The 253,272-nt window shown below is 45.2% G+C and overlaps 3 protein-coding genes and 1 long non-coding RNA gene across 6 annotated transcripts; 3 read left to right on the forward strand and 1 right to left on the reverse strand.

Annotated features, from left to right (window-relative positions):
• Nucleotides 1–56,578: 56,578 nt before the first annotated feature.
• Nucleotides 56,579–63,588, reverse strand: LOC104975771 (uncharacterized). Its single transcript, XR_815207.4, has 3 exons — nucleotides 62,618–63,588; nucleotides 59,834–59,985; nucleotides 56,579–57,187 (listed from the first exon to the last, which is right to left on the reverse strand). It is a non-coding gene; the product is annotated as an uncharacterized lncRNA (long non-coding RNA).
• A 20,140-nt stretch (nucleotides 63,589–83,728) lies between these two features.
• On the forward strand, nucleotides 83,729–165,344 carry RAB31 (RAB31, member RAS oncogene family). Its single transcript, NM_001076944.1, has 7 exons — nucleotides 83,729–83,855; nucleotides 113,764–113,843; nucleotides 118,637–118,718; nucleotides 132,675–132,746; nucleotides 133,640–133,746; nucleotides 154,646–154,755; nucleotides 161,795–165,344. The coding sequence occupies exons 1-7, from the start codon at nucleotides 83,817–83,819 to the stop codon at nucleotides 161,890–161,892; spliced, it is 588 nt and encodes a 195-aa protein (NP_001070412.1). The 5' UTR covers nucleotides 83,729–83,816; the 3' UTR covers nucleotides 161,893–165,344.
• A 62-nt stretch (nucleotides 165,345–165,406) lies between these two features.
• TXNDC2 (thioredoxin domain containing 2) lies at nucleotides 165,407–179,463 on the forward strand. Its single transcript, XM_024984562.2, has 2 exons — nucleotides 165,407–168,388; nucleotides 168,683–179,463. Exons 1-2 carry the CDS (start codon nucleotides 168,316–168,318, stop codon nucleotides 170,554–170,556), a joined length of 1,947 nt encoding a protein of 648 aa, XP_024840330.1. The 5' UTR covers nucleotides 165,407–168,315; the 3' UTR covers nucleotides 170,557–179,463.
• A 10,296-nt stretch (nucleotides 179,464–189,759) lies between these two features.
• On the forward strand, nucleotides 189,760–225,768 carry VAPA (VAMP associated protein A). 3 transcript variants are annotated; one of them, XM_005224173.5, is made up of 7 exons: nucleotides 189,760–190,059; nucleotides 208,969–209,121; nucleotides 211,985–212,088; nucleotides 212,504–212,584; nucleotides 219,080–219,214; nucleotides 222,998–223,171; nucleotides 224,991–225,768. In XM_005224173.5, the coding sequence occupies exons 1-7, from the start codon at nucleotides 189,981–189,983 to the stop codon at nucleotides 225,147–225,149; spliced, it is 885 nt and encodes a 294-aa protein (XP_005224230.1). In that variant the 5' UTR covers nucleotides 189,760–189,980; the 3' UTR covers nucleotides 225,150–225,768. The 3 variants fall into 3 exon arrangements, with proteins under 3 accessions (XP_005224230.1, NP_001069201.1, XP_059736795.1); XM_059880812.1 differs by lacking the exon at nucleotides 189,760–190,059 and adding an exon at nucleotides 190,338–190,759; NM_001075733.1 differs by lacking the exon at nucleotides 219,080–219,214 and having other exon boundaries at nucleotides 189,803–190,059.
• The last annotated feature ends 27,504 nt before the right edge of the window (nucleotides 225,769–253,272 follow it).

The raw sequence follows: 253,272 nt of genomic DNA on the forward strand, positions 1-253,272 counted from the left end.
CAAGGCTGCACAGTGAGTTTTATCTCACTCCCCCTGGGAAGGCAGCCAAGGAGGAGGGGCTGTGTAACTGTATCCATATTGTTCAGGAGCTGTGCATTTGATCATCGTCTTACCTGCATCCCACTTTACGGCAGGTCCCTGGAGGCAGCTCAGTGCTTAGACATTTCAGTGAGGTCGTTCTTACTCATGGGTTAGCACAAGCACGTTTTTTACATGTGATTTTTCTCTCACTCTCTAGTCTTGCTCAAAGATACAGTAAATGGTTTTTACACCAGTATTTGTAAAGGGTGCTGTGCTTCCTCCTCATAGTAAATGACATTTAAAGAACAGTCACCGTTGTGCTATGGCCTTACCCAAACTGCACTTACAGGGTAGTCGGTGGAGGCCGAGCTGTGTGCCTGGAGGTCAGAGCACAACCCAGAGTCTGCGTCCTTCACCTGCTCTGCCCCTAAAATCTGCAAAACAGGGGGAATTCACATGTCACTGCTTTCAAAAGTATTATCCAATCATGGCTACTAAGGCCTGGATTTTTCAGAAGAACTCCTCCAAATGATAGTGAAGATGTTATGAGTAGCCAAGGAGCCTTGGAAATTGATAAACTTGGCTCTTGAAACAACTTAATAAGTATGTTTATTATTGCAGACATAAGTATCATGGGAAAATATTGCTAATAAAAAACCTATCTGACATTGCTTGCTATGTCATTTATTAATTTTTGAATTGGTAATTGAACGGTTTACTTTTTCTTCAGGATGGTCCTTCCTAAAATGGAAAGTATGTAAAAGGCAGATCTTTTAGTTATTGTTTTGAATAATAATAAATGAATCAATCAGATAACGGAGACATGCTTTTACAATAAAAATGGTTTTTAAATAAAATTTTTAACCTTTATTTTCATTCATCTCTTTTTTTTTTTTTTTAAGCCAGGTTTATATAATGCTCAAAATTCTCCAAGCCAGGCTTCAGCAATGCGTGAACCGTCAACTTCCTGATGTTCAAGCTGTTTTAGAAAAGGCAGAGGAACCAGAGATCAAATTGCCAACATCCACTGGATCATGGAAAAAGCAAGAGAGTTCCAGAAAAACATCTATTTCTGCTTTATTGACTATGCCAAAGCCTTTGACTGTGTGGATCACAATAAACTGTGGAAAATTCTGAAAGAGATGGGAATACCAGACCACCTGACCTGCCTCTTGAGAAATCTGTATGCAGGTCAGGAAGCAACAGTTAGGACTGGACATGGAACAACAGACTGGTTCCAAATAGGAAAAGGAGTACGTCAAGGCTGTATATTGTCACACTGCTTATTTAACTTCTATGCAGAGTACATCATGAGAAACGCTGGGCTGCAAGAAGCACAAGCTGGAATCAAGATTGCCGGGACAAATATCAATAACCTCAGATATGCAGATGACACCACCCTTATGGCAGAAAGTGAAGAGGAACTCAAAAGCCTCTTGATGAACGTGAAAGTGGAGAGTGAAAAAGTTGGCTTAAAACTCAACATTCAGAAAACGAAGATCATGGCATCCGGTCCCATCACTTCATGGGAAATAGATGGGGAAACAGTGGAAACAGTGTCAGACTTTATTTTTGGGGGCTCCAAAATCACTGCAGATGGTGATTGCAGCCGTGAAATTAAAAGACACTCCTTGGAAGGAAAGTTATGACCAACCTAGATAGCATATTCAAAAGTAGAGACATTACTTTGCCAACAAAGGTCCGTCTAGTCAAGGCTATGGTTCTTCCTGTGGTCATGTATGGATATGAGAGTTGGACTGTGAAGAAGGCTGAGCGCTGAAGAATTGATGCTTTTGAACTGCGGCGTTGGAGAAGACTTTTGAGAGTCTCTTGGACTGCAAGGAGATCCAACCAGTCCATTCTGAAGGAGATCAGCCCTGGGATTTCTTTGGAAGGAATGATGCTAAAGCTGAAACTCCAGTACTTTGGCCACGTCATGCGAAGAGTTGACTCATTGGAAAAGACTCTGATGCTGGGAGGGATTGGGGGCAGGAGGAGAAGGGGACGACAGAGGATGAGATGGCTGGATGGCATCACTGACTCGATGGACATGAGTCTGAGTGAACTCCGGGAGTTGGTGTTGGACAGGGAGTCCTGGCGTGCTGCGATTCATGGGATCGCAAAGAGTCGGACACGACTGAGTGACTGAACTGAACTGAACTGATTCTTCAAAAACTATTTGAAGAACAAATATTTTCCTTTTTTTTTTTTTTGATTAATTTCTAATCTCTTACCCAAAGCCTCCTATACATATTTTGGCAAATTGTATAAAGATAAGTGTTTGTGTGAAGTTTCTGTTATCTTTCTTTTCTATGCTTCTTTTAAGTCCCATTTAAGCTCTGTGTCAAGATGAAATTCAAAATTGTGAGTTCTTAGTTTTTCCTAGAGCTTTCATAGTTTGGTTTTGTTTTTAAAAGACACTGGTCTCTTTTTATTCACATTTTTTCACACCACCTTAGGAAAAGAAAGAATAAAGAAGAGAGGGAGGAAACAGCTACAAAACTGAGCCAGAGTTCTCTCTACTCAGGCTGTCCTTTCTCTGTCTATAGGGGTCCGAGGCTGCCCTGAGATGCACAGAACTTCAGCTCTGTCCACGGTCACCAGGCCGCAGGTTTCCCAGCCTAGGGTTGTTCTGAGCAGAACAGTGCAACCTGGAACCACCACCGTAACCAAGTAGAAAGGAAAGTAAACCCTGTTTCTCATCCACCATGTTAAGAACGCCATTTCTTTCACCACACTCCAGATGAACAAAACCAAAAGGATTCTGCATCAAGGAATTCTGTAGTTATTCCAGTCAAGGAATGGCACCTGTCCAGTTTGTTCCACACGTTAATTCATTAGGAAAGCTAGGATGTGAAATAGCCAACGTTAATGGCAGTATTGGTTTTCTTTATGCCTTTCTCTCAAAATGCGCAAAGCACCAGTGGCAATCAAGCTCAAAGCAACGTGGAAGAGCCTGTCCTTGGTGTCTGGTGGAGTACGTGCTTGAGGAAATGTTTATTATTCTGAATCTGGATGGATGAGTCACGTTGAAGCAGGAAAAAACCATAAGCAAACCACATACTCAAACCCAGATAAGCTCAGTGATTAAACTATGTCTTGATTCTAAAGTCTTTCTCATACTATGGCTGCCCCCTGGTTCTGTGATTCAGAGGAAAGAGTTTCCATTCCAATTTCACTTCTGTGTAACTGTCTGTAACAAAATTCCTCTGTTCCTGGTCACTGGTTCATTTATTTGATTGAAAAATAAAGATATATATATTGGCACCATACACAAGAGAAGACTCTACACATGGACATCACCAGATGGTCGACACTGAAATCAGACTGATCATATTTGCAGCCAATGATGAAGAAGCTCTATATAGTCAGCAAAAACAAGACCGGGAGCTGACTGTGCCTTGGATTATGAACTCCTTATTGCCAAATTCAGACTGAAATTATGAAGAAAGTGGAGAAAACAACTAGACCCCTCAGGTATGACCTAAATCAAATCCCTTATGACTATTCAGTGGAAGTGAGAAATAGATTTAAGGGACTAGATCTGATAGAGTGCCTGATGAACTATGGATAGAGGTACGTGACATTATACAGGAGACAGGGATCAAGACCATCCCCCCCCCCCAAAAAAAAAGACCATCCCCAAGAAAAAGAAATGCAAAAAAGCAAAATGGCTGTCTGAGGAGGCCTTACAAATAGTTGAGAGAAGAAGGGAAGTGAAAAGCAAAGGCAAAAAGGAAAGATACACCCATTTGAATGCAGAGTTCCAAAGAATATCAAGGAGAGATAAGAAAGCCTTCCTCAGCGATCAATGCAAAGATATAGAGGAAAACAACAGAATGGGAAAGACTAGAGATCTCTTCAAGAAAATTAGAGATACCAAAGGAACATTTCATGCAAAGATGGGCTCAGTAAAGGACAGATATGGTAGGGACCTAACAGAAGCAGAAGATATTAAGAAGAGGTGGCAAGAATACACAGAAGAACTGTACAAAAAAGATCTTCATGACCCAGATAATCACGATGGTGTGATCACTGACCTAGAGCCAGACATCCTGGAATGTGCAGTCAAGTGGGCCTTAGGAAGCGTCACTACGAACAAAGCTAGTGGAGGTGATGGAATTCCAGTTGAGCTATTTCAAATCCTGAAAGATGATGCTGTGAAAGGGCTGCATTCAATATGCCAGCAAATTTGGAAAACTCATCTGTGGCCACAGGCCTGGAAAAGGTCAATTTTCATTCCAGTTCCAAAGAAAGGCAATGCCAAAGAATGCTCAAACTATTGCACAATTGCACTCATCTCACACGCTAGTAAAATAATGCTTAAAATTCTCCAAGCCGGGCTTCAGCAACACGCGAATTGTGAAATTCCAGATGTTCAAGCTGGTTTTAGAAAAGGCAGGGGAACCAGAGATCAAATTGCCAACATCTGCTGGATCATCGAAAAAGCAAGAGAGTTCCAGAAAAACATCTATTTCTGCTTTATTGACTATGCCAAAGCCTTTGACTGTGTGGATCACAATAAACTGTGGAAAATTCTGAAAGAGGTGGGAATACCAGACCACCTGATCTGCCTCTTGAGAAATCTGTATGCAGGTCAGGAAGCAACAGTTAGAACTGGACATGGAACAACAGACTGGTTCCAAATAGGAAAAGGAGTACGTCAAGGCTGTATATTTTCACCCTGCTTATTTAACTTATATGCAGAGTACATCATGAGAAACCCTGGGCTGGAGGAAGCACAAGCTGGAATCAAGATTGCCAGGAGAAATATCAATAACCTCAGATATGCAGATGACACCACCCTTATGGCAGAAAGTGAAGAAGAACTAGAGCCTCTTGATGAAAGTGAAAGAGGAGAGTGAAAAAGTTGGCTTACAGCTCAGCATTCAGAAAACGAAGATCATGGCATCCGGTCCCATGCCAGAGGTCATGGCAAAGAGATAGGGAAACAGTGGAAACAGTGGCTGACTTTATTTTTCTGGGCTCCAAGATTGCTGCAGATGGTGATTGCAGCCATGATATTAAAAGACGCTTACTCCTTGGAAGGAAAGTTATGACCAACCTAGACAGCATATTCAAAAGCAGAGACATTACTTTGCCAACAAAGGTCCATCTAGTCAAGGCTATGGTTTTTCCAGTAGTCATGTATGGATGTGAGAGTTGGACTGTGAAGAAAGCTGAGCACCGAAGAATTGATGCTTTTGAACTGCGGTGTTGGAGAAGACTCTTGAGAGTCCCTTGGACTGCAAGGAGATCCAACCAGTCCATCCTAAAGGAGATCAGTCCTGGGTGTTCACTGGAAGGACTGAATTTGAAGCTGAGACTCCAATACTTTGGCCACCTGATGCGAAGAGCTGACTCATTTGAAAAGACCATGATGCTGGGAAAGGTTGAGGGCAGGAGGAGAAGGGGATGACAGAGGATGAGATGGTTGGATGGCATCGCCAACTCGATGGACATGGGTTTGGGTAGACTCCGGGAGTTGGTGATGGACAGGGCGGCCTGGTGTGCTACGGTTCATGGGGTCGCAAAGAGTCAGACACGACTTAGCAACTGAACAGAGAGAGAAGTGAAGTTACTCAGTTGTGTCCAACTCTGCGACCCCATGAATTGTAGCCTGTAAGGTTCCTCTGTCAATGGGATTTACGAGGCACGAATACTGGAGTGAGTTACCATTTCCTTCTCCAGAGGATCTTCCCAACCCAGGGACTGAACCCAGGTCTCCTGCATTGCAGGCAGACTCCTTACTGGCTGAGCCAGGAGGGAAGTCCACTGGCGCCATAACACAATGCAAATCATACAAAAGTTAGCTACTCCACTTTTTAACTTTTTATTTTGAAATAATTACAGATTCATAGGAAGTTGCAAAAAATGTACAGGATGGTCCTGTGTACCCTTTACCCAGCTTCCCCCAATGGTAATAAGTACATCTTAAAACATTCTTGAGATGTATGTACTAGGTATTATGCTAAGTGCTTTTTAGATTTAACCCTCAAAACAACTCTATGACGTAGGTATTGATATTTACCTATTTTACATTTTATTTATTTTTTTTCCTATTTTACATTTTAAAAATCAAAGCTCAAATAGGTTAAAATTTTATGAAAGTCAGATAGAAAATAGCAGAGTTGGAATTCAAATGTTGGAATCTTAATTCTAAATGATGCTAATAGGATCTGTATGTCATCATGTTCATGACTTTTCCATCAAATTTGTCTCTCAGCCAGCTTCTCTGGCCGAGAAAGAGAAGGAAAAGGAAAGCCTCGGGAAAGCCTCTGTCGTTTCACATGTACAGTCTTGGGATCATCTTAACTCCAGTTGGGTCGTCTCTCTGTCCCCTGCGGATTTTGACCACTGAAACATTTTAGGAGTCACTCTTTCCCTTTGTTCTCACCTAACACCCTAACCAAGGGATAAGCTGCTTGAAAACCATACTAGCAACTTCCTAACTAGCCTTTTACGATTTCTTCTGGCCAAGGATGCAAAAAATTATCTTTCTTATGTAATCTTTTGCTTGTATCAGTTCTGTGCCTTAGTAGTGAGCCTCCACCAGATGTCCCATGTTTCATTAGAGGCTGGGCTTCTCTGGTGATTCAGCTGGTAAAGAATCCGCCTGCAATGCAGGAGACCTGGGTTTGATCCCTGGGTTGGGAAGATTGCCTAGAGAAGGGACCAGCTACCCTCTCTAGTATTCTGGCCTGGAGAATTCTGGGTGGCAAGGAGTTGGACACAACTGAACGACTTTCACTCACCATCTTTTCACTTTTTTTTTTGGCCCTGCCCTTCAGCTTGAAGGATCTTAGTTTTCCCACCAGGGATGGAACCTGTGCCCTGTGCAGTGGGTCCATGTGTGTGGATGCCTGATAACAGTGGTGATCTAAGGTAGTAAGAGAAAGACAAAAGCAGAACAGCAGAGCTGGGAGCCGTGTTTCCACGTATTGGTAATATTCCATTTCTTAGACTGCATGGAGGTTGCCTGTGCATGAATGCTTTGTGATCATTTTTCATGCTGTGTCTTATGATTTGGGCCATTTTTTTCTGGATGCATGTTTTACTTTTAAGCTTACTAAGCACACTGAACTCTTCAGAACCGTAAACTTAAAAATGGTTAAGATGGTAAATTTAACGTTATATATCTTCCCCTTACACACAATTTTTTAAAATGTTATTAAAGAATTTGCCTCTTCCTGAGAAATTTGGGTCACAAAATCTAACCCAGCACCTAAGAATTTTAAATATTCTCAGTTTTTCTCTGTATCATCTTTAGGCAGAAATGAAGTAGGGGAGGGGAGGGAGAGAAAGGAAGGAAACGGGGAGGAAGTGGGGAAGAGGCGGGGAGGAGGAGGAAAACTAGGAAGAAGGGGGGCGAGGGCGGGGAAAGTGAAAGAGGAAGCTTTTACCTGATGTAATTTGATTATTCGTGCTACTTTTGATTTTGAAGCCGTGTTTCCCAGGCAGGTGAGAGGCACCGCGTGCGCCCCTAGTTTCTCCCCTCCCCTCCAGACCCTCAGCCGCCCGTTAGGATGCTCAGCCCCCGCCCCCGCCCCCGCTTCCCCGCTCCTCCCCCACAAGCCCTTCGGGTGAGAGTCCGCGAGCCTTGAACTGGAGAGAGAAAGAGGCGCGCGCCTCTACCCTGAGGCCGGGGCTCCGCGTCCTGGGTCGGTGGAGGTGGATCGGTCGCTTCACCCCTTTCCGATGTGGCTCCCAGGTTTGCGAAGTGCAAGTGGTAACCGTGCAAGTGCCTTTCCCGCGGGCTATTGTGAGGGTCTCAGCAGTGAATCCCAGTAAAGCGCGGAGACCTCGTCTACACGTGGTGAGACGCACAGAGAGCCTCCGGGTCCCCGTCGCCGCCGTCGGGGGCACCGAGGGTACCCAGGGGAGCGCCAGGGCTTCCTTTCTGCAGATGTCACTGCGCGTACGCAATCGGAAAGGACGCTTAGCCCCCCAATTTAACGCAGCTCGGGACAGCACAGCTCTCACTTCTATCTTTCTGCCGGTTTAGACATAAATGAAGCGTATCTTGGGGAGGTCATGGCGTCTGACTCCAGCCTTGGTGCTGCTTAACTTAAGCTTGCTTGCAGCGGGGGAGGGGGGGGCGGGGTTGGGGGGGTTGGGGGGGGTTGGGCAACCCTCGCTGCTCCTACGTCATTTCCGGCATCCCCGAGCTGCGCTGCTCAGTGACCACGTGTGCACCTCCAATCGGGTGTGACGTTGTCAATAATGGGAATAACGGTGACCTGGTTTTGTTATTATTATCAGAAGATGCCGTTTCAAATATAATTAAGCAGTCTAAACATGGAGGAAAATCTCCTTATATGCTTCTTCTGTTGAAATTATGTCAAATAGCTCTTAATGCATACGTTTATAACTGCCAGAGTCAGTGCTGCAATGTTAATAAATATTGTGAAAGCTGTTATTTAATAAAGACTGTTTTAGGTAGTTAATTTGAGAAAGAACATCATATATTTTTGAAGCCAACAAATTTTTATAAACATTTGATTACTAATACAGGGTAGTAGTGATGATACAGCGATTCCAAACTTTTCAGAGTTTCGTTGGTGTCCGACTCTTTGCGACCCCATGGACTGCAGGAGGCCAGGCTTCCCTGACCATCACCAACTCCAGAAGCTTGCTCAAACTCATGTCTATGGAGTCAGTGAGGCCATCCAACCATCTTATCCTCTGTCATCCCCTTTTCCTGCCTTCAATCTGCCCCAGCATCAGGTCTTTTCCAATGAGTCAGTTCTTTGCATCAGGTGGCTAGAGTATTGGAGTTTCAGCTTCAGCATCAGTCCTTCCAGTGAATATTCAGGACTGATTTCCTTTAGGATTGGCTGGTTGGATCTCCTTGCAGTCCAAGGGACTCTCAAGAGTCTTCTCCAACACCACAGTTCAAAAGCATCAATTCTTCAGCGCTCAGCTTTCCTTATAGACCAACTCTCACATCCATACATGACTACTGGAAATAGCTTTGATTAGCGGACCTTTGTTGGCAAAGTAATGTCTCTGCTTTTTAATATGCTGTCTAGGTTTGTAATAGCTTTTCTTTCAAGGAGCAAGCGTCTTTTCATTTCATGGCTGCGTGAAATTGTTTCTTCTAATAAACTTAAAAATAGATGCTACAAGACTCTTCCAAGAATTCTTGGAAGTATTCCAACAATTCCTTATAGATTTAAGCCTATAGAAACTACACATTAAAACAAAAAGCCTATCAAAATATTCGCTATGGTGTGCCAGCCATTTTTTTGTAATTGAAAATATAAGGTAGTTTTAAGATTTTCCTAGGTAGTCAATACCTTCAAGCAAATATGTCACTGAAAACCATTTTCCTGAAATAATTCTGTTATGCACAAAGATTGGATTTCCTACGTGGCGCAGTGGTAAAGAATCTGTCTGCCAGTGCAGAAGACGCAGGTTCAGTCCCTGGATCGGAAAGATTCCTTGGAGTGGGAAATGGCAACCCACTCTAGTATTCTTGCCTGGAGAATCCCACGGCTGAGTGACTGAGCACAGGCACGCATGCACAAAGAGTAGTGCTGTCTCATAAATGTGCTGCAGAGTGACTATGAAAGTGACTTTGCAGATGACGACACTGACAAGTTTTGTTTCTACACTGAAATGTCAAACTTTAAAATACAGGTTACTAAAATATTTAAGGATAAAACTATAATCCTAATTAAATTTCTTATAACATGTCATTTATTTTTGTATTTCAGAAACTCAATCTGTGATGGTGATATTCATCTTCTGGCATTAGGGCTTCTCTGTTGGCTCAGACATAAAAGAATCTGCCTGCAATGCAGGAGATCTGGGTTCAGTCCCTGGGTCGGGAAGAGCCTCTGGAGAAGGGAATGGCTACCCACTCCAGTATTATTCTTGCCTGGAGAATTCCATGGACAGAGGAGCCTGGTGGGCTGTAGTCCATGGGATTGCAAGTAGTCGGACATGACTGAACAATTAACATTTGAGTGAAGTTGGAGTTCCCCTACCTTTGGTTAAATGTTGTTTTTAAGATTTGGTCATTAGGTATTTGACCATGATATATATTCAGGAGATTGTTCAAATGTACACACACACACCACGTTTATTCATAATGTACATTTGAACAATCTCCTGAGTATATATCATGGTCAAATACCTATGGGAGCTGATTTAAGGAGAGTGAAATTCACCGAGGGCCTGGTTCTCTGTCTGTTTATAGGTTTGCCTCCAGGGAAAGCTAGTTTGGCAGGATGAAGAGATTCCTTATCAGCATATTTTGGTTAATCTGTGATCACTGACCGAAGTAAAAACCTGTTGTGACAAATGTATTCAAACGACACAGCTGACATTTGTCTGCAGGTCTGGCCACGCAGTAAAAGGGTTCCTGGCTGTGTTTCTGTGTCCTGTCCTCTCATCTGCCAGCCACGCTACTGCATCTGTCTTGAACCAGAGGACCAGCACCAGGAGGTGTGAGCGATTTCTGTATCGTAGTTATTTAAATTGTTTTGTTGACTAAGTTTAGTTCAGTCGCTCAGTCATGTCCAACTCTTTGTGACCCCATGGACTGCAGCAGGCCAGGCTTCCCTGTCCATCACCAATTCCAGAAGCTTGCTCAAACTCATGTGCATGGAGTCAGTGATGCCATCCAACCATCTCATCCTCTGTCATCCCCTTCTCCTGCCTTCAGTCTTTCCCAGCATCAGGGGTCTTTTGCAATGAGTCAGTTCTTTGAATCAGGTGGCCAAAGTATTGGAGGTACAGCTTCAGCATCAGTCCTTCAGCAGCATTTTGTCCCTCTTTGTTGACTAAAGAGATGATTATTTAAGGACATTAGCTATTTTGACAAGTATCATATTGAGTAGAGTACACAACTGACATGTTTGGGTTTACAGGAATTCTCGCTCAGGTTAGGGAGCCCTGCTGCCTGCTGAGTGCCTTTTGTGGTTCTTAAGTCAGTGGCCTTGCCCTGTAACTTCTAAGAATCCCCTGGAGGGCTGGTCAAAGCTCAGAGTACTCTGCTCCACCCCAGAGTTTCTGAGTCAGTAGGTCTGTGGTGGGGCCTGAGGATGTGCATTTCTGACACCTGCCGACACTGCTGGTCTAGAGGCCACACTTAGAGGACCCATGACACACAGAAAGCTTGTGGTGAAAGTGTGGACTCATCTCACAAGTTTGCATTAAAAGCCGTGGCTTCTTTACAGATTTTCAAACTTCCTCTGCTGAGCACATACTACTGTGCAGTGAAAAAGTTTAAACATAGGAGGGGCACCTTGAGATTTTCACAACTTCATGTCATAAGAATGTATGCTTGTTTCCATAGGAGATACCTTTGAGTTCAAGAAAAGGGACCAACAAACCGTAAGGCCCATGAACTGAATCCTTTCAGACCCAGCTCTGCAGCCCTGGGACGAGAAAGGCTGGGAGAGGCTGCAGGTCTAGATCAGAACCAAGGGTCCAAGTCCTTCTTCCCTATCTCACAGCAGGGTTTATACCCTTATGTTAAGAACAGAAAAGTATAAACAACAAGGACCTACTGTATTGCACAGTATGTTGCTATACTCAATGTCCTATGATACACCATAATGGAAAAGAATAGGAAACAGAACACATATATATTTACAACTGAATCACTTTGCTGTACAGTAGAAACTAACACAACATTGTAAGCCAACCATACTTGAATAAAATAAATTTTTTAAAAAAGAATGCAGATGAAAAATACAGCAAATGAAAGATGCATAATTAACCCTTCTCAAAAAGCATCTTTAAAAAATAAAAAGCATCTGTACCTGTGGGGATGCTGAGGTGATATCTAGGATTTGGCCTTTCTCACCTCCCCTGCAAGGCAGGGGAGAAGCAGATAAATCTGCTTTTTCAAATTAAAGAACAATGCTATTGCTCTTTCTGGTAAGATTCATATATGAGACATAGTGTCTGAATCGAATCCATCAATCATGGGACATAATCTCAAGTCAAAGGAGAAGAAAATTCCCTAGAAGATCCCCAATGTTACTGGTCTCACCCTGGATTAAAAGCCTTCCTTTGAGTCCTACATATCAAGGAATGGGGCTGAGCTACTTGCTGTTTAAATACCACAGGCAACCTGCTGTGACCATATATAATCAACACACGAAACTTGGGCTTGAAAGAACAGCGGGGCCCTAACCCTATCTGCCACCTGTCAGCTTTGTTGTTGTTCAGTCGCCCAGTCGTGTCTGACTCTGCGACCCCATGGACTGCAGCATGCCAGGCCTCTCTGTCCCACACCATTTCCCGAAGTTGGCCCAAGTTTATGTCCACTGAATCAGTGATGCCATCCAGCCATCTCATCCTCTGACCCTCTCTTCTCCTTCTGCCATCAATCTTTCCCAGCGTCAGGGACTTGTCAGCTGTGTGACCTTAATTCACCTGTTGGTTAACTGAGAAAACATGTCATTATTAAGGACTTATAATGGCAACCCACTCCAGTACTCTTGCCAGGAAAATCCCATGGACGGAGGGGCCTGGTAGGCTGCAGTCCATGAGGTAACTAAGAGTCGGACACGACTGAGTGACTTCACTTTCACTTTTCACTTTCATGCATTGGAGAAGGAAATGGCAACCCACTCCAGTGTTCTTGCCTGGAGAATCCCAGGGACAGTGGAGCCTGGTGGGCTGCTGTCTATGGGGTCGCACAGAGTTGGACACGACTGAAGCTACTTAGCAGCAGCAGCAGCAGCATTAAGGACTTGTATCTGCCAGGCACATCGTTTACAAAAGGTACTTAACAAGCTTTCTTTGTGAAATAAGGATCATGATGCCCCTGCTGTCCGGGACCAAGTTCTGGAAACCTCCAGGGTCTCTGGATCCATGTGCTCTTCTCCCTATGCCCCCTGATGAAGAGCCACCCCATGACTGTGACCTCCCGCAGCGTGGCCCTCTGCTTTAGGTGTTTGGGGAGCCCAGTGAGATACAAAGCTGTGAAAGCATCTGGGAATGGCTTCCCCGGGTACCAGACATCAGCTCACAAAGCCACTTGAAAGAACTTCCTGCATGAAACACACCCCAGCAGTGTTGGGCAGGGCATCCTGTCCTCCGTGGTTGGCCGCAGGCATGATTACAAAAGGAAGGCCTTCCTGCAGTCCCCACAAAGCCCCTGATGAACTAACTACCTCACACTTTGGGGGCACTCTACTGTTTACTGACTCAAACTCAGCGCCCTCAGATCTAACACTTTCAGGCAGCTATTGTCCAAAGGAATTTGCAACTGTTTTTAAAGAAGGTACATATTAGTTTTCTCTCCTGTGGCCTAGTCTCCCCCAATATTTGAAACAAGCAAAAATGTCTCTTGAGTTAAGCATGGAATGAACATTTTCCATCTCATGCTGACTCAGTCTTTAGAAGTAAAATTACAATTTATTTCCATAGAAAAGAAAATATTGATAGAGGTACAATTAAGGAGGTGCTTCCCAGGTGGTGCTAGTGGTAAAGAACCTGCCTACCAATGCTGGAGACATAAGAGACACAGGTTTGTACCCTGAGTTGGGAAGATCCCCTGGAGGAGGGCATGGCAACCCACTCTAATATTCTTGCCTAGAGAATCCCAGTGACAGAGGAGCCCGGTGGCTACAGTCCTTAGGGTTGCACAGAGTCGGACACAACTGAAGCGACTCAACACACACATACAATTAAGGAGAAAGAGGTGAAAGGTAAAGTCCTTAAACTCCAGAAATCCTATCTTTTTAGTAAATTCTTTTGCAAATAGCGGTCAATTCAGCTGATTGGTCAATTCACCTTATAATAGAGCCAGACCACAAGTATATCCCTACCTGGGGTCTGTGGATTCAAATCTGCAGCCACAAGGGCTCCTTCATCCCAGGCAGCTAGCTGTCTGTCACTGCTTCCTCTGGGAATGTCTGGGAAAAGTCTGGCTGGCAGACTAGTAGCACTTAGTTTGTATTCTCATAAGTGGAGCCTCATTCGTGTATTATACAAAGTGATGAGGATCTGAGTGGTTTTCAGTCAATAGGTGACCTAGCAGAAGGTAGAAACCCTTCTGATGTGAACCTGCATGAGCACTGGACATGCCAGAGTCACCCAACGCCTTCACTAAGAATGTATTTCCTGGTTTCTCCACTTCCCTAAAAGTCACTGACAAAGCTAAATGTCTCATTAGTGTGGGTAACACCTTTCTGTAGAAAAATCAGGGTGACATAATAGAACAAGAAGGTGTTTAACCTAAATATCAAATATTAACATCTAACTTCTAGATTACTGGAAATACAGGGAATGAAGGAGCAGGTTACCCAGCCTCTGGAGAAAGCTGAATTCTAGAAAGCGGAAGATTTAAATGGGGCAGCAGTTCATACCAACGGCTGAATGTCATGGTTAAGAGCAGGGAGATGAATACTGTTCTAGATTAAAGGGAATTTAAAAAAATTTTTTGAGCAACCAAATGTAAGGTTCAGTTAAGTTCAGTTCAGTCGCTCAGTCATGTCCGACTCTTTGCGACCCCATGAATCGCAGCATGCCAGGCCTCCCTGTCCATCACCAATTCCCGGAGTTCACTCAAACTCACATCCATCGAGTCCGTGATGCCATCCAGCCATCTCATCCTCTGTCGTCCCCTTCTCCTCTTGCCCCCAATCCCTCCCAGCATCAGGGTCTTTTCCAATGAGTCAACTCTTCGCATGAGGTGGCCAAAGTACTGGAGTTTCAGCTTTAGCATCATTCCTGCCAAAGAAATCCCAGGGCTGATCTCCTTCAGAATGGACTGGTTGGATCTCCTTGCAGTCCAAGGGACTCTCAAGAGTCTTCTCCAACACCACAGCTCAAAAGCATCAATTCTTCAGCGCTCAGCTTTCTTTATAGTCTCTCACATCCATACATGACCACTGGAAAACACCATAGCCTTGACTAGACGGACCTTTGTTGGCAAAGTAATGTCTCTGCTTTTCAATATGCTATCTAGGTTGGTCATAACTTTCCTTCCTAGGAGTAAGAGTCTTTTAATTTCATGGCTGCAGTCACCATCTGCAGTGTAGGTATGACCTCAGTTGGAGTTTGGTTTGAATAAATCAGCTGTCAAAGACAATTTGGTGCAATTGTAGAAATTTGATTATAGGTTGAGTATTAGTGGGTCAGAGGAGAATTATTGCTAATTAGGTTTGGTGTAAGAATGCTGCTACAGTCAAGTAAGAAAAACTTCTTAAAAAAAAAAATCTTTGGCTGAACTGTGTGGCATATGGGATCTTAGTTCCCCAACCAGGGATTGAACCCATGCCCCCTGCATTGAAAGTATGGAGTCTTAACCACTGGACTGCTGGGAAAGTCCCCAAAAGTCCTTATTTTTCAGAAGTACATTCTAGGTATCTGAAGGTGAAATGACACGTCTATAAAAAAAGAAAACTTTCCTACAAAAAAGAAAAAGATGCAGCAAGCGTATTGAATTGTTTTTAGTCGCCCAGTCGTGTCCGACTCTTTGCGACCCCATGGACTACAGCATGGACCCCATAGACTGGCTTCCCTGTCCCTCACCATCTTCCAAAGTTAGCCCAAGTTCACGTCCATTGCATTGGTGATCCCATCCAGCCATCTCATCCTCTGACACCCTCTTCTCCTTCTGTCCTTAATCTTTCCCAGCGTCAGGGGCTTTTCCAATGAGTCAGCTGTTCACATCAGGTGACCAAAACGTATTGAATATTAATTGTTAAATCTAGGTAATGTGTAGATTGCATTATATTCTTCTCTGCACTTTTCTGATGTTAGAAATTTTCTCAAAAGGTTAAAAACATACTAGATTTCATATTTTGTTTAGTTTCCTAGCTTTCTGATACATTAGCCATATAAGCCTACACAAGTTATTTAAATTCTCTGAGCCTCTGGTCCCTCATTAGAAAATTGGTGATAAAGAGAAATTCAGGCGGGCTTGGGCGTGGGTGGGGCGGGCAGAGGCCCGGGCTGCGCGCGCAGGGGGAGGTCGCCCAAAAAATTTAAAAAAAAAAAAAAAAGAAAGAAATTCAAAGTTGCATGAAGATTTAATTGTACGTATGTAAAAATGCTCCATAAATGGGCAAAGCTCACAAATTTTACTCCTTCTTTTTTATGCTCTTGGCTTTTTAAAGTCTTGAAATAAACTCCGGATTGCAAAGGACTCAGCATCTCTCAAAGTGATGCAGGTGCTTGCATTAACCAGGTTCTCTAGAGAAAGAGAACCAATAGGACCATCCTGAAGGAGATCAGTCCTGGGATTTCTTTGGAAGGAATGATGCTAAAGCTGAAACTCCAGTACTTTGGCCACCTCATGCTAAGAGTTGACTCATTGGAAAAGACTCTGATGCTGAGAGGGATTGGGGGCAGGAGGAGAAGGGGACAACAGAGTATGGGATGGCTGGATGGCATCACTGACTCGATGGACATGAGTCTGAATGAACTCCGGGAGTTGGTGATGGACAGGGAGGACCGGCGTGCTGTGATTCATGGGGTCGCAAAGAGTCGGACACGACTGAGCAACTGATCTGATCTGATCTGATCTGATCATTCGTTGATCGGTCAGTCAATCTACCTGTCTATCTATTTACCCATCCATCCATCCATCTATCTATCTATCCTTCTATCTATCTATGGAGACCAAGAGAAATCAAAAGAAAACAAATAGAGAGACAGAGGAAGAGAGAGATTTTACGGAATTGACTGCTATGGAGCCAGCAAGCCCACATCTGCAGGGCTGGCAGGCTGCACTGCAGTAGGAGATGGTCCTGCAGGTGGAAAGCCATGACTAGCAGGATCCCCTCGTCTCTGCAAGACCTCAGTTTTTGTTCTGAAAAGGCCTTCAACTAGTTGGATGAGCCCCAACCACATTTTGGAGAGTCATTTACTCTACTCCACCTACTGATTTAAACATCAACCTTGCCTAAAAAATACCTCCACAGCAACATCTATAATAATGTTTGACTAAATATCTGGGTACGGGGGCCTAACTAGGTTGACACATAAAATTAACCATTGCCATGTTTCAAAAACAATTGATTAAAGAGATAGCTAGTGTTTTGCTCTGTACAATTCTGTGCAGTTGCCTAAAATTGGCCTACTGTTGTGCCATTCTGAGTCATTCAATGTTGTACCTTTCCAACCTGCAAGAAATATTTAGGGGTTAAAAAAATACACCTAAATTTAATTGTCACCTTTCCTGTAAATTCCCTTGTGGCTCAGCTGGTAAAGAATCTGCCTGCAATGTAGGAGACCTAGGTTCAATCCCTGGGTTGGAAAGATCCCCTAGAGAAGGGAAAGGCCATCCACTCCAGTATTCTGGCCTGGAGAGTTCCATGGACTCTATAGTCCATGGGGTCGCAAAGAGTCGGACACGACTGAGCAACTTTCACTTTCACTTCCTGTAGCTTCTTATCTAAAATTTATCCTTAAACAGAATATAGTAAATTCCTTGTTTTCCAAGATGAGAATGTAAGACCCATGAGAACAAGGGTCCTTCTGTCCCCATACTGTTGTAACCGTGGTAACTGTAGCCTTGGTAACAAGGGCAGTGCCTGACAGAGGAAGTGCTCTCCACAGACTATAATGAAGGAATCCATGATGAGAGGACTAAGCAGGTATCAGAAGAGCAGTTAGTAAAGTGTGATCAGGATATTGCATGGATAGCTTCTAGGATCAAATTTGGCTGCAGTCCACATGCATAAAAGAAATTCCATTTCAGTTTAATCTGAAACATTTTACTGCTTGCCCAGACATTGGAGACCAGGGGTTATTGAGGTAGCAATTGTTAAGTAAAATATGAAGATCCCATTCAAGTATGTTCTGCATGGAATCTTTCACATGGATGGAATGACATGCCAATCATTGATATAATCTAACTGTCTTCAGTGAGAATTCTCAGAGCTAGCCCTTGGACTTTCTAGTGGGCAACTGTAGAGGGTGTGGAGCTGACTTTCCCAAAATAGCTCCCTGTCATCTCAGGGCATAGAATTCCTGAAGGGCCACCATTTGGGGCATATTCCTTAAATCTTGAGAAGGTTTAACTTTCTAGCATGCTCAATCAAGATGCAAATGCTTCACTAGGATAATATGTGAAAACTGTCAAGTTAGTCCTTCAGCAGGGATCCACTCAGTTTATTAATTGACTCAGCAGTTAGTAGATGTCTCACATTTGTTTCCTTAGTGATGACTTTTCTCAGTTTTGGCAATTCAGAAATATCCATAATCAATTCTGCCCTTGTAGCTGTTGAGTTGTGTTGTTCCTCTCTCAGTTGTGTCCGACTCTTTGTGACTCCATGGACTCTAGCCCACCCTCTGTCCATGGGATTTGCCAGGCAAGAATACTGGAATGGGTCGCCATTCCCTTCTCCAGAGGATCTTCCCGAGCCGGGGATCAAACCCATGCCTCCTGCGTCTTCTGTCTTGACAAGTTGATTCCTTACCGTCTGAGCCACCAGGGAAGCCTGTTGTAACTGTAGAGGAATCGAATTCCATGGAAGCCACAGAGTTTGTGTTTAGTGTCTCTCTTTTCCTTTACACAATTGGTTAGATGCACATTAGAAATAGTCTAATTGTTTCCACTTTCATGAAGAGGAAGGGCAGTGTTCCGGGCTCCCGCTCAGGGAGGGTTCTGGCCTGTGGAATGCCGTCGGATGACTCTCCGCTGACGTGTCTGTGGTGGTTGCCAGGGTGTCGCCCATATGTTTAAACACTTATATAAAAATGACCTAAGGGATGAAGAATGAGCAGCAGCACTTCAGCATTTGGAATCATTTCCATAAACCTATTAGATTTCTCTTTCATCAATCCTTCCAAAGTCAAAAACCATACATTGTACAGAAATCTACTTTTTCACTGAGTTACAACATATACTGCTGCTGCTAAGTCATGTCAGTCGTGTCCGACTCTGTGGGACCCCAGAGATGGCAGCCCACCAGGCTCCTCTGTCCCTGGGATTCTCCAGGCAAGAACACTGGAGTGGGTTGCTATTTCCTTCTCCAATGCATGAAAGTGAAAAGTGAAAATGAAGTCGCTCAGTCGTGTCCGATTCTCAGTGACCCCATGGACTGCAGCCTACCAGGCTCCTCGGTCCATGGGATTTTCCAGGCAAGAGTACTGGAGTGGGGTGCCATCGCCTTCTCCGGATATGACACTAGGAAGTATCATTTCAAATATAAGTGTCATTTTAAAAATAAATAAGCCGCAAACCTGTAGGAAAAATTTAATGTTTTCCAATTGGATGTGAAGGTCTATTATGAATGTCTCTGTCTCATAATATCCATCATTTAAGTTACAACCTCAAGCTGACATATAAGTTGCATTTTGACTAGAAAAACTCCTCTTTGGTTCCCTTTCTTGGACAAAATTTTACCATATTACACTACTTTTCAAAATCACTCAAGATATAAATGGTTTACCAGTCATATTCTCTGAGAAGAGAATTTCATGCCCTATTTCTATTTTTTGGTAACAGAGACACTAGGAGTTGATAGAGCACGTTATCTCTGTTGCAACCAGCAGCAGCACAACGTCACGTTTTCTGGGACAGCTCCTGATCGCACAGCTCCTGGAATCATGATGAAAATTAAGTGGAACAAAGTGTCCAAGTTCTCAGCCAAAGGTCTGGCATATTTCACACTCACATCTCTGTTTCTCTTGCTTATCCTAAAGGATCTGAAATTCTTATATGGAAGACCTGAAAATGCTTATATAGACGGGGATCTGTACGAAGCAGGCAAAATTCTGCTATTACAGGTCATGTACTTTTTGTGTGTTTGTATTTTATATTAAATCTATCAAAACATTTTCTATGAAGAGATTGAAATCCTTTCCCTTCTTCTTCTAAGAAGGCCAACCTCTTCCAAGAAAGTATCCATCCAATATTGTCACATTAATGTCACATATGTATGTATTGCTGCCTTTTTGTCAAAGTAAAGAACATATCACATGCTACAAGTTCAAAGGTGCATCTATAAAGCAAATGTGCTTGTAATCGGTATGACAAACATTATTTGTAGGCAGAAACTTGGGGGAAATGATGCCTTTTAGACATCTAATAAATCACTCGCAGAATTATGTATCCGTACGTTGACAGGTCAGCACACTTCTCTTTAAAAATTTAAAACCATCTTCGAGTAGAAGGACAGACTTCCCTGTTACTACTGATACTCACACAAAGCCACACGAATTGAAGGAAAATCTCTCACCTTTTGCAGCCTCCTTCTCACACTTCCTCTTATACTAAAGGTTTGCTGCGGCTCTGTTCTGATGGACATACGTGTGTGCACGCTCAGTCAGTTAGTCGTGTCCAACTCTTTGCGACCCCATGGACTATAGCCCATGAGGCTCCTCTGTCCATGGAATTTTCCAGGCAAGAACACTGGAGCAGGTTGCCATTTCCTACTCCAGGGGGTCTTCCTGACCCAGGGATTGAACTCTAGTCTCTTGCATCTCCTGCATTGGCAGGCAGATTCTTTATCATTGATCCACCTGGGAAACCCATCTGACAGATGTATAATCTCTTAAAAACGTATTCTGTGCTTTTTAACGGTTCATTTCACGGAATAAAGATTTGAAACTTTACTGGATGACATGGTGTTGCCTCTCATTATAAAGATTCTGAGTTATCAGCTCCCTTTCTCCACAAATGACTGTTGTCCCCTACTGACCACCCCTTTACCCCTGCTTCCAAAATTCAGGCCCAACAGTGTCGGAACTAACTTGTTGGTAGTCACCTGGGTAACATCAAAATGTCCATCTTTTAGAATGCCCCCCAAAATGGAAGATCCCAATATGAGATTCCCTTAAATAACAGATTAAAAAAAATTAGGCAAGATACCACCATCTCAATTTCTGTAAAATAAAACCCAGACATTATCAAAGATGATAGACTGGCACCAAAACCAAGTCATTCATGTCAAAAGGAGAGAATACTGACTCTGGCCCCTTTAGAACAGGTGCTGCTATGCGGCATTCGCAGTTGTCTTTCCTGGTTTGTCCTCTGTTATATTTTGCCTTTGACTTTATGCCTCTTGATCTTGTTTAAAACCTGCTTGATAATAGTTCTCTGCACAACTGTATCCGTGTTTGCTGAAGACTTTGCAAAAGTCCACTGGGCATGGGCACCACAGACAAATGAGTTGTTGAGTATCTCATTTATTCCCTCCAGCCAGGAGAACCTAAATGCTTGGTAGGAAGTGTGCTCCAGGGAAGTCCAGGCAGTGCAGAAGGTCATGAGGTGGCCATGTGTAGCTGTCCGGTGAAATCTCAAAGTGTAGGGCAAGTAATAGGGATGAGTGACATAGTTGCTCTCCCGTCTCTCATCAGAAAGTCAAATGTAAATCGACTCAGAATTGGCAGTGAGCAGAAGGTGGGCCAGAGAAGGCACTGGCGACCCACTCCAGTACTCTTGCCTGGAAACTCCCATGGATGGAGGATCCTGGTAGGCTGCAGTCCACGGGGTCACTAAGAGTCAGACACGACTGAGTGACTTCACTTTCACTTTTCACTTTCACGCATTGGAGGAGGAAATGGCAACCCACTCCAGTGTTCTTGCCTGGAGAATCCCAGGGATGGCGGAGCCTGGTGGGCTGCCATCTATGGGGTCACACAGAGTCGGACACGACTGAAGTGACTTAGCAGCAGCAGAAAGTGGGCTGGAGAAGCTGAGGGGGATGCTGGAAATGAGGGGGACATCCCCGCAGCCCCTCAGCCCCCTCATAGCTCCCACAAATGGTGACTTGCATGAATGCAAAGGAAAGAAATATACTTGGGGTTGTCCACCACTTTTTGGTACCCTGGAGCCAGCCAGGATCCTTCCAGGTTACACTCAATAAAGAAATACCCAAGGCTGGGTGTCACAGGATGTGCAATCCCACTGTGGACTGTGGATAAGAACGAGGAGAAAATTATTTGCTGAACATCTTCTGCGACCCAGACCCAGTGCTCAACGCGTGGTGTTCACAATGTGTGGAAATGCCACCTCCAAGGACAGAAAGTTGATGAGAAAGTTGAACCTTAGAGAGAGTAAGTAGCCTGCCCAATTTTGTAGCATTGATAAGAGTCAGCAGGAAGGGTCTCACCGAGATCTGTCTGATTATGAAGTCTTTACCAGCTTTAATCTTGAGGAGCATGGCTGGGGTAACGGAAAAGGCAGAAGACCTCAAATGCACAGAGTCTAGGTGGAGCTCCAGTTCCCTCACCCGTCATTCTCCCTTCTCCCTCTCCAGCAGGTACAGTGTTGAATCAAGACCTCCAGCTGCCCGCCATGTTGCCTGGGCCTGACTCTCCTTCTCTATAAACAGGTGACTGGACAACGGCACTGACCCAGGAGTAGGCCTACCGGGGTGGCGTCCACACCCAGCCCTGCTTTGCTCCTGCGGTGCACTTAGTTCTCTCTGCATATAGACTCAGTGTTTTCTGTCCTGATTTGACTTTACAGAGACCCTCCCGTGGGTCACCAATTGTAGTTCTGGCGATACTGTTCAATACAGTCCGAACTGGGTAGTCGTTTTCCTAGCTGTTGTTCTTAACAAAATATGGAATGTCTCTCTTCTTCAACAAGTGCCATTTCATTTCACACCGCTTTAAAGCGAGCGAATGTGCTGGCAACGGCTTACAGACACAGTGTGCAGACCTGTGATGGGGAGGCCTGTGGGGCTGTATCTCGGCTTTATAACTATTCCTGAACACACCTGTCCTTGTGCAAACTGTACTAGGAGGGGCCTCGGGCCAGAACACCCTGTGATGTCTGCGGTTGTTAACAGGCAGGGAAAGGAAATTACTTCCGCCAACTCCCCACCAGGCCTGTGGGGATAAAAACTCCAGGGATCCACCCCCCTCAAGAAGTACAATTGGTACAAAAGTACTGCTTCCTCATAAGAAAAGTTTCTGACCTAAGTCCAGGACATGCAGCAGCATAAGTGCTCTTTTGCTTTTCAGTTTCCTGACATTTGATTTTATTTAATTTTTTCACTCTTGATTTTGTTTTGAAAGTTAAAGAAGTTACTCTTTGAATACTACTCAGCCATAAAAAAGAACGAAATAATGCCATTTGCAGCAACATGGATGCAATTAGAGATGATCAAACTAAGTGAAGTAAGTTAGAAAGTAAAAGACAAATACCACATGGCATCGCTTATATATGGAATCTAAAATTTGTGTCAACAAATGAACTTATCCATGAAACAGAAAGAGACCCACAGACATAGAGAACAGACTGGTGTGGCCAAGGTGGGAGGGAGGGTGGGGCAGGGATGGATTGGGGATTTGGGATTAGCAGATGCAAACTATTACATACAGGATGGATGAACAACAAGGTCCTCTTGTGCAGCACAGGGAACTGTATTCAATATCTAAGATAAATCATAATGGAAAAAGAATATGAAAAAGAATATATATATGTAAAATTGAATCACTTTGCTATACAGCAGAAATTAAGACAACATTGTAAATCATTTATATTTCAATTTTAAAAAATTTACTAGAACCACACAGAGAAAAAAAGAAAAAAAATTACTTTTTTATTTTCAGCAGTTCAAGGTGCCTCAGGGCAACCTTGCTCCTGATAGTGAAGATGTTTAATAGAATGGGGACACTCTCGGTCCTGCCGGTCAGTCTCAAATCTCTGGCAGCTCATTTTTCCTGCCAGAGATTGGATGACCACTCCATCAAGGCACCTTAGAGTAGGTGCAATTCCACAGACTCTAAGGTACCTCTGCCTGAAGCGTAATCGTTCAGACAACCAATATTCACTCAGCTCTGTACAGGCCCCAGTGCTCAACACTGTGGAGGATGCAAAAAACCAGGGTCGTGATTCCTTCCTAAAGAAGCTTAGGGATTTCCTTGGTTATTAAGTGGCTAAGACTCTGTGCTCCCAATGCAGGGGGCCCATGTTCCATCCCTGGTCAGAGCATTAGATCCCACATGAAGCAACTAAGATGCAGTGTGGCCAAATTAATTAATTAATATTAAAAAAAAAAAAGAAGCTTAACTTCTTTTGGGGAGAGGAAGTAAACAAAACAAAAGCCTTCATAGGGCATGTGTGTGCTTAGCTGCTCAGTCCTGTCCAACTCTTTGCGACCCCCATGAACTCAGCCCACCAGGCTCCTCTGTCCATGGGGATTCTCCATGCAAGAATTCTGGAGTCGGTTGCCATGCCCTCCTCCAGGGGATCTTCCCAACCCAGGGATCGAACCCAGGTCTCCCACATTGCAGGTGGATTCTTTACCAACTGAGCCACCAGGGAAGCCCAAGAATACTGGAGTGGGTATCCTATCTCTTCTCCAGGGGATCTTCCTGACCCAGGAATTGAATTGGGGTGTCCTGCATTGCAAGAGGATTCTTTACCAGCTGAGCCATCAGGGAAGCCCCTTCATAGGACATATATCATATAATTAACTCCTGGAGAGAGATTAGAAATTCAGAAGAGAGATGGACCCCTGACAAATTTCATTCACTAGATCACAAATTCATTCAGTCACTCTGCCAATGAGGATTTATGGACTTGTGTTTAGGCGCTGAGGGAATTTCAAGATGAATAAGAAAAGGCCCTTCCCACTGGACTTGCAGTAAAGTAGACAAGCTGAGTCATGTTCACAAATAACTATAATTCAAATGAGAAGGTATTATAGTAAGTGCCGCAAGAGACGAAGAGATAAACATGTTGGAATTTCAGATCGCAAAGGGACGGGAGCTTGGAGCCAGTCCAGGGAGGCTCACAAAGCAGATACTCAGACTGAGCCCTGCAGCAGGGGAGGGTCTGCACATGTGCAGGGGGCTACAATCACTTCCGGCAGTGGTGCCCAGACAGCATCATCTTACGTTGGCCATTGGTATTTGGAACATATTTTGTATGGGAGCGATATTCTATCTGGTCTTGGTTTCCCCGGCCTGTCCTCAAAGCTCATTTAATTCACAGTGTACGTGAGGAATATTGTCCACATATTCTTTCAACTGCACATAGATACTATGTCAGGATTCCTATGGGAAAATTCCAGCTATGCAAATATCTGCAGCCAGGCACACACTTCCCGCTGCCCCACTGTGGGGTCCCCTTTCAGCATCGCCCCCAGACCCCTCAGGCCTCCAGCCGACAAAGGAGGACCACAAAGATGTCTGGGAACGGGGAGGTTTGCAAGGAAGGTTCCTGGTCATGGAGCCTGGAGCTTACATAACTCCCAAGGGTTCTATTTAGAAAAATGAAAAATAACTTAGAAATCACTGACTTTTACCAATTTTATGAAAACATAAGTCTGTGTAAAGGGCCCCTCCTGGGACCTGGAGAGTCCTGGCAATGAGAGACCATGAATTCGAAGCTTCATTAACTTTCTGGAAAATTGAACCCTGAGATTTGAAAAGCTTAAGGGTGAGGACTCTGTTTACTCTCTATGCATCAACCGAACTGTGGTGAAGTGCTCTGTACTGGGGGGGAAGGGACCAGGGTTCCAGCAGCCGCCCCCCTTGATGGCCGTGAAGTAGAGGGTAAAAGTAGTGAGGGAAGGAAGGTGGGGTAGGGGAGGCCTGGTGCGGTCCATCAGAGAATGGGTGTGGGAGCCAGACCGACCAGGGCTGGTATTCCGGGGTGTTCCAGAGTCGACCCTGGCAAGCGGCTCAACCTCTCCTGAGGTTGCTCATTTGTAAAACGGGGGGGAATCGTCATTGTCTTGTGTAATGGTGCCAACTTCAGAGGAAGGTTTCAACGAAACGTTTAAAGTACCTAGCCCACGTGGTCCAGCAGTTAGGACTCCGTGCTTTCAGAGCTGATAATGAGAGTTCAATCTTTGATCGGGAAACTAAGATACCACAAGCCAAATGGCACAGCCAGAAAAAAAAAGTATTAAAAATAAATAAATAAATAAAATACCTAATCAATGCCTGGTTTTCCACAAGTGTTTAACCACACGGAGAGATGAGTGGTCTGGAAATTATGATGCTATCTATTTCAAATAACTTTGCAAAAACTCACTTTCCTGCCTGTAGCTCGCGTTCACTTGCTTCTACCCTGGAATGAAGAAGGGACTGCAAGAGATGTGGCCAGACCTGGCCGGACTCCAGAACCTCCTGGAGACGAGGGACACACTCACGAGTCCTTTGTGAATGGTAAGACCAGGACGCCTGGCAATCTGTGTTGATCGGAGCCTGGCTGTCAGAGACGCTCCCCTGATGTCCCAGCCGCTGGCCGATTACAGCGCTTCCAAAGCAAAGGAAAGCCAGACAGCTGGGAGGGACCGGAGAAGCAGGCTGGGTGAGGGGGCTGAAACACGGGCACTGGGGTATTTTTATTTAAAACTGGCCAGGTAGAGGCCTCACCTTTTACAGACAACACTGAAACATTTAGAGATGAAGTGATAGGTCCTCGGGGACTTGCTTCCCCCGGGGGGAAATAGTTGAGGGTGCAGATAAAATGGGCATGTCTCTTCTTTTGTATAGGTTTGACATGTGTCATAGTAAAATGATTAGAAATGACCCGATAAATAAAATCACTTATGCTGTAACTGGGCTAACGTCCGCATGCGTCCTGCGCTGTACCCTCACCTCTCCCCCAGCCTGCCAGCGAGGCTCCCCTGATCCTCCCACCTGTCCTGCCCAGCCCGGCCTCTGCGTCCCTGGAATGGGACAGGCTCTTCCCCACGGTGGGGGGTGGGGCGTGGGTGTGTGCAAGAGGCTTTGTGGAGGAGGTGGGTGGTCCCCACTGGGCGCTGCAAGTCTGCGGTCTTCGTGTTCCTCCTCGCCGGGCTCAGCCTCGAGTTCAGGACACCTGTGTGCTCTGCTTCCCGGGCCCAACACCTGCTTGGGCAGCTGCCTCCGTGAGTTCTCCAGGAGCCACACATGTCGACCATCCTGACTTCTCTCTTGTATTTGGAACATGGTGCTCAAGCTCAACCCAGTTTCATTCTTGGGGCTTCTTTCCCCATTTTTCTCTCCGTTTGGGCCCCTGACCCTGTCTCTGTGATCAACTGGTGCTCTCAACTCAGAGTGACAACAAAAGATGGAATAATTGCCTTTATTCAACCCAAGAGAATGTACATTTCATTTCCCAGGATTTTTATTAAGGAATTTTAAATTTAATATTTATGTTGCTTTAAATGGATCAATTTCAGCCACCCTAATGATATCACTATAGCAAACCTCTGAAGCATTAGAATACACACCATCTACTCGTTTCCTACTACTGCTGGTGCAAGTTGCCACATGAATGGCTTCAACAAAATGCATTTCTTCTCTCACAGTTCTGGAGGCCAGAAGCCTGAGGAGGGTCTTTCTGAGTCAGAATTGAGGTGGCAGCAGGGGCGTGCTGGTTCAGAGGCTCTGGGGGAATCTGTTTCCTGACCTGCCCAGCTCTTAGGGCCTCTTGTGCTTGCTGGCTCCTGGCCCCTTCCTCCATGGTCAAAGCTGGCAGGGTAGCACCTTCAAGAATTTCTCTGACTCTGACCCTTCCACCTCCCTCTTCCCCTCCAAACGACTCTGGGCTTATGCTGGGTCCAGCTGCAAAATCCAGAATACCCTCTTTAAGGCCAGCAGATTAGCCACCTTAGTTCCACCTGTAACATTCATCCTCCCCTTGCCTCAAAACGACATAGACACAGCTTCCAAGGCTTACTGTGTAGACATCTTTGGGGGAGGGTGCTTTATTCCGCCCACCACACACCAGTGTTATTTAGTTGCTAAGTTGTGTCCCGACTCTTTGAAATCCCATGGACTATAGCCACCAGGCTTCTCTGTCCGTGGGATTTCCCAGGTAAGAATACTGGAGCGTGTTGCTATTTCCTTCTCCAGGGGATCTTGGTGATCCAGGAATCAAACTCATCTCCTGTGCCGCAGGCTGGAAGCCCAAATGAAAACTGCACAGATGACCAAGGTGCCCTTCAGTTACATTTGTCCAAACAAACCAGTGATTGGACTTTCCTGGTGGTCCAGCGATTAAGAACCTGCCTTCCAATGTAGGGGACATGGGTTCAACCCCTGGTCCAGGAACATCCTAGATACCTCGAGGCAACTAAGCCAGTGCGCCACAACTACTGAGTCCACACGCCCCAGAGCCCCGTGCTCTGCGGTAAGAGGAGCCCCTGCTCACCAGAACTAGAGAAAACTCACATACAGCGACAAAGACCCAAAATAGCCAAAAATAAGTACATAAATATATACTTTATATATATATACATATACAAATGGTGGTTGAACATCTCACGTCCCACACCATCCATCTCCACCTCAGCCTTTCCAGGTTTCCAGAAAGGGTACCCAGTGATTTTGTGTGAACTCCTGATCTTACAAAACGGCCTCCTGGCTGACAGTACCTGACCTACACCCGTCATCTACTGCTGTCTCAGCACCATCCTGCTCTCCTCGCAGCCCCAGGATCCCAGTGAAGCTGCACTAGGGCACAACCTCAGGGTCCCACAGTCCTGTGCTGTGCTGGGAGCGGGAGACCCTCTGGCAGAGAAGAGAATCCTAAAGCTGGAGCGGAACCAGCTTCTATTTTTCCAGCTTGTTTTATAGATGAGGAAAACAAGGCCTCAGGATGTTAGGTGACTTTAGAAAGACGTATAGAAAGTGGTGTTGGGGTTCAGAACCAGAAGTAGATCTTGAGGGGTAAACAGAGCCTACCTCAGCTTCTTCCCAAATCACCACTCGTCACATCTATAATTCTTTTAGAGGAATATTTGCTTTAGATTCACAGACATACAGAACAGATTTGTGGTTGCCAAGGGGCAGGTGGGAGGTGGGGAGGGATGGATTGGGAGGTTGGGATTCGCAGATACAAACTATAATATATAGGATGGATAAACAACAAGGTCCTACTGTGTAGCACAGGGAACTGTATTCAATGTGATAAACCACAGTGGAAAAGAATATTTTTTTAAATGTATATATACATATATATGTATATATATTCATATATACACGTGTAACTGAATCACTGTATATACATATAGGAGAAATTAACACAACACGGCAAATCAACTGTACTTCAATTTAAAAACAGAGAATATTTGTTTTTAACAAGAAGGTCAATGTCACTTACAAGTTATGAGACCAGAGCCCCATGATAGTAGAAGAATGAAAGCCCTTTGTTCCGAAAGAGATAACATGTGGAAACACTGAGGAAAAGTAACAGTGAAGACAACGGTTAAGCCTGAATTCAGAATACGCTCCTTTACACGCCCAGGCCAAGCCTAGGGAGGTGGCACCTCCTCTTAGGAGTTGTCCCAGATGTGACAGTGGGCCCAAAAGGGGTGTAGCCCTCCCCCCCAGGGTGGTGGATGCATGAGGCCGGCTGCACCCAGCCCTGGTAGTCCAGCCTGCTGGCTCAGGGGAGCAGGGACTCACAGGCTGTTCGAGTCCTGCCCACGCCTTTGCTCGTACTGTCTATGCTCCCTGATTCATTCACTCATTCATTGGTTCTCAGTAGGGGTACCTGCTCTGAGAGCCAGTGCAGCAGGGATTGGAGAGAAAGAAAAGGTGAAGAATTTCCCGGAGCCCAGCCTCCAGGTATGTAGTTCACAGAATTAAACTTTCATACCCCCAAGCTCTGCCACACCCCACAGAGGGAACATAGCCTTGGAAATACCGCAGTTGAAGGTGTCTAAGCACTCAGAAGGTCCTCCCATGGGAAAAGTACAGAAACAGGGCAGCGCTTGGCCAGGAGCCCGAGAGAGGCCAGGGGTATAGCCCGGTCAGAGGTAGGCACCGTGGTCAGGTCTTCAGAGCAAAGCGAGCATCTATCATGCTGCTTGGGGCCAGCTCCTTTACCTTAAAAACAATTGTCATTGCTCAATGGACCACGTGCAGTCAGTTCATGTCTGTCTTTCTAGTGAGTATCTCTTACTTCTCAGGTGAGCAATCAGTACATATATATTGATGCCTGGGAGGAATGTGGAGGGTGCGTGTGTGCGCTAAGTTGCTTCCGTTGTGTCTGACTGTGCGACCCTATGGAATGTAGTCCACCAGGTTCCTCTGTCCATGGGATCCTCCAGGCAAGGATACTGGAGTGGGTGGCCTTGCCCTCCCCTAGGGGATCTTCCCAACCCAGGGATTGAACTTATGTCTCTTACATCTCCTGCATTAGCATGCGGATTCTTTACCACTATCACCACCTGGGAAACCCCCAGTGGAGGGTGATTCCTTATTCAACAATTTTATTTGTAAATAAACCCAGATCTTAACAAAAGGGAAACAATGATATGCTTTCTCTGGGTCGCTGTTGAAGGGACAGTTGATATTACAACTCTTCTCTGTACATCGTGTGTTTAACTGTGAGGCATTCTCCTCATCAGGGGGCTGGCAGTTTAATTCAACAGTCTTCTGTTGGTTCCCTGTAATCAGACATCTGAGTAAGTCTGTAAAGAGAAATGTCTCCTACATAGAGGATATTGAGATGATTTCTTTAAGTGTGTAGAAGTGATGTTTAGTCAAACAGTGAATCATTTTGTGTGTTAAATAATGCAAAATGAATTCTGACAAATACGTGTCAGATTAAAAAAAGATGTAGGTGATTTAATTCAGTTTTACATCATTTAACTTTGCTATTCTAATTCATCACAACATAGAATGAGCTTTCATGAGAGGGACTGATTGATCACCATTACTTTTCTTCCTATTTTCTTTTCTTTTTTATAATACTCCTGAAATAGGGCTGAAGAGTTATTTTTAAAAATAGCTCTTTGTACTTGCCAGATCAACAGCAAAATCATTTAGAATTTTAAATAAAGTACTTTTGAGGGTCCTTAAAAACCTCACCATGGAGACCAGAGAGTGAACGGTTACCATGGAGATGTGTGTGAGTCCGCAGTGCCCGAGTTATGATCGCCCACAGTCAGACGCGAATGTGAATCGGAAATCGCATGTAAAGCATTTTCAGTTCCTCACTGCATGCCTGGTGACAAATGAAATGAATATGAAACAGACTTCAGTGCCCTAGAACTGTGCTCACCCTTGGGATAGGAAGAGGAAATCTTGGCATCCCGACTTCACCCAAACTCCTGACTCAGTTTGGAGAGAAGGCTGAGCAATCATGTCTTAAACAAGCTTCTCCAGAGACTTTGAGAACCAGCCCAGCATGAGAATCTCACAAACCAGAGTTTCTGGGCAGTTAGTCATCAGGTACGGGTTGGCTGTGGTTAAATAAAGAGTTTTTGCTGATCTTTCAGGGATTTACTTTGATGTTAAAAGTTAATTGCAGCTAATTAAAATTTGTAAAAACCTAGTTCTTTCTTAAGTATTGACATCCAATTCATATACGTTACTGTATTTACTAATTTGGCGCATTTTAGCCATCATTTTCAGAGGAGCTTTTACAATTTAAATTCCCTTCATTATGATTGTAGTAAACTTGATTTTTAAAAATATATCTAAAACTTTAATGCAACAAAACTGTCTCAAATTCTTAAATAGCTAATTAAAATGTTAAACTAAACAGATAATCTCTTCAGTATTCTAATAGTGTAAAAGCACAGTGAGATTTCAGCCAAATTATCACAAAGAAAAGTTATATATTTGAAATCTGAATCACTATGCTAACTTCTCTGACTCTAATAATCCAATTATTAAACACTTCGAAAATGTAAATCCTGAGATTCGGTAACACAAAAATACATTTATTAGACTCTCTGGGTTTGATCTTCTTAAACATTTTTAGACTTAATGAAGGGCAGGGCAACCCACTTCAGTATTCTTGCCTGGAGAATTCCATGGACAGAGAAGCCTGGTGGGCTACAGTCCATAGGGTCCAAAGAGTCGGACACGACTGAGCCAATAACACTTTCACTTTCTAAATCTTCTCAGGGAGAACATTTCCTCCTTGCTTATGAAGGAGAGGTTCTGGAAGGGATGTTGCTGGAAAGGTTGTGCTAAACGTGAGTTTTCATCACTACGTGAGTGCTGGGGTTCAGGGTTTTCATCTGGAGCTCTCAGATGGCAGGTGTGACAATCACCACTGCTGGAGACGGTGACCACTGTGGGTCACCCCCTACTAGTGCGGCTGCATGTCTCAGCTGCTGGCCTGGGCATCAGAGGGTAGGGTTGGGGGTTGTGACATGGTCTGTAACGTGCTCTTCCTGCTGAATCCTGCCTGGGAACTGAGATGGGGAAAGTATGAAAAGGGGAGGAAGGGAAGTGGACACTAGAGGTCTCACCTGGTCAGTGTATCTTCTAGGAGCAGATAATCCAAAGGGTTTCCCTGTAGGGAGAATGGCAGATAGTTTCCAAATAACTGGGGTCTGAGAAGTAGGTCCCCACCTGGATTTGGTGGAAGAGGCTCATAGTCTATGTGTCCACCTAGTAGTCATCTGTACTAGTTAGTACAAAGCCTAGGTTGCTGTAACAAAGAGCCCTGCATTGGCCGGTTCACTGAACAGCCCTGTGGAAAATGCGCCAGAATGACAGGGAAGCTGTGCTCCTCATGATGGTTCTGTGACCCAGGTACCTACATGCTGTTGCTTCATTGTTCCCCAGGGCTTCCTAACCTGAGGTCCTCAGATCCCCAAAGAGTCCATGGATAGAGTTCAGAGGCTCCATAAACTTGGCTTGGGAAAAAAATTACATCTCTATTTTATATTTAACATTTGCTAGTAAAGTCATGCTCAAAATTCTCCAAGCCAGGCTTCAGCAATATGTGAACCGTCAACTTCCTGATGTTCAAGTTGGTTTTAGAAAAGGCAGAGGAACCAGAGATCAAATTGCCAACATCCGCTGGATCATGTTAAAAGCAAGAGAGTTCCAGAAAAACATCTATTTCTGCTTTCTTGACTATGCCAAAGCCTTTGACTGTGTGGATCACAATAAACTGTGGAAAATTCTGAAAGAGATGGGAATACCAGACCACCTGATCTGCCTCTTGAGAAATTCATGTATGCAGGTCAGGAAGCAACAGTTAGAACTGGCCATGGAACAACAGACTGGTTCCAAATAGGAAAAGGAGTACGTCAAGGCTGTATATTGTCACACTGCTTATTTAACTTATATGCAGAGTACATCATGAGAAACGCTGGACTGGAAGAAACACAAGCTGGAATCAAGATTGCCAGGAGAAATATCAATAACCTCAGATATGCAGATGACACCACCCTTATGGCAGAAAGTGAAGAGGAACTCAAAAGCCTCTTGATGAAAGTGAAAGTGGAGAGTGAAAAAGTTGGCTTAAAGCTCAACATTCAGAAAACAAAGATCATGGCATCCGGTCCCATCACTTCATGGGAAATAGATGGGGAAACAGTGGAAACAGTGTCAGACTTTATTTTTCTGGGCTCCAAAATCACTGCAGATGGTGACTGCAGCCATGAAATTAAAAGACACTTACTCCTTGGAAGGAAAGTTATGTCCAACCTAGATAGCATATTCAAAAGCAGAGACATTACTTTGCCAACAAAGGTTCGTCTAGTCAAGGCTATGGTTTTTCCTGTGGTCATGTATGGATGTGAGAGTTGGACTGTGAAGAAAGCTGAGCACTGAAGAATTGATGCTTTTGAACTGTGGTGTTGGAGAAGACTCTTGAGAGTCCCTTGGACTGCAAGGAGATCCAACCAGTGCATTCTGAAGGAGATCAGCCCTGGGATTTCTTTGGCAGGAATGATGCTAAAGCTGAAACTCCAGTACTTTGGCCACCTCATGCGAAGAGTTGACTCACTGGAAAAGACCCTGATGCTGGGAGGATTGGGGGCAAGAGGAGAAGGGGACGACAGAGGCTGAGATGGCTGGATGGCATCACTGACTCGATGGACGTGAGTCTGAGTGAACTCCGGGAGTTGGTGATGGACAGGGAGGCCTGGTGTTCATGGGGTCGCAAAGAGTCGGACACGACTGAGCGACTGGTCTGCTCTGATCGGTTATGAACATAGGCAACAAGCCTTGGAACTATTAGCCATAGTACTTGTAAATTCATCTCCTGTGAATTCGTCATTGTCTTAATAATTTATATTCATCATTACCTTGAAATTATGGACATGAATTTGAGCAAACTCCAGGAGATGGTGAAGGACAAGGAAGCCTAGACTGCTGCAGTCCACAGGGCTGCAGAGTCGGACATGACCTATCGAATGAACCACAACAACAGCAGTGGTAATGATTAAAACTGCTGCTACCTGTTAGATAGCTCACTAACACATATATATTACTATATCACAGATTAGTCTTTAAAACATAGATAATATTTTAAGTATATTTCAAAGCAATTTATTTATGATTTCAATAACTTTACTTTCTACTTACATGTGAAATCTACTTTTTCACTGAGTTACAACATATACACAGTGTCTTAAATACACACAAGTGCTAAGTGTCTTGGCTAGCTGAAATTATACATTTTAATGGTATCAAAGTGTAGAACTTCATCACCTAAGAACCTAAAAACCCTTTGGTTTTTCCCAGTTCTCTTTTGGTGACGCTCTTGCAAAAGTAACTATTATTCAGACTACTGTTACCACTAATTAGTGTTATTTGTTCTTGACATTTAAATGAAATCATATAGTATGTGCACTTTTTTTTAAAGGACAATTTTTTAGAACAGTTTTAGGTTTACAACAAAACTGAGAGAAAGGCCCAGAGAACCGCACACCCCTGTTCCCACATGTATAGCCTCCACCCTTATCAGCACCACTCTCCAGAGTGCTCCTTCTTTTTTAAACCAACACGGGGGTTTTCCAGGTGGCTCAGCAGTAAAGACTCTACCTCCCAGTGCAGGAGACACAGGAGACATGTGTTCAATCCCTGCATCAGGAAGATACCCTGGAGTAGGAAATGGAGATCCATTCCAGTATTTTTGCCTGGAGAATTCTATGGACAGAGGAGCCCAGTGGGCTTCAGTCCATGGGGTCACAAAGAGTCAGACATGATTGAGCACGCACACATGCAGGAACCTACATGGACACATCATAATCACCCTAAGTCCATAGTTTACCTTAGTGTTCACTCTTGGTGTTGTACATTCTGTGAATTTGGACAAATAAGCACAAGCTGGAATCAAGATTGCCGGGAGAAATATCAATGACCTCAGATATGCAGATGACACCATCCTTATGGCAGAAAGTGAAGAGGAACTCAAAAGCCTCTTGATGAAGGTGAAAGAGGAGAGTGAAAAAGTTGGCTTAAAACTCAACATTCAGAAAATGAAGATCATGGCATCTGGTCCCATCAGTTCATGGGAAATAGATGGGGAAACAGTGGAAACAGTGTCAGACTTTATGTTTTTGGGCTCCAAAATCACTGCAGATGGTGACTGCAGCCATGAAATTAAAAGACACTTACTCCTTGGAAGGAAAGTTATGACCAACCTAGGTAGCACATTCAAAAGCAGAGACATTACTTTGCCAACAAAGGTCCGTCTAGTCAAGGCTATGGTTTTCCCTGTGGTCATGTATGAATGTGAGAGTTGGACTGTGAAGAAGGCTGAGCGCCGAAGAATTGATGCTTTTGAACTGTGGTGTTGGAGAAGACTCTTGAGAGTCCCTTGGACTGCAAGGAGATCCAACCAGTGCATTCTGAAGGAGATCAGCCCTGGGATTTCTTTGGCAGGAATGATGCTAAAGCTGAAACTCCAGTACTTTGGCCACCTCATGCGAAGAGTTGACTCATTGGAAAAGACTCTGATGCTAGGAAGGATTTGGAGCAAGAGGTGAAGGGGACATCAGAGGATGAGATGGCTGGATGGCATCACTGATTCGATGGATGTGAGTCTGAGTGAACTCCGGGAGTTGGTGATGGACAGGGAGGCCTGGCGTGCTGCGATTCATGGGGTCGCAAAGAGTCAGACACGACTGAGTGACTGAACTGAACTGAATGGATAAGGATATATCTACCATTATAGTACTGACTGCCCTAAGAATCCTCTGTGCTCTGCCTTTTTCTCTCTCCCTCTGCCATCTGAATATTTTTTTATTAAGATATAACTAACATATCATATTAGCTTCATGTGTACAAGGTAATGATTTGATATTTATGTGTGTTGTGAAATAGTCACCACAATACATATAATTAACATCTGGACACTTTCGTGTTGGCTTCTTTCACACAACATAAGGTCTGTGGGGTTCATCCATGCTTTTGTCTATGTCAGCAATCCACTCCCTTTCCTGCTGTGTAGTATTTCATTTTATGAATAGAAACAATTTCTCTATTCTCCTGTTGGTGGACATATGAGTTCGTTCTTATTTTTGACTGTTAGACGTAAAGCTATATCTAAATGTTTTTTAGACTATTGGACATAAAGCTATGTCTAATAGTCAAAAGCATTCTTATATATATCTTTGCAAACATATGCACTCATTTCTCTTGGGTGGGATTGCTGGGTCGCAAGGTGATCACATGTGTGGTTGTTGTAGATTCTGCTGAACTATTTTCAGACTGGTTGAATGAGATTATGTTCTCATTAGGAAGCAATGTTTAAGTGATCTAATTGTTCCACATTCTCACAGATATTAGGGATTATCAGTGTTTCAAACTTCAGTCACTCTGCCTGCCTGATAAGTCGCGTCACTTGTGTCCTGCTCTTTACAACCCCATGGACTGTTGCCCACCAGGCTCTTCTGTCCATGGGATTCTCCAGGTAAGAATACTGGAGTAGGTTGCCATTCCCTTCTCCAGGGGCTCTTCCTAACCCAAGGATCAAACCTGAGTCTCCTGAATTGCAGACAGATTCTTTACTGTCTGAGCCACCAGGGAAGCCCATACAGTCAATGTTTTATGGTGTATTTTATTTCATGCACTTACACCTGTCTTTCTGAGAAGGGATCCACAGGTATGACCAGACTCTCAGATGGTTTCATGGCGCAAAGGGTTTCAAATGCCTGGTGAAAGCTAGGCGATTTGATTTTCTAACTCGAGGGAAGGGCAAGAAGCAGAAGTTCAGGATAAGCAACTTCCTTTCGAAAATGAGGAGGAAGTTGCTCATGGCTTTGTCTCTTAGTCACTTGGTCACTCCCAGCCTCAGCAGTGTCTGGGAAACATAGTCTCTGGTGGAGCAGCCCCATGCTGGGGCTAAGCTCTACCAATATGGAAGATGGGTGTGTGGCAAAGGTAGCAATGTGTGCTCAGTCGTGTCCATCTCTAAGACCTCCTGGACTGTAGCCCACCAGGCTTCTCTGTCCGAGGAATTCTCCAGGCAAGAATACTGGAGTGGGTTGCCATTCCCTACTCCAGGGGATCTTCCTGATCCAGGGATTGAACCCGAGTCTCCTGCACTGGCAGGCAGATTCTTTACCACTGAGCCAAATGTGGAAGAAGAGATGATTAATTATTGGCAGTCTCCCCCAGGATTGACCGTCCTGGTGATTTTTCTGTGGAGTGCACTTTCAGCATAAACGGACCTGCACCCTGGGTTGGGGACCTGCTGAGTCACCTAGCTGCCCTATCCTACTTTTCAGGGACATATTGGGGTTTGGGGCACTGGTTTCAGGCCCTCATGCTGAGCTTGCTCCCAGGCAAACAGATAGGGGAATGAGGTCCATAAGGCCCTCCAGCAGTGGATGTATAAGACATGCTATTTCAGATGTGTCAGTAAGTAAGAGCATGACCCAAGGGGGAGTGAAGGAACTTTCTTAGAGAGAACGCTGAGGGTGTTGGTGTGATGGTGGCCTGAGTCACGCCTTCCTTAAGTACAGGACATACCTGGCACTTCACTCTTCAACAGGATTGCCAAAAATATGCTGAAACTTTTCCAGAAAGTTGTCATAGTGTTTCAACCAAGGTCTCTTGGGTCATCCCTGAGTGTGGCTTGTACCCACTATCCGACTGATTACAGCAGCCACTGAAGGACATCTGTGGGCCTTGGGGTCGGCTGCCCTGTTTCTTCACTCTACACAGGACAGCAGCTACAGAGGAGAACAGAGATGAGGTGGGAGCAAGTGCCAACGTGTCCGTTGAGGGGGTGCACAGGCGGCATCCAAATGAGGTGGCTGGATGACTCAGGAGTTAGGGAGGGATACTCCGGCCTGGCTCCTCCCAGTGCCAAAGTGGTGGATGAGCTTCTGCCATGTAACTCGAGGTCAGAGCAGAACCAGTCGTCTTTCTAGAGTGAACTCACACACGTCAGCTCTGGTCGACATGGAGATTTGGGTCCATATGGAAACCAAAGAGGACAATGACAGGATGAAGTCTTGCAGTGATATGTATGTGTGTGTTGTGTATGTATAGTGTGTGTACCAGGAAACAAGCAAAGAAAAGCAAAAAGTCAAACTATCTGGGATGCGGAGAGCCACGCCAAATCCCTTGCACCCCTTCCCTATCTCATCTTGGGCTCCTGTGTGTGTGTGTGTGTGTGTGTGTGTGTGTGTGTGTTAGTCACTCAGTCATGTCCGACACTTTGTGACCCCATGGACTGTAGCCCGCCAGGCTTCTCTGTCCATGGAATTCTCCAGATAAGAATACTGGAATATTGGGTTGCCATTTCCTTCTCCAGGGGATTTTCCCGACCCAGGGATTGACCTGGATCTCCTGAATTGCAGGCAGATTATTTACCATATGAGCCAACAAGGAATATCTTCCCCCTATTTGGCCGGCAGCAGAGCCAGGTAGAGATGAGAATAGCTTTGATTTACAACTCGAGGAGAGGGCTGGGAAAATTTGTGAGATGCCAGAGAAGGTTTGGGATCTGCTAACATCTGGTGCGGGGTAGATGGTGCTGCTAAGAAATGGAGGAGGCAGGAATTTTGAGAGAAGGAAAGGAATTTAAAAGATGAATGGCATTGAGGGAGGAAAAAGTGGTGCTTGGGGAAGAGAGTGTGTTTACCTGATAAACATCTATCAGAGGAGTCTGGACAGAGAGCCTGGGTTTCCAGCAGGACACAAAGGGACACGTCAATGAGGACAGGCCCCCAAAGGCCGCACTGTGGGGTTTGCGTGTGGGTGACCTGGAGCGGCTGGAGTCGTGTGTGATGTGTGTGAAGGCACTGGACGTCTATCCGCCCGCTGCCCCAGCCTGGGAACACCAGCGACGTGGTCTGTGGGCCACACAGGTGTGTACGCTTCATAAGGGGGCTTTGTGGAGAGCCGTACTTTCTGACTATTACGGCTCCTCAATGGGTTACAGGGGTGTTTAGATGGCACCTAAGCTTTGAACCTGTGAATTCCATCCAGACCTGTCCAGAAATTCTATTTGGGGGAAAGTTATAAATAGCATTCTCATGAACTCTTATGAAGAAAAAACACACAAGTAAAAACATACCCACAGGCTAAGGCTGAGCAGACAGACCTGAATAAAAAGTTCTTAGTTGGCACAAAATACACTGGGATCTTTTGAACTAAAGCTCACGCCTGCTTGGCAGAACATGAATGCTGAGTGTGTACCAAATAGGCATATTATCCACACTTGGCAGCAGACAAACCAAGTGTGCTTCCTGGACGATACAGTTCTGATCTTAACACTCTTCTTTCCTCATTTATAATATCTGGTTTAATGAAGAGGGTAATGGGGAATATTTTCTTGGCAATTTGACAATAAACATGGACATCTGTATTGAATATAAAGTTCCATTTGTTGGAACTCTGCTCAACATTATGTGCCAGCCTAAATGGGAGGAGGGTTTAGGGGAGAATGGATACAAGTATATGTATGGCTGAGTTCCTTCGCTGTTCGCCTGAAACTATCACAACATTGTTAATCAGCCATACCCCAATACAAAATGTTTTTGGTGTTAAAAAAATAAAATAAAATTCCATTTTGTGTTTGGGGGCAGAGTGACTAGTTCATTAAAGTGTGGGTGAAATTTCTTGTGGGTGAAGCTCAGGGTTGAGGACCAATCTTTTTCTTAAATGTGGGCATGCTCTGGGCTGTGCTGAGCAGGGGCAGAAGGGGGAAGTTTGCCAAAACTCTTCATGGACTAGGCTTGAAAACCCAGGCACAGGGAGGAAATTGTTGATAGCGTCGGAAATCCTTCTCAAGGGGTTTTTCATCAGCAGGCTCCTTACAGCTGCAGAATATGGTGAGACACAGCCTCCATTTAAAATATAACAGAGGGGAGTGTGGGGTTTTTGACCAGGAGCCGCCTGTTCTCCTTGCTAGCCTTACAATAAACCTTTCTCTGCTCAAATATATATATATATATATATATTATATACACACACATACATATATATGTATGTATATGGGTGTGTGTATAATATATATAATATAATATATATATGCATAGGACTTCTCAGGTGGCGCTAGTGGAAAAGAATCTGCCTGTCAATGCAGGAGATGTAAGAGATGCAATTTTGATCCCTGGGTTGGGAAGAGCCCCTGAAGTAGGAAATGGCAACCCATTCCAGTACTCTTGCATGGAAAATTCCATGGACAGAGGAGCCTGGTGGGCTGCAGTCCAAGGAGTCACAAAGAGTCAGACACGACTAAGCATCTGAGCACATACATGTATGTGTGCGTGTGTGTGTGAGTATGTGTGTAAATCAGAGGCTTGAGACTTCCCTGGTGGTCCACTGGCTAAGACTCCAAGCTAGCAATGCAGGGGGCCAAGGTTCGACCTCTGGTCAGGGAACTAGATCCCATGTGCACGCCTAAGCGTTCACTGCATGCTGCAACAAAGACTGAAGATTCTGCGTGCGGCAACTAAACCCTGGTGCAGCCAAATACATAAATATTACAAAAAAATTAAGTTGGGACATAAAAGGAAAGGCATTTTTTCATGCCTCCGTGATGGGTTGTGTCTCAAAATAAATAATTTGATGGAGAAGGATCAGAGTTAATGATTGTGGAGGAAAGACAGAATTAGAAAATTGCTATGCGTCTCCTCTAATAAAGCAGTCATAGATGCAGGCAAAGACGAATGGCCTGTGAAGCCAGCAGGTGAACAGCTGACGAGTAACATTCAGCTGGATCATCCGGCTGGCCACATCTGAACCACTGATCAATCTTGATGTGACCAAAAGTGAGGCAAGGAGACCTGAGTGCTCTTCTTCTTGAGACACAGTAGGAAATGCACAGCCCCACCTTTCATGTATTTTTGCTCCCAACCAAACTGAACCTGAGTATCAGTGAACTTCTGGATCTAAGCATCCATTTACAGGAAATATGGGGTGTAGTAAATGAACAAAAAGGCTTCAATCAACCAAAATTACATTGTGAGAAATTCTATAATAAAACTGTCCCAATATCTTCAACAAATAAATGGCACATCAAAAAAAGAGAATAAAGGAAATTGTTAAAGACTAAAGGAGCCTTGAGACTTATCAATCAAATGCACTGTCTGGACCTAGTCTGAATCCTGATTTGAACAAACTGTGAAAAGACATTTGTAAGACAAGTGGGGAAATTTAAATGCTGACTCTGTATTTGATAATATTAAAGCATCTTTTTTTTTTTAAAAAAATGAATAGATAATAAATATATTACGGTTCCTATGCAATATTGTTCTTTACAGCATTGGACTTGACTTCCATCACCAGTCACATCCACAACTGGGCGTTGTTTTTGCTTTGGCTCTCTCTCTTCATTCTTTCTGGAATTATTTCTCCACTCCTCTCCAGTAGCATATTGGGCGCCTACCAACCTGGGGAGTTCATCTTTCAATGTCATATCTTTTTGCCTTTTCATACTGTTCATGGGGTTCTCAAGGCAAGAATACTGAAGTGGTTTGCCATTCCCTTCTCCAGTGGATCAAGTTTTGTCAGAACTCTCCACCATGACCCGTCCGTCTTGGGTGGCCCTTCATGGCATGGCTCATAGTTTCATTGAGTTAGACAAGGCTGTGGTCCATGTGATCAGTTTGATTAGTTTTCTGTGACTGTGGTTTTCATTCTGTCTGTTCTCTGACTGATAAGGATAAGAAGCTTATGGAAGCTTCCTGATGGCAGAGACTGACTGTGGGGGAAACTGGGTCTTGTTCTGATGGGTGTGGTCAGATCAGATCAGATCAGATCAGATCAGTTGCTCAGTTGTGTCCGACTCTTTGCGACCCCATGAACCGCAGCACGCCAGGCCTCCCTGTCCATCGCCAGCTCCTGGAGTTCACTCAGACTCATGTCCATCGAGTCAGTGATGCCATCCAGCCATCTCATCCTCTGTCATCCCCTTCTCCTCCTGCCCCCAATCCTCCCAGCATCAGAGTCTTTTCCAATGAGTCAACTCTTCGCATGAGGTGGCCAAAGTACTGGAGTTTCAGCTTTAGCATCATTCCTGCCAAAGAAATCCCAGGGCTGATCTCCTTCAGAATGGACTGGTTGGATCTCCTTGCAGTCCAAGAGACTCTCAAAAGTCTTCTCCAACGCCGCAGTTCAAAAGCATCAATTCTTCAGTGCTTAGCCTTCTTCACAGTCCAACTATCACATCCATACATGACCACAGGAAAAACCATAGCCTTGACTAGACGAACCTTTATTGGCAAAGTAATGTCTCTGCTTTTGAATATGCTATCTAGGTTGGACATAACTTTCCTTCCAAGGAGTAAGCATCTTTTAATTTCACGGCTGCAGTCACCATCTGCAGTGATTTTGGAGCCCAGAAAAATAAAGTCTGACACTGTTTCCACTGTTTCCCCATCTATTTTCCATGAAGTGATGGGACCAGATGTCATGATCTTTGTTTTCTGAATGTTGAGCTTTAAGCCAACTTTTTCACTCTCCACTTTCACTTTCATCAAGAGGCTTTTGAGTTCCTCTTCACTTTCTGCCATAAGGGTGGTGTCATCTGCATATCTGAGGTTATTGATATTTCTCCCGGCAATCTTGATTCCAGCTTGTGTTTCTTCCAGTCCAGCGTTTCTCATGATGTACTCTGCGTATAAGTTAAATAAGCAGGGTTGACAATATACAGCCTTGACGTACTCCTTTTCCTATTTGGAACCAGTCTGTTGTTCCATGTCCAGTTCTAACTGTTGCTTCCTGACCTGCATACAGATTTCTCAAGAGGCAGATCAGGTGGTCTGGTATTCCCATCTCTTTCAGAATTTTCCACAGTTTCTTGTGATCCACACAGTCAAAGGCTTTGGCATAGTCAATAAAGCAGAAATAGATGTTTTTCTGGAACTCTCTTGCTTTTTCCATGATCCAGCAGATGTTAGCAATTTGATCTCTGGTTCCTCTTCCTTTTCTAAAACCAGCTTGAACATCAGGAAATTCACGGTTCACAATAGCTGAAGCCTGGCTTGGAGAATTTTGAGCATTACTTTACTAGCGTGTGAAATGAGTGCAATTGTGTGATAGTTTGAGCATTCTTTGGCATTGCCTTTTTTGGGATTGGAATGAAGACTGACCTTTTCCAGTCCTGTGGCCACTGCTGAGTTTTCCAAATTTGCTGGCATATTGAGTGCAGCACTTTGCTCAGTAAATCTTTAATCCAATTTTCTGTTGAGGTATGGGGCTGTATTCCCTTCCTGTTGTTAGGTCCATGAATCTGGTCCATGCTGTTAGATCCATGAACCTAGAATGTTAGGTCCATGAATCAAGGTAAATTGTAAGTGGTCAAACAGGAGATGGCAAGAGTAAACATCAACATTTTAGAAATCAGTGAAGTAAAATGGACTGAAATGATCGAATTTAATTCAGATGACCATTATATCTACTACTGTGGGCAAGAATCCCTTAGAAGAAATGGAGTAGCCCTCATAGTCAACAAAAGAGTCTGAAATGCAGTACTTGGGTGCAGCCTCAAAAATTACAGAATAATCTCTGTTCATTTCCAAGGCAAAACATTCAATATCACAGTAATCCAAGTCTATGCCCCAACCAGTAATGCTCAAGAAGCTGAAGCTGAACGGTTCTATGAACACCTACAAGACCTTCTAGAACTGACACCAAAAAAAGATGTCCTTTTCATTATCAGAGATCGGATCAGATCAGTCGATCAGTCATGTCCGACTCTTTGGGACCCCATGAATCACAGCACGCCAGGCCTCCCTGTCCATCACCAGCTCCTGGAGTTCACTCAGACTCACGTCCATCGAGTCAGTGATGCCATCCAGCCATCTCATCCTCTGTCGTTCCCTTCTCCTCCTGCCCCCAATCCCTCCCAGCATCAGGGTCTCTTCCAATGAGTCAACTCTTCGCATGAGGTGGCCAAAGTACTGGAGTTTCAGCTTTAGCATCATTCCTGCCAAAGAAATCCCAGGGCTGATCTCCTTCAGAATGGACTGGTTGGATCTCCTTGCAGTCCAAGGGACTCTCAAGAGTCTTCTCCAACACCACAATTCAAAAGCATCAATTCTTCGGTGTTCAGCCTTCTTCACAGTCCAACTCTCACATCCATACATGACCACAGGAAAAACCATAGCCTTGACTAGACGAACCTTTGTTGGCAAAGTAATGTCTCTGCTTTTGAATATGCTATCTAGGTTGGACATAACTTTCCTTCCAAGGAGTAAGTGTCTTTTAATTTCATGGCTGTAGTCACCATCTGCAGTGATTTTGGAGCCCAGAAAAATACAGTCTGACACTGTTTCCACTGTTTCCCCATCTATTTCCCATGAAGTGATGGGACCGGATGTCATGATCTTCGTTTTCTGAATGTTGAGCTTTAAGCCAACTTTTTCACTCTCCTCTTTCACCTTCATCAAGAGGCTTTTGAGTTCCTCTTCACTTTCTGCCATAAGGGTGGTGTCATCTGCATATCTGAGGTTATTGATATTTCTCCTGGCAATCTTGATTCCAGCTTGTGTTTCTTCCAGTCCAGCGTTTCTCATGATGTACTCTGCATATAAGTTAAATAAGCAGGGTTGACAATATACAGCCTTGACATACTCCTTTTCCTATTTGGAACCAGTCTGTTGTTCCATGTCCAGTTCTAACTGTTGCTTCCTGACCTGCATGCAAATTTCTCAAGAGGCAGATCAGGTGGTCTGGTATTCCCATCTCTTTCAGAATTTTCCACAGTTTATTGTGATCCACACAGTCAAAGGCTTTGGCATAGTCAATAAAGCAGAAATAGATGTTTATAGGGGACTGGAAAGCAAAAGTAGGAACTCAAGAGATACCTGGAGTAATAGGCAAATTTGGCCCTGGAGTACAGAATGAATCAGGGCAAAGGCTAATAGAGTTTGACCAAGAGAACACACTGGTCATAGCAAACACCCTTTTTCAACAACTCAAGAGAAGACTCTACTCATGGACATCATCAGATGGTCAGTACCAAAATCTGATTATACTCTTTGCAGCCAAAGATGAAGAAGCTCTATATGGTCAGAAAAAACAAGACTGGGAGCTGACTGTGGCTCAGATCATGAACTCCTTATTGCCAAATTCAGACTTAAATTGAAGAAAGTGGGGAAAACCACTACCATTCAGGCATGACCTAAATCAAATCCCTTACGATTATACAGTGGAAATGACAAACAGATTCAAGGGATTAGATCTGATGGACAGAGTGCCTGACGAACTATGGACGGAGATTCATGACATTGTACAGGAGGCAGTGATCAAGACCATCCTCAAGAAAAAGAAAAGCAAAAAGGGAAAACGGTTGTCTGAGGAGGCCTTACAAATAGCTGAGAAAAGAAGAGAAGATAAAGTCAAAGGAGAAAAGGAAAGATATAACCATTTGAATGCAATGCTCCAAAGAATAGCAAGGAGAGATAAGAAAGCCTTCCTCAGTGATCAATGCAAATAAATAGAAGAAAACAATAAAATGGGAAAGACCAGAGATCTCTTCAAGAAAATTAGTGATACCAAAGGAACATTTCATGCGAAGATGGGCATGATAAAGGACAGAAATGGTATGGAACTAACAGAAACAGAAGATATTTTTAAAAGTTGGCAAGAATACACAGAAGAACTATACAAAAAAGATCTTCATGACCCAGATAACCACGATGGTGTGATTACTCACATTGAGCCAGACATCCTGGAATGCAGTCAAGTGGGCTTTAGGAAACATCACTACAAACAAAGCTAGTGGAGGTGATGGAATTCCAGTTGAGCTATTTCAAATCCTAAAAGATGATGCTGTGAAAGTGCTGCGTTCGATTTGCCAGCAAATTTGGAAAACTTAGCAGTGGCCACAAGACTGGAAAAGGTCAGTTTTCATTCCAACCCCAAAGAAAGGCAATGCCAAAGAATGTTCAAACTATTGCACAATTGCACTCATCTCACATGCTAGTAAAGTAATGCTCAAAATTCTCCAAGCCAGGCTTCAGCAATAAGTGACCATGAACTTCCAGATGTTCAAGGTGGATTTGGAAAAGGCAGAGGGACCAGAGATTAAATTGCCAACATCCATTGGATCATAGAAAAAGCAAGAGAGTCCCAGAAAAACATCTACTTCTGCTTTATTGACTACGCCAAAGCCTTTGACTGTGTAGATCACAACAAACTGGGGAAATTTCTTCAAGAGATGGGGATACCAGACCACCGTACCTGCCTCCTGAGAAATTTGTATGCAGGTCAGGAAGCAATAGTTAGAACTGGACATGGAACAACAGACTGGTTCCAAATAGGAAAAGGATTACGTCAAGGCTGTATACTGTCACGCTGCTTATTTAACTTCTATGCAGAGCATATCATACGAAATGCTGGGCTGAATGAAGCACAAGCTGGAATCAAGATTTCTCGGTGAAATATCAATAACTTCAGATATGCAGATGACACTACCCTTAAGGCAGAAAGTGAAGAAGAACTAAAAGGCCTCTTGATGAAAGTAAAAGAAGAAAGTGAAAAAGTTGGTTTAAAACTCAACATTCAGAAAACTAATATCATGGCATCTGGTTCCATCACTTCATGGCAAATAGATGAGGAAACAATGGGAACAGTGAGAGACTTTATTTTCTTGGATTCCAAAATCACTGCAGATAGTGACTGCAGCCATGAAATTAAAAGATGCTTGCTCCTTGGAAGAAAAGCTATGACCAACCTGGACAGCATGTTAAAAAGCAGAGACATTGCTTTGCCAGCAAAGGTCCATCTCATCAAAGTTATGGTTTTTCCAGTAGTCATGTATGGATGTGAGAATTGGAGTATAAAGAAAGCTGAGTGCTGAAGAATCGATGCTTTTGAACTGTGCTGTTGGAGAAGACTCTTGAGTGTCCTTTGGACTGCCAGGAGATCAAACCAGTCTATCCTAAAGGAAATCAGTCCTGAATTTTCACTGGAAGAACTGATCCTGAAGCTGAAACTCCAATACTTTGGCCACCTGATTGGAACAACTGACTCATTGGAAAAGACCCTGATGCTGGTAAAAATTGAAGGCAGGAGGAGAAGGGGACGACAGAGGATGAGATGGGTGGATGGCATCGCTGACTCAATGGACATGAGTTTGAGCAAGCTCCGGGAGTTGGTTTTGGACAGGGAAGCCTGGTGTTCTGCTGTCCATGGGGTCGTAAAGAGTTGAACACGACTGAGTGACTGAACTGAACTGAAATGAAATTATGGTTATGTTGAGGAGCAAGAAGATGAAGAAGAAGAATTTTTATCTTTTAAAAGTACATCCAAATTATTTCTGGTGAAATGTTATGTTGAGTTGGGGGAGATGCATGGGAGGCATATAGATTAAATAAGACTGTTCAGGGACAGGGGGCACTGGTTTGATCCCTGATTGGGATCCACAAATTAATATCCACAAGTCTTGTGGTGTGGCCAAAAAGTTGTGCAATTATTTATAATTATTAAAGCCGGGTGACAGGAAGTCATTTTATTCTGGATGTAAAATCAACTTTGGTGGATGTTTGAATATTTTCATGAAAAAAATGACATTGGGAAAACTGAGTAACATACCTCACATCCTATACGCAGATAAATAAACCTGAGTTATAAACACTGAAACAAAAAAGCAATCATGGAAGGATTGTTTTCAAGGTCTCAAAATGTGGCAGGGTTTTCTAAGAATGATCACCTTTCTGTTGGAGTTTTCCTGTGACTGTGTTCCTTTGGTTCCTATTTTATTAATGCTTTGGCCCTATTACAAATGGCATCTGATGGTTTCCTTTTCTGTGCTGTTTTGTCAGGTTTTCATATTAGGCTCAGGATACCTTCCTACAACAAATTGTGGCCTTTTCCATCTTTTCCAAAGCTTGGGATTAAAGTTTTTATTTTAGAGATAGTTCTCCAAAAGTTTTTTTCCCCAGCAGTATCCAGTGATCCATTGAGTGTTTTTCCCCCCTCTTTCTCTTTTAGCATCAACGTTAACCAATGAGTTTTTACATATTCATGTTTCAATCTTTTCTTCTAGTTGTTTCTTGTGTCCTGAGACATTAACCTTGAAGTCTCTGATGGCATCCTTGCTTCCTGAAATAAGATCTTTGAGGCTCATCTTGTACTTTTACTGCCCTGGACCTGTAAACAGCCATTTTTCCATGAAATCCTGGTTCCTTTTAGTGGGAAATGGGTTTTAGAGACCACACAGTGGATGCCAGGTGCACTTATGTTACTGTGTTGTCATTGCTTCAGGCCTTCTTAGCTTAGAGCTAGGAAAAGAATATTAATTTTTTTAAAGAAAAATGCATTATGAGTTCATACTTCTTTTTCAATTTAAATTAAATATCTCATGGACTTAACTTCTTGATTTTATATTTGTATCTTTTCCCTCTTATGTTGAATAGTTTGGATCCTAATAAAATGAACACAATTACTTTATGTAGATATATACATATATATATATTATATGTGTGTGTACAGTGGTTGCTTAATAATATGTCAACATGGCTAAACAGAACCATGTTTTCCAGAATTCCCTTCCTAAGAGATTTCTGTTTGGGGTCAGCATGAGTGAACTTTGTGAGAGGTTCTGAAGCAGCTGTGCTCACCCTGAAAGCCAGTGTAGGCTGTCGGAGCTCCAGGGCATCTTATGGATCTGCCACTCACCTGTTGGAGTGGGTATCATCTCAGTGCAGCGTCCTCCTCTCCTGGAGGATCTTGTTTTCCGGCTTCTCCAAATTCTGGGCCAGGTGTGAGAAGACAGTAGGGGGACGTCCCTTATGCCTCCTATCTCAAATGCATCTTTCCTTCTGTCTATGATCCTATGACTTCAGGCTTAATGAAAGTGTAGAATCAGGAGCCAGATGAGACTGGTTGGCCAGCTTCCCAGCTGTGCAAGTTCAAAGCTTTGTATAGAGTCCTTCATTCTATGTCATTTCTAGGGGTTCTGCTTCTTCCATTGATTTCTGACTGGTACATATATGTACACACATGTATGTATGTATGTATACATGACTGTATATACATAAATATACACACATGCATATGTGTATTTATGCATATAGATAACAATATAGTTTAATCTTTCTTTGTGGTTTTTTCTATAGCGAACATTATGTATTGGATAAAACATCTCTGCTCCATTGAAATACCACTTGTTTCTTACACCAAATTTTCACATTTCTTTGAGTCTGGTCTGGACTTTGTCATATTCTAGCCCACTGAGGTCTCTATTCACGTGTCAGTTTTACACAGTTTTAATTGCTGTAGATTTCTCTCTCTCTCTCTCTCTCTCTATATATATATATATATTCTGTTTCTTTATTATTGTATGTATTTAAAATTTTATTTTTTTGGCCATGCTTTGGGCATGTGGAATATTAGTTAGCTGACCAGAGATTGAACCCAGGCCCTGTGCAGTGGAATCGCAGAATCTTAAACAGTGGACCACCAGGGAAGTCCCTGCTGTAGGTTTCCAATATTTTTTAATATCTGACATGTCCCCTCCTCTTGTATTATTTTTTTATATACCACATTTCTCTTATTCATTATTATTTATCCTTCCTATGGAATTTAGAATCAGTTAGTTAACTTTTAAATAATACTGCTAATATTTGTATTGGTTATATCTGTTTTGATTATTTTTGTTTTCTTAGAAAATTATTCCACACACATTAAAATTGTTTTTCACACAAATCTCACATGTTAACTATGGTTAGAGTCCCTTATTCTTTCCTAATGAAATGATGTTGAATCACTGCTTCTTTTTTTGTGTACATCTGTCCACAAATTCTTTCTTTCAAAGTTTTGGATTTGTCTATCAAATGTATTATCTTACATTTTAATTTGTTCCTTTTTACTTTTGACTTTATGATTTTTTCCCTTTGCCTTCCTTAGAGAAAAAGAAATTAGAAGGAAAAGTGATTGTGTATGAGAAATATCTGTTTTCAATATAAAGGGGAAGTGTTTCTCCCATTCCTTCACGAATAACATTTAATGCTTGCTATGTTGGAAGTTAGATACTAGAAAAGAAAAAAACAAAAGTACCCTTTTTTCTAGGGAATAGAAATCGCTTCAGCATATAAATCCTATCAGATTCACAGGAAAGCTTTTCTGGAAATTCTAAACCTGAACCGGCAGGCCCTGCCTCTTCTCTGGCTCCATTTATCATCACCTGGATGGCTTCCCCAGGTAGGTCCTCTCTATCTTTAATGGAATAACAGAGTACTTAGAATTGAAGTTACTAATTTACATACGTTGGCTTGAAAGGCCTGGGTCATTGCTCTTGCTCTCTCAGTGGCTTCTTTAGACCTGCACCACCTCTGAAGCCATGCCCTTATGTGCTAAGAGGCTTTACAGTCAAAGGGCCATTAGTTTTCTAGCAACCAAGATAAGGCAAGTAGACACTAACAATAGGAACATCTCAGCCAAATGGCACACTCTTGCCTCTATGTACCTACTACTTTGGCATATACTTCCTCAAACAATTCAACCATTTCTCTTATGTGTAGCAAATGGATGTCAACCAGAAATAAAACTCCCTACCTGAGAAGTTCTTAAGGCAGTAAAAGATGCTCCTTTTGTCTCTGTTTCCATAGCACAGGAGGTGCCTTTTCACGGCTCCACGTGAGTACAGTGGACATACAAGGGCCTGTTCTTTTAGAGTCACCACCAACAAATGTTAGAGGTTAGAAAATGCCCATAGGTTGGTCTAAGCCCTTTGCAAACGCAGAGTCAGTGGACCGTCTGAGGACACGGCAAGCTCAGGGAAGAGGGTGGTCCAGTCCCGGGTCCCTCCGCCTCTGCTCTTCCTATGGTCTCTCATTTCCTCCTCTGAAAGACCAGGGCTATCAGAGTGCCTGTAGACACTGTTATGTGAGTATTAAGGGTTGACACATACAAAACGCTTAGTACAGTAACTGGTGTAGCACAGTTAGTAAGTGTAGGCTCAGATTTTGAAAACGTAACAGATTCCTGCATACCTGGAATCTTTAGCACTTTAACGGTCACGGTGTCCCCAGGTTCCTAGGATTAGATGGGAAAGAAAATAGAGCAGTCTTGGATTACAGAATTTTAGGTACTTTTTATTTCAAAGAACAAGAGATATATCATTTGTTCTTTTCCTTTTTTAAAATTTATTTTTAACTGGAGGATAATTGCTTTACAATATTGTGTTGATTTCTGCCATACATCAACATGAATCAGCCATTGGTATGCATGTGTCCCCTCCTTCTTGAACCTCCCTCCCACCTCCCACCCCATCTCATCTCTCTAGGTAGTCACAGAACACCCGATTTGAGCTCTCTGTGTCATACAGTACATTTCCATTATCTAATTTTACATATGGTAGTTTATATGTCTCAAACTTCTGAAACCAGTGGGTGGCTGCAGCATTTCCACCTAAGCAATGTTTATAGGTAGCAGTTGGCTGAAATCAGAGAGTATCTCGTACTTAACCCACAGTTGTCACTTAGCTATCATATCTCTTAGTACATCATGAAAATGGCATAGGTTTAATTTTTACAGTATTTTATAATAATTATATTTCAATATAATATTGAGAAAAGGTTCAATTTTTCCATGCAAAAAATATCATGCTGTGGATTCACCACTGGGGAGATGCTGTGTAGAGGACAGGGCACTGTGAGCCCACCTCAGCTCCTGTCTGTTTCCTCCACTGACCTTAGTTCCCGGACCAGGGATTGAACTCATGCCCTCAGCAGTAATGAGACAGAGCAGGACCATATGGTGCTTGCCCCACGCCACCCGCCCTCATGTCCTCTGCCTGCCTTTCGCCTGTGGAAAACTTTAGTCAAAGAAAAGTTTCATCAGAGAAGTGAGAAACGCTGAAACAAAGGAAAACAGCCTAAGGAGACTAATAATAATGTAGTCATTAAGCATAGTCAAAGACCTTTAGTTCTTTCTCAAGAGCTAAAGATAATATTCTGAGCCATATCCTGTGAGCTGTCTTATAGATACCAAAGCACCAGGTGGAGAAGATAAATACATGATGACCAGACTGTACCCAGGACCTGAGCTGCCACAATTCTGAGAATTGGCCACAAAGAAATGGGAACAAGGGCACTCCGGAACTGAAGATTAACTGTACCTACAACAACCAAGATAATGCTAGTCAGACCACTGATGACCAGTTTGAAGATGACTGTTAGAGATGACTACTGTTTCTGCATGTAACCACCCCTATTTTGTCTATAAAAGCTCTCATCCCCTGTTTGTCAGGGGGGAGTCGGCCTTGGGACAGATGTCCACCATCCTCCCCTGCCAGTTGCCTGCATCTGAAATAAAGCAAGCTTTCCTTTCCACCAATCTGACCTGTTTACTGGCTTTTGAGTGGCACACAGCTGGACTCGCCCACACATACCTTTTGGTAACAGTAAGAGTACCAAGTTCTAACCACTGGACTGCCAGGGGATCCCCTGTTGTTTCTCTCAAAACAATTCGAAGCAGCAAACTTATTCCAAACCAAAGCTTTAAGTAAATTACTCCCTGGTCCATTATTTTTTCTTCTCACAACATTTGGTCAATGAGAGAATTTCAGTGTCAAAGTGATGGATTTTTTACCTGAGGGACCTACTGTGACCTTTCAGTATCCATCTGGCAGAGAGTGCCTGAAAGCCCTAATTGGACCAAGGATAAGTGGCATTTCTTCTTTAATGGTAACAGATAAGGCCAAGGTGTAATGAAAACACTTGGGGAAAATGGATTCCATCTGAAAACAGGACTGTTGGATGCCAGAAAAGGAGGCAGGTCCTCTCCTGACATGATGGAAAGTGGAAGAGTGGCCTGGGGGCATTGGAAGTCACTTTCAGCTCCCAACTTCTCTTTGAAACTGCCTACCCAGCATGGCTCAGCATGCTGCTGCTTGAAAAGCCTCTTTTTCCACTTAAATGAAACTCCCAAAGAGATTTCAATGGATGCATAGCCTGATTGGACATGGCCTGTGCCTCCATGTTTGCACTGGATGAATAACTCAACTCAGTAGTTCATATCTGGGTGAGAGGGGGTGGAGTGGGCAGTAGACTTGGCAGATACACCCCCAAATAGGAAATCAACTGCTGTGTCTCCCAGGAATTCTACGCACAGAATACTTCTGTGCTGTCCACGCTGCTTCAATACAGACACCCTGGTCACCAAATGTGTGGGGTGTTCTTCCCATACCAAGCAATTCCCTGGCACCCCTGAAACTCCAATACTTTGGGCCCCTGATGTGAAGAACCTAAGTATTGGAAAAGACCCTAATACTGGGAAAGATTGAAGGCAGGAGGAGAAGGGGACACAAGAGGATGAGATAGTTGGATGGCATCACCGACTCAATGGACACGAGTTTGAGCAGACTCTAGGACATGGTGAAGGACAGGGAAGCCTGGCATGCTGCAGTCCGTGGGGTCTCAAAGAGTTGGACACGACTGAGCGACTGAACAACAACAGCAACAAACTGATGTCCCACAGTTTACTCAACTCTGATGCTTATTCACCAGTAGAGAGCACTAGATTCTGGAGGCGAAGGGTTCACGAGGCTGCCTCCATGTCTGATGACAGTCTCAAGTCCAGGAGGTCGCCTGTGCTTCCAACCGTCTCCTCGGGTTTGTTTCTCTCCTTAGGAAGCTCTCCCTTGCCTGGTGCTCAGTCCTATGAGCCCCCCACCCTGTTCTCCATAACCCAGGGAACCCACCAGGCTTTGCCTGTGTTCCCTGCTCTGCACCACAACCCGGAAGCTCTTGGTTTCCACCGGATGGGGCAATCATAGCGCTCACCTCACTTCTTTCTCATCTCTTAGGGGCTCACTGTCCTTTGTTGCCTATATCTAGGGTCTGAAAATATTTTTTAAAATCCAGTTTCATTTTCTGGGGAGGTGATGTTTCAGGCAGGTACATAAATCTGGTCCCTGTTACTTTATCTTGGCCAGGAGCAGAAATCTACAACTCCCTTGTTACTTTCTATATTCCTTTCTGAATCCAGTAAGTGAAACCCTATTAGATCTACATGCTACTAAGAAAATAAAAAAGCATACAGAGTAAGGTTCTTTTATGTATAAATAAGAAAAGCATCTGGACGCACACATTTTTTAAAGACTTTAAAAATTAAATGCAGTGACTTCACTGATGGTCCAGTGGCGAAAACTCCATGCTCCTAATGCAAGAGCCCTGCATTCGATCCCTGATAAGGGAACTAGATCTAATATACTGCAAGTAAAGATCCCACATGTTGCAACTAAGACCTGGCACAGCCAAAGAAATAAAGTTTTTTTAAAATTCCTATAAAAAATATATCAAATGCAAATAGCTTCTCTGGATGAATTCTAACCTCTGGCAGTAGGTTGTTCTTTGTGGAAATATCTCCAAAGCCAACGACAGAAAAAGGATATAGTGATCACTTAGAACATTCAAGAAAAATATGCAAAACTCCCCCAAATTTCCTCTTCATTTGTGGTGTGATCTCTCTCTCTGCTTCTCCTTCCTTTCCTCTGTCTAAAATTGCAGTATCTGAAACTGGCTTTAGAGTAAAAAGGAAGACTCATTGAATTGTTTATGTTAGTAGCTTAAAATTTGGTTTTACTTTAAAAGGAACTCTTTACATAAAATAATAATATGAAAAAATAACATAATCAGTATTTCAAAATGTTCCTATTTCAAAACCCAAACAAACACCTTTGAAAACTCTACTTTTCTAGTTCTGTTTTTTACCAGACATGGAAAACATTGAAACCAAACCAATCCCTCAGAAATGTGTTCCTAACCACAACTCCATGTAGGCAGACAAACAGAATTGATGTCAGTTCCTGGAAAAGTCAGACTTGGGAGCCACATTAACTATTTCACCTCTTCTGCTCCTCATTCCTGTCTGCTCCTATTCAGAGAGAGTGATGGCCAGTCAGACATATCCCTTCTCTTCCTGCCTCTATTCTGGTTGTGCTTCTGGGTTCTGGAACATCTGCCTTGGATTTCTAGGATGGCTTTTGCTGGCCCCTGGCTCCTTTGTAAGAAACCACCACACTTGCTTCCAAAGCGTGCATGCTCCCTAGATTTAGTAGTGTCTGATTGTTTGCGACTCCATGGGCTGTAAACTCCCAGGCTTCTCTATGCATGGAATTCTCCAGGCAAGAATACTGGAGTGGGTTGCCATTTCCTCCTCCAGGGGATCTTCCTGACCCAGAAATCAAACCCACGTCTCTTCTGTCTCCTGCACTGACAGGCAGAGTCTTTATCACCAGCGCCACCTGGGAAGCCTCTTCCAAAGTGTACCATTTTGCATTCCCACCAGCAGTGAAGGAGGGTTCCTGTTGTTCTACATCCTCACCAGCATTTGTTTTGATATTGTTTTGAATTTAGCTGTTCTGATAGGTGTGCAGTGGTATCTTGTTTTAATTTGCAGTTTCCCAGTAATATACGACATTGAGAATCTTTTCATATGTCTGTTTGTCATCTGTGTCTCTTATTTGGTGAGGCGTCTGTTCAGGTCTTTTACTCATTTTTAAATTGGGTTCTTCTTCTTTTTTTTTTTTTTACTGTTGAGTGTTAAGAATTCTTTGTACATACCACATTTGTTTTTGTTCACCATCGTGTACTAGTGCCTACTGAGTGACTGAAGAAGTGAGTGCAAAATGGCAGATAATTCAAGCTGTGGCTAAAGATTAGTTATTGAAATAAAAAGTGAAAGAGTGAGTTGAGAAGAGAATATTAGGACCAAGGCTGTGAGGATTTCTCTCATTTAAATGCTGGATAGAAGAAACTCTCCAAATGGATGTTTGGAACATAAAGCAACTCGACCTCATTAACCATTAGAAATGCAGATTATAACCGCGATGAAATAGTATGACACACCCACCAGAATGGTTGCAATTCTTGGAAAGGATGGAATTACCAAGTCTGAGCAACTGGAATGCTCATACTCTGAGGGAACTGTAAATTCATACAAACAACTTGGAAAACCAGTGGCATCAATTAACGCTGAATGTAGGGGGGTGGGAGGGAGGCTCACGAGGGAGGGAATATATGTATACTTACGACTGATTCTTGTTGTTGTGCATTGGAGACTAACACAACATTGTAAAGCAATTACACTCCAATTAAAACTAAATTAAAATTGTATTTAACTATTTAAAATATATGATTAAAATAACAAATATTTAATACTGGGTAGAAAAAAAAGCTGAATGTATTTACATTTTGTCACCTAGCAATCCCATGATTAGTCATATAGCCAACTGACTGATGTATAGAACTTCATGATTCTATTTATAAAACATTCAAAACCAGGCAAAATGAATCTGTTGCATTAAAAGCCAGGATAGTCATTATTTCTAGAGAAAGGTACTAACTTGCAGGGGGAGGGTCAAGGTGAAGATGAGTCTAAGCTCCAGGCATTTCCTGATCTGGGAGTTGGTTATGTGAGTGTGTTCAATTCATGATGATTCATCAAGCTATTCATTTTATGGTTTGTGAGCTTGTGTTTATACATTAATTAAAAATGTATTTAAAAAGAAAAAGATAAGTCTGTTTGGAATCCTCCAAAAGGAAGTCATTATGCTTTTTTCTGTCCCCTCAGTGCCTGAAAAACTGTGAATCTATGAGCCATTATAAGAGCAAAGGAATTTGTTTGTAAAAACTTGTCAACTGTTTTTAGTGTTGATGCTTCAACTTAGAACCTAATACTATTGTCAAGAAGAGACTTACTTGATGGTCATGGAATGATAAAAATATCTGGGAAGTTGTCTAGGATATTTTGGAGAAGGAAATGACACCCCACTCCAGTATTCTTGCCTGGAGAATTCCATGGACAGAGGAGCCTGGCGGTCTACATACATTCCATGGGGTCACAAAGAGTCTGACAGTACTGAATGACTATCACTATGATATTTAATGCGTCAGGAGAGAAAACACGTGGGCCTCCAAACTGCGTTCTGCTATCGGTTCTTATCAACATAAACTTCTTTAGCCAAGACAGTTGTAACACATAAATGAAATGATTTATTGCCAGGATGCTTGCTCTGGTGTTTGTAAATCCACTGTTGATGAATAGCAGAGTCACGAGGAGCTCTCAGCTGAGCTTTAGGAAATTGCTGAGAAGTGCTGCGACAGTTCCCACCTCTGAAACAGGGTTGAGCATGGAAGGTCGTCCACAGGGCTGGGTGGATTCTCAGCTCTCCTGCTTCCTGGAGAGAGGTGATTGTTAGTGCCTTGAATTGAGGTGACTGGGGTGAAACAATCAAATTCTAGCAGAACAAAAGTATGCCAGAATTCTGACCAGAAGAAATGGTTTGTGCCCTCATCCTGACACTGGCTATGTGACTGTGGGTCTTCTCTGCACCCTGGGGTCCTCATCTATAACCTGGGGGTGATTCACCAGCTCCCTGGGTGGGATGATGGCCTCACAGATGTGAAAGTATTTAGCATGTGGTGTTCAATAAACATCCTCCTTGTTCCTTTCATAACTGAGAAATGAGGGGAAAAAACACGTGTTATACAGACATAGAGAAGAGACTTGTGGTTGCCAAGGGGGAGGGGATGGGAGAGTGAAGGATGGGGAGTTTGGGATAGCAGATGCAAACTAGTATATACAGAATGAATAAATAACAAGGTTCTACTGTATAGCATGGGGAACTATAGTCAGTATCCTGTGGTTAAACCATAATGGAAAGAATATTTTAAAAAGAATATCTATATGTTTATATATATGTGAAAAGAGAAGTGAAAAGCAATGGAGAAAAGGAAAGATATACCCATTTGAATTCAGAGTTCCAAAGAATAGCAAGGAGAGATAAGAAAGCCTTCCTCAGTGATCAACACAAAGAAATAGAGGAAAACAATAGAATGGGAAAGAGTAGAGATATCTTCAAAAAAGTAGAGATACCAAGGCAACATTTCATGCAAAGATGGGCTCAGTAAAGGACAGATATGGTAGGGACCTAACAGAAGCAGAAGATATTAAGATGAGGTGGCAAGAATACACAGAAGAACTGTACAAAGAAGATCTTAGTGACCCAGATAATCATGATGGTGTGATGACTCACCTAGAGCCAGACATCCTGGAGTGTGAAGTCAAGTGGGCCTTAGAAAGCATCACTACAAACAAAGCTAGTGGAGGTGATGGAATTCCAGTTGATCTATCTCAAATCCTAAAAGATGATGCCATGAAAGTGCTGCGTTCAACATGCCAGCAAATTTGGAAAGCTCAGAAGTGGCCACATGATTGGAAAACGTCAATTTTCATTCCAACCCCAAAGAAAGGCAATGCTAAAAATGTTCAAACTACCACACAACTGTACTCATCTTACCTGCTACAAAGTAATGCTCAAAATTCTCCAAGCCAGGCTTCAACAGTACATGAACTATGAACTTCCAGATGTTCAAGCTGGATTTAGAAAAAGCAAAGGAACCAGAGATCAAATTTGCTACCATCCGCTGGATCATTGAAAAAGCAAGAGAGTTCCAGAAAAACATCTACTTCTGCTTTATGCCAAAGCCTTTGATTGTGTAGATCACAACAAGTTGTGGAAAATTTTTTAAGAGATGGGAATACCAGAGCAGCTGACCTGTATGTAGGTCAGGAAGCAACAGTTAGAACTGGACATGGAACAACAGACTGGTTCCAAATAGGGAAAGAAGTACATCAAGGTTGTATATTGTCACCGTATTTATTTAATTTATATGCAGAGTACATCATGAGAAATGCTGGACTGGATGAAGCACAAGCTGGAATTAAGATTGCTCGGTGAAATATCAATAACCTTAGATATGCAGATGACACCACCCTTATGGCAGAAAGTGAAAAAGAACTAAAGAGCCTCTTGATGAAAGTAAAAGAGGAAAGTGAAAAGGTTGGCTTAAAACTCAACATTCAGAAAACAAAGATCATGGCATCTGGTCCCATCACTTCATGGCAAATAGATGGGGAAACAGTGAGAGACTTTATTTTTTTGGGTTCCAAAATCACTGCAGATGGTGTCTGCAGCCATGAAATTAAAAGACGCTTACTCCTTGGAAGGAAAGTTATGACCAACCTAAACAGCATATTAAAAAGCAGAGACATTACTTTGCCAACAAAGATCCATCTAGTCAAAGCTATGGTTTTTCTGGTAGTCATGTATGGATGTGAGAGTTGGACTATAAAGAAAGCTGAGTTCCAAAGAACTGATGCTTTTGAACTGTGGTGTTGCAGGAGACTCTTGAGGGTCCCTTGGACAGCAAGGAGATCCAACGAGTCCATCCTAAAGGAAATCAGTCCTGAATGTTCATTGGAAGGTCTGATGTTGAAGCTGAAAGTCCAATACTTTGGCCACCTGATGCAAAGAACTGACTTATTTGAAAAGACCCTGATACTGGGAAAGATTGAAGGCAGGAGGAGAAGGGGACAACAGAGGATGAGATGGTTGGATGGCATCACCGACTCAATGGACACGAGTTTGAGTAAACTTCGGGAGTTGGTGATGGACAGGGAGGCCTGGTGTGCTGCAGTCCACAGCGTCTCAAAGAGTCAGACACAACTGAGCGACTGAACTGAACTGATATGTGTATAACTGAGTCACTTTGCTCTACAGCAGAGATTGGCACAACATTGTAAGTCAACTATACTTCATTAAAAAAAACACATGTGTTGTAATCTATATATTTTTCAGTAAACATACACTTTTTGTTAGTAGAGTTGTTGAATATATAACTTATCCAACAACGTAATCTCCTGAAAAGTGCTTCAACCAAGAGGACCTTGGTTCATGTCCTTCTTGCCATTTGTTAAATACATGATCTTAAATAAGATACTTCCAGGGCTTCCTAGGTGGCATTAGTGGTAAAGAACCCACCTGCCAATGCAAGAGATGCAGGAGACACAGGTTCGATCCCTGGGGGTTTGATCCCTGGGTTGGGAAGATCTCCTGGAGAATGGAACAGCAACCTACTCCAGTATTCTTGTCTGGTGTATTCTGTGGACAGTGGAGCCTGTTGGGTTGCAGTCCTGTGGGTTGCAAAAGAGTCAGATACAACTGAGCATCTGAGTGCACAAGTTACTTAGAGCATCTGTAATTTAGTTTTTTTCCTTACAAAACAACAAAATGTTACTAGTTTCCCTACAGGCTATTGTGAGGGTGAAGAGTGATGTGCAGACTAGTCAGGGGTGTTTGTTTGCAAGTGAAGCCCCTCACCTCACCTCAACCACAACAGGGGGTGTACTGGCTCTTGCTGCCAAATTCAGGCCAAGGCAGAGGTGACCTGGTCTTGCTGTAACTGCTACTGTGGACCCATGTTGGCAGTTCTATTTTTCTGCAACAGACACCATTAAAGAGGCCCAAGGTAGACTCTCCAGGCTTAAAACCAACATTATCAATGCTGGGACATCCCTGGTGGTCCAGTGGCTGAGACTCCACGCTCCCAGGGCAGAAGGCCCAGGTTCCTTCCCTGGTCAGGGAGCTAGAGCCCACGTATTGCAGCTAAGAGTTCTCAGCCACAGTTAAGACCTGGCGCAGCCAAATGACTATTAATGAGTGAATAATTAAATATTAAAAAAATAATAAATGCTGTCTTCTTTGAGAGTTTCCCAGTCACCTGCCCATGCTCCCTCAAGGTAAAGTCTGTGACCCTTGGCCATTTCCCTTTCTTCCCCGTGGATGTTGGTGGGGTCATCACAGCTCTTCCCCACCTCTCTGAAATGGGGGGAATTGAAGCAATCTTGAGCTTTCTTGGACCGACTTGGACGTGTCAATTCTTTCTCTCCTAAGGGTGAGTTCTTTTCCAGCAGACGCGTTGCTGGCAGACTAAAATAAGGGGTGCCTTTAGGGGGGTCTTAGTGTTGGGGATTGACTTTAACCCCAGTGCACTTTAGTCATGCTCTCCTCCTTATGCATATAAATGCAAATCAAACTGTTCATTTTTCTTTATGCATATGAGAAATAGTATCATACATTTGTATTTTACATATTTATGTTTTATATTGTTTATAAATGTATAGTGAATAGTTTTTCTACAGGTTCATTGAAATCCTTATTAACTGTTACTATTCCTTGAAGTATAGCACAGTATTTAAAAGCACATGCTTTGATCTAGGAAAAAATGTGACTTTCAATCATGGTTTCATCACTGACTGCTGGTCTTGAATACGTTAGGTTAACCTCTGTTTCAGGCTTGGTTTCCCTATGGAATTATCTCATATGCAGCATTAATAACCATAATTTATGCTGAGGCATCTGATGCATATATGCTTGCCTATTATTTTTATTATTTATTTGTATGTTTATTCAGACCAGGACTGTAGTCTTCCAAAGAAATGGATGCCTCAGATTCCTATAAAAAACTAACAACATATATATAAAAGAATAAAGCAAAATGTATCTCTCAATTCAGATTATCACAGCAAAGTACAATAGGTGGGGGACTTAAACAACAGAAATTAATTTTCTCCTAGTTTTGGAAGTTAGTCGGATCAGGGTTCAGCCAATTCCGATTTTGGTGAGGGCTCCCTTCCTGGCTTGCAGATGTCACCTTCTTGCTGCCTTTCCTCCATGTGTGCACAGAGAGCGTGAGCAGAAAGCAATCTGATGTCTCTTCTTATAAGGACACTAATCCTATCAGATCAGGGCCCCATCCTATGAATTCATTTGATCTTAATTACCTCCAGGGGAAAAAAATTACTCTTCCCTGCTGGCTCAGGCAATGGCACTCCACTCAGTACTCTTGCCTAGAAAATCCCATGGACTGAGGAGCCTGGTAGGCTGCAGTCCATGGGGTCTCAAAGAGTCGGACACGACTGAGCGACTTCACTTTCACTTCTCACTTCCATGCATTGGAGAAGGAAACGCCAACCCACTCCAGTGATCTTGCCTGGAGAATCCCAGGGACGGGGGAGCCTGGTGGGCTGCCGTCTATGGGGTTGTACAGAGTCGGACACGACTGAAGCAACTTAGCAGCAGCAGCAGCAGCTGGCTCAGTGGTAAAAAATCTTCCTCCACTGTAGGAAACCAGGGTTTGATCTCTGGATTGGGAAGATCCCCTAGAGAAGAGAATGGCAACCTACTCCAGTATTCTTGCCTGGAGAATCCCATGGACAGAGGAGACTGGCAGGCTACAGTCCATGGGGTCACAAAGAGTTGGACATGACTGAGGGACTAACACTTTCACTTTTCACCTCCAGAAAAGCTGCATTTCCAAATACAGTTACACTGAAATAGTGACCTCAAAGGAAAAGGCAGTCTATTATCGCAGGGTGAAAATTTTTAAGCTGGCTACCTTCGTCTGTGTGAACACACACGTTGCTCTCGTGCACTGCGGACAAATGAAAATGGTGGCAGCTGGTGTGGCCCCTGGACAGGTGATGGGGGCCTCCTGGTGAGGAATTGCATCAGCAACATTCTGGCTGGGCAGCTCTGCTTCCAGGCTCCAGGAGAGAGAGGAGGAAGTGACACCCTTCCTCTGGAACCTACCCCACTGGACAACTCGCAGAGTATGAGTCTTATTAGAGGAGCTGAAAGTGGCGCTCAGGGCTCCCACTCTGCTTCCGCGCTTCTGAATGCAGCACATCAGAATTTAGCCAGTTCAGTTTTTCCCCTTGGATGAGGTAAGATATGAATCCAGAAAGAAATAAGCTGGGAACCTACCTTTCCTCCACTTTCCTCCACTTGTGACATCTGAAGGCTGTCGTGTTTTCCTCAGTCATGTCTAGATCTAACACGCCCATCTTTCAAACATCCTTCTTACGCTGTGGGTTGGTTACTTGATGTTTTTCACTTTTAAGTTTTCTTTATACAGCACTGAGAAGGTATTCACCCCATCTGTAATTTCTCTAAGTCTAGACTTTGAGATCACCCGATGCCGCGAGCCAGCGTGAGGAACTCCGCCCGTGGCAAAGGTCATGAGGAAGGAGGCTCGGCATACGCAAAGTCAGGATTGAGCCTCAGGAGTCCCCCTGGATATTCTCGAGCATCTACCCCCAAAACCAGAGTCTGCCTACTTTACTGCTTTGTGTTTTCACCTCTGACTTTATGGGGGCTGTCCTCCACCACCATCTTGCTCTCTCTGAAAAGGAGTTAACTTACAGCTCCAGTTAATAAAGTTCTTGGGCATAATAGGAGTATTTAAATTCAAACCCCTCAGATGGCTGTCTAACTTGCCTGACAAGTTTACCTGGACTCTTACAGCTATGCATACGATTGTTTACAGTTTCCTAACCACGAGAGACAGGTGAAGCTTAAGATATTCAAATAGCTTAGAGCCTCTTGGAGAGTTAGAAGCTGTCAGAATAAAACTAGTAAGATTTCATTGATGAGTGCTTGCTGCCAAGTTTCCACATCCCCTGTATTATATCCTTGAATATGTATTAATTAATATAGTTGATATGTAGAAAAGATATGTAGTGGCCTTGGTGTTAGCAACTTTAGACCCTTAAGGTAATAAATTCTTTCCTTTGTTGTAAACCCACTGCACCTCTGCCCTATAGGAATGCAACTTTATCTAACACCTTCGGAGGATGGCGCCAAACTTTAAAATAATTACTCTTAGAGAAAACAAGTCTTATGGTTGACAAACCTTTGTCAGAGTCATAAAATGTTAATAGGCCTTCTGGCCAGAAGATGATGTAAATCACCTAAACCATTTGTATATGATAAATTTGCAAAAAAGAAACCCTGGTTTCCATAAAGATCAAAGACTGCTGACTTTGCATGATTTCACATCCCCTATTATCCTCTATGTGCAACTTAGGGTATAAAAGCCCCTGTTGAAAATAAAGCTATGGGCCTTGCTCACCGAAGCTTGGTCTCCCCATGTCATTCTTTCTTTCACATTCTGGCTGAATACCCATCTGGAGCGCGGAGGTCCTCTGTGACCACTTATTTGCCTGGGCTTCTAAGACCCACTCGAGAAGGTGCCTAAGGTGGGGCACCTTCCGCTATTTGAGAGGGTGCCTGCGGTGGTCAGAGCTAACCTGATGTCATGGGTTATATTGATTTTCCACGTAAACCAAGTTATTCAGCCTCTTTTCTCTGCTGAATTTTCCTACTGAGCTATCCTCATTCTATTACTCTTTATATCTTTGATTAATATTTAATTAAAGCTATTGTATCCAGTTTGCCAAAGCCGTCTCCCCTTCGAATTCCCTGGATCAGCCGGGGCTGGACCCCGGCAACTCGAACTGTTTCTACAGCTCTAGTTAGTGCTTGTTTGTGTGTGTTGTGTGAGTGTTTGTGCGGTAGTGCACATTCGTGCTAAGTCACTTCAGTTGTGTTCGACTCTTTATGACCCCATGGACTGTAGCCCGCTGTGCTTCTCTGTCCATGGGGATTCTCCAGGCAAGAATACTGGAGTGGGTTGTCATGCCCTCCTCCAGGGGGTCTTCCCAAACCAGCGATTGAACCCACATCTCTTACGTCTCCTGCATTGGCAGGGGGGCTCTTTACCACTAGTGCCACCTGTGAAGCGCACATGTATGTTAAAATCATGAGGCTGAAATGTAGGTTTGCTTTCCTTGAAAATGTTTCACATCATGCGTGTTGGAGACCATCATCTGCTCAGCAGTGGGGTTTCTGTATTTTCCAGCTTTCTCTTTCCTAGCTGAGCTCTCTAATCTCTGGCTCCTGAACTCTGCAGAAGTCAGGTGCTCCTGGCTGTCCCAGCATGATGCTACCAGACGCCCCTCTGATGGAGCTTCTCCTGATCCTAGTGTCTTTACAGGCAAAGGTCCTCAGACAGAGCAGTTAAATGAGGATATCTTATATCTGATAATAGACTTGCAAACAACAAGGAAAATAAAAACTAAAAAATCCAAACATCACCAGTATTACTACTCTCATTCATAAAATAAAGGGTATTTTGATATCCACAGAGTACAAAAGTCATAGTCTTGGAATAACTCGGGAGCCATGATTTCAGCTGTGACATTGATTGAGGCTACGAGAAAGTGCCACACCTGCATTTGGAAGCTCATGTCCAGAACCTCAGCCAGAGGCAACCTTCAGTATCTCCCTGGACAACGTACTTCTTGGGGTTTAGATGAAATACATGACTCAGGTGACGTCTAGTAATGGAGGCACAGCTATGACACAGTGTAAAAAGTGGGAAATCCTCTCAAAAAGGAAGAATGATGTCCAACGGGAGATGAGAGGACAGAGAAAGTAGAAAGGCTCAGGGTGCAGCCTAAGAAAGAGACTTTAAGAAGTAATGCAGTTGAGACCAAAGTTTCTCAAATTTCAGTGTACATCAGCATCACTCACAGGGCTTGTTGAAACACAGAATCTGGGCTCTGATTCAGTGATTTGGGGAGGGGCTTGAGAACTTGCATTTAGGACGATTTTCCAGGTGATTCTGCTGCTGGTCTGAGAGCAGAACATTAGAGATGCAGAGATTGGGGCTTAGGCAGAGGTGTAGAACTAAGAAAGCAGAGTGGGTTGGTGCAGGTAAGATGGGCAGCGGGATTCTGCAGAAGAGCAAATGCCATGTGGAAGAGCTTGGACTTCTCCTGGACAGGCAATGCAGAGCCATGCAAGATTTCTGAGCCAAAGAGTACAATTTAAAACAGAAATGCATGAACAGGAATGAAATGCTGACACAGGCTACGACAGGGACAGACTTTGAAAACATTATGTACGCTCAGTGAGAGAAGCCGGTCACCAAAGACCACATATCCTATGATTCCGTTTATGTGAAATATCCCCAGTCAGCAAGTCCATGGAGACAGAAAGCAGATTAGTGGGTACTAGGGGCTGGGGAGAGGAGGGAGTGAGGAATGACTGCTTAATGGGAATGAGGTTTCCCTTTTGAGGTGATGAAAGTGTTCTGGCATTAGATCCTGGTGACAGTCATAACACTCTGAATGCGCTAAATGTCACCAATGGTAAGTTTTATGTTATGTGCACATTTATCATGATTTAAAAAAAACACCCAGTGTCATGTTTCTTACAAAATTAGATTATATCACAATGACTCTGGATATAATTCTAACAGTTAAAATATGTATATTTGTATATATAGAATAGTTATAAGCATTTCTTTTCTCAGCTATTTGTAAGGCCTCCTCAGACAACCATTGTCCCTTTTTGCATTTCTTTTTCTTGGGGATGGTCTTGATCACTGCCTCCTGTACAATGTCACGAACCTCTGTCCTTAGATCTTCAGACACTCTGTCTATCAGATCTAATCCCTTTAGAATTTATTTACTTTGAATCTATTTGTTACTTCCATTGTATAATCAATCATAAAGGATTTGACTTAGGTCATACCTGAATGGTCTAGTGGTTTTCCCCTACTTTCTTCAATTTAAGTCTGAATTTGGCAATAAGGAGTTCATGATCTGAGCCACAGTCAGCTCCCGGTCTTGTTTTTGCTGACTGTATAGAGTTTCTCCATCTTTGACTGCAAAGAATATAATCAATCTGATTTTGGTATTGACCATCTGGTGATGTCCATGTGTAGAGTCTTCTTTTGTGTTGTTGGAAGAGGGTGTTTGCTATGACCAGTGTGTTCTCTTGGTGAAACTCTGTTAGCTTTTGCCCTGCTTCATTACTCGAAGGCCAAACTTGCCTGTTACTCCAGGTATCTCTTGACTTCCATCTTTTGCATTCCAGTCCCCTATAATGAAAAGGACATCCTTTTTTTGGGTGTTAGTTCTAGACAGTCTTGTAGGTCTTCATAAAACCGTTCAACTTCAGCTTCTTCAGCATTACTGGTCGGGGCATAGACTTGGATTACCATGATATTGAATGGTTTGCCATAGAAATGAACAGAGATCATTCTGTCATTTTTGAGGCTGCACCCAAGTACTGCATTTTGGACTCTTTTGTTGACTATGAGGGCTACTCTATTTCTTCTAGGGGATTCTTGCCCACAGTAGTAGATATAATGGTCATCTGAGTTAAACTCACCCATTCTAGTCCATTTTAATTCACTGATTCCTAAAATGTCGATGTTCACTCTTGCCATCTCCTGTTTGACCACTTCCAATTTACCTTGATTCATGGGTCTAATACTCCAGGTTCCTATGAAATATTGTTCTTTACGGCATCAAGCTTTACTTCCATCACCAGTCACATCCACAACGGGGAGTGTTTTCGCTTTGGCTCCGTCTCTTCATTCACTCTGGAGTTATTTCTCCACTCTTCTCCAGTAGCGTATCAGGTACCTACCGACCTGGGGAGTTCATCTTTCAGTGTCATATCTTTTTGTCTTTTCATACTGTTCATGGGGTTCTCGAGGCAAGAATACAGAAGTGGTTTGCCATTCCCTTATCCAGTGGACCACATTTTGTGTAGAACTCTCCACCATGACCTGTCCATCTTGGGTGGTCCTACATGGCGTGGCTCATAGTTTCATTGAGTTAGACAAGGCTGTGGTCCATGTGATCAGTTTGATTAGTTTTCTGTGACTGTGGTTTTCATTCTGTCTGCCTTCTGACTGATGAGGATAAGAAGCTTACGGAAGCTTCCTGATTGAAGAGACTGACTGGGGCGGGGGTGGGGGGTGGGTGGGAAACTGGGCCTTGTTCTGATGGGCAGGGTCATGCTCAGTAAATCCTTAATCCAATTTTCTGTTGAAGTGTGGGGCTGTGTTCCCTCCCTGTCGTTTGACCTGAGATCAAACTATGGTGGAGGTAATGAAGATAATGGTGACCTTCTTCAAAAGGAAAACTAAAGAGCCTCTTGATGAAAGTGAAGGAGGAGAGCAAAAAAGTTGGCTTAAAACTCAACATTCAGAAAACTAACATCATGGCATCTGGTTCCATCACTTCATGGCAAATAGATGGGGAAACAATGGAAACAATGAGAGACTTTATTTTGGGGGTCTCCAAAATTACTGCAGATAGTGACTACAGTCATGAAATTAAAAGACCCTTGCTCCTTGGAAGAAAAGCTGTGACCAACCTAGATAGCATATTAAAAAACAGAGACATTACTTGGCCAACAAAGGTCTGTCTAGTCAAAGCTATGGTTTTTCCACTACTCATGTATGGAAGTGAGAGTTGGACCATAAAGAAAGCTGAGCACTGAAGAACTGATGCTTTTGAACTGTGGTGTTGGAGAAGACTCTTGAGAGTCCCTTGGACTGCAAGGAGATCCAGTCAGTTAATCTTCAAGGAAATCAGTCCTGAATATTCACTGAAAGAACTGATCCCGAAGCTGAAACTCCAATACTTTGGCCACCTGATGCGAAGAACTGACTCATTGGAAAAGACCCTGATGCTGGGAAAGATCGAAGGCAGGAGGAGAAGGGGATGACAGCGGATGAGATGGTTGGATGGCATCACCAACTAGATGGACAGGAGTTTGAGCAAGCTCCAGGAGTTGGTGATGGAGAGGGAAGGCTGGCATGCTGCACTCCATGGGGTCACAAAGAGTTGGACATTACTGAGCAACTGAACTGAACTGAACTGATAAGCATTTCAGGATTCAGATCAGATCAGATCAGTCGCTCAGTCGTGTCCGACTCTTTGCAACCCCATGAATCGCAGCACGCCAGGCCTCCCTGTCCATCACCAACTCCCGGAGTTCACTCAGACTCATGTCCATCGAGTCAGTGATGCCATCCAGCCATTTCATCCTCTGTCGTCCCCTTCTCCTCCTGCTCCCAATCCCTCCCAGCATCAGGGTCTTTTCCAATGAGTCAACTCTTCACATGAGGTGGCCAAAGTACTGGACTTTCAGCTTTAGCATCATTCCTTCCAAAGAAATCCCAGGGCTGATCTCCTTTAGAATGGACTGGTTGGATCTCCTTGCAGTCCGAGGGACTCTCAAGAGTCTTCTCCAACTCCACAGTTCAAAAGCATCAGTTCTTCAGTGCTCAGCTTTCTTTATGGTCCAACTCTCACATCCATACATGAGTACTGGAAAAACCATAGCCTTAACTACATGAACCTTTGTTGGCAAAGTAATGTCTCTGCTTTTGAATATGCTGTCTAGGTTGGACATAACTTTCCTTCCAAGGAGTAAGTGTCTTTTAATTTCATGGCTTCAGTCACCATCTGTAGTGATTTTGGAGCCCAGAAAAATAAAGTCTGACACTGTTTCCACTGTTTCCCCATCTATTTCCCATGAAGTGATGGGACCAGATGTCATGATCTTCGTTTTCTGAATGTTGAGCTTTAAGCCAACTTTTCACTCTCCACTTTCACTTTCATCAAAAGGCTTTTTAGTTCCTCTTTACTTTCTGCCATAATGGTGGTGTCATCTGCATATCTGAGGTTATTGTTATTTCTCCCGGCAATCTTGATTCCAGCTTGTGTTTCTTTCAGCCCAGCGTTTCTTATGATGTACTCTGCATATAAGTAAAATAAACAGGGTGACAATATACAGCCTTGACGTACTCCTTTTCCTATTTGAAACCAGTCTGTTGTTCCATGTCCAGTTCTAACTGTTGCTTCCTGACCTGCATACAGATTTCTCAAGAGGCAGATCAGGTGGTCTGGTATTTCCATCTCTTTCAGAATTTTCCACAGTTTATTGTGATCCACACAGTCAAAGGCTTTGGCATAGTCAAGAAAGCAGAAATAGATGTTTTTCTGGAACTCTCTTGCTTTTTCCATGATCCAGCAGATGTTAGCAATTTGATCTCTGGTTCCTCTTCCTTTTCTAAAACCAGCTTGAACATCAGGAAGTTCACGGTTCACGCATTGCTGAAGCCTGGCTTGGAGAATTTTGAGCATGACTTTACTAGCATGTGAGATGAGTGCAATTGTGCAGTAGTTGGAGCATTCTTTGGCATTGCCTTTCTTTGGGATTGGAATGAAAACTGACCTTTTCCAGTCCTGTGGCCACTGCTGAGTTTTCCAAATTTGCTGGCATATTAAGTGCAGCACTTTCGCAGCAGCATCTTTCAGGATTTGGAATAGCTCAACTGGAATTCTATCACCACCACTAGCTTTGTTCGTAGTGATGCTTTCTAAGGCCCACTTGACTTCACATTCCAGGACGTGTGGCTCTAGGTCAGTGATCACACCATCGTGATTATCTGGGTCATGAAGATCTTTTTTGTACAGTTCTTCTGTGTATTCTTGCCATCTCTTCTTAATATCTTCTGCTTCCGTTAGGTCCATACCATTTCTGTCCTTTATTGAGCCTGTCTTTGCATGAAATGTTCCTTTGGTATCTCTGATTTTCTTGAAGAGATCTCTAGTCTTTCCCATTCTGTTGTTTTCCTCTATTTCTTTGCATTGATCGCTGAAGAAGGCTTTCTTATTTCTTCTTGCTATTCTTTGGAACTCTGCATTCAGATGCTTATATCTTTCCTTTTCTCCTTTGCTTTTCACTTCTCTTCTTTTCACAGCTATTTGTAAGGCCTCCCCAGACAGCCATTTTGCTTTTTTGCATTTCTTTTCCATGGGGATGGTCTTGATCCCTGTCTCCTGTACAATGTCACGAACCTCAGTCCATAGTTCATCAGGCACTCTATCTATCAGATCTAGGCCCTTAAATCTATTTCTCACTTCCACTGTATAATCATAAGGGATTTGATTTAGGTCATACCTGAATGGTCTAGTGGTTTTCCCTACTTTCTTCAATTTAAGTCTGAATTTGGCAATAAGAAGTTCATGGTCTGAGCCACAGTCAGCTCCTGGTCTTGCTGTTGCTGACTGTATAGAGCTTCTCCATCTTTGGCTGTGAAGAATATAATCAGTCTGATTTCGGTGTTGACCATCTGGTGATGTCCATGTATAGAGTCTTCTCTTGTGTTGTTGGAAGAGGGTGTTTGTTATGACCAGTGCATTTTCTTGGCAAAACTCTATTAGTCTTTGCCCTGCTTCATTCCGTATTCCAAGGCCAAATTTGCCTGTTACTCTAGGTGTTTCTTGACTTCCTACTTTTGCATTCCAGTCCCCTATAATGAAAAGGACATCTTTTTTGGATGTTAGTTCTAAAAGATCTTGTAGGTCTTCATAGAACCATTCCACTTCAGCTTCTTCAGCATTACTGGTTGGGGCATAGACTTGGATTACTGTGATATTGAATGGTTTGCCTTGGAAACAAACAGAGATCATTCTGTCATTTTTGAGATTGCATCCAAGTACTGCATTTTGGACTCTTTTGTTGACCATGATGGCTACTCCATTTCTTCTGAGGGATTCCTGCCCGCAGTAGTAGATATAATGGTCATCTGAGTTAAGTTCACCCATTCCAGTCCATTTCAGTTTGCTGATTCCTAGAATGTCGACATTCACTCTTGCCATCTCTTGTTTGACCACTTCCAATTTGCCTTGATTCATGGACCTGACATTCCAGGTTCCTATGCAAATTGCTCTTTACAGCATCGGACCTTGCTTTTATCACCAGTCACACCCACAGCTGGGTATTCTTTTTGCTTTGGCTCCATCCCTTCATTCTTTCTGGAGTTATTTCTCCACTGATCTCCAATAGCATATTGGGTCCCTACTGACCTGGGGAGTTCCTCTTTCAGTATCCTATCATTTTGCCTTTTTATACTGTTCATGGGGTTCTCAAGGCAAGAATACTGAAGTGGTTTGCCATTCCCTTCTCCAGTGGACCACATTCTGTCTGATCTCTCCACCATGACCCACACATCTTAGGTTGCCCCACGGGCATGGCTTAGTTTCATTGAGTTAGACAAGGCTGTGGTCCTAGTGTGATTAGATTGACTAGTTTTCTGTGAGTATGGTTTCAATGTGTCTGCCCTCTGATGCCCTCTTGCAACACCTACCATCTTACTTGGGTTTCTCTTACCTTGGGTGTGGGGTATCTCTTCAAGGCTGCTCCAGCAAAGTGCAGCCATTGCTCCTTACCTTGGATGAGGGGTATCTCCTCACCGCTGCTCTTCCTGACCTTCAACGTGGGATAGCTCCTCTAGGCCCTCCTGCGCCCGCGCAGCCACAGCTCCTTGGATGTGGGGTTGGTCCTCCTGGCCACCGCCCCTGGCCTCGGGCGTGGGGTTGCAGTTTTATATATAGAAAAAAGATCAGAAATAATTATGTGAGCATGTGGGTGTATTTTGGATGATGAATGTAATGTGATTCCCCTCGTGTTAAAGTTTAAAATTTTTTTCAATAAATATGCAGATGCGTGTATTTGTACACACTCAGTCCTGTCTGATTCTTTACTACCCCATGGGCTGTAGCCCACCAGGGTCCACTGTCCATGGGATTCTCCAGGCAAGAATACTGGATTGGGTTGCCATTTCCTCCTCCAGTGGATCTTCCTGACCCAGTGGTCAAACTCAAGTCACTTTCATCTCCTGCATTGACAGGCAGATTCTTTAGCACTGAGTCACCTGGGAAGCCCTAATATGCAGATCAGTTTAGTTCAGTCAGTCATGTCTGACTCTTTGCAACCCCATGGACTGCAGCATGCCAGGCTTCCCTGTCCTTCACCAACTCCTGGAGCTTGCTCAAACTCATGTCCATTGAGTAAGTGTTGCCATCCAACCATCTCATCCTCTGTCGTCCCCTTCTCCTCCTGCCTTTGGTCTTTCCCAGCATCAGGATCTTTTCCTAATGAGTCAGTTCTTTGTATCTGGTGGCCAAAGTATTGGAGCTTCAGCTTCAGCATCAGTTGTTCCAATGAATATTCAGGACTGATTTCCTTTAGGATTGACTGGTTTGATCTTTTTGCTATCAAAGGGGCTCTCAAGAGTCTTCTCCAACATCACAGTTCAAAAACATCAATTCTTCAGCACTCAGCTTTCTTTATAGTCCAACTTTCACATCCATACGTGACTATTGGAAAAACCATAGCTTTGATTAGATGGACCTTTGTTGGCAAAGTAATGTCTTTGCTTTTTAATATGCTGTCTAGTTTGGTCATAGCTTTTCTTCTGAAATTAAAAGGAGCAAGCATCTTTTAATTTCATGGCTGTGTTCATCATCTGCAGTGGTTTTGGAGCCCAAGAAAACTAAGTCTGTTACTGTCTGTTGTTTCCCCATCTATTTGCCATGAAATGATGGACTGGATGCCATGACATTAATTTTCTGAATGTTGAGTTTTAAGTCAGCTTTTTACTCTCCTCTTTCACTTTCATCAAGAGGCTCTTTAGTTCCTCTTCACTTTCTGCCATAAGGGTGGTGTCATCTGTGTATTGAAGGTTACTGATATTTCTCACGGCAATCTTGATTTCAGCTTGTGCTTCATCCAATCTGGCATACTGTGTGATGTACTCTGCACATAAGTTAAATAAGCAAGGTGACAGTATACAGCCTTGATGTGCTCCTTTCCCAATTTGAAACCAGTCCATTGTTCCATGTCTGGTTCTAACTGTTGCTTCTTGACCTGCATACAGATTTCTCAGGAGGCAGGTAAGATGGGCTGGTATTCCTATCTCCTGAAGAATTTTCCACAGTTTATTGTGATCCACACACTCAAAGGCTTTAGCATAGTCAATGAAGCAGAAGTCGATGTTCTTCTGGAATTCTCTTGCTTTTCCTATGATCCAAAGGGTGTTGGCAATTTGATCTCTGGTTCCACTGCCTTTTCTAAATCCACCTTGAACATCTGAAAGTTCTCCATTCATGTACTCTTGAAACCTAGCTTGGAGAATTTTGAGCCTTACTTTGCTAGTGTGTGAGATGAGTGCAATTGTTCATTAGTTTGAATATTCTTTGGCATTGCCTTACTTTGGGATTGGAATGATAACTGACCTTTTCCAGTCCTGTGGCCACTGCTGAGTTTTCCAAATTTGCTGGGATATTGAGTGCAGCACTTCCACAGTGTCATCTTTCAGGATTTGAAATAGCTTAGCTGGAATTCCATCACCTCCTCTAGTTTTGTTCATAGTGATGCTTTCTAAGGCCCACTTGACTTCACACTCAAGGATATCTGGCTCTAGGTGAGTGGTCACACCATCCTGGTTATCTGGGTCATGAAGAACTTTTTGTATAGTTCTTCTGTGTATTCTTGCCACCTCTTTTTAATATCGTCTGCTATTTTTAGGTCCATATCAGTTCTGTTCTTTATTGTGCCCATTTTTACATGAAATGTTCCCTTGGTATCTCTAATTTTCTTGAAGAGATCTCTTGTCTTCCCCATTCAATTGTTTTCTTCTATTTCTTTGCACTGGTCACTTAGGAAGGCTTTCTTATCTCTCCTTGCTATTCTTTGAAACTCTGCATTCAGATGGATATATCTTTCCTTTTCTCCTTTGCCTTTGGCTTCTCTTCTTTTCTCAGCTATTTGGAAGGCCTCCTCAGACAACCATTCTTCTTCTTGGGGATAGTATTCTTATATAATTGAAACTTAAAGAAGGAGAAACAGGAGAGTACCAACTCCAGTGTAATTCCACCAAGAATAACTCAGAGGCTGGGGGGAAGGGGTTGAGCCTGTGCTTTGGGGCGGGTCTGGGTCTCAGATGTGAGACTCTGGAGGGCACAAGAGTGAGGAAACGGGCCATTTTGAGCAGAAGTGATGATCATCCACCACCAACCCCCAAGAGTACACACCACAGTTTCCCCAGAGACCTCCTCCAGGATATCCAGCCTCCCTCTGGTACTTCTCTTTGGGTGTTTTCCTCACTGAGGTGTCAGCATGTCCTAGGATTTCATTCATTCATCCATTCATTACTCAGCCAGTATTTACTGAGCACCAACTGTGTGCCCCGGTGCTTCATCCGTGGAGTCATGGTGCAAGCACGCAGCTGCGTCAATCCAACCAGCAGGGCTGGGTCAGCACACCAGAGTTTTTCAGGGTTTCTCTCTTTCATTTTCTAAAAACAGATTTTTTTCTCCTTCTGGTCTGTGCTCCAGCCCCCTCTCTCAGTTCCCTTGGGTGGGGAAGAAGTATTTTTGCCTCTTTTTGTTTTCACTTCTCTGGATGATGCCCGGAGTCAGGCTGGACACTGCAGGCAGGACAGGTTCCAGAGTGGCAGTCATCTATGAAGTGGTGTTGTCTATGAAGTCTCCCCAAGCAGTGACTCCTCTTCCTGGGTCCACACCCCACACAGGAGCCTGGCTGGTTTACTCTGAGTGACTCTTCAGCTTTGATCCACCTCTGCTTCTGCACCAGCCCTTTCTCTCCAGTTATGACACTTCCTGGCCTCTGGCTTCAACCTCATAGGCCACGTCTTTTCTGCTCTGGGCCCGGATCTGTTATCTCCCATTTAATTTTTCTGTCATTATTGCCCTCTCCTCATAACACTGATGTGGCCCAAATGGACATGCATATTCATGGGTTCTCACACTCTGGTATGGCCTTAGAGGTTCAGGAAACAGTCTATTTCTTCAAAGGATCAAAGCCAGAGGTAAGTCTGGACTGTGGCCTCCTGATGCCGGAGCCTCCTTGGTGACTTTCTGTATCTCTAGCTCCTGGCCTTGTGTCTGGCACACCATGGGTGCCTGGTTTCAGTTCAGTTCAGTCGCTCAGTCGTGTCCGACTCTTTGCAACCCCATGAATCGCAGCACGCCAGGCTTCCCTGTCCATCACCAACTCCTGGAGTTCACTCAGATTCACGTCCATCGAGTCAGTGATGCCATCCAGCCATCTCATCCTCTGTCGTCCCCTTCTCCTCTTGCCCCAAATCCCTCCCAGCATCAGAGTCTTTTCCAATGAGTCAACTCTTCGCATGAAGTGGCCAAAGTACTGGAGTTTCAGCTTTAGCATCATTCCTTCCAAAGAAATCCCAGGGCTGATCTCCTTCAGAATGGACTGGTTGGATCTCCTTGCAGTCCAAGGGACTCTCAAGAGTCTTCTCCAACACCACAGTTCAAAAGCATCAATTCTTCGGCGCTCAGCCTTCTTTACAGTCCAACTCTCACATCCATACATGACCACAGGAAAAACCATAGCCTTGACTAGACGAATCTTTGTTGGCAAAGTAATGTCTCTGCTTTTGAATATGCTATCTAGGTTGGTCATAACTTTCCTTCCAAGGAGTAAGCGTCTTTTAATTTCATGGCTGCAATCACCATCTGCAGTGATTTTGGAGCCCAGAAAAATAGTCTGACACTGTTTCCACTGTTTCCCTATCTATTTCCCATGAAGTGATGGGACCGGATGCCATGATCTTCATTGGGTGCCTAGTTTACACCTGGGGAAACAGAGTCAAGACCAGTATCTATGTACATGGGTGGCAGACTCAGGGCAAAGAAAAAAATCAATGAAATGTTGTATTAATTGTTGTTGTTCAGTCACTCAGTTGTGTCTGACCCCATGGACTGCAGCACACCAGGCCTCCCTGTCCTTCACTATCTTCCAGAGTTTCCTCAGACTCACGTCCATTGAGTTGATGATGCCGTCCAACCATCTCATCCTTTGTTCCCGCCTTCTCCTTCTGCCCTCAATCTTTCCCAGCATCAGGGTCCTTTCCAATGAGTTGGCTCTTTGCATCAGGTGGCCAAGTATTGGAGCTTCAGCATCAGCCCTTCCAATGAATGTTCAGGGTTGATTTCCTTTAGGATTGACTGGTTTGATCTCCTTGCTGTCTGAGGAGAAACAGAATCAATAAGATGTATAAATACAGAAAGATTTACTGTAAGGAATCTGTAGGGTTGGCCAGCAGGCTGGAGACTTGGGGTGGAATTACAGTTCAAGTCTGAAGACTGTCTGCTGGCAGAATTTCTTCTTCCTCGAGGAGATCAGTCTTTCTCTATTAAGCTCTTCAGCTGACCAGATGAGTTCTGCTCACATAATGGAGGGTTATCTACTTCATGCACAGCCTACTAATTGAAATGGTCATCTCATCTAAAAATACCTTCACAGAAACACTGAGAATCATTTTAAATTTTATTTTTATTTAAATGTTATTTAAATTTAATTATTTTTATTTAAATATTATTTAAATTTATTTTTAATTTATTTTTAAGGTAACATTGATTTATAGCATTATATAAGTTTAATGTGTACAACATTATATTTTCTACTTCTGTGTACAACTGTAGCATGCTCACCACTAGAATGATGTTTGACCAAGCACCTGGGTACCATGACCATGGCCTTGCCAAGTTGACACAGATAATTAACCATCTTGAATATTATTGTTGGGTTTACTGTTTGCTCTTTAGGTAAGAGCCCTAGGGCAGTAAGAATAACATGTGAAGTGGAAAATGTTGTGTTTCATAGACATGATCTCATTTGTTCTCCTTGGGAGGGACTTCCCAGTCTTGCAGAGAATTCTGACATTCCACGTGCGGTCCTAGTCCCCTCGGCACTTCCAGTCGACACTCAATGGCAGCAAGTTTGTAAGCATGCTGACAGCACCCCCTCTCTCATCTTTGCAGCTGATTCTTTTTATTTACTTATTTTGGCAGCACTTCACAGTGTGTGGGATCCTAGTTCCCTGACCAGGGTCAAAGTGCGCCCACCTGCAGTGCCCACCTAAGGTGGAGTCTTAACCAACAGACAGCCAGGGAAGTCCCTGCAGCTAACTCTTGATTCTCTGTGTCAGTCCAGGTATTTTCCTTCCTGCTCTGCTCGTCATGTTTACCCACACACCCCTGCCAATGCCTCAAACTAAAAACCAAGTACACCTGAATGCAAGATGTGGTAGTTAAGTCACTAAGTCACGTCCGACTCTTTGCAATCCCATGGACTGTAGCCCACCAGGCTCCTCTCTCCATGGAATTCTCCAGGCAAGAGTACTGGAGTGGGTTGCCATTCCCTCCTCCAGGTATCTTCCCAAGCCAAAGGCTGAACCTGGGTCTCCTGTATCACAGGGAAATGCTTTACCATCTGAGCCACCAGAGAAGCCTGCAGTAGCTAAAGTGCTCACTGAATAGCCTGTCTGGGCTGGAATCCCAGGCTGGCCGCATGGGCACAGCTTCACAGAGACTATCTGCCTCCGTCGCAAGGACAATAGCACCTTCTAGGCAGGAGGAAGTGAGGTGCTGGGCAGGGTTGCACCTGGTACCTAGCTGGCAGTCGACACTCAGTAAGTGTTCGTGCTCATTGTTAAGGGTCATTCTCCCTTCCAGACTTCCACGTTCAAAGGGGAGAATCTCACTAGTGACCCTGACCTAATCTTTCAGGTCCCGTTTCCACCCCTCCTATCCCTCTATATAAAAATGTCATATTTTTAGCAGAGAGCTTTCAGATTTTTTATCCTTATCCCCCACCAGAATCCAAAAATAAGCTTGATGAGAGTATAAATTTGCTTATGGAGAGTAACAGAGAGAATAAACAAATATTGCTTCAGAGAAACAATGTGTGACACCCCTGTGACAGAATGACTGTGAGAACACATACATGTGTATGTCCCAGGTCACTCAGTCATGTCTGACTCTTTGCGACCCTGTGGACTATAGCCTGCCAGGCTCCTCTGTCCATGGGATTCTCCAGGCAAGAATACTGGAGTGGGTTACCATGCCCTCCTCCAGGGGATCTTCCCCATCCAGGGACTGAACCCCCATCTCTGCACCTTCTTCATGGCAGGCGGGTTCTTTACCGCTGAGCCACCAGGGAAGCCTGGTGAAGGTATATAAACATACATAAAGAAAAACCATGTAAAGACACGCACACACACATAAAGAAGGAATGTGTGACTCCAAAGGTCAAACAGTGGAGTCCAGCCAGTGTGAATGGGCACTGCTCCTTCTGCCCCACTCACCGCAGCATGGAGTTTTAGGTTTTATGATTTGCTAGTTTGATAAGTGGAAAATGATTTCTTGATGCTTTAATCTGTATTTTTCCTCACTTCCAAAGTTGAATACTTTCTTCATATATTCGTTTCCAACTTGTGAATTGCCTGATCATGCCTGTTCATTTTTTTAAAAGACTTTTTTTTTAAGAGCAGTTTTTGGTTCATAGCAAAGTTGAGAGGAAAATACAGAGATTTCCCATATGCCCTCTACACTGACACATGCACAGCTTCCCCCTTATAGACACCCCTCAGCAGAGGGTACACTTGTTACAACTGATAGCCTACACTGACACATGATAATCATTCAAAGTCTGTCATTTATATTTTACTCTTTGTGCTGTTCATTCTAGGGGTTTGGATAAATGTATGACATGTATCCATCATTACAGTTTCATGCAGAGTATTTTCACTGTCCTAAAATTCCTCTGTGCTCTGCCTGTTCATCCCTGCCCCCCTGACCTCCAGTAATCTTTTACTGTCTCCATAGCTTTACCTTTTCCAGAATGTCATAATCACCCAAATACATAGCCTTTTCAGATTGGCTTCTTTCACTTAGTAATATGCACTGAAATTAGCTCCATGTCTTTCATGGTTTGATAGCTCATCCCATTTTAGTTTTGAATACTATTCCATTGCCTGGATGGACCACAGTTTATTTATCCATTTGCCTTCTGAAGAACATCTTGGTTGCTTACAAGTTTTGGCAATTATGAACAAAGCTGCTGTAAATAGCTGTGTACAGATTTTTGGGGGTGAATATGTTTTCAACTCCTTTGAGTAAATATCAACGAGCATGATAATGGACTGAATGCTAAGAGTATGTTTAACTTTATAAGAAGCTGTCAAACTGCCTTCCAAAGTGGCTGCACCATTTTGCATTCAGCGATGCAATGACATTCTAGTTGCTCCACATCCTTGTCAGCATTCGGTATTGTCACTGTCCGGGATTTTGGCTATGCTGACAGGTATGCAGTAGCTGCTGCTGCTAAGTCGCTTCAGTCGTGTCTGACTCTGTGTGACCCCATAGACGGCAGCCCACCAGGCTTCCCCGTCCCTGGGATTCTCCAGGCAAGAACACTGGAGTGGGTTGTTATTTCCTTCTTCAGTGTATGGAAGTGAAAAGTGAAAGTGAAGTCGCTCAGTCGTGTCTGACTCTAGCGACCCCATGGACTGCAGCCCACCAGGCTCTTCCATCCATGGGATTTTCCAGGCAAGAGTACTGGAGTGGGGTGCCCTTGCCTTCTCCATGCAGTAGCAGTACCGCACAATCCACCAGTCACGCTCCTTAGTGTGAGTTGCAACAACCTGGCATGACTTAACTGTTTAACACGCAGAGCCAATTCTTGCATCATCTTATACTCATGGAAACTTATTTACTGCAGCTCTCTTTCTAAATCTACCTCACATATACATTTTATGTATTACCTAAGTGATATATACCACTGCACACTGTTAAAGATAACCAAGTAAAGATATCCGTTTGCTTAATCATTCCCAAATGTAAAGAGATTTCAGTTGTTTCACCCCTTTAACATCATGATGTATGCAGCTGTCCTCTTCCATCTCAGCAGAGATGTCTTTTTATTTTTCAAATGTATCTGTTTTTTTGTGTGCATGTCTGCTTGTGCACAGCCAGGCTTCTATTTGCTCACTTTTCTGCGTGTTTTTCTACGTTATTGTCTGAAAGAGGATTTGCTCGATCAAGCAACATGGTCAGTTTTATGACTGTTACTAACTAGATTAAAAAAAAGAATGGGGCAATTTTTCCTGTCCCTTGGTAAACTTTTACTAAATAATATTTGTTGGTGAATTACTCATTTCTTTTAGAAGAAATCCCCACCCAGAACCTTCTGAGGTGAGGTCCAGGGTGAGTATTCAGGTCAGCCTTCCTGTTATGTGGACACACCAGTCCTGGGGTCTCCCAGATCTCCAGACCCACCAAACAGGAGTCTCATTTGAATTACATGAAAGGCCAGAGACTCTGCAGGGAAAAGTCCTACATAGACTGAGGTGAAAAGATTAATTTCTAATCACCTTTCTTTTCTGTGGCATAGCCCCATTTCCCCTGCCCCCAATCTAGTCATTTTCACACCCTGGTGACACAGAGGTGACCCCAGCTTCATCTATAGGTACCTCTCATACAGATAGATAATTCCATTATAAGTTTAGACCCTGACCAGTTGTAAAAGGGATTTAGTAGCTAATTATGTTTGTCACCAGCAAAGTCCATTAACAATAACCAGGAAATAAAAATAGAATCTGAGTGATGAAATAAAGCCTGACCTTGTTTCTGTGCTGAGTCTAGTTCCCTGGCTCCCAGGGCACTGTGTGCAGAAGCCTGGAGCTGGACACCTCAGACTGGGGTTCCTGGCACAAAATGGTGGTGACGACCCCTCAGCTCAGGGACCTGTGCAGAAGCTCCGCCCCCAACTCTGAGTTGCCATGGCGGGCCCTGTGCAAAGATGCTGCATCCAGCACTGCCATCTGGAGCAAGGGCAGCAGCTGTGGGATGCCTGAGAGAACCCCGCCCCCTTCCCCCAAAGCAGCCCAGCCCTGCTGTTGGCAGAGCGGGTGTTCTGGAGCATGACCTCCCATCTCTCCATGTTTTGATTGAAGAGTCAAGCTTTCCTTTGCTTCTGAACTGAACCTGGCTTCAGTTCTACTGGCTCCACGGACACTGGGCAGGACCCTCACGGGGGACAGGAGGGCAAGTGAGCTGCTGAGTCAATGCTAGAGAGCCGCGAGTAGAGCACGTGCAAGCCCAGGCAGAGAGCTCTCTGGGAGGTGGCTGCTGAGCACATCTCTGGAGGTTAATGGGTTCTGCCAGCAGGCAGAGAAGAGGCTGGTTTTGGCGCAGCGTTATCACAAGATACGCTTAAGAGTTAAATTGCATCTTGTAAGTGCCACCGAGGACTTCACAGCAGTGAAAAGCATAAATTCAAATTAGCCCAATGACCTTTTGGTTTACAAAGATTTCACAGGAAACTTTTGCCTATTCCATCTTTTAAAAATTTGATAAGCCCTCAGTTACATACCATTGGATTTTTATCTCTGCTTAAGTTACATCAGAACCTCTTCGCATTTGCAGAGAATTCCAGAGGAGTCAGGCTGGGCCCTTCTGACTGTCATCCTAGAGTATGATAAACACATTCCTAGGGAACATTATACCTTTAACAAGTGGAGACCTACCCTGGACAGACACTCCCCAAATGCGTCTGGGAGCAGCCACTGTCTCTCCTGCCTGGGAGAGCCTGGTGCATCACTTTGGGGTGATCCCTGGGACCAGGGTTTCCTCGAGGCCAGTTCTTAAGCCCTCAAGGATGACTTGGCCCAGGAGAGGGTATAAATCCATGATGGTGGTCCACAAAGTGTTGGCACTTTGTGAAGAGCTCGCCTGGTCAGAATGAGACATGAGTGAGGAGATTTTAATGGGGTGAGTGTGGGGAGAATAAAACAGATGGGTGATTCTCAGGGGGAAAGCCCGGATCAGAGACTGCTAGGGGGGAACTAAGAAACCACACAAGCATGGCAGACACGGAGGCCAGCGCAGAAGTGAGAGGAATGGGAGGAATGAAAGAAAAACAGGGCATCGGATGAGAAATTCTGCCAGCCCACTTGTCTGGGGTGGTCCTGCCCTTAGGGACCTATTGCAGTGTTAATGGAAACACCTCCCACCCTGGTTTAGCTAACTTTCAGGAAGTGAGAACTGGGTTGGTTGACTTTGGGGAAGTGAGAAGCAAGGCCAAAGGAAAGCAGTAGGACATGGAGATTCAAGTTGTTCTGCCAGGGATGTGAGGTGGCCTTGCCAGAGCTGCTTGACCATGGTCGCTCTGCGGCTGTGTGGCACTTGTCCTCTGCTCAGGGATCTGAAGACAGGAGGCCCAGTGCCCAGTGCCCAGTGTTGGGAAACTCGTGGGCAGGCCTCTTTTCATCCTGTCCTTGCTTTAGATACTAAACCAAGGACAGGTATCGATACAATAATCTCCATGCTGAATAAGACCTATATTTCATCCATGGCTACTTTTTAAACAATTTAGTCCTGATTTATGTGAATGGGTGATCCTCCAAGCCTGCCCAAGCCAGGGGAAGCTACTGCCCTGGAGGATTCACTGCCAACGGTCAGGGCTTTTATTTGAGAGAAGGGCACTATTTTGACTCTGGCCTTTTAGAATTTCTCTCTGGAGGTCGTGATTGGACGTTCCCACAGCATGGGGTCACCTGGGTGGTGGGTAGCTTCAACGTGGCATCAATAGGAGCAAAACCCAGATAATCAAGGTGGGGCGGTGGTTCACTGGAGAACTGCAAGGTCAGGACAGAGGCCTGAGAGTTTGGTTAGGGGATAAAGTTTAAAGAAAGTTGTTTCCAATCTGAAATGCCACACCTAACTCAAGTACCAATGTCCAAAAGGCTGACATTTCTGTAGTGGATGAGGTGTGCGCTCCACCGTGGAGACAAGCCCGCAGACCCCCAAGCCCGCCTCCGAAGGATGCAAAAAGTCCACCGAGCCGCCTGTTTCTAGCCGGGGCTCTGAGGCCGGGGGTCTGACCCCAGGCCGCAGCATTTTCTGTACCCTGCATAGCAGCTTCCTGCCTACAATGCGCTTCCCCTTTCAGACGCGGACCAGCCTGCTTTGGGGGTAGGAATAGGCCTTTGCCTCTAGAATCACTTCCGATGACATATGGAAAAGCGAACGTGGGGCTGAGACAGGCAAGCGACCTGGGTGTGCACTGAAGCACCCTCCCCACCGCACGAGGAACAGCGGGAGAGGCGGGCTGCATGATCAGACCCTCCTTTCGTCCGACTGCCTCTGTCCAGTGCGCTTAGGCTTCAAAGTGCTCCCAGCAGATCCCGGGTGGACAACATCCCCTTTACCGAGGGGGATGCAGTGTCCAGTCGTGGGCCCCCGCCTCCGCGGGCCGGACCGGTCCTGCCTTCACCCCGTGGCCTGGGAGCGGGAGGCCGGGGGTAGGGTGAGCTCTGCTGAGCCGGGTCCGAGGCCGGGCTGGCCGGAAGGAGGAGGCCCGGTGCCAGGACGCCAGTGGCACGCGGGCGGGGGCCCGGGGGCTGACGCCGTCAGGGGCGGTCCTGGGAGCCGGCCGGCGAGGTTCCCCGCACCCCCGGGAGGAGCCGGCGGCGGCCACGTGACCCTCGGCGCGGCCAGAGGCCCAGAAATAGCAGCTGCCGTGGATCCGCCCGCGGGCGGCGCAAGGGGAGGCGGGGACCGCAGGAGCCGGCTGGCGGGGCGCGGAGCGTGGCGGCCCCGGAGGATGCGGAGCCCCTGCCTGGCCCGGCCCCGAGCTCATGATGGCCATCCGAGAGCTCAAAGTGTGTCTTCTCGGGGTGAGTCCTGCGCCCCTGGGGCCGCGCGCCCCCCCCCCCCCCCACTCCCAGCGCTCTCTTAGTCACCCTCCTCCCTGCGCCCTCCTCGTCCCCGCTTCCCCGCGCCCCCTTTTCTTCAACTTCCCCGCCCCGCCCCCTAACCAGCCCCCCGGCCCCGACGTCTGTGCGCCCCCCGTGTCCCCTGCGCGCACCCCCCTGGCCGGCCCGCTCTCTGTCCCGGCCCCGCCGGTCCGGTCCGAGCCTCTCTCGGGTGCTTCCTGGCTCGTCCCCTCGCCGCGCCGGGTTCCCGGAGCCCTCGTCCTCTCGGGCCGCGCCGGGCCGGGGACCCCTGCGCGGTGACACCAGGCCAGGACCCCGCCTCCGTGGGCTTTCTCCTTCGCCTTTAATAATTTCCTTCCGGCGGAAACTTTAAGTTACTCAGCCAAGGCGCGGAATCCTTTTGCCTCCTGGGGGCAATTAGTTTATTTACTTTTTTAAAAAAGAAAACAGAGCTCAACTCGGGGTGAAAAAATGCGCGAGGGGACGACCTGGCGGGAACGTAGAGGGAGAACGCACCGTAGAAAACTTTTCGTGCTGCGGATCAGGGCAGGACGACAGAGTCCTCCCCTGTCCCCACTTCCCCTCCCGAAGCGGGTCCTTCTGAGCCCAAAGAAACGTGGAAGAAGCCGGAAACAAAGACAGACACAAACTCCCCAGTGGTGCGGACCTGCCCCCTGGGAGTGCTTAGGGAATTCAGCTGGCGTTTTGGATCGCTCGCTCTTGGGTACCCACACCACATTCCGGAATTGCTTCTTTGGGAAGAGCTGGTTTTCAGCCCTGGTTTTAGCAGCTTTTGGCACAGACGGCTAGTGTTCAGCCCTTGGCAGTTCTGGTCTCCCAAGAAAACAGTTTCCGAAAAAAGCAGCAAAGGTTGGACCGGTTCTGTTTATATCAAAGCAGTGCTAACTGGTCTGTCAAGAGGGTTGTGCAGAAGCAGATAAAGAAGGAATGGTTCTAGCTTAGGGCCGGATTGCCCCACACCCTGAGGCTGGGAAAGATTAAGGGCAGGAGGAGAAGGGGGCAACAGAGGATGAGATGGTTGGATGGCATCACTGACTCAATGGATATGAGTTTGAGCAAATTCCAGATGGTGAAGGACAGGGAAGCCTGGCGTACCGCAGTCCATGGGTCACAAAGAGTGGGACACGACTGAGTGACTGAACAGCAACAACAAGGGGCTGTCTGGACTCCCTGGAGGCCCTCCTGGAACCTGGGGAGGTCTGGCCTCACTGTCCTTTGCTAAAGCCCTGTTTACACTAGGTTGTCCTGTTGGCCTTGGTCTCCTGATTCATCCAGGGGGGTCAGGCAGAGGCCCTCCCTCCTCTGTGCCTGCCCCCATGTTGGGCCATGGCCTGGATCTGGTGGATGCTGTCCTGGCCTCCCTCTGTTGACCTTTGTCACAGTTGCAGGGGTAGGTGTCACCGCCAGGCTCTCTAACATAAGCCAGATACAAATTCCAGGAATTGCGTGTTTTCCTCCTGAGGAGTCATTTCAGCCTCCAGAAAGCGCTTCAAAGACTCAGAAGGTCGGGTCCCCGGGAAGCAAGAGGCAACTTTGACGTGTGTTATGTGTGTCAAGATTGGCCTTGTGAATAAATAAAATCAGAAATGATATGCTTGTCCCAGCACATGAATTATGTTCAATTTTTCTGCTTATAGATAAGTCTGTTTCCTTCTACAATCAGGTAGAAGAGCTCTGATCCAAAGCAGCAAGCCTGGGTTCTTATGCTGTCCTGCTCACTGGCTGTGCAGTTCTGGAAAAGTATCTTGATCACGGTGTCTGTGAAATGGACGTAATAACATCTTCCCGTTTAAGGCAGAGGACTAGAGCAGACGATCTCCTAAGATACACAGTGCCATTTCTTGCTACCCTGTGACTCCAGGATGATAATTAGCGAGGCTGGGAGATGAGAAAGCTGGGGGAAGCCCTTGCACTTCTTTTTGCCTTATCTCTAAGGATGGAATGCACTTGTTCAGTGACTTCCTGGAGACAATGCCTCTCCTTGTGTGCTGGTCCTTTGCAGAGTCCCAGAGGTAGGAGGCTGGGCTTGAAAGAAAAGAACAGCCCCACAGCAGTTCAGGAAGATAAATCTGAGCAGATGAAGACTTTGAAGTTTCAATCCCATCACCCTGTATCTGTGGTCTTCTTTTTTTGAGGGGCTCTAGGTTTTGTTCTTGTTCAGATCAGAAGCCATTTCTTTGAAATCTCGGAAAGGGCCATTGCTCTTATTATCACACCAAATAATGTGTCTTAAGTCCCCCGGTTTGGCTGGTCCCATCCTGTGTGTGTGATAGCTAGGTTCTCAGCTGCTCCTGAAGCAGGGCGATGCTCTGGGTGAGATAGCACTGTTGGTGATGGTAGTTTAGTCGCTAAGTCATGTCTGGCTCTTTTGTGACCCCATGGACTGTAGCCCACCAGGCTTCTCTGTCCATGGGATTGTGTAGGCAAGAATACTGGAGTGGGTTGCCATTTCCTCCTCCAGGGGATCTTCCCCTACCCAGGGATTGAACCCAAGTCTCCTGAATTGTAGGCAGATTCTTTTATCACTGAGCCACTAGGGAAGCCCTGAGATCGCACTGGGTGTGGCCAAAGCCAATCTAACTGCTGGTTTGCTCTCTTGGCAGATCCACAGGAGAGAGAATCCTGTGGATCCGCCCCTGGAAAAGAGATTCGGTGCCAAGCTCACAGTCCTCTCAGAATTTTAACAGGAGCCCTGGTTCCTCTGTTCTTTGTATGGGAGGCCTGTCTTTTGTGGATGAAGTGTTGCATATAGTCAACACTCAGCTTCCTATTTCAGCCACTTCCACACCTTCCTGAAATCTCAGGCCCTTGCAGCCACGCCCGCTGCCAGCATCACTGTCTGTCAGCCCAGTTGAGCAGGTGATGGGAGTGGGACCGTTTAGCCTTGCTGGCTCACCCGAGAGGCTGAGGGGCTGGTCCTTTAGTGCCTGGTGATCATCCCTGGCACTCGGTGATCACTGGGAGACCTGCTTCCCATTTAAGGCCGTGGTTGTGCTCAGCTCGGGTGGTGCAGGCGTACCCCCCTCTGAGCTAAAGGTCCCCATGTGGATGAAGATTCCTGACCCGAGGGTAACTTGCAGCAGGTGGCAGCAGGGTGTGCCAGGTGGCATGCACCTGTGCTTTTCAAAGCCCTGCTGTTAGGCCCTGGGGTTCAGAACCCTGATCTCACTTCTCTCAGTGCGTGCTCCCATGTGGAACCACAGCCATCTGTGGAGCATTCCCCAGATGCTTTGTGCTCGTGGAAAAATGAAGGACCGAGAGCGTGGGGTTTATTTAGGCTACCTGTTACAAATTCTTGGCTCTTGTTGTTTCCATGGGAGGACTTGGTCATACATATTTCTCCCATGCCTTCGTGAGTGCCCTTCCCTGGGATTACCCCGGATGCCTTGGGATCGAGCTGGGCAGCAGACTGTCCGAGTTGGACTCTTAGGACCCATGAATCTCACTCTTGCCAATTAAAGTGCCAATCTTCCCGCTTTGTGAATCTCAGTTAGTATTATGAAACACATAGCTAAAAAACAACTCCATTAAAAACAGCAAAGTATGTTTAAAAAAAAAAAGTAACAAAAACAATATTGAGGCAGCAGCTGTTCCAACCCCAAAAGTGGAAAGCGTCCCAGTTTGCGTTTTTAACACACATCACCACGTGGCAAAAAGCAGGAGGAGGGAGAGAGAGAGAAAGAGAAGGGGAAGGAGGGGTAGGGCCAGGGGAGGGGGAGAGGCGCTTTCTTTTCTTTTATTATTTCCTCTGGGTGTGTGCACTTAAAAAACTGCTTCCGAATGGAATCCCAAAGAGATTTATATCTGGATTTTGGTTGTCTTGACGACAGTTTAGAGATTTCTGCCACTTCTTCCACAGGCATCAGGGGCCTGGTTAGGCCTCTCCTCTGGCCTCTGTTCAAAGAGCAGGCAAGTCCCTGGAATTCGCTGTGACATCTGGGCGGTGAGGACTTCACCAGAGAGGGCTGAGGGGTCCCCGGGGGCACCAGGACCTACGAGGCTGCTCACAAGAAGCAGATCAGCCTGACCTGTGGACCCTGGCCTGGCTGCTCTGGGTCAGGGTGAGCACCCCTTACTGACAGTATTCTGTAAGGTGATGTGAACGTGTGGGGTCCTCTCGGAAAGAACACATGCATAGCATGGGGAGGAGCCGCCCAGGCAACCATCAGCGTTGTCTAAGTCTGAGGTTCTGTTGGTGGTGCTGGTGCTAAGCTGTTCAGTCATGTCTGACTCTTTGCGAACCCCATGGACTGTAGCCTGACAGGCTCCTCTGTCCATGGAATTCTCCAGGCAAGAATACTGGAGTGGGTTGCCATTCCCTTCTTCAGGGGATCTTCCAGACCAGGGATCAAACCCGGGTCTCCGGCATTACCGGCAGATTCTTTACCATCTGAGCCGCCAGGGAAACCTACACGTTAAGGCACCAGGACGTGAGGAGATTTGAGCTCAGGCGTTAGAAAAGGTCTTCAAGTTCACTTGTGTCCAACAGGTTAGACTAATGTCTAACTTACTCTACTTCCTTTTGTCTGAGTTTGTATAATTTGTCACATGTATTAGAAATTGGAATAGGCTTTCCTTCCCTCGGGCTTCCCTGGTGGCTCAGCTGGTTAAGAATCCGTCTACAGTGCCAGAGACCTGGGTTTGATCCCTGGGTTGGGAAGATCCCCTGGAGAAAGGAACAGCTACCTACTCCAGTATTCTGGCCTGGAGAATTCCATGGACTATATTGTCCATGGGGTCTCAGAGAGTCAGACACAACTGAGCGACTTTTACTCATTTTCCTTCCCTCAGTTATCCACTGATTATCAACAGCTTCTCTCGTGCCGGGAGCTGAGGGTGGCGGCAGGTGGACAGCACAACCACGAAAGTTGCTCAATTGTGTCCGACCCTTTGAGACCCCATGGACTGTATAGTCAGGGATTGCGTGTTACATTTGGTTCTCAGCTCTTTCATCTGAGACAGTCCCTCTCTTTTTTTTACCACCATGACATTGGCACCTCTGAAGCATCCAGGCCAATGGTCATGTACAAAGCCCTGGGATCTCAATGTTTCTGTTTTGTTTCCTCGTTGCTTCTTCTGGGTTCAGATGGGAAGACTGTGTAGGTGGTGTTGAATGGTCTTATTTTTTTCTGTATAATGTGGGGAACATCTTTCTCTTTTAGCTCTATGGCTCTCACTCAGTGAACACTCCTGGTTTCTCTGACTGTGCAGTGGTGTGTCTGAACAGAACAAAGGGCCTTGCCCTTGTGGGTCTGGCGCTCTAGCAGGGACTGAAGGTGTAGACTGAAACCTACTGGGGGTGAGTGAGAAGCCGAGCTCACCCGCCCACCCACCCCGTTCTCCTCTCGGGGCTCCGGGCCCGGTCTTTTTCCATGAGCAATGACCACCTCTTAACAGACCAGATGATTTATTTTCCCCACTTGAGTGCTAAAGCTGCTGAGAGTCGCGGGTGTCCTGAGGAGTTTGTTGGCAGAAATACAGAAAAGTGGGATTTAACATCAGGGGCCCCTGGAGAGCTTTTCCCCGCAGAACCTCCAGGAGTCTTTTCTGATCAGTTTCCTTGCTTCTGAGGCCCAGCCTTCTCCCGTTCTCTGGAGGTCACTACTGCGCCTTCTGCTTACTCCAGCTCTAACCCAGAATGCAGCCTGGGCCACTTTCAGTCTCCATGGAGGCATCTGGATGACTCGGGCTGGTAGAATCCAGGGGAGGTCACGTCCCTCCTACTTTCTTTCCTTTGAGCAAGATCTGGGGAGCTGGATCCCTTTGTATCAACAGTCTGTGTTTTTCTAGAAGAAACAGACACCTGAGTTTTCCAGAATAACTTCCTTTCTGCTCTCATGGAGTCAGTAGTCTAATGAGGACATGCAGATGAGATGCCTGGTCCTGAAAAGTGCCTCTTCACCAGCCAGCCCTGGAAGGGGAGGAGAAAGAAGGGTAGGGGAGGGAATGGGGAGGAGAAGATAAAAGGAAAGAAGTATGAGTGAGGGAGTAAGAGGATGCAGACCTAGGCTTGCACGCGCGCACGCACGCGCACACACACACACACACACACACACACACAGTGTCACATAACATTTGCCCTCTGCTGGCAAGAGAAGAGAGCAAAGCCTTTCTTGTTCTCCTCCCTCCCTTTCTTATCAAATAATTGGCCAGGGCATTTACATTTATAGCGAGCTTAATTAAGAAAGTCTTTCTTTGTGTGTTTTTGAAGAACATCTCATAGCATCAAAGCTTAATACTTCACAGACCCCTTTCATTTTAGGAGCTAAGATACTTTCTAAACTTTTTCATAACAAACTTCTGAAAAGCTACTTTTTTTTTTTTTATTGTCTGAGTTCGTCTTCATTGAATTTTGAATCTGATGATGAGGTTGGGGAGGGATTAGGGGTGAGATGGCAGAGACGGGGTCCTCACCAGGATGACGCCTTCAACCTTGTCTCTTTATTAGGACATGGAACTGTACTGCCTCGCCCGGGTCTTGTTGCCTCTGGTGCGATGGAAATCCCGGGGGCTGTGAAGACAGCATCCTGCCTGCCCTCCTTCATCTCACGGACACCTCCTGGTGGTTCTTCTCTCCCTGTCTTTTATGTTCAGATGACACCTTCATTTTATGATCAGCATCCAGCCCACTGTCCTGCTCCCTGGTTTTCTCTGTGCTTTTCAGCCCCACAGGCTTCCATTGTTGTGTTTCCTTATTCTCTTCTCTTGGGTGAATCTCAGTCTGTCCTTTAAAGAGACACCAGGGCTGGGCTCTTAGAGGAAAATGTTTCTGACTCTGCTTTCCAACCCTCTGAGCAGGGTGGTGTGCTGAGTCCCAGCGAGGGAACTTTCCTTCCGCTGCCAGTATAGACCAGAAACCCAGCCAGCTCACCCTGTGGGGAGTAACACAGGCATTTCATGAGGCTTCTTGTTTTAGTTTTTAAAAAGGGATCTGTAAAAGTAAACGGGGATTTCACTAATGGGAAGAGTGCTGTGGGGATGAAAAGAGACCCTTACGGGTGTGTGCGTGTAGGCAGGTATGAGGACTTGCCACAGAGCTGGGGTGCTGAGGGAAGCTCTGTCCCTGGGTTTCCAGCCCAACAGGGTCCTTGGGCTGATAGAACTGGAGGGGGGAGGTGAAGTAACAGCACCAGGTGACCCCTGGGGTGTCACATGACGTCATGTCACATGACGCTCAATTGCCAGGTAAGGGAGTGGAGCTTGTAGGGCCTTAAAAGGGCCCCAGAAGCACAGCCCAGAGAATATTTTTTTAAAGAAAGACATCGCTTTAAAAAGATGGAGTGTATTATTTCTAGATCTCCATCTCAGGTTAGGTTAATCTTGGTAAGATAACTAGTAGAATCTTTTTTCAATAAGAGTAGAAAGATTTTTGAAACTCTTGCTAAAGTTATAATTTATTATTTGAACATGTTGCTGCTATTGATGTGAATTGCATGATTGTGCATTTTACTCCCGTCAGCTCTGTGCTTCCAGTTTGTTAATGATAATTATTGTGTCACAACTAACCACGTGCACACCCTTAGTCTTGCTTGTGAGCAGTGTAGTTACAGATGCTCTGCTGGTGTCTTCTCTGTATGTCCTTGACTTCTTCCTTATTAAAATTATCCATGGATAGAAGAAAAACAGTAATTATAAACTTACAAGCACCATAATAATTTTCAGTTGCCCTCAGCCCTGATCACAACAGCGACATCAGTAACATTTGAGGAAGATTGAACATAGGCCTGGAATTGAAGCCAAAACTTACTCTGTTCTTTCTCAGGCAAGAAAGTGCTTTGAGAGAGTAGCGTTGAAATAAACACATTACCCTGTGTAAAATAGCTAGCTAACGGGAAGTTGTTGTATAACACAGGGAGCTCAGCCTGGTGCTCTGTGACAACCTAGAAGGGTGGGATGGGGTGGGAGGTAGGAGGGAGGTTCAAGAGGGAGGGGACACGTGTAAACCTGTGGCTGACTCATGTTGTATGGCAGAAATGAACACAACATTGTAAAGCAATTGTCCTCCAATTCAAAATAAATTTAAAAATTAAAAAAAAAAAGAAAAGAAAAAAGAAAGCACTTCAGAATGCCTTGGATGAAGAGGGATGTCTTGAAATTACTCTAGTTTATGAGTATTTCTGTAACCAGGACAGCTGACATGTACCAAGGGTAACTCATGCCAGACACTGTGCTGAGTGTTTTGGCTTTCCGTTGCTTTGTGACAGACCGCCCCAAACTTAGTGCTTAAAACAACAATTTATTGTTCCTCCTCACTGACTGCTCTGGGGGCTGACTGGGCTCAGACGGGCAGTCCTTGCTCAGATGGTGGCCGGGGCTGGAACTGAAGCTGTAGTGGCTTGGGCTGGGCTGGCTGCACCCGCGGGGTGACCAGACATCTGTCTTCACGTGGCTTCTGCACGCCGTCACGTGGGCTTCCTCACAGTGTGGAGTCTCGGGGCAGTCAGACTGCCTCCACAGTGGCTGGCCGTCTCCAGAGCAGGAGTTGTGTTGTGAACTCAAGTTTTCATACATGACATATAGTGAGTCCAAACGAACTGAAACGTCAGAGTTTGCAGCAGAGAAGGGTATTGCAGAACGAGCAAGGGGAACGAACAGCTCACGCTCAGAAAGTCTCAACTCCTCAGTGGTCTGGGGGGAATAGTTTTATAGGAAAATCTGGGGTAAGGGCAGGAAGCAGGTTGTGTTCCAGGCATCTTGTGCTCAGCCTGAAGTTAGAATCCTCCACCTGGGTGACAGGATTTTGAGCATGACCTTGCTAGCATGTGAAGTGAGCAGTAGTTTGAACATTCTCTGGCAATGCTTTGGCCACCTGATGCGAAGAGCCAACTCATTGGAAAAGACCCTGATTCTGGGAAAGATAGAAGGACATCGAAGCCTGGCGTGTTGTGGTCCATGGGGTCGCAAAGAGTTGGACACAACTGAGCAACTGAAAAACAACAACAGCCTGGTTAAGGGCCTTAGTTCCTGCAGAAGAGCACAGAGATATTTGCTGTGCGTCCCTTGAGGAGGAACCAGGACCCTGCCCAAGCTGCACTACGATTTCCTGGGTGCTTTCCCTTTGTTTCTGCATCTCCTCCCTTCCACAATTAGAAACTGCTTGAGTCTGCCCTTTGGAACTTGGGGAAGGTCTAGGAGGCCGAAGCCTTTTTCCTACAAACAAGAAACGGGGGACAAAGAAAGGCTTTTGTGCCCACGAGGGCCCCACAGGGTCCTGCTCGGTCTCTGTTCCATGAGCTTTGGGTGGATGCTAACAGGCTCCTTGCTCATAGATCACAGAATGTCATTTCTGTCACATTTCACTGATCGAGTCAGATGGCCAGCCCAGAAGCAAAGGGAGAATTAGACTCCAACTCTTTTTCAGTCTGTTGGACTGCACGAGCATTTCACCCACATCTTGCATTAAAGGAAACTGAAGCTCGGGGCCAGGTAACAGCACAAAGACTCCCAGCTGATAATAATAATAATAAGTGAGCTTTCAAGGATTACAGCCAGCTCCGCATGACCCTGGAACCAGCGACACAGCCTTTGCTGGGCTGCAGACTTTCTCAGTCACAAATTACTAGTTCAGATTGGCATGTGGCACAGTAGCATGGGGTCACAAAAAGAAAGAAATAAAATAATTCATCAAATTGAACCAGGTTTGAAGTACTTCCCTGGATAAGAAAGTGAAAGTGTTAGTTATTCAGTTGGGTCCGACTCTGGGCGACCCCATGGAGTGAGTATCCTCCCTGAAAGAAAAGGCAAATAGCCTCAGTGTCAGGGTTCTGGCCAGGGTTGGGGAGGTGAGATGATCGGCCTGAATTAGCCGTGAAGACGTGAAGCGGTGTCTGCAAGGAGGCCGGGACACATGCAGGACACACCGTGCTTGGGACAGTGACGCCGGCCCACCCTGGGTTCACTTAGCGCCTCGCAGGGGCAAACAACTGAATGCAGAGTTGTTCCATTCAGTCTTTGGTCAGCCCTGTGTGGCAGCCCCTGCCTGTGTTTTGTGGTATGAGATGAGCTTTGGTAGGTCCCAGGCATCCCGGACGTCACAGGGCTGTGTGTGCAGAGGGACCTTGGGCTCAGCTTTATCCGTTGCCCTTTTCCCAGTTTGTTTTCAGGAAGCCCTGGATTCCAGGCCTTTTTTTCCTTCACTCCCTCAGGGGATACGTGTTGAGTGCTATAATTGTTTCAGAAAGAGTTGGTTCGCAAACTGTGATCAACCTGCTGGATGGTGGAGCTGTAGGCATTAGGAGTTTCTAGGGCTACAGTTCAACTGTCTTCACAGCTAGATGGGCCTCCTGCCAGCTGAACACAGTGGACTCTGGGTCACCCTCAGGTCGGCAGACGTGGCTTGCTCTCGCTTTGTCACGTCCTAGCTCGATTCCCCTGGGAGACCACATAGCTACTGGGGTCCAGATTCCCGCTTTGTAAAATGCTGGCAGTTTGCACAGACAACCCCTCTGACCCGGCCTGGCGTGTCATGTTGAAAAGTTCTCTTACCTCTGCTTCCAAAAACCATTTTACACCCTGATAATCTTGAGGCTTAAGAGAGTCTAAGTAGATTCTTTGCACAAGAGGATCTCCAATTAAGTTTTATTTAATCTGCTTAGCCATGGGATCTGGCAAGGCATAGGTGATAAGTAATAGCTTTTGATTTACTGTGTGATATTGTAGAACTTCATTCTTTTCATGAATTTGACCCAATTTGTAACATACTCTTTAATTAAAAAAAAAATAAATTTGACATTAACACTGAATAAGTTTAAGGTGCGAGCTCAGTCGCTCTGTTGAGTCCAACCCTTTGCGACCCCATGGACTAGCCCACCAGGCTCCTCTGTCCATGGGATTTTCCAGGCAAGAATACTAGAGTGGGTTGCCATTTCCTCTTCCAGGGAATCTTCCTGACCCAGGGATTGAACCTGAGTCTTCTGCGTCTCCTGCCTTAGCAGGTAAATTCTTTACCACTGAGTTTAAGGTTAGGTGTGTGTACACTTATGTGTTATAATATGATTGCTGATGTAGTCATATTTGTCACATTGCATAATTGTAGTACAATTTTTGTCTATATTCATCATACTGTGCCCTAAATCTCAATGGCTTATTCACTACTTGTTACAACTTTGTGCCCTTAACAATAGCAGTCTTACCCCTTCTCCCTGGCTGAAGCCCCATCCCCTGGTTACCACCATTTTACTGTCTGTTTCTTATAGGTTTAACTTTTTCAGATTTAACATATAAGTGGTAGCACCCAGTACTGGTCTTTCTCTGACTTATCTCACATAGCATTATGTGTTCAAGGTCCATCCATGTGGTCACAGATGAGAGGATGTCTTCCTTCCTCAAGGCTGAATAATACTCTCTTTTCTGTTTGTACTACATCCTTTTCATCCATTCATTCTTTGATGGGCATTTGGATTGTTTCCATATCTGGGCTCTTGTGAATAATATTGTGGTTAACATGGGGTACAGATATTTCGTTGAAATCCTGTGTTCATTTCCTTCGGATATAAGCCCAGAAATGGAATTACTAGATCATATGTTAAATCTATTTTTAATTTTTTGAGGAACCTCAATATTATTTCCCATAGTGTTAGACCAATTTACATTCCCACCACAGAGCACAAGGGTTCCCTTTTCACTACATTTTCACTACAACCTGTTGTCTCTTATCTTTTTGGTCATGGCCATTCTAACAGGTGTAAGGTGATATCTCATGGTGATGTAACTTATTCTTTACATTTTTGTACTAAAGTGTAAGGTTCTTGCAAAAAAGCTCATAGATCTTATAGTGCACAATGGATTTTGACAAATTAAACTGACCTATGTAAATGTCCAGATCTAAGAGTAGAATATTCCTGGGAATTCCCTGGAGGCCTAATGGCTAGGATTCTGTGCTTCCATTGCCAGGAACCCAGGTTCAATCCATGATCAGGGAACTAAGGCCTCACAAGCTATGAGGCATAGCCAAAAAAAAAAAATTAAAAACCAGAATATTCCCAGTAAGTGTTTATGAATGATTTTCTGCACCTTTACCAACACTGAATATCATCAAAACTTTTTATCTTTGCTGATATTATTGATAAAAGTTGATAACTTGTTCTAATTTGATTTCTTTAATTATGGATGACTTTGAGCATCTTTTTATGTTTATTGACTAGCTCTATTTCTTGTTACCTACACATTCACATCATTTACCTAATTTTTATTGGGTTATTTTTCTTACTGACTTTTGAGACGCTTTGTATATTAAAAAACCAAACCCTTTGTCATTTGTATTACACAAGCCTTTCTTCAATTTGTTGCTCTCTAGTTTACTTTTTTTTTTACTGAATTAAAAATCGTATTAATATTTTAAACTCTTTGTTTAGTCAAATATATCAGTATTTTCCTTTATAGTTTTGGTGTTTATGTCTTGCTTAGAAAGTGCTTCCATATTCTAATATTGTAAAATTTTAACCTATATTTTAATTTTCCTTTTGTTCATTCATAGTGTTTTACATTTTTTTAATTAAAAAATATTTTTTTATCATGTGAAATTTATTTTGGTACAAAGAGTCAGGTTGGGATTCACATTTTTTCTTCTTTACTCCAAATGTCTAGGTAGTTGTTTTAATGCTGTTTGTTGATTAATTCATCATTAGTCACTTGTCTGATATGTTATTTTTTGTCATAAATGAAGTCCCTGTATGTATTTGGGTCTGTTTATGGACTCTGTATTGTTCTACTAAAAAATGCACTGATTTCTGAATCTATCAGATACAGGAAAATTTAGAAATCGTGTGAAGGAACCTGCTTTCGGGTACTGAATGGTACATGGGTCTTGGACATCCAGGGCTGTAAGTACGATCTAGGTGATTGGTTTGCTCACGGAACGAATATTAATATTAATGAGCACAAGCTTTCCTAGGTGCTGAGTGTATTGCGAGTTTTGTTCATCTGTGCCAATGTTCATCTTACCAAGAATGATAATCTGGGACATTGCATATATGGAATTCATTCAGTGGTTAGTGGAATATGCTTTAATGAGTGAAAAATTTGAGAGGAGCTAAAAGGAAAGAGTGATGTAGTAAGCTGAGCCTTAGCTGGGTGGTACCCATCTCTGAAGTGCGATGGCTTCTGTGTTTCGACCAGTTTTAGAAAAATACGTAGGCGAAATGATGAGTTAACAGTTTCCACCATCTACAGCCCTGGGATATTTTCCATGCTGTGTTTCTTTATTTTTCCCCCTTCAGTATGAGTGGGATTACTTCTACTGGAGTTAGTCCAGAAAGTGCTGTGTCAGTGGGAAAGTGAGTGATACATTGAGCTTAATGTGTAGGATCCTTCATCTCCCACAAATAGAGCAGGGCTGGAGCCCTTCTTGTGACAGGCTGAAGCTTTCTGATACCTGTGGTGATGGACTGTAGGGCATACTCTCTGGTCAGTGAAACAATGACCCCGCATCACAGCGGGTCCAGCACTGCTTATTGCCGGTCAGGAGGGGCAGAGGCTACTTTCAGAAGGACACTCTTCAGTATCAAGTGTGAATCCAGAGGCACAGGTTCTTCTTCTTTCTAAGTCTGATTCTTCCTCTCTGCCAGGAGTCCCAACCTGAACCCGAAGTGTCATCCCATTCTCCTGGGCTCCCATCATTTCCAGGAGTCGCCCAAGAGAGGTATGGACACAGTTCCTGGGACCATGGGCTGCCACCTGCCTCCCAGCTGGCAACCTCTGCTCCTGCTCTGGGGGCGGATCCACATCTCCTGGGTGCTGTGTCCCAGCCTCTCTGCCACCGGCCCCTCCTCTGTCTTTAGACTCATCTTCCCCGCCATGAGCCCTCATACGTGAATCCACGCACATGACTGGTGAAATCTCATGGGTGTGAAATGGGCTCATTGCCCTCTGATGGACAGAACTCCCTTTGACTGGAATGTTAATACTTCTGTTGCCTGTAACCCTCACATATCATGGTATGGTAGACTTCCTTGGGTTACTTTCCAGGTCACATGTAGGGTGGGCAGGATTCTCAGAGCCCCTGCAAAGTGCCTGAGGAAAGAGCTGCTTCTACCTGAGAACTAAACTGAGTTTCATCTGGAGTTGGGTGTGGCTCCCAGTCGGAGTTGTAGAAGCCAAAGAATTACCCGGAACGAATGTGGTCGGTGTTTGTGTGTTATTTTAGGAAATTCCTTAGAGTCTTAATTTTGGAGGGAAGCAGATCCTGCCTCTGAATAAACTCAAGGAGGCTGAGTACCTCTCGGGCAGCGCAGCTATGGGCAGGTGACCTAGTTTGAACAGCCTGAGGTCTGCGCCCCAGACCTGGCCTGGGAGCAAGGCGACAGTGGGGAGCTGTGCCTGCAGACTCATGGTTGGCCTGGGGTTGAGGCATGATTTCGGCTGTGACCACGGCTCTCCAGTTTCCTGAGAATCCCATGAGTAACCCATGCGGCTCACCACGTCCCGCAGTGGTGCTCTTCTGGTCCTGAAGTCTTAACAGAGCTCACACCTCACGGTGCCGGGTGATGGAACGGTGGTCTTACATCAGCAGCATGTGCTGGGCATCTTGCTTGTGATCTTATTCTCACAAAATCTATTTCTTCTTTTGAAAAGGGGCACTTTTCCTCACTCTTTGCCATCTTGATGTAGAGAGTAAACAGCATCTTCTTTGCCATTAAGACGTGTAATTTTGAGTCTGGACTTTGGATCTTGAACCCAGAGCTGAAGCTGTGGAAGCTGGCTGCCTATTGTTGTCACCGATCTGTCTCCCTGTCGTGTCCGCAGAGGGACACAGCTGGCCCGGGGCCTCCCCATAGGCGGTGCCCTGTGATGCTGGAGGCAGCGGAGCCTTTCCTGTGACAGAGAGGGAGTTCCTGCTTGTTCATTCATAGTCAGAGCTGAAATTTGTTCATTTATAAATTTCTTGACAACTTAGAATAAGAAAATAGTGGCATTCAACCTGGGAGTTCTTGGTAAATATTTACTGATTGTGTTAGCATGATATTGGGTGCCCAAAGGCAATTCGGCAAATGTTAATAATTAATTAGACTTACCAAAGGCAAAAGAAGTCTCCAGTGGGTCACGCTTTCAGTTTCTAAAAAGCCTTCAGACTCCAGTAGTGATAAATTTGCTTGAAATATTGTATAATCTGTGTTAGAATACACAAATGTATATTAAAAGCAGAGTACTGTTTTATGTGAATTTCCAAGCTTTCCCCTAAGACTAAAAGGTAGTGCTTTGAAATATTGGATGAGAAGAACCAGAGGTCATTATTTTTGTTTTTAAATCTGTTTGGTCTTCACTTTACTCTTTCAAGTGTCTATTAAAATGTATCACCTGTTTGCACTTATGAATGTTTTATATGCCAGTTGTAAAAATGGATCAATGGATTTATGTGTCTAGAAGATCAGTTAATTGGTTTTGAATGGTGTGCCAAGGTGACACAGTCAGTTTTATGATTTCCATAGATGATGGATTTTGCTCCCGTGACGAGGTCAAGCACATAAAAATTCCAATCAAATGCCATAAAAAGCACAGTTCCGTATGCCAGTCTGATTCTGCAGGAGTCTTATTGTGGCAGGGCTGGCAATTCCATCTGTCCCAGCTGAAGGTCAGCCCCAGTCCTGTCTCTGTAGCAGATGATCACACACACAGCTTCCTGATGCACATAATATAGTGAAAATACATGGATAATATGGATTTACATTATAGGTCATTTAAATCTGAAAGCGTATTTATTTTGATTGCAGTCGAGGCTGAGTGGGAGGTGGAGTGTAGCTGCTGTAATTCAGCAGGGCAGGGGCGGTGTTGGTCTGTCTTGGTGATAGTCTGTTTTCTCTCTCCTGCTTGGTGTCCCAGGGGGAGCGGGTAAATACTGCTGTTAATTACGTGCCTTTCCTAATGGGCAGATGTCTGTCATCCCTGACTGCAGCTCTTGATCAAAAATGGAGTAGCCAACGCGAATAGCTTGTGTTTATTATTCTGGTCATGGAAGACAGCAGGTGTCACAGCAGATCAATCTTAGATTGGTAATAGGTCATTGAGAAGGCAGAAAATGGCAGGCTAGGACAAATTGACCCATACCTGTCATATAGTCTCAGGGAACGACGGTAGATTATGCGTGCTGCAGCTGAAATATATAGCTTAAGGCATCTAAGTCAGGGTCAGGGGGTTCCAGCAGATACCCCACCCCCTTCTGCTTCTTTCAAGGGCCTCTGTTACTGAATGGTCTTAAAAAGAGTTTTGTCTGCCCTAATGGTAACCAACAAGACAGGATTACCAACGACTTGGTCTTGGCAGGCACGCTGGCTGTCATGGCACCCTGCTGGGCCTTATGCGTGGAAGTGGATGCAACTGCTGAAGAAGGGCCAGAGCTGCCCTGTGGGGCAGAGAGCGCAACCCAGATCAGATGATGTCCTGCCAGCCCCGGGTGGTGGAAAACTGGGTCTGGGCAGACAGAACATCTGCCCAATAGCTAAATGTGGGTAAGGGGCATTTTCCAAAGAAGGGCGTAGTCTAGAAAGAATATGGGTTTAAAGAAATGGGGTACTGTCATACTTGTATATAGATAAATAAGTAAAGCTTATCAATTTAGATTTGGAAATTGTGAGATTTCAGACACAGGGCCAGAATGAATCTACCTTATAAATGAGTGAGGAATAAGCAGATGATGAGGTCCAACAAGCTCTAAGGATAATTCTCAGTTTGTTTAGAGGGATGTGTGGGTTTTTAAATTCTTTAATGCACTGTGTTGATGAGGATACAGGCTGAGACCCCAAAGTCCAGGGACTTAGGCAGGAGAGAAATCATCTTTTTCTTCTTGGTCAGCTCTGGTAGCTGATTCAGGACTGCTCTGATGGATTTGGGGGTCAATTTATTGCCTCTGCTTCTATCCCGTTTGCTGGAACCTAGTCTCCTGACCACCTCGACAGCAGGGGTGACCTGCTAAATCTCAGGGCTCTTTTTCTAATGGATGAACGGCAGCAATGATCCTCTCCCATATGCCCCTTTCATGTCCTAACAAGGTCACTGCCGGCATATAAAATTTGAAGACAGCGGGTTTATTACTTGACCGGATCTTTGACATGAGCCATTTCTCAGACTCTGGATTCTAAGGAGAGAGAAACAAGCTTTAAGCTGGTTTGTGGAGCTTCCTCAGCTCAGATCCCTCACTTGTATAATGTTGGTAACAGTGTCTGTCCCAGCGAGTAACAGTTACGCAGCACAGGTAACATGAGACCATGGGGGCCCCTACCTGTCATGTGATAACTTCTAAATAGAAGGAAGTTCTTCCTCTCCAGGAGGACTGGTAAAGGTCATCTACTTCCCTGATGCTTCTGGAAAAACAAGTTGATTTGCTCAGAAGTTACCTTAGTTTGCCTTATTGCACCAGGATTACACCATGTTACTGTAAAAGTGTTTTTACTTCTCCAAATGCAAATTTTAAAATTCTGTGATGGGCTAACAGCATTCACCCAGAGGCAACTCATACCATCCAGACACATCTGGCCCCATTGCACCAGTGCTAGAAAGAAGGGACAATAGAGCAGGTGTCTGGGGCATGAGGCATGCCCCGTGAGCTAGTCCCCGAGGCAGAGTGGATCTTCTCCACCTGGCCTGTAGCCCGGGTCCCTGGCTCTCAAGCCCATTCCTGTCAGGCGAGCTGCTGGTCCTGGGCAGGCCCCTGGCAGGTGCTGCTTTTGGGCAGGTATGATTCCTGCTGGGGAATCTTGTGCTGGAAATGTGAGATGGCCAGTGGCACCCTGGGACATGGCAGCTCCAGATTTGGGGGGACATTGCTAAGTGATGTATCACAGGGACTGAAGTCCTGAGGTTGGAATTGATGAGGCTTTAGTGGGAGGACCCACCATTTGGGAAGCCACGTTCTTTCCCATCACTGCCCCTCCCCAGCCGGGGTCCCACGTGTGGGCTCCCAAAGCAGCTCCCCTAGTGCTTTGCTGGCTTCCCTGGGCTGTGTGAGGGGGTGTTGCGGAGCACGGACTTTAGGCGTGAGCTTCAGTAGTTGCAGCTCCTGGGCTCTAGACCACAGGCTCAGAGTTTCGGTGCACGGGCTTAGTTGCTCCACCGTTTGTGCGATCTTCCCAGATCAAGAATGGAACCCATGTCTCCCATGTTGGCAGGTGGATTCTTTACCACTGAGCCACCAGGGAAGCCCCTGAATTAATTGTTCACTTTAAAATGATTAATTTTGTGTTATGAAAATTGCACCTCAACAAAAACTACAAGTGTAGACTACTTCCACATGTGATATGGTTTAAACGTGAGCAGTTAGGAGGCAGAGGGTTTAGGTCCCAATGTTAACATTTTGCCATCAGAGACACACGACACATGGGGCGTCAGCGATGGAGCTGGCTTCCAGCAGGGTTCCTGTAAGTCCGCCTTTGTTTTGCTCACTCTGATTAGCACAATCACAATGAAGCGCATCCCATAGAGGCCAGAATCTGTGACTCGGGTGATGGCCCTTTAAAATTTGGATAATACAAATGAGTGTGGGGAAAACTTGTTAGTGGAAAAAATTACGCTTATACAGAGAAGCTTAAAGAAGGAAACAGAATGTGCATGCTGATTCCTCTACGTAGGATCACATCTGTTCCTACTTAAAAATAGACCCAAGGAATCCTTTGTGTAGAATTACAAAGTTCAAAGGCTACAAAAAGGTACGTCATTCCCAATCTTTGTTGTTGTTCAGTCGCTTGATCTTGTCTGACTCTCTGCGACCCCATGGACTACAGCACACCAGGCTTCCCTGTCCTTCTCTAACTCTTGGAATTTGCTTCCAATCTTGGATGGCTACTGTTAATGTATCTGTGTGATTTTTTTTTTTAAGGATGTGTTTCAGGCTTGTGCTCACACACCCAGATATTTTTTTAAAATAAAGAAGTCATTACAGACCTGAAAACGGATTTTTTCAATCTATAGATCTTGGAACGCTTTCCATACATAGCAGCTCATGCAGGTAGGCTTCATTGTTTTAAATGGCTGCATAATCACCACGATGACAGTTAGCCAGCACAGTTCTCATTGCTGTGGATGTATTATCTTGTTTAATCTTTGCCACAGTCCTACTTGGCGGGCCCTGCTACTGCTCCTGTTTCAGAGGAAGGAACAGAAGCACAGAGAACTAGTAAGAAAATTAAATCTCGTGTGTCAGACCCCAAACACACACTCTGACTGCTCCCAAATTCTGCTCCCCTGCACAGTTAGTTCGTGGGTGGGCTGGGGGCTATCATGAGTTCCGGTTTCCCTACAGGCCACCTCCTGACTGTTATTTTCCATTCTTCCTTTGTCACAGCATCTCCTAGGATGTACGCCCCATGTGTCTCACACTCTGGGTTGTGATCTCTTGGGGTTTGTTTCCTTGGAGTTCTCTTCATGTTTTCCTCCAGTTAAAAGAGACAGGGAACAACTCAGAAGAGCAAAACAATTATGATTAAGGTTTACAAAGTTATTCCCGAATAGTTATCAGATTTGGATCTTCTAGCCCAGAAAAGAGAGCATGCATAATTTCTTTTGCACACAGGAAGAAATCTCAGAGACTCCTCTCCTGTAGGGGAGGCAGGTCCTGGGTGTCCCCCTGGGATGCCATCTGGTTGAGAACCACTCTGAGATTTTCTGGGTGGCCCTGTCTGCCCTGCCACGTGGTGAGTGGACTCCAGGGTATACAGTGGGGCTGAGGAAGCCCCCACCCCGGGTGCCAGGGCCCTTGCTGTTTATTTCTTCCTTGTCTTGGCACTGGGTCATCTCCCATGCTGAGCTCTAGATTGAACAGTAGCTGGTAACCCAGCCCATGGATCAGAGGGTAGGACGCTGGTACTTGGTGACTTCATGGCATTATCAGATTCGGATGTTACAGAGAACAGATGTGCACTGATGCTTCACCTTTTTTAGAGAAGCTAATAGACACCTGGGACTTCCCAAGTGGCGCAGTGGTCATGAATCTGCCTGCCAATGCAGAAGACTCAGGAGATGTGGTTTGATCCCTGGGTTGGGAACATCCCATGGAGGAGGGCATGGAAACTCATTCCAGTATTCTTGCCTGGAGAATCCCATGGACAGAGGAGCCTGGCGAGCTACAGTCCATGGGGTCACAAAGAGTTGGCCATGACTGAGCAACTGAGCGTGCAGGCAAATGGACAGTGCAGTGATGCTGGCCAGCCTTGTGGCTACTGTTTTGAGACGCATGAACATAGAGCTGGTTTGGATCTAGAGTCCAGATCAAACGTCATAGAAAACTCAAGTTCCAAAGTGTTTTCCTTCAGTCAGCAGAACGGCAGAATGCTGCCGCTATCTACTTGTCCTGGCTGACTCCGTGTTCCTGGTCGCCAGATACAGTTTGCAGCTTAGATGCATTTAGCAGAAAAGGATTCTGTCTTGTAAAAACACAGGCTTGATGTGCGCCGGCTCTCGGGAAGCTCAGTTAAATATTCTAATCCTTTTCTGGGATAGAGGCAGGCACACAAACAGGATCGTGTCACAGATTTACTTGTGTGTATCTATACACACAGTCAGACCTTGGGCAAGTCTCTTTTGTGCTAGATTGGGTAAGGCACCAGATTCGTGGGTAGGAAAGCAAAGTTTGAATTGAGCTGCTTGGGTCATGTGGTCAGGTCACGGTGGAACAGAAATTTGTGCTCTCAGGTTAGAGAAAGTCTTTAGTTCCATCCCTGACCCCTCAAGCTGTCCAAACCACCGAGTGAAGAAACACTTCCTTTGGTTCGTCTGACCAAATTATTATCTAGCAACTTCTGGCCTGGTTGCCTCAATCAAACTGCAATCTTCCTGCCTGCTTGAGAGAGAGTCCGGTGGGGGAGGCGGGGGCAGTGTGAATGGGTCCCCAGAGTCAGAGCCTGAGTGGACAGAAGGGTCCAAGTTGAAACCTGAATGGTGAGCTCACCCCTGGAACAAGTCATCGTCTTTCCCAGATCATTGCTTTTTCTTCCTTGTTTTGTTTTTTTAATAAAGTCAATCAGTTGTATTTTTGTAAAACTAGAATGTAGAAATGGACATAATCGTCTTGTCACTTGGTTTCTGAGTGCATGTGTAGCAATGCCTTTAAGCCATGACCGTGACCTGAGATGCAGATGAAATACGCCCGAGGTTCGTGAGTGGCTGAGGGGGTGCCCCGGCTGGCGGCAGCCAGACTTTACTGCTGGCCAGGCCCAGACATCAGGTGACATTTTCCAGCCTCCTGTTTGATGGGAGAGCAGCACAGAACGTTATGGTTTGGTTGTAACTGCCTGCAAAAAGCAGTAGGTGTGATGATGTGATGGCCTAGTCCAGGGGCGGGAGGAGTGGGCCTGGAGGTGGGGGGAAGTGACCGGGGTCAGCAGTAAAAGCCTTACAGATGCTTCCTCCTGGGGGTCCAGCTTCGGAAGGGCAGCCTTCTGCTGTGCTTCCCGTGGCCGGCGGGGCAGGTTCCAGTGTGCCCTGTGCTAAGTCACTTCAGCCACATCCGACTCTTTGTGACCCCATGGACTATAGGCCGCCAGGCTCCTCTGTCCATGGGATTTCCCAGGCAAGAATACTGTAGTGGATTGCCATTCCCTTCTCCAGCGGATCTTGCCAAGCCAGGGTTGAACCTGAGTCTCTTGGGTCTCCTGCATCGTCAGGCAGGATCTTTGCCACCAGTGCCACCTGTAGCTTCCTGTGGCCGTCAGGGGCCTTGCACGTGCCCTGAGACCCAGTTAAAAAAGAAGAAAGATACAGAGTGTCCCGCAGAACCCAGAGCAGGAATGTAGCTGGGCCTCAGGAAGGTATCAGAACCGTCTTTGGGCCACTTGGCTTAACTTCTGTCCGCACAGCGGCTTCTGCTTCCCAGCCCAGGGAGTTGAAAGGTGGCTGCCTCCAGCCTCCCATCCACACGGTGTGGTTCTAGCCTCCGGGGGCTTCGTCTCTGTTTCCCGGTCTCTATGTGTCAAGGAGGTGGGAGGGCACACGGAGATTGAGTCCTTCCCCCCAGTGCTGGACTGTATTGATTGTAAATCTGTCTGTGACACCGACAAGGCTATTTGGTTGAACAAAGATGTGAAATCTGGGAGCTGGGGCAGTTACAGCTTATGCCAGTCTCGGCATCCAGGGATTTCTGTATTTGGTGGCATAGTATTGAGAAGATCCTAGTAGGTCATTCTTTTAAAAATTTCTACTCCTGGTTATGTCCTACAGGCTGTCTAATACTTAGTATAGTTTTGCATGTGTGCAGTTTGTAAATAGATACACACCTATCAGAGGATCTACACCTCATTGTCTGCAGTCAGGGATGTGCAGGCAAAGCAGCCTGAGACTCATACTTTATGGGATGTTCACAGTGCACGGAAGGTGTTGACCCCCAGCGTCTCTGGGAATATTCTCTTCTGGAAATATTCAGTGATTCATACAAGGGACAGTTCCTATCTTGGGAAGCATAAACTATGTATTTTCTTTCTTGACCCTAAAATAAACTTCTTAAAGAGTTGTATGTCCATGAATCTTGATTTATCCACAAGGACGACTTCACGTTGTTGGTACGTGAAGTTCACACACGTTGATCCCCTCCTATCAGCGTGAAGAGGTGGGGGTTCTCCTGGTAGCCCTGATGCAGGCAGCCTTGTGTTTCCTGGTCAAATTTCTTAAACTGAATGTGCTAGTTTAGCATTTATTCCTAAAGAACATAAATGGAAAGTGAGGGGGGCAGTATTAAATAATCTCCCTCCCAATTGGAAATTCACTGCTGCCTTTCCTGTGTATTTTGTAAAGTCTGTGAAATGCTTGCAGAAGTGCTGGATGACTGAGGGACCGAGCCGAGAGAAAGTCAAGCCAGCGTGATGATTATGGGAATGGCTCTCCTTACACTCTGCAGACTCAGCCCCCACCTTCTGATGCTCAGCTCCCCGCAAATACATCTCCTCCCTTCTGGGACGTCCCCTCCTGAATCTAGCGTGGGCATCAAGTCTGAGAGGAATCCAGTTGACCCTCAGACGTATAGGACAATTCCTCACCTGTCATGGGTCAAAAACTATCACCGTTTATGGGGAACAGTGACAGTCAGGAAGGTAGGCGAGTTGTGAGCAGAGGCTGGCGTCTCGGCTCATCAGTACTTCCCAGATATGTTGACTGTTTGCTTCTGGCCAACGAGGGAGCGTGTGTAAGTGCTGCAATCTAGTGTCGTGACTAAGGATCACAGCAGCTAACTTTCTGCATCACGTAGGAGCTCGGCTTGGGGTCAGCAAAGTGTTGAGTGTTAACTCAGGCCAGTGAGTGGTCTGAGAACAGCAGCTGTCAGGCTTGTCAGGGTCGGGATATAGGAAGGATTCCATCTGCCCGCCCTGCAGCGCTGAGCATGAGCGCCTGCTGAGTCTCTGTGTAGAGTCTTAGCTCTGACACGATAGACTGGCCACTGTCATCTGTGAAAACACCTGGCATATAGTAGATGCTCAGTAAAAATGCAGCAGGTGTGTGCAGTCTCTTAAACACCTCTGTTTCCTGGTTTGGTTTCCTTCCAGTCCTCTTAAAGTTCTCCCCGTGCTGGGTCTTCTTGATTCCACTGCCCTCAGGACGAAGCCCAGGCTCCAGGGGCTGGAGGGAGGAGGGCCATGCCTCCTTACCCTAGTCCAAGAGCCCTTGGGGTCCACGGCTGCGCTTCCCACTTGAAGGACAAATTCATGGTGTGGCGGTACCAGCTGATCTAGGGATAGCAGAGCGCCCTGGATGGTCACCGAGAGCTGTGGCTCCGATGTTTCTGTTTCCAGGAGCCCCAGGCTGGGGGCGGGCAACCTGGTGAGAAAGGGGGACCAAGTCTCAGTGTTAAAACCTAACATGGGGGCTGACATCTGTCACTTTCACCATTTTCCTACTTTTTAAGAGCAAGTTGTTAGGTCTAGGCCACATGCCTGTGCTAAGTCGGTTCAGTTGTATCAGACTCTTTGCAACCCCATGGACTGTAACCCACCAGGCTCCTCTGTCCATGGGATTCTCCAGGCAAGAATACTGAAGTGGGTTGCCATGCCCTCCTCCAGGGGATCTTCCTGACCCAGGGATCGAACCAGCGTCTCTTATGTCTCCCAATGGCAGGCAGGGTCTTTACTGCTGTGCTACCTGGGAAACCCCCTAGCCTACACACAGGGGACCAAATACCAGGTGTCAGGAGTCACTGGGAACCATATTAGAAGCTGCAATTATGATCATTCTGTGTCCTTATTTGCTAAACCTGAAACTTGGGAGGAGTGAATATTGGGTGTTTTGTAAGAACATTATAGAACAATAAAATCCCGTGTCGGTACAGGGAGCCCGTGCAGGCTGGTGGGCTCCCCGCTGGGAACAGGGGGCCATTTGTCTGGAGAACCTGGCTTGCCCAGTCGCCACCCCACACGTGCGCTGCTTGAGCAGAAAGAAAGGTGACAGAAGAGCTGGTGGTTCCTCTGGAAAGAAGTGAGATTAAGTAAAACACAAGATCAGACAAATTTTTAAACAGTTAAGGTCACACTTTGTAAGACTCAGACACACGGCAGTGTCTGCTTGGCTGCACAGAGTCTGTGCATCGGGACGAAGGGTTCTCTGAAAAAGCTGAGAAGCAGCGGGGCTGCTATGTCGGAAGTGGAGGGTGATGGGACTCGCCGTTCTTCCCCTTTTAAGAAGCATCTTCCTTGTTCTTTTCCTTCTTTAACTTGCCGGAGGAGTGAGGCAGTGATAGGAGGAGACAGGGCAATTCGACTGAAAACTTTTCCACAAACAATAGAAACCAAACTAGAATCTAGACAATGTACTTTAAACTAGAAGATTCTGGATGATGCCACGAAAATCCAGTGTGCTGCAACTGAGTCCCAGCACAGCCAAATACATAAATAAAATAAATATTAAAATAATAATATATGCATGTTTATTATGTTCAAGGAAATAAAAGTTATGATTTCAGACTTTGGCATGCCATCGAAAACTGTACTGTGAAAATTTTATGGTGGAAAAAATGCAATAACTGATATCAGAAAATCAATAAATGGGTTTATCATCATGTTCAATACATCTTTAAAAAGAACTAGAAGATAGGTCAGAATAATTCCAAACTGAAACTCAGACAAATAAAAGATGGAAAATAAAGAAAAGAAGATAAAGACGTACATGGTACGGTGAAAAAGTATAGTACAAGCACAGCGGAGTCACAGAAGGAGAGAAGAGAGACGACAGCAGAAACAAAGCTTCAGGAGATGATAGTGGACATTTCTCCATAGAAAATGCCTGGCTGGGTGCTGGGAGCTTTTATGGGCTCAGCTTTTGTCATCATCGCTGTGAATGTTTAGTCCACTTCTGCTCCGAAGAAGGGTTGGGATTATTAGCAATATGCCTGGAGTCCAAATGCAGGAGTCCCCCAAGGCGGGCAACAGAGGATGAGATGGTTGAATAACATCACCAACTCAATGGATATGAATTTGAGCAAACTCCGGGAGATGGTGAAGGACAGGGAAGCCTGACGTGCTGCAGTCCGTGGGATCGCAAAGAGTCGGACACGACTTAGCAACAGAACATCAAATGTTCCCCAAAGATCTCTTCACTCCTGGAGTGTTCTGCTTGGACTGCAGGCCTGAGAGTCTGGTTGGTACTGGCTGAAATCCCAAGTTTGAAAGTAGAATAAAGTTTCCTATGGAAATAATATTATAAATGGATGTTGGGGCCTTCATTGTAGAGAGCTATAGTGCAGGCCCAAGCTTGGGAAAGAATCATGATTTATTTAAAGCATTATGTCAACAGAAAGATGCATGCCTGAGTTTTAAAAGTTTGGAACCCAGCCATCAGCCGTCCTATTGGCGTCTTGGGGTGGCCTGTGCAGTCTTGGTCGCCCTGGCACTGACACCCTGTCTGATTCCTTTGAAAGTTTAGGTCTGATGTGTAAGTGACCTAGGGGCTTCCCAGGTGGTGCTAGTTATAAAGAACCTGCCTGCCAGCACAGGAGAAGGAAGAGACCCCGATTCGATCCCCGGGTTGGGAAAATCCCCCAGAGGAGGGCATGGCAACCACTCCAGTATTCTTGCCTGCAGTATCCCACGGACAGAGGAACCCGGGTGGCTACAGTCCATGGGGTCTCACAGAGTCAGACACAACTGAAGCAGGTTAGCACACAACGCAGCACAACCTATTAGGGAAAAGACTCTGACCAAGAATAGATATGGATACAGATGTACGTGTGTGTGTGTGTGACTGAGTCACTGTGCTGTACACCTGAGACTAACGATGAATGACATTTTAAATCAACTATGCTCAATTAATAAAAGAAAAGAATTGGTTTTATGCTGGTGGCTCCTTGGTAGCTGACAGTACGTCCCCCTCCCATTGGGGCAAGACCTAGCAGATGTGTCTTTAGGAAGAATGACTCTCTTATGGGTGGTGAACCTGGAAAGCAGTAGTAAAGGCCCTCCTCATGGGTCTAAGAAGTGGACTTCCTTAAGAAGACATTTACATCTGTTGGGGAGTTGATTTACCTGGTGAGAGCCTGTAGGGTTTTCACGGGACTCGGAAAACTGTGCTCTGACCCTCCAGCCTGCTGTGTGACCCTCAGGGAAGCCACGCAGCCTCCTTTCCTGCAGACTCGGGGCTGGATGGGCTGTAACAACGTCCTGTCATTTCAGGAAGCGGAGCCAGCTTCCTTCCAAGGGCGTCGAGTCCCCCGGAAGTCACGGGGCCGAGGAGAAGGGGTGAGCAGCCTGTGCCTCCCAGCCCTCCTCTTGTTCCTCGGATACCTTTATCCACCCAGGAGTTGCTGCTTCAGAGCTTTGCAATTTCCTGTGGGACAGGCATGATCCGGGGCGTTTTCCTCCTGCCTCTGTGTGTGTGTGTGACTGTCTGAAAGAGGTCCTGCAGGAAAAGGAAGTCACCCAGCTCAGTGATTCATGACAACTGCCCTGCATCCTGCTCTGCCATCATCTGCCATCCGCGGGCAGGGCCTTCCCCTGGTGGCCGGCAGGGGAATGGCAGGCCCGGGAGCAGGCAATCCCCAAGTTGTCACAAAACCTCTGAGCCCACAAGATGATTTTGTCGTCGTTCAGTCACTCAGTTGTGTTCGACTCTTTGGGATTCCATGGACTGCAGCACTCCAGGCTTTCCTGTCTTTCACTATCTCCCGGAGTTTGCTCGAACTCATGTCCGTTGAGTTGGTGATGCCATCCAACCATCTTGCCCTCTGTTGTCCCCTTCTCCTCCTGCCTTCAGTCTTTCCCAGCATCAGGGTCTTTTCTAACGAGTCAGCTCTTGGCAGCTGAAACCCTTGGGCAGAGCAAGTAAATGGGCTCCGAAACGTGCCCCCTGGAGCAGAGTCCTGCCCATGAGAATGCCCCCTCGGGCCAGAGCCCTGGATGCCAGCCACTCCCTTAGAGGACAAGGGCTCTGCTGCTGGGGGGAGGCTATCAAGGGGCCATTGTCCCAGCTGGGTACGGGGGAGGCCCGGGTGCAGCCCAGTTCTTCCTGTCCAGAGTCGCTGGGGCTGCGAGGACTGCAGGGTGGTAGGGGTCTGCTCTTTCACAGGGACTTTAAGCTCAGCTCAGATGGGAAGGACGGGGCTGTGGTTTGGGGACACTGAGAAGCGTTAGCTGAGTCCTTCCTGGGGATGCAGCTGGAAATAGCAGTCGCATCGATCTGGAGTCCAAGGAGCTGGCGTTTCCTTTCTGTCGTCACCTCTTTGAACTCTGCACATCGACCCAGGGCTGCAAAGATGTAGCGTCTAGTGCGGCTTTTTCCCGGGGCTTAGAGCCAGTGCAGGCCACATGCTCTGGGAAGTGACACCTTCTGGACAATGACCTTCTGATGAGGATCCCAAGCCCGAGGCCCTCCCGCCCCGGGTTTGCTAGGATTGTCCTGAGTGCGGGAGCGAGAGGGCACGCCCATAATTCAGATGCCAGTGGTGTTTCAAATCTCATTTCATGTTTCAGTGTCTGGAGAAAAACACCTTTCTCTGAGCTTCAGCATTTTCTCCTTGATCTGCGGGCTTTTAACGTGAAGCTTTGAAGAGAAGCTCATCACTGTCTTTTCCTTCTTGGGCTAGGTGTGTCTCTTTCCCCTCTCACTTCTCTGTCTCGAGGGTCTGCAGTCCTCCCCTAGCAGATTCGCGTCCTGGATCTCCTCGCCGTGCGGCCACTCTCAAAGGGCAGCGGGGGCAGGAGCTTTGTTCTCCTTTGTCCTGCTTCCTGGGCAATCTCTGGACTTCACCTTGCCAACTCTCCCTTTGAAGTTTCCATTTTTGTCATCATGTTTTTAGTATCTGAGGGTCCGTCTTACTTTCTGAATGATCTTCTAAAAATGCATCCTCTACTTTTCTGTGGGTGTAGATCTCCGGTATTTCCTAGATGAGTATTTCTTTTTAAAAGATTGAAATACATCCCCAGGGACTTCCCTGGTGGTCCAGTGGTTAGGGGTGCATGCTTCCAATGCAGGGGGCATGGGTTTGATCCCTGGGCAGGGAACTAAAACCCCGGCATGCTGCGTGGCTTGGCCAAAAGAAAAAAATAAATAAAAGGAGAATGTTTAAAAAAATAAAATGCCTCCCCAAAGCTCTGTTTGCACACAGGGGCTGGTGGTTGGGGGCACATGTGGCCTCTAGTTGGGGGACTCCACGTGTTCATAGCTGGGTCTGCAAGTGGGGAGACACACTTGCCTCTTCCATCTGGGCTTCAACAGGGTGGGGCAGGGTTGGGTGAGTAGCTCCCCCGGCCCCAACCCAAGCTGTGTGCAGGGTCGTGAGCCAGCCTGTTTCTGACACAGGTTTTCTGGAGTCAGCCTCCAGCATCCTCCAGCATCCTCCCAGAACATCCCTCCCCTGATCCCGTGTCTGGGGCGCCTAGGTGTGATTCTCTGCGGTCTTGCCTCTGGTTCCGATATTCTGATTCTAGCACTGCCTCCAGCTCTTGGTACCTGCAGGGAATGTGGGTGGGACTGACTTGCTCCCCCTGCTGCAGGCCCTTAGGCTCCGGCTCCTTCTTTCATAGTGACCCCACCCTCCCTCCCCCAACTGTTCCTCTCTGTCCTCACTTGTCTGATGGTTGTCTCTTCTCCCATCTCTTTGACCTTGTGAATGTGTTTTTTTTTTATTCCTTAAACCATCTGACAAGGGATTTGGAAAGGACTGGAGGAAAATGCACGTGGGACTTCCCAGGTGGCACTAGTGGTAAAGAACCCGCCTGCCAACGCAGGAGACTAAGAAACGCGGGTTCGATTCCTGAGTCTGGATGATCCCCTGGAGGAGGAAATAGCAACCACTCCAGTATTCTTGCCTGGACCTGACTGTAGCCTGGCTGGCTACAGTCAGGTCGCAAAGAGTCAGACACGACTGAGCAACTTAGCATGCACACACAGAGAAAAATGCATGTGTCTGTTTCCAGTGAGTGAGTGGACCCCTTTCCTAACAGCTTTATAGAATTATTTAACAGAGAAAGAGCTGTACAATTGAGCAAAACTGGAGGTTCTTATGCAGCCATCAGATTCTAGAGAGAAAATGATAAACATGCAATAATTAGAATTTATCATTCTTATAGGATGATACCTAGAAAAATAGATTACGTCTTTTTAGAGTGCTAAAGGTTTGAATAAAATCAGTTTCTACCAAAACAAAGTGATATGTTGCCATACTTCTTAGATCCCTCCCCAAATTTCCAAGTTTCTGGAAGCACGTGTATTGAAACATGTCAGTTCTAGGTTAATTATTGTGTATAGATGGCACATGTTTCTGAAATTTACTTTTAGCATACTTCTTTTATGAAGGCAATACAACTTCACTGTCAGAATTTCTGGTATGAAATAGAAGAAAATATCCCACTTCCCCCCAGCTGGAAGTAAGCTCCTCTGTGCTGGGTTCTGTTTATACTGGGTCAGAATCCGCCCCCATGGTCTTCATGGCTGTATTCTCGTCCTCTTCCAGGACACTGGCGTGGGGAAGTCCAGCATCGTGTGTCGATTTGTCCAGGATCACTTTGACCACAACATCAGCCCGACCATTGGGTAAGTTCTCATCTGTTCTTCCGATCCACCTTTCTTCCTTTCTAAGTACCTTCTAAGAGAGGTACTTACCTCTTGGGTACTTACCATTGGGTAAGTTCTCATCTGTTCTTCCGATCCACCTTTCTTCCTTTCTAAGTACCTTCTAAGAGAGGTCACAGTGTCTGAGCCTTCGGGGGTGTTCATCCCGGCCAGGGAGACTCAGTCCCGACTGTGAAGACTTGGACACAACTCAGGGACTTGGGCGGTGTGTCCAGTCTTCCTGTCCCTGCAGTCCCCTCCACCCTGCGCCAGCCGCTCTCACTGCTGCCTCGGGTTGTTTCCTTGATCTCCGAGTGCGTTATTCTGCAGATCACGCCGACTTTATTTCCAGATGGAAGTCGAGATCTGGGACGATCTGGGACGAAGGTCTTGCTTGAACCTGCCTGCCAGGAAACCTGGGAACGCGTCCACTCACAGCAGAGCCGTCTGCACGGCTCGTGGGCAGATTGATTTTCCTTTCCTGGCTTAATCCAGTGTCGGCGTCTCTGTTCCGATGCTTGGGAGGGGGAGGGGAGGACTGCCCTCCTACCCCCTGCCCTGCCCAGACCCCAGCCCTGGGACGTGAGAGCACTTCCTGTTCGCTTTCTCCTTGCTACGGATGCCTTTACCAGACGTGCTTCTGCTGTGCTGTTTCGCAGGTGGTTAATTTTTCACCATCTTAGTACTTGGCCCAGTGTGTTTTTCTCCACAAAGACAGCATGCTCTCTGCAGAGAACAAGGTTTGGTTTTCCTCAGCAGGGAAACAACGAGTGTATCAATTTGGGGAACTGGGTAGGATGGATGAGGACAGGGCAACGGCCTCCATCAGCCTTGAGTGGAGAAGATTCACGGCAGGGCACACGGCAAGCTTCTGACTCACAGCCATCGAGTCCACTGGGAGTCCACCGCCTCCCACGGTGATCACTGCCTTGGGAAAGACCTCAGGCTCTGAAAGGGCATTGTTTCTGCACCAAAAATTCATCCTTGTCACCCGATGACTCATGAGAAACCCTGACTGCTATTCAAGCAGATTGTCGGCATCATGAACAGACGTGTGCACCTCTCTTTCTAGTTTGACCTTTACAGGGACATCATGTTTCTTCTCTGCCAGATTCTGCTTCCCGCAGGTAGTGAAGCCAGTTCAGCATTGCTCACCCCCATTGCTCGGGAAGCAAAGACGCCTGAGAGTCTGAAGTTGAAAGCTAGCAAGGAGGCTGGAAAAAAAAAACAAAAACCCAACCAAAAGAGCAACGGTTGTCAGTCTTCATTTCAAACAGTAATCGTCTTTCTCCTAGTGGCAGGAAATCAGGAACAGAGAGAGGTGTCTGCACATATAGGTATGTGTGTGTGTGTGCATGCTCAGCCGTGTCCAGCTGTTTGCGACCTCATGGACTGTAGCCCGCCAGGCTCCTCTGTCCATGGGATTCTGCAGGCAAGAATCCTGGAGTGTGTTGCCATGCCCTCCTCCAGGGGATCTTCCTGACTCAGGGATCAAACCCGCATCTCTAGCATCTCCTGCATTAGCAGGCAGATTCTTTACCAGTTGAGCCACCAGGGAAGCCCCACATATAGGTGAATACATGCATATCTGTGGTATGATATGCATTGCTACTTTCACTAGAGCTGTTCCTCGAGGGCTCACTGTATACCAACGGGGACTTCACAGCTGTCATTTCCTCATTTGACCCTGAAGCTGCCCATAGATCACGCAGGGTGGATTTGGGGCCTATTTCACAGATGAGCAAACTGAGGGACTGTGACCATCATCCCCCAGGGTGGCCATGAGGCTCTGTCTTCTCTCCTGACTGTGCCATCAGATTCTTTCTTGACCAGGGTCAAGGCCGTTTCAGGTCTCAGGCTTACCTCCGTCTTATCTGTAAAGTGAAAAGCGTAGTCTGGGTATATTTTTTTCCCCTAGCTCATAAAAGTCTTAAGATTTTAAAGGCATGAACTTAGTTTTCTAAACCTGAGAACTTTTTGTGAGCAGAGTTGCTGCGTTATTTATCCCATTGCCTAGAATATATTGAAGAATGAATGAAAATCTGATTTGTTGTTTAGTTGCTAAGTGACTTGTTTAGTTGGTAAGTGACTTGTTGTTTAGTCGCTAGGTCGTGTCTGATTTTCTGCGACCCCATGGACTGTAGCCTGCCAGGCTCCTCTGTCCTTGGGATTTCCCAGGCAAGAATATTGGAGTGGATTGCCAATTCTTTCTCCAGGAGATCTTCCTGACCCAGGATTGAACTTGCATCTGCTGCATTGGCAGGCAGATTCTTTTCTACTTTACCACCGAGCCACCTGAGAAAATCTGACTTACATCAATGTAAAAACAAAAATAAGCATCAAGACAAAATGTTGATATCGCTGTCTACATACAATTTTAAAAAGCATTTTTGGAAAATGTTCCATAAGCCAAGTTAAAGGGCGAAGGTTAAACTGGAAAAAAAAATTTTTTTAATACACTGTTACAAAAAGTTGGTATAAAATAGTCAAAAAGGACACAAGAAGTGGGATGACCATACCTGCTAAAAAGTAGGCAAAGGTCATGAACTAAAGATTCACAAAAGGAAAACAACTGAAGAGAAAATACTAAAATGATGTCAGACTTACGACAACCATGACAAAAACCAGAAATGAAATACCATTTCCTGTGTGTCATCCTGGAGCAGATTCGAGAGGCTCTTGTTTGCGGAAAAAATCATCTCATACATTTCAGCGGGTGTAGAGGTAGGTACAAGCTACCATTTGGTGAGCATAGCAATGTGGAGAATATATGCTTCTAAGAAGTCCAAAGAATAGTTGTACAAGGACACAAAGATTCAGGTTCAAGGATATTCATTTAACCATTGTCATAATAGTGAAAAATAGGGGACCATGACATGGTGTGTAATATGCAGTCACCAGGTAATGATGCTGATCTGTAGGCACAGAAATAGAAAGATGTCCACGATATATCAAGTGCAGGAGATACAAAATCTGTGTACCATCGACTTGGGGGATAAAAGTTGTGTCAACACCATTTGGAAGACAGTATCAACTTATTAGCAGTGATTATGACTGGGTAGTGAAATTACAACTGATTTTATGTTCCTCCTTTATATTCATTAAAAAAATTTTTTAATGAAGTACTAATTTTTAATAAAGTACTAATATTGCTTTTATAATGAGAAAAGTCATCAAGAGATTTTGATTTTTGGAGTATATTTGCTCTGACGAATAAGCTGGGACGTACAGTTTAAGAACTCTTAAAGAAATGAAATGTCATGCGGCAGATGTGATTTTGATCATGTTAGGTTATATCACTTAGAAAAATGCTTAGAATTTCCATCTAGTGCAATTGCGTGTTAATAATAATCTGACTATTCACTGTGGTGTTCAGTACATTGTGGGGACAGTCATGGGACCTACAGGGACGAATATCTTCCTCCCTGGAACTTCTGTGGTCTGCCCTTAGTCTCAGGGAAGAGTAGAAATTGAGGAAATCTTACCAGGCTGAGCACTGAGTGGTGGCAGGGCTGGCTCTTGCTGGACTGTGAGGGCCCTTGGGGTCCGTGAGAGTGAGGGAAGACATCCTGATGCTTACCCCTGCAAACTCCAGTCTGCATCCTGAGAAGAACAAGAGGAGGACACCTTTATTGTCCCTAGAAAGTAAATTTGGTTCAGTGATCATATCTGACATATAGTCTAAATTTTCATTTTGCCAATTTCATTTGTTCTCAAAACTTTGGAGTACTTTTCCCACTAATCCAGGGTCCAGTCAAGTTCCATACAGTGCATTTGGTGGGTTTGTCTCTTTCCTCTCTCTTAATCTAGATTCTAAAACAACCCCCCCCACCCCACCCCCGGTCTTTGGTTTTGTTCACTTTTCAGGACATTGACTTGCTCCAAGCATTTGGGCCCATCATCTGTTAGAATGTTGCCTATTCCAGATTTACTGGATTGCATCCTCACGATTAAATTCACACTAAACATTTTTTGGCAGGAACTCTGCACAGGTGAACAGGTGATGTGTGCACTGACCACACCACGTCAGGAGGCTCCTTGTGCCTGCTTCTCGCACAGTCAGAGGCTTGTGTTGTTTAATGAATGGGAAACTTTATCACACAGGAAAAAAAAAAAACTAAGGCTACTCAACATTCCTTGTGTTAGACTTTTACATCTTTTCTGAGCACTGAGAAAAAGCTTAAGAGGAACTATGCAAAAAAAAAGTATCAAGTGTTTCATTATCTACTGAGAGTTTCAAATCCTCCCTTTTTCATGGAGAAAACAAGTATTTGTTCATCTACCCATCTTTATCCCTGCATTTGCACAAGCAGGATGAGGGTGAGACACAGTATTCTAAAGGTTGCTGTCAGTGCTGGGGTCAAAGAGCAGGGAGTATGCACCACTGTTTACACCTCTGCAAGGCCCACACTCTCATGTGCCTGGATACAGCTGCTGTTTTCACTCTTAATTGTGGTGATGATACATTTTTAAAATCTTAAGTTTTTTTTCCCCTGATTTCAAGCATCTAATGTCTTAGGACTGTTGAAGATAAGTGTTTTGAAACACAGTGTTCTGAATACACTTTTTGCCTCCCCCCGCCCAAGTCCCTTGTTGGACTAACAGAAGAGGCGGGATTTCTTCTTTGGGGTGACAGGTCCCCTTTCCTCTCCATGGACCCTAGAGGAGAGCCTATGGGGTCCTGCCAAGGCCCCGCCATCACCTGTTGGAAACAGAGTCTTCGTGAAGGTCGTGGGGGTGATCGGTAATGTGCCAATGTTGCTTCTCTTTTTCAGGGCGTCTTTTATGACCAAAACTGTGCCTTGTGGAAATGAACTTCACAAGTTCCTCATCTGGGACACTGCTGGTCAGGAACGGGTAAGGACACGCTGCTGCTGGCTTCCTGGGGAAACGCTGCCAAACAGCACTGGTTTCTTTGTATCTGGCAAGACTTGGTGACTAGTGATAGAAACCCAGCTTCAAATGAGTTAAGCACAAAAGGAAACACGCTCTTTAGGCATGAGGAACGGGAAGGGGCTGAATCCCATCCCTGCCAATGTGCCTGTCAAAGCTGCACGACTCTATTCCATTTTCTTTGCTTGCTGACCTTGAAATTGACTTCTTTTTAGGCTGACCCCCTGGCTCAGCAACCCCAAAAATAGAGCAGCTCTTCCCAGGCAGGAGGCTCCTCCTCTACCTGGTCTGAGCTGTGTGCTCAGGGGATGTGGCGCCCCTGCTGGCGGGGCCAGGGAGTGCACTTGCCCCAGGAGGTGGCTGTGCTCAGTTCCACCCGAGCTCCATGGCCTGGGAGCTGGACAGGCTTTGTTTCCTGAAGTCTGGGTTCCCATCCTGGGAAACGAGGGAATGGGTCCTGGGTTACCAGGAATAATGGATGATGGCTGTCTTATTCCTGTTGTTGTTCAGAGCCTAAGTTGTGTCCCGCTCTTTGTGATCCCCCCTGCACTGCAGCATTCCAGGCTTCCCTGTCCTTCACTATCTCCTCGCATCTCTTATTCCTAATTCTTTTTAGTTCCTGAAAATGTTTATGGAGAAGATAACTCCAGAAGCTCCATCTCTAGATTTTAAAAGGTGAAACAATAGATACCCACAGACTGTCTCGAGCAGGGGAGCAGGGAATGTAATAACTAGGGCATATGTTATCAGAGTTGAGAGGAGTGGCCTTGATGGGTGAACACAGGGCTCACCAGTACCTTCTCTTAACCAATCAAAACTGGCCCCAGAGCTGGTTATCGCAGAGTAAGACAGGTTGAACTTGCCCTGGTCTGTTCCCAGCTCAGATGTTGCCGTCTCTTCCCACCCCACTTAGAATGTTAGCACTTCCTCACTCCCCACCCCAGCTCGCTCCCTTTTGCTCCACAGCCCTTGCTATGTGTGTTCAGGTGCTCAGGTGTGTCCCCTGGACACAACTTTGCGACCCCATAGACTCCTCTGTCAGTCTCCTCTGTCCATGGGATTTCCCAGACAAGCATCCTGAAGTGGGTTGCCATTTCCTTCTCCAGAGGATCTTCCCAATCCAGGGACTGAACCCATGCCTCCTGCATTGGGAGGCGAGTTCTTTAACCACTGCGCTACCAGGGAAGCCCACAGCCTTCACCAACCTCTAATATGCCCCTCAGTTCGCTCGTCGATTCTGTCAACCGTCTCCCTCTCACAGGAGAATCCAGGACTCAGGATAATCCATCGTTTTCATTATCAGCTCCTCACACACCAAGTGTGTGTTTATACGAATTTCATTTTCTATAAATCCCCTCTTAAAATGAACATTCCAGTGTTTGTAGATGAAGCTGTCTCAGAGGTTTCCTTTCCTTTAATGAGGACGAATCTTCTGGCGTCAAATGCTACCCTTGTTAGAACATCTGCTACTTCGCTGTGGAATCGAGAACTCAGATTAGCACACAGGAAGCTGCTACCTGGGGCCCCTCTTTCTCTCTGACCATGGGCCATACCCACTCCCAAAGTTAGGGGGCTGGAGTCCAAGGGAAGTGATAGTGTAGGGGTCTCTTCTCTATGTCCCTGTGTGTTCTCTGTAGCGATCAGCTAGATTTCTGTTTTTGGAGTTGGGGGTTGTTCCTTAAGCAAAGAGGTTTTCTTCTTCCCCATGTTACTTTTGCTCATGAAATAGTTGCTTATGCAGCTGCTTTTTAAAAACTAATTTTATTTACTTGTTTCTGGCTGTGCGGTGTTCCTTGCTGCGCGCAGGGGCTTTTCTCTAGTTGCAGTGAGCAGGGGCACTCTCTAGTTGTGGCGCAGTGGCATCTTATTGCAGTGGCTTCTTGCTGCAGCTCCTAGGCTCTGGAGCACAGGCTCTGTAGTTATGGCCCACAGGCTTAGTTGCTCTGCGGCATGTGGGATCTTCCCAGACCAGGGATCGTAGCTGTGTCTCCTGCATTGGCAGGCAGATTCTTTGCCACTGAGCCACCAGGGAAGCCCCTGCAGCAGCTCTTCCAGAGTGTCGTAAGTCTGTTTTACACGGAGAGGCAGCGTTGCGGCTCTTTCTGGCACTGCATGTCCTCTAGGCTGTGCCCCGGTCTTGTGCTCAGTGCTTACTGCGTGCTTACTACACTAATGCGTGTAGCCCACTCACGGCGCTCAGCTGGGACTGTCTTGATCGCCATCCACAGGGGAGGTCACCCCGGCTCAGAGAGGTTGAGTAACCTGGTCAAGACCACACAGCCAAGAAGGTATAAAGCAGAACTCTGAATCGAGCAGTCTGGGTCCTGGGATTGATAGTTCTGTATTGATGGGAAAAAAGCACACAAAACCGCACAATTAAAATGATCCAAAATCCCACGGCCCAGGTATTATTTCTATTGTTGACATTAGGTGGCCATTCTCCAGATAGCTGACTGTGTGTGTGTGGGATAATTTCTTATCAATAGGATCCTGATTCTTTATAACCTGCTGTTTTCACTTGTGTTGAAGTGTCCCTAAAGGGAGATTTCTGTGTGATTGAAGCAGGGTTCTTGACATTGACTTACCTAGTCTAATAGTCATGAGATCAATTACTTTGGGTGAAATTTGACTCTAACGTGACTATCAGAGTTTGGAGTCTGGCCCACTTAGCATCTCAAAGCAAAAGCACCGTAACATTTCTTTCATAGGCCTGTATTTTTAATTATTCTAATTGCTTTTCTAAAATGTATCTCTCAGGTTGTAGATACCTGTGACTATATCACTGTGTCTATAATTTGAAAAGCATAAGCCTCATATTAGGGCTTCTTCTTGTACTCCAGGGAAGGGCGCTTGGGTTTGGGTGGTCATTTCAGGCGAATCCAGGTTTGTGGAGCTTGAGTGGACAGAGTCCGCCTGACCTCGTGGTCATGGATCCCTCTGGCGTGCTCCCCCCAGGCTGACCTTGCCTCGTCCCCCCATGCAGCCTGCTCTCGCTCCAGTGATGGCAATTTTTCAGTCGTTTTGGCAGCTTCATGCTGGACTTAATCGTGCTTGTAATGACGTTGCCTCATGTTTGAGCTAAAAATAAACTCCCTGCTGTTGCTGGTGCAGATTGCAATTGGTTCTCTCATTAATCTCTGGAGTCCAGTGCATTTTATTTTCCCTCCTTATCGTTGTAGAAATCTACTGCTGTTCTCCTTAGTTTTTACAATGCTAAACCCAGTCTCTTTGGATTTATGAGTTGACCGTATCGAGACAGATTTAACTGCTCAGCGCGGTGCTTTGCATGTGACGACTCCTCAAAACTGGACCGTGTCTGAGTCTGCCTGGCACACATAGCTCTCCTGTCAATGTCCTACTTACTGTGGTGCTGAGTCTACACTAGATGTGGCACAGATTTGTACTCTCCAAGGATGACTTTTCCCTCTGAGCACTAAAGATGTAAAAGGATCCTGGTCTCTTGTTCTTGTAGAAGAGTGCATTCACTCTTTTTTGTTTGTTGTAAATTTTATTGAAGTGTAGTTGGTTTACAATGTCGTGTTAATTTCTGCTGTATAGCAAAGTGGCTCAGTTATACACACACACATATGTATTCTTTCCATATTCTTTTCCATTATGGTTTATCATAGGATATTGAATATAGTTCCCTGTGCTGTAGAGTAGGACCTTGTTTATCCATCCTGTGTGAAATAGCTTGCATCTGCTAATCCCAGACTCCCAGTCCATCGTCCGTCTTCAGCCCTCTGTCCCTCTTGGTAACTACAAGTCTGTGCTCTGTGTCTGTGAGTCTGTTTCATAAATAAGCTTATTGGTGTCATGTTTTAGATTTCACATATAAGTGATATCATGTGATATTTGTCTTTCTCTGTCTGACTTACTTCACTTAGTATAATAATCTCTAGGTTCATCCACATAGCTGTTGTTTCATTCTTTTTTATGTCTGAGTAATATCCCACAGTTTGTAAGTACCGCATTTTCTTTATCTGTTCCTCTGTTGATGGACACTTAGGTTGTTACCACGTCTTGGCTGTTGTGAATAGTGATGCTATGAACATAGGGGTGCATGTATCTTTTCCAACTAGCATTTCTTCTGTGTATAAGAGTGCATTCATTCTTGAGATGTTGTCTTTTGCTTTTAGTTCAGCCCTGTATGATGGGCATCCTCCAGTTCTTTCAGTGGCAAATGGTAATCCATCAAGTGCCTCTGTAAAAAAAAAAAATGGTTAAAAAAGTGTAACCATTTCCAGTTGATTGCTGAATCCAGTTTGTTAAAAGCTTACTGTCTTTGAGATTCGTGCATTGACTGGGGGGTTGTTTCGAGAGAAGAGGGCCCTGTCGGAGCTCGGAGGCGGCTCCTGGGGTGTTCACCCTGTCCTGTTCGCAGGGGTTGTCCTGTTGATTTCTGCTTCATGCTGATGGGTGAGGAGGGGCAGTGGTAGGTCAGCAGAGCCTCTAGCAGGATGCTCTCAGGGACTGGAGCTCAGAGAGAGCCCTGGGGAGAGAAGGGAATTTATCTGCCGAGCTTTGTCTTCCCAGCTCCCATTGTTAGGATTTGTGAGGGGAAATGAGACTTCTGTGCCAGGGTGTCAACTCATTCCTTCCTTCTGAGTTTCCTCTGATTTCCTCTTTTGTTCTTTCATTTCAACTGGGGACCAATGTATCCTCATTGCTACTGAATATTACAATGTGAAATGAAGCTTTACCTTTCTAGATGTATACTTCCAAATCTTTCTGTGCCTGCTTTAAAACACAATGACAATCCATAGAATAACTCCATTAAAAATGTCAGCATCCAGGAAAAATGTCAGACTTCCTTTTCCTGATGCGATCCATCAGAGCAGCATTATTTTAAGAATGTAACCTGGAAAAAAAATGAACATCATCTTATTGTTTTGTTTCATTTGGTTAGAGTCATCGTTGTAGTTGTCCGTCTTTCCTAGTTGGCTTGTTGTTTAGTTGCTAAGTCGTGTCCTACTCTTTGTGACCCCATGGACTATAGCCCGCCAGGCTCCTCTGTCCATGGGATTCTCCAGGCAAGAATACTGGAGTGGTAGCTATTCTCTTCTCTCAGGGATCTTCCCCACTCAGGGACAGAACCTGAGTCTCCTGCATTGCTGAGATGCGGGTTCTTTACTGCTGAGCCACCTGGCAAGCCCGCTCATTTCCCTTCTTGGGCTCAGCTCCTCCCATCTCCCATAACTTGGAAGCTTACATAACGGAATCACAGATGCTAGGGTGCAGCTGAGAAAGCCGTGGCCTCAATATTGGGTCAGAATGAGTCCTTGGGAAGGAAAAGAGAATCGAAGACAGCAAGTTCAAGGTCAAGTTCAGGCTCTTTCCAAACATCAAAAGAAACTTCTGCTCCCTTTCCTTCTTTCTTAGGGCCCTGGAGTTCGTGGTCAGGAAAATGGTTCACTATTCATAGGCTGTGGCTAAAGTCAGAGGAAAGTTTGACCTTCAGGCCTCCTTGAAGAAAGAGGCCTCTTACAGTCTCTGAAAGAGCTGATCTTTGTTTTCTCCCCAACTCGCCCTACAGCCCCTGGAGAGAGAGGCCAGCTCCCAGCTCCCAGCACCGAGCCTACACTCTCAGCGCTGCTGGAGGGCGGGGGGCTTCACCCTTGGCCCCTCCTCACAGACTTCCATGGAGGGGGGTCTGCCTTCAGTGGGAGGAGGTGGGGTCCATGCAACGCCCCTTCTTAGAGAACAGGGCTTCCACAGTGTGGACTGAGGCCTCACTTAGGGAACTATGCCCTCCCTCCATCCCCCCACCCACAAGAAGGCTCTCAGAAAGGAAAAGTGGGTGAAGGTTGTGTGTGAAGCTGATGGCTCAGAGGCCTGCAGATGTGCTATTAAATGAGAGCAGCGGCTGTCGATGGGGCCTGGGAGCCTCAAGAGTCACTTTTTAGTGAAAAGTCACCCAGAGGGGCAGAGATCCGGCGACAGAAACCGAGGAGAAGAGTGTGACAGTGGTGTTTGGGCTGGAGCAGAACCAGCTGCTCACTGACCTGGCTCCCAGGGTTTGTTCTGTGCGGGGGTGTTAGCATCATTTAGGAAAATAAGATTTTACGTGCAGAATTGTCCTGCTGGGTGTCAGAATGTTGCCGACGGGAGAGAAAGAGGAAAGACACGTCCGTGTACTGAAAAAATAAATCCAGTAAGTCCTTCAGGAAACACTGAAAAGTCTCTGCCCTCGGTGGGTGGGATGGGAATGCTGGGAAGGGGGAGGGGACGGGGAATGGGGACTCAGGAGCAGTGGTGGGGTGGGGGGTCTCAACCCTGAGCTGGCCTGAAGGGACCCAGCCCCTTCCTCCGGCATCCTCCCCACCAGGACAGACCCTCGGCTCCCCAGAGAGCATCTCCCCCTCCTGGGGACTGATGTGGCTCCTCTGGATGAAGACTCTTGGCTCCTAGGGCTTTTTCTGTTTGTCTTTAGTCTGGGATGTGATGCCATTAAGTCTTCCCAGGTGGCACTAGTGGTAAAGAACCCACCTGCCTATGCAGGAGACTTAAGAGATGTGGGTTCAATCCGTGGGTCATGAAGATCCCCTGGAGGAGGGCATGGCAACCCACTCTACTATTCTTGCCTGGAGAATCCCATGCACAGAGGAGCCAAGTGGGCTACAGTCCATAGGGTTGGACACGACTGAAGCGACTTAGCATGCATCCACATGATGCCATAAGTGACTTCTCATTGTGAGGCAGGGTCTGCACCTCTTGGCTAAAGGCCAGTCTCCTCCTGTGACTCTCAGGGGACCTAGGGCAGAGAGCCCAGGTGGTGGGGCCGGAGGCAGGACTTTGGGGCCCGGCTGGGGTTGTGCTTGTTAAGAACCTGAGATGCCCTTTACCTGGTCGGCCTCTCTCCTCCCCTGCTTTCCCTCTTTTCCTTTTACACAGCTGATTTCATACCCCTGGTTAAAATACAAGCAATAAATGTCGTTCCTGACAAGGAAGTTAGACACACAGACTTTGTGTAGCGTGGAAAAGCATGTCTGTGAGCCCCTGCATGTCCTGTTATGGGGACAAAGGTGTGTCCTCTGAGCGGGAACTTTATCTTCAGAGCGGCCCTGAAGGAGCCACCTCCTCCGTCCACTCTGAGGAGAGTGAGCGCTTCTGAAGGACAGGGGTTTGTCGGCGTCTTCACCGTCTCTGTTTCCCGTGGCTGTTGTAATGCACATGTAGTGCCTTCTAACAACCTGGGTTCACAGCCTCCCAGGTCTGGACTGTGGGCCGGCAGGTTCATATTTGGAGGCTCTGAGAAGAGTCGGCCCACAGTCTTTGCCTTGTGGCCCATACATCCATCTTCAAAGCAGAGCATCTTCAAGCTTCTCTGATTCCCCCGCCTCCCTCTTCCATCGGAGAGGACGCATGTGGAAGACCCTGTGTGATGCCACTGCCCCAACCTGGTAGCCCGGCATAACCTCCCTTCCCAGGACCAGCTGCCCACCTCCGGCCGCCCTGTGCTGTAAGAGGTCACAGGTCCAAGGATGAAGCTGTGGACATCTTGGAGGACTATTGTCCTACCTGCTGACCCTCTGTCTCCATCGCTTAGAATGGCCCTGTCATGTACCAGATGTCCAGTAGATGGGTGTTGAATGAATGAGTAAAGTTAGTGCCAGCCCATATCTTCATTACACCTCTGAAAGTGATGCTTCATTTCAGAGAAGAAACTGAATCGTGGAAAAAGAGTGGAATTTGGGGTCAGAAGACCTACATTTAAGGACTTTTAAGAGCTGTGTGTCTGTGGGCAGTTTGCTTAATCATCCTGAGCCTTGGTTTTCTCATCTGTACAATGGGACACCCCCCCCACCACCACCACCATCTAGCCTGCCCATCCACACAGGGTTATTGGCTCTTTCATTGCTGAAAGTTTGTTGAGTTCCTGCTCCTGCCCAAACAGGGGTTTACAGAAGGTTCTGGGTGGATTCGGTAGCTGAGAAAAGGTGTGAATGGAGGAGGGGCAAGCTCTGTGGATGTGATTCCTGAATGCTGAGGAAATCCTTTGGCATTGGCACTTTGAAAGAAAAAAGAAAGTAAAGGGGGAAAAAAATCCCTTTTCATTGCAAACATAGTGTATACAGTTAACATTTTAAAAGAGTTCTTTCAGGAACCGTGAAAACAAGTGATGGATTTGCCTGTAATGGCATTATTCAGAAACAGCCATTTTGATAGGTTTTTCTATTCAACTTTATTTATTACTGGGTTTTTAGGACATCTGAGTAGGCATATTAAATAGGCCTTTCTGCTTTCTGTGGAGAGAGAGGGTCTGTGTAAAACTCAGAAACCTTCTTCTGAATGGCACAGAAGGTACATTCAGTGATGGTTTTTCCATTCAGCCTCTGCCAGCTGGGAATGTCGGGAATGTCAGGAATGCCCTTCCCCCTCTTCCCCCTTTGTTTGAATCCTGAGGGACCTCAGGACATGTTCTGGCTTCTGCCCTAGACTGCCCACTGCCCTGGCATTCTGGGGGAGGCTGAGGATTTCTGCTTGTGTGCTGCCCCCACCCCCAGGACAGAGTGGCACGGGCCCCCGGACTATGAAAGCATCACACAGGGACCAGCGCTCTCTGAGATCCTCAGACAACTGAGCCCTGCAGCTCGTGGGCCTGATGCCAATGCCCTCGGCTGGGGCGACTCTCACCCGGGAGGCAGAGCCCAGCTGGGGTTGGTCCTTTTTAGGAAACTTCATGTATTTTCCATCACTGCTCCTTCTTGACATGCAGAACATTGCTTCTACGGAATTTATGATGCCACAAACCCATGTTAAGGAATTCTGCCTAAAGTCGACTGGGTGGTCTAAAGGACTGGGTTTCCTGGAATGGTTCTTTCCACTGTGTGCTGACTGTGCGTGTGTGCACACAGAACACTGTGGAATGGGATGAAGGGAGCTTTGTGTTGCAGGTGAGGCAAGAGCGGGGCGAGAGTTCCATCCAGAGTCTGTCTGACCTTGACCATGAGTCCTCACAGAGCTGGGAAAACCTTAGCTGTCACCACCCACCCCTGCCTACCCCAACCCAGACTGGTACTGAGCCAGATGCAGGTCAGCACCCTGTCTTGAGTCGAGATCTCTTCACCCTGTGCCCCTAAAGTGGGTTCTCAGGACACTCACTAGGTCCCTAGATGTTAAGAAATATTGCTTGAAAAAAGGTAGAAAATAAAGAATTCTGAGTGAAAGCAAAATAAATAAGTTTCTTTATTATAGAAAATTTCAGAGCCTTTCATGTACCAATAATACTTTGTGAACTCCAGGGAAGCATTATAATATGTTGTTCAGTTGCTAAGTTGTGTCCGACTCTTTGCAACCTCGTGGACTGCAGCATGCCAGGCTTCCCTGTCCTCCACTGTCTCCCGGAATTTGCTCAGACTCATGTCCATTGAGTCGGTGATGCCATCCAACTATCTCATCCTCTGTTGTCCTTCTCCTGCCTCAGTCTTTCCCAGCATCAGGGTCTTTTCCAATGAATCAGCTCTTCACATCAGGTGGCCAAAGAATTGAAGCTTCAGCTTTACCATCAGTCCTTCCAATGAATATTCATGGTTGGTTTCCTTTAGGATTGACTGGTTTGATCTCCTTGCTGTCCAAGGGACTCTCAAGAATCTTCTCCAACACATGGTTCAAAAGTTTTAGTATGTAGCAGTTCCTGAAACTTATTTGGCCAAGAAACCTTTCTCTCCAAAAAGCACTTCAAGGGCACAGTGTTCTGCAGGACACTCCCCTTGGGAAATACTGAGCCGTCTTGATTTCTATGCCATTTAATATTTTTCAGAAACTTGAGTTTAATTGCTGCCCAGTATTCCAGCTATTAAACCAACCAATTATGGTTTCTTTGAGGCCACCTCTGATCATCCCCTTCAGAAGTGAAACTGTTGAGTCACAGTGTACGAATGTTTCAAGACTTTTTTTTAATTTTAATTTTACTGGAGTTGATTTACAATGTAGTCTTAGTTTTAGGTGTATTGCAACATGATTCAGTTATACATATATTCTTTCGTTTTTAGATTCATTTCTCATGTAGCTTACTTATCACAGAATGCTGAGTACTGTTTCCTGTGCTATACAGTAGGTCCTTGTTGGTTATCTACTTTATATATAGTAGTGTGCATGTGTTTATCCCAAGCTTCTGATTTATCCCTCTCCCTCACATTTGCTCTTTGGTAACTGTAAGTTTGTTATCAATATCTATAAGTCTGTTTTTTAAGTAAGTTCATTTGTATCTTTTTAAAAAATTAGATTCCACATATAAATGATATCATATGGATTTGTCTTTCTGTGTCTGACTTACTTCACTCAGTATGATAATCTCTGGGTCCATCCATGTTGCTACAAATGGTATTATTTTGTTCTTTTTGTAATAGCTGAATAATATTCCATTGTGTGCCCCAGGGATCGAACCTTCGTCCCTTAGTCTCCTGCATTGGCTGGTGGATTCTTTACCACTAGTGCCACTCGGGAAGCCCATATATATACCACATCTTCTGGATCCATTCCTCTGCCAGTGGAGTGTAGGTAAGCCTTTGTAAATACATTGTCCAGATGCTTTCCAGAAAGGTCATGCCCATGTATCCCTCTGGTGGTTGCTGGAAGTGGGTGGCACTTTGCACCTGTGAAAGCTGAGGGTCTAAGACGCTCAGAGGAGGGCAATCCCTTGCCCTCACCCTGTAGACATCCGGCAGTTACAACACAGTCACACACATAAACGGACATAAACAGTCATTTCTTTTGAGCGAACACATTTGTCTGTTCTCGGCGCCCTGTGCTTCTTCGAAACGATTAAATGTCACCTGAGAGTTATCTGAACTCTTTAATGTGGCATTCTAGATATAGTTAGGGAGGAAGGGATTTCGAATTGACCTCTATTGCGCTGATTTTCAAATAACCTTTCAAGGTGAGTTGTTTTGATAAGTTTTGTCAACCTCCTGTGATTGCGCACTTGGTTTCTAGAAGAATCTTTTACTCAAGTGTTTCATCAGTCTTAATTCCGACCTCATGGAAATGGAATGATGTCATGTTGAATACTGAGGCTGTTTGTGGTGCCTTTGTTTTATATTTGTGGGGGAAGCATACACATTGTAGGCGAGATGTGATTTATCTTTCTGTCCTCCACAAACATCCTTTGGTCAATGCGTTATTGGGTTTTAGAACTGAGACTCGAACTTTAGCTCATTTAAAACCCCCAAGTCCCCGGCAATAAAGTTGAAGTGGCTTCACCCCTGGATTTATTTCAAAATGCTTCCATTTGGAGGAAGGAAACAGCAAGTAATGCATTATATAGAAAGCTCTAATCAATAATTCATGAGACCTGTAGACCACTGACTGTTCCACATTCACTCCATGGCATTACTGCTGAGAACAATTTTAGAAGATCCACAGTTTGTGTCTGAGTTCGCGAGTGTCTCGATTTTCGAGATGTACATTTGGTACTGCCTCTCCTACTTCAAGTGTTTAAGTGGACTTTTCTTAGATGGAGGCTGTTTTGGAAAAATGGGCATTTTATGTAATTGGGCTGCAGGGACACTTTATTCCTTTCCATTAGCAAAGCAGGAATGTCTAGCAAATACATGGCCTTTTCCTCCGTTATGGCAGGGATTCTGATTTTGGTTTCTGCATCTGGAGTGGGTTGCCAAAAAATGGACTAAAAATAGATGTTTGAGGGCTGACAAGGACAGCCCAGAGCTGGGTAGTCAGTGCTGATGGAAAGCTCTGTCCTCAGTGAGTCATGGTCAGTGGCCAGGGCCCTCCTGCTGGGAACTCCTGTGTCCATCCTGAGCTCCGTGTAACATGTGCCCCCTTCTGAAAACCACACGGGTGCAGGGCAGCTTCTCATGGAGTGGAGACTCGCCCGAGGGCCAGAGGCTGGGACAGGGGCCTGGTGAGGCCGTGCTAACATCCTGCAGTAGAGGGGAACCTCGGGAGTGGACATGGCGTCCAGTTTCCAGATAGGATCATTTCAACTTGGCCAGTGTTGGTTCAGTGAAAAGCATTGCTCAGGAAGTAAACAAATGATGGTTTTATTGTTTGCTGGGAAAATGTCTGTCCTTCCTCCCCTCCCTGCTCCCCCCAACCCCGACTCTCTAGCAAATATGGCTGCTTTTATTTTTATTATTTTAAATTTGATTTTTATTTCATATTGGAGATTTACAGCGTTATGTTACTTTCAGGTGTACAGCAAAGTGATTTTTATACATATATATAAATCCATATAAGAGACATGGGTTTGATCCCTGGGTTCGGAAGATCCCCTGGAGTAGGAGATGGTTCTTGCTGGAAAATCCCTTGGACAGAGGAGCCTGGCAGACTATGATCCACAGGGTCGCAAAGAGTCGGACATGACTGAAGCGACTTAGCAAGCACATATCCCTCTGAATCTACTGTTTTATATATAGTAGTGTGTATATGGGGCTTCCCAGGTGGCACCAGTGGTAAAGAATCCATCTGCCAATGCAGGAGACACAAGAGATGTGGGTTGGGAAAAACCCCTGGAGGAGGAAATGGTGACCCACTCCAGTATTCTTGCCTGGAGGATCACATAGATTCATCATAAGCTACACATAAGTTTAATCACATAAGCTACAGTCCATAGGGTCACAAAGAGTCAGACATGACTGAAGCAACTTAGCCTGTGTGCATGGTGTATATATGTTAATCCAAAACTCCTGACTTATTCCTCCTAGCTTTCCTCTTTGGTAACCGTAAGTTTGTTTTCTATGTCAGTGAGTCAGTTTATGTTTTGTAAAGAAGTTCATTTGTGTTGTTTTTTTTAGATTCCACATATAAGTGACATCATAAGATACTTGTCTTTGTCTGACTTTCCGTAAGCAGTTCTTTTTATTTTTTCTCCTTTAAATATTTATTTATTCATTTACTTGGCTGCGCTGGGTCTTAGTAGTAGGTTACAGGATTTTCGTTGTGGTGTGCTGGGCCCCTTGTTGCGGCATGCGGGATGTAGTTCCCTGACCAGGGCTCGAATCCGGGCCCCCTGAATTGGGACTGTGAAGTCTTAGCCACTGGACCACCAGGGAGTTCCCTCGGAAGTCACATCTTTAAATACATTCTTGTGGATGAGTAAGTGCTTCCCTCCCCAAAGCCACACCAACTCCAGTTATGATGACTTTTTAATACTTAATAAATTAATAGTCCATCATTGCTTTTGTTTTCATTTCTTCTATTATCATTGGACATGTTTAAAAATATTTATTGGCAATTTATAACTCTTCCTCTGTGATTCATCTATCTATATCCTCTGTTCATTTTTCTATTGAGCTGTTATCTTTTTCTCATTGTCTTTCAAAACCCCTCTGTGAAGTATTCTTCAGATATATTCAAATATGTTTAAAAGTATATTCTTCAAAATAGACATAAAATCTGTGTGTGTCCCCGCGATATGTATCCATCCTACCTGGGGATAAGTGGTTCTTGGGGGTCAGTGGTTCTGACCAGCGATGATTGCTCTGTTCACGTTTAGAGCAAAGCTCATCTCTCTCACCGTTTGTTGAGAATTTGTAGGAATTGCCCAGCCCCGAGGGCAGAGGCCGAGGTGCCCCAGCTGAGGTGTTCCTCCCTAGAGGCTGGCCCCAGATTGTGTGATCTGTGTCCTTAGTAGACATCTTATTGTTGTATCATCCTAATGAGATTGTCCTGGTCCATCATATAAGATAAACAAAGAGCAGTAAAGAAAAGAAAATTCCTAGGATAGCCACACTGATAATAACATTTATTTTTGGCCAGGCCCAAGAGTGAGTTTCACGGTCTGTAAATCACAAGGGTATGAGCTGTGGTGGAGGAAAATGTATTATCTGAGTCCTGGGGAAGTCCTGCGGGGGAATCCAGGGATCCTGTGGGGCTGATGTAGAATGATAATGTTATGGTCATGTGGGATTGTATAAACATGCTTACCTTGGCCTAAAACTGTCCCTTGTTCCTCAGTTTCACTCCCTGGCCCCCATGTACTATCGCGGATCTGCGGCGGCTGTCATAGTGTACGACATTACCAAGCAGGTAGGAGCCCCCTTTAGAACGCGGGTGCCATTTATGGCCTCTCTCTGTTCTGGAAAGACCAAAGCAGGGACTTCACTGCCTGAGTCCTGCCTGGAGCCTGGGATGAGGTTGCATAGTACGGTGCAACAGTGGTTGCTGGGAATGAACACTAAATGCTGAGTTTATCTCGTCTATACGTAGCAAGTGGAGAAAGAGTTGGGAACCCACACAGGTATTCTTACCTGGAGAATCCCATGGACAGAAGAGCCTGGTGGGCCACAGTCTATAGGGTCTCAAAGAGTCAGACACAACTGAACGACTAAACAACAACAACATGTAGCAAAGCCTTTCAAATCTATTTGGTAAATTAAACAACAGTCATCATTCATTTTTAAAATTGATTCTCTGTTCGTAGGGCTAAGGTCATGCCTGCTAATACTGTTCTCCAGAATGTTCAGTTTTTTTAAGAAAAGGAAAAGTATTTTTCAGTTTTGCATCTTTGGTTATTGTTGTTGTTTAGTCACTAAGTCATGTCCAACTCTTTTGTGGAAAAAAAAAGATATATATATATATATATCTGTTTTTTCTTTTCTGATAAATCATGAACAACATTGTTCAGCCCTGTAGCTTCATCTTATTCATGTTAAGGCAGGGCTTTAATTTAAAATTAATGTTATTTGTAGAAGGAAATTACTAACATGATTATCTTCATCAAGTTTATGTTTTACATAAACCTTTTATAGCCTATGTGAGTAAAACTTAGCTAATACTAAATTTTGTGCCAAGATTGAGGTAGTGTGTTCATCTGTATGTGTGTGCCCCCTGAAAATATTTTTCTTCAGTGGATTATATTGGGTTTGTATTTCTGTGTGGTTGAGGGGTCTTTCCCAAGGTTGACTACACTTTTGGTTTAGGATTCATTTCATACCTTGAAGAAGTGGGTGAAAGAGCTGAAGGAACACGGTCCGGAAAACATCGTGATGGCCATCGCCGGGAACAAGTGCGATCTCTCGGACATCAGGTGAGAGGAATTGAAAAGATGTGTGTGGGGCTCATGTTCTCCACCTTGAATGTCTGTGCTTGAAACGCTGTCATACCCACGTGGTTAAGTCTGTTCTGTCATCATTTAACCCATGTCATCCACTTGTGGTCATCAAGGTGTTATTCAAGCAGAGTCGAGTTGAGGGGAAATAATTGGGAAATGCAAATATGAGGGAGCACTCACTCATGAATATTACCATCAAGTCTCCTGTACAGAGCACAGTTACACTCCTGACTCTACATGTCTTTGGGCTAAATGGTTTCCTTATTTTTTTTAATAATATATTTATTTTACTTGGCCTCACCAAGAGGCTTGCAGGATCTTAGTTCCCCAACCAGGGATGGAACCTGGGCCTGGCAGTGGAAGCTCGGGGTCCTAAGCTGTGGACCACCAGGGAATTGCCTTATTGTTGTTTATTGTTACCTTTCCTGTTGTTTTTGTCATTGTTACCACCATTACCATTTTCATATGGGAAGGAGTGTTAGAATTCTTCACATTTTCCATAACGTCCTGTTCGTTTTCTTTCCAGACTTTAATTTAAAGGATGTGGCTGGGTCAGTATGAGCTCACTGTTTTGTTCCAAGATCTGAATTTGGTGCCTCATGTGTGAACACTTGGGCTTCCCCCAGAGAGAGTGGAGTGTCTGCCTTGGCTGTTTCTGGGCAGTCATTGTGAGCAAAGAGCAGTTAGGAAAATAGGACCCTAAAGCGTGTGTGTATGTATGTACGTATATACACATGTTTTTTCTTTTCTGAAAAATCATGAACAACATTGTTTCAGTCCTGTAGCTTCATCTTACTCATGTTAAGTCAAGGCTGTAGTTTAAAATTAACATTATTTGGATATTGAACTTCTGCTGGAGGAAGGTTTGTAGGAACCCAAATTACGTGGACGAGAGCTGTGATGGTGGCTTTATCTAGTCTGATAAGCAAACTATTTTTTACTAAATAAAACTGAAATAAAAAAGGAAACGGTGAATTTGCATTGTCTCCCTTCCCTGGTTAATTTAATTCTCAGCAATGCGAGTACTTGATTTCCGTAAAGACCACAACCCACACTTCAGGTTTTGCTAATCCAAACATGATGAAACCAAAGCGTGATGAATATTGAAAACAGACCTTGTGGAAACCCTGAAGGTAGTCTCTGCCAGGTTGCTCTGTTTCTTTGGGATTTCAAAAGCTTTATATCACATTGCATCAGGTTGGTTTGTAATCACACCTGTAACCACCACTTAATTGTTTGTTTTTCAGGGTACAAATCTTTAACTCTCTAGACTTAGTTTAGGGCTCTGCCTTCTTTACTGTAATCCTGAGACAGCCTGATCATCTAGAATTCCCAGCTGAATGGCCTTCACTTCTGTTGTTGGAAGGAGGTGGGGTGGGCAGATGGAGGTGGGCTCTGCTGAGAGAAAGCCTCTGCTGTCAGCCGACACCACGGATTGTGGTAAAGGTGTGACTTTCAGTGAACTAAGCCTTGAAGATCGTGGGAACACTGGTGGGTGACAGTTTAAGCAGAAAATGATTTAAACGTGAATGGAATTAGGACTCTTGATTACAGGGAATTGAAACCCAATTGAAATTAATTTCAGGAAAGAGTGGAATTTGTTGCAAGATACTCATGGCTCAGAAAGTAAAGAATCCACCTGCAATGCAGGAGACTCGGATTGGATCCCTTGGTCGGGAAGATCCCCTGGAGGAGGACAGGGCAATCGGATCCAGTATTCTTGTCTGTAGAATTCCATGGAGAGAGGAGCTTGGTGGGTTATAGTCCATGGGGTCGCAGACAGTTGGACATGACTAAGTGACTAACACTTTCAGTTTTCACTGGTATCCACATGGTGAAAAAACAGAGGTGCCTTTAGCTCTGGTATTTGGTTTGTTCCATTTTTGGTCTCTTGAAAGATCCTGGCCTGACACTGTGTTTCTAAATTGCCGTAGAAGGATTGCCCCACATCATGACACAGCATTTGTGGCCGAGGAAGAGGATGTGATTGGTACGTGATTTACACGAATATAAAACTCTGGAAGACAGTTGGGCAATTTCTTTTAAAACCAAGCATGAAATTATTGTGTGTTTAGCAATCACACTCTTGGGGCATTTATCCCAGAGCAATGAAAATGTGGGTTCACAGAAAACTGGCACATGAGTGTTCATAGAAGCCTTGTTAGTGGCAGAATCAGTCCGGCTGTCCTTCAGTGGACACAGCAGGCGTGTCACACTGTGGAATACTACTCAGCAATGTAAAGAAACAGAACAGATGCAAGCCACCTGGACGAACCTGCAGGGAAATACAGCTGAGTAAGTAAAGCCAGTACCAAGGGTTTCATGGTGTATGATTCTACTTGTATAATGTTTGGGGAGTGAAGCCATTTTTGAAACAGAGAGGGATTAGTGGTTGTGGTCAGGATGATGTGTAGGGGGCCGGGGGAGGAAGGGCAGCAGGGACATCCTTGTGATGCCAGAACTGTCACCTCTCTGTGGGGGAGGGGGTGGCACACAAACCCACATAGGTGATAAAACTATGTAGAACTTAATTCACACAGAGGAGCACCAGTAAAACCAGGGGAATCTGAATGAGATGGAGTGTGGGTGTCAGGATTCTGGGTGATATTATAGTTTTGCAAAATGGTGCCATTTGGGAAAACAGGGCAACGTGTACAAGGACTCTCGGTATTATTTCTTGTAACTCTGTGTGAATCCACAGCTACTCCAGTAAAAATTTCAGTTCACAAAAACTGGATTTAGATTAAAAAAAAAAAAAGTAAATCTTAGGCAGTGGTGTGTGTGTGGATATATATATGTGCACATACATGCATGCATATTATATATGTTGTATACGATGAACTAAAGCTTTGTAAACAGACTGAGCCAAAGAATGAATTTAACCACTCCCTGTGCCCTCCCTGCGCCCCCCCCCCCTCCACACACATGCTGTACAAAAGAACAACAGGGGAACTATATAAAAACTCCCATTTAGGAAAACCTGGAGGGGGAAGCCTGCTGGACTGGTCCTTGCCCCAAGGATAAACTTTCTCCCTCTAGACATAAATAGTCTGGTAAGTGATAGGCCTGTGAACCTCATGGGCACCTGCTGTTGATTCCTGTCCATGGCAGTAGAGTTGAGTTCTTGGTCAGCCAGTCCAGCTGCTCCGGATTCCGCCTGCTGGTACGACTTTTCTGGGGCATTAGCCAAGTATCTACACTCAATACCTTATTTAGAGCTTGACCTTCTTTTACTTTAATCAAGTACTTGGCTTCTTCTGTAATTGCCAGAGACTACAGTTTGGTTTTCACTGGGAGTTGGAGAAGGAGCGTATATAGATTGGGATGTATGTGTGTGTGTGTAGGGGGAACCAGGCTCACCTAACAGACTTTGGTTGGTTGTGTAAGCCTCTTAATCCTTGTGCCGAGCTATGCCTGGCATAGTTTGAAAGTGCCCTGGAATTGAAATGGGATTAACTCCCTGACTCGACTCAGCCCACTGGAGGCACTATGGGAAGTACAAGGAAAGAAAAGAAAGTGCCTTCTTAGACCGCTTGCCTTTGTTTGGGGAGCCAAGGGGGCCACAGGGTGGGAGAGCGAGAAGGTGCCTAGTGAGCGATAAAAACTGTGTTAATAAAGTTCCACGTTCGGGTGCAGGGAGGACAAACGGATTCAGGAACAGGAAAGCCCACAGTCACGGAGGTGATGGGGAAGGCTTGTGGATACCACGTGTCACACATTGGGCTGTTCAGGAGGAGCTGGGTAGGAGGCGACTCCTGGAAGGGAAGACAGTGGACAGAGGCATGCATGAGGGAGGGCCTTTGACAGGTCTACGCTTGGGAATGGGGAGAAGATGATGGGTGGTACGTGGACAGTCTGTAAACAGCTTACAAGTGTGTGGAGTGTCTGGGTTGATGTGCGTGGCCGGGGTGGTGATCCCCTGGGGTCCTGCCGCCTGCTTGTGTCTCATACCCGGGGCTCCATTGTCCATCAGTCATGACTCTGTCTTCTCCTGAGCCTCTGTGGCCACAGCTTCTTCTCAACGTAGAGCTTCGTGGAGTCACCAATAACTAAAGCTGGGGAGCCTAGCTGCCAGCCTCAGGGCAGGCATGGGGGCCACTAAGGTTCCTGCAGCTTCCCGTGTAACAGCCAGACCGAGGGCCTGGGCTGACGCCCGGATGGTGCAGGCTCGGCCCCGCTGTGCAACTGCCCGAAACACACACCAGCCCCATCAGAAGTCACCAGGCACCAGTGGTTTCAAGTTTGGGGAGAAAGTCAAGGGCTTTAACAGATGAGAAATATATTTGGAAATACATATTTTTGACTAAGAATACACAAATTGCTTTCACTTCTTACATTTGACTTTAAAGCTCATTCCAGTCTTCACAGTGGGCCAAAATTGGTCTAAGTGTTTCTTTAAAATTATACAGACCAAATAATTGAACTTTAGATGTTGGGTGATAAAAATCCAATTTATTCCAAATACCAAAAAGCACAAAAGCCAGTGAATGTCAAAAACCACTCCTGTACAAGATGTGGAAATATGCTGGAAGTTTTAAAACCCACCCAGGGAATTCCCTGGCAGTCCATTAGTTAAGACTGAATTTTCACTGCCCCAGGTTCAATCCCTGGTCGAGGAACTAAGATCCCACAAGCCTTGAGGTGCAGTATAAACAAATAAGTAAGTAAAGGTCTGTCTAGTCAAGGCTATGGTTTTTCCTGTGGTCATGTATGGATGTAAGAGTTGGACTATAAAGAAAGCTGAGCGCCGAAGAATTGATGCTTTTGAACTGTGGTGCTGGAGAAGACTCTTGAGAGTCCCTTGGACTGCAAGGAGATCCAACCAGTTCATCCTAAAGGAGATCAGTCCTGGGTGTTCACTGGAAGGACTGATGTTGAAGCTGAAACTCCAATACTTTGGTCACCTGATGCAAAGAGCTGACTCATTGGAAAAGACCCTGCTGCTGGGAAAGATTGAAGGCAGGACGAGAAGGGGATGACAGAGGATGAGATGGCTGGATGGCATCACCGACTCGATGCACATGGGTTTGGGTGAACTCCGGGAGTTGGTGATGGACAGGGAGGCCTGGTGTGCTGCAATTCACGGGGTCACAAGGAGTCGGACACGACTGAGCGACTGAACTGAACTGAAATGAGTGAATGAAATCAACACACCCAGCATTTTCCTCCTGTGAGATAAGGAGGTGTAGAGTCTGCCCTGTTACAGTGTGTGCTCTGAGCCCTGAGGTGCATGATTTTCTGTGCTATGTGGGGGCTGAGCCTGCATCTCTCATCCAAGCAGGAGGAAGGAATTGATGATTGTCCTCCCCAGACAATGATCTGGGATTGCTTTCCATTTCAGTTATAAAGTAGTCTATAAAGACGGTTGGATGGCATCACCAACTCAATGGACATGAGTTTGAATAAACTCCAGGAGATAGTGAAGGACATGGAAGCCCGGTGTGCTGCAGTCCCTGGGGTTGCAGAATCCAACACGACTTAGAGACTGAACAACAGCAACAACTTAATGAAGAGTCTATAAAACATTTATGTGTATCTTAAAGAATCATATGAATTTTAAAGAACAAAATAAACAGCTCTGAACCTGCGAGTGCGCCTCCCTCTCCAATCACATCCCCTTCCCTCCCCGCACAGGTCTCTGCTGCTGACTTCTGCGATAGCCATGCTTTTTTCCTTCGTACTTTGCCACCCATGTTTGCCTTTCTAAACAATAGGCTCAGGCTTGCCTGCTTTTGAACTTTGCACAAATGAAATAACCTATGTGTCTTAGATGATGTCTTGTCTCTCACCCTGGGAGATTCCTGACGAAAGTTAACTGTACTTTGCCTGTTTCCAGCACACGGTTCTATTTGAACTGAGTGTAACACAGCTTGTCTCCCCATCCTGCAGTGGTGGGTATTTGCGTGATTTCTGGCTTGTTGTTACTACGAACAGTGCTTCTTGAGTATTCTTGCACATTTCTTCGTGCCAAGTGTAAGCATTCCTCTAGGCTCGAGTGTGTGAGAGTCTAATTGCTGAGTCATGAGCTCAGTTTTACCAAGGTGACACCAGGGTTCTCCAAAGGGGACACAGGCTGTGCAGGAGACACCCAGTGCTTTCTGCCCTTAGTGCTGTAAGACGCCAGGGCGAGGAGAGACAGCTGATAAGAATTTCAGTTTGCTTTTCCCCAGTTAGCAGCCAAGTCGGCACATTTTTATTTATTGGCCATTGAGATTTCTCCTTGTGTGAAGAGCCTGCTCATTCTTTTCTATTGGGATGTTTACCTTAATCTTACTTATTCATAGCATGTGGTGGCTCAGTGGTAAAGAATCCACCCACCAATCAGAAAACATGGGTTCCATTCCTGGGTTGGGAAAATCCCCTGGAGAAAGGACTGGCAACCCACTTCAGTTTTCTTGTCTGGAGAATCCCATGGACAGAGGAGCCTGGGGGGCTACAGTCCATGGAGTCGCAAAGAGTTGGACACGAGTAAGTGGCTGAACAACATTTGTCTATCTATCTATCTGTTATCTATCTTTGATAGTATATGCTGAAATATCTTCTTCAAATTTATGTCTTATATTTTCACTGTCTTTATATTTTTACATCATCAGACATCTATAATTCCTGCCTAAGAGAATTAATCAATTTTTTTCCTTTATACCTTTTTTGGCATGGAGGGTAGAGGGAGGATGAGTCATTTAAGAAATCTTTCCACACCCCTAAGATCAAGAAGATATTCCCTGTGTTGATTATCTTTGAAAAGCTTTGCAGTTTTGTTTTCCTGTCTGTCCTTAAGTCACTTGGCCTCGATTTTGTATACACTGCCTCGGTTCTCCTATGTAGATGGCCATGTGTCTCTGCACTGCTGGTTGTAAAGTCCGTTCTCTCCCATCTGCAGTCTCTCCATCTCAGTCCTATGTCACGTGCCCTGGTGCATAGGTCTGTTTTTAGGGCTCTCAGTTCTGTTTCACCAGCCTGCTTAGTCACCGTCACACCTATACTCCTCTGATTTAATTATCACAGCCTTGTCATGAGTCTTGATAAATGGTCTTAGACCTCTGATATGGCCCAGAATCTCTGTAACTGATACTTGTAGGCCGCAGAGAAGGTTTCATGAGAGTGTATGGTGTGACTGTGGATTTGTATGTTCTGGTCTATTGGAGATTAGGAGAGAGTTGGGGCCCAAATCTCCATGTGTGTATTGGGGAGTGTTTATTTTTATAGCTAATTTTAAACTTAGTAGTCTGTGTGTGTTCAGTTGTGTCTGACTCTTTGCCACCCTCTGGACTGTATCCCGCCAGGCTCCCCCATCCATGGAATTCTCCAGGCAAGAATACTGGAGTGGGTTGCGATTAACTTGTCTTCAGGGGATCTTCCTGATCCAAGGATCAAACCCTGGTCTGCCCGTTGCAGGCAGATTCTTTACCATCTGAGTCACCAGCTCAGTTCAGTTCAGTTCAGTCGCTCAGTCATGTCCAACTCTTTGCGACCCCATGAATCGCAGCACGCCAGGCCTCCCTGTCCATCACCAACTCCCGGAGTTCACTCAGACTCACGTCCATCGAGTTGGTGATGCCATCCAGCCATCTCAGCCTCTGTCATCCCCTTCTCCTCCTGCTCCCAATCCCTCCCAGCATCAGGGTCTTTTCCAATGAGTCAACTCTTCGCATGAGGTGGCCAAAGTACTGGAGTTTCAGCTTCAGCATCATTCCTTCCAAGGAAATCCCAGGGCTGATCTCCTTCAGAATGGACTGGTTGGATCTCCTTGCAGTCCAAGGGATTCTCAAGAGTCTTCTCCAACACCACAGTTCAAAAGAGTCAATTCTTTGGTGCTCAGCTTTCTTCACAGTCCAACTCTCACATCCATACATGACCACAGGAAAAACCATAGCCTTGACTAGACGAACCTTTGTTGGCAAAGTAATGTCTCTGCTTTTGAATATGCTATCTAGGTTGGTCATAACTTTCCTTCCAAGGAGTAAGCGTCTTTTAATTTCATGTTGCAGTCACCATCTGCAGTGATTTTGGAGCCCAGAAAAATACAGTCTGACACTGTTTCTACTGTTTCCCTATCTATTTCCCATGAAGTGATGGGACCGAATGCCATGATCTTCGTTTTCTGAATGTTGAGCTTTAAGCCAACTTTTTCACTCTCCACTTTCACTTTCATCAAGAGGCTTTTGAGTTCCTCTTCACTTTCTGCCATAAGGGTGGTGTCATCTGCATATCTGAGGTTATTGTTATTTCTCCCGGCAATCTTGATTCCAGCTTGTGTTTCTTCCAGTCCAGTGTTTCTCATGATGTACTCTGCATATAAGTTAAATAAGCAGAGTGACATTATACAGCCTTGACGTACTCCTTTTCCTATTTGGAACCAGTCTGTTGTTCCATGTCCAGTTCTAACTGTTGCTTCCTGACCTGCATACAAATTTCTCAAGAGGCAGATCAGGTGGTCTGGTATTCCCATCTCTTTCAGAATTTTCCACAGTTTATTGTGATCCACACAGTCAAAGGCTTTGGCATAGTCAATAAAGCAGAAATAGATGTTTTTCTGGGACTCTTTTGCTTTTTCCATGATCCAGCAGATGTTGGCAATTTGATCTCTGGTTCCTCTGCCTTTTCTAAAACCAGCTTGAACATCTGGAAGTTCACGGTTCACATATTGCTGAAGCCTGGTTTGGAGAATTTTGAGCATTACTTTACTAGCATGTGAGATGAGTGCAATTGTGCGGTAGTTTGAGCATTCTTTGGCATTGCCTTTCTTTGGGATTGGAATGAAAACTGACCTTTTCCAGTCCTGTGGCCACAGCTGAGTTTTCCAAATTTTCTGGCATATTGAGTGCAGCACTTTCACAGCATCACCTTTCAGGATTTGGAATAGTTCAACTGGAATTCCATCACCTCCACTAGCTTTGTTCGTAGTGATGCTTTCTAAGGCCCACTTGTCTTCACATTCCAGGATGTCTGGCTCTAGGTCAGTGATCACACCATCATGATTATCTGGGTCATGAAGATCTTTTTTGTACAGTTCTTCTGTGTATTCTTGCCAGCTTTTCTTAATATCTTCTGTTTCTGTTAGGTCCATACCATTTCTGTCCTTTTCGAGCCCATCTTTGCAGGGAAGCCTAAATAAACTTTATTTTAGAATAGTCTTATATTCATAGAAAAGTTGAAAAGTTAGTATGCAGTTCTCACATATCCCACATCTAGTTTTCCCTATGTAAAAAAAAAAAAATTTGTTTATTTATGACTGCACTGGATCTCCTTGCTGCATGCAGACTTTCTCTAGTTGTAGAGAGCAGGGGTTACTCTCTAGGCGCGGTGCAAGGGCTTCTCAATGCAGTGGCTTCTCTTGTAGCGTATCACAGACTCAGTAGTTGTGGCACAGGGGCTTAGTTGCCCCATAGCATGTGGGATCTTCCCAGACCAGGGCTCAAACCAGTGTCCCCTGCATTGGCAGGTGGATTCTTATCCACTGTGCCACCAGGGAAGCCCCATTTCCCCTACTTTTAACACCTTACAATGATTACTGTGGTACATTTGTCCAAACTGAGCAATCTATCAGTTCAGTTCAGTCGCTCAGTCATGTCCGGCTCTGTGACCCCATGGACCACAGCATGCCAGGCCTCCCTGTCCATCACCAACTCCCAGAGTTTACCCAAACTCATGTCCATTGAGTTGGTGATGCCATCCAGCCATCTCATCCTCTGTCATCCCCTTCTGCTCCTGCCTTCAATCTTTCCCAGCATCAGAGTCTTTTCAGATCAGTCAGCTCCTCTCATCAGATGGCCAAAGTATTGGAGTTTCAGCTTCAACATCAGTCCTTCCAATGAACACTCAGGACTGATCTCCTTTAGGATGGACTGGTTGGATCCCCTTGCAGTCCAAGGGACTCTCAAGAGTCTTCTCCAACACCACAGTTCAAAAGCATCAATTCTTCAGCATTCAGCTTTCTTTATAGTCTAATTCTCACATCCTTACTTGACTACCAGAAAAACCATAGCCTTGACTAGACGGACCTTTGTTGGCAAAATAATGTCTCTGCTTTTCAATATGCTATCTAGGTTGGTCATAACTTTCCTTCCAAGGAGCAAGGGTCTTTTAATTTCATGGCTACAGTCACCATCTGCAGTGTGATTTTAGAGCCCCCCAAAATAAAGTCTGTTTATTTTTTACTGTTTCCACTATTTCCCCATCTATTTGCCATGAAGTGATGGGACTGGATGCCATGATCTTTGTTTTCTGAATGTTGGGCTTTAAGCCAACTTTTTCACTCTCCTCTTTCGCTTTCATCAAGAGGCTCTTTAGTACTTCTTCACTTTCTGCCATAAAGGTTGTGTCATCTGCATATCTGAGGTTATTGATATTTCTCCTGGCAATCTTGATTCCAGCTTGTGCTTCTTCCAGTCCAGCATTTCTCATGATGTACTCTGCATATAAGTTAAATAAGCAGAGTGACATTATACAGCCTTGACGTACTTCTTTCCTGATTTGGAACCAGTCTGTTGTTCCATGTCCAGTTCTAACTGTTGCTTCCTGACCTGCATATAGGTTTCTCAAGAGGCAGGTCAGGTGGTCTGGTATTCCCATCTCTTTCAGAATTTTCCACAGTTTATTGTGATCCACACAGTCAAAGGCTTTGGTATAGTCAATAAAGCAGAAATAGATGTTTTTCTGGAACTCTCTTGCTTTTTCCATGATCCAGCAGATGTTGGCAATTTGATCTCTGGTTCCTCTGCCTTTTCTAAAACCAGCTTGAACATCAGGAAATTCACGATTCACATATTGCTGAAGCCTAGCTTGGAGAATTTTGAGCATTACTTTACTAGTGTGTGAGATGAGTGCAATTGTGCGGTAGTTTGAGCATTCTTTGGCATTGCCTTTCTTTGGGATTGGAATGAAAACTGACCTTTTCCAGTCCTGTGGCCACAGCTGAGTTTTCCAAATTTGCTGGCATATTGAGTGCAGCACTTGCCGAGCATCATCCTTTAGGATTTGAAATAGCTCAACTGGAATTCCATCGCCTATACTTGCTTTGTTCGTAGTAATGCTTCCTAAGACCCACTTGACTTCACATTCTAGGATGTCTGGCTCTAGATGAGTGATCATGCCATCGTGATTATCTGGGTCATGAAGATCTTTTTTGTACAGTTCTTCCTTGTATTCTTGCCAGCTTTTCTTAATATCTTCTGTTTCTGTTAGGTCCATACCGTTTCTGTCCTTTATTGAGCCCATCTTTGCATCAAATGTTCCCTTCGTATCTCTAATTTTCTTGAAGCAATTAGTCTTTCCCATTCTGTTGTTCCCCATCTATTGTTTTCCTCTATTTCTTTGCACGGATCACTGAAGAAGGCTTTCTTATCTCTCCTTGCTATTCTTTGGAACTCCGCATTCAAATGGGTATAATTTTCCTTTTCTCCTTTACTTTTCGCTTCTCTTCTTTTCACACCTATATTCCTTAGTTATTGATTCTTCATTTCTGATACTTTTATTAACTTTATTGATGGTATTGATAATTTATTATTAACTAAAGTCCATACATTACTGAGATTTCACTCCTTCCCCCTTATATCCCTTTTTTATTCTGGGATCGCATCCAGAGCACTGTATCACATCCAGTTGCCAGGTCTCTTTAGGATCTTTGGGCTGGGACAGGTTCTCAGACTTACTTTGTTTTTGATGACCTTGACAGTTTTTAGGACTGGTCAGGTAGTTTGGACCTCTCTTCTTTGGGATCTGTCTGCTGTGTTTCTTGTGACTGGACTGGGGGCGGGCATGTGTTTAGGGGAAGAAGACCACAGAAGTAAAGTGCTCTTTTCGTGACTTTATTACCAGTTAAGCAAGGGTTTGTGTTACCAGCACGATAACATCCCTGGTGAGGTGGACCTTGACCTCCTGGCCGAGGTGGTGGCTGTAAAGTTACCCTCCCCTGCTGTTTGGAAGGCGGTCCCTGGGCACAGCCCACACTTGAGGGCGGGGGCTGTGCCCCACCTCCTTGAGGGAGGAGTCCCGATATAAATTATTTGTAATTCTTCTGCAGGTGAAATTCGTCTCCCCTCCCTGATTTTTTTTATTTCGTCATTTATCTGTATCAGTGTGGACTCACAGATATTTATATATAGTTTAAGTTATAGTGCAATATTGTGTTACTTAACTTGTTGCTCAAATTGCTCCAACTTTGGCCACTGGGAGCCCTTTCTGTTGCTTCTGTGTTCCTTTAACAAATTCCCATCATTTTGGTTCTTTAGCACTTCCTTACTTTTTGGCACAAGGAGATGTTCCAGACTCATCTTGTATGTTTTAGGATACAGCTCTAGACTCAGCCATTTCTCCAAGCAGCTCTTGTCGCTTCTACTGGAAAAGGGTATTTAGAAACCAAGATCTGGGATGACTGTGCTCATTGCTACTGGAATGTTGTTGAGTCTAGGTAAACAGAGCTAGGAAATATGTGTATGGATGCTAACTGGAGTATACACTCACATGTATCTATAATTATTTCTATAATCATTCATTTGTATCTATATTAAGATAAACATAAGTTTATACTGATGCCTCTGACTCTAATCCAAAACCACAGTACTCTTTCTAACCTTCTTTAGGGGGTGAAGGAGAGATTTTTTAAAAAGTCAGCGACTAACACACAATTAAGCAGAGACAAGCTTTTGCTCCTGGAGATTTTCTTAGAATATACTAGTCTTTCATCTTTCACTTTGCACATTGCCCAGACCTTTCAGAGTTCAAAATGTAACTTCTGTGAAGAATTATAGCCATGTCAGTGGTTACTTTCAAATGGCACAATATTTACTTAAGTACTGTTCACTTAGATAGTGGACTGAGTCATCACTGTCAACCTGAACTGAATGCTTACTGTGTGCCAGAGACTGTTATGAGTAGTTTATCTTAATCTTCACAGCCCTGCCTGTAAGAGTTACCATCATTCTCCCAACGTACCAATAAGGAAACAGAGACACAGATTGAGGAACTTACCTGGGTCCTGTGGCTGAGAAGGTGTGGGGCCCAGCTTCAAACCCTGGTATCTGTCCCAGACATCACTTTGCCAACTAAGGTCTGTCTAGTCAAAGCTATGGTTTTTTCAGCAGTTGTGTATGGATGTGAGAGTTGTACCATGAAGAAGGCTGAGCACCGAAGAATTGATGCTTTTGAACTGATGCTAGAGAAGACTTTAGAGTCCCTTGGATTGCAAGGAGATCATACCAGTTAATCCTAAAGGAAATCCACCCTCAATACTGATTAGAAGGACTGATGCTGAAGCTGAAGCTCCAATACTCTGGCCACCTGATGGGAAGAACGAACTCACTGAAAAAGACCCTGATGCTGGAAGATTGAGGGCAGGAGGAGAAGGAGGCGACAGGATGAGATGGTTGGATGGCATCATCAACGTAATGGACATGAGTTTGAGCAAACTCCGGGAGATAGTAAAGGACAGGGAAGCCTGGCGTGCTACAGTCCATGGGGTCGCGAAGAGTTTGACATGACTTTGCAACTGAACAACAACAGCATCTGTCCCAGAGCCGATGTTCATGTTTTGTTCATCTCTTAAGAAGTAAGAATAGGATCCAGGAGAAACAGTGATTTCTGAATTACCGAGAGAAAAATAAACGGTAACTGATTTGATAGAGAATTTCAAGCTAACGACCTTTTCCAGTGGTTTCTCTGGCCCCTTGGGACTAACCTACGTTTCTGTCTGGAGAAGGCGTGTTAGGAGGCTAGGAGGCAGAGGAAACGGCCAGGCCTCCCCCTTGAGACCCTGTGTTTTCTGCTCAGTCCTCATTCAATTCAAATTGTGGCATTTCCATGAGAAAACAGGCCATCTAAATCTGTGGCAGGAACCTGACACTGCTTGTTTGAACTTGACACCAGGAATGTGGCCCGGTGGATAGCATTTACAGACACATAGTAACAAGCAGACTTGGCCCCCTGGGAGCAGAAATCCTTCCCAGGGTACACATGCCAAGTGCTTTAACTGTAAGTGCCTAGTATCATTAAAAAGAGTTATTGTCCAATCAGATATTTATTGCAAAGGTAGTAATTCTTGTTTTTTTTTTTAAAAGTTCATTTAAGTTTTAGTTCCACCTTACAGATAAGCCAATCTGAGGATCTAAAAGTACTGGCATGTTGAAAAGAGATTTTGCCGCTTCACTTATTGCTAAAATGGTTGCCTCTCTGGGTGTGACACAAATATCTTGGATATTTAGATAAAGTATGAGCTGGCAGGAGCATACTTAGCCTTGATTATTCATTTCAGTGGCTGCTCGAGGGAGCTGGGGAGACGGAGACCACTTCAGGGCACATGACAGCCTTTACAAGCAGCCTGCAACCTGCCTCTGCTGGGTCTTGATGGGATGTTGCTTGATTTCCATTGCTTTTGGCTAGAATGCCTTAAGCACGTGGGAGGTTTTGGCAAAAAGTAATGCCAGCAGACAGTCAACAGCCTCTCCCACTCATAGTACCGTGTTGTGTCCTCATGGCCAGCTGAGTCAGTGGTATAAGCTTGACCTTGGAAGGGGGCTACGGTTGGAGGAGACAGTAAACTTACAGGGCAGATATTTTTCAGTGAAATGGTAGCTGTCTCATCCCAGGTGGTTGGCAGAATATCAAATGCTTGCTCAATGCTGGTATGGTATTTTAGAAATATAATGTCCACACTAGCACACACCAGAACCACTAGCTCTTTGGTAATAGCTCAAGAGGCCATTGTTCTTTTATCACTTGTAAAATGGTGTCTGATAAATGTATACTTTAATATGTCCTGAGTATATAGTCATCATCTTAATAGAGATATCCAAACTCTGGACTTCATAGTTTGGGATTATGAATCGCATAGACTGCAAAAATATCAAACTCAGTATCTTACAGTCTACCTTCTACAAGAGTTGTTCTCAAACTATCAAAAGTGTAAGAAGATATTCAGAAGTTGCTACAATGCCTGTTTCTGAGATGAGCCCACTAAACATTCTGGTTCAGTAGGTCTGGACACAGGGGTATTCATTTCTAATAAGCCCCGAATTATCATGGGATCGGAGGTCTGTAGAACACACCTGACCCTGACGCCCTTCAAGATGCCTGGCGGCATCCTCTGAAGACATCTAGAGAAGCTTCATGACTATTGTCATGAGACAGGGAAGAGCAGGAACCTCAGATGTTTGTCATTTCGCTTCTTTGTTTTTAGCATCAAAGTGTTTTGTTTTTTAACATACGTGTTTACTCTTCTGGGAGAATGGAGACTTTTGTGCACTTTCTCTAAGACACCTGAAAACGTCTTAGAAGATGTGGTTGGGTTGTTCTGCATTTACCCACGAACTCTTTGGAATCACATGGTGACCCTGCCTGCGGAGTTTGAGCCTTCCTCTCTCTCCACACGCTAACACTGCAGATAGTAATCATTTCATCTTGACCAGTCTGGTGTGTGAATAATGTGATCCTCATTTTCATGTACATTTCTTCCATTGCAAGCAGGATTAGGAAAACTAAGATTATCTACTGAAGAACTATCCTTTACTTATATACAATAAATAATCAATTGAAATATTGTTAATTCCTAGGAATAAATTTAGCAAGAATTGAGCTAGACCTATATAGATAAATGTTACAGTTCTAGGTAGGATAAAAAAGGTGCTTTTCCCTTGGATAGGAAAACTGAGTAGTATTGTAGAAATGTCAGTTTGTTCTAAATTAAATCATGAATTCACTGAGATTCCAGGTAAAATTACATCAAATAATTTAAAGTAACATTTTAGAGAGGGTTTTACAAAATGATCCTAAAATTCACCTATAAAGATAAACAGGCAAAAATAGTATTGAAAGGACTGATCTCAGCATATATTAAAATATATTTTAATGATTCAGTAATAAAACAATATAACATGTCACAGAAATGGACAGAAAATCAATGAACAGACCACAGAATCTAAGACATAGGGTGAAATATGTAGGGATATTTAGTATATGATAAAGGTGATATTTAAATAAGTGCAAAAAAGGGGATAGTTAAGTACATGGTTTGGTGATAATTAGGAAAAATGAGAGAAAATAAATTCAAAATGGATCAAGGATTTAAGTGCAATTTAACAAAACCATAAAAGTTAGAGAAAGCAGTTGAATCTTTAAAAATAACCTTGGAATGAACTATTTAATAATGATACAAAACTCAGAAGACATAGAAGAAAATGGTCAGTAAGTCTGATTATATAAAAACTTCTGTATGGCAAAAATGCTACAGATAACATCTAAATACAAATGGTAAGTTGAAAGAAATGCAGAAAATATATTACAAAAGGCTAAGTTCCTTAATATGCAAAGAGCACTTACAAATAAGAAAAACCCAAACAATCCAAACCAAAGTTTGCAGAGAACAAGCATGAGAATTTCATAGAACAAGAGGTATCTGTGGCTTATACCTCAGTGTTCCATCTCTGAATAAAAGTTACTCTAAATTAATGTCAGATTTTCCTCATGGGGAAAGAACTTTATGATGTAATTTTACTCTTGGAGTGATTTATGAAAGTTAGTGTATCCAATATTTTGGCCACCTGATGGGAAAAACTGACTCACTGGAAAAGACCCTGATGCTGGGAAAGATTGAGGGCAGCAGGAGAGGGGGACCAAAAAGGGTAAGATGGTTGGATGGCCTCACCGATTCAATGGACATGAGTTTGAGCAGGCTCCAGGAGTTAGTGATAGACAGCAAGGCCTGGCATGCTGCCGTCCACGGGTTCGAAAAGAGTTGAACACGGCTGAGCGATTGAACAACACCCACAAATGTATTTAATGCTGTAGCCTGTGTTCCCTGTTCTTCTGTGGAGTGGTGACGCCTTGCCTGGGAGCCTTTCTGGGTAATTAAACAAGGGGCATGAGTCAGATAAACCTCCTCGGGCTCGGAGGTACTTTGAGCCTTCCGTTTGCCTGTTTCCTCCACTTGATTCATTTCCTCAATCTTTGGGACGTTTGCTAAGAAAGTGGTACCGTCTTTGTAAAGATTTATTCTGGAAACTTTGGTCTATCTTATCTATGTGCCAGGTACTGTTTTGAGCACTTTATGATATCAACTTATATTTAAAGAGGAAAAGCGTTCATGCCATCTGGCAGCAAAGGGGGCTGAGACCTGAGTGAGGGAGATGTGAAGAGGCTGGCCACTGAAGGAGAAAATCTCACTCCCGTGAGCAGCAGGCTGGGCTGCCTTTCTGATGTGAGTGCTGTTCACACATTGTGAACAAGAGTTCAAGGCCAGAGCACTTCTGCATGGGAGGCCCATGGAGGTCACTGCTCCCTGCTGTCAGGAACGGTGCCCGAGGGCAGAGTGCTGGTCTGCCCCGGCCTGCCGACTGGACTCCCCTCCTCACGGGCGGGGCCCCCGGAGTGCCTTCTTGGGGTCCCTTCCCCCCTCTCCCCCTGCCATTCGTGGAGGAGGCTCGGGGGGAATTAAATAGCCCGAGACTGGAATGAGTCAGCTGCTGCGTTGCTGGGTTACACCCGCCAACAACAAAACAAGGACCCTCGTTGGGCAGCCTGGCCTGTGGAGAAATCTGCAGCCACAGGAATGTGGGTTCCTGCCCTCCTCCCCGGTGGGGAGCCTCCCAGAACCCGTGGCCTCTGCCTGGATGGCGGTGCGTGGACCTCCTTGCAATGTGACCTCTGAGGACTGTTGGAGCTTGGGGCTGGGGGAGATGCCCCCTCTCGTGTGTTTTTCAGCCCTAAGTCTCCCTCCTGGCTGGGTGAATCTTCGCCCCCTCCCTGTCCACACTCCCCATACTTCCCCTGAAGTCTGCTTGGACCCTCTACCTGAGTTCTCCTCTCTGCTGAAGGCCACTTGCGGAGACAGTCACCCTGCCATTCAGCAGGTGCTAACTGATTGCCTGGTAGGTGCCTGGCCCTGCTGGGATTCCTGTGCTCAGTCGCTCAGTCATGTCCAATTCTTTGCGACTCCATGGACTGTAGTCTGCCAGGCTCCTCTAGCCATGGGATTCTCCAGGCAAGAATACTGGAGTGTGTTGCCATTCCCTTCTCCAGGGGATCTTCCTGACCCTGGGATCGAACCTGGGTCTCCTGCATTGCAGGGCCATTTCTTATCATCTGATCCACCAGGGAAGCCTCCCCAAAACAAACCATGGTCCTGATCACAAGAATCCACAGCCCATTCAGGTGACAAGTCTCACCAGGGCTCTGGGCTCTCATGGAGGGGTTGCTACGCTGCACTCTCTAGGAGCCCTCGTGTGGACAGTCGTCAGGGGGATGCAGAGGGGTGGATGAGAGCAGGGGCCCAGAGACAGACGTGAGCTCCAGAAGCACCCAGAATGGCTGTCGCCTGGGCATGAACAGGGAGGTCTAAGGCAGGAAGCCTCTAACTCCTGCTGAGGTGCTGGGTTTTACAGGTTAGAAGACATGGAGGAATTCTGTTCACAGAAACGTTTGGTGGATTTGTGTGTTGATCCCCTTGGTGGGCCTGGGGGTGATGACTGCAAGAGCTGGAGGACCAGTCAGAGGCACCCACGGGAACCTGGTTGAGGCACAGCATTTCTGGAAGTCCTGCCTTCCTGGATGTAACTTCATCTTGAAAGTCTAAAAGTACTCTTTCCCATCAAAATTGACCTGCTGTGTGCTTATGCCTTGGCTTGGGTGGACTCACTTCAGTTTACCTATTGAAAGCCTAACAAAGCACCCAGCCTATGGCAGACACTTGGTAAATATTTGTTGAAAGAACTGAAGGAAAGTTATGGATGCCATGGTCTTCTGTGAGGGTGATCACAGAAGGCCCGTCTCTGAGGTGCCCTCCAGCCCCCTCCCCAGGCTGTGCCTGACCTCTGACTCAGCCAAAGGGCTTCCCAGGGCCACCCGCTGGTCACACATGTCTGCTAGAGGCCCAGGGCAGCACACGCTTACCTTCCCAGGGTCTCCTTTCAGATTGTAGCTGTACTGTTTGTCCCAACAACAGTTCTCTGACACCCATTGGGTGTCCCGCAGTCCAGCTCATTTCTGATGCTAAACGGACGCCCCTGGCTCCCCAGGCTCCTAGGGCAGGAACCTGTTCTTCAGGACAGGCTACACTTGGCCCCTGCCCCCAGCCCTGCCTGCACCAGGCTGCACTCTGGGGATATTTCTTTGTCTGTAAAGACTGAAGGAACAGCCTCAGGAGTGTGGGTTCCTATTGGGTGGTTGGATGGGAGCAGTGTGAGCAGAACCTGCTGGGCTGGCCCTGCCTCCGCCCCGAGTACCGCATCGCCTTGGCAGGTCATCTGTTTAACGAGACCTGTTCTAAACCTGGGGGAAATCGGTGGACATACTTATCCTCTCTCCACTTTCCAGGGCCCAGCGTTGTCAGCTGTGACAGCATCTGCCCTTCTCGAAGGCTTCCCGTCTCCCTCAGGGTGGGTGGTTTGGATTTTGTCATGAGTGACTTTGTTCTCACCATAATCCTGGTAGACAGTATTCTGTTCCTCTTGGTCCCCCTAGAAGGACACACGGAAGCCTGAACTGACCTTCCCTCCCTGGAGGGGAGGGTTCTCCACAGCTTCCACGGTGGCCAGAGGGCTCCCCCCACAACCACACCTGTGAACAGTCTCCTCTGCTCCACCTTAGGGCAGGGAGGAGCCCCATCCTATGAGCTTTGGTTTGATAAAGACGGCCAGGAAGAAAAAGAAAAAAAAAAGTAGAGTAACTTGCCAAACTGAACCTAGAAAAGCCCTCTTCTGGGATATTTCCTCTGTAAAATTCATCGCTACCAAAAAGACCAAAGACTTTTTTTTTTTTTATAATAACTGAGAGGCCTGGGGGCTTGTCTGTTAGAAATGAGGAAGAGGGTAGATTCAAAAGGGTCATTTTGCCTGGGGTGTCCTTCGTAAGAATGATAAGGCAAGTTTAGAGTCCAGCCGACATGGCTCAGGTGTCCACATGGCAGTGGGTCCCACACCACAGGAGGGGTGAGGGCGCACCCAACCTGGGGGGCCTTTGTCAGGCTCTGGTCCGTGTTCTTGCTGCCCCTGGTGGCCACACTTCAGTGGCCGCTTCTATGGCACCTGCCCTGGTTCCTTGGATCAAACGCTCGGCTCTCTACCCTCTACTCCTGAGCACTTACTTTGTTATCTCCGTGTTGCAGACATTATAATAGTGTGGCTTAGTGTGTCCATAGGTGTGTGTTTCTTTGCTCTCCGGTGTATGTTCCATAAGGCAGGGACTGCCTACAAGAAAGGGCTGGCATACAACTGTTCTCTCTAAATATTGGTTGAATCAATGAATAGACTTCTGGAGAATAGGAACTGGGTCTTTTTTAATCTTTCAGTCCGCTGCAGTATCTTCACCTGAGAAAGTACATCAATAAATGTTTTTTTAGATTATTCATCTGGATTGAGTTCATGACCTAAACCTTTAGAGTAACAGCCTTTTAAAGGAGAAAGTTCAAATACGCCGTTGAAACTGTAAATGTGTTCATTGCCAGTCTTCCAGATCACATCATGTATTTTCTCTGATTTGTAAAAGGCAATATACAGAAAGTGTTAGAAAAGCACATATGCGAGTGTGTGCACATGTGCAATTTTTAAAAAACATTGAGTCATTATTATGGGAAAAAAATTTGGAACCAATCCTAACTCGGAAAGCTGGCCTCACTTATAATGCCTTTCCTACTGTTCTGGAGTTCTCTCCTTTGGTGGGACCAGGGACAGTAGCTTATACACGCATGTCCTGTCTCCATGGATGCCACAGACTGGGTTTCAAGCTTGAAAAAGCTTCACCCACGTTTCTAATACTTACTGGGTGACCGAGTTGTTATTCTGCAGGCCCACGAGGAAGCTATTTGCATGTGAGCTGTTTCTTTGCTCTGCAGGGTTATTTATTCTGTACAGACGGGCATTCACCTCTGCTGGTCTGCCCTCTTTTCCAGGGAAGTGCCTTTGAAGGATGCCAAGGAGTATGCGGAGTCCATCGGAGCTGTCGTGGTTGAGACAAGTGCAAAGAATGCAATTAATATCGAAGAGCTCTTTCAAGGAATCAGTAAGTATCTGGTTTGTGTTTTCAGGATAGTTTGCATCTTTATGCTTCTGGGGCTCAGAGGATAAAAGCCACGGAGCTCTGGAGCAGAGCGTTTCCTCTGAGTTAATTTATCTGGTGCCACAGACATTAAACCCTGCAGCCTTGCCCAGGTTCCTGCAGACCCACACGACCCCTCGCTGTTCTCTGTCTCCAAGAGTCTGTGCTTTCACCCTTCCAGTCTGTGTTTCACGACTCAGAATGAAGTAACTCCGTTGCCAAATAAAATTTATTTTACTTACACAATTACATATTCTACAGCATTTTATGTCTGTATGTTGAGGGGAGGAAAAAAAAAAGAGTGAGAAAGATATGGAAAACCAAAGTCACCCATGAAGCTGAATGACTCTGGGCAAAGGAGACAAGAGAAGCTTGTAGTCATTTTTCGTGTCTGGTGATCATCAACAAGAAACAGTGTCTCCCTCGTACGAGACCTGTGGATAAAGAGTCGATGTGGAAAGGTTTTCCTCATTTCTGATCTTTTTTTTTTTTAATTAGAGTATAGTTGATTTACAATGTCATGTTAGTTTCAGGTGTACAGCAGAGTCATTCAGTTATACACGTGTGTGTGTGTCTGTATATGTATTATATATATGTATGTATTCTTTTTCAGATTGTTTTCCCTATAGGCTATTACAAGATATTGAGTAGAGTTCCCTGGGCTATACAGTAGGTCCTTGTTGTTTATCTACGTTATATACAGTCGTGTGTATTTGTCACCCTGTCCCCATGCAGCTCCCTGTATTTTCCAGAGCTCTCTCCCAGCATCAGTGCAGCTCTGTGTATCTGAAATTCACCCTGGGATTTCTGCAAGAGCTAGGAGACCTCCCTAGGTTTATGCAAAGTCATGTTTTCAATAAAAAATGACGTAAAGACTTCACAGAAGAAGACAAGCCTAAATCCGAGCATTAGTCTCTTAATTCGAAAGGTATTCCTTTGCACGGCTCAACCAGTGTAAATCTCTTCATGCATATGAGGTCTTTTTTCTTTTCCCCTCCATGTGGCATGTGGGATTTTAGCTTCTCAACTAGGAATTGAAAGTGCCCCCCTTAACCTCCCCACAGTCCCCCCACAGAGTCTTAACCACTGGGCTACTAGGAAAGTCCCTTTCTTTTTTTTTTTTGTATAAGGTCTTTATGGCTCAAAGTGATGGGGACTTTGCATAAGGAATTCCTGAGAGCCTGGTGGTCTACTTCATTTAGGAAAAACAAATGTTTTGCTTATGTAGTGCTTAGTCACTCAGTCGTGTCTGACTCTGTGACCCTTTGGACTGTAGCCCGCCAGGCTCCTCTGTCCATGGGATTTTTCAGGCGTTTTTCTTATACTGGGTAATTACGTCTGAAATAAATAATTGCTTCAATGTTTACTAGCTCATTAATGCCCCATTTATCTTATGAAGTCGTCTCTGTTATCGTCCCTGCTTTACATGAGGACATTGAGGTGTGGAGAGGTTTGCAACTTACTCCCGGTCACAGGGGGTCAGTCTTGGGAGCAGGACTCCAGAACCCATGCTCTGAGCCTCCAGTCTGCCCACTTCTTATTGCAGATGGCAGCTTCTGGTGAAAAACAGGAAATGACTTAACTGCCCAAAACTTGGGAAACGATTTTTTAGTAATCCTGGAACACCAGTGTAAACTAGTGATTAAAAACAAGGATGTAAATCTGTCTTTACTGACATAAAAAGATAAATTGTTGTGTGTGAAACAGAAATTACAGAACACTTTGTATAATACCCTGATTTTATAAAATGTGAACCATAGACTACATTCCCTGGCAGCTCAAACGGTAAATAATCTGCCTGCAGTGAGGGAGACTTGGGTGCAATCCCTGAGTTGGGAAGATCCCCTGGAGGAGGGCATGGCAACCCACTCTAGTATTCTTGCCTGGAGAATCTTCACGGACAGAGGACCCTGGAGGGCTGCAGTCCATGGGGTTGAAAAGAGTCAGACATCACTGAGAGACTAAGCACGTAGACTGTGTAATTGTAAATATATTATTTTGGGCGAAGAGTCAAAGGGAACACACATGTTAAGATGTTAACAGTGGTTGTTTCATGGTGGTCAGATTGCAGGGGACTTAAAGACTTTGTTATGGAAAACTGTAAACATATACACCAGTAAACTGAAGAATGTAATGAACATCAGGTACGGTCATCACTTGGTGCCCCTTGGAGGATTGCTTCCGGGACCACTGACACCAAATCCAAAGATGCTCAATCCTTTGTATAAAAGGGCATTGTGTTTGTGTATAAGCTAAGCACATCCTCCCATATACTTTAAATCATCTCCAGATTGCAAATAATACCTAAGACCATAACAATGCTATGCAGTTGTAAATACAATGTAAATGCTATTCAAATAGTTGCCAGTGTGGCAAAGTCAAGTTTTGCTTTCTGGAACTTTCTGGAATTTTTTTCTTGAATATTTTCAGTCTGAGGTAAGTTGGATCCGAGAATACAGAACCTGCAGATATATAGGGCAGACCATACTCAAAACCAAGCTGCCTTCATCCCTACCCCACACTTCCCCCAGCCTGCCCCTCCCCCACCTGTATTATTTTGAAGGCAATCCAGAACATCATTTCATCTGTAAATATTTTCAGTATGTAACTTTTTTTTTTACAAAGCAATTATATGGTGGCATTCATCGTCATAATGCTATTATCATATTAATGACATTGAACATGTGATGTTCAAATTTTTAGTAGCTTATAATTATCAGAAATGATTTGTTTGCATTTAACAGTATGTTTGGGTCAGGATGCAAATAAGCTCCATGTATAGTGATAAAATTAGCTGGTGTGCCTTTCAAGCCTCTCCTTCACAGTAGGTTCCCTCCATGCAGTTTCTTTATTCGTGCAATTAGGTCATTTGTCCTGATCCAAGTTTGTTGTTCAGTTGCTAAGTTGTGTCTGACTCCCTGTGACCCCATGAATTGCAGCACACCAGACTCCTCTGCCCTCCACTATCTCCAGGAGTTTGCTCAGACTCATGTCCATTGAGTTGGTGATGCCATCCAAATACCTCATCCTCTGTTGCCCCCTTTTCCTGCCCTCAGTCTTTCCCAACATCAGGGTCTTTTCCAATGAGTCATCTCTTCACATCAGGTGGCCAAAGTATTGGAGCTTCAGCTTCAGCATCAGTCCTTCCAATGAATATTCAGGACTGATTTCCTTTAGGATGGACTGGTTTGATTTCCTTGCTGTCCAAGGCACACTTAAGAGTCTCCCATGGCATTCCATAGCATGAGTAAAAATTTGTTAATCCATTCACCTACACATTTGGGTGGTTTTCAGGTTTTAGTGATTACAGGCAAGACTGTGATGAGATTTCACGCACAAGTTTCTGTGTGGATAAACACCTCGAAGGAGTGTGGCTGGCTCCTCTCATAGGCAATAGTCCATATTCTATGGGTCCCCCAGCCTGTGTCCCAAAGCAGTGTTAGCATTTTTCATTCCCACCCCTAATCCCGCAGAGCTCCAGTAGCTCCAGCTCCTTGCCAGCAGGTGGGACGATAGTTGTTAAATTTCAACCATTCAGATGGAACTGTGATGGTCTCTCCTTGTGGTTTTGACATCCATCTTCCAATGACCGACAGTGTTGAGTGCCTGTTCATGTGCTTATTCACAATCCTTGTGTCTCCTCTGATGAAGTGTCTGTTCAACATTTTCCCATTTTGTATTGATTTGCTGTTTTTTTTTTTAAGTATTTATCTATTTTGACTGTGCTGGGTCTTTGTTGCTTAATGTGGGCTTTTCTCTACTCCAGCATTCGGGGGCTACTTTTCGTTTCGGTGCTCTAGCTTCTCATTGCGGTGGTTTCTCTTGCTGTGGAGCACTAGCTTCCGCAGTTGCAGCATGTGGGCTTCTACTGAAGTCTTGGCTTGTGAGATTAGTTGGTCTGCAGCATGTGGGCTCTTCCTGGACAAGGGCTCGAACCTGTGTCCCCCTGTGTTTGCTGGCGGATTCTTAACCACTGGACCACCAGGGAAGTCCCTTGAGTTGTTTTCTTATTTCTTCACTTAATGATCAGCAGTGGCTCTTCAGTTGTAATAAATGGTCCCCACGCATGACAGGTGTTAGAGGACATTGGGGATGAGGAGGAGGAGTATATGTAAACTCTTTGAACTTCATGCCTGATTTTTTCTGTAAACCTAAAACTGCCCCTCCCCCCAAATATAGTCTACTAATTTTTTTAAAAGGGAAATGGTGCCTTTGAATAGCAAGGAAGCCTAATGATTTTAAAGGAACGTAAGCCCCTCCATGTTGAAGACATTTGGTGTTTTGGATTCAAGGTCAATGGTGATCTCGCCCCTTACTTCCATCTTTGCTGGGGCACCACCGTTCCCACGGCTCCTGGACTTGAACTTCAGTTTTCTTCCTCTCTCTCTCATCTTCCCGCCTCCGACCAGTTGTCACGTCTGCCAGGTAACTTCCTGCAGTCCTCCTTCCCTCCCTATTTTCTACTTCTCTCCATGGCACTCTCATTATCCCCAACCAGAATTTCCTGCCAGCATCCTGGCTGAATCCACTTCCTGAATCCTACGCTGTGCTCATCCTGCACAGAGCGTTAGCGCCTTCCTAGGTCTAGACGCTAATGTTCCAGGTTATCTCGAAGTCCCAATGTTGTCTTCTTGACGGCAGCAAAAGGACAGTTTAGAGGGTGACCTCAGGTGTCACCAGTGTGGTGCCAGCTCCATTCTGTATTCCTGGGGTGGGGCCACCTGATCGTGAGCTCTGCAGTGGGTCAGAGAGGACCCCTCCGCCCCAAATAGAGAGACTGGGAGATCGTGATTAACAGCAAATGCTGCCGAGTCCTAGTAGACACAATCAGTTTGTTAGTGTGTTAGTCATTCAATCGTGTCCGACTGTTTGTGACCCCATGGACTGTAGCCCACCAGGCTCCTCTGTCCATGGGATTCTCCAAGCAAGAATATACTGGAGTGGGTTGCCATTCCCTTCTCCAGGGGATCTTCCTGACCCAGGGATTGAACCCAGGTCTGCTGATTCTTTCTTGCAGGCAGATTCTTTACCATCTGAGCCACCAGGGAAGCTGGTAAGCATAGTCAGTCTACTTCTCTGGATAATTCAGAAAATCAGAATTGAGAAATGGAAGTGACAGGCAGGTCCCAGCCCCTCTACCACCCATCCAACCAAAGTGGAGCCTGGTAGATCCTGGGGCCAGGGTGAGAGAGGGAAGTACCCAGACAGCAGCTTGGCAGGAAGACGATGCCAGGCCTGTGCAGGAAGCGGCCATCCCCAGGACAGCTGCCGCTGAGTGTGCTGTTTTATTTTTGTTGTGTATAAAAGCGTCACAGCCCCAGTCCAGAGCCACCACAATATACAGTTTACAGGCTTGGAATCAGTTTTCTCCCATAACTTTGTTCTTGAGGAATCATTTACAAAACCTGCTTTTTCTCTGAGCTGTCAACTTTCAGAAAGATAGAACTCAAAAAAAAAAAAAAGTCTTTTAACTTTTCCTGAGCAAAATCTTGCATAATACAAGCCTTATTAAAATAAACACCCTGCTGTGGGATTTATCCTCCGGAGGACCTGTTTGGAGACTGTGCCTATGCTCTCAGAGGACATTTTGTAACAGCACAGACATGGTTGGATGCCCAGAGCCTTTTCAGATGTGTGTGTGTGTGTTTGCCCTATTCTGTGCCCATGTAATTAATACTGATTCAACAGTGTTCCAAGGTGATCACCTTGGTACCGAATGCTATGGCATTTTCTGGAACTCTTCTTTTGTGTAAATATGTTTAAGCTTTCAGTAAGCTCCAGGTAACTCAGACCACAGGTTCTGAGTTCTCAGTGTGTTTCCACAGCGCTAGTGGCTTCCTGCTCTTTTTAAGGGGCTGCCTCACTGTTGTTGTTCAGTCACTAAGTCAAGTCTGACTCTTTCCAACTCCATAGACTGCAGCACACCAGGCTTCCCTTCCTTCGCTATCTTCTGGAGTTTCCTCAGACTCATGTCCGTTGAATTGGTGATGCCGTCCAACCATCTCATCCGCTGCCACCCCCTTCTCCTCCTGCTTTCAATCTTTTCCAGCATTACGGTCTTTTTCAATGAGTCAGCTCAAGTGACCAAAGTATTCAATCTTTTCCAGCATTATGGTCTTTTTCAATGAGTCAGCTCAAGTGACCAAAGTATTGAAACTTCAGCATCAGTCCTTCCAATGAATGTTCAGGGTTGATTTCCTTTAGAGTTGACTGGTTTGGTCTCCTTGCTGTCCAAGGGACTTTCAAGAATCTTCTCCAGCACCACAGTTTTATGACTTAAGAAATCATAAGAGTATTGCAGTACTTCCCTGGTGGCTCAGCAGTAAAGAATCCGCCTGCCAATGCAGGAGACTCAAGTTCGATCCCTAGGTCAGGAAGATACCCTGGAGAAGGGAATGGCAACCCACTCCAGTATTCTTGCCTGGAGAATCCCATGGACAGAGGAGCCTGGTAGGCTACAGTCCATGGGGTCACAAGCAGTCAGACATGACTGAGCGACTAACATTTTGCTCTGCTTGTTTATGGCATTAAGATACTGTTTCCTGTGAAGAATGTCTCTAGAGGCTTTCCCGTTAACTCTCTGTGTGCGTTGGCAGGATGAGGGATGGAAACCTGGTGTTAAAATGCAGTGTTGCTGGGACCATCGCAGTTCCCCAGCCAGGTCTATTTTAAGAAGCTGAGGCCTCACTGTTGCTGTTGAAACTGAGAGGCAGTCGTTCTAGTGGGCGGATGGGGGAAGGCTGGGAGCGAGCAGTGTGCTGATGCCTGTGTGGAGAAGGCGGATGCAGAAAGCTGGTTTTACCTTTCCTTTACTTTCTATGTTTGACGTCACACAGCCCAGGCTGGGGGGTGGCATGGTGGGGGAACACTGGAAGAGGTAGCCCCTCCACCTGGTTGCAGCCTGCAGGTTGTACACATGATGTCGGGGAGCGGGAGCAGGCCCCCATCTGCACAGGGGGTCAGCTGGGAACAAGAACTCACCCTTGGCCTCCCTTCCTTGCAGGTCGCCAGATTCCACCCCTGGACCCCCATGAAAACGGAAACAGTGGATCCATCAAACTGGGGAAGCCAACCTCGCAGGTCGGCCGGCGGTGCTGCTGACCCGGGGCAGGGTCCCCTGTACTTGAAGAGGCCGGAGCTCCCTCCCTGGGCACTTCCTCAGGGCCTCCCTCCTCGGTAGTCTGGCCCCTGGCTCAGAGGGAGGAGAGCCCCGCAGAGAACAGGGCAGGAAGTGTCCCTGGAAAAGGATTCTGGGAAACTCTGGGAAAACCCACCACCCTGCCACAGAATGGCCTTTGGTGTGTGAAATTCACTCAGAGGGAACGGATTTTAGGTATTAAGTATAGTTGAGTTTTTTTGTTAAAAGCCTTAAAATATTCTTAAATTTGTACAAAAGTCTTACTGGCTTATGTGTGTGAGGTTCTAAAGTGATGTTCCACTCTGATTTCCTGTGTTTCTAATCAAATGTCAGGAACTTCTTCAGTGCTGTTGCCTTAGTTACTCCACCAACCTTTGCCGAAAGGTTCCCTTAATTTTCCTTTCAGTGAGGTGTAATTGGACCATCTACGGTAGAACTCGAGCTTGTTATGAAAGTGGAGAAAGATGTATTAGGAACTGTTGTCTACATCTCTGACTTTTATTCCATGAACATTTTTCTAAGCCTTGGTCATATAAACCAACTGAACCCGACTACAGTATTTCACGTTGCGCTGGGAGTTGGAGGCCTGGTGTTGGAAATCATTTGGAGTCATTACCGAGTAAGCAGTGACAAATGCAGGATATAAATGTTATTCCAGAGACCACCTGGTTTGCATGACCTGCAGGGTAATAAATCCCCACTCTCTTAGGGAAGTTTCTCACAGAGTGTTATTTTACTAAAAGAGTGTGACATAGTGCCATATCCCGGGAACAAATTACTTGGATGATGTTTGAATGTAAATTGTAGGGCAAACTTCTCATATTAAACAATATCAATGAATAATTGATTATAGGAAAGCCAGCCAGAAGTACTGGCACAGTAAGATTCTAGACGCCTGCCCCCCTGCTTGCCCCTCCTCCCTGCCCCGCCCAAAACTACGAAATCAGAGGGTCTTTAGGAAAGGGCCAAGCTTTGGTGGGGTGGGTATTAAGGTTGAACACAAGCCTACCCCTGGAATGCCTGTTAGCTGGGAACAGGCTCTGATGAACCTTCCCTTTTCAGACTCCCTGTCAGCTCAGTGAATTGTTTTGTGCTCGGTCGTATCTGACTCTTTGTGACCCCATGGACGGTAGCCCACCAGGCTCCTCCTTCATTGGGATTCTTCAGGCAAGAATACTGGAGTGGGTTGCCATTTCATCCTCCAGGGGATCTTCCTGACCCAGGGATCGAACCGGCGTCTTTTATGTCTCCTGCATTGGCAGGTGGATCCTTTACCACTGAGCCACCTGGGAATCCCAGTGAATTAAAGATGTCTGAATCCAGTGGAGGGGAAGGGAAGAAAACTGTCCCTATTGAAAGTTCACATCCTGTTTTCTTTCTAATTTTCATAAAAACCTGGGTTGAGAAGCGGTTGTTTTCCTAGGAAGGCTCAGGATGGGAAGTGAACCTTGGAGGAGATTCAGATTGGTGCCTTTTGTGGGGTGAGATGTGGCTGACCAGGTAGTGTGGTAACAGGGCCAGTTGGTACCTTCAAGGCTCAACAAACACTCATTGAAGACCTACAGTGTAAAAATCAAGAAAGAGATCATGGGCCGATGAAAGACCTCAAACTTTCTGTAACTTGGTTTGAGCCATTCTTGAGCCCTGCCATGCTGGTCCCACCAGCCCTTGATGGTTGGGGATACTGAGTCTGCTGTCAAAAAAAGTGAGAGTCCTTGAGAGATCAGGGCCCCATTCACACTTCTTCACGTGGGCTGCAATGAAGAAAACAGTTTGAAATCTCAGATGTAGGTGTTTTTCAACTTGAGAATATGTTGTCAATTTGGTGCTCTTACCACTTTACTCAGCTTGCCAGAATCATTTGACAATCTTAGGACATGGAAGCTGAAAACACTTATTTTTGGTTCAAGAGCTTAAACTCCAGATGGGTTCCCCTAAAACTGTTGGCAAATTGGAACTTGGACACCTTGGTACACTTTGCAGGGCTTTAAGGATTTTGTGCACCTTGTCAACATTATGGGCTCCGTGATTCTGCTTGAAGGCTGAGCCATTATCTTGCCTCTTAACAAAGTTTAAAAAAATGTGGGTTGCACATTCAAGTGACCTCGTTCCAGGTGGCATGCAGGCTTATTTTGGAATTTTTCATCACCTGGCAGTCCCTAAGGACCAGAGCTTGTCTCTAGACAAAGTTCCCTAGCTAAGGAGGTGCATGGCCCTGAGGAGTTTGCAGCTTTGGGCTGGCTGTTCAGCACTCCCATCTTGCATAAAAGAGCTGGTCTTAACCACGCGGAGCAGGCTACCCACCCGTGAGCCTATGGCTTAGTTTCAGAAGCCCACGTGGTTGGGAGCCGCTCGTTTGCCTTTCTGTGCAGCCTTAACTTTTCAAGGCATTGGCCGGCCGCTTGCCTATAGTCACTCCATGGAGCAGTTGTGGAAAGAGAAGACGGGCACATAGACATTTGCAGGAACCTGGGGTCTTTTCTGAAGATGGGGGCTCGAGCTTTGTCCACAAGGAGCCTTGCTTATCTTCCTTTATTTTGCCTTGAGATTACTTTCTGACTGTTCTAATCTCTGAACCATAACCGTGTGATGTGATGTAAAGGCCTGGACATTACTGTTGTTCCAAGTTGTTCAGCAGCGTCCTTCACCCAGTTCCCCCAAATGTGCTCTTCTGTTTTCCTTCACGTGTGTAAATACAACTTCACATTTGTTACAGCAACATGTGATCCATTTCCCTGGCTGAGTGTGGCTCATGACTCAATCGTGGAAATCGGGCATGGGCTCTCAGGGGGATTGTCTCCCCATGGGAATTCCCCCAAGTGGCAGTGGAATTGTGCCAACGCTGCACGCTCGTAATTGAGCTGCCGTCTTTATAGTGGGGAGCAGTGTGTCAGGGCACTTGCTTGCAGACCAGAGAAATCTGGAGAGCTGAAGCCAGCCTTTAGCCAAGCAAAGGGCTGGACCCCGTGGAGGACCCAGGGGAGCTCAGGTGACAGAGGTGTGTCCCCTGAGGTTGAGGAACGTGACCTGTGATGGCCCAATAGGCTCCCCTCAGGGCCCTGCATCTCTCTACTCTGTGACGCTGATCACAACTTGAATAACGAGCGAAAGAAAGGGCTCTGAGCCACATTCAGCCCCGTTAGGTTCTGGTTTAACCTTCGTTACTAAAACCAGACCCAAAGATCCAGTGTCAGCACTTGACTGTGTACACTGCCCCCTCCCTCGTGTTTTCATAAGGGGCCTCTGTCTGGGCTGGACCCAGTTCTCACGTATAGAAGACGCCGCTGCAGACCTTAGGACCTACCTGTCCACCTTGTATTCTGTAGTAAAGCACTGCCTTCCACGTTGTCCAATTGTATCTGTTATTTTTGGTTTAACGCACACTGATTCATACTAATAAATATTTTAAGTTTTATCAAGTTTGTCTTTTTCTTACTATAACGTTGGGTTGAATAATTGTAATTTTTTAAGTCAATTGCTGGCAGTGGGTGGAGGGGTTGGAAGACCAATGTCTCTAAGCTTCAGTTTCCTCATATATAAGATGCAGAGTGTAATTCAAATGCACCCTTACCCACAATTCTGGAATCTCGAAAGCTTCAGAAGAGACTTTTTCTGCAGTTTGATACAGACTCCTCTGGCTGTGAAATCAGAGCTGAGCGGATGTGATGTTCTTTGTAGTTATTCATCCCACCAAGGAGAGGGACAATGTCTGCATGTCCCATTGCAGAAATCCTGCTGTTTGCTCATCGGTTGATCCTTGGCTCTGCTGTAGGCTCTGTGATATATGCACCAGATTGCTGTCAGAAAACCCAAGCAAGATTCTGAGTTCCCAAAACCCCTGCCCCCAAGGTGTCACACAAGGTATGATATCCACCATATTCATGAGGAACTGTCCGTGGGGGCTCTGGGCAACCAGCGGGGCCATGTGTACACAGTCTCCGACACCCTAGGGGTCTCCTGAGTGGGCTGCACGGTTTCACTCGACAGAGAACACCTCTTTCAGTCCTGGCACAGAGCCGATGCTCATAAGCAAGACACTCGAGTATAGTGACCTGCTTTGCCCTGGCTCCTGCACCAGGTGTTTTATATCACATGACCTTCTGTTTTCACAATCCCTGTATCAGGCAGATACCATGATTGCATCCATGCTACAAATGAGGAAACAGGCCCAAGAAGTTAGTAAGTCACATAAAACCATAGACTAGGAAGAGCTGTTGTTGTTTAGTCACTAAATTGTGTCTGACTCTTTTGTGACTCCTTGGATGTAGCCCACCAGGCTCCTCTGTCCCTGGGACTTCCTAGGGCAAGAATACTGGAGTGGGCTGTCATTTCCTCTCCTGGGGATCTTCCTGGACCAGGGATTGAACCCACATTTCCTGCATTGGCGGGCGGATTCTTTACCACTGAGCCACCAGGGAAGCCCAGACTAGGAAGAAAGGAGGAGCCAAATGTCAGCTTCTGTTATTTTTTCCTTTTTCAATTAAGATTTTTAAAAAACTTTTAAAATGGAGATATAATTAACACATATTAGTTTCAAATGTACAACATAATGATTCTATATTTGTGTATCTTGTGAAATGATCACCATGTAAGTCTAATTAACATCTGTCACCACACATAGTTAAAATTTCTTTTTCTTGTGATGAGAACTTTTAAGATCTACTCTCTTAGCAATGTTCAAATATGCAGTGTGGTGTTATTAATGATTAATTACATATTAATATATTGATTAATTGTGGACACCACGCTCCTGGGGGATTTCAGCCTAAGGAACATGGTTTCACTCTGGTGACAGCTCTGTCTTCCGATTCCTGCCCTTTCTCCGTAATATGTGGGTATACAGGGCTGTGCGAACTCTGGCTGGTTGTGGGTTCACAGGGCTGTATGGACTTGCTGTTCCTGAGCCCCCCGCCTCCTGCTGGTTCCCAGGTGAGGCGGTTGGTCTGGCCTGGTCCTGGAACTGGGAACTGTTAAGGATGGAGGAGGCTGTCTGGTGTTAGGGCCCGTGCTGTCACCCACTGGTCAAGCCTGTGCCCCTGGTCCTTGCCTCTCACTGCAAATCGCCCTGTACTGTGGCTTCTTTGTTCTTCTTGAGCTTCTCCTGGTTCGAAGAGAAGCTCAAGTCTTAGAACATCACAGCCCCACTTGGGATGAGAGGACCTCCCTGGCCCAGCAATCTGCCCATCACCCCTACTGCCATGGGCACATGGAGCCCACATGGCTGTGGCATTTCCTAGGCTTCCAGGTGGTGCGGGAGGCAGGTGCTCCTTCGCTTCCAGCTCTCTTCTGAACACATCCAACCTGGGTCCTTGCTGAGGCTTCTGCCTGGAGAGGGGAGGCCAGGATTCTGTCACATGGATGGGGAACCATCACTACTGCCTCTTCTCAGTTAGAGAACTCCTCCATGTCATAATCTCCCTTCCCAATATCCAAATTGGACATCTGATTAGCAGGTAGGACTTTGCAGAAGAGGGTGATGTGGTTGAGAGGAGACCTGTTGTTGCTATTTAGTCATTCAGTTGTGTCCGACTCTTTTCGACCCCAATTGCAGCACGCCAGGCTTCCCTGTCCTTCGCTATCTCCTGGAGTTTACTCAAAGTCATGTCCATGGAATGAGTGATGCCATCCAACCATCTTATCCTCTGTTGCCCCCTTCTCCTCCTTCCTTCAATCTTTCCAAGCATCAGGGTCTTTTCCAATGAGTTGGCTCTTTGCATCAGGTGGCCTAAGTATTGGAGCTTCAGCTTCAGCATCTGTCCTTCCAATGACTATTCAGGGTTGTTTTCCTTTTAGATTGACTATTTTGATCTCCTTAAAGAGTCTCCTCCAGCACCACAGTTCGAGGAGATCACAGAGGAGACCTTAGTAGATGGTTGTGGTGGCCAAGTCACAAAGAGAAGGCTGTGGCTGGGGACGACCTGGAGGAAGGGGGTAGGAAAGATGGTTTCAAGTCACCCCCCCTGGATGGGGCACTCGGCAGGCAGCCCAGCCCAGTATCAGGAGTGTGGGCTCGGAACCTGCCCCACAGATGAGCTCTGGGACCTTGACTTGGTCCCATAACTTCTCTAAGGCTGAGTTTTCTCACTTGTAAGGTGGAGATCACAATGGGACTTACCTCAGTGGTTTGTTGTAGGAAATAATGCCTGTGAATTCACTTCAGGCACGGCATGGCCCCACACACAGAGCAGCCCCAAAACACAGAGTGTCATGAAACTCTCAAATGGGACACTTGTGAAAACAGAGAGGGCAGGCCGGCTGTAGGCTCTACCCCAGTACAGGTTGTTACTTGACATATGATGTTTGGTTGGAGAAGGTTGAAGGGGATGGCCTTGCTGGTGCCATGAGGCAGCTGTGAAGTAGGGGTGGGTAGAGACCAGGAACTGGAAATGGAAAGTGATGAAGCTGGGGTCCTGGAGGAACCGGAAATGAGGTCAGACAACCAAGGAGAAACAAATGAAGGTGAGGATAAAGGTCAGGAGGAGGGAAGGGGCTGCTTTGGGGACCTGTGTGCTTAGGGGGTCAGCTGCAGTGTCAAGCTAAGCAGAGAAGTTTGTAGTTAAAGGGGAAAAAACCTAGGTGAAGATTACGTGTAATCACATGCCGCTTGGTCTTGTGTGGAATATGAGTATGCAAATGAATGTATCAGTTAGAAGACTACCTTCACGCGCTCTAAGAAGGACTCCTGTCCATCTTCCTTGGAGTAGATGATCAGAATGCTTTTATTTCTTCTCTGATATTTTTTTTTTTCTTCAGAAAGCCCATTATTACAGGTTATGTCCAGCCATGTGACTCTCCAGGTCCCAGCACACCCCCTGGAGGCCTTTGTCCACGAGGTCAGCAATGTTCAACGGACACATGTGGGGGCATCCGAAGCCCTGCAGGCTGTGCACACACTCCCACCTGAGCAGAGTGGTGACACCCCCAGCTCTCCAGCCCAGGTTGTCCTGCCTAAGCAGGGGGACTTTCTCAATTCCTCAGCAAAAGCCGTCCCGTCCGACCAGGCTGACACTCCCAGTTTCCCAGAAAAGACCATCCTATCAAAAGAGAGGGAAATTCTCGATTCCCCCCAGCAGAACATTTTGCCCAAGCAGGCTGCTACCCTCAATTCCTCAATCCAAACCATTTCACCAAAACAGGGTAACATTCCCAATTTCCCAGAAAAAAACATCCTGCCAAAAGAGGGTGACATTCTCAATCCCCCCAGTAAAACTACCCTGCACAAGCAGGCCAACACCCCCAATTCTTCGGAAAAAACCACCTTGCCCAAGCAGGGTGACACCCCTAAGCCCTCAGCCAAAACCATTTTGCCCAAGGAGGCTGATGCCCCCATCTCCCCAATCCAAACCATTCTGCCCAATCAGTCTTATGCCTCCAAATTCTCAGAAAAAACCATCTCGACAAAAGAGGGTGACATTTTCAACACCCCAGCCAAAGTCATTCCATCATGGCCGGCTGACTCCCCCAATTTCCCAGCCAAGATCAATCCATCACGGCAGGCTGACTCCCCCAAGTTCCCAGCCAAGATCATCTTACCCAAACAGGCTGACTCCCCTAATTCCCCAAACCAAATCCTCCCACCCAAGCGGACTGACTCCCCCAGTTTCCCAGGCAAAATCATTTCATCACAGCAGGCTGACTCCCCCAAATTCCCACTCAAAACTGCCCTGCACAGGCAGGTGGACATCCCCACTTCTTCAGAAAAAAACATCTCACCCAAGCAGGACAATACCCCCAATTTTCCAGCAAAATTCAGTTTGCCCAAGAAGAGTAAAACCCACAAGTTCACAACCAAAGCCATTCTGTCTAAGCAGGGTGACACCCCAAAGTCCTCAGCCAAAACCATCGTGCCCAAGGAGGGTGAGACCCCCAAGCCCTCAGCGGAAACCATTCTGCCCAAGGCGGGTGAGATCCCCAAGTCCTCAGCCGAAACCATTCTGCCCAAGGAGGGTGAGACCCTCAAGTCCTCAGCCAAAACCATTCTGCCCAAGGATGGTGAGACCCCCAAGTCCTCAACCAAAACCATTCTACTCAAGGAAGGTGAGACCCCCAAGTCCTCAGCCGAAACCATTCTGCCCAAGGATGGTGAGACCCCCAAGTCCTCAGCTGAAACCATTCTGCCCAAGGAGGGTGAGACCCCCAAGTCCTCAGCCGAAACCATTCTGCCCAAGGAGGGTGAGACCCCCAAGTCCTCAACCGAAACCATTCTACTCAAGGCTGGTGAGACCACCAGGTCCTTAGAGCACACAGTCTGGTCCGCAGAAGGCAATAGCCTGCAGTCAGAGGAAGACACAGAGCTCCTGGATGACAACCTGGTGAAGGTGATCCTGAGCAAAGACGACTTCAAGATGGCGCTAAAGGAAGCTGGTGAGCAGCTGGTGGCCGTGGACTTCTCGGCCACGTGGTGCCGGCCCTGCAAGACCATCAAGTCCCTCTTCCAGGCCCTGTCCCTGAAGCACGAGGATGTGGTGTTCCTGGAAGTCGATGCCGACGAGTGTGAGGAACTGGTGAGAGAGTGCAAGGTCGATTGCATTCCAACCTTCCAGTTTTATAGAAAAGAAGAAAAGGTGGGCCAGTTTTCTGGTGCCCTGCACGAAAAACTTGAGACACTCATTGCAGAATTAAAGTGATCATGTGTTCCAAAAGCGTTAGAAATAGTCGGCTATTCATAGCTTCTGATTTTCTTATTTATGAAGAAAGATGAGGGGTGACAAAAGTGTGTGTTCAAGTGGCACCTGCTTGTAAATCAGAAACATCGACTCTACCCTTTCTGAAAAGCCCTAATACCTGTTGTGCCCATGTCCTTGTTGATGGAACGGGTGTGAAATTATAATATCATTTCCTCTGATATAGATGGGAAGTCCAGCTGTCCTACTTCCCCCCACCTTTTTTTTTTTGGCCGCACTGCATGGCAATGTGGAATCTTAGTTCCCCAACTAAGGATTAAACCTGTACCCCTTGGACTGGAAACCCAGAGTTTTAACTGCTGGACCATCAAGGAAGTCCCTGTCCCCTATTTTTTTAATCTTGATTTTTTCTTTTTCACTCACTCTTGAAAAAATTTGTTTCACTCACTCATGTAGTCCTAGTGGCAACATTGGAAATTTAGATCATTCTTTTGTTGTTGTTGTTTAATAGCTAAGTTGTGTCCAACTCTTTGCCACCCTGTGAACTGCAGCATGCCGGCCTTCCCTTCCGTCGCTATCTTCCAGAGTTTGCTCAAACTCACGTCCGTTGAGTTAGTGATGCCATCCAACCATCTCGTCCTCTGTCTCCCTCTTCTTCTCCTGCCCTCGATCTTTCCCAGCATCAGGGTCTTTTCAAATGAGTCAAACAGGATATGGCAAGAGTGAACATCAACATTTTAGGAACCAGTGAACTAAAATGGACGGGAATGGGATAATTGAATTCAGATGACCACTGTATCTACTACCATGGGCAAGAATCCCTGAGAAAGAATGGAGCAGCCCTTATAGTCAACAAGAGAATCCAAAATGCAGTTCTTGACTGCAATCTCAAAAGTGACAGTGATTTTGGTTAATTTCCAAGGCAAACCATTCAACATCACAGTAACAAGTCTATGCCCCAACCTCTAATGCTGAAGAAGCTGAAGTTAAATGATTCTGTGAAGACCTACAAGACTTCCTAGAACTGACACCAAAAATACTCTTCTGTAGAGGGACATGATTTAATGATGAGTGGGAATTTCTTTTCTGATGTTCATGAACCTTTGAGATTTCTGATAAGATATTTCTGGAAGTAAAGAATTTGAAAGAGTCACGTATCTAACCTCCTTCGTGTACAGGAAGTACTATGGTGACGTCAGGGAATTTCACAGGCTCTGTAAACCTCTAGAGGGTTCATCAGTGTCAGAGCTGACATGGAGGCCATGGTTCCAGATTTTAAGTTTGGACCTCTTTCTACTGACCCGTGCTCACACAATCTGAGACAACGCAAAACTTGTGATTTGCTGCCACCAAGAACTTTATGATTCAAATTTCAGTTAGTGTGACCCTTGCTGCCATTATGACATCAGCACCCCAGTAGCAAGTTCCTGCTTTGTTGTTCTGGCAACTGGGTTTCTGACACCTGCTCTCAGGTGCCTCAGAGTATGTGTGTATGTACGTATATGCATGTGTATGTACTCATATGGGCTTCCCAGGTGGCTCAGTGGTAAAGAAAACACTGGCCAATGCAGGAGACACAGGAGACGCAGGTACTGTTCCTGAGTCAGAGAGATTCCCCTAGAAGAGGAAATGGCAACCCACTCTAATATTCTTGCCTGGGAAATCTCATGGACAGAGGAACCTGATAGGCTATAGTCCATGCAGTAACAAAGAGTCAGATACAGCTGAGCACATACACACACACACACACACACACACACACGTATACATATATTTCATGTGTATACATGTAGTTAAGGGACGGGTACGCAACTCTGGGCAGGCAATTCTGGGGGCCTGAGACACCAGGAGCAAATGGGTGGCTCTTGAGGGTCTAGTTTGATCCATGGAGGATCTGGAAATCTACACTATAAGAGAACTGGTCCATGCTCCTCAAACAACCTCAGCACCATTCTCTTGACTGGATAATGATCAGACAGTGGCCAGGACAGAGTCATGTTCTCTGTACTCAGAAGACTCAAATATGGACACTCCATTTTGCTAACTAAGAATCATGTACTATAAAAAAATGAGCCAAGCAGCTGTTGTCACCTCTAATCTTTAGCATGAAGGAGAAATAAGACACACTTCTAATTAGGAGCATGATTCCAGATAATCGTCTTGACTGTGAATGATGATAAATCTAACTAGAGTCTTTGTAAGAATCAATGGAAAACCTGTTTGAGTTGATAAGAGAACTTGACAAAATGGTGGTATTCAGAGAATATCCAGAAGTCAACAGTGTCCTTTTGATTCAGTGATAAGTGATTGGGAATCTTCATGGGAAAATAGTGATGAAAAAATACCTGGCAACAGTCCTAACTAGAATGGTAAGGATGATTAAGACTAAATCTAGAAGTTTGAAGACATAGTCAACAAATAGGTCTAAATGAAATGAGACAAGATATCGATTCTTTCCACTTAATTAGCAGACTATAATTCCCAAGCAACATTTCAATGAGTCCTTGGGAGAACCTGAAAAAATACTTAAAAAACATAGATAGGAACAGACAGGAAAAAGTTTAAAAAGAGAAGAAATGAAGAGAAATTTGCCCCATAATTAGTATATAGTATAATTATACTGCTGCTGCTGCTGCTGCTGCTGCTAAGTCGCTTCAGTTGTGTCCGACTCTGTGAGACCCCATAGATGGCAGCCCACCAGGCTCCCCGTCCCTGGGATTCTCCAGGCAAGAGTACTGGAGTGGGGTGCCATTGCCTTCTCCAATGCATGAAAGTGAAAAGTGAAAGTGAAGTCACTCAGTTGTGTCCGACTCTTCGAAATCCCATGGACTGCAGGCTACCAGGCTCCTCCACCCATGAGATTTTCCAGGCAAGAGTACTGGAGTGGGTTGCCAATGCCTTCTCCGATAATTATACTAATATAATACTAATATGTCCTGGCTGTTCTTTGGAAGGAGTGATGCTGAAGCTGAAACTCCAGTACTTTGGCCACCTCATAAGAAGAGTTGACTCATTGGAAAATACTCTGATGCTGGGAGGAATTGGGGGCAGGAAGAGAAGGGGACGACAAAGATGAGATGGCTGGATGGCATCACCGACTCAATGGACATGAGTTTTAGTGAACTCTGGGAGTTGATGATGGACAGGGAGGCCTGGCGTGCTGCGATTCATGGGGTCACAAAGAGTTGGACATGACTAAGTGACTGAACTGAACTGAACTGAATATACATATAATTAGTATAGTCATTGTGTACAAGTGTGGTGATACCAATAGTACTATTGAGGAAGGAAGAAAAGAGAGCAATGAATCATAATAATAACCAAAAATCAGAATTTGGTGTGTAAATAGTAGTATAGGAAAAAGAAAATATTTCAGTTCAAAGGACCATGACTAGATTATTACATTTTTAATTGTATAGAAAAATTTAGGTCTTTGAGAAAAAAATCAGTTGACATCCTTATTCCCATGCCAGATACCAAATAAATAAAAAACTGGATTAAATATTAAAAAATAAAACATGAAATCATTTAAAAATTGAAGAAGATTTAGTTAAATCTTCCACCCATCTGATTCATGTACGGGCAAAGAATTTTTCAAATACAAGTGCAATTAAAGACTTCTGAACATGTAAAACATTTAAACATTTCCATGCTAAATTAGAAACACAATAAGAAATAAAAGCTGAAAAAATATTTGCCAAATATATGACATAAAATTCAATGTTTTTACTCTAAAAAGTACTCTAGTAAATCAGTAAGAAAAATGGAGCACCTCAACAGAAAAGTAAGCCAAAGGCACAGTTTATATTAGAGTAAGAACAAATGGGTGATAAACGTGGACATTTTTTACTGATAGGAAAATAAAAGCAAAAGTCACCAAGACTTTGATAGCAGGATTCACTGGGATGCAGGAAAACAGCCACTCACCAGCTGCCAAGAGTTAAGATGCTGCCAAGCCTTGAGACACAGCAGGATAAGAAAGGTGCAGACCCTTTGTGAACCTGAGCCTGTGCACACATCTGCTCCAACTGCCGTGGCTGCCGGGACACAATCCCACACACCGTGGGATTAAACAGACACGTCTCTCTCACGGCCTTGGGGGCCGGAAGTCCGAGGCCAGGGCGTCGTCAGGGTTGGTCTATGCCGAGGCCTCTCCCGGGCTTGAGATGGTTCCCTGTCACTGTTTTGCCTTCATGTGCAGGCCTGGCATCTGTGTGTCCAAACCTCCTCCTCTTATGACACCAGTCAGATTGGACTAGGGCCCACCCGAACAGCTTCATTTTAGTTTAATCAAGTCTTTGAAGAGCTTATCTCCAAACACAGTCATTTTATGAGGTATGGGGGCTGGGAATTCAATGTGTGGATTTGGGGGAGGACATAATCTAACCCTCAGCAGCTCTAGCTGAGGCTCAGGGTCTGCCCTCTGGGCTGAGTCTCAAAAAAAAAAAAAGAAAAAAGGTCATTTCCAGGGAGATATAGGAGCTCACATCTGGACACTACCAATCAGGGAAGGGGGTGTCCTAAGAAACTCTGCCTCAGGGCCCCATGGAGTCAGCCCAACAGCACCAGCGGGGGCTTCTCCAAAGGCCCGGGAGGACATGGTGCCAAGTGGTCTGTGGTCCCCCTGGAATGCAGGCCTTGAAGCACAGACCGAAAGACCATGATGCTGAGGCCACAGGTGCAGTGAGGCCAGTCAGTGTCCATTGCTCCAGACGATTCCCCTACCTTGAGAGAAACCTCGGAGGGCTGGGAGGGCCGGTCACCAAGCTCCCATACCGCAGGGCAGAAGGCCTGTGCTGACCTCTTACCCTCAAGCAGGCTGGCCAGGGGGGAGGCGGTGTCAGATCCCCTTCTGCTCCCCCTGCAGGAGGGAGGGGAGTGAACTCAGGGTGGTCAGGACCAGGTTAAACCAGCATTTCTCAAACCACCAGTAATAAAACCACATGCAGAGCTGCTAAACACCCAGATGTCCAGGCATCTGTTCTTGAGAAATCAGATTCAATTGTACATCCAATCGGATTTCCCCTGTAACTATAGGCCTTAAAAATAAATAAACTCTATGCTTTATTCAAAAGACAAATTATAACACTCGAGTTTCACAAAAGATAGTACATGGAACGTAAATCCAAAGAGAGTAGGAAACGCTTATGAGCTAGGCACTCAGAAAGATGCAAAGGATACGAGCAGGGTGAGAGAGTTTGGGGGTCTGCTTTTCAAAGTGATGCTTTAGAAATGCATTTTTCTCCAAGTGTGAACAATTTAATTTCATGGTGGGGATCCACACAGAGGTTGAATTCATAGGGGATTCATCCTATTCCTCGGATGCTTAACATGTCTGTCTCTTTGAGGCAGAAATGTTCAAATGTTTCAAATTATACTCAGTAAATACGTAAAAGATGTTGGTAGACTGTTGCTTAGAGAATCCCATTGTGATTTGGGGCATGTTTTTAAGATCTTGCAAAGGAATTATGAAATGGTACATTCCGTGGAGATAGAAGTTGACTAAAAAACAAAATAAATCAAAAAGTACAAAGAGAAGGTGGCTGCAAATTCTAAAATAATAGTGGCACTTTAATCAGGAGCTCCTTTACACCCGTGGTGAAAAAGAGTCAGCCACGGCAATGATGACTATAAGGATCAGTGTAGCAAGGAGCCAGGTAAAGCTCCATGGTTCGGGAAGATCAAGATTTTCAGCTTCTAGAGCAGAAAAAAATGATTGATTCGAATATATGAAAACATAGAGAGTGGTGAACATGAGGTTAAAGTTGGTAAGGAGAGGCAGTGATTGAAACGAAAGAAGGTGAATTGTTAAAACCGGGAGAAAATGTGATTTTTCTGTTGCCTATCGGTAGAAATTTTGGTGCTTTTATGCTCAAATGTCAAGTCAGCTTCTTTTAGGTTAAGATGGTGATTTCAAGCAAGGGTGAGACATGGCCTGGAAAGATGGGAGAGGAGCAGGGTCGCTCCGGCATTGAGCGTGTCCATGGTCTTGATTGCTTTCACTAAACATCTGGGGGCCTCTGGCCTCCAGAGACCACTTACTGGTGGGGTTTGATGAGGGTAGACAGGAGGGCAGCTTGAAAGGCAAAGCTAAATGCAGCTCTGATGACTCATAGATCAATATCTTTCATGGACATTAAGATGGCTTGGAGGAAGTCACCAGCCAGCTAATGATTCTCAGAAATGGCAGATGAAGCCAGTCGCCTCCCAGAGAAGGTTTTAAGGAGATTTCCTTTAACTCATGCCGGTTAAGGAGGGCCAGGCTGTGGTGTGTTGTTAGGCTCTCACGGACAGCCAAGTAACTGGAATCGGAGAAGCCTCTTAGTGAATCAATTCTACATCAGTGGCTTTTGGGGCTCTCCTTCCTATGTTCATCTCCTTAAATAATTTCATCTCTCCCTCTCAGCTTGAAATCACTCTTATGATAAAGGTGATTACTTTCAAATAAACTTTGTTTTTGTATCTGAGTTTTTTTAAAAAAAGCATTTACAAATCTGAACAATAACCTCACTTCATTTTGGATTGCTACTTTCATATATGCATTTAGATTTAAAGATGCTAAAATAAAATCGGGAGTTTTGCACATTGGATAACAGCTGCCATCATTTCTCCTCTGCAAGTCCCACCCATGGTACTGATTCTTTCCTAAAAAAAAAGGGCCAAGATTTATTATATATGGTTCAGACACTACACATGTTTATTGTTGATATTCGGGTTGAAGGCAAAAAGATGGGTGCATATGTCAGAAATGAGCTCTATTCAGAGCCAGTTGAGAAACTGTTTTGAATACAATGAATACTTGGAAATCATAGGTTCTCCTCTGGGAAAACTATTTAGAGATTCATAGGACACGGAAAACTCCTCTGTTTCCAATTAAAATTAATAAATTGATTTGTAATTCTTAGGACTTTTCTACACCTCATTGACTTGCTTAAATGTGAGATCTTGATAACCCTTGTTTATCTCCCGGATGGAGATTCCATGTCTTTGCAACACTTCAAGTGAAATACATCCAAACATCCCCTCTGTGGGAGGGAAGAGTTGAGCTGACCAGCAGGGGCATGGGGACTTCTGCAGGTCAAGGGTGAGTAAGGTCTCTCTCACTTCTCGCAGCAGAGGATGTCAACAAGCAGAAAATGAAGCAGTGAAGATGAGACCCAGGAAACTGGGAGGGGTCTGCAGAAGTTGCCAAAGCCACAGGGGTGATCTGTGGGTACAATATGGAACCTGGTTACTGGACATGGGAATAAGATAAGCTCAGGGGAGATGACGAGGGAAAGGATGAGAAGCGGAGGAGGTGGTCAAGCGGCAATGAGTGGGGCAGAGGTACAGCGCAGAGCTGGGTCATTCTGGCTTCAAGGCCATAGTCAGGACGGATAAACTCTGATGCTGCTCTTTTAATACATTTGTGGTTTAGTCGCTCAGTCATGTCTGACTCTTTGCTACTCCATGGACTGTAGCCCACCAGGCTCCTCTGTCCATGGGATTTCCCAGGCAAGGCTGCCATTTCCTCCTCCAGGGGATCTTCTCCACCCGGAGATCGAACCTGTGTCTCCTGCATTTCAGGCAGATTCTTTACAGCTGAGTCACCGAGGAAGCCCTGCAACACACTCATGATTTCTTAAATAAATCATTGGGCTACACCAGAACTCTAGAATTGTATTGCTTATGAAAATGTGAGAAACTGGATGGCTGTAACTCGAGTGTATTTACCAATCTTACTCTAAACTAGGTAATAGCCTGGGTGGCCAGAAACTCCATCTGAAATATAGTATGTTTAATCCTGTAATGGGGTTTCCCGTGCCTTATGAAAGACAATAAAAAGTTTGCTAATGTGTGGGGGAAGGAATGAGCTGGATCTGAGGCAGCCTTGGGTATTCTGTGTACTTCAACTTCTGATAATTTTCAACCATATTATTTAAAAAAGAGAGACGCCTAGATTTGTTTAGTAATCACTGGCAAATTTACATATAACTTAGGTAAATATTACTTTTCACATTGCCTCAGTTATTTTTATAAGAGAATTAGAAACAGGGAAATAGTTTTCACATCATATAAAACAATCGGTTGATTGAATGTCTTTTATATTTTCAATGAGTAGTAATTATACCTTTTCCTGTTATTACATTTCTCTACGTTGAGTTATTTGTCAGAGATGATTTTAACCAAATTCTGAAGTTGATGTGAAATTTGTTAGTACACACAGTAGTGGACTAAATGGTGGCTCCAAAGATATTAGATCCTAACCCCAGGAACCTGTAAATGTTACCTTATTTGGAAAAAGGGTCTTTGCAGATTGTAATTAAATTAAGGGTCTCAAAATGAGAAGATAATCCATAATTATCTGGGTGAATCTTAGAGGTCTTCAGAGTGGAGTTATCCAAGAGAGGAAGAACGTGACTCAACACACACACTCACACATAGACACACACGCATGCACAGAGAAGGCCATGTGAACGTAGGGGCCCGTAGGGACTGCCAGCAACCACCAGAAGGTGAAAGGCTTCACCTCGGATTCTTCTCTAGCATCTCCAGAGGGGTTGCAGCCCTGTTCACACCTTGACTTTGGACTTCTGGCCTCCAGAGCTCTGGGAGAATAAGTATCTGTTGTTTTAAGCCACACTTAGTGGTAATTTGTTACAGAGGCCACAGAAACTAATATACTGCTGCTGCTAAGTCACTTCAGTCATGTCCACTCTGTGTGACCCCATAGACGGAAGCCCACCAGGCTCCCCCGTCCCTGGGATTCTCCAGGCAAGAACACTGGAGTGGGTTGCCATTTCCTTCTCCAGTGCTTGCATGCATGCTAAGTCGCTTCAATCGTGTCCGACTCTGTGTGACCCCATGGACAGCAACCCACCAGGCTCCTCTGACCACAGAATTCTCTAGGCAAGAGTACTGGAGTGGGTTGCCATTTCCTTATCCAGGAAACTAATATACTAATGAATAAAATAATTTTACTGTTTTGCAACAGGTGCATAAACATAAAATAGCAATGAAAGGTTGGTGTTAGGATACACTGAGGATCAACGTGTTACTGCATCTGAAATAAGCATTTCTAGCATGATGCTTTCTTTAATGGTCTAAGAAGTTTGTATTCTGTCCAGTTATAAGAATATCATTCATACACATCTTTTAATTATTTTCGTTCATCATAGGGTCAGGTAGAATGGACATGTCGGCTATTTTATCATAACCCACAAACCATTGCCTGCAAAATACAATTGTATGTTTTATTATATTTCTCTTTTTATTTAGCTCTTCTGCTAGTTTTCTGAACCAAGAGGATGGTCAATATCACAGGTCCCACATGAAAGATGACCTATGAATATTTTTTTTTGACAAAAAGATTTTAATTGTTTAAAAAATTTAATTTTATTCAAATTTGGTTGATTTCTCTCTATATATGTATGTATATTCTTTTCCATGGTAGTTTAACATGGAATATTCAATATAGTTCCCTGTGCTGTACAGTAGGAACTGTTTAGCACAGTTTAGGAACTATTTATCCATTACATATATAATAATTTGCATCTACTAATTCCAAACTCCTAACCCACCCCTCCTCTAACCCCCTCCCTCCTCCATGGCAAATACCAGTCTGTTCTCTATGTCCATGATTCTTTTTTTATTTCATAGATAAGTTCATGTGTATCATATTTTAGATTTCACACAGAAGTGATATCATATGGTGTTTGTCTTTCTCTTTCTGACTCACTTAGTATGATAATCACTAGGTCCATCCACGTTGCTGCAAATGGCACTATCTTATTCTTTTCCATGGCTGAGTAGTGTTCCATTATATATACGTACCATATCTTTTTTATCCATTCAGGAAGATGACCTATGAATGTTAACACATTCATTGGAAGGCAAACAAAGCTATAGGAAAACAATGGTGTTGGAGCAGGAGACATTTCTAGGCCTTCCCCCCAGGATGGGTGAGAGGATATGCCCTGGAACGGAGGAGCAGTTAGCCAACGGAGCTGCCGGTGCTCTGTCCAGGATCCACTGATGGAAGAAAGGCCAAGTCCCCAGGAGGAAGAAAGGAACACTGCAGTGATTCCCTCAGGACCACCCCCAGAGGGACCCCTGGCCATTGACTCAGGTCACTACATACCAGGGAGAAGGAAACACCCAGATTTTCCAGTGTTTGGGGCATAGTCTTAGCTAACATGTATACTGCAGATCAGAAATGCCACCAGACACGTATCCTTCAGCCTGCCCCCTGCTATAGGGTGCCTTACCAGTGGCCCCCTTACCACCACACCACCCACCTGATGGTCGTTTTCTTGGGCCCTGAGTGTAAAATGCACATCTCAATGATTTCCTAAGAGAGAATGTACGGTTAGGGACCAAGCACCCTTTACTGCACTGCCAACATGCAGTAATTTATGTGTAAATATAAATTCTGGAACTTATATAATCATTTCCAAAATTGCACCATTACGAGGTTGTCTGGGCAGGCACACTCTAATTTCAGCTTAACATATTTCTTCTGAAACTGAACCACACTATAAGCTGGATCAGTGATAAACCCCACGCTCTCCAGGCTGGACTTTACATGGAGCTACAGACTCTTAAAGGACAAGTCATTCACTTTAAAATCCACTGCTAGCATATGAATTGTGATTTCATTCCCACTCTTCAGCCTGACAATTCTTCACAATTCATGTTTCTATTGATCTTTGGCCAGATTAAAAATAGGAATAATTATATCTTGGTTGCCACATGCTTGTTTTATTTCTCTGAGCTTGTCAACTCACCCTCCCGGGCAAGGACAAAGGGCAAGAAGCAGTCTGGCAGCTCAGCCTGCTGCTGACTCTGGTCGGGGCGCAGTGCGGGTGACCCAGGCTACCTTGGAAGGTGAAACTGGCCAGAGGAGGAATCGAAGCTGCCGTGGAGCCCGGATGTGTGTGTCACTTGTTTTTGCCAGCAGGATCCAGCCCTGGGCTCAGTCATTTAAAGAGAGCTGGGAGGCGGTAAATGGCGTGTGAAAAAGATAGGCATGTGTGCGTGTTTTCAAGGGTTCCAGGCTTTTTTTTTTTTTTTTTTTTAATCACCTTTATAAGGAAGTAAAACCTTGAAATCACTGAAACTAGGATAAATTAAATTTCTCAGTCTTTTTTAAAAAATTGAAGTAGAGCTGATTTACAATGTTTTAAATTGTGCTGTACAGCAAAGTGATTCAGTTATATGTATATAAAATATATTCTTTTTTAAAAAATATTCTTTTCCACGGTAGTTTATCATAGACTATTGAATATAGTTCCCTGTACTTCCCAAGTGGTGCAGTAGTAAAGAATCCACCTGTCAATGCAGGAGACATGGGTTCGATCCCTGGGTCAGGAAGGTCCCCTAGAGAAACAAATGGCAATCCACACCAGTATTCTTACCTGGAGAATCCCATGGACAAAGGAGACTGGTGGGCTACAGTCCATGGGGTTGCAAAGAGTCAGACAGGACTGAGCATTAAGACCATTGAATATAGTTCCCTGTGCTATTCAGTAGGACCTTATTTATCCATTGTATATATAATAGTTTACATCTGTCTACAAGCCCTTTAGTTCCAAGGAAGGTCCTCTATCTGAGGAAGCAGCTTGGTGAGTTTCTATGATACAGCTGTGTGATTGCATTGGAATAAAATTAAATCTATGTACTTGGCTTTGATTTCTATTAAACATATAACAAGTAGACAAGGGCTAAAGCCATTGTACCAAGTAAAGTGCTGAGGATATTACAGTGTTAATGCTTCCTCTATTAACTCGATGTATTTCTTTCATCATACAAACCTGCCAGATGAGTTCATGGGGGTCAGTAGGGTCTGGCCACGCCTCCAGATCCACTCAAAAGATGGTTGACTCCAGGGTTCCTGCCCACCTCACAGGTGTTCTGGTGGTGGTGTGTGAACTCATCCCATCCACATTTAGACTGAACTTTCCAGGTTCCTGATTGTAACTGCTCAGGCCCCATAAGGCTGGGTTTCTACATAACCCTGGGGTCACCCAGCCTTCACTCAGGTCACAGGCTTAACCCACATTAGTACAGGTCCTTACTTATCTCTGCACTAAAATGCTAAGTCACTTCAGTCGTGTCCGACTCTGTGCGACCCCATAGACAGCAGCCCACCAGGCTCCCCCGTCCCTGGGATTCTCCAGGCAAGAACACTGGAGTGGGTTGTCATTTCCTTCTCCAATGCATGAAAGTGAAAAGTGAAAGTGAAGTCGCTCAGTCGTGTTCGACTCTTAGCGACCCCATGGATTGCAGCCTAACAGGCTCCTCCGTCCATGGGATTTTCCAAGCAAGAGTACTGGAGTGGGGTGCCATTGCCTTCTCCGTCTGCACTGAAAAGTGACCCGAAAATGCATTCTTATTCTTGTTTTTTAATGTCATGGTTAGAAACTTACTTAATATGCTGACAAGATAAATCCAGACTTGGGCAACACACAGGGATCAACAGGAGAACTGGACAGAATTTCTTTGGAAGTAACTATTTGTCAGAGTGTGCTGTTGAGTCTCCAGTGGGATCAGCTTCATTTTTAAAATTATTTTTTTCAGATACATTTATGATTCTAAGGAGATAATACAACTATATAACCTCTAAAAAGGAGCCAAAAATGAATGTTTACCCCACCTGAGAAAGAGCAATTATGAAGTAAATAACAGCAATGGTGACATTTAGTATCTTACGAGTGCCAGACATTGTATTTAAATGTTTACAAGGCTCCTCTCCTTTAATTTTTACAACAGTAAATAGTTGTATTATCCCCTTAGATACTAAAAGGCCAGGAATTGAACCCAGATTGGAGTGAGCCTAAGCTCAGATCCCCAGTATTGCTTTTAAAAGGCCAGGAAAAGTGATGTAAAAAAAGCCATTAAGAAGGAAGGAGATGGCCAGGGCTCTGTTACAGAAGGACCTGATTAACTGTGTGCACTGAACAAAAGAAACGCTTTCATTCTTTTATTTTATTGTGATAAAATATCTCTGACATGAAATTTACCATTTTAACCATTTTTCCAGTGTGCAGTTCAGTGGCAGTTTGTCCCAAACAAGACCTCAAGCAACAATTGAAATCAATGAATAAAAAAAAAAAGTTTTATTTTCAGAAAATCCTACAAAATTATCTTCTGTTTAGGAAGTATCTCATTAAGATGATGACATTTGGTTGTGGATTTAAATGTCTAACAACTTATATATGTGTATGGCTGATATTTCAAAGGAGCTATCAAACTGTGGGATCTATCTTACAACAATCATTTATTAAAAGCTCAGTGTTTGCTAACTATCACACTGAGCACTTTGTATTCATCAGCAAAAGTAAACAGAAGTTGGAATGTTGCCATATTATAGATAAGGTCATGAGTATAACTGCAAAACATATAACAGGGCAAAAAGTGATGGAGCCTGGATTCTAGTATCAGTTCAGTTCAGTTCAGTTCTGCCGCTCAGTCATGTCTAACTCTTTGCAACCCCATGGACTGTAGCACACCAGGCTTCCCTATCCATCACCATCTCCCGGAGCTTGGTCAAACTCATGTCCATAGAGTTGGAGATGCCATCCAACCATTTCATCCTCTGTTGTCCCCTTCTCCTCTCTGAGAACCCCAAGAACAGTATGAAAAGGATTCCAGTATGTTGATTAGCATATATGTGCTGTCTGCCCTGGGTCCAGGTTTTGGAAGGCTCTCCAAAGAAGCCTGTGTTCAGAGATTACAAGGAGTCAGATAACATCAAATGGGGATTTATTGTTCATAGGCATCTTTGGATTTCTTCTTGCTTGCTTTCCTTTATGAATAAATATATTTGGGGGCTTCCCTGGTAGTCCAATGGTTAAGACTCTGTGCTTCCAATACAGGTGGCATGGGATCGACTGCTGGTCAGATAACTAAGATTCCACATGCTGCATGGCTCAGGCAAAAACTATTTTTAAAAGGAATAAATGTATTTGTAGGAGAAAACACATTATTAACTGCAGAGAATCTGGGCTTACAGGGGCTCTGGTCTTTGTAACCTAGAGAAAGAAAATGGAATGAACAGGAGGAGAAGATAGATTCAATGGGAAAGAATGGATTGAGGAAAATATACCATTTTGGAGGCCAAAACTACTGACCCAAGCAATCCAAGGAGACATACATGCCTTTTCTTTAGTCCCTGGTGTGGAGAGGGATCTAGCATTTGGTGAGGCTGGGGGCACTGGGGGTGTGGGGGAGATGGACGCTCTCCTAAGTCCATGACTGGAAATGTGAACTGCTACAACCCTTTGGATGAAATGTGTGCCATATGTATCGAAATAGGAAATAGGCTTGATCCAGAGGTTCCCACCACTGGGCTTCTCCCTGTGGAAATAAAAGCATTCCTGTGGAAATGAAAGCATCTTGTGGTAAGGACACATGTTTATTGCTGTGCTGTTTGTTGGGATAAAAGCCTAGGTCAATTTACATGTTCATCAATAAGGGAACAAGTGGTACCATAGTAGGGTCATCTATTCTGTGGATTCAGCTATTAAAAGACTGAGTTAGATCTTTGCCAATTGACCTGATTAGATATCCATACTAAACTGTCAGGTGAATAAAGCAACTGGATATGTTTTTATATATTTTATAAGAATTCTTATTTTAAAAAACCCCAAACTAGCCATATTTTTCTAGTTCTGGATAAATTTGGGGAGCGGCACACAATCCAGACAGTTATACTGGTCACCTGAAGTGGAGTGACAATTGCGAGATTCAAGAGGAAGCTTCTTATTCATATGCTTTTTGGGTTGTGTCACTTGTTACAATAATCACATATTGCTTCTACAGAATAGAAGATTGAGAAAACATTCTTCAAATTGTTTCTCATAAACAAAGATTATTCCTTCTAGTTTTAACTGCTTTCCATAGTCATACAAGGGGCTTCCCAGGTGGCACAGCAGTAAAGAATCTGCCTGCCAATGCAGAAGATGCAGGTTTGATCCCTGGGTGAGGAAGACCCCTGGAAGAAGAAATGGCAACCCACTCCAGTATTCTTGCTGGAGAATCCCATGGAGACGAGAACCTGGCGGGCTATAGTCCTTGGGGTCCCAAAGAGCTGGACATGGCTGAGTGACTGAAATGTATCCTGGGATACATTTTTTTTTTTCTAACTCTTCTTCCAGCATTGATTTGTATCTGGTGAAGCTTCCACCTGCCTTCTCTTGGAATCTCTATTTTTCACAGAAGTCTGAAAAATATGCTATAAGGAGTACCCCCAACATAGCCACACTTTCATCATTGCTTCCCTGGGGTGCTTCCTGACCTCATGCTTGTTTCAGGCGGTTCTCACTCTCCATCGTATTTGAGTGTTTTAGAAAGAGTCCCTCATGCGCAGTGACTGTGTTCCATTTCCGTTTTACCCCAGCTCCCCCTTTTACACCCTTAGATGGATGGTTCCTGGTCTTGCCTTATAAGACCGCTCATTAGATTTCTACACCTCTCACCTTTCTTGGTCCACTCCTGGCTTCCCCGACACCTCCCTCTCCGCAGCCTCTACTATTATCACAGGCAGGAAGCAGCGCAATTAGGTGCTTACACAACGTGGGGGAGGGGGCAGGCTCTCTAGAGCAGCTGCTGCCTGCGAGGCACCAGGTCCGACCTCTGACCCGGGGAGCTGGACTTTGCACTCAAGCAGGAGCCGCGGCCTCTGCTGATCCTGCACTACTTACTGCCTTTGGAGACCAGGAAGCCCGAGTCTGGGCACTGGATCACTGCTGCAGAAAGCGTCAAGGCTCCCCACTGCCTCCCCAGAAAACAGATAGGGGCAGAGAGCTGGCCTCCGTCTCACTTTCAAATATCCCAGGAGCCTAACTGACTGGTTGAACTGATGCCAAGAACAGAATCCTAGCTGCAAAGGAGCTATTTCATGCTTGTCTCTCCTCTTCAGATGGAAGGGCAGAGGCCATGTCAACTGGCTCACCCCTGAATACCCACCACGTGCTGGGCAAGGCAATAATTTAACATTGATAAAGTATTAACTCATATGATTCTTACGACAAACCTCGGATAGAGCTTTTGTTACTCTTTCCAACTTACAAATGTAGAATAGGCACAGAGAGGTGAAGGCAGTTGCTATGACCACACAGCAGACAACGGTACTTGAACCCAGCCTGTACTCTATACACTTTACTGCCTCAGTATCTGTTGAAGATATGCTCATTTAAATGTTTACTGAAATAAATTATGCAGAGAATTGTCCATAAATTCATAATTATACAGCATCTCTATAGTAAAGGTTAACATATTTAAAGATGGAGAAGACAATTGTACTTTGTTATCATTTGTACTGGAAATTGGTGTTTTTTTTTTTTTTTAAATTCTTGCCAAACTCCTAAGAGATAATCTGTACAAAGATGAGTATTACTCATGATTCAAGTGGGTTGAAGTAATATTCGAGGACTTTGTACCTCTTGGACACCTGAAAACTTGGGAGTTAAAGAATATGCTTGAGTATATCTTTGGTTATTATCTTAAGGGATCTTTGGGAAGCTGTGTGTCAATGTAGAAACAATATAAGTCAGTTACACTTAAAACAGTTGTTGCCTTAATCACTTTCGAATGTCATTTTATTGTGGCTTTGCGAAGAGCGAAAATGCACAGAAGAGAAAACTGGGCAATTCCTCCCCTCCAGTGTGGGTCTATTAACTGACATGAGATGCTCTCACCTATGTTTTCATTTCCATATTTAACAACAAAAGTAACACTTGCCAACTGTTATGAGGTTGTTCTGAGTAGCGAGTGATGTTTGTAAAGTTCTTCGAAGTGTAAGAAGAAAGGTATTTAAAAACACCAAAGCACAAACAAGACTTCTCTGGTGGTCCAGTGGTTAAGACTGTGTGCTTCCAATGCAGGCGGTGTGGTTCAATCTCTGGTCAGGGAACTAAGATCCCACACACCATGTGGCATAAAAAAACTAAAAAATGAAAACAAAGCACAAAGCACTTAAACAGTGCACTGTTGAATGAGGGGTAGGTGATTCAGGGGGACTCTGAGTCATTCACAGTGCAGTGCTCTAAAATAGTAATAGAAGAATTCTTCCAAAGAAGTTTCATGTATTCTTAGACCACCAGATATGTAGATTCTTATGGGTTTAGACTCTATTCCATTTTTGAAGCTATACTGCAAAGAGAAAATCAGTTGATTGCAGAGGTGATAACTCAAATAGGCAGAAGTTTCTGAATGATACAGATGTGGAAACTGCAATATATCCATTTCCGGCTTCCTCCTGAATTTGTGGTGAATAGGCCAACCTGCCCCACAGCAGGGAAACAGGCAAAGCCCTCAGCCTGCTGGGTCTGCTACCGGGGGTTCCCAGTCAGCTTGCTGGGAGACAAGTGTTCACCTAGTCATGGAGGGGCCAGTTGGCCAGGCTAACTTACCCATGGATTAGAGTTCTGCAACAAGCTGAAAAGGAACTTGACTTTGTGATAGCTTAAAGGTCGTCAGTTCACGACTAAACATATATGGTACCACATACCATGGGGAGATTGTCAACTTCAACTATTTTGTTTTTAAATCTTAAAGCCTCTTGAACAGATTTTCTGTATTTTCCTTTAAAGAGAATTGAAATTTCAAAATAATTTTGTGAATAGCAGAAAATCAAAGGATAGGTAAATTTAGAAGATGCTTTTCAAACAATTGGCTCCGTGGTAAAGAATCTGCCTGCCAAGGCAGGTGACATGGTTTCCATCCCTGGGTCCAGAAGACCCCCCTGGAGAAGAAAATGACAACCCACTCCAGTATTCTTGCCTGGAGAATCCCCTGGACAGAGCGGCTTGGCGGGCTACAGTCCATGGGGTCGCAGGGAGTCGACAGGACTGAGGACGCACGCATTTCCAACAAATTAAGCTCTGGCATCCTGCTGAAGCTACACTGCTCTCCTTGGGCACAGCCTACAGCCTTGTGCGCATGCTAGGTTAGCTACTCCGGAGAGCTGTTCCCAAGTGGGTTCCGATGCCTGTACTGCAGTGAGGACGTGGACTCTGTGTCCACGGCTAGGCCACTGTCCCATTTGTCTGGTTTGTTTTCTAGAGCAACTGGGCTCCTCCTCCACCGCGGCAGCATCAATTTGAGCGTTGTTACGCGGTGCTTCCCAGGGATTTGAATTCCAGCAGCACCATGACGGCTGATTTACAGCACACTCGTTTGTTACATGTTCCTGTCCCCGACTACCCTGGAGATCCGTTAAAGACTGGTCAGCAACTCTGCTGTTGGCATTTTTTCTCCTTCAGCTTAGTTTACTACAGGCTCTCTTAATACTGCAGATGGAATTCGCTGCCAACATGTGAACGTGACAACTGTTTTGGTTTGGGCTCATCGTTATCAATCAAAACTGAGCAAGAGACAGAGGAACAAACGCTGTAGACTCTGACTTTTATTTCCAGTTTGATAACGCTTGCCTCATCAGGTCCCCAACGACGCGTCCTCGACAGAGGAGGTGTGTTTCCTCAAGGGCTTTTGCATCCCAGAAGAGAATTCGGGAAGCTGGAGAGCTTGGACTGGAGAACCACAGCTGTACCGACGGAGGGATGGATAGAATTAAGGAGGGAGCATACTAACAGATCCTGGCATGTTCTCCTCTGGGAAGCCTCTATACTTCTAACCGGGGAACCTCGGGGCAGTCTCCAAAAGTTGTTTTTCTTTTTTCAGGGCATATGAGACATCCTTTGGGAACCGAAATGAGAGTTGGCAAGCCTCACCCCAGCCTCCAACCGCCCCTTCTTCCCGCCCGCGCTCAGCCGCTACTACAACTCCCAGCAAGCACCACGCAGCGCCGCAAGAGGACCGGTCCGGCTGGAGACCCCGCCCCGCGCGGAGCATGTTGGGAGTTGTAGTCCACGAGCCTGTTCGCTCCTACTTCGGCTATTTGGCATTCCCGCTTGGGAGATGGCGATGGGCTACCTTAGCGGGTTTTCCAGTCCAGTCTCGTAACTGCAGCTGAACATGACCGAGGACTGCGCCCTCCCGCTCTGCGGTGCGCGCCGCGTCAGTGCCAGGGAGCTGAGCTCCGCCCCGTCCACGCCCGCTCCCTTGACAGCTGGGCTAGGCTCAGAGCGCGGCGGGCCAGGGACACGCAGGCGCAGCAGCCGGTCGCGCCTGACGGCGTGGAGGGCGGGCCGGGCGCGAGGCCTCGCGGCCGCCGGGGCGCGCACGTAGGCACGCAGAAGCGTCACGTGGGGTGCCGAGGATCGCAGTGCGCGTGGCCGCGGCGGCTGGTGTGGGGTTGAGTCAGTTGTGAGACCCGGAGCTGCGGACCGGCGAGCGGCCCAGCGAGTCGCCGACAGAGCGGCGGGTGTCGGGTTCGGGAGCCGAGCGCTGGCCCTGCGTCGAGCCGGGCCGACCCGCGCCGTCGCCGCCCCCCGCCCGCAGCTAGCGACCCGCCGCGGGCGCGCCCCCGCTCTGCGCTGTCTTCGATGGCGTCCGCCTCCGGGACCATGGCGAAGCACGAGCAGATCCTAGTCCTCGACCCGCCCACAGACCTCAAATTCAAAGGTTGGCAGGGGCGGCCTGCGGGAGCGGCGGGCAGTGGGTGGCGGCCGCGCCCGGTGGGCCCCCTCCCCCGCCGCCCGCGCCCGGTCCGGCCCCGCCCGCGCGGGCGCGCGCGCCCCTCCCGCCTCCCGCCGCCATCTTGCGGCCCGCGGGCGCCTCGCTGCGGCGGCGGCCTTGTCCTTGGCCCGCGGGCCGGGGCGGGGTCCGGGCGTGGGCGGCTTGCCGGGGACGCGGGGCAGGCAGGGCAGGCAGGGCGGTCGTCGGTCTGGCGCGGGCGCGGGCCGGGCTTTGCGTCAGCGGGCCGGAGGCGGCTGGACGTCCTCCGCGCCGGGCGACACCTGCGCGGGGCGTCACCTGCGCGGGGACCCGGGGGCCGCGGGAGCGACTCAGGCGGTTCTTGCTGGGGATGCTGCTGGCGCGGGGAGCTTGCGGAGCCCGTGACTCGTCCTTCATTCCGGGGGCCCCACGAGCACACGGGCTTGGGACTGTGAGGCCGCTCCAGTGCTTTAGAGAATCAAACCGAAAGAAATGGAGTGCGAAAGAAAACACCTTGGTTTCCGTAGGACACGTTTTAAATAGTTTAAGAGCTTTAAGATGTATTCTGCCGCTATGAGAGGAGTTGTGTATAAAACCTGTATTTTGCAAGCTCTTCAGTGCATTTGCGAGTTTCTTTGAATGGAAATGTCAGTGAGCCGCGTGTTAGGTGAGAATTCGGTTTTAAGACGACTCCATGAAATATTTAGCGAGGCTTCTTAAGTGCATTTTATTGTAGCAAGTTTATGGGCGTAACGTGAGTTTACATAGTTTTCGCTGAAAGGGGGGTTAATAAAACACCTAGGGGAATCATGAATACCAAAGTTCAGGTACTACCTAACTCTGTAGCTCTTATCTGAGAATAGAAGAATTTAATGTAAACCTTTATGGTAGGTAGTTCTTCTGAGAGTTTAGGTGTTTTGCACTTATTTTAGGGGAGGCTGATTTTACAGAGGAAGTTTTCTCGTTAATCTGTGTGTGTTGCCATTAGGGACCTGGACGCCGTTAAAACTAGTTTTAGGTCAAGAAGTGTTCACAGAGATCTCTAAGTTTCTAAGAAGAAACTTAGAGAAGTCGGTACGTTTCAATGACATGCTTACTGGCTCAGTCGTCTCCGTCTCTTTGCTGACTCCATGGACTGTTGCCTGCCAGGCTCGTCTGTCCATGGGATTCTCCAGGCAGGAATACTGGCGTGGGTTGTCATTTCCTTCTCCAGGGGATCTTCCCCACCCAGGAATCAAATCTCCGTTTCTTAAGTCTCTTGAATTGCAGGTGGATTTTTTACCGGCGAAATCTTCTTTGGATTCTTTACCGTTTGAGTAGTAAGAGGCTAATAATAGCAAAGAGGCAGGTTAAAGGAACAACCAAAACCCCAACCCAAAGACTTGCCAGATGCTTATTTTAGGTATTGAAGAATTAACTAGCTATGATTACAGAACAGATTCTTGTGTTATGGATGAAAGTAATTCACAAGGCCTATTAAAGTTTGGACATTAGTTGACATTTTTAAAAAAAGGATTTCATGGAAAAGTTTATTAGGGACACATATTCAACTGGGCCATTTACTTAGCAAACACTATTGAAAGCTTTGTACCATCTCTATATTTGATGAAGAGTATTCAACAATGAGTAATTTACTCAGCAAACATCAGCTTGTATTTGGGGATTCAGTGCTAAGCAAGGTGGAGAAAAGAACCACAGTTTGTAGTTTAAGGAGTAAAACATGTTTTTCTTAGTGCTTGAACTCCCAGATGGAAGAGGCCTGCAGATGCTGTAACAGAGGCAAAGCAAGTATGAGGAAAGAAGCCCCTTCTTCCTTCCTCCCCACTTGTTTTAGGAGGAGTTGTTCAGTCGCCAAGTCCTGTATGACTGTGACCCCCATGGACTGTACTGTAGCACATCAGGCTCCAGTGTCCTGCACTGTCTCCCAGAATTTGCTCAGATTCATGTCCATTGTTGGGTGATGCTATTTAACCATCTCATCCTCTGCCATCCCCTTCTTTTTGCCTTCAGTTTTTCCCAACATCAGAATCTTTTCCAGTGAGTTGGCTCTTCGCATCAGGTGGCCAAAGTGTTGGAGCTTCAGCATCAACATCAGTCCTTCCAATGGATATTCAGGGTTGATTTTCTTTAGGATTGACTGGTTTGATCTGCTTGAAGTCCAAGGGACTCTGAAGAGTCTTCTCCGACACTTTTATTGGCTTGCTTTCAATTGGGGAAGCGGGAGCGCAGGTCATGGGAATGCTTTGCTCCTTTCCTGATGTGAGAAAAGTTTGGCTTGTGCTTAGGTACCCAGGGTGTGCTGTGTGCTTCTGTTTAAGAGTACGGAATGGGGAGGATTGGGAAAGTAGAGCGGGTAGGACGAATTGGGAGGCTACATTTGGTGTCATTTGATTCCTTCCTTCTTAAAAGTTACTCTTTTAGTCAGAGGTAAATAAGTTGTTGATGGAAACCTCGGTATTCCAAAGACCAGTTCAGCATTAAGTGAGGAGACTCATTTGAAATCAGCAATTCTCTTCATGCTAATTTTGATGATGGTGTGAAAAAAATCTTTCAACTCTACTTTAAATCATCTGCAGTTTTTAGTTGAAGTCTGTTTAAGGATATTTTTGCAAAATGTCATCTTCTGGTAGATTTATTTGAATTATTTTAACTTTACATTTGATTAAGATAGTTTCTCCAAGAATGAATCATTTAATCATTTTGAGATTGTATGGTGCATTTTTCTGTTACATGCATAATAAAGTCATCTTGCTATGAATTATTGGCACTTTGCACAATTTTGGAGAAGCAAATAACAGTTTAATACATTTCCTACATTAATATTTTATTCTAGTTTGTTTTATACAATTGTTTATATGAAAGTACTTTTATAATGTCATGAACTCTGAAGTAGTTTTTTTGTTGCATTAGTAAAGAAAAAGATGTAGATATTTTAAAATTCTGTTTTTTAAGCTTTGGCAGTAATTTGACATAGAATTCAGGTGTGAAATTTTGCATTACATGTGAGACTTTTTTTGGGGGGGTCTTTAAAGTGTTTATTTACTCTTGTAAAATTTTTTCCTTTGTATTATACAACATTTTATTTTTCCAGCCTGTTCATTTTGGAGGGAAGTTTGGAGAAGAAAGTTTAGAAAGTGCTGAAATAAGTTGTGAATATATTCTTACTGGCCATGATCGGAGAAAGGAAAATAGACCAAAATCATTGTGTTGAAGGTGGCCCGTAGTAATAGCATCAGTAAAGAAAACTAAGCGCTCTGAGCGACCAGGGACCAGTGATGTTCAGACAAAGCATCTTTGGATAGCAGCACATCAGGAAGAAGAGACCCAAGGGAGGATGGGGAACAAGCCTCCTCCTGGAGGGTGTGTGGCACCGTTGCAGGCGTCTCCACTCACTCTCGTTTCACAGCGGCTACATCAGACCCCTGGCCTGTTTCCCCACACCCTGGACATGGGTGTCATATCTTCCTTAACCGTTTTCAGGGAGCTCTTGACTGCCCTCTGGGTGAGAGCGTAACTCTTTTAAGTGCGGCATACACGCCCTCTGGGATGTGCTGTCCCCTCTTGTAGCACCTGTTCGTCGGCACACGTCCACACTTCCCTGAGAAGTCAGAGCCCTTCTCATGTCCAAGCTTGTTGGTTCTGCTGGTTTTGCTGGTTAAGGTAGAGATGGCTTATGACTCAGACCCTGTTTCAGCAGGTATTTTCTCTGTCAACGTTTCCTTTAAACATAAGAACACATAAACCTAAGTCTTCCCTTTTAAAAACAAACAAACCAGCAAGATATTGTACTTCCTTGACTCCCAGCTCCCTGAGGCTCTCATGTCTCCTGGGCTTTGTTTCCTTTGTGGTCAGGCTTCTTGGAAAAGCAGTAGGAGTTCCGGGTCTCTTCTGATGGCCACTGTGGTGACCACGGTGCTTTCTGTCTCCCTGGACGTGTCTTTGGCACTTCCCAGTGTTGACAGCTCGCTTTTTAATAACTCGATTCTTCTGACTCCTGTGACACAGTTGTTCTCCAGCCTTCATCTTTGCTGTCTGATTTGTTACCTCCTTTTTCTTAAATGCTCGTGTTTTTGAGATTCTGATTTGGTTTCAATTTTATCTCACTCTGAACTTCCCTTGTTCAGTCTCCCTTGTTTTGAGGGCTTCTCTGTCTCCTCCATGCTCTTTTCACACATTGCTGTACACCCAAATCTGTGTTGAGTTCAGAGTTAAAATCAGCTTTGGGGGATTGCTCAGTGGTACAGTGGTTAAGACTGTGCTTTGACTGCAGGGGGCATGGGTTTGATCCTAGGTTGGGAAGTTCCTCATGTCGCCATCCGCTTTGGAGTCCATACTGATGGGGTGCATGCATGCTAAGTTGCCTCAGTCATGTCTGACTCTTTGCGACCTTATGGACTGTAGCCCACCACACTCCTCTGTCCATGGAATTGTCTAGGCAAGAATGCTGGAGTGGGTCGCCATGTTCCCCTCCAGGAGATCTCCCCAACCCAGGGGTTGAGCCTCTGCCTCTTTTCTGTCTCCTGCGTTGGCAGATGGGTTCTTTACCACATACTGATTACTTCTTGACTATCCTGGATTTGAATGTTGCTCAGGTGGCTCCCTGGAGAAGGCAGTGGCACCCCACTCCAGTCCTCTTTCTTGCCTGGAAAATCCCATGGATGGAGGAGCCTGGTAGGCTGCAGTCCATGGGGTCGTGAAGAGTCGGACACGACTGAGTGACTTCACTTTCACTTTTCACTTTCATGCATTGGAGAAGGAAATGGCAACCCCCTCCAGTGTTCTTGCCTGGAGAATCCCAGGGACGGGGGACCCTGATGGGCTGCCGTCTGTGGGGTCGCACAGAGTCGGACACGACTGAAGCGACAGCAGCAGCAGCAGCAGCAGGTGGTTCCCTTGGAGAAGGCAATGGCACCCCACTCCAGTCCTCTTGCGTGGCAAATCCCATGGATGGAGGAGCCTGGTAGGCTGCAGTCCATGGGGTCGTGAAGAGTCGGACACGACTGAGTGACTTCACTTTCACTTTTCACTTTCATGCATTGGAGAAGGAAATGGCAACCCACTCCAGTGTTCCTGTGTGGAGAATCCCAGGGACAGGGGAGCCTGGTGGGCTGCTGTCTATGGGGTCACACAGAGTCGGACATGACTGAAGTGACTTAGCAGCAGCAGGTGGCTCCTTGGTAGTTCACCTGGTAAAGAAACTGCCTGCAATGCAGGAGACTTTGGTTCGATTCCTGGTTTGGGACGGTCCCCTGGAGAAGGGATAGGGTACCCACTCCAGTGTTCTTGCCTGGAGAATCCCCATGGATAGAGGAACTTGGCAGGCTACAGCCCATGAGGTCACAAAGAGTCAGACACGACTGAGTGACTAAGCACAGTACAGGTGGTGGCTCAGTGATAAAAAATTCGCCTGCAATGAGGGAGACCTGGGTTCGATCCCTGGGTCGCAGGTTCCCTGGAAAAGGAAATGGCAACCACTCCAGTATTCTTTCCTGGGAAATTCATGGACAGAGGAGCCTGGCGGGCTGCAGTCCATGGGGTCACAATGAGTAGGCCTCGACTCAGCACACATGCACAGATATCTCAAACTCTGCGTATCCTGAACTGGGCTTTTTATGTGCACGCCTACTCCTTTTCCTATGTTGTTAATTTCTTTTTTGTGGCATCTTGATTACTCATTCCAGAAATGCTGTGCACATCTAAAAATTAAAGTCTGTATTTTTGCATCCCAGAGATAACTTTTGAATCTCTCCTTTTAAATGCAGCTCAGTTTCTCAATTCATTTGCTTTAATTCATTCAGCTATATAAGAAAGAATTGAGTTTCTACTATATGTGATGCACACTGAATAAGTGTTGGAACTACAGTTTTGAGTAAAAGAATCTTTATTTTTATGAGGTGATGGTCATGGGAGCGGTAGAAGCTAATCAGATCATCAGAAGACAAATTAGCTTTGAAGAGTCTGTGGTGCTGTGAGAACGTGAAATAGGGGTTTTTGATGTGGTCGAGGAAGGCTGCTACAGGTTGACTAAGATTCCAAGAGTGAGTGGAAGTTATCTGGGTGAAGAGGAAAGGAGTACACTTCTGGAGCGGCAGGTGCAAGGGTTCTGAGGCAGGAGGGTGTGGTGTTCGATGTGTTAAATAACCTCTCCTGTGTTTACAAGGCTGCGGGGTCAGTACCCCAGTCGCTGGGTCAGCCAGGATGCATGGGTGTTGGCTTAGCAGTTCTGTTTTTATCTTGACCCACTGTTGATCTTCAGTGGGGAGAAGGCAGAGGTGTGGAGGTAGTGGGCTGACACCACGTTTGTGTTGACAGGAGTGTTGTAATCTGGTCATAGTGTGGACTTGTGTTGGAGGGAGCGAGAGATGACCCATGCTGTGGCTGCCGTCCATGCAGGTGCTGACTGCTGGAGGGGCAGTGGTGGGGATGGTGAGACGTTTGAGGGGGTCTGTTGGGTGTGTGCACGGCGGGAGAGTGTCCGGACAGCGCTGCGGTCTCTGGCTGCACAGCTGGAGAGGGGAGCTGGCAGATGCTGGCAGCATTCAGGGGCCTGGGAGAGCACCTGCGGGAAGGTCCTGACCTCCTCAGATAGGGTAGCTGCATTTAGGTCCTCCAGCTGGACTTAAGGAGGGAACCCATGGGCATTTGGGGTCCACGTGCCTGACTCGGGAGGGATCTGGACTTGGCTCGTTTCTTTGCTTCAGGTGATTCTCTTTCCTCTACCGGTCAGCAGGCTGGTCCCTTTCTCCTTGTGTCCCACTTCCTCCAGCCTGTTGTCCTCACGGATGCTGAAAGAACTACCCTGTGAAAAGCGCACACCAGATCCTATTGCCTCCCTGGTTGAAGAACCTGTAGCATTTTCCTGTTACGCACTTACTGGAGCCCAGATCCGCGCCTGCCTCTTCAGTTCACCTCTGCTGTAGCTTTGCTTGCATGCAGCGGTTTCTCCAGACGCCGTCAGTGCTGCAGGCCTCTGCATGCTCGATTCCGAATGTCATCACCTCCTGTCCGGAGGGCTGTCTCCCCTGCAGGAGCCCTACCTCCGGTGCTGTCTCTGGCTCTCCAGGCCCCGGGCCACTGCCGTTTTCTTGACCCTGTCCTCGGTGCTGCTCACTGGCAATTACCGCACTCACCACATGGCACAGTACTGATGTTTACATACTTTTCTCTCACAAGCTGTTTGTGAAGCGCTTGAGGATATGCCCATTTATTTTTATATCCGTGATAACAAGATCTGGCCTGGGTGATTGCCCAGTCAGTGTTGATCGCGTTAATAAGACTCAGACCATCCCTCTGTCCTCTAATTGTCATGGTTTTAGCCTTGCGTCTTTCAGTAGATGCTTCGTCTGCCTTTGCAGGTAGTGTTTTCAGAGCTTTGTAGTTCCAGAAGAGGGTATTTTGTTAAGAGCTGACTACTGTGCTTCGCTTTTTTCATTTGTGAAGTGAGAAGCAGAGAAGCAGGGGTGGGTGATTTCTCGGTGGTGGTCTGGCTGTAAAGGTTTGTGAATGCATAGGATGGTTGAGTGCAAAACGGAAACACAATTCTATGAAATGGAAGAACATAAGAATTGGGAGACCTTGATGAGGTTCTTCTGAGTTTGGTATTTTGTGATTGTTAGTATTGGTAATTTTGTTGTTGTTTTCTATATTGTAATAATTACCTGTTCCTTAACCATGTGGAGATGAGCTGTGAGGCAAGTCTTGTAGCAAGGACCCCTTTATCATTGCTTTCAGAGGGGCTTGCTAACTCTTTGTCTTGCTGCTTCTGTTATCTTTACTGACCCTGCAGTGAACTCCTGTCTTTCAGAGGATATAGTAGTTAATATAGCATGGATCTTGCTTTCCTTAATAAAAAATTGGTTTAAAAGAACATAATATTCACCAGTTTATTAAACTTTACAGACCACAAAATGTAATATTGTGTGACCACTAAAGAAAATTTCTTGATTAAAAAAAATTAAATGTAAAGGGAGGGTCAGTTATTTTTGCAAATGCTTGTTTACTGGGTTTATTATGCCTAAAATATGACTCAGATTACTCTAAAATTCCTTATGAAAACTTTAAAAACATTCATAAAAAACTTTCTATAACTTAATGAACTTCTGTACTCTTTAATAGCTTCATATAATTGTAAGTTTAATGATTATTAGTATTTTACTGTTTTGGGGAGAGTAGGATTACTGCAGTATTTTAAACAAATTCTGGCTATCATAACATCTCAAGCCTGAATATTTGAGCTTTCATTTCTAATAAGAAAAAAGAGGCTTTTTCTTTACATAATCATGACACCATTGTCACTTCATAAAACCAAAAGTAATTTTTCAGTAATCTGATGTTTGGTCTGTTGAAATCTTCCCATAGTGCTGATTTTTGGTTGCTGGGTGTCAGGTTGTCCTAATCTTTGGCAATGCCTCGTCCACCTGCTTTTTATCGCACCATTCACTTGTTGAAAAGACCCCGTCGTTGTCCAGTGGAGTGTCCCAGACTTGTGATATTTCTGGTATGTATTTCGTGTAAGTTTGGAGTTGGATTTAAGGGCTTAAAGATTCAGGTTTCAGTATTTTTTTGGTACAGATACTTCATAGATAGAATTGTGTCACATCAGGTGATAATGGCTGCTTGTCCCCTTTCTAGTGATAAGTTGATTGGTGATGACAGCCTTATCCCGCCCATGAGAAGTTTCGTAAATATGAGTGTATTTATGGTAACGTGTGTGAGGAAAAAGATCAGAAAGAAAAGGACGTCAGCAGTCCTTAGGTCTACTTTAGGATGCTTTTGTTTTTACTTTTCTGTGTTTTTCAAGATTTCTGCATGAACATTCAATGCTCTTCATAGTAAGAGAAAAAATTATTTTGTTATTAGACTTGATACTTTGGGAGATTGTATCAAAAGTTTCAATTGTCCTACAATGAGGTGCCTATGTAAGGTCAGTAGAAAACAAATCTGTAACCATCCAGTAACAGTTAAAATTAAGGCATATGAAGACAAGTAGAAAACCATGTTTGTTTGAAAGTGGATCTAATTTATAAATCATAAGTGTCCTTATGATTATAAATCACAGTGTCCTGTGACAGCTGACAAATTGAACTCCTACTGTCAGCATCAGTTGGTGGTCCCTGGTGAGAAGCATGGTAGATTGTCGAGGGTGTTTGTTACTCAGAGAATCGGCCTTGCCCACACAGACTGTATTTAAGAGCAGTGTGGACGCTCACAGGAGCCCTCCCTCTGTGTCCAGACTACTGGACTCATTGGTCTTGTGGTGGGCATCTCCCCCAGGCTGGACCGTGTATGTATGGATGGCTGACAGTCAATGTTTTGATGTCTCCTCTTGAAAGACTTTTGAGGTCGCAGAGGGTTGGAGACAGTGGCTGCAGTGGGCCCTGTGCAAGCAGAAGCAGCTAGCTGAGAGGAAGGGGAGAGCAGATGACAGAGAGCTTGTGGATCCAGGTGGCAGTTTCTCTTGAAAGTAGCCTTTTGTGAGGCCAGCTGTACTTCATTTCCTGTGCCATAGATTGAGTGGATCTTTAGAATCAACTCTTAATGTGATTGTATTCTTCCTAGTAAAACTCCTTGCTTAAATAAAATTAGACTACAAAACTTAAGAGAATATGTTCAACTTGATGACTGTGACATGTTTCAGTTTACAAAAATAATCTCCACCAACGTCTTAAATTTTTATAGCTGCCATCTTTGATGCTGTGTTATTAATATGCTGTAGTTTGCTTAGCTGCTTTTCTCTGGCATTTGGGATGTTAACTGTGGTAGAGTTACTGCCAACATTTGGTACTGTTTTCAAAATTCATGTTTAAATTAATGAGATGTTTAGTTATTTGTATTTCAACTTTTAAAGGATATGATTGATTTCAGTTGCCATTTTAAAAAATAGATATGTTAAAGAATTATTAATATGCTGCTAAGTCACATCAGTCGTGTCCAACTCTGTGCTACCCCATAGAGAGCAGCCCACCAGGCTCTGCCGTCCCTGGGATTCTCCACGCAAGAACACTGGAGTGGGTTGCCATTTCCTTCTCCAATGCATGAAAGTGAAAAGTGAAAGTGAAGTTGCTCTGTCGTGTCTGACTCTTAGTGACCCCATGGACTGCAGCCCACCAGGCTCCTCCATCCATGGGAGTTTCCAGGCAGTGTTAATATGAGAGGACTTTAAAGTACTAGTTTGCAGTATAATTTGACAGGTTTCTTATGGGCTACATTTTGACAGCCTTTTATTTTGTAGCTATATATTTCCATATATATATATTTATACACATGTATTTTATTTTGGTGCTTGGATAATCTGACATAAATTGGAGTGACTGGTACACCTTTGAAGGGATAGAGTACCTTTGCATCACAGTGTGTGTTTTCTGTTTGTTTTCTCTATGAACAAATTTTACTTTTATAGCTTATAGGGGAAGATGAATTCCTTGGTTTTGTTTTCTGAGTATGGTTCCCACTGCCAAACATCTCAATAACCACATCTTCCAAAGATAGCTTTTTTGTATCTTCTCAGTACCCCCACCCTGACTTTAAAAATAAAAGCTTTTATGAATAAATTAAGCTAATATGAATCCATGTTTAAAAATCCCTTCTGATTGTAAAATCAGTGCTTGATGTCGAAAGTTGAGAAAGTATAGAACAGTATAAAGCAAATTCTCAATCCTACCACCTATAACACCTGTTGCTGCTGCTGCTAAGTCGCTTCAGTCTGTGTGACCCATAGACGGCAGCCCACCAGGCTCCCCCGTCCCTGGGATTCTCCAGGCAAGAACACTGGAGTGCGTTGCCATTTCCTTCTCCAATGCATGAAGGTGAAGTCTCTGAGTCACGTCTGACTCTTAGCGACCCCATGGACTGCAGCCTACCAGGCTCCTCTGTCCATGCGATTTTCCAGGCAAGAGTACTGGAGTGGGGTGCCATTGCCTTCTCCGTAAAATTTATAGTATTGTTGATAATTTTTTGATAACTATTTTGCTTCTAGTCTAACAAGAGCTTTAGATTTATAAGTGGTGCTCAAACATTTATTTCAAGTTCTCCCCAAAGTATCCATTTCTCTTTTATTCTTTCCTATCCTGCCAACCTAGGTTTTAAAAAGTAGTCTAAACTCTTCAGATATGAAGCACTTATTTCTCTTTTAATGAAGGTGTTCACTTAAGCAGCCTCCACATTTAATGTTTAATTTTAATTGCAAGCATTAAATTTTATGTGTGTGTACATACGATTTTTCTTTATAATGTTGCACAGTGGAAGAACATAAAATTTATATAAAAATGTTACAAATCAAATTGTTTCATTTCTTGGTGAATACAGTGCAGTTGTGTATTCTCTGTCACAAAGATTGTTTAGGTCAGAGTGAGCAGTCTGTGCATCAGAAGGTCAGAAAGAGTACTCCTAAAATGTTTAGTAGCTTTATGCTGAATGTCAGTAAGGCCGTGATCATCTGAGATTGGATTATCTGCCCTGCTTCCCTGGAGTAGTAGGTGTTTTCTAATTAAGGCAGTAAAGTTGTTCCCAAATGTCATGTAGTTTTAGGACTGAGAGGAGTTTAGGAATTGGAGCTGGTTTTGCCTGCTAAGCTGGAGTAGGGGTTAGGCTGTGCTGGAGAAGTGACAAGATTTGCTCAAGGGCACACCGCCCACAGCCCCGCCTCCCACAGGGAGGATGAGAGTCAGTGCTTTGACTGCATGGTGCCCATGCTTCTTCACTGGCAGATGATGGGTGAGTACTTGACTGTGTGCTCAGAACACTGCTAAGTTAACTGAAAGCGCTGCCAGGTAAAGAAAGGACATGGTTCCTGCCTGCTGGTCACTTGTAACCCTGACTCCAAGCCCCTAGAAATGACCACACACTACTACCTTAAGTGGATTTTGGAGATTTTTCATGATGAATTCTGAGGTTTTTTTGCTGATTATGTAATATGGATAAACGAGGGCAGTGAAACAGTTTACGAAATCAAAGATATAGTTCAAATCAAAGAAATAGTTCAGTTCAGTCGCTCAATTGTGTCCGACTCTTTGTGACCCCATGGGACTGCAGCACGCCAGGCCTCCCTGTCCATCACCAACTCCTGGAGCTTACTCAAACTCATGTCCGTTGAGTCGGTGATTCTATCCAACCATCTCATCCTCTGTTGTCCCCTTCTGCTCCTGCTTTCAGTCTTTCCCAGCATCAGGGTCTTTTCCAATGAGTCGGTTCTTCCCATCAGGTGGCCCAAAGTATTGGAGTTTTAGCTTCAGCATCAGTCCTTCCAGTGAATATTCAGGACTGATTTCCTTTGGGATTGACTGGTTGGATCTCCTTGCAATCCAGGGGACTCTCAAGAGTCTTCTCCAACACCACAGTTCAAAAGCATCAATTCTTCGGCCCTCAGCTTTCTTTATAGTCCAACTTATATGCATACATGACTGCTGGAAAAACCATAGCTTTGCCTAGACGGACCTTTGTTGGCAAAGTAATGTCTCTGCTTTTTAATATGCTGTTTAGGTTGGTCATAGCTTTTCTTCCAAGGAGCAAGGGTCTTTTAATTTCATGGCTGCAGTCACCATCTGCAGTGATTTTGGAGCCCAAGAAAATAAAGTCTCTCACCGTTTCCATTGTTTCCCCATCTATTTGCCATGAAGTGATGGGACCAGATGCCATGATCTTACTTTTCTGAATGTTGAGTTTTAAGCCAACTTTTTCACTCTCCTCTTTCACTTTCATCAAGAGGCTCTTTAGTTCTTCACTTTCTGCCATAAGGGTGGTATGTTTAAATAAAATAGTGAAGTTTGGCTTTTGTATTAATCTCGCGTCCATACTTTTGTAGTAATGAAACCTTATAAAAAGGTATGTTTAGTATTTTAATAACTATAAACCATCTTGAATTGATTCATTTTGTTTCCTGAAGTGGTCCTCTGTTTGTTTTTACACGAATGCTTCTATGATGACATTTATTTAGTACCTGCTGTGCCAGGGATTGTCCTAGCAGCTGGGGGCAAGCTGTACATGAGACCAGTCTTCACGGAGCTCACATTCTCTCAGGTCTGATATTTCAGTATGTTTGGGGGAAAATGGAGTAAAGGTAAATAAAGTTAGGTAGCTTTATGTGTTAGGGCATTCTTTGGTATAAAAGAGAAAAACTGTTTTCTTGGTGGAAACATTTCTGGAAATGTTTTTCCTGTGGAACCAAGGGAAATACAGTAACCATTAAAAATCTTTTTCCTGTATTACTGATTTGACTGCAGTTTCATGCCTTAATGCTGCAGAAGTCAACCTAGAATGGCTTATGAATTAGGAAATAAATACAGCCAGGTAGTTCACATAGAATCTATAGAGAATTTATGAGAATTCAGGCCCTGGAGACAAACCTGCTTTGACTTCCCACTTGCACGGTTCTGTGCTTGTCTGACCTTGGACAAGTGTTCTTATACTGAGTCACAGTTGACTCATCTGTAAAGTGAGAATAATAAGTAATAAAAGTATCAGCCTCATGGCTTGTTATTAGGGTTAGATGACATAATTCATGCAGAGTTCTTGATACTTGGTGAGTGTCCAGTAAAGGCTAGATTGTGAAAGCTGCTGTGATCACTTCAGGACGTTGAGTCTGCTTCGGTGTTGTGGGTGCTGTGGAAGGCATGGGACCCCTGGGTTTAGAGACCATGGTGTGTGATGGTCAGGGCACTACAGGCAGCGTCTTCATAGCTGTGTTGGTTTCCTTTGCCCTTCATTCCACGGGGTGACACACAGGGCTTCAGTGTAGGCGGGTGCTGCCCACGTGGTGGCTTTGTGTCATAGCTGGGAAACTTTGAGCCTAGGGCCCTGAATCTTTCAGGATGGGCTGCACAGAAACCTGCCTGACCTTTTTCCAGAGGAAGACCTGAGTTTTATCATGCTGGATAGTAGAGAAGCCTGCTCTCTCCAGGAGGAGGAACTGTCTTCCAGGGCTGTTGTCTCTGGTGTACATCCTTGGAAAGACTGACTGTGTGAAAGCCCCCAGGGCCTGCACTGGCCAAGCTGCAGAAATACCAGGACCCATGGAGACTGGTCTGCCAGCAGGCCTCCGAGTTCCTGGTCTAAAGGATGCCACAGCCTTTGCAGGGTACCATTCTTGCACACAGCCGTTTATTCTGGAGCCGCATCCCAGAGACCTTTTCTATTTCTGTAATGCTTCATGCTGTATTCAGGACCACGTATCCTGAAATAACATTTGATTCTGTTCTCAGTAAGCAGATACTATTGAACTCAAGTTGGTATACATGATGAGGTGTTCAGGAGTTTTCAGAACCTTGGAACGTAGGAAGATAAGATGGATGGACACAGATGGCTAGGTAGGTTGCTAGGTCTTACAGTAACAGCAGGTGTCCGTTGTAGAGTCTAGGTGATGCATATAGGACTATTCACAGTTGAGTTATTTTGATATCTCTGAAATTCTTCAAAACGCTGGGAGAAAAGGCAACTATTCTCTCCCCCGCCCGCCCGCGCCCCCCCCCCCCGCCAGTCAGTTTTCTTTGTAACTAAACAAAGCCTGGCATTTAAAGAAAACTTTTAACAGCAATTTACATCAAAATATGGACAGATGATAACCATTTTAAAGATTGTTTAGTCAGAGTGGTTCTACTTTTAGTTGTTTTTAGCTCAATTGTGTTCCTTTTAAGATTGGATGGTTTGGAGAACTATTTAAAAGGAAATCATTGGTCTAAATTTTAGATAGCCAGTGTTTCGTGCCTGGAATACATTTTTAGGTAAAAGAGTCAGGCCGGTCTCCCTAAGGACAGCCTTCCAGGTGAGTGGCCCTAAGCTTTTCCTACATTTCTGAAGTCTGAGGGTACAGGTTTTTCCAGGCTTTTTAACACTGAGCCCACATTGAAGTATGTTACATTTCTGTCAGTTTGGGGCTGAGGCTAGGGTGCTGGTTTACAGGGAATGGTAACTGGTAGAGTTAGGGCGGAGTACTTGGTAACCCCAAGTGGCCTGGCTGCTTGAGAGGGGAGGAGAGGAGGGCAGCCTGTGTGGTGAAAAGGTAGACTTTTAATAAAATTAATTTTGTTTTGTTTCTTTTCCGTAAGAGAGTTTAAATGTAATCTGTATTGTGTGGAATTTTGTTTTATGTGGAATATTTTTACGTGTAAACAGTGAAATTTCATCTCTCAAGTAGGGAATACCAGATGGTATCTGTGGTTGGTGATTAGTTTACTACCAAATAATCTTAAATGGACTGTTGTAGTAATTGTGTTTCTAAATGTTAAACTAAGCATTTATGTTGGACACATGGCTGGATTTCTCTCAATTACAGGGATTGTTTTAGAAATCCTCAAAACATGGGTGTTTATTTCCTATGTAGTTTGCTTCAAATGTTTCACTTTTTCATCAGAAGTGCTTTTCACAGGTTTTTTTCAGTTTTTTTTTAAGGTTATACCAAGAGTCATCTTTTCTTAAAAAAAAAAAAAGTACTGTTTTTCATAAAAGAAAAACCACGTGCAGTTGATAGAATTATCAGAGAGTCAGTAGCCGTGCAGTCACGGCCCAGGCTCAGAAATGGAACTTGGCTTCAGCAGAGCCCTCCTCCTTTCCCTGCACAGCTAACTACTCTTTTTTACGGTGACCATCTGCATGTTTTTCTAAACAGTTTAAACACCTAAGCATTAGGTGTTTAAAACACAGGAAAATAGTAAAGCTGGAGAGTATTGATAGAATGCAGTAGTTTTTAACCTTATTTGACACAGTATCCCATTTTAACATTTTATATTTTGTAGTGCCCAGTATTGTATTCTGAGATGAAATTCATGTATGAATTACAACTACCAATGTACATAGTGAAAATCTTAATATATGCCCTGACTATAGCATACAGGAGAAGAAACTGGATTTGTAATAAAATAGGCATTTCGATGTGTAAGTGTTGGGTATGACTGTACTGGAAGACTAGTAGAAGATCTATCCTATGTAGACTGTACTAGATGTAGTGTATCTGTATATAGATAGATAGATAGTACATCTATATAGACTGTACTGGAAGACTAATGAAGTAGCCGGATGCCTGTGACCTCCCTCAACAAGTGAGCTTTAAGGGAAGTGAGGCAAGAGTTGTCTGGTGGAGGCGGACTGGTTTTCTCTAACGTCTTGAAATCAGCGCGAGAGAATCTTTGTGCATGTGGGTGCACTCACATGACCGTCACCCACACACGTGTGCTGACTGTCCCAGACCTGTTGCAGGATTCACATGTCCTGAGTGGCATTGCTGTTGGTAGAATAATTTTCTGTATTGGTGAACTCACATTTTAGATTTTTGGACAAAGAGAGAACAGAGTTTTTGCAATAGATGTATTTCTGGAAAAGAGTTTTTTTTTTTTTTTTTTAGCAGTGTGGCTGTCTGGAGGGCTGTGTGCAGGTTTGGTGGGCCCTTGACTGCACGGGTCTGCCTGGGCGTCACAGAACACTGCTGTCCTGTTCCTTCCCCCAGCAGCAGCGCCTCCATTCCTCCCGTCAGACAGAATACCTACATTTAATTTCGTGAGATTCTCAGAGTTTCTGTGACCCACAAAGTGTAACATATCTCTACCTGAACCTGCTTCTAGCTATAAATCTGGTTCTTACGCTTGTGGTCATTAGTACTTGGTGATTTTGCATTTTAACCTGGAAAATGGCTTTGGACTCTGAACTGTCTGCTGGAAGCAACCCTTATTGAGAGACTTGGTTAGAGGGACAAAGCGGTGCAGAAAACCTTAGATGCATTTGTTAGGTGGGTTTGTTACAGGTGATTTTACATTTTACTGAGGAGGTTAACATATTCAGTTAAGAATTTGGTTTTAGTGAATTTTTTTTCTTTTGACGTATTATTTTCATCTTTAGATAGTTTGCATTTTCATGTCTAGAAAGATCACAGTCTGTTAATTTAAGATTTATATTCCCTGATGTGCAATCTAAAATGTGAGTAGTGTTTCAGAATTCATGTTGATGAAATTGACACATGGTCATTTAAAAAATCAGTTTAAAAAAACAGTTATTTTACCTTATTTTGAATAGTTCGCACTTTCCTCTAAAATAGGGGAGATTTTAGAAATTGAATTTAAAATGACAAGGTTATATAATTATGTTATGAAAATGCAGGATTGTTCTAAATTAAGATTCGTAAAATGTTAGCTGTTTTACTAAGAAACTTCTGAAAACAAACTTAAAAATTATACTTAGTGGTAATGTTAAAATCCTAGTTGAAATAATAACATAAAAATTGACACGTTCTCAGTTACCTGTAGTAACTTGTGGATTTTGAGAATGTTAGGAAATGGGATCTGTCTCTCTAAGATTCATAGTTTTACCAGTGGATTCACGTGGCAGAATGTAGCTGGGGGCTTCCCCTTACTCCCGGGATGGGTGTGTGGGGATGGGGTGTCAGCTGCTTGTCAAAACGTGCAAGCAGTCGTTGTGCTGGGAGGAGCAGCAAGGATGTGCAGTAATGTGCAGATACAGTGAGTGACTCGACCGTGAAGTGAAAGCTGAAGTGAAAGCGAGCTGTCCAAGAGATTGTAGTTCTCGTGTAGATTGTATATGTTAAAAAAAAAAAGCCTACTTGTTGATTTAAATACCTGTTTCATGTTAAAATTTTTTCTATAACTGGTTCTCTGCCTTTGTGTTTTCTTCTAATGTTCTCTTATTTCTAGCTCCTCCCTCTCATCCCAGTTCCAAATCTTTGTTAGAAAATATCTTATAACTCAAAAAACTTTTAAGCACAGATTAGAATTAATTATTTCCTTGGGCTTGAAGTAAGTGCTTTTTCCTGGCCTTTGATTTGAAGTCTCTCTTTTCCTCTCCTCTTATCAGTTTGGTCTGCTTTCCACCCCGTCCTCCTCACACTGTCCTTCATTTTTGTGTGTTGTTCCCTTCAAGCCTTTGTCTTAGATAACTTCCCACTACTGAGCAAAGTGGGAAACTTGTTTGGCAGAGTTGGGGAATTTTCTCAGTCTGGGATCCTTACTAGAAACATTTTAAAGCATACTAGAAATATTTTACAGTTTTAAAAGACATGTTTATTCTCGTTTATTTAATTTCAGCCTTGAAATTTGATTTCAGCCTTCTAAAGGTTTTTTTTTTCCGTTTAGAAACCACTTAAAATTGCTTTTGGGTTAGTGAGAAGTGTGTGGTTGTTGCTTCTCATGGGGACATATTTTTTAAGTTCTATCTTCTGTCTCCTTATTAACCAGTATTCAGTTTATTGTCTAAATCTGCATAAAATGTCTTTAGGCTTTTCTTGAACTGAGAACTGTACTGTTTCTCTGCACCCCACTCTCCCCCTTTTTTAAAAACAAAAAACGGTCTTAGATTTACTTAATTCAGGCAGGACTGCATCACCGTTTGGTTTCTTTGTTTTGCAATTTTATGTTTGGGTGTTGAACCAAAGTTTAAAAAACCTTTGTATGTAGAGCATTTGACATAGTTATCTTAGTCAGCATGTGATGAACATGAGTGAGAGAAGGAGCGAGTGAGGGGATCAAAGCTGATGGAGCTGGGGTGGGACCACCTGTCTCTGGGCCTGCTGGCTTTAGGTGGAGAGACTTTGCCCTTGGCTCGGTCAGGTAAGTCTGAAGACGGGCTCTGGTTTGCAGGGCACTGGAGAACCGATCTTTTCAGTAATGTGGTAAGCATGTACTGGGAGAATACAGTTTGGGGCTTATTTCGTAAGTTGTGAAACTTTCAGAACACATTTTACTTGATGAAAACAAGAAAAGTTCGAGTAGGAATTTTATGGGTTGGTTAGCAACGAAGGAGAGAGCACGGCTCCTTGAGTCCCCACCTGTACGTGGACTTCATAAAGTCAAGGTTTTGTTTGTCCAGTTTTGAATACTGTTTTTGTGTGGGTGTGAATCCAATTACATTCCCCCCCCTGTTTTTGTTTCTTAAATCTTACAGGCCCCTTCACAGATGTAGTCACTACAAACCTTAAGTTGCGAAATCCTTCAGATCGAAAAGTGTGTTTCAAAGTGAAGACGACAGCGCCTCGTCGGTACTGTGTGCGGCCCAACAGTGGGATCATTGACCCCGGCTTGACTGTGACCGTTTCAGGTAGCACATGTTCATGCTGCCCTCCCTGTGTGCACACTGCTGCAGAGACAGTGGAGTGGGGTGTGTTTGAGGGTGGGGTGGGCTGAAAGCAGTCACTGTCCGTCTAAAATGTTATGTTGTTCTTTATTTCTGCAGCTTACTACCACCACGTCCTTTGCCCTTACTATTTGGTCTTTGAAATTTTGTATCAGTTTTGGCTTTTCTCATCTCTCCCATAGATAACTAGCTGGTACGCTTTACATGCAGCTATTGAGGGATTATTCTCAGTCTTTTGCTTAAGAATGTACAGTGTATATCTTTGGCCAGTAACTTACAGTAGTTGATGAGGCTTCTGTCTTTACTGTGAATGCCATGTCAGTTTTGTGGCCCTTCTGTGTTTACTTGAAGTCCGGGGCCCACGGTGGCTCCTTCCTCACATGGATTGCTTGCTCCTGCCGTGGAGCACAGTCAGTGCCCCCAGACTGCTCCTTCTTCCCTCATGACACTGTCTCACAGTGGAGGCAGGAAGGTAGTCGAGGGTACAGGTTACTTAATGGCAGCGCCTCTCAGGCCCCACACCAAGACAAGTTACTCCTGTTTTCCGGCCGTGGTTCTCACCTTTGTGAAGGCCTGTCATAGCAGCACGGGCTTCTCCAGAGTAGAGTCTCTGCGGATACAGCCCAGATGTGTGTGTGTCAAAGCACACAGAGTATCCTGGGTAATCCTGACAGGTGTGACTAAGACAGCACACAGTTCTGTATCAGTGTTCCAGTTTGCAGGCCCACAGAGCCGGCTGGGGGCTGGCTCCTTGAGACGTTTTGCGGTGGAACCTGATGCGCGGCAGTTGAGGCCAGATCGCAGTCAGGGTTTGTGGGGCACCGAATCCTCCCTCGGTCCCTAGCCCCGGACGCAGAGCCTGGAGGCCCCGGAGAAGGAGTTTTATGGTGTGGCAGCCGGGCAGGCTTGCTGTCGTGTTTGTCCGAGCTGTCGGTTCATGGGAAAGGTGGCGGGCAGTGAGAAGAGTATGCAGTGGGCACGTGTGTTCTGGCAGTTGCTCTCTAAGGCCACAAGCCTACAGCTCAATTGGAAGAAGATAAAATAATTTCTATCCACATGGTTAAAAATGGGTTTTGGCGCAAGCATCTGTACCCTAGGATTCCATGGAACTATTCAGAGTGACTTTCTTGGAGGGTTCTAATTCACGGAGCTTTTCCGGTATTAGTGTTTTTTAAGAATATGTATATATTTCTCAAAGCACTTTCTCCCACAATAAGCCCCACCTTGTATTGAGCATCTGAGTTACTAAGACCTCCAGACACACTGGTTCCTGTGTCCACACGCATCCTTGACGCCTTTTCTCCACTTGGAGCTTGGCACTCCAGCTTAGTGCAGCACCTCAGTGGGTGAGGGGTTCTCCATTAACACTTCGTCCAGCAGCCCTCCTTGATTGACTGCATATTCACTTAGCACGCACTTTTATGGATTAAGATTGTCTTTCTCTTGTTATGAGGTCTGTCAGCAAGTCACCATCACATCTTTGTTTGGAGTTTTCTTTTTATTCAGTTTCTAGTGAATATCCTGGGGTGGTTGTTCAGTGAAAGGTGTTCCTGGAGATAGATTGTGCATTATCTGGATAAATTTACTTATTTATGGCTGCTGGTTCTTTGTTGCTGCATGGGTATTCTCTAGTTGTGGTGTGCAAACTTCTCATTGCCGTGGCTTCTCTTGTGCAGAGCACAGGCTTTAGGTACTCGGGCTCAGTAGTTGTGGTTCCTGGGCTCCAGAGCACAGGCTCAGTAGTTGTGTACCAAGGGCTTATTAGTTGCCCTGTGGCCTGTGGGATCTTCCTGGATCAAGGATTGAACCCGTGTCTCCTGCATTGGCAGGCAGATTCTTTGCCACTGAGCCACCAGGGACTCCCCCTATCTTGTGCATTTTCTACTGCTGTGTATTTGGCCGTTAAAATTTTTTTTTTTTACCATAATGGGAGTTAAGGATCTCTCAGACGGACCTTATAAAGAAGTTCTTATAAAATTGCTATTTCTTGGATTTGCTTAATTTCATCTGAGTTTTTGAAAATGTTGACATCTATCTTAGAAATAATCTAAATATTAGCAGGGAAGTTAACTCCACAGTATTGTGTACATATTTTGTGGAATTGCTGATTCATTCTTTATAATCGCTTATTAGATTATATTACATAATTTCAACCATACAGAGCCTCTAAAAAATCTCTTGTAGGCCATTGAAAACCATAAATGCTTGGGAAAAAATTTTAAATATAATTAGTAGGACAGTGGGAAAAGTTCAGAAATGATGAGGCTGTATGGTTTCCTTCTACACTTTGTTGGCTTAGACTCATTTAAACACACTGATAAACTCTTGAATAGGTGTTTATTTAAAATCTATTTTAGAAAAAGCTAGTTATATTGAAGCACTAATAAATGGTAGTGAGTTTTAAGTTACCTAGAATTTCTCTTATAAATATTCTAGTTGTCTGATTTTAAGAGCTGTTATCACTAAATACTAATGTGAAAACTAAATTTATAAGTGGTTTTAAATACAAATTTACTAGATTTTGAGTTTATAGGCATTGTAATAGTTAACGTTAGCAAAGTTTTGAAAATTTTCCAAACTTAAGTTTAGAGAGGGAAATTATAGATACTTATTTTTTTAAATAGCCATTTATTTTGTGGGTTGTTAAAGATGTAGCAAATTAAAAACGTAGACAAGGTAAAAATAATTGAAAATCATAAAACTGATTCTGAATCAACTTTAATAATCCAGTGTTTCTTGCAACTTTCCTGGTTTTCTTTAAATTTTCAAATTAGTGAGTGAGTGCTGGGAACGGTCAAAAGTCAGTGATGTGTCCTTTCTTCTGCAGTAATGCTGCAGCCTTTTGACTATGACCCCAATGAGAAGAGTAAACACAAGTTCATGGTACAGACCATCTTTGCTCCACCAAACATTTCAGACATGGAAGCTGTGGTGAGTAGAGAAATTGAACAGAAATCTTTTGGGGGAATGTTGTTTAAACTTGGGTTTTGTTTAGTTCTTCATTGAGAAACCTACTTTTTAAAATTAAAAAGATCTGTGCATCTCTTCTCTATGGATAATCCTAACTCATGTCAAGAATGAAGGAATTTTGAAGTCGTATTTGTTAGAGACAGTTTAGAAGTGCATTGCTAACAGTGAAGCCTGGTCGTTTCTAGGGATGTTAGTGTGGTTTTAATGGTGGTGACAGTAGCTCTTGTAAGGTTCTGTAGAAAGTTCTGTGGCACCTGGAAACCTCCCAGCCTGTCTCCAGGCAGCTACACTAACCCTTTGGTTATCCCTTGAGAGGAAACCTACTTATCGCAATTGTATTTCCTCTGTCTCATTGTTTGGTTTCCTTTGTTTTTAGTGGAAAGAAGCGAAACCCGATGAATTAATGGATTCTAAATTGAGATGTGTATTTGAAATGCCCAATGAAAATGATAAATTGGTAAGTAGAAAAATTTAAGAAAATTGGAAGCTGCTCAGCTTTTACACTGAGATTTAACTTCTGCTGCTGGTTTTGGCCTTGGTGGGTGTGTGATGCATGATATAGCTGTTCTAGATTCGATGCCTAGGCTTTTTTTAAAAACATGGTGTGGACGTGCTCTTTTCATGTTACAACATTTTGTTTGTTCAAGAGGAAAAGTACTTTTAGATACTTTTGATTAAAAGTATGATTAAAAAAGAAATAATTAAAAAAGCTGCATGATGGAGAAGAACCATCTCTTCCTACCAAAATCTTACCACTTAAACCACTTCAAGTTCTTTGTTAGAATAAGATGTGTGTATACATAAATATAATTAAGTTACAGACATAAACTGCTTTTTGGCAGCTATACCTGCAGCCTAGGGGTAAGATTTAATTTAGATGGACAAACATTTATTCCAGATTTGGCTATTCCCAGGTATTTTGTTCACTATTGTTATTGGTCAAAATAATTCTGATTTTATCCCTTAGTAAATGATTTTTATGTTGTGTTTTGATTAGTGTGAGGCAAATAAAATTTGAGAGACAGTTTAAAAAGTAGCCTTAGAGAATGGGTTGTGGTTGCTTTCTCTGTTCCTTTTGTGAAATGCAAATTTGAATTTTTTCTGTGGTTTTTAGGAGGGACTTGAGGGGTCGGTAGATTTGTGTGCATGTGATTTAACACATAAAGTAATATGAACACATAGCATTGTTTGGCACAATTAGGTTATAATCTTACATGACTGTTGTCTTTGCTCTGGAGGCCATTTGCCCTGTTGAAAAGTAAACTTGGAGGTTAAATACATGGGCTCGATTATTGTGCTGCTTTTTGAGGATAAGCTGAAATGAAAAAGTGCCTGAGTGGTAATTAGGTGTTGACCAAATCATTTATTGTGTTTTTAATGCCTTTTTAAGGGGATCTTAAAATATTTGCCAAAGACAGAATGTGAACACATGTTCTTACTGGAGAGCAAGGTTCTGGTGGTGCAACAGCACTGAAGTTTTGACACTTCCCACATGGAGTTCACATTCTTTTTTCGCTGAGGCTGCCAGGAGGCTAATAGCTTGCGTAGTTCTTACTGGAACCAAGAAAGCACAGTAGCACGTTGTCTGGGTTGACTTGTTTTATTTCTAGTTTTGTTGAGCTGTAGTTGACATGCTGTGTAAGTTTAAGGTGTCAGCATAAAGACTAGTCTTCCATACGTTGTGAAATGATTACTGCAGTAAGTTTAGGTAACATCCATTGTCTCATACAACTACCAAAAAAACAGTTTTCCCCTGTGATCAGAACTCTTAGGATCTGCTCTCTTAAAAGGTGTTGAGTGTACCACACAGCGGTGTTAACTGTAGTCACCATGCTATATGTTACATCCCCAGTTCTTGTTTATCTGGGGGTGTGTATCTTCTGACCACCTTTATCCAGTTGCTCCTCCCCATACCCGACTCTTATAGCCACAGACCTAATCTGTTTCTGAGAGTTTGGGACTTTGTTGTTGTTTTAAGATTCCATGTGTAAGTGAGCTCATCATACAGTATTTGTCTTTCTCTCACTTCACTTAGTATAATGCCCCTAAAGTTCATCCATGTTGTCACAAATGGCAGGGTTTCCTTTTTAATGGCTGGATAATATTCCATTGTATACACGCATTCCAGTCTGTGCGTATACACCACAGCTGCTTCATCCATTCTCTTGATGGGCACTTAGGTTGCCCCATGTCTTGTCTGTCGTAGATGCTGCTGCTGTGTGAACATGGAGCTGCAGGTATCTCTTCCACACAGGCTGTCCTTCCCTTCAGATGTGTTCCAGGAGGCAGCGTTCATTGGAATAGGGCTGACTTGTTTTAAAAACACATTTGGGTATTTTCTCACTTGTATGAGCTTTATGATTTTTACAGTTGTTAAATAAGCACAGAGCTGTCTTTCAACTGGGCTTCTCTTATGCTCTGGATTGGAGAGCATTTGAGATTATAATCTGAAAAGGGCCGGGACCCAGGTAGTATTGGAAACCAAACCAGAGATTGAGGGAAATGACATGACTCTGATAGATGGGCCCGGCCATCTTCCACCTTAAACAGGGAAGGAAGTAGCAGGGGCACCAGACAGAGGTGTAGCCCAGATTATCCAGCTAGAGTGGCTTTGGGTCTGCTAAAGGCTTGAACAGATACTGCGTGGTGAGCTCAGAACCCCGCACCATGGAGCTAAAGCCAAAGTAGTTTGGTCCTAAAAGTTTTCCAGAGCAGGTTGTTAGTAACCTGGAGTGTGTTCAGCAATTTCAAAGTTCGCCAGAGAGTGGCTGATCCTGAGCTTGATATACTGGCTGCAGAAGGATGTTCACTTATTGAACTACTTGGACTTGCAGTATAGTTTTTACTGACCAATTAAATTATAGGGGATACTTGCTAAAGGTAATGAGTTTTTAAAAGCAATTGACTATGAAACCTTTAAATACCTAGAAAAATGAACAGTAAGTTAACCCCTGTGAACCAGCTTGATTTTCTCTCATCTCCATCACTTCCCATCTCACATACTGTGTGAAGTCACATCTCAGACATAATTAATGAATTAATTTCAATCCGTTATTATTTCCGTATATATTGTTCAAAGCGAAGGGTATTAAGAAGAGTAGAAGAGTGAAGCCACCACTGTCGTTAGTCTTTGAAAGTTTAATGCGTCATTAACATCACACTGCCAGGCGGAGTCACAAGTGTCATCTGGACGTTTGTAGTTTGTTGGATTTGAAATCAAACATACTGCTCTTGGATGATATGTTTCTTAAGACTCTTAAACTGTATATTCCCTTGTTTTCCTCTTGAACATTGTTTATTGAATCAGGTTTGTCCTATAGAGTTGCCTGTAGCCTGGCTTTTGTTGGTTGCATCCTTCAGATGTCATCTAACTTTTCTGCTGTTTTTGGTATTTCCCGTAATCGAATCTAGAGACTGGATTAAATTGAGGCTTATTTTTTGCTGGTGAGGGAGAGGGCAGGACTGCTGTATAGATGATTATCTGTTCTTTCAGGGAGGCACATAGTGTCTTTTTTGTTTTGAAGCTAGCAGCTGTTGGTGTGTAGACAGTGGTTCCCAGCCAGGGGACATTTGTCCATGTCTGGAGGCATTTTTGGTTGTCACAGCCATTGGGGTGGCGGGGGGGGGCGGGGGCGGGGGGCGGTGTCTACAGACAGCTAGTGGGTAGAGGCCAGGAACACACTCACAGGACCTTTCCCAGAGCAAAGATTCTCTAGCCCTAAACGTCAGTAAAGTTGAAAGTGAGAAGACGTGGTTTAGGTCCATTAATTCACTGAAGGTTGGGTAGTGGTGGTTCTGTCACTCCTGCCTCATTGTGTTAGAAGTACGTGGCGCTCATCTGATGCTTGCTGGTACAGTCAGGGGCGGAGTTCTCAGTCTTTCTTAGGTTAGAGGCCTCCACTCACTGTGTCCTTCTGACGATATGTTCCATTAGCTTTGCCACCTCCTTCCTTTTCTCCTCTTTGCTGTGTTCTGTGGACTCTCAGACTTAAACTCATTTGTGTTTCAGCCCCTTAGAGTTTCCATTTTGGTACCAGGTGTTCTGTAAAATACTCATTTGGAAAACTGTTCCTGCTTAAACTCATTCTTGTGGTGCTGCTAACCTGCAGGTTCTATAAGAAACCCCTGTGACACAGGGATCACTGAAGTGGGTGCAGCCTGCCCCAGACCTGCCATCTGAATTGTTGATTAGTGACTTCCTGTTGAGGTGTCAGCTTTCCCTTGTGTCAAAATCTTTATAGAAAATGTGAAGCATCAAAGTAGCCAAACCTGGAATGTTTATAATATAAAAAATACAAAGTTTTTGTGTGTTTGTTATAATGGTTAAGGATGAAACCTTATATATATGTATGGATACACACACGTGTGTGTAAAAGTACATTTGAAACACCTCTTTTCTAATGCTTTATTCATCTACTGATGAGACCCTGTTGGTAAGACCCTAATGGAATCTTGCCACTCCAGTTCAGTGTTAACTACAGACGATGTTAATGAAACTGCTCTAAGATCATAGTGTCTTTGACATACTACTTTCTTTCTAACAGCCATAGGTACAGTTATGAAATTACTTCATACCCCATTTCTGTATATGTATCTTCACTTTAGTAAGAACTTTGTTTATTAGGGAATTAGGGCATCATTGAGTCGTGGTTTGCATAGATAAAGTTTGTCAGTTTACTACAGATAAATTGGTTAGGTGCCATATGAAGCTGAATGCTGTCTACACAAATTGATTAAGGAGGACACTCCCTTATTCAAGGAAAACACACTTGAAAACAGTAGCATGTATTTTTAGAAGTAAAGTACGAAACATTTTTTAGTATGTAGTACGATTATAGTGTAGTAAATTCCTATGGTGACATGGTTTCACCTCTTATTTAGTTTGTTCGTTTATATGTTTTTAAAAGTGTGTTAATTTCCACAAAATTCAATTTAGTCTTGACCAAGTTGCTGGTGACAGCCTGTGGTTTAATACACAACTCTGTCCAGATGGCACTCGCCTTGTGTTCAGCGCTTAGAGTGTGGACCTGAAGAGAAGCCCATGCCAGTTAGCGGCCCCTTCCACATTCACTCTGAAGAGTTGCCCATCTGAATTTAGGACCTTTAGTAATCCATTTAGAAAGCTTTAGTTAATATCCAAAGCTGATAGATGGTGCGGTAGCTATCATAGTTGTTATACTTTGTTCTCAGAGTTGGTGTAGGCAGCAAGTCTCAGCGTTGTGATGTTGACTCAGTGTGTCTTAACGTTTGGTACCCCATCCCCTCTCACCCCTGCCCGCAGCCCCTCACCCACCTCCCTGAGCCACCCCAAAGAAGTAGACAGTCAGTTAAGCACATGAGGTACGGCACCCTGTGTGAGGATCCGTGTCTGTTCAGGTGTGCTGTTAGTTCTTGGCGTTTGCTGTTCCTAAAGGCAGTTGGAAAAGAGTATGTTATTATGTTGTTGATTTCCTTAGGGTTTTTAGAACCTTGATGCCAAATATATAACTAAGAAAATGAAGGTTTTGGTTATCTTGTAGGAAGGGTGCTAGTATACTGGTTGAGTCCATGTATTTTTTTGTCTATTGTTTAGGGAGGTCATTTTTGTGATGAAACAGTCATAATGTATTTGAACCATCATTAGAATATGGGCTTCTTTTTGGGAAATAGGTCTCTGATTTGGATCGTACCTAGAATGGTCTAGGAGTCCAAGAAACCTTTCATTTTAGAATGAAAAGAGGTCCTGTTACTAACACTTCCTGGCCATTTCTGCTTTTAGGCACTGAGACTTGTGGCCCCCAGTCCTCAGGGTCCTGAGCACGTTGGTGGTGCGTTTTAGTAAGTTCATGGCAAGCGCAGTTGTCTGAGTTATTAACGCTTGTTAGTTATGATTATCTCTGTATTGTGAAATCTGACGTCCAGTTACTGTTCATGGTTTTAAATTAACTTGTTAGTAATGATATTTGATCACTTAATTCTGTTGAAATAAAATTTTTTTTTTTAGGCCACCAACTTTACTTGACATTTTCCAAATTTTAAAAAAGTATTACATTTCATTTATAAGCCCTCCATTTAACATCTGTTAATGACATTTGCTTTATGATACAATGTTATTTTCAAGGAAAAAATACTTATCATAATGAAGAGTGAAGGGCAGTCAAGAAAGGGAACCTCAGGGGTCCTGTGTATAAAGATTTTTTATGATTAAGTGTGCATTATTTTCTGTTGAGATAAAGAACAGATTGGCGACAGTGCCTTATCAAGTAAGATGGAGAGGTCTTATCATAGTTATGTATAGTGACCTGGATATTAGTAAGTATTATTTGAGTCTGCTACAGCCTTTTTGTATGGTATTATCTTTAAGTGTGTTAAAGGAATTTGAGAAGATAGAGAACTGTGGAGATACAGTGGTGTGCTAGAATGCTGTGTGTGTGTTTGTGTCTTGATCCTGGGAGGCAGGTAGGGGTGTGTGCACGCGCATGTTTGTGTTTGTGGGAGGGGTGTCTGTGCTGAAAACAGAAGTGTATAAATATATTGTAATTTTTGAACCCTTGGAAAAATTTATTTAATTTAAACATTATTCAAGTTGAGTGTTTTCAAAGGTAAGAAAACTGAAGTGCTTGTTCTTCAGGTATTGACAAGTATTCATTAGTAACAAAAATTAGAAGCCACGCAGGTAGAAGGTCCTCATTCTAGGACAACATGAGGCTGGCCTAAGGTTAATAAGGTTTATGCATTTAGTTTAGTGAACGTAATGCAAGTTGATTGTAGCTAATTCATAGAAAAACTTCAAAAAGGTACTTTTTGCTTTAACATAACTATTATTTATTACTATTTCTTATGTTTGACACGTCTTTATAGAATAAGTTGAATGTTGAGAGCCTAATGATCTCTGTGTTAGTCATCCCCAGTCCCTCGCAGGAGTGGTCAGAGCTCGGTGTGAATCTGAGACTGTGTTTCCCCTGCACCTCAGGGTCTCGCTCCTCCAGGGCCCGCCGTGGCCGTCGCTCCGCTGAGCAGCATCAACAGCACAGGCACAGCACCTACCACTTATAGTGCGAAGAATGAGCCCAGGGCCTTCAGTGTGTTCAAACAGGAGAAGCAGAAGGTTTGTTTCAGGGAGCTGACAGATAGACGAGTCTGCCAGTGTCACTGATCACGGTGACGTAGTCACTGAGCACGTGCGAGGTATTTATTGTGAGTGTTTTATGTGCAGTAACTAGAACTGAAAATTTCAGCTATGTTTAAAATGACAGCAGAACCACAGTCACTTAAAAACTACGCATGCAAATTCTTCTCTTTTAACATCCCAGTCGTGAGCAGAACAGTGTAAATGGGAGCATTATTATGAAGTGGGCATGCTTTTTCACTGTCGCTGAGGTTTGGGGAGCATCTTCTGGGAAAAATCTGATGGGGGCAGCAGGTGTCAGTCAAGGGGGAGGAGCTGGTGGATGTCACTCTCCAGGCAGGTGTTTTATGTTTATACATAAGAAAGATCAGTGAGATTTCTGCCTCACATCTGTCCCATGCAGCTGACGGTCCACTGTCTTTAACTGTTGGTGCCCCCGGGGGAGAATGGTGGCAGGAGCCCTACAGATCTGAGGTCACATTTGAGTTTTAGTGTCTCCGTGTGTGCGCCTTTGTGTATGCTTGTGTGCACCTAACATCCAGTTGAGTACGACACTGGCACACCTGTCGACCTTGACCTCCTGGGGGTGTCCCTGGTGCCATAGGCTGCCTCTCTCTCGCATTTCCTGCTTCTGGGGAGCTCTGGCTTTCAGAGAACACGTACACTAAGGCTTCAAAACCTACTCCTTTCTCTAAAGGCCTAATACTTTCTAACAGTTTTGTGATTTTAGTTTAGACTGCAGATGTATTGATATTTTGGTAACTTTATATTCAACACTGCCTCCTCTCAGCTGAGGTCTTATTTGAGCCTCCTGCGGTTTCCTGCTGCAGCTCTGGGCTTTGCTCTTTACCCCCTGCACATGCCCTGGACCCCTCACTCCCCCAGGAGCCACGAGTGTTGCCCTGGTGTGCGTTCTTTCCCTCCTCTGTCCATCCCAGGGCTTCAGTGCAGAAACCATATTTGCCTTTTATCGCACCTTTCCTTTTCTGGCAGCCCCTAAGCCCTCACTTTTTCTAAGTATCCCTAAAGGGAATAATTCAGAGTATTATTGGAACTGAGATTCTAAAGGAGGCTTTCTAAAAAGTACAGCGGTAAATTCATCTCCTAGGTGGAGGGGCTTACTGCTGATAGGCTGAGTCATGTGAAACAGGGCAGCATGCTCTTCGTGGTACCATGGCCTTGACTGCTGAGTCTCTTCCGAGTTGCAGTGTTAGATGTGCGCAGCGTCACTGCTCCTTGGCTGCTCGGCGTCACAGCTTGTTGAATGCCTCCAGTTGGTGTCCACACGGGTTCAGAAGAACCCATCTCCTCTTTGGGGGAGCGCCTGAAGCAACTCTGGAGGAGGGACCATGCAGTGGAGCCTGTAGTTAGGTCCCAGCAGCCTTGGTGTCTCCAGCTTGTCCCACACCAGTGACGCCCCCCACTCAACCCTTCTTTAGCCACCCCGAGTTAGCTTCTGTATGCTTCCACTGTAAAGTAGTTAATCAGTAAATTGGATTTCCTTTCCCCTGCTGTGTGTGCTGACTGGTTTGTAGGGACCTGAATCTTGTGATCACAGGGTGTGTGTGCACGTACTCAGTGTGACTATCTCATGACCTGTTGGGCTCACTTCTGACAAGTGTTTAGGCTTCACTATTATCCCATGCATTCTACTCTTTAACATGTATGCACCACAGATTGGTCATGACATTTCTTTTCCTTTTCCTTATAAAGGCAATATAACTACATTAAGGAAAATTTTCAATTAAAAGATCTCATTCTGTCACTGTGAGATGCTGTCAGTTGAGGTGGTATTTAAAATCCCAGAGTGGGAGCTTCCCATCAGATGTTAATAAGAGTGAAATGTTTAAGTAACTTTGGTAAGGCACAGAATAGTATTTAGTGACATCATGTCATTTAGAATGACACTTAAAAGATGTACGTATAAATGAATAAAGAAAGATTTAAAAGTTAAATGTATGCTGAGTTTATAAAACATGCATATGAAAGAATATTGGAAGATAATACAGGAATAATAGTTATGTTGAATTGATGAGAGAATGGGAGGTAATTTCCTCTCTTATATTCTCAATTTTCTAGAATTTCAAAAATTTGTTCAAAAATAAAAAGCCATTTGGGAAGAATTTGATGAGTCCTCATTCTAATTTTGTCTTTGCTTGGTTGACCTTTTGTATCTCCTGTTAATTTCTTAGTTTTCTGGCATGAGGGTGATACTCTTTCCCCGAGTTGTGGTATCGTGGACCGTTGGTCTTCATGGAGGAAGGAAGGCCGTGTGCCATCCTGGTTCCCAGTCGCTGGGCTGCTTTCAGGTGGAAAGTGAGAAGTCTTGGGAAGCCATTTTGAAGTGAACTCTAGTGACTATGAAGGAAAGGAAGAGAGAAGCTATTGGTGGAGGGTACCATCGTCTGAAACGGGATTTTTAGCAGACCTGAGGGGCTTGGCTGGAAAGGGAGAGAGGGAGGAGGAGGCTCGCACAGAAGCAGAGAGGATCATGAAGCAAGCTTCTTGTACCCGGCCCGGCGGGGATGCTTCGGAGAGAGAGGGGGATCTGAGTGTTGACTGGGACCTCAGTATAATCAGTGGTGTTCATTTTTACATGGATCTAGACATAGCAATCAGAGCACAACCCCTTCATAGGAAGTATGTCTTGTCCCCACTTGTACTCAGTGTGAATTCCAGAACTGGGATGCTGTGGCAGTTGTTGACTGTAATTAAATCCTCTGGTGAGTACTGTGGAACCTGCCGTAAAGTTGACTTTGAAAATGTTTTTGGTAGAATTTTATATCTGAATAAAGCAGTTTATACCTTGCTATCTGAAAAGTTAAATTTTTAGCAAGTAAAATTTTAATTGAAGACAAGACTTGCTGTGCTAGTCCTGTTGGGGTGCTTGAAGGTGGAGAGGAGGTTCAGGTGGACAGGTGTCCAGTTGAGGCTCAGGGCACCTGGGGGCCCGCCGGGTCACATGGGTCAGTGCTGGCCTGACTTAAGACGCGGGGGTTGTAATTTAGAGTGCCAGAGCACCACTTTGGCCCTGTACTGAATCTGATGACTTACAGCAGGGAGTGTTACTTCATAAACGTGGGGGCCACTCATGTTTGAGCGCAGTTGTCAGGCGGACTCTCCCTGCCTGCTTTTTCCCCATGACACGTGTTTGTGCTCATTATCTCCTCTTCAGGCTCCAGGTCCTCCAGTGACTTTTTTCTGTGAACAGAACTTGGGTTTTCTCTCACGCATTTCTCTTAGGTGGTCTGATTTCATTTGAGTGGTTGCGACTGCATCCCCCTGCCCTCCGGCACCTCACTCGGGCTGCAGAATCAGCACTGACCGTGAACTTTGTGTGTGGATACGGGCAGGCATCCCTCAGTGTCCTTGTTGAGTGACCACTGGCTGGGGTGCTGGGTTTAGGGGTGAACGCACAGACGAGTGACTCTTGCTCTCCCAGACTTTGAGGTGTGGTAGGAAAGAATCTTGGAGGACGATGTGAGCTGCATGCTCGCTGCTCTGGGGTGGGAGGTGGGTGCAGAGCAGGGAGCCACGTGCTCGGACCTTGGTGACCACTCGTGCTCACTGTTGTCCTGTAGAGCTGGTCACAGGGGACCAGATGTTGGACATTTTAAAACCGTTAATAATGAAATTGAAACCTGTCAGAACTTGCTGTGTAAATAATTTCTTGGACAAGGATGTGGAGTTTAAGTTTTGTTTAAAACCAGTAAGGAGAGTTGTCAGTTGACAAACTCCCCACCTGCTATCTTTGTGATGCAGAACGACATGGAACCCAGCAAAGCCGTTCCCCTGAACGCTGCGAAGCAGGACGGGCCCGTGCCAAAGCCGCACAGCGTTTCCCTCAGTGACACCGAGACGAGGAAGCTCGTGGAGGAGTGCAAGCGGCTGCAGGGGGAGATGATGAAGCTGTCGGAAGAGAACCGGCTCCTGAGGGTGAGTGCCCGCCCGGCCCTGCTCGGCAGCGGCCTGGGCGCTGGGGGCCGGCCTGGCCTTGCCGCTTTCTCGGTCGCTGGAGCAGCCTCCGTGCCCGGGCCTGGCCTCGTCGGTTGCGGCAGCAGTGCCGTCCCCGCGAGGAGCCCCTGTCGTCCAGGGCGGGCCACCAGGGTGTGCTTCGTTGGAATTAAGATGTGCTGTGATCACATAGTGCAAGAAAAATCCCTGTTTTGTATTGTTATGTTGAAATAATATTGAATTCTGTTGGATTCAGTAAAAGATATATTATTAAAGCTAATTTTATCAATTTTGGTACCTTTTTAATGGGCTTAGAAAATTTTAAATTTCATGCATGACTCCCATTGAAGGCTCCTGTGAGGTGGCTTGACCTGTGCTGAGATGGTTTTTCTGGCTGTTTCTCCCTCTCCCAAGCCCCTCTCCAAGGCCCCTGCCTCGAGCACCTACCTGGAGGGTGGAGAGATGGTCTCTGTTTCACAACCACGCACAGCCCCATGCACTTGTAAGGGGGCTCCTGTTTGCACTTTGCCTTTACCTGCCGTGACCTCAGTTCTGTGTTTGGTGGACGGTGTGCTCCCCAGCGTGCTGAGCCCAGGTGTTCAGAGAGCTGAGGCCTGAATGCCAAGAACTGCCAGGCTGAGCACGCTGGGAGACAGGTGGTGGAATTGACTGATGTTCTCTAGGAGATGCTGTTTGAAGAAGCATCCTGCTTTTTAAAAGATAAAAGAACCTTGAAGGCCACTGGTGCACTGAGTTGACCTCTGGCCCTTTAACAGCTCACATCGAGGCTGGCATTGCGGCAGCCTCCCTGGGCAGGATCTCCCACTGCCCTTCACCTCCCCACCCCCTCTTCCTCATCCAGCCTGTTCATTGGAGTCTCCTGTGAGCTCTTACCTCATGTCCGGGCCGCACCCCAAACCCAGGGAGGCAGAGTCATCTGGAGTGCCTTTTAAAGTTCTCTCTGGGACTGAGAGTCATTTTGGTGTCCACATAGGACTAACCGGAACAAGACCCAAACCCACAGCCCCTCCGAGCAGCCGGGCATACAGGCAGACAGCATGACGCCAAGGGCATGTGGTGTTACTGATGAATGCACGGCGGCGGGGCGGGGGGAGTGCGAGAAGCGAGACCAGCATGTGCTGAGGATGTGAAGCGTTGCCCCCTCTCTGGTCACAGTGGTAGGCCAGGTGAAGCCAACTGCCTTAGTGCAGAGGTGTGGGTGTTTTCCAGTGTCATTCTGCAGCTGGTGAAGTGTCGTAACAGCCTCCTACTTTGAGTGACTGTTGTCGTGTTACTGAGAACCTTGTCCCCTAAAATCCCAGGCTGACTGTCAGAAACTGCTGTGTGAGACAGCATCAGTCAGGATGGAGCAGCCGCTCTGGTCTGGAAGTGGAGATCACCTTGCAGAAAAGTGGTCTCCAGTCCAGGTGTAGAGCCTTGGGCCTGGGTCCTGCGAGCAGCTCTCCCCCTCTTTTGTGTCCCTTCTTTCTTACAAAACAGGGTCCTGTGTCTCCTCCGTGGTCCAGGCCAGGTGCTAGCCCTTTACTCACACCCTCCCTCTCCCCCAGTCCCGCGAGGTCCCGGCTCTCCCTGTGTGGGGCTGGCTTGCCACGTGTGTGTAAGCCGGACTCTGACTAGCACTGGCTGTTTCTGGTCGTCTGTGGCTGAAGGGCCGTTTGTGAGGACACTGTGGGCCCCCGGTCACCTGCGTATGGCTCTGTTGTCTGTCTCTGGGTTTGTAGCTTGTGGTCTGATGCCATTTGTTTTTGAAATCTCTTTTTGTGCCTGTGTTTTTTCCTAGGATGAAGGCTTACGGCTCAGGAAGGTAGCACATTCGGAAAAACCTGGATCCACCTCAGCTGTGTCCTTCAGAGAGAACGTCACCAGTCCTCTTCCTTCACTTCTTGTTGTCATTGCAGCCATTTTCATTGGATTCTTTCTAGGGAAATTCATCTTGTAGAGTGAAGCATGCAGAGTGCTCTTTCTTTTTTTCCTCTTGACCAGAAAAGATTCGTTTACCTGCCATCTCACTGGTAGTGTGGCCCACGGTGACCATGTGGCCCACGGTGACCATGCTTTGTGTGTACAGCGTCATGTAGGCCTCGCCCGTAACGGTCTCACGGTTAGAAAGAAACGCGTAAGAGCAGAGTGCTGGGCTCCGGACAGCGCCACCGCCACCAGACCGTCCCTAGCAGGCGTCATTGCACATTCAGTCCTTTATGAAATTCATAAATAAAGAATTGTTCTTTCTTTGTGGTTTTAATAAGAGTTCAAGAATTGTTCAGAGTCTTGTAAATGTTATTTTAATAATCCCTTTAAATTTTATCTGTTGCTGTTACCTCTTGAAATATGATTTATTTAGATTGCTAATCCCACTCATTCAGGAAATGCCAAGAGGTATTCTGTGGGGAAATGGTGCCTCGTACAGTGTAAATTTTCTCCTTCACCTTTGCTAATATCATGGCAGAATTTTTCTTATCCCTTGTGAGGCAGTTGTTGACTGAGTTTTTCATCCTTCCAATCCTGTCCCATGGTATTTAACACAAAAATAATAAAACTGTTAACAGATTCTTGCTCGATAGCTTGTGTCTGTTGTGTCCTGAGGCGGGTGTCAGGGAGCGCGCTGTGTGGCGATCTGGGTTATGAAACGCATGACTTATCTCACGGAAACCCTTGCAGGTGTCATGGTGTTTGTGGTTCAAAGGCCTCGTTCCTTTAAGGAAAGGAATTGGTAAGATTTCAGGACACTTTTGGTATTTTAGAAGGTCATAATCCGTTTGTCTTCAAGATAATACAAAATAAGCAAATATCGTGAGAATTAAAAAAAAGTGCTGTGATGTCAGTCAGTTTACGTGTCTGCCCTGTGGTGCGATTCTGTTTAATTTACCCTGTTCTCAGGTTCTTTGAGTGTCTATCTTCTCGAGAAAGACTAATTTTCCTTGGTTCTAATCACTGCTTTTTGACCAGCCTAGTGATTTTGTAGCATCTCGGAATAACACTTAAATGTACCCCCTCAGTTCGCCCCCACCCCGGTCCAATTTGACATGTGAGGTAACTTCCATTATGGAATTTTGGTATTACTGAGTAAGCCTGGGGAATTCCTTTGTGAAAAATGACCTTCTTTGCAAGTCTCTGTGTCAGCCACGTGAAGTGGGTTTTCGGTGTAACTGCGTGGCGGGGTCTGGTGTACTTCCCTGCACTTAAGTCTTATGTCTCACTTAGTTACTTCTGTGTTGGCATAGAAAATCTTGAAACTAGAAAAAATAGATTCACTTTTTGTACTAAGTACAATCTAATCCAAGCAAATTTTGATTTTTGAAAATAGGTGTTGGTTTTGTAAAAGAAGCACTCATATCTGAAAGGGAAGTTGGACTTGGGGACCTGGCGTGCAGTGAAGGGTGTTGGCCCCACATCTGTGTGTGCATTTTATGAAGGAGAGAAACAGTCTGAAGTATTTGGTTGCATTTGCATTTCAGATGTGTTTTGGGCTTGTCAGATCCATGTGCTGTGTGGTGTCTTCTAGAAAACCCCTGGCCTGTGTGCACAAGTTACAAGAACATACGCATGTCTCTGGAGCCACCCGCCTGCGTGGAGCCCAGGGTGGATGCTCCTTCTACTTGGAACCTGGAAACACACGCTGGCAGCAGCCTTGCCATCCCACCCCGTCAGTGCAGAAGAAGGTGCTCCCTGGCCTGAATCTCTCCCTGATGAGCATCAGGCCGGTTGTTTTAGAGCTGTCAGTTTTCAAGCTAAATTTAGCAGAATCCCATTTGATGGGAATCCTGTGTAGTTAGGGTTCAGTTTGTTCAGCTCCTGTGTTTTCTGGTTGAGGGCTCTGAGGCCTTTTGGGGAGCTGACAACTTCGCTCATGTCTCATGGGAGGTGGAGGCAGGGCCGGACCAGGAAGCCTGCTCTCCGGACTCCAGCTTCCTGTCTGTTTCTGATAACTTTGACATGACAGGAATAGTGGACATTAATATGCTGTTTAATAACAGTGTGAAACTTCCTGTCCTAAGATGAAATCACAGGCCGCCATGGAATAGTCTCACCTACATGTCTGGCTTTAATGTTTAGGCTAGGATTACCCCCTCCCAACTGGTAAGAAGTAAATGCATTTTCCGGTAGGCATTTCACAGACTGCGTGACGCAGTGGTTGGTCTTAGCTGGGAACCGTGTACAACATAAAAAGTCCACGTGGGCTGCTCCTCTGCTTTACATTCCAGGAAGCGCTCTGACTGTATGGGAGGCGCCTTATTTCCATATGAAGTGTGATTTGGCCGCTTTATGACAGTTACTTGAGAAGAGTCCCAACTGTATTAATTGACTGGTAATATAGAGGTTAAATTATCTTTAACACTTACATGTTTAGAAATCTTTGCTTTGCCTGCCTGCTTACTTGGAATGTAAGCATGAGGGGAACGCGCTGTTGACGTCACTGAAGCCACAGCCAGGTATCTAAGGCCTTAACGTTCTTATGTGATGCTAAGTGCACCGCCTTCCTATGTTCTTCCTGTAACTAATGTACGTAATTTTGCCCATTCTTGTATTTACAAGAGACAGATTTAAGAGTTATATTCTGAGTGTGTCGTATGTCACCTTAAATGACATTTGGAAAAAAGTATGTATCAAAGTCAGAAATTCTCATCAGGGAAAAGTAATATTCTTAATTTTTCTTTCTATTATCTTAGCTCAGAAGTTCCCCTAAAACGGATGTTGTCTGCCATGGGATTTAGTTCTGGATTGTAATCATCCGAAATATACCACTTTGAAAACAAGTTTTACCCATAAGGTAAAAAATACAGTTCCTTACAGGGTTTATCCCTGAATTGTAATCTTCTGCCACTTTAAAAACATTCAAGCACTAGTTTTCCCAGAGCTTTGCACATTGCTTTCGGTGATTCTGGTATGTGCATAAATTTTAAAACATTGACCTTTATGAGAATTAGGGGACGATCAAGGTTTTACCATGTGGAAAAACAACAAAACAAGGTAAATAAGTGATCTTCATATGCTAGCTTTCAAAGGGAGATAAACTATTGTGTGAATAAATAAACTGTTCAAAAACGTGGTGAAGTGTCATTTTCCTTTCTAAAAAGCAGCAAGAGGGGATTTGATCTCCATGGAGTACGGCCATGCCTGTGCTAATGTTGCGTCAGGGAGTGATGGCCTGTCACTGACTGGGACTCCAGTCTGCTGGCAGGTGGTCTTCTCTTAGTGACCTTGACCTGGAGGTCAAGGGCTTTTGCGTAGGAGATGGGGACAGCTGCACTCTCCCGCCCTGAGAGCCAAGCTTCTGGAGAGCCCTGGGCACCCGTGGCCTCTTGGGAACTCCCCGCCTGTGGGCTGGGCGCAGAGAAGTGAGAACATCACCCTTGAAGGGAGAGAGAGTTCAGTTTTCCTGCATTTCTGATTGTAGAAATCATGAGGTGTGCATTTTAGGCAATTTGGAAAATATATTAAAAAACTAATGCTAAGTTCTGCCATCCAGCATCAGTTTCTGCGAATATTTCCCTATAATAGTACTGATCAAGCATAACCATAAATTGCATACAACTTTGCATCTTTTTTTAACTTAATATACTTTCTCAGGTTTATTGAAAACCAAGTATAAGTGACTGCAAAAATGGTTTTTGTGATCCTAAAGTATCTTTGTGATCACATTCTTGATTGTAAGGTTTTGAGCATTATAATTACAGTGTAAAGCTCGACTGGCCAGGTAAATTCCCTTTCTAATTATTCATACGTTCCCTGTTACCACATTGCTCTTGTTTTAAAACTGGTTTTCTTGTTTTCCAGTTGTTCCGGTGTGTATTAATAACACCCACCTTGGAAAAGGTGTAGGAAACTACGAAGATAGTTATTCATTATGTTAGATTTCAGTGGTGGGTGACCAGACCCATGCATTAGCGGGTGTGATGCAGTTCAGAAAGTGTCCTGACCCTTGACTGGTACCTGTGGAGATACCCCTTAATTGGTGGAGAGTGGAGACCTGGCATGGTCTTTTATTTTAAGCTCCAGTCATTTAAATCTGCAGCCAGAAAACTGCTTTAGAGGCTTTAAAATGCCAAAGCAAGGTACAAAATCAGTTTTAAGTAAGACTGAAGTCTTAACAATATAGGTAACCTGCATTTTCAGAATTCTTAGTATGTTAACCTTTATTAACTTGCAGGCATCACCTTTAGGGATTACTACTGCATGAGCTGTCTTTGTGAAGTTAGGTTGGTTAGAACACCAGTAAAGTTTTTTAGCTTGCAAAAGGATCTAATCATCTGTCCAAAAATGAATGATTTGACAAATGTTTTGAAGTTCAGCTTTAATAACTGCTTTGCTAGCAGACACCCAAAGTGATTACCCACCTGAGGAACGTGTTTCACCCGTCATGTTTCTCAAAGCACGGAATGGTTTTCAAGATCTTGATCACAGTGTGCCAGTGTTACTTTTAGGTCAACTGGTAGTCCTCACCCCCGTCCCGGGATACAGGTGCTGTTCTTAGCACCTTTGTCGGGGAGGGCCAGACAGGCTCAGGGAAGTGAAGGATGCTCAGGCTTAGGGGATCTAGGTAACAGGTCAGGCGTTGGGTCCTGATGATGTGGTCCTAGAGCCCAGGCTCTGGCCCACTGAGGTCCATCTCGTGGAGGGGGTGCCTCATGTCCTGTCCTAGTCAGGGCCGTCGCTGGCATGGTCCTGTGATGCCTGTGGCCGACTGCACAAATGATGCAGCCCTCCTGTGCCCGAGGATGGATGGGTTCCAAGATTCCGCCAGGAAACCATAACCCAGGGGTGTCCGACAGTCAGTTGTGTGAAGTGACTGAGTCCCGTCAGCTGTCTTGTATCCATGATGCCCAGCCCACACATCCAGAGGGTGGACTGGAACCTTGGAACCTTGTGGTCCTGAATTTTCTAAGACCTTTTTTCTTGCCTTTATTTCCCGTAGAATTGAAATAACTGGCCACTAGCAATCTCAGCTCTTAAATAAAGCCAGGATGAGCATAGCCAAACACGTTTATCAATGTCACATAAGCAGGAGACAGTGGAATTCAGAAACTGGCTTCTGTGTGACCTTCACAGCTGGAGGAACAGAGTGTGACCTCAGTCTTTAATCTACAGGGTCCTTAAATATTTAATGATTAAACCAAGTGTATGGATTTTGATCATTCATAGTCTAAAACTGTGATACTGTTTATAATCCTGGAGAAGGAAATGGCAACCCACTCCAGTATTCTTGCCTAGAGAATCCCATGGACAGAGGAGCCTGATAGGCTACAGACCATGGAGTCGCAAAGAGTTGGACATGACTGAGCGACTTCACTTTCACTTTCACTTTATAATCCTACAAAGAACAAAAGAGATCAAGTGTTGTACACGTTTATGGAGTTTGAGGAAAAATGTAGATTTTGGAGGGGAAAGAAATAACTGACAACGGAGTTATAAAAAAAGTTATGAAGAATTGCAGGTACTTGTCCATTTGACATTTCTAGCAGAATTCCTCATTTTAGTGAATTCCTTGTTTTAAGAAGTAAAGGTTTGTTGGGAGTTACATAAAGAATTTAATGTAGTTTTGGGGGCAAGCTTGCTTTTTCATCGTGTGCTGTTTTAATCCTAAGTGTGTATCCTTAAATGTGCAGTATGTAGATAAATATACAAGGGTGTGTAGCAAGCTGCTTTGATTTAAATTTAGGGAAATAATTGATTTGAAAAATCCAAATTTAACTTTAGAGAAGCAAAGGGAAGCTTTGTTGCAAAGTATTTCTTCAAATGCCCTTCTGTACTTTGCCATCAATTAAGTTTTGTGAAATAACTGAAATAAAAATCAGAATTTCTTGTAAAAGTTTAATGATCATGTTTATCAAGTTGAATTCTCATCTTCTTAAGGGGAAAATGCTCTTAGACCGTGAGCACCCCCTGCCACCCCCATGGAATTTGTTAACTGGGGAATTTCCTTACACGTTTTAAGAAATCAGTTTCTTACCAAGATCCTACATTCTACAATGAGGAAATGGCTTAAGAATCTTAATTTTTAATTGGGTAAAGTGTTCCTTTGTCAGACAAGTGGTCGGTGGAATTTTAGGGAGGTAAGTACATCGGAATATGTGCTTAGGTTCTTGACGGTGAACTTTATAAAGTGCTCAAAATTTGTGTGTTTGTCCTTATAGTGTTTGCATTTGCACGGAGAGGCCATACAAGGGCACATGCTGTTCCAAGTTTTTAACAATGTAACATTGTAACATTGCTGTATCTGGTTGAGGCATTAACGGTACAAATGTTTCCAAGAAGTAGGTTTCAAATGTAAATAAACATTTCTTTCCATCCAATACTTAGATCCCTTAACTCTAGAAAAGTACCTTGCAGAGAGAGGCCTGGTTAGATTGCACCGCTGACTCAATGGACATGAATTTGAGCAAACTGGGAGTTAGCCAAGGACAGGGAAGCCTGGCACGCTGCAGTCCGTGGGGTCACAGTCAGGCACGCCTGAGTGACTGAGCAACAACAGAGGCCAGTAGGAGACAAGGTTTCCGTTTGCCTGTGTCCCCACCCCAGGGTCGCAGGGCTGAGATGGGCGTGCCTGCAGGATGGGGTCGCCTTCCCCCTGGGGCTTTGTTTTCACCATGAACTTTTCCTCAGCTTTGGCATTTCATTTTTCCATATTTGCCTTTGATTTCTTGGCTTCTTTTAAAAAGTAAATCATCTACTGCAGAAACTAGCACAAGGTTAGTAGTAAAGCAGCTGTACTCCAACAGAAAAGGAAAAGAGCAAAGGAGCTCATCAGAGAGAAGGACTGACGCCCCCTCTATGCCCTCTCCTGAGGACGCTTCCGTCAGGCAGACCGCTGGCCCGCGGAGTCCGGGGGTCCTCCTCGTCCTTGCGTCAAGATATCACCCCTCTAGTACGTCACCATCAGCACGTAGTGTATTTGCCGGTTACAATCTGTGACATAAATGCCATCCTTTACTCAGCGGGCTGTGTCGAGTTCTCCCTCCGCTAGAAGTTCTTGGAGGCGTGCACACGTCCGGGAATCTCCTTGGCATGTCTCGTACGAGTTCCAGGACCTGACACACCACGTGCTCCTCTTCCCTGCCAGCTTGCACTCGTTACAGGGATGTTTTGCTGCCAAGGCTGGCACTGAAATTGTGACAGCAAGACCCTGAAGGTCCCGGCCCTTCTGCTAAAGCCGCGTCTCTCACGGTTTCGTTGTAGGAGGGAGATAGGAAGGTGGGCAAACGCTGCCCTACAAGCCGCCTGTGTGATGTGTGTACACAGCCGCACAGAACTTGAGCTGTAAGGACAGTGAGTCTACGGGGAGGGAGGCGAGAACGCAGGTCCACATGTGGGACCCTCACGTGGCCACACCGCCTTGCTGTCTGCTTAACGCATGTGCTGCGGACTGTGTGTTCATACGTGTGTTGGATGGAGGTGGTTTTTCTTGCATGTTTTGAAAATGGAGGAATGTAAACACTGGGGCTTCTCACTTTGGGGAAACGCGAGGCATGGACTTGGTTCCCACATGTGATTCACTTCCTGTTAGGAAGGCTCTGTCTTGCTTCTGGGTTGGTGGGACGAGTCCTGGACTCACCTGAGCTGGAGCCGGCTCAGGTCCTCATCTCGTGGGACTGGCGGTGACTCCTCCCCTGAGCTGGGCACTGGCGGGCGTGGGCCAAGGTACGATGACACCAGGTTGGGATTGAGTTGTGGGCGGTGGGATCCACGGGAATCTTATTCTCAGGGGACAAAAGATCCCTGAAGACACTTGACCTTTTTCAACAGGTGGTTGGGCCCAGACGGTCCAAAGCATCGTCAGCTGAAACACCCTTAAAGTCTGAGGAGCAATGGAAGCCACTTCTAGGAGGAACCGTTGTAGATCAGAGCTTACATAACTTCTCTCTGGAGCACCTTTTAACAGAGGAGAACTGGGAGGACTGGCCTTTCCAGGCTACTGTAATGAGCCAAGTCCTGGTCCAAGGCGTGGGTCTCCACGGGCCCCACTGTCTTTGAGAAGAAGATGGATGAAGCTGCAAAATTGGCTTTTGTTGTTGTTTAGTCACTAAGTTGTGTCCAACTCTTTGTGGCCCCAAGGGGTGTAGTCCGCCAGGCTGCTTTGTCCATGGGATTTCCCAGGCAAGAAGACTGCAGTGGGTTGCCGTTTCGGCCTCCAGGAGATCTTCCTGACCCAGGGATCGAACCCAGGTCTCCTGCATGGGCAGGTGAGTTCTTTACCGCTGAGTCACCAGGGAGTCCCCCATATTGGCTTCAGTTCAGTTCAGTCGCTCAGTCGTGTCCAACTCTCTGCAACCCCATGAATCGCAGCACGCCAGGCCTCCCTGTCCATCACCAACTCCCGGAGTTCACTCAGACTCACGTCCATCGAGTCGGTGATGCCATCCAGCCATCTCAGCCTCTGTCGTCCTCTTCTCCTCCTGCCCCCAATCCCTCCCAGCATCAGAGTCTTTTTCAGTGAGTCAACTCTTCGCATGAGGTGGCCAAAGTACTGGAGTTTCAGCTTCAGCATCATTCCTTCCAAAGAAATCCCAGGGCTGATCTCCTTGAGAATGGACTGGTTGGATCTCCTTGCAGTCCAAGGGACTCTCAAGAGTCTTCTCCAACACTACAGTTCAAAAGCATCAATTCTTCGGCGCTCAGCCTTCTTCACAGTCCCAACTCTCACATCCATACATGACCACAGGAAAAACCATAGCCTTGACTAGATGGACCTTTGTTGGCAAAGTAATGTCTCTGCTTTTGAATATGCTATCTAGGTTGGTCATAACTTTCCTTCCAAGGAGTAAGAGTCTTTTAATTTCATGGCTTCAATCACCATCTGCAGTGATTTTGGAGCCCCCCAAAATAAAGTCTGACACTGTTTCCACTGTTTCCCCATCTATTTCCCATGAAGTGGTGGGACCAGATGCCATGATCTTCGTTTTCTGAATGTTGAGCTTTAAGCCAACTTTTTCACTCTCCACTTTCACTTTCATCTAGAGGCTTTTGAGTTCCTCTTCACTTTCTGCCATAAGGGTGGTGTCATCTGCATATCTGAGGTTATTGATATTTCTCCTGGCAATCTTGATTCCAGCTTGTGTTTCTTCCAGTCCAGCGTTTCTCATGATGTACTCTGCATATAAGTTAAATAAGCAGGGTGACAATATACAGCCTTGACGTACTCCTTTTCCTATTTGGAACCAGTCTGTTGTTCCATGTCCAGTTCTAACTGTTGCTTTCTGACCTGCATACAGATTTCTCAAGAGGCAAGTCAGGTGGTCTGGTATTCCCATCTCTTTCAGAATTTTCCACAGTTTATTGTGATCCACACAGTTAAAGGCTTTGGCATAGTCAATAAAACAGAAATAGATGTTTTTCTGGAACTCTTTTGCTTTTTCCATGATCCAGCAGATGTTGGCAATTTGATCTCTGGTTCCTCTTCCTTTTCTAAAACCAGCTTGAACATCAGAAGTTCATGGTTCACATATTGCTGAAGCCTGGTTTGGAGAATTTTGAGCATTACTTTACTAGCGTGTGAGATGAGTGCAATTGTGCGGTAGTTTGAGCATTCTTTGGCATTGCCTTTCTTTGGGATTGGAATGAAAACTGACCTTTTCCAGTCCTGTGGCCACTGCTGAGTTTTCCAAATTTTCTGGCATATTGAGTGCAGCACTTTCACAGCATCATCTTTCAGGATTTGGAGTAGCTCAACTGGAATTCTATCACCTCCACTAGCTTTGTTCGTAGTGATGCTTTCTAAGGCCCACTTGACTTCACATTCCAGGATGTCTGGCTCTAGGTCAGTGATCACACCATCGTGATTATCTGGGTTGTGAAGATCTTTTTTGTACAGTTCTTCTGTGTATTCTTGCCATCTCTTCTTAATATCTTCTGCTTCTGTTAGGTCCATACCATTTCTGTCCTTTATCGAGCCCATCTTTGCATGAAATGTTCCCTTGGTATCTCTAATTTTCTTGAGGAGATCTCTAGTCTTTCCCATTCTGTTGTTTTCCTCTATTTCTTTGCATTGATCGCTGAGGAAGGCTTTCTTATCTCTTCTTGCTTTACTGATGTTCAATTCAGTACAAATGAGAGCATGCTTTGGTCTTAGTCTCTCAGTACTGGATGTATTAAGTAATTTTCTGCTTTTGAAAATCTTGGTGTCAAGACAATATTCTACACTTATTACACACTGCATTAGTGGCTAGAAGCTTGTGGCCACGATATGGTTTCAGAGTTTAAGCATTTTGCAACCCAGGCTCTTTACAGCTGGCCTTTCAAGCAGTTAACTCAGATGACTGGCTATATATGTGGTGTTTAGTGTTACAGTTTCGAGTATGAAGCATGAGCTGGTTGGGAAGGGAGCATGTCAAAGGGTTTACCAGTCTGGGGCCTGGGCTGACGTGGCGGGTTTATGTTCTGAGTTTGGTCACATCCCTGGTTATGACCTGGGGTGTTTTTTCTCTGTGCCCCAATTTTTCTGCTCATAAGAGGGCATCCTATCCATGCCTGCTTCACTGAACATGAAGGGCGTGGGAAAGCAGAGCCTGGTGCCAAGCGGACGCTCAGCAGATGGAAGCAGGTGTTGTCCACCTACAAGGGAGGCAGAAAGTGGGCCGTTGTCTGATTATTCGGGTCAAGAATTAAAGTGCAATATTCAGAGAGGGGACTGGCTTGACATTTTGAAGTCGTGAACCAGATCTGCTGAATGCAGTGCCTGGTCGAATGCAAACACCTTTAACTGACCTGGCTTTGGAGAAGAGATGAGCCTGGGTTCGGGTTTCAGCTCCACTCTTGCACATGGCGCGACCTCCGCAAGGCCCCCTTAGCAGCCACACGCCTGCTGGTCACACTTCCCGTGCAATCCAGGGTGGGTGTGGTGAGGACTGCAGGGCACTTTAAAGAACCCAGCATAGTTTGGGGTACATAATAAGCATATTAAAATTGGCGTTTGTACTCTGTCCTTTGATCATGTATCAGAAAGATACAATAAGTATTTAGAAGTTTCTAACAGCTGTATAATGAAAGTGAGGACCTTGAGTTAGAAAATGTAAAGATACCTTAACATTTAGGGTTGTTCTCACAGTGTTACACATGATGCATTTTGGTTTTTTATTTCCTTTTTTTTTTTTCTGAATATGAAGGTGACGCTGACTTTAGAAGCTTAGAAATTATAGAGATGCATATAGTAGAAAAGAATTCTGATACTTCTCCCCAGAGATGGCTAATCAGCAGCTTCTTGAATGCTGAGCTAAGTATCAAGTACGTAGAGTTAGTATAATATTTGACGTAAATATGCATTAATTACTGAAGTCCAATACTTTGGCCACCTGATGTGAAGAACCAACTCATTGGAAAAGACCCTGATGCCTAGAAGGATTGAAGGCAGAAGGAGAAGGGGAGGACAGAGGATGAGATGGTTGTATGGCATCACAGACTCAGTGGATGTGGGTTTGAGGAAACTCTAGGAGACCGTGAAGGACAGGGAAGTGTGATGTCCATTGAGCCCATGGGGTTGCAGAGTCAGACACAATTGAGCGACTGAACAACAACACATACAAGTCTAGTTCTGTGTGGTTGTACTGGGCTGCATTGGGGTCATCCTGGGGAGAGTTTTGGGTCCTGCTGAGGGCACCCCCAAAGCCCTTTCCCTGAGAGGCAGCAACGCATCCTCTTCCTGTCCACAGCTCATTAGCTATTGTGCTAAACCACTTGGTCTTAGAAAATTCTCCTTAAAATCTCAGCCTTAATATTGTAAGTGCTGTGAGATGTTTGAAATGAGAATCACCAGAATTCATTGGTTTCAAGTAACACCTGTGCTCGTAGGTTCTTTGAGGTTTTCTAAAACTAGGTCACTAACTAGTAGGTTTCCTAACCTCCAGAGCCTTGTCATTTGGCTTTGGCCGAGAGGCACGACTGGGTTTTAAAGCAAACAGGGATATTGGAAGTGTAGTGTGACCTCCATGGGGTACCTGGGGGATACTCACTGAGTTCTAGGTGTCCGTGGGGTTGGGCTTTGTTCCAGGGGATAGATGGGGCTAACGGCTTTCCAAGAAGATTTGGAAATTTTGTTTTAATTTGGCACCTTCAATCCTGTGTCCCTCAGACCCTTCCCTTTTTTTTTTAAGTTAAATGATAACCACCTTTTTATTTTTAAAAATAGTAAACCAAAGGCTGTGTGTGTGTTTGGTGTGTGTGTGTGTGTTTTGGGGGTGTGTGTGTGTGTGTGGGTGTGTGTGTGTGTTCAGTCACTAAATTGTGTCCATGTCCAACTCTTTGAGACCCCATGGACTGAAGCACACCAGGCTTCCCTGTCCTTCATCATCTTCCAGAGTTTGCTCAGATTGATGTCCATTGAGTCAGCGATGCCATCCAACCATCTCATCCTCTGTTGCCCTCTTCTCCTTTTGCCTTCAATCTTTACCAGGATGTTGGTCTTTCCCAAAGGCTGGCAAGCTCACAAATGAATTGTTGTCAAACTTAATTCCACCAGGTGGCAGTGCAGTCTCAAGTCTTGAGGGGGACGGGCAACCCAGGCGAGCTGGTTTATCATCTCAAACCAGAATTTTATGTTTATTATGCAAAGTGTCATTACCAAATGAAGGAAGCGTTTGTCTTGAGTCTAAGGATAGATACGAAACTTCTCCCCTCTCCTTCAGAAGATAACATAGCTGATGTAAAGTTTGTTTTTCCATTATAAAATTGGGATAATTATAGCAATAATGTGGGTAAATGCTAGTGATGTCTTTAATGAAAAGATGCTATAGAATATACCTTTAATTTCATTACTGACTTACATTGTAAGCTTTAACTTTTTACAATATCTGATAATTGCGTAAGGCGTTATGTGCTTTTCTATCTGATTCTTGATGAGCAGCTTTTTAAGTTAACAATTGAAGTGGTTGAATTCTGGGTTGCATGTGCACACCCTGCCCACCTGGCTAATGTGTAAGAGGCCTGTGTACTGACTTTCAGGTTGAACCTTGGAGAGGGAAGAGGAAAGCTTCAACACGGGCTTGAAAGCAACAGAAATTTAAAAAGTAAATCTCCTAAGCAGAGACATCACTTTGCTGACAAAGGTCTGTATAGTCAAAGCTATGGTTTTTCCAGTAGTCATGTAGAATGTGACAGCTGGACCATAAAGGAGGCTGAGTGCTTAAGAACTGATGCTTTTGAACTGTGGTACTGGAGAGACTCTTGAGAGTCCCTTGGGCTACAAGAAGATCAAACCAGTCAATCCTAAAGGAAATCAACCTGAATATTCATTGGAAGGACTGATGCTAAAGCTGAAGCTCTAATGCTTTGTCACCTGATGGAAAGAACCGACTCATTGGAAAAGACTCTGATTCTAGGAAAAATTGAATGTAGGAGGAGAAGGGGGTGACAGAGGATGAGATGGTTGGATGGCATCACTGACTCAATAGACATGAGTTTGAATAAGCTCTGAGATGGTGAAGGACAGGGAAGCCTGTGTTGCAGTCCATGGGTTCGCAAGGAGTCAGACACAACTGAAGTGACTTAGTTTGCACACACATCTTCACAGCAGAGTGTTTCCTGAAAGTCTCAGTCTATGACAGTGATGCTCCTGGCTAGAGATGCCTGTGGTGCTCACATCGATCATCCCACCTGCAGCAGCCCCTACAGACATCTCCCTGACCAGGGTCCAAGGATGTGGCTGGATCAGGCCTTGTGGGTCTTATGACTGCAGAATGCACCTCAGCAACAAGCACCAGGAAAGTTTGGAAAAAAGAAGATTTATGACTCAGCAGTCCTGGCGGACGTGCAGCACACCCTGACCACATACTGTGGTCAAGGTTGAAGGAGGGAAGGAGTGAGGACCAGGGGCTCGCCCTTTATTAGGGTCCTGGGTGGGGTGCTCTGTGTTTTGTAGGTTATTTCAATTATTGGCAAATTGAAAGCATAAGGGTAGGAACTGGGGTGCAGGCAGAGAGGAGTGGGTCACTCGACGGGTCAGCTATCTGGGTCACCCAGGGCCTTCTGAAAGGGGACCTTCCTGGGTGGCCGGCTCCTCACCGAGTTGTGTAGCTGTTGTCTTTGAAGAGGGTGCCTCCACAGTCACAAGCTGATGGTCAGGAACTTACTGTCCTGGCGGGGGAGCTGCCAGGATCCTGACCTCATCTGTGCAAACCCTCCACCTGGGCAGATGCGCAGAGGGGACGATGCCTCTGGGTGAGGAGCTCTGGTCCCATGGCCAGTCTGGAAGTGAATGGCAGTGTCTCCCCTGCGATGAAGGGGGCATCTTCCCCTCTGCCTGGCACAGTGCACGAGGACGAAGGGAATGATTGGCCTGCTCCACGAGCAGCTCCTTCTGAAGCTGCCAGCCTTGAAGCGAAAGGAGAGGGCGGGGGCCGCTGGGACCGTCTGCTTCTCGTTAGGCTATGCAGAGAGTGAGGCATGGGTGGAGTTCATTATCGCCAGTATATGGTTTATCCTAAGGATGAATAAATACACTTCCTCGACCTACCTCAATGGAAAGGAATGATGCCTCAGGACACTTATCAATTAAAAAAAATCTGATTTTAACTTTTGGGGAACAGTTTTAGATTTATTCCTTTGCATACCATTTCTAATGATGTTCTTTGACTTCTAAGAAGACATTTTTGATTGACCGTAAAGAATAAAACAATCTTTGTGGTGTCCAAACCATGTTCCACAAATTCAGCCTGGAAGCATCTGTAAAAAGGAAACAAACCAACCAAAAGATGCCACACAGACTTTCAGAGACTAGAATGTAACCTTAAAGAAAATGTCGACTGCAAAGCAGGCATTCCATTGAGTTTTGATGTAGTTTGGATGGTGTACTTCCTGTGAAACTGGCTTAGCTGTAAAGGCCCACCTGCCTTTTCTCCACATCACTCCCTTCCTTCTGCATCCACAGACCCTGCCATTGTTTGGGGTGGCATTTGCCAGGTAAAAACATTGACACTGCTTGTTGGGGGGAGATCCCGTGATATGAGCAGTCAGAAGCAAGTGGGAGACTGCTGGAAGCTACTAGGACATTTCATTTTCTTATTTTTGCTTATGTCATTGTTTCCTTGATACTGTTCTCCAGATTGAAACGTGAACTTGGTTGGCTTTGGGACCAAAGTGGTCGTCTTGGGACCATGAAGTAAAGACTGAGGATCATAGATCTTTTCTCCTGCCAGCCTTCCCACCCCTCACAATTGACCAAAGGTGTCCATTCTACTTCCAAAACCAGGCAGAGAGGAACTGGGAAACCTAACTGCCACTGGCAGGGTCTGCTGCTTCCCAGTAGATTCTGCTGTGTTGGAATGGTGTTCCTGAGCGCTGATGTGTCCTAGCCTGCCCTTGCTACAGCCTGTCTTTTAAATAATTTATCTGAAAATGTCATCATTTCATCTGTATCCTGGGACGATATTTTTGCTGGGTGTACCATCTAGGTTTGCAGTTATTTTCTTTCAGTCCTTTAAAAACATGCTTCCATTGTCGTTGGCTCCCACTGGTCCTGTAAGAAGTCAGCTTATCAGTCTATTTATTACTCCTTTAAAGGAATTTGCCTTCTGGTTCAGGTTGTTTGGGACTCTCTGTGCTTCCTGGACGTGCATGTCTCTTTTCTTCAGTAGGTTAGGAATGTTTTCAGCTATTATTTCTCCCACTGGGTTTTCTTTTCCTTTATCTTTCTCTTCTCCCTCTGGGACCCTTATATGGCAATGTTTGTAAGCCTGATGTTGTCTCTTAAACTGTCTTCTTTTTTTTTTGCTGGTTCTGATGGGAGTGATTTCTACCAGACTGTCTTCCAGATCCCCAGTCTATTCTTCTGTATCATCTAATTTGCTCCTGATTTCCTCTAGTATATTTTTAAAATTTTAGTTATTGTATTCTTCAGCTCTGATTCAGTTCTTTTTAATATTTTATCTCTTTGTTGAAGTTCTCAATGTGTTCCTCCATTCTTCTGAGTTCAGTGAGTAATTTTATTGCTGTTACTTTTTAATATTTATTTTTATTTATTTGACTGCACTGGATCTTAATCACAGCTTGTGGGATTTAGTTACCTGACCAGGGACTGAAACCTGGCCCCCCACATTGGGAGCGTGGAGTCCCAGCCTCTCAACCACCAGGGAAGTCCCTACTCTTGACCCTTTACCTGGAAGATTGCTTATTTCTGTTTTGTTCTTTTCCTGAAGTTTTGTCTTGTTCTTTTGTTTGGGACATATTCCCTTGTCTCCTCATTGTGCCTAACTGTCCAAAACATATGGACATTGGTGTTTTGCAAAAGCTCCTTGTGATTTTAATGAATACTGAGATTGAGATTTTCCCAGCATAAAATATGATAAAGGTAATACTAAAAGGGAAAACAACAGCCTAATCTCACACGTGGATATAGCTGCAATAATAAAATATTAATATATAAAAGTCAACCATCATAAAAATTTCACTAAATAGACTTTATTGCAGCAACACATGAATGAGTCCCCCACAGAAAAGTTATGAGCATAATTTATTACTTTGCATTTCCTATGGAGAAAACCCATAAGAATCTTTCAATACATGTTGAAAATTTAACAACCAAATAAAAACTTTTTAATACGAATGGAAAGAAATTACTGAGATGTAATAAAATCTGTTTGGTAGATATTATACTTCCTACCAATACCTGGTTTCTGTCTGCTTCCAGCCATCCTGGTCGGGCGCCTTGAAGCTCTATGGGTGGAGTCGTGGTGCGGGTGGGGAGGTGAGAAGCCTGTGTGTTCTTCCTTACTCAGTGATCCAGGAAGCTTTGTGTTGTGGTGGCAGAGTCATGGGATCGAGACATGTTTTTCCATGGGGAACAGGGTGCCTGGGGTTTATCCAGACCCAGTGTGTGAATCCACTGAGATTTTGGAGTTGTTTGTTACCACAGAGAAGATAACCTCTTTTGACCAGAGGTTTTGGGAAAAGTTTGCCTGCAAAGGGCCCAGATAGTAAATATTTCAGATATTACAGGACACGTGTGGTCTCTGTCACAACTACTCAACACATCCGTTGTAGCAAAGAGCCACCACAGATAATACGTAGTTGAGGGAGCATGCCCTGTTCCAGTAAAACTTAATTTATGAAAGAAGGCAGCAGTTGAAACATAAAACATTCAGCCTTTCTTTCTGGGTCTGACTTTACTCACAGAAGACCCTCCTGGTCCTTCCGTGTTGCTGCAAATGGCAACGTTTCTCTCTTCTCCGTGGCTGAGAGTAGTCCAGCACGTGTGTGTGTTTGTATTCACACACCCAGTTATCGGTTGGTGGACACTGAGGTTATTGGCTATTGTCAATAATGCTGCTGTGAGCGTTGGAGTGCAGGCACCTTTTCTGGTTAGTGTTTTCATTTTCTTTGAATACAAACCCAGGAGTGGAATTGTAGGTCATATGCTCGTTCTGTTTTTAATGTTTTGAGGAACCTCCATACCGTTTTCCACAGTGGCTGCATCAATTTACATTCCCACCACCGCTGTGTCAGGGTTCCCTTTTCGCCACACCCTCGCCAGAGTTTATTACTGTCTCTTTGGTGGTAGTCTCCTGACAGGTATGAGGTGATATATCATTGTGGTTTTGATTTTCATTTCACAAGCCTGTTGACCATTTTTTGTATGTCTTCTTTGGGGAAATGTCTATTCTTCTGCTCATTTGAAAATTGAATTGTTTGCTCTTTTCATCGACTCAATGGAAAAAAGTTTGAGCAAACTCTGGGAGCTGGTGAAGGACAGGGAAGCTGGCATGTTGCAGTCCATGGAGTTACAAAGAGTCAGATACGGCTGAGTGACTGAACAACAATATGAAAATATATATGCATATATAGAGATACATATGTCCATGCACATATATTTGGCCACACCTCGTGGCCTGTGGGATCTCGGTTCCCTAACCCTGGTTGAGCCTGGCCTGCAGCAGTGAAGGCTCTGAATCCTGGCCACTAGGCCGCCAGGGAGCTCCCTGTTTGTTCGCTTTCCAGTTGTTTGAGTTTTTAAATATTTTTTGGATATTAACCCCTTATCATATATATGATGTGCAGACATTTTCTCTTATTCCATAGGTTGCCTTTTCTTTTTGTTGATGGCTTTCTTTGCTGTGCAGAAGCTTTTTAGTTTGACCCCACGTGATCATTTTTGCGTGTTTTAGATGAGCACAGGGGCTCTCGCAGTCAGTTGGTTAACAGGGGAGCTCGGCAGTTGGGTGTGCAGACTGCCCTCTGCACGCATCCAGTTAGGTGGGGGCACAGCACATGAACATAGGAGCTTGGACGTCATGAGCGACAGGAACGAAATAAGGAAGCTTGTTCTGGCTCCGCCGTGGCTGCTGGAGGAGGGCAGGCAGGGAGGCTGCAGCTGATGCCTGCCTGCTGACCTCAAGGGCCAGACTGCTGCTGGCTTTGCCTAACCATGATGGTCAATGAACCTGCCTCCTATAGAGTCTGCAGGAGCTCTCCTAAGAAGCATGCAGAATACATACCCAGATGATTTTGTGAAAAAACTAATTAGGTTGTTTGGTACAAAAGCAGCACATGTCAAGAGTTTGTGAAGCTTCTGAGGTCCCAGAGAATCAGGCTTCCTGGTGTCATTATCGAGCACCATCAGTTTTCATTTTTTCCTGAGGGGCAGTGGTGCTGAATTAAAATCCATCAATCACCTCAACTCATCGGGATGTGCAGAGCTTAGACTGTGGGCTCCACACCAGGCTTAGAACCTGGACAACAGGAGCTATGTATGACACAGTCCTGACCTCTGAGGAGTTGAGAGCCCATGCTTTAAGGAAGAAGTCCAAGTTTCTTATGTGGGCTTTCACATCCCGGCCCCGCCTCCTTCTGCCCTCTCTTCTCTGGGGCAGATTTTTACTTTTTCAACAAATAAAATGTGGGGCGGTCTGAATCTCCCTGTGTCCACGGAATTGGGCCCACCGTGTCCTTGTGCTGTCTGGGGGTCTTGGGGATGTCACCGTTCTCCTGGAGAGCTGGTGGCAAGTTCCTTATGGTTGGCAAGACCTCCAGGGTCGTCCTGGTTTTCTTGTCATCTTCACCTCTCAACTGAGAAAGCAGGAGGGGAGGAGGGGGTGGAGGCTTCAATATTTGAAAGCACCAAACTCAACAGAATTTATGTGGACACTGTAATTATTACTAGGCTGAATTAATGAACTCTGTCCTCTCCTTTTTTGGCTGGAAGAACATAAAAATCCCAATGAAAGGAAACAGATGTCTTTGCTCTGAGCATTTCCAAAGGAAACTGCAGTTAAAAACTGAGACACCACAGAAAGGCCTGCCGAATAACAGAGATGCTCCAGTAGTGTTTCTGCTCCCTAGCTGCGTGTGAGCGGAGTGGGTGCCTCTGGCCAGCACAGCCCCCACATAAGAGGAACCACACCAACAGCATCTTGGAAACATTTGGGGAAAAGCTTGAGTCGTGCTTCTTGCTGCACTCTGTTTTCCTTTCAACCAAAAGCGGAGTCAAAGAAGTCGGTCCCCAGGAGAACTCGTGGGCTGGTAACGAAACGTGATTTATGAGCCAGGAGGAGCAAAGACCGCCTGCGTGGAGGGTGATCCTCTGTGCTCAGTCTCTAGGCCCTGGGGTAGCCGGCGAGCGCTCGGGGTCACCCCTCAGTGGACAAGACCCCACATCCCCAGCGGGAAGGGCCTTCGCCCAGGGTCACTGCTGTTAGGGAATTCGAGGCCAGCCCTCCTGCTGGACTCTGTGTCCAGGGTGTGACCCTGGCTGGTGGCTTGGGTGCACTGGGGAAGCCCCCTTTCTCCATGCAGGCTGGAAGGACAAATTTCTTTTCTCTCCAAGCACGGAAGTCAGTGCACGCTGTTCCTCTTAGAGTCTGCTTTCCTGCAAAACATCAGAGTGCAGAGTTCTGTCCAGGTTTTCAAAGAGGCCCAGGACTCATCTTGTGTCTCTCCATCTTTGCCTTCTTCATCCTCCCTTCTCTTCCTTTCCTTCTACCAGTGCTGTTCAGAGACTGAGACTCAAGGAAAACAAGAAGGAAGCTGGCACACCCCACTACTGTGGTGGGGCCCCAGAGGTGGCACTGGTGCTTGCTGTGGGCGGAGTCTGCTGGGGGCACCCAGCCCTGGGTGCCAGGTAGGCGGCATGGCGGGCCAGGTGGGAGAGCACTGGTTTGCTTGGCTCTCTGGCAGCCCTTCTGGGACCAGGAGGCTCAACTTTGCTGGGCCCCTCTGCTGGCCCCAGCCCCCGGCTGTGTTCCACGGGCCGAAGAGAGGGAAAGGCCCTGTGGCTCTCGACATCAGAACATTTGCTTTAATAGATGCCTTCATCCCTTGAGGCCACTGGACCCTGCAGGGCTCGAATGAATCACCGGCTAAAATGGATAGGGCATCAAGTGTCCAGAGGAGATGAGGGCTGGGCTTCAGGTCAGCTCAAACATTCTTGCTCTCCTGTTGGATCTTGTTTGTTGGATGTTCTCTGGCAACTTTCGAAGGATGTGGGTGGGTGTGCCCTAATTTTGATTTGTGGTTTAGCTGTCTACTTCTAAATTAAAATGCCCAGCAAACAAAAGGCCTGGCTCTTGGGTCCAGGAAGTGAATTGTAGAAGCTTGGGGAGGGGTGATGGGAGCCAGTGCGCACAGGCTGAGACGGGCTGAGATGGGCTGGGACGGGCTGCAAGCTGGTTGAGGATGAAGCTAATCCTCAGTCCTGGAAGGTCGTGCCTGCAGGGAATCTGAGCTGCCACTGCGCTAATAGAAGGGCAATGTTGAAGGCACGAGGGCTTATCCCACTCAGGCTTTGCTGGGCCACCGAGCAGTGCGACTGGTCCTGCAAGGGGCGCCTCTCTCCACATCAGGGGCACATCGGATGGGGAGCTTTGCCAAGAGGAGAGCTGGGGCCTCGTGGGCCCGCACCCATGCTGTATGAGAAATGGGGGAGGGGACACACACCTGACTAAGAGAGCTGACGAGCCCCTGGACGGCGTAGGCGCTGTTCCCATGAGGCTGGGCCAGGACACGCTGTGGGGGAGCGGGGCTCAGCATGAAGGGACCCTCCAGTCGAGCCCCTAGGGGGCGAGGGCCCCCTGATGGGGAGATTGCATACCTACCTGTGGTGCGAGGGTCACAAAAAAGGTTGAAATAAGTGACTTTAAAGTCTTCTCCAGCTGGGAGACTTTTATGATTTTCAAATGGACAAATCTGTATTCTTCATGAGTTTGAGTGAAATTTGGTAAGTGTGTCAGGAGGAGTCAAGCTCCTGGGTGACCCGTAAGAGCCACTGGGAACAACTGGAGCAGGACTTGGCTCCATCTGTGCCCAGAGCCCACACCCTGTATGACCCTGGATTCTCCCTGTGGTTTGATGCCCTGGAGGCATGCCTGCCTTGGCGACCCTGTCCACGCCCCTGTCCATGTCAAGCGTGTCCCTGGGAGCGGATGGTTAATTGTCCATGACTTTTGCTGATCATCAAGAAGTTGGCAGGGACCACAGAACACAGGATTCGTTTCCCTCCTCTGATGCTGCCGTGCAAACCCATGCGTGTTCTGGGAGAGGCTGAGCCAGCCCTCTGTCCGGGCTGACAACGAGGAGACAGGTCCAGGCCACCTCCAAGGAACCCAACACACAGGAGCAAAGTGACAGCCCAGTCATTCCAAGTTTCCGATCTGGGGCTAGAACTCAGGCTTTCAAACCCTGAAGGCAAGTCCTCCTGCTTTTGCTTCTTCAAGAGAAACGGAGGGTCAGTGCCAGTCACCCTGGTGGGCCCCAGGGCAACCAGTTAGAAATGTCCCTGAAGGCCGTGTGTTAAGGCCATGTTTCTGAAGGTCCCCAGAGAAGAAGGGGTGACAGGGAAACTATAGATCACCACCCCCACCCTACCTTCCCCCACCTGCTTAAAACAGGTCTCCGGGCCGCTTGGAGGGAAAGAGTATCAGACACCCAGGGGCCTCCTCACACCACCCCGCAGCTGCTCTGAGGATCATGGCGCCCACACTCCTGAGGCTGGATGTCAGCTGCCTCACTGGGTCCCACTGGGCTCTTGGTGGGCACTGGGACGCCCAAAGGATGCTGTTCTGGTCTGAGGGTGAAGACGACATATGAGCCTGCTTGGTACTTGCCTTTCTTATCGTTCACCATCCCCTTGGGGTGGGCAGGACCTTCTAGAAAGGCTCTGAGACTCTGGCTGGTGTGGATGAGCTGCCAACTAAGGGACAACAGGTGTCTGAAGACCCTCAGTGGGGGTCACTCTCCAGGCTGACATTTGAGACCAGGGTTCCCAGCTGGGTCACTGTCCCGGGGCATGGCTGGCCGGTGAGGGAGACACAGACGTGAAAACAGGGGCATGACCCAAGTGAGCTGAGGGCAGTGTGTGTGCTGTGTGTGCATGAATGTGCGCATGTGTGTGGTGGGGCAGACAAGGAGGGGCTGAGGGAGAAATAATTGATGAACTTGGGGAGAAGTTGAGCTGGACTTATTCTGACCGCGTGTAGCCCTAGAGCGGTCATGTTATAAATCATTTTCTTATGAGGAATTCACTTCCTGAGCTTTGCACAACTTCCCAAGCCTGGCCTGTGCATGAGAACAGAACCTAGAAATCCAAGAAAATGATGGTTTATGCAAATGTGGTTTGAGACCACAGCGGGTGATCCTGCCAGCTTGGGGGAGTGGGGGCTGGATGGGCTTTGGCTCTTGCTCCCAGAGCCTCCAAGGCAGAACTTCCAAGAGCACTGGTGACCACAGGGCCTTGAACACTGGACTGAAAAGGGAATTAAAAGGAATTGGGGCCTGGGGCTGTTCCCTGGGTTGGAGCATCAGTATGGCCACTGTTCCTCAAAACTGGGGTGTCCAAAGCCCACATAGTGCTCTCTCTGGTCCCATCTGCAAGCACATCGTGGTTCTGACACGCGTGGGCACACACTGTGTGCTCGGAAATCGTGACTGATTTAACTCATGAAAAATGAAGTCCTCGAACAAACGAATTGCTCTGGTCCTGAGTCAACAAGAAAGGTTCTTTCTTGAGTGGTGTCTTTTTCCTTCTGCCCCTTGGCTGCTCTATGGCTGCTCTGTGTCATCCGGAGCTTTCTTTGGGGAGGTTCTGTGATGTCTCAGCCCATGGAGGGTGCAGCTCAGAGCCTCCCGCACGTCCTGCCCAGGTTAGAGTAAAGTTGACCTGGGTGGATACCTAATCGACCATCTGTTAAGGTGTAGCAGGCAAATGGAGGGAGAGGCTCTGAGACTCTTCTGAATGAGGTTCTGAGATGTGTCATTGCATCTAAGGCACTGCAGTGATCACGCTGCGGAGATTAAAATGAGTTTCACCAGCACCATACGAGTGGGTCTGCTAACCCCGAAGGTCTGAGGGCCCGGGGTCCCCTTTGTGCTGCTCTGCAGCTCAGACCACATTTGCCTGTCTCCTGGGCACTGCTCTCGGATGGCGGGGTGCACCCAGGGTTCTCACCTCCCCCCCACCAGCAGCAGGATGGCAGGTGCAGAGCAGACCCGTCCTGGGTGAATGATGACTGCCCCTCGGGGGGCCGGCAAACCCCTACTGCCACATGACCCCGTGTGCAGTGCCCTCCCTGAGGTTTCCCTGGGTAGACGCCGCACAAGGACCATCTCCAGGGCTAGGCTGCAGCTTCCAGTGCCTGGCGCTCCATAGTCACCATAGCTCTTCCTCCCAAACTCTGCAGGGAGGCCTTGGTTTCCATGGACAACCCTTTGGAAGTTGTGGCACGTGGGCGCAGTGGTTACGGCTCCCGGGTTCCAGAGCACAGGCTCAGTAGTTGCAGCTTGAGGGCTTAGTTACTCCACAGTATGTGGGATCTTCCCGAACCAGGGATCACACCTGCATCTCCTGCATTGGCAGGTGGATTCTTAACCACTGAGGTACCAGGGAGGTCCGTGCATAGTATCTTGCACACACTGGACACCAAGTCAAGGAAAGCTGTGCTTCTTCTGCACTGAAAACTGAGGGGCGAGGCTGGCTTGTGTATTTCATTTCTGTTCGCTTTAGGATTTAAAATTCCTCTTGACAGTGTACAACAGAGACCAGTGGGATAAGCACTTACCTCCTGACTGGGTATTTAGAAGTCATCAACTGGCTGAGCAGACAGAGCCCACCCTGAGCTCTCACCATGGTGGTGGTTTAGTCACTAAGTCGTGTCCGACTCTCTTTGAGACACCATGGACTGTAGCCTGCCAGGCTCCTCTGTCAATGGGATTCTCCAGGCAAGAATACTGGAGTGGGTTCCCATTTCCTTGATGGATGTATCGCCATTTCCAGGATCCAGGGGATCTTTCTGACCCAGGAATCCTGGTTTCCTGCACTGCAAGCAGATTTTTTACCGACTGGAGCTACGAGGGAAGCCCTACTCTAAAGGCAAGCCCTTTCTTTTAAGAGAACAAACAGTGTTCTGGGCTCATGTGTTATGGCTGGAAAGAGCCACAATAGGAAACCAAGGAAACGGCAGGCTGGATGGTTTGCATCAAAACCGCTGGGCATTTTACAAAGCATCTCAATGGAGCTAATTATAACCCCAGCATCATTCTGCCCATTCCTGGTCTTCAGAAGGCAAAGCAGGCACTGACGTCATGCACTCCCTTGTTTGTTTAGCTGGTTTCTGAGGCACGGAGGATTTATCCCACCGAATCTGTGAACCACAAGCCCAGCCTGTGATGCCTGCTTGCAGTGGGCAGGGCTGGTGCTGCTGGCCAGGTGCTCGGGGCCCGTGGAAAACACTCTGCAGTGCACCATGCACATCATTCTCTCTGGGCGTTGGGCTACCTTGGCATGATGGATTCTAAACTCCATGAGACCAATGCAGTGGGAATTTCCCAGCCTCTAGGACTTGTGTTCCTGGCCTGTTCTCTCTGTGACTTTGAATCCACGTGGTGAAGATGCCAAACCCCCTCCAGAGCTTTATGGCCAGCAAAACACTTTTACACTCGGTGGTCTATTTGTCCTCAGGACAATCTGTGGGGTGGCCAGGACAGTGTGATCAGATGCAGGGTGATTAAGTGTTCTTTGGTAGCAAGCAACACAAACCAGTTTTGGCTAACTTCAGCCAAAAAAAAAAAAAAAAAAGAATTTATTGGGAGGCTATAGAGGGGTTTTATTTATAAACTTTCTTATTCTGCAAATTATTTTGCATCCATTTATAAACATGGGACAATGCAGAAGAAAAAGCAGTCGAGGGAGGCAGAATGAATGGAAAATAGAGGATGGAGTTCGGGCTACTGAAGCCAGGAAAGGGTCCACATCTGTCCCCTTGATGGGAGAGTCCGAGGCAGCAGCCCTCGGCGGGCATGGACAACGGGAGGGTGGCATTGTGTTCTGGGCTCTGCTGGCGAGGCTCTTGTCCAGCTCTCTGTAGTTTTTTCAGAAAAGAGAAATACCCCCGGCTCTATGCTTATTGCCTCGAGCCACCTCCTTTTCTTTGTCTACTCCCCCGACCTGGCTGAGAGCAGCCTCGCCGTGGCTTCAGCACCTTTCCTGAGCTCCGGCCTCCAGTTTCAGACTCCTCTCTGGATGCTCCCACCTCCAGGCCCTGCACACGCTCATCCTTATTACGTCTACAACAGAAAGGATCGTGTTTCTCCATCTGTATTTTTCTAGCTGGCACATGAGCACATGACATTTCCCATCTGGAACGCCTCAGGCCCTTTCTCTTCTGTTTGGGGAATGACTATTGACCTTTTAAGTCCTGTTCAAAGGTCACCATCTCTGAGGCTCCTGCCAAGTCCTCAGGATAGAGTGGTCGCCGCCTCCTCGGTGTCCTGGCATCTGGCCCCTGGTGGTCACTGAGCCCATGGGCTACTGCCACCCTCTGTGTGTCTTGTTCTAGGGTTTGCTTTGACCAACATGTACACCGGGATCAGTGCAGCTTTGTCTGTGGGAATTCCTCCATAAATGCTCCCTGATGAAGAAGGCTGGGGTAGCCGAGGTAGACCCATTCCTGATTGCCAGGAAGACAGTCGGATCACTGTGTGCGAAGATGCGAGCGCTCGGCCCAGCGATGAAGAGAGACCCTGGAACTTCTCACCTGGTAGGTCAGGGCCTCTGCAGGAGAAAGACGCAAAGAACTTCTGCAGAGGTGACAGTAACAAAAGCATGGTACGGTTTTTGGTTTCTGATCTCTGGGAAGAGCTACAGAAAACAGAGATTATGCTATGAAACAGCAGTCAGAAACATCCGTCTGGCTGTGGAGTCAGAAGCTTTTGCCTGGCTGTGATAAAAAGTTTGCCTGCTGCTGATTTAATGCAAGACTGTCTTCACCTCTAAAACATCCCAGAAATACTTGAAAGTGGCTGTGTTCTGGGAGATTCCTCCAGGCAAGATCTCCTTGAGCTTGGGAGACACTAGGGCTTAGTTAAGTCTGGCATCGATAGATAAGTCTGTCAAGGAAAAACTGAGAACTTGATGTGAATGATTAGATGTTTCTTTGAAGCTTGCCCTTCTTATGATAATGAGCTATAGTTAGTTACATGCTTGCATCTCAAGAGGATGTGGCCAAAGATGAAAAAAGTCCCTGAAATAAAAGTATCTAAAGGCCGAGTCATCTTGAAAATATCAACTATGACTTAAAATATTTAAGATGTCTCACAGTGTTTATGATGTATTTTAGACTTTTGGATGGGCAAAGGGCCCAAGATGAGCAAATAAGGCCATTAAGACTTTTGCAGTGTGGAATGAAAAGATGGGAAAGGGTGATATTATACAGTTGATGCAATCATAAGATGCTTCAATCAGCCTAATGCTCAACCTAGAGACCAGAAGGGAAGTTCAGGCTGATCACATGTTTCAGTGTACTGAGTGAAGTAACCTTTTGTAGAATATGAATTCCTATAAATACACAGAAGACTAACTCAGCCGGGAACTGAAGTGTGGGACGCTGGGGTAGGCAGTCCCGTCCTTCTGCATCATTACTCCTCCTCTGCAGCCAGCGAGCCTTTCCAGTCACTCCTCTGTCGCAGAACCTCAGTGCAGAGAGGCAGATGGGTTTGCTGACTGGCTTGATTTCCTGTCTCAGATTGCCTGGAGAATCCCATGGACAGAGGAGCCTGGTGGGCTATAGTCCACGGAGTTGCAAAGAGTCAGACATAACTCAACAACATGTCTTAATGACTAAACGACAAACAACATATTGTGGTTAATTTTCTAAGTTGTCTCAAATGTTCATGGCTATGTGTGCATGTGTTCTTTTTCCTACTTACCTACCCACCTGCCTTCCTACTTAACTACCTGCCAACCTACTTATTTACCTACCTATCTTCTTATTCACCTACTCACTGTCTTCCTAACCATGTATATGGTACCCCAGAGGTGCTTAGTTGAATTAAAGGAAGAACATGATGAGATTGCTGTGCGGTGCTGTGCTCACTTGTTTCAGTCGTGTCTGACTCTTTGCGACCCTACAGACTGTAGCCCACCAGGCTCTGTCCATGGGATTCTCCAGGCAAGAATACTGGAGTGGGTTGCCAGGCCCTCCTCCAGGGGATCTTCCCAACCCAGGAATCGAACCTACGTCTCTTACACCTCCTGCATTGGCAGCCAGCTTCTTTACCACCAGCACCACCTGGGAAGCCCTATCCACGCCAGCACCTCCAGGTAATTCCAACAGGTCTCCCTGGGGCATGGGGGCTGCTGCTTTGTTTGTCTTCCAGTGAAGAAAGATAACATGACAGGATGCATGGCAGAGGCCTTTGGAAACAAATGTGGGTGTTCTCGCTCTTATCTAGAGGGAAATGCCAGCTCCACAGTGTAATCAGCTTAGAATACAAATCAGATAGTCACAGGCATGCCTGAGCCCTTCTACGAGATTAAGACAAATCAAGGTCAAAGAGAATGAGTAACAGACATTCGGGAGATGCTGAGGCCTTAAAAGTGCTTTTCATCTCTGACTTTGAAAAAATTATCAGCTGGGATGAGAGAAGTGGCCACTCCCAAGGCAGCTAGTGCCCTTGTCCTAAGGTGACCGCTTGAGCAGAAGGAGCCCTGGGAGCGGCCACCTCCAGCCGGAGGTTCTGAACTCGCTTGGCTTCCCTTGTCAGGACAGGCCCGTCACGCGTCACTACATGATCGTGCTGCTGGGGGACAGACTCAGGGGCGGGCATTTCAGGGCGTGAGTCCTGTTAAGGTGGGGATGCTGGCGTGGGGAGAGGGC

This window comes from Bos taurus, chromosome 24 (genome assembly GCF_002263795.3).
Source record: "Bos taurus isolate L1 Dominette 01449 registration number 42190680 breed Hereford chromosome 24, ARS-UCD2.0, whole genome shotgun sequence".
In the NCBI taxonomy this organism is placed as follows: domain Eukaryota; kingdom Metazoa; phylum Chordata; class Mammalia; order Artiodactyla; family Bovidae; genus Bos; species Bos taurus.

What these genes read in the sequence shown, in the direction of transcription:
- RAB31 (NM_001076944.1), top strand. Translation starts at nt 83,817, where the DNA reads ATGATGGCCATCCGAGAGCTCAAAGTGTGTCTTCTCGGG. An exon ending in TGTACGACATTACCAAGCAG is followed by an intron (nt 132,747 to 133,639) that starts GTAGGAGCCCCC and finishes CTTTTGGTTTAG; the next exon opens with GATTCATTTCATACCTTGAA. An exon ending in TGCGATCTCTCGGACATCAG is followed by an intron (nt 133,747 to 154,645) that starts GTGAGAGGAATT and finishes CCTCTTTTCCAG; the next exon opens with GGAAGTGCCTTTGAAGGATG.
- TXNDC2 (XM_024984562.2), top strand. Translation starts at nt 168,316, where the DNA reads ATGGAAAGTGATGAAGCTGGGGTCCTGGAGGAACCGGAAATGAGGTCA. An exon ending in CCAAGGAGAAACAAATGAAG is followed by an intron (nt 168,389 to 168,682) that starts GTGAGGATAAAG and finishes TTTTTTCTTCAG; the next exon opens with AAAGCCCATTATTACAGGTT.
- VAPA (XM_005224173.5), top strand. Translation starts at nt 189,981, where the DNA reads ATGGCGTCCGCCTCCGGGACCATGGCGAAGCACGAGCAGATCCTAGTC. An exon ending in TTTCAGACATGGAAGCTGTG is followed by an intron (nt 212,089 to 212,503) that starts GTGAGTAGAGAA and finishes CTTTGTTTTTAG; the next exon opens with TGGAAAGAAGCGAAACCCGA. An exon ending in CCAATGAAAATGATAAATTG is followed by an intron (nt 212,585 to 219,079) that starts GTAAGTAGAAAA and finishes CCTGCACCTCAG; the next exon opens with GGTCTCGCTCCTCCAGGGCC.